The sequence below is a fragment of the Opisthocomus hoazin genome, chromosome 5, assembly GCF_030867145.1.
Source record: "Opisthocomus hoazin isolate bOpiHoa1 chromosome 5, bOpiHoa1.hap1, whole genome shotgun sequence".
NCBI lineage: Eukaryota > Metazoa > Chordata > Aves > Opisthocomiformes > Opisthocomidae > Opisthocomus > Opisthocomus hoazin.
Window position 1 is genome coordinate 28,513,022 of NC_134418.1, and position 248,804 is coordinate 28,761,825.

Consider the following 248,804-nt stretch of genomic DNA (forward strand, 5'->3'; position numbering starts at 1 on the left):
AAAAGACTAAATATATTCCATAAGGACTTAAGGGCATCTTCCAGAGGGTAGGCAAGGAGGTAAAAAACCCCAGACTAAGTGTGAGTAAACCTATCTATCCCCTATCTAATGCCTTCAAGACAAGGTTTTCTCTCATCCTAAACCAGAAGGCAAAAACTCCTCTAGTGAAGTTGTTGCTGTTGAATCACAAAGTAAGTAAAGCATCCCTCCAGAGTGGATAAAATTTCTGGGCATTGCAGGGGAAAAGAGAACCTGTGGTTACATATTGATATATTAAATAAGGATATGACAGCTAAAGCCTGGTTCTCAGAGAGTGACATCTTTGGTAACATGGACATTGACAAAGGTACTCTGTGTGTGATATGTTTGCTCACCCCACCTCGTGTCTGCTCGAGGAGCAGCTGAGGAGCTGCTGACTGCGCTAGATCATTCTATGTGCCCATAGGACCAAGTGATGTTCCCAGGCAGAGTTCAGCAACATCCCCACTGCTCTGCACCCCGTTTTTCCCTTGTCTTGGATGAGAAATTTGCCTCCACTTTCACAGTCATTTTGCCCTGTCTCTGCCTTGTTTATGATCCTACCTATGTTACAGTACTGATGAGGTGAGTTTTTTTCCCCCTTTCTGGCCATTATTTAATGAATTACTTAATGAAAAGTAACTTAATGAAAACTCTGACACTGTTCAAGCCTTGGGAGACTGTAAGTGCATCTGGTTCATTCTGGGATCTGGGTTAGAAACCTCTCCCAGCTCCATGGTGCCCTTTGCTTCTTCGTCTTGGGGCAGAGGTCTGTGTGGCTCCCCAAAAGTCTTATCTCAGCAGGTAAATGATTTTTTCCTTTCATGAGTTTACTCCTGCAGATGGCTGGTGGCCTGGACTAGCTCACAGTGACAAAGCTGCAGAAAAATGATTGAGGGATATTAACAGAGAACTCACTCTGTCCCCAGATCAGCATCACAAGTGCCCTGCCTGCCTTTACTAATGAGATGACCGACCTGTGTGAAAATAGGAGCAGGTCTTCGCACATGTGGAGATCACAATAGTGAACACACAGTTGCAGGATGCTGAAGCTCCTGCTGCTCCCTGAGTCCAACATAAGGAAGATGAGTCTTCTCTGGTGCACAAATGGCAATGACCATCCTGCCTGCGTGCTGCATAACTGGTTTTGCTTCTGCATGGAAACGCGTCATGTCTTCATATTCCACCAGTCCCCCAAATGTTGTCTTCACTTTCTCTGAAAGTTTTATCTCAAACCCTAAAAAATGATAAATCCTTTAACTTTCAATGTACTCTGCTGTGTTTAACTAGAAATGAGCAAAAATAGGTTTGAGGAATCCAGAGAGGCAGATGCGGTTTAGTGAAATGACCTTTCCTCTTCCCAAAGTTGGGGCATCATCAGTAATTGCTTGTTCCTTGAGAGAAGCAGTAGCTGGGCTGGAAAAGGCAGGATCACTGCATCTCTGTGCCCTTCAATGAGATGCTACGGGTTCTGTCTGCCCCACTGCAGGCCTTCAGGTCTGGCATGGAGACCAGTGGGATCAGATTTCTTATGATACAAGCTAGTTTTCACGCTCTTTATTGGCATGCAAATGCCAAGAGAGGATGTGTTTAAAGACTCCTGTAATTTTTCCGTTTTGCTAGGACGGGTGTGAAAAGGAAGGGTCCAGTACTGGTGTGACGTATGGTGAGGAAAAAAACCAGTTGCCAGGCAGCAAGAGGTGGCCTCAAGGACCGGAGTCTTCCTACAAAACCTCCCAGGGGAGCTAACCGGGATTTTAGGATGGTGGGTGGGAGTCAGAGAGGAGCAGGAATTACTGTGCAGCAGTGGAGGAAGGTGGAAAGAAGCCTGTGGGACCAGGAGTTAAGGTGTCCTTCCAGGCTGCTAGATGAGAGAGAACAGTGCTGCTTCAGACACAAGGCTGGGCTGATAGGGTAATAGCTTGCTATAGTCAAACTGCAGAGTGGGATTATTATGACTTTGGATAAGAGCTATTAACTATTGTTAAGGTGATTGATCACTTTTATCTTTTTGTTATGGAAGGAGTTTCACAATCAGAGCTAATCATGGGGCATTACCATGCCCCTGTCTGCTTAAACGCTGAAATCCAGAGAGATTGTGAGATGATTACAAAAAATTGCAAGACTGCCATTTCCATATTGAACATGGACTGAGCAAAAATCATAACAACATATGTATTGCTGAGACACCCCATGTAGGGGAAAACACTTGTGAAGTTTGCTTTCAGCCTCCGGAGAGGGAAACAAACAAGTTTGCTCACTGTTCTATTTTGCTTTTCCAGCACACAAAGTTTCTATAGTTCAAAGACTGCGCTGCTGTGTGTCTCCTATGGTACGTGCATGTCTGGGTTCTCCGGTACTGACCTCTTCCACCTCTCGCAAGATTTGCTGAGGTTTCATCAGGGAAAGCTCAGAGAGATGTTTACTTGTAGATATGTTTAAAGCAAGGAGTAATAAAAGCGCATTTCACATGCAGAGGAATGGAGAGGCAGGTTTGAACTCAGTGTTGCATGGCCAAAGAGATGCATTCGGGTGTTTCCAGAGCAGCGAGATGCTTTCCAAGAACACAGACTTCCATCTCACTCTCTTGCATGGTGTTGGTAGGGCTTTTTATGAAGCTTCTATCTGAGAAGACTCAAGCTCATGGCCTTGTTCTGTTTGATGGGAAAAGAAAAATCCATATTAATTAAAAATTTTCCAGGTTCTGAGAAAACCAGCTGGATCAAGTCATAGAAGTTCTAGATGAATTCAGCATGGAGATCTGATCAGGAACAGAAGAACTAGTCCATGAGACACACTCTCCAGCAGCACATGGATGATCCAAGATTAAGACTCGAAATGCCCAGAACATATCAAATAAATTCACACCTATGCCTTGGTGTTCTCACCAGTGACGAAAGAGAGCAAAGAGAATATATGTTAGCCCTACACACAGCATCAGGAAAGTGGCATCAAGGAAGCAGCTTTTTTTTCTGTGCTTTTTCAAGTCTCATTTTCTCTCCTTGCGCGCACCATGAAGACCAACCTACAAAAATAATGAATATCCACCATAAACATTATAATGTTCAGCTCCTATTGGAAGGTGCGTGTTCAGCATGACCTTGCAGAAAATGTGCATATAATAGTAAACACAGTAGAAAGAAGAGGCAAGAGACTGCATCAGGACTAGACAGAGTGGAAAAATACCAGTGACACTGGCCTGGCAAGTCAAACTTGGATTGAATTGTACAAATAATAAATGGTGCAATAAGAATTCTGCAACTAAGTAGCATATTATTGTGCACAATATTAATAATGTGCCAGAACAGCAGTGCATGTGTTCACCAGTGTCTTGAAATGTTATTTCTCTGCAATGACTGACTACTACAGGCAAAAAGAGATGTCTCCTACTGCAGCTAGCCTGTGTCAGAGACCTCATGCAAAGAAACTTTTCCCTGTCACTACCTCACTCGTTTAAAGCCTGTTACTTCAGGAAGCTCCTTCCTCGCATCTTCCCTGGTGTTTTTCCACTTTCAACTAGGAGCATGAACTCTTTTGGCCCTAAAGCTCAATATTGACAGAATCTGCTTTTGTGCATAACAGGCCCAGTTCTGCTTTGAAATTATCACCTTCATAGTCTACGAATGGGAACATCAGTAAAGACGTAAGCTTTGTAGGATATTCCTGGATCAGTGGGTTTCAGCACAAGTCCATGTACATGAATTGCCCAAAAGACACCTACATGGGTGTTCTTTGTTCTCCTTTGACATGGATGACCCCTAATGGGTATTTAACCCATCAATTTATTGATCATAACCCATTCATCTGTCACCAATGCAAAAAGGGTCCTGTTCGTAGATACTATACAAATGGACAGAATGATACATACATAGAAGAATTTGGAGATGTTTTATATGACTAAAAGTACCAGTCTTGGGAGGAGATGATTTTGCAGGCAATGGAGGAGAGTCAGTGTCAGCTGGTGTGCCCAGATTTCAGACTGCTTTCTGAGCAGAGGGGAAAACCAACTCTAAAGTTTATGAATGTGCATGCTAGCTAGATTAGATTTGTACTGATAGATTTTGTTTCCGTTCTTTCTCTCTCGCCTAGTTTAATATGCATGGCTATATATGGAGAAAATGCGTCTCTGTGCTGGCATAGCAAAGATAACCTTGAAGAGTATAAATGAATGTACGTATTGATGGAGCAATTTGTGTTTTTATTGATTTCTTGCTGTGTCTCGCTGAATTCCTAGTATGTAGAATAGGCTGTAACTATTTTGTTATGAAGAATGCTACAGAATATATTTTCCCACACCAATTCTTAGGGGACATAGACAATTTATACATGAGAATATGAAAGAAAGCATATGGTATATATTGATCATTATTATTTATTGCTATAAGTAGGATTTAGGGCTCCAGCTAGAGATACAAGACTTGAGATCAAAAAAGGGGTGGCGTATTTTCTGTATAGGAAGGCAGAACTGCCAAAATGAAATACCGAGATTCAAAGCCTAAAATACATATCTTTTGCCAATGTGGAGAAGGTTGAAGGTGAAAGGGTGACACAGTGACGTGTTCCTGAGAAGAATGGCTGTTGTCATAGAGTAACGATTAATGCTGTCAAAATGCAAATGGGTAGCTAGGAAAGGAAAGGCTGGGCCGACTCTCCTCTGTGCTGGGGGACTGGCTTGTGCTGTAGAAGTTTTGCCAACCAGGTAAAGTGAGGCTGGGTGTCACCAGCGTGGAGTGCACTGGGCTGAGATGAGGATGTCAACCATGTCCAGAGGCAGGTACCACCCCAGGCCTTGATCTTGCACATGCTTCTGGACCTGAGATCCTTTCATTTCTTTGAAACCAGTTATCTTCTACATGCACACAGGGGTCTGTAAACTAGGGATCTAGCTTGAACTGGTGATACAATGATTAGCAGTATTAAACTGAAGACTGTGGATGTCACTGTGGGTAGCTTGGTTGGATTATCTTCCTTTCATGTGTGTTTTGCCATGCCTCCTCCTATTGCACACTCCATCTTCTCTGAGCAGGGAAATAAAGCAGAGAAATGCGTTAGAGTACTAGCTCCTGTGCAGCCTTGCTGGGCTTTGAGAGCGGGCAATGCAGAGCCCCCAAGTGCTGTTTAAGGCAGCTCTACACCAAATTTGAACCAAGCCTCCATTCAGCTCAAGGAGTGGAAACTGCACCTTTCTTCTCCGGTTGCTTGTGAACAAGGAGATGAGCAGTGTGTTCGTCCTGCTGCACAGAAATTGGTGATGTCAGAGACACCACGCTGGGAAGAAGGCCCCTTCATTTGGCCCAATATTTGCTTTCTGAAAATGTCCAAAAGTGGATGCCTAAGAAAGCACATAAATAACAGTGCACATGCAGCACGACACTTCCCTTCAGACACTGAAGGAGTTTCTAAGCTTGAGGTTGCCTCTGAACCTGTGTTAATAGGCGCCAATGGCACCATCCTCCAAGAATTTTTCTAATGTCTTCTGAGCTCATTTAGGCTTTTGGCATTTGTAACATCCTCTGGTATTAAACACTGCAATTAAATTATACTTTGTAACAAAAAGTACTTCCTTTGATTTCTGTGTAGAACTGGGCCTCTTAATTTTAAAGAAGCATACATGGCAATTAATAAGTCTTTTAAAATGGAGAAGGGAGGTCATGAAGCTGATCACAGAATCACAGAATGGTATGGGCTGGAAAGGACCTCTGGGGATCGTCTGGTCCAACCTCTCTGCCGAACCAGGGTCACCTACAGCAGGCTGCACACGACCTCGTCCAGGCAGGTTTTGAATATCTCCAGAGAAGAAGAATCCACAGCATCTCTGGGCAGCCTGTTCCAGTGCTCCGTCACCCTCAGCTGGAACTTCCTATGCTTCAGTTTGTGCCCGTTGCCCCTTGTTCTGTCGCTGGGCACCACTAAATAGAGTCTGGCCCTGTGCTCTTGACACCCACCCTTAAGATATTTACAGGCATTTATAAGGTCCCCTCTCAGCCTTCTCTTCTTCAGGCTAAAGAAGCCCAGCTCCTTCAGCCTCTCCTTGTAGGAGAGGTGCTCCAGTCCCCTCATCATGTTCATAGCCCTCCGCTGGACTCTCTCCAGTAGTTCCTCACCTTGCTTGAACTGGGGAGACCAGAACTGGATGCAGTACTCCAGATGGGGCCTCACTAGGGCAGAGTAGAGGGGGAAGGTGAACATCCCTCAACCTGCTGGCCACACTCTTCTTAATGGATCGCAGGATGCCATTGGCCTTCCTGGCAACCAGGGCACTCTGCTGGCCCATGGTCAACTTGTCACCCACCAGGACACCCAGGTCCCTCTTCACAGAGCTGCTCTCCAGCAGGTCTGCCCCAAGCCTGTACTGGTGCATGGGGTTGTTCCTCCCTAGGTGCAGGACCCTGCACTTGCCCTTGTTGAAATTCATCAGGTTCCTCTCTGCCCAACTCTCCAGCCTGTCCAGGTCTCACTGAACAGCAGCACAGCCTTCCGGTGTACCCACCACTCCTCCCAGCTTTGTGTCCTCAGAAATCTTGCTGAGGGTACACTCTGTCCCTTCATCCAGGTCATTGATGAAGAAGCTGAATAAGACTGGGCCCAGTACTGACCCCTGGGGAACACCACTAGTTACAGGCCTCCAACTAGACTCCGTGCTGCTGATGACAACCCTCTGGGCTCTACCAGTCAGCCAGTTCTCCATCCACCTCGCTGTCCACTCATCCAGCCCACACTTCCTGAGCTTCCCTAGGAGGATGTTATGGGAGAACGTTCAAAAGCCTTGCTGAAGTCCAGGCAGACAACATCCATGGCTCTCCCTTCATCTACCCAGTCAGTCATGTCATCGTAGAAAGCTATCAGATTGGTCAGGCATGATTTCCCCTTGGTGAATCCACGTTGACTACTCCTGATAACATTTTTTTCCTCCACTTGCTTAATGATGACCTCCAGAATGAGCTGTTCCATCATCTTTCCCTGGGTGGATGTGAGGCTGACCGGCCTGTAGTTCCCTGGGTCCTCCTTCTTGCCCTTTTTGGAGATTGGATTGACATTGTCTTTTCTCCTGTCCTCCAGGACCTTTCAAAGATGATGGAGAGTGGCTCAGCAATGACATCTGCCAGCTCCCTCAGCACTCATGGGTGCATTCCATCGGGGCCCATGGATTTGTGGGCATCCAGATTGCTTAAATGATCTCTCACACAATCCTCCTCGACCAAGGGAAGGTCATCCTTTTGCCAGGCTTCCTCTCTTACCTCCATGGCCTGGGATTCCTGAGGGCCAGCCTTAGCACTAAACAGTGAAGCAAAGCAGGCATTCAGTAACTCTGCCTTCTCTGCATCCTCCATCACCAGGGCACCCACCTCATTCAGCAATGGGCCCACATTATCCCTAGTCTTCCATTTGCTACTGATGTACTTGAAGAAGCCCTTCTTGTTGTCTTTGACATCCCTTGCCAGATTTAATTCCAGGAGGATCTTAGCATTCCTCGTTGCATCTCTGCATGCTCTGACAACATTCCTGTATTCCTCTCAAATGGCCTGTCCCTCTTTCCACATTCTATAGACCTTTTTCTTCCACTGGAGTTCTGCTAGAAGCTCCTTGCTTGTCCATCCGTGTCTCCTGCCTCCATTGCTAGATTTCTTTCTCAGGGGGATGCAGCGATCCTGACCACGGAGGAAGTGACGCTTAAACAGCGACCAGCACTCTTGGACCCCCCTGCCTTCGAAAGCCCTGACCCACAGGATTCCTCCAAGTAGGTCCTTGAAGAGGCCAAAGTTAGCTCTCCTGAAGTCCAAGGTTTTGATCCTACTTATCACCCTGCTTCCTCCATGCAGGATCCTGAACTCCACCATTTCATGGTCACTGCAGCTGAGGCTACCCCCAACCTTCACATCCTCAACGAGTCCCTCTTTTTTTGTGAGTACAGGGTCCAGCAGCACACCTCTCCTTGTTGGCTCCTCCACCACTTACATCAGAAAGTTATCATCAATGCTCTGCAGGAACCTCCTGGACTGCATGTGCCTGGCTGTGTGGTCTTCGCAGCTGAGGTCAGGGTGGTTGAAGTCCCCCATGAGAACCAGGGCCCGTGACTGTGAGGCTGCTTGCAGCTGCTTGTAGAAGGCCTCATCAACTTCCTCTTCCTGATCAGATGGCCTGTAGTTACACATCCACAACTGTGTGGCCCATATGAGCCTGTCCCTTAATTGTTACCCATAAGCTCTCGACTCGTTCTTCATCTGCTCCCAGGCAGAGCTTGATATGTTCCAGTTGCTCCCTCACATACAGAGCAACTCCACAACCTCGCCTTGTTGGCCTGTCTTTCCTAAAGAGTGTGTAGCCATCTACGACAGCATTCCAGTCACGCAAGCTGTCCCACCTTGTCTCTGTGATTGCAATGAGATCATGGCCCTGTGACCGCACACAGATCTCTAATTCTGCCTGCCTACGGCCCATGGTGTATGCATTGGTGTACAGACATTTCAGAGAGGAACTCAGACATGTTGGTTTCCCTGGAGGAGTACAAAAGGATCTGCTGTATCCATGCCCACCCTTGAGGTTGTTGGTCAGATCACACAGATCTGCTGTGTGAGGCTGGACACTGAAATGTGGGAGTGGGCCCTATCAAAGGCCTGAGCAACTAAAGGTCAGGACTCAAAAAGTAGAATAGTACTTCTTTACCAGACCTTGCTAGATTTGCAGACTTCCAGGAAAGAGAGAGAATAATTATATGAAAACATGAAAATGTCAGAACACTGGGTGATATACATTATCAAGGAAGTTGTGGGTCATCATGTAAGTAACTGTGTATAATGAATGCCTCTAAATGAAGACTGTTTTAGTGTATTTCCTTTCCATTCATCTCCTTACCAAGACTTGAAGAGCACTGTCTTCTAAATTTGTGTGGACCGTGGATAAGCACAATTGTACAGTGGTAGAATATATTCCGTTTTGTTCTCAGCCCTTTGTTGCGATTTCTTTTTATATGTGATGTTCTCAAGAAAGAAATACAAGACCTTATTTTTGAAGAGTGACAGTCTAAACCTAGGCTGGCTTTTAATTTATGCATTAATATAGAAATATGCAGATTTAACAGTAATGACTTAAAACTGTGCAGTTTCTATGCATACGGTGAGTTGTGAGGCTCCAGATGTGTCAAGGCATCTCACCCCGAAGGCTGTGGACAAACCTGTTGATCCTCATTGCAACCAGAAGAACAAAGTTCATCTGTGCATCCTCACAGGTGAGCAGCAGCTCTACTGGTCTCCCCTGAGCAAGTGCCATGGGAACTCCTGCTCAGACCCAGCACTTCTCTTGCCATCTCGCTTGATCTTTAACATTGTTCTGTTAGCTGAGCAACTGGTTATTGTTTAAAGACTGCTAATTTCCTTGACCACCTTCTTCCTACCTTTGTGGCACACAGGGGAGATGTCAGTCTCACAGAGTGAGGGTTTCCACTTGGAGACAGACTCTGGGAAAGACCCCGGGGCTGGGTACCCTCACTCTGCCTCTGACAGTGCGATGGAGCCCACCTCTGTACTTTGGGCACTATAGAAAGGCAGGTTTTGCTTCATAGCACTCCTGTGGAGACAAACTGGAGAGAGGCAAATGGGCCCACATCTTGTTTGATTTAAGGGAAGAGCATTATTTTTGGTATTCTGTTGTGGGAAACAGCTTGTGGCTCTCAATCCGAAGGAGAGGCAGGGGACCCGCCTCGTCTGCCACCAAAACTGCTTTTCCTGAGGGCTGGTCTAAATGCTTCCTCATCTCCATACATATCGCCTCAGCTGGAGTGGAGTCTTTGGAGCTCTGCTGCATCTATCCATGTGTTGCACCCAGCTGGGCAGATGACCTCAGCCGAGCTGGTGTCCAAAGGTATCTTCCTTAAGGTATCTCTTCGTGGAGTGCAGGAGCTAAGTTACCTTGGGGCCAATGCCATCCTGAAGCTCTGAAATCTGGTCACCCGTGATCAAGCCACCATTGACAAAATGATGCCTTAAGTTCATATTTATTAACCTTCAAGACACCATTTCCTCATTAACACTGAAGGGAGAAGAGAGGCAAAAATAGGGAGCTAGGGACAACAAATTCCCACAGAGCTGGCTATGAGGCTGTTGTTTTCAGTGAGAGCTGTGCACAGGTTCCTGTTTCTGTGGGAAATTCCAGTGGAATTTTGTTTCTATGGAAGAGACAGAATCTCAAAATTTCTTGTGGAGCAAGATAGCCAAAGGTTTTGTTCGGCATGACTTACATTTACAATTTTATTTTTAATTTAAAATTTCTTAACTAAATAACTTGAGGATAGAATCAAATTATTCTAGACCAAATATGTTGCAACAGATGTTATAACTTTTTGAAAATGTTTTATTAACCAAAATGAAATGTTGTTGAAAATCTTCATGCGAGACATTTCAGTATTGCGTTATTGGAATTTTTCTAATTGAAACATTTTCTGACAGAAGATTTTAAGCACACTCTAGATTTGTTCTGCATGTGCTTTTCCAGTGTTTTTGATGCATTTTTATAATTTCAAAACAAATAAAAAAAGAATAATAAAGGCAAAAGAAACTCTCTCTGGGATTGAGAACATTCAGCAATAATGGACAATGCAAACCCAGAAACTATTTTGAAAATGGCCTTTAGGCTCCTACTGTTTTACACTGAAGAGTAATTGCTTTTATAAGCTACCAGCCTTATTTTATACAATGCTCAGATGTTACAGTGCTTTCATTAATTTATGCTGACAATATTGTAAAAAAACCCTCCAGCAGCGCACAGGAGGGGGAAACTTCTTGGGGAAGTCTGACATCTCATGGACCATTTGTACTGTTTGCTTTTAACCATAGAAGAGAGTTTCCTGTTTTCATATATCTCTCTTTGGAAGGAGGAGAGTGGTTTGGTGACAAAGAGGCACTCAAAGTGCATCAGCATTGCGAAGGCAGAAATATAAAACAGTAATCTGAGGATCTGGAGGGGACTGTGCAGACTATTAAACTAATGGAACAGCTGTTGCTGACAGAGGGGCAAGGTTTTCAGGGCTTTGGAAAACTCTTGTAATTACTTACTGGGTTTGGTAGTATTGTTGCAGACATTGGAAATTTGGACACTAATTGTTCAGCAACTAAATGCAGTGATTTTCTTTTTCATGAACAACAGAACATTAGGGGGAGATGTGTTGTGCAACAGGATGATGCCAAAAGCCATTTAATGGTGACTCAGAAAATGATGCTGTATTCTTCCAGGCCACCAGGTCCTCCATTCAGGCTATTGGCTGTTACTTCCATCTCAAAGTCTTTCCTGCTGCTAAGAACATTCACCTGTTCCTCAAAAAGGTGGGGCAGAGATCATTGTTTTTCTTTGTGGGTTTCATGACCCCTAGAGCATGAAAAGCAGTCAGAGGATCTGCTTGCTCTTCAGCAATGCTCTATGGTTGAAGTGATGATATGAGAAGTAGGAGGTCTGGGATGACACCCCCATGCAGCTTAAACCCACAGCTCCAGTCTAGCAAGATTGACCTAACTGTGGGGCTGTTCGGTACAAACTCCTCTGTGTCTGACCATGGTATAAAAAACCCACTATCAACTACTGTGAAGGCTTGATTGTGGTGGTGTGGTTTGGGTAGACTCAGAGCCTAGTGGACAGGGGATCTGTGGGGTGGAGGGAAAAGTTGACTAGTTTCTGGTTGTTGGCTGTTCTTACAAAGGAGGTCCATTTGCGCTGAAATGAAGTGTTTCTCAGAGCTTCCCCAAGAGCTGCATTTCACTAGGCTAGCCAGATACTGAGTGGGGTTTCTCTAGATTTTAGCAGACTTTTGGTATTGAAGAGCATATTTGGTCATAAGAGCAAATTTGTAGTGGCTTGGAAAACCAAGACCTTGAAGTGTTCTCCTTTTGATCATTAGCATTTCAAGGCAAGTGTGAATTTGAAGAAAGAAATGTGAAGGGTTTGTGACTTTTGAGTTTTTGATAGCTCCCCTAACATATCTCTGAAAGAAACTGGTCAATCTTCTCTGTATCCTGGACACTGCCTAGATCCTGTGCTTCCACCTGACAGTGACAACACAGTACCTGCAACTGGGACTTGTTTTAAAGGTTTTGTGATTTGGGCACAGACGACCGTGACAACAGAAACTGTGTACAATTTTCACTTATTTCTACATATACCGAGTTTCAGCATCCATGCAGGGACAGGAACGACTCTCACACATTGATGCAATGCACAGTCGGTTCACTTTATTGCTCTGCTTGCATGGTTATATACATTTTTCATATCTGCACACGCGATCACGCTTATTCGGATAGGCTACAGATATAAATCACACACTGTTCACGTGCCCCATATTCCCTTGTGATTGGTAACTATGCACTAACGTCAATAGCAACAGGCTGCCTCCACGTCCTTGAACACATCTTGTTTTTGCTAACCCACACCGTGTGCACTGTCAGCACTTTCTCAATTGTTATTCTTAGCTGTCCTTTCCAGTGGCCTGTTCAGTTATGCTAACTGTTTTGCTTAAGCAGGCTAGTCATGCTAACTCTCAAGCTACATCAACCCCAACATACATAGGTCTCTAAAGAAACTTCTTTCTGTTACGAAATACTTATTTTTCAGTATCTCCTGGATGGCTGCAGGGTCAGAATCCCACTGGGCTGGATCTTGTATGAATCCACAGAATAAACAGCAGTTTGTGATTTTTAGGCTGAGAATGAAGCTCCTGAACCAGAAGCCTGATCTTCATTGGTAAAGGAGGCAAGAGACCTGCATGGTTAAACAAGGAGCTTCTAGCGGAGATCAGGTGGAAGAGAAAGGTCCATGGAATGTGGAAAGAGGGGCAGGCCACTTGGGAAGAGTACAGGAATGTGGTCAGAGCATGCAGGGATGCGACGAGGAAGGCCAAAGCCCACCTGGAACTGAAGCTGGCAAGGGATGTCAAAAACAACAAGGGCTTCTTCAACTACATCACCAGCAAAAGGAAGGCTAGGGACAATGTGGGGCTGCTGCTGAATGAGGCGGGTGTCCTGGTGACGGAGGATGCAGAGAAGGCAGAGCTACTGAATGCCTTCTTTGCTTCAGTCTTCAGTGCCAAGGCAGGCCCTCAGGAATCCCAGGCCCCGGAGGTAAGAGAGGAAGCCTACAGAGAGGATGACCTTCCCTTGGTCGAGGAGGACTGTGTGAGGGATCGCTTAAGCGATCTGGACGTCCACAAATCCATGGGCCCTGATGGAATGCACCCACGAGTGCTGAGGGAGCTGGCAGATGTCATTGCTGAGCCACTCTCCATCATCTTTGAGAGGTCCTGGAGGACAAGAGAGGTGCCCGAGGACTGGAGAAAGGCCAATGTCACTCCAATCTTCAAAAAGGGCAAGAAGGAGGACCCAGGGAACTACAGGCCGGTCAGCCTCACCTCCATCCTGGGAAAGGTGATGGAGCAGCTTATCCTGGAGGTCATCATGAAGCAAGTGGAGGAAAGGAAGGTTATCAGGAGTAGTCAGCATGGATTCACCAAGGGGAAATCATGCCTGACCAATCTGATAGCTTTCTACGATGGCATGACTGACTGCGTAGATGAAGGGAGAGCCATGGATGTTGTCTACCTGGACTTCAGCAAGGCTTTTGAACGGTCTCCCATAACATCCTCCTAGGGAAGCTCAGGAAGTGTGGGCTGGATGAGTGGACAGTGAGGTGGATGGAGAACTGGCTGAATGGCAGAACTCAGAGGGTTGTTGTCAGCGGCGCTGAGTCTAGTTGGAGGCCGGTGACTGGTGGTGTCCCCCAGGGGTCAGTACTCGGCCTAGTCTTATTTAACTTCTTCATCAACAACCTGGATGAAGAGTTAGAATGTACCCTCAGCAAGTTTGCTGATGACACCAAACTGGGAGGTGTGGTAGATACACCAGCAGGCTGTGCTGCCATTCAGCGTGACCTGGACAGGCTGGAAAGTTGGGCAGAGAGGAACCTGATGAATTTCAACAAGGGCAAGTGTAGGGTCCTGCACTTGGGGAGGAACAACTCCATGAATCAGTACAGGCTTGGGGTGGACCTCCTGGAGAGCAACTCCATGGAGAGGGACCTGGGTGTCCTGGTGGATGACAGGTTAACCATGAGCCAGCAGTGTGCCCTGGTTGCCAAGAAGGCCAATGGCATCCTGGGGTGCATTAGGAAGAGTGTGGCTGGTTGAGGGAGGTTCTCCTTCCCCTCTACACTGCCCTGGTGAGGCCTCATCTGGAGTACTGTGTCCAGTTCTGGGCTCCCCACTTCAAGAAAGATGAGGAGCTACTGGAGAGAGTCCAGGGACGGGCTACGAGGATGGTGAGGGGACTGGAACATCTCTCCTATGAGGAGAGTCTGAGGGAGCTGGGCTTGTTCAGCCTGAAGAAGAGAAGGCTGTGAGGGGGCCTAATATATGCTTACAAATATCTGAAGGGTGGGTGTCAGGAGGATGGGGCCAAGCTCTTTTCAGTGGTGCCCAGTGACAGGACAAGGGGCAATGGGCACAAACTGAAGCACAGGAAGTTCCGTCTGAAGATGAGGAAGAACTTCTTCCCTCTGAGGGTGACGGAGCACTGGAACAGGCTGTCCAGGGAGGTTGTGGAGTCTCCTTCACTGGAAATATTCAAGACCCGCCTGGACAAGGTCGTGTGCAGCCTGCTGTAGGTGACCCTGCTTCGGTAGGGGTGTTGGACTAGATGATCCACAGAGGTCCCTTCCAACTCCTACATTCTGTGATTCTGTGATTCTGTGAAAGCTTAGTGCCTTCCCTACTAAATTTACCAGAAATTTGTGGAATTATAGGATTGGACTTTCTTCTTTTTCCATTTTTTAAAATGATAACACAGAACTTCTAAAAAAATGCATACATCCAAAGCCAGTCCACAAATGAGTGTACACAAAAAATTAAGAACCGAAGGGCTGTGTTTATATTGATTCTGTTTTTTTGCTAATAATTATATGGTAACAAAATACTGAACTAATAGTATGAAATACAAAAGAAAGAGGAAAAATGTCAATACTTATTATATTCAGACTGAGAATGGTGAGATAGATATGACCACTTTTTGACACATTTGCCAATATTTCCTTCCCCCCTCCTGTTAGCAGCTGTCTGGTGAAACCCAAAGAGTGGACACAAACAGACAAATCCATCCAGAGTATAACTTCAGAGAATGACTCAAGGGACATATTCAGTCCATTATGAAGAGCAGGGAATGCAAGCTGATTGGCATCTCTCCAATGTTACAAGATTGTATTTAAAGATGGAGAAATTACTTTTAGCACATGCTGTTCCCCCTAAGCCCCAAATGTATGCACAACAGTGCACACTGTATTTTCCAGAATATGATTGCCTTTAAAGGATCAGCTGCTTGGATATGTTTTTTACTCTTCTGCTTGATTTATGAGTTTATAGGTTGAGGGGAAGTTCCTCTTGGTGGGGGAAGTAATTTTTTGGTTGGGTCTTTCTAGGAACTAGCCTGTCTTATTTATAATGAGAAGTATGGAATCTGTAGGTGTTCAATTAACCTAAAGTAAAATGTGAAAGCGGATGTCATTAAAAAAGATCAGGAAGGTCTCTTCAGGCTGCACCTTGCCTTGGGAAACTCTTAAGAATGCAAATGGATCTATTGGTGACACTGCTAAGATCAAGTCTAGAACAAATCCTCTTACAAATCAAGCATACTTGTTTATACATGAACTTCCGAAGATTTCTGAATTTTAGTACTTATAAAATTGGCTTCCTGGAAGACCAATGAACGAGAGCGGGAGCCACCCTGTTGCTTTGTGCTTGCCCAGTGGCTTGTACAGAGGGGTCCACGTTATGACCAAGCCGCTGGATTGCTACAGCAATGAAGAGCATTGCCCTGTTACTTGCTCAAACCTGTGCTTTGCTCTCCTTTTTTTAAACTGGTTTCTCCAAATAACAGCTGTGGGCTTGAAGGGAATGACATACCAAAGCTTGCCAAATATAGAATTGCTAAGACATGAAAGGTTGCTATGTGTGAGAGGATATATCTTCAAGTCTTTTAAAAGCAAACTCTGCTGAACTGAAGCTAGGATGTGAAGCCAGATGGTTGCTCTGCTGACACGCGGTGGCGTTTTGTGACTCTGCTTTACGCAGGATGCTGTCAAGTGTCCTACACTCCAGCGTGACAAAGAAATGGGAAGGTCACAAATGGCCACAGTACCCCAGTATTCCTGTTCATGCATAGTTTTTCTGAAGAGGTATGTGGTAGATAACACTACTGATAATAGAACCAGCTGTCCAAAATTCATTTGTACCAGGGCAATCTGTGTTGTATTACGTCTCTGAGAACAGAGAATATCACAGGAAAATGTTTTTGGCAAACGAAATATAGGATTCTTGCAAATCTTACTTCTGAATTAAATGGTGCTGGATCATGTCTGGATTATATTAGTGCTCACCTTTGGGGATGATGCTTGAACTCTAAATCTTTGCTTATCAGATCCATACTAGACAGATTACTGTCACTGTCTTTCCTGTGGTCATAATTCAAACATGGACATTTATTGCAGCAAGAAGAGTTATGAACATTATCTTTCTTCTTTTTGTAACATTACCTGGAGGTCATGCATCGCTACCTGGAAATAGTTCACACTATTCCTAAAGGCTTTAGGGTCTTCCTTGAGTGGCTTTGTGACCCTTGGAGCAGCCATTATTGTCCATCCCTCTGTGCCCAGCCGGTGGCTCTTGTCAGGTCTTGCCAGCGCGGTGAGCAATCCAGTTACATGGTGTGTAAGCCTCGAGTATCGAATACTCAAGAAGACTGCTCAGGCTCCGGGTGAATGAACAAACGAGCACCCACCAGAGGATGCTCACCCAGGGGCTGTGGTGGAACGCACGCAAGCTGTGATGACACACGTACTTGCGTTGGGTTTAGAATGCCGGATTTCCCACCGTGTCACTGTGCTGCAGCTGCCTGTGCGGGGACAGACCTGCTGTGCAGACAGGGGCCGTGGTTTTGGCAGCACCCCTAAAGGGCACCCCTAAAGCCCTTCGGAGCCGGCTGACCCCCAGCCCTGCCACTCCCTCCTCCCCGCACCCTGCTCCCCGCTCCCCTCTCCCCGCCTTCCTCTCCCTACTCCCCTGCACCCCTGCTGCCTGCTCCCTGCTCTGCCCAGCACGGTCTGGGATGCCGGTTTCAACACATCCCGCTTGTGCAAGCTGTCTGAGCACAGACCACGATTGCTAATGAAAGCTATTAACAATGGCATCAGAATTCCCAGAAAACAGCAGTAAGGTGTATAGACTTTTTTTTTTCATTACGAACCATTGTTCTAATTAATGTACAAAGCTCTTGAAACAGATAGGGGATTACTACCACAATGACTGTATGTAGGGAAATGTGGCTCTTCTGTATGTCTGTAAGCTCTTCGTTTGAAGAAGTAACCAGTTCCAAAAGAAGAAGGAAAGGTGGCCAACGTCTCAGCTGGGATGCCCGTGGTGCGACTCGGGATGGATTTGACATGCTTCCTCCCGCTCTCCTCTCTCTCCCCTGTACTTTAACTACAACTAGTTAAAAAGACCTTCCTGTGCTTTGAATGCTTTTGAGCATTGCTGAAAATGCAGGCGCTGAGTGCCCTGATCTTTAATTCAAATCAAAGGAGCTGTGGGTGAAATAAAGCCTCAAAGGAGACCCAGTACTTCATGAAGCCTTAGGAAAAGTACAATTTTCTGAATTAATACTTCAAATGAGATAACTTAGATTTTAGACAGGGGTTTTTTTTACTGTTTGGTACACAAGGTAATTTTGGACAGTGGAGTTATGAGTGTGTTCTGCTCTACTTTCCAATTCCAATGCTTTTTCATTGCATCGATATCTTTGGGGCAGATCTCACTGAAAAGTTGTCCTGTCTTGCAGCTAGCAGTGTATGGAGTTTGCCTCAAAGAAATATGGATGGTCCTGTCCTAATTGTGAATTCAAAGTCTTCCAAAGTAGTAATCTGGCTGACTGAAAATAAAAGAATATAAAAAATAAGTCAGTGTCTTTAGTTTATTCAGACTGCAAACAGTGCAGTAAACTCCTGTAAATGTTTGGGATGCGTCAATGTTTTCCTGAATCTGCCAGTTATGTTTTTTCAGGGCACAACTCGTATTTGTTTGCAGACACTGGCAGGGAGACAGCATACTCTGATGAGCTGCAGGCACAGGCTGCTTCAGCAGATTCTAGGGGTTTGCTCTCCCTGTTTATTCCAAAAATAAGTGCATCTCCTCTTAATAAGTGTTGTATGCAAATATGGCTCAGTCATTTCTACATGAGATTCTAATTCATTCATTTAAAGATGTTCATTCTGTAGTCTATGCAAATTTGCATATCTAATTCAGCAAAGGCAGGAGCAATCTTTTATTCTCATCACTTCTGACATTTTAATCAATGATTTATGTCTTATTCTTACACTTATTAGCCCTCCCTCGGAATGCTAAGGCAGATTATTATGCATTGATATTTCTATACACATATAAAGCTCATTATGACTCTTTGACAGAAGGGTGGTCAAAGTGCAGGGACATGGGGCAGGCATTTGAGGGCTTGTGCTTTACTTTCTCTACCAGCCGGTTGAGCTCATTTGATAAACAACTTCCCTGTGTCACTGTTGTTCCATCTGTACAATAGAGATAGCTTTGCCCGAACTCAGAAGTGCGACTAATTGGAGTTTGTAAAGCTTTTTGAGCACCCTGGCTGGGAGCTGCTATATACATATTCCTCTGATCACAAAGAAAATTGATGAAGTACAGTCCTATGTAATGGAGATAGCAGCTGCTATTTCTAATTTTTGTCTACATTTAAAGGTGACTGGAGAAACAGTATCATCTTCTTCTAGAGACTGCCTGTTGTGGGTTTGCATGGCAAGGTTTTGGTAGCAGGGGGGCTATAAGCGTGGCTTCTGTGAGAAGATGCGAGAAGCTTCCGCCATGTCTGACAGAGCCAACGCCAGCCAGCTCTAAGACAAACCCACTGATGGCCAAGGCCAAGCCAGTCAACGATGGTGGTAGTGCCTCTGTGATAACATAGTTAAGAAGGGGAAGAAAAAAACCTGCAGGAAAGTGGCAGTCGAGAGAGAGGAGTGAGACTATGTGAGAGAAACAACTCTGCAGACACCAAGGTTGGACGGGGAGGAGGTGCTTAAGATGCTGGAGCAGAAACTCTTCCCTTGGAGCTCAAGAAGGCCAAGAGCATTCTGGCTTGTCTCAGAAATGGCGTGGCAAGCAGGAGCAGGGAGCGGATCGTCCCCCCGGACTTGGCCCTGGACCTCAGGAGAGAATGCGGTGGCTTATTCAGGGAAGAGCTAGGTGGGAGGCAGCTCTCACAAGAGCTGCCACTGACACTGCTCGCAGGCGTTTTAGCCCACGGGCAGGGGAACTGCAGTACCAGAGCACAGTCAGCTCGGGGGTGTCCAAGCAAACCTTGCCCGCTACAAGTCCATCGACCCTGACGGGATTTCTCTGAAGGTGCTGAGCGAGCTGGCTGATGTCACTGCGAGGCCTCTCTCTGTCATCTTGGCAAGGCTGTGGAGCTTGGGGGAGCTACCAAAGACGAGCGAGTGCCGAATGCTGCAGCCCATCGCCAAAAGAGGCAAGAGGATGACCAGAGTCATCCTCGCTTCCGCCCTTGGGGAGAGGATGCACCGAGTCTGTTGGGTCACCATTTCTGGCCACCTGAGAAACCGGTGCTGGCGGGGACGGCCACACCAACTGCTTCCTAAGAACTGCCAAGGCTATTTCTGCTGCTTTCAGACCTTTATTGTATTATTTGCTTACTACAGTGAGACTAATGACCCCGCTCGCTCTGCTGGTCCCCTTGGGGGCTGGCAGGCGCCCCGGCTGCTGGCCTGGCCCTGCTTTTGCCAGCTCCTTTCCGCCGCCGACGGGACGGCCTCTTGTCGGGCGGTGCAGTGTCCCCATGGCTGCCGGCCCTCCTCTTCGGGGCTGGCCGGGGCACCCCCGGGGACCGTTCCCTGCCCCCGCCGGGAGAGGAGGGCCCGGGCACGGCCTCCCCTGGCTCCGCCTGGGGATCTTGTGCCTCCGCGACGATGGCAGTGGGAGCAGAGGTGTGGCTGCCGGGACCCCCAGTAAGGGCGGCGGGTGAGGTGCTGGGGAGCTCTTCTGCCTCCGACCGGTCAGTGCTGCTGGAGGGGGCTGCACCGGGGGCTGGAGAGCCCCCTCGGGAGGCGGCGGGGCCGGGGGCCGCTGCGGGGCTGCCCTCCCGCTCCTCGGCAGCACGGGCCTCCCCCAGGCCCAGCCGCCGTCGGGCCTCCCGGCCGCACTGCTGCACCACGGCGTCTATCAGCCACCGCACAAAGCTCCCCGTCTGCCTGCCCAGGACACGCTGCAGCAGCTGGACCAAGCTCTCCTCGTCCAGGCCAAACAGGTGCAGGCTGGACAGGACGAGGCTCTGCATGGCTTCCCAGCAGTTGTTGCTGAAGATCTGCTGCAGCCGCTGTCGCAGCTGTGGCAGCAGGGGATGGAGCAGAGTTGGGTCCTGTCGGAAGACCCGTGCCCAGTCGTGGGGATAGATGCTGCCCACAGGAGCCCTGGGCACTGGCCCTGCAGCTGATGGCTGGGATGCCACAGGGCCATGGAGATGGTGGGCGGCTGGGCGACTGGGATCTCCTCTGGTGGGGTGGACGGCCGTGGACGCTGCTGCAGGCGGTGAGATGACATGCTCTGCAAAGTTGTTGTCTGCCCGCACCGAGTGCAAGATGGAGGTCACCGTCCTCTTGCAGAGGGGGCACTTGGGTGTGCTCTCAGCCCAGCGCATGATGCACGCATAGCAGAATTTGTGGAGGCACGGCATCACGTAGCTGGCCTCCTCCCAGCTGTCCAGGCAGATGGGACAGCAGTTGTCCAGCTCCGTGGCCATGCTCCTATGCACCGCAGTGGGCTGGAGGGAGCTGGGGATGACAAACTGCTCCCTCTCACGGGCGCAGCAGGAGCGGGTGTTGCGCTAGAAGAGGAAGAGAGGCCACGGTCACTGGCTGGCCCGGGCAGAGCTGGAAGAAGTGCCCAGGTCCCTCCGGAAGGAAACCCTCCCAGCTGCCCAGGGTGAGGAGGTTTCCCTGTCCAGCTCACCTCTGCTGCTGTGAGTGTGGCTCCTGGGTGCCGCGGCTGCCTGAAGCTGGCAGGGCTGCAGACAATCCTCCAAGGGCTCTGGACTCGGGCACGGAGAGCTGCAAGAAACAACTCCCCAAGCACGGCACCAGCACCAAGGCCTCCCTCAGCACTCCAGACCTCGCAACCTGCTCAGCTGGAGTCCGGGCAGAAGCTGGCTGAGTGGGGCTGGGCACCCCCTTATAAGCAGCAAGGGACGCCTGGTCACAATCCGTCTCTCAGGGATGTCACATTCCGTCTCCAGGTGACATCACAGTCCATCGCTTGGAGACATCTTAGTCCCTCCCTCGGTGACAAGAGAACACCTCGCTCAGGACACGGTGACATCAGAACCCATTGCTTTGTTTTCCTGCACACCTGGCCTTTGGAAACTTCACTAAAACCTCCAACCCCTTTGTGCGCGTGTTACAGGCTTGCAACAGCAAGGTTTCGGTAGCGGGGAGGCTATAGGGGTGGCTTCTGTGAGAAGCTGCCAGAAGCTTGCCCTGTGTTTGATAAAGCCAGTGCTAGTTGGCTCCAAGACAGACCAGCCGCTGCCCAAGGCCAAGCCAGTCAGCAACGGTGGTGGTGCCTCTGGGGTAACATGTTTTAGAAAGGAAAGAAAACAAACTCTGGGTGAGACAGCAGTTAGAGAGAGGAGTGAGACGATGTGAGAGAAACAACTCTGCAGACACCAAGGTCCGTGAAGAAGGAGGGGGGGGAGGAGGTGCCCGAAATGTGGGAGGAGAGAGCCTCCCCTTGCAACTCGTGATGAAGACCATGGTGAGGCAGGTTGTTCCCCTATAGTCCATGGAGGTCCACAGTGGAGCAGATCTCCACCTGTAGCCCATGGAAGGGACCCCACGCCGGAGCGGGTGGATGCCTGAAGGAAGATGTGACCCTGTGGGGAGCCCCACGCTGGAGCAGGTTTGCTGGCAGGGCTTGCCTCCCCATGGGGGACGCAGGCTGGAGCAGCCTGTTCCTCAAGGACTTCACCCCGTGGAAGGGACCCAAGCTGGGGCAGTTTGTGAAGAGCTGCAGCCCGTGGGAAGGACTCACTTTGAAGAAGTTTGTGGAGAACTGTCTCTGTGAGAAGAACCTTCACGCTGAAGCAGGGGCAGAGTGTGAGGAGTCTTCCCCCTGAGGAGGAAGGAGCGGCAGAGACAGTGTGTGATGAACTGACCGTAACCCCCATTCCCCAGGCGGAGGAAGTAGAGAAACAGGAGTGAAGTTGAGCCCAGGAAGAAGGGAGGGGTGGGGAGAAAGTGTTTTAAGATCTAGTTTTATTTCTTATTGTCCTACTCTGATTTGATTGGTGATAAATTAAACTTTCCTTTTCTCCCCAAGTTAGTCTCTTTTGTCTGTTACAGGAGTTGGTGAGTGATCTCTCCCTGTCCTTATCTCGACCCTCGAGCCTTGCATCATATTTCCTCTCCCCCTGTCCAGCTGTGGAGGGGGAGTGATGAAGCTGTTTTGGTAGGCATATGGCATTTATCCAGGCCAAACCAAAACACTGCCCCTTGTAGGTATTCACAGTCACACACTCACTGACTTTTTGACAAAATGCAGCTTTTCTGCTGCTATTTCCTTTCTCTGACTTCATCAGCTTTCCAGGTCTGAGAGACTAAACTGGATTTTATTACCTCGTAGGCACCGTCAACAGAATAATTTATCTAGTCTCAATGCCTGTCAGTTACTCCTCTGTGGTTCCTTGGAGGGCAGTTCAGTTACGAGGATGATTAGCAAAGGCCGAATTGTAAGACACAGAATTACAGAAGAGTTGTTTTAAAGGCCCGATTTAACCTGCAAGACCTTTACAGCTGGGATGAATGTGTGAATAGAAAGAAATCAACTGGGATCTCAGATCCCTTTTTTAATCTGAACCAGGTCTCTGTATTTAGAAGATTTATTTGCGATGAGAGAAAACAACAAGGGATTTTTCAAAAGTACGATTTCAGCTTAAAGTGTGGCAATATGGCCCTGCAAGTCTCTCAGAGCTAGAGCTTTGCCTGTGTGATTTTTGGAAATATATTTGTATTCCTGAATGCAAAAAAGGCAGCCCTGTGCCCTGCAGGAATCAGCTCCAGTTTCCAGAAGTGTAAATCCATTGATGGTGCCCTTCAAAGGCAAAATCCCAAGCATGTTTACACTTAGAAATGGGAACTATAAACTTACACCTTGTGCATAGGGGTGTGTGTTTGGTAAATGCCACACCACGTTCCTGGAGAACACGGGCATATGTAAGAAATCTGTTCTTTATTCAGTATGGCCGCTGCACGCAGCTGAAGTTCATGGTGTCCCTGTAAAAGGAAAATTCCTGGAAGGCATCCGAAGTCTCAGTTCAAACTCTTTTCAATGGAGTAGTTCATGAACAGGCCCTGCTGCAAACTCCAGTCCGCATCCTATGTTTGAGTAAATCCCTGTGACTGCAGTTACTGACTAGTTGGCCCCAGATAAGGGTGAAAGCCACAAGAGACCTAGAATATACAGCTATATATTTTCATTATAAGAAAGTCCCCCGACATATAATTCTACTCAGGTATTGTTATGAGTCCTATGACTGCCAAATATATTCAGATAATTTTGATGCCATGTGGCCAAGCCCAGGGTAATGGGGATAAACAGGATAAACAACTTGCATTACAAGTTTCTTGCTAAGAACAACAAGTAACTATGGTGATACTGACAAAAATAAACCTTTTTGACATCACAGAATCACAGAATGGTAGGGGTTGGAAGGGACCTCTGTGGGTCATCTAGTCCAACCCTCCTGCCGAAGCAGGGTCACCTACAGCAGGCTGCACAGGACCTTGTCCAGGTGGGTCTTGAATATCTCCAGAGAAGGAGACTCCACAACCTCCCTGGGCAGCCTGTCCCAGTGCTCCGTCACCCTCAGAGGGAAGAAGTTCTTGCTCATGTTCAGACGGAACTTCCTGTGCTTCAGTTTGTGCCCATTGCCCCTTGTCCTGTCGCTGGGCACCACTGAAAAGAGTCTGGCCCCATCCTCTTGACACCCACCCTTCAGATATTTATAAGTATATATTAGGTCCCGTCTCAGCCTTCTCTTCTACAGGCTGAACAAGCCGTGCTCCCTCAGCCTTTCCTTGTAGGAGAGATGCTCCAGTCCCCTCATCATGTTCATAGCCCTCCGCTGGACTCTCTCCAGTAGCTCCTCATCTTTCTTGAAGTGGGGAGCCCAGAACTGGACACAGTACTCCAGATGAGGCCTCACTAGGGCAGTGTAGAGGGGAAGGAGATCCTCCCTCGACCTGCTGGCCACACTCCTCCTAATGCATCCCAGGATCCCATTGGCCTTCTTGGCAGCCAGGGCACACTGCTGGCTCATGGTCAACCTGTCATCCACCAGGACACCCAGGTCCCTCTCCATGGAGCTGCTCTCCAGCAGGTCCACCCCAAGCCTGTACTGATGCATGGCGTTGTTCCTCCCCAGGTGCAGGACCCTACACTTGCCCTTGTTGAACCTCATCAAGTTCCTCTCTGCCCAACTTTCCAGCCTGTCCAGGTCATGCTGAATGGCAGCACAGCCTTCTGGTGGATCTACAGATGTCTACTAGACATTTGTCTAAAGCTAAATGTCCCAAAGAGAGATGTGTGCACATCCCTCTGTTCTTGGACGTGTAGCTTAAAAAAGTTCCAATTGCTACTAGTGAGGAAATGTATTAATTCTAGAGAGGTGCTCAGGAGCCAAAGAAAAGTGGGGAAAAGAAGCCTTGTAGTATCTTGCCAGTCTTTCCTCTTCTAAAATCACTAGTCAGACTCTTCCCTTCTCTCCTAAGCAAACTATTGTAAGAGTAGCCTAGTTCCACAATTCCAAGGCTAGACAACTATCTTGAAAATAAAAGAAAAAAGATTTTTCTCAAAAATGCCATGATTCCAGGGGCTGGAGTTCTAAGAAAGTCATTGTCCATCCTCCTCCTTCTCTTCTCCCTTCTGACAGTTAGGAAAAAAAACTTCAGTGTTTCATACTCTCAGGAAATGTAGTTTATGCTCAACATTGCCAAAACATTTCCTATTCCATGTTATAAAGGCATTCCAAACACTTTTAATTTTTTTAAAAAATATTTTTTATTTTACTTTATTTTATTTTATTTTATTTTATTTTATTTTATTTTATTTTATTTTATTTTATTTTATTTTATTTTATTTTATTTTATTTTATTTTATTTTATTTTATTTTACTGAATGTGCAAAAGACAACAGGGACTGAAGTTCTTGTTTCTTCTGTTTTAAGTTGTTACTCAGACCAGACCTCAGCACCACACAGAGTTGGCAAAATGGAATGAAGGGAAGAGGCTCAATTGTAACTGGAATGTTATGTTCTTTATTAATCCTTAGCCTACACCAGCCTCCCATCTTCCACTTTCTGAGAGGCAGAGGCACACTGACTTACTGAGGAATTATCCAATGAAGAAGAGGCTGTCCAGCACCATCCGCTTCCGTGGGGAGCTGGTGATGTAGGAGAAGCAGCTGTCAGGTAACACACACTGTCTGAGACAAATCCTGGGTTTAACCCTCCTTGTCTCAAGGGCTGTCAGGACAGGACACCTAGAGCCCTCTCTATGTCCGCTGCTGTGTCTCTAGGTCCTGTGGGAGAGTCCCTGTGGCACAAACAGTGTCCGCTCCTGGCAACTTCACCTTCAGCACCAACCACTAGCCCTGGGTACTCTCTGCATATAGGCTTCCTCCAGGTGTAGGGTCTCCACCTCTGACTTCAGGTCTGGAAGTTCTGGGCAGCAGAGCAGGGAGCTGACCTGGGCAGTCCCATGGCTGGGGCAGCCTCATCTCTCCTCACTCCTCAACCAGCAAATACACCACTGCCTCTTTCTAACTACCGAATGCTCCACCAGAGGAACCTTCCCCAGCACGTCTCAGAGTTTCCTCAATCCATAATTAAATAAGCAGCACTGCCAATCTGAATTAATAGTAGACTCGGAAAACATAAAACTAAAGAAAAAAAAAAGATGCTGGAGGGATGGATATAGTCTGAAGAGAATATATCAAAGGATTTATAGGACTATTAAACAGAGAAAACAGAGCAGGAGAAACACAACAGTATACAAGGATCACCATCGAATGGGTTTCTTGGGAAGCCCAAATATTTGCTCTACAACTACCACTTTTTTCACTTGCTGTAAAGAGGTATTTGCTTTCTCTGCTATGAGAAAAGAGACCCACAGCTGGATCCCTACGGAAGAAATGGCACAGGCAGTCTAGTGCAAGCCACTGATGGTTATCGTTGCTGTTGTCTTTCCCTTATAGCACCCACTATCATGTGGATACCCTCTAAGAGGTGCTCCGCGACGGAGGCCAGATTCCACCAAGATGAGCAATGCTAGCACAGTGAGACCAGTATAGGATCTGGTCCCCCTTGTGGGGTCATCCCACTCGCCTCCACCATCCCATGGGGGGCTGAAGACCCCATCACAAGTCCTCTTGGTTCAGTGAGGAGCTTCTGAGAAGAAGGCCTAATTAGTGCTGGCGAAGCCAGGAGTCTAAGGGATGAATGGGGCCAGACCTGAGAGCAGGGACAGCGAGGCGGTGTGTGGATGGCTGCTGAGTGCTCGGTTCTTACACTGCAGGTTCTTCCCTCAGTTGGGAATTTGGCTACGAATCTCACATCATCCATGGCACTCTCCCTTTGGGGTCTGGTTCTCCAGTGCCAGGAAGTTTCTGCAGAGTGAATGCTGAACTTCTCTTAAATGGAAAAACAGCAAAAGGAAAGAGATTTGGACTGAAATACAAAATACAAGTGATACATGCATTTGTATCAGATCCAACGAAATAGACACATTTTCAGTTAGGTACCTGTGTTTTAAGTTTCTAATTGCACGATATATGGTGTCACTGAAAAACCAGCCTGGAGCTGTGGGTTCTGTGCTGCTGCTCCTTTGGCCGCTCTTACTGAGCAGAGCTGGTCGCCTGGCACACAAACCTCTCCAGCCGTTTGAACATTTTGTAAACTGCACTTCTGGAAGGTTTGATATGTTTGCCAGCATCTGCACAGGCCCTAGCAATTTATTTTTTGGTAGTAAGTACTACTCGTTTATTGAACTTCAGAGTTTTCCTGTGTGGTTTTAAAAGTAATTTGGCCGGACGTAAGAGCTGCAGACCCCATGGGCTGTAGCCAGCATTTGTTTCACATAAATCATAGCATGCTTTAGGTTACATTTTCTTTGGAATGCAAAGCTAATTTCTTTACTTGTGTTGGTCTGAGAGCATCAGATTGGACCATATTGTCACTGGTAACAAAAACAAGCTCACAGAGTGCTCAGGACATCAGTAAAGATAATTGGCCAAATGGCTTAATCCAGCCATAACTCTATAGGTAGACGTCTGATAAGTTAGTCAAAGCTTCATGAACTGTCAGTTCATACATCACCCTTGACATGAAAAGGGCCTCATTCCCACAGTGTTAGCACCAGAAGTTTTTTATTCTGAAAAATAGCATCTGTGCACAAGATAGTGTTGGAAATTTTATACCAAAAATAAATATCTTACTAAATCAGACCTTAAGGATCTCCTGGGATATTTGAGTTTATTTTCTAATTGTACTACTCATTCAGTGAAGTACCACCTTTCAAATCGAACCTTAATATTAAATCCAAGAAAAAGAAGCAATTATACTTCCAGCTTCTAAGAGTAAGATGCAAGAAGTTTAGCTATTCAGTAAAATTATTTGCAGACAAGTGACTTCTTGGTAGCCTCTGTCATCACTATGTCTTATACTAACAGAACACTTTTTTAAAATTAAAAGATTCTTCACTAATTTATTAATTGTATGGCCTGTCTTTTAAAAAAATTAATGCTGCACTTCACAGCACTGTAAAATAATTATAAGGAACAAAACAATTGTCTCAGTCATGAATGACGTGAGGATGTTCCCTCTGTTCCTAGAGCAGGCATTACCAAAACCCCGCTCATGACTGCTGCTGGTGGACTCCCAGGACTGGAGTCCCGAAGCTCTCCTTCTCTGCTTTAACATGGAGGTAATCCTGTCAAATGAGCTACCCCCAACAGATAATACTGGATATGGATCCAGATATCGTTTCTTTCCTTGAGCTGACTTTGCTGAAGAATTAAAATTTGGGAAGGGTAAAGACATCTCTGCCTCCAAACTTTAGTTGTCTTCACAAACAAAAAAGGTTGTGCCACCATATTACAATGTATTTACCTCCTGATTTGGTCTTTTTTTATTATTGTCAAATAATATGTCTGGCTGCATTGGTTTTGATGGAATTAATAACCTTAGAGTATCAAAGGTGTTAACATGACCCTGGCTTTTTACAGCATTAAATAGTAAAATAATGCACAAGGTTTCAGACAGAGGAACCTCAGCCTCTTTACTCTGATGATCTTTTAATGTCATAAGGAAGGAAACATTAAGCAAAGCATTTGAGATACAACCCATTAAACTTCTTGTTCTAATGTCATTCCTTGTAAATATTCTCTACAAATAAAAAAAAAAAAAAAAAGTAAATTCTACTGTTTCACATTTTCTTTGCATCCCTTCTTCAACAGGAAAAGAGAAAAGAGAGAAGAGAGAGAGAGAAAACCCCCGAGCATAGAATCATAGAATGGTAAGGGTTGGAAGGGACCTTAAAAATCATCTACTTCCAATCCCCCTGCCATCAGCAGGGACACCTTCCACTAGACCAGGTTGCTCAGAGTTCCATCCAACCTGGCCTTGAACATTTTGAGGGAGGGGGCATCCACAGCTTCTCTGGGCAACCAGTTCCAGTGTTTCACCACCCTCATGGTGAAGAATTTCTTCCTGATCTCTAATCTAAATCTGCCTTCTTTTAGTTTAGAGCTGTTCCCCCTTGTCCTATCATTACCTTCCCTTGTGAAACGTCCCTCTCCATCCTTCCTGTAGGCTCTCTTCAGCTCCTGGAAGGCTGCTAGAAGGTCACCCTGGAGCCTTCTCGTCTCCAGGCTGAACAGCCCCAACTCCCTCAGCCTGTCCTCATAGGAGAGGTGTTCCAGCCCTCTGGTGATCTTCGTGGCCCTCCTCTGGACCCGCTCCAACACATCCATGTCCTTCTTATGTTGGGGGCTCCAGAGCTGGACACAGTACTCCAGGTGGGGTCTCACGAGAGCAGAGTAAAGGGGCAGAATCACCTCTCTCGACCTGCTGGCCATGCTTCTCTTGATGCAGCCCAGGACACGGTTGGCTTTCTGGGCTGCAAGCGCACATTGCCGGCTCATGTTGAGCTCATCGTCCACCAGTAACCCCAAGTCCTTCTCCTCAGGATAAGGAAACAGCATTAAGACCTGTTTTGTGTGCCACCACAGGGATCTCTTATTTTTCTCTTGGTGGACAAATAAGTAACTTATACACTGGCAAGGAGAGACAGCAGGGACAAAGCGTGACTAGTACCGGCCCCAGTGTGCAAGCTGGGGAAAAGCGGGTGCAGTAACCGCTCCTGGCAGCTGCTCTGTCTCTGTCATGGTTGCTGGGCCATATGCCTGTAGCACATCTTTACCAGCAGTGACACGCTGGCTGTCAGCCTGGCTTAGGAGAGACCTAATGGCCAGGAGACCTTGTACCCATTCATCCCCTGAGTACCCCTGGCGCTCCCCTGGTCCCTAGCCTCAGCCATAGCTCCACCAGGGAGGATGAATCTCTGAATGCACCAGCGGCATGCCAGAGCACGTGGCTCTCGGCTGCAAACACAAGTGCAAGGGAAAATCATGGCATGGAGACATACCTCAAGTGCAATCTCCCTCTATGAGTCTTGGAGAGCTTGTACTAGACAGAGTCGAGTTGCTTATGGTATGGCTTGTAGTTGTGCTTCCCCTCACATCAGGTGGCAGTTCTATATTTTCCTTTTTTCCCCTGCAAGATTGTCTAGTGGTTGTTGAGTTTGTGTTTTGTTTTAGCATTTGAAATGTGCCATCCCAAAGCTTCATTAGCATTTTGCTAATTTTGTAGCTACTAGATGATATAAAGAACAATCGTTCCCTATCCACTTTTTCTATGCTACTCAGAATTTGGCTATATCCTGTCTATGCTGTTTCTGTTCCATGGTAAAGAGCCTTACTCTGTTCTTGCTCCTTGTAACGGACATAGTCTGTTTACCCACTTCCGGCACCATGCTCTTTTCTTTTCCAGTTGTCCTGTTGTCTTTCTGAGCCTTTCATCACCACTTTTGGCATGTGATGTTTTCTAGCTGGTTATATGTCTATACTACCTAGTTCACAATCAAACTAATTTGCTTGTATCGTTTAGTGGAAAGTCTGTCTCCTTACACAGATTCTAGTATTCAAAGGCTGTTACTTCTGCACTATTTAACTAATACCCAAATGTGCTAGCAACAATCAGAAATGGACATATCAGCAATCACACCCCATATAGACCTCAGTATGCAAGCCTTGATTAGACAAAGCTTAACACATATGGGTACATGGGAAATCAGGCTGTTTCTTCTTTGAAGGCTGCTATGTAAAGTTGAATTCCAGCCACTACACAAGAATATGTGCGGCTAGGAGACATAAAGCTTTGTTGCTCTCTTCATTCAAACTTACCACAGAATCATAGAATCATAGGTTGGAAAAGACCTCTAAAATCATCATGTCCAACCATCACACTAACACCACCATGCCTACTAAACCATGTCATGAAGTGCCACATCTGCACATTTTTTGAACACCTCCAGGGATGGGACTCCACCACTTCCCTGCACAGCCTGGTCCAATGCCTGACTGCTCTTTCAGTAGAAGAAATTTTTCCTAATATCCAATCTGAACCTCCCCTGATGCAACTTGAGGCCATTTCCTCTCATCCTATTGCTAGTTACTTGGGGGAAGAGACCAAAACCTGCCTCACTACAATCTCCTTTCAGGTAGATGCAGAGAGCAAGAAGGTCCCCCCTCAGCCTCCTCTTCTCTGGACTAAACAATCCCAGTCACTGGGATCCTCAGCCGCTCCTCATAAAGCTTGTGCTCTAGACCCTTCACCAGCCTTGTTGTTCTCCTTGGGTACTTGGGTATGTGCTACTGAAAAATGGACAAATTATTATGCTTTAAGCCTTTCCCATTAATGACTTGTCTCACTTTTCTACCTGTTTTCACATTACAACAATTCATTCCAATACATGATTAGAAAAAGAAAACTGAGGCATTATGATATTGGAGAATTGGTCATCTGAGTTTAATAGCTCTATTTTTGTAATAATTGATTGAAAATTGCTCTCTTGGAGGGCTGTTGAAATATGTTTTCATGATACGTTTTCCACCAAAAATGCCAATATTCACTGCTCAATAATCCTGCCTTTAGCTTGCCTAGTCCTTCATCTGCTAAAAGGCTCCTTTGTGCAGCACACAAATACACCTCAGCACAGCAATCATTTGTAGTAGGGCTGTCTCATGGCGTCACTGAGAGGAGGCAGATTAGAGGAAATGCTAACTCTAAGTGAGCGGCAAATGATCCAAGGGGATACTTGATTACCAACCGCTTGGTAATCGCCGCATGATAAGATCGTTATGGTTTGATTGCATGTCACGGCTGTATGATGCTGCTTGTGCCGTGGCGCATCCTGAAAGGCACCAGGAATGATCCGATATGGAGATCTGTGAAAAAATGTTTGTTGAATTGATGGATCATTTCTATCTCTTGGATTATCCGAGCTGCAGTGTTGTCTACGAAATGCAACAATAATCCTTTGCTTGAGCCCCATGAGCTGGTAATAGCTGTCTCCTCATCATATGGTGTTTCTTGGAAGCCAGGTTCTGCCTAGCTTTCGTGCAAGAATGGGGTCCTAAGGGTCCCTTTGCCGCCAAAGGCCGTGAACCACTCCTCATTGCCTTCCTCTGCATCAGCAGCCTCCAACCTGGCGAATGTAGCTGTAAACACTCCAGCTGCAACATCAAGTGGGACTACAGATGTGACAGAGAGAGGGACTGCCATGTTGAAGCAGGTGCTGGTGTGCCTGGAGGAGAGCAAACAACAGAGAATGGGGAGGAAACGCCATTCCCAGGGTCAGGCTGCAGCCAAGCTGGCAAGGAAGGAGCAGCTACTGGGACAGGTAAGGGTTTGTGCTGCCTCCCAGGTAGGGAGCCCAGAGAATGCTGCCATCCCACTAGCTTGCAAAAATAGGGTCCATTGAGACGATGTTTCCTGGGATTGCTGTTTCCTCCTTTATGCTTCGTAGAATATTTGTAGTTTTCTATCCCGTCACTTTTGTGTGTGCCAGGTAGTGCCAAAGCCTGTCATGGTTTCAGAGCTGAATCCTACGGAGCTGCAAAACTGGTGAGTCTCGAAAGGCATCTTGCTGTTTAAGATTGTCAGGCGTTTTTTTAGTTGTGCAGTCAGCAGAAGTTTCAGTACGTAGCTGTGATTTTTTCTTTTGGTATGTGCTCTGAAAAGTTTTGCTCCCAAAGTAAGTTAATTAAAAATTTAATAGGGGTTTTAACAGCCAAGCTACATGAAAATGCTCAGTCTTTAGGTACTGTACCCAGCATTAATAAAATTAGCAGGAATACACTCTGCTTTTGTGTAACAATTATCCCCCAGTTTCTATTTTGTTCCTCTAGATCATCTTGCTTGCTTCAAGTATCCTGTCTCCATGATTTATTGCTAGATCTGCTTTGTCACCATCTGCTCTGCTGTGCTCAAGAAAGAGCAAATCCCCAGAAAACATTACTGTCCAGACTAAGCACCGCATAAGTATCCTTTGCACATTCAGCCAAACGTTAACTAATGGTGAGCTAAGCTATAATCACAAATTCCCTCCTTTCCTGTTCACTACAGTTCAAATTCATATCAAAAACTTGGTGGAATTCAGCTATCGTCCTTGGGGATATAGGTTACCATCTGTCTGGTTTCCAGTGATACATTTAAAAAACATTTGTCCCATTTTCATAAAACATCCTGCCGCACAGCAACCACTTTAATATCTAATTACATCGCATTATGTATCACATATGTCACAACCAGAATAATATGACTTAAGTTTCTCTTATCTAGTCTAGTCTGTTTTGCTATTTTAAATTAAGTTATCCAAACACCTACAAATCCAAAAGTATGCCTCTAGCTAATGTAATTAAAAAAAATTAAAATAAGTAAATATTGAACTGCTTGAGGAATATTTTGGATTCAATTTGGTAGTTTATACAAGATTTTCATTTCAAAAGCAGGATAGATTTTAAACTAAAGGTTAATATACTTACCATTGCATTAAAAAAAATAATCCAAGTTAGCACAAGCAGACAAGAGAACAGCAAAAGATATCGGTTGTTATGCTGCCCACATAAACACATAGAAATGCCAAAAATCTAACAAAATAAATTGGTCTTCCCCACTCCTCAAATCTTCCCGGCTGTCCCCAGAGGCCTGTGCAGAGGACAGGCGGTCATCCTATGATTAGTAAGGGGAGAGCATCTTCCCAAGCCACATCTACTCAGAGTGCGAAGCCTACTCAAATCTGCGAGAAGCTTCCTGTTGACTCCACCAAGCCGTGGTACTGCCGGGGACCCCCGGAGAGGGGCTGAGGGGAGGCAGCCAGGCTGCACCACAGCCATGTCCCTCGTCCCTGGCCAACCTGCGTGTCATCACTAACTGCACCTCTGAGCACCTTTACAATGCAGTTAGCGATGATTGGGGCACAGATGCTCTGGGAGCACCGTGATTTCAAGTGCACTTGGAACCAGCTTGGGGCGGTGGCATTCACCATCCTAGACCAGTAGCTTGCCTTGCACCACTTTGCCCAGCTTTGTTGCATTTCTGCACTGCTCACGCAGGGATGGCGCTCCAGCAGTGGAGGGGTAATGCCTAGAGCCATGTTGTATTTCCACCCTGCCTCCCCTTCCCCTGGCCAGGATCTTTCTTCTACCCCCCAGCAAAGCGCTGAAGCAGAGCAGAGTTGCCCTGAACATGCGCTTAAGTGGGAATGATCTGTGGGTGCTCGGGGGCTTGTTGGGGGTGGGGGATAGAGAAAGTGGTGCCCCTTGTCTTGGAGACTCCACTCAGTTCCTCTGGGAGATCTCCCAGTTGAAGAGTGGAATGAGAGTGTCTCAGGAACTGGGGCTTAATGAATGGAGAAAGAAGCAGGAAAAAAAAAATATTCTTCCCTCTTCTACTCCGAAACTCAAGTAGACCCCCTAGCCAAAAGTTTTGGCATCCAGTACTAAGTTGTGTCATGACACTTTTTTCTGCTATCACATCCTGGAAGATTCAAATGGTATTTCCCATGACCACTCCAAGAACAGTTGCAGCAGACCATTCCTGAGACAGCAAACAGATAAGAGATAGTAGCAATTATTTTTTTTGATCACTATTTTTTTTCCATCTGTATCTAGCCAGAAAGCAGCTGCCTTGTTCATAGCTATCTGTCCAAGCAAAGTTATAAATTTAATTAAAGTTCAGAGGGAACTTACACTCTTTAGGGTGGTAGGATGATTCCCCTGTAATCACATTGATTCTGTCTGCACTGAATCTGAGGCAAATTAGTCAGAAGTCTCCCTCAATTTCTGGGTCTTCCAGATAGATATGAGATAGTTAATCCAATGAACAGTGTTAATGGTGGAGTCTGTAGTGTAGGACTCTTCCCCAAAACTCAGAAACACCTTAGAAGAACACGCACCACCAAGAAGCTCATCCTGAAAGCAGCCAAGCTTGATCATTCAGCCTGTCTGCACTGAATTGCCTGTGTTCTTCGTAGTGAGGATAACTCCATCAGCTTTGCAAAGAAAATGTCCATTCCAAGGAGGCTGTATTGTTGGAATGATGGAGAGATGGGGTGGCTGAATATATAGAGGTGTCATAAGACATTAACTCTGTCATTCCTAGAGCACAAATGACCTTTACACAAGATGTATGACTGGGCAAAGGAGGCTTACATCCCCTGTGACTGATCATGGTTTGGTTGCACATCAGCAAGCATCAGTTGTTTGGTAGCAATGTTCTGAACGCACTGCAGACACTTGGCCAGGCTCCCCGGGGCTCTGGGGGAGAGGCAGGAGTGTCAGCAGCACAGGGCTGGAGGCTCACATGCAGTTGGAACTGCCTGTCTTTTGCAAGTGACGATTATTTCCATCATGTTATTGGTGTTAAACTGAATTCACAGTAGTAAATGACAGATTTTATCAGACAGGTAATGATGTCATTTAAAAAATGGACATTGAATTCTCAGTAAGAATTGCAGAAAGGAAAGTTTTTAAATCACTTAGATTTTAGAATGCTTGTTCTATTCTGCAAACGTCCCAGTAGGACAGAAAATACTCTTTGTAGGAAAAACTGTGCAGACATCATACAATGTTTCATTGTACTGCTGAGCTGGTCAATGAGATTTAGAAAATATCCAGAGATCAATACCAAAGTCTATTTGCTAACTACCCCCAATGGTAATATTACAGTATCGGGCACAGCTAGCCGGGAGAAAAAGAATCTGATACCCATTAAAATTTATCTGCTGTTTCAGGACAGATTGTCTGACCAAGATCTGTATGACTCTGAAGTCATCTCAGAGGAGACCTCCTGAGCTGTATGGTATTCAAACCAAAATCTGAATGAGTAAAAGAGAATGCAGATAAGTATCGTAACTTCTGACATATTTCATTATAAGTGTATTCGTGGACACCTTACCTCTTTAACTAAACAATAAACATATAAATAAACACAGAAGGAAAGAAATCTCTACATTTACCTTGGTGTAACTTTGCACTTTTTGCTGAGTGACAGAATTTATAACTTTATGCCTGGAATTTCATTTACACATCCACTTTTGAGCACATTTGCTTATACAACAACTGTGATTTTCAGAGCAATCATGCTTGCAGGCGAGGTAAAATACAATCCTCTATTTATGATTTGTCTATGCACAGAGGTATAAGTAGCCCAATAAAGGCAGGCTTTAACAGTTCATCCCACTTCTCATCATGGAATTAATCAGGACAACTGATGGTAAGGCAGGTTTCCCACTTAATAAGCAGATAACAGTCACGAGTTTTGCATATGCAAAGAGACAGCATACTATGTCCCTGACCTGTACAGTGGGGCAGAAGTCGAAGGATTATATAAACTTATTAGAGATGAGAGTGGAACAAAACAAATAAATTACCTGTACAATTAAGTTGTTTCATGAATGAGTGTGGTCACAAGACGCCATCGGAATAGTCTTGGCTCTAGTACGGTAAGGAAGCCGCTGCTCTGGGCACCTGCACATTTTCCACAGAGATTCCTGTGTCACCAGTTTCCTGCTGCTCATGTGCCATTAATCCACCAGTGGGATGTGCATTTTCAATCACGTGGATATTGCTATTTTATTTAACTGAAATAGGTGCAAAGAAGTCTCAGGATGTCTACAAGTCCCTGTCTACAAATCCACATGGCTACGCAAGGAGCTGAGCAGATGTGTTTGCTCCTCACGCTTCCAATGGTTTCAAGTGCAGTGCTTTTTTGCCAGCTGATAACAAGAATACCTGTTGTGCTATTTATTCAGAGAGAGATATGAGGAAGTCTTCACAAAAAAACTGAACGTACATAATCTTTCATCCCAAAGTGATGGAAATACTTTACAACATTCTTTGCATAAATCTGAAGGATGCACTAAGACAGGATGTTAATTCCATTTTATGACTGCTGGTAAATACAAGACAGAGAATACACATACATACATCCCAGAACATAAATTAATAAATTTCATGAGTGTTTTAAGAATCTCAGATGACTGAAACCAAAAAATATGAAGTGTTTTTTTATGATTTTGAAGACTGATAGTTATTTTAGTGTCTCAGTCTCAATGAAACTTCTCCAACTAAATAAAAAGCCCTGACTGGTGCAACGAACTTGAGAATATGAAAAGAATCTTTAATTTCAAACATGGGTTCTGTTAACCAGAAGTTACCCAAATTCTGTTGTAGAAAACAAATGGTAAAATCCGCTTGGTTAGTTAGTAAGAAGGTATTAAAGTGAGTCTGTGAAACACAAATACGTCTTTGATTACAAGCTGATACGACAAAATGAACTGTATTAGTAAAAATGAACCTGAGCATTTCTGGTTTTACTGTGCTAAAGATTGTCATTTCACAAAGCACATTTGTAATACCTACAGGATGTCTGACAGAGGGTCTGGGAAGAAGCCATTACGAAATCTGTGAATGGCCTAGCATCTGCAGCTGAGAACGCCTGATGACTGGGTAATGATGGGAGCACTACAGTGTTTCGCTTAAAGATGTGAGCTTATATCCTGTGTGAACTCTTAGGGGTAAAAACCTTGCAGTTTGCTAGCAGTGTTTCGCAGAATACTTCCCTCATACTTAAACTGGACTCTTCAGTGCCTGTGTAATAGAGTAACGATGATTAACCATACAGCATGTGAGCTGCAGAACAAAAGTTTGGGCTAAGAAAAAGACAAATAGGTGACTGAAGAGAAGTACAGTAATTCACAATTTGAAAATTGTACTGAAGAGTGAAGCCTCTGAGCAAATAAAAAACTCACAGAAATGTAAGATTAACTCTTAACTAGGTTTATCTACATGGTGTTTAGCTGTTTCACTCCTCGGTACTCTAAAGAGTAGGATTTGTAATAGGTCTGTTAATCAAAGTGATGGAAGAATAAAATCTTCACACTCTGCCAGGAAGGCATGAAGTCAGTATCAAAATCATAACATTTTAAGTTAAAGCCATCTATCTGGACTTAGGAAATATTTAGACTACACAACCAAAAGATAGAAACCAAACATTTAAACTAAGCTGATAACAAGTGATCATTAATTAAGACTGAAGTCAACAGTCTGGCACGGAAGAAATTTCTAGGACCCTAAGCCAAAAGTCTGAAGTAAGATGTCCAAAGTAAGTTCATAGTAATTCATCATCAATTTGAGATGAGATAAGCTCATTAGAGCATGACAAACTTGGATAATACAGGGAACTACAGGCAGTATGTATGATAAATATTAACTTCTCTTCTAAAAGGGAGGCTAATGGGGACTCAGAATTCTGCTAATTTAAGTCTGTTTTTTGTAATTGAATAAACAATAATTTAGGGCTGAAGCTACTACTGTTGATGCTGTCAAAGATTTATACTGAGATGCCAGCTAACTACCAAACCCAGCTGCTGAACCCGGTCGTGCTAGGTTGTGTCCCAGAACATAATGGTGCCAACCCTTGCTCCACCTACCTCTCAGTCTAAAACCCAACAGTTCATCACTACAGGACGACATCAAAAGAGCCCCAGTAAGAAAGTAATAAGCACAGTGGGATGCACTCAGTTCATAGCCATCCAGTAGCAAAGATCTCAGCAGCCAGGTTATGAGCAGAGTATGCTCTGCTGGGCGCTGGGGATTTGCAAGGGACAACCCACCCTGATGGTCTGCAAGGCACACAGAAGTGGGTGGTAAAAGCAGAAGCTGCACGCATCACTAGTTCTTCCTCTGTGTCACTTGCCCTGCGCAACGGTTCCCAGTTCCTGTTAACCATCTGGTGTCCTTCAAAAGCTTCTTGAAGAGGCCAGTTGTGCATAGGTCAGAACACATAGGTGGAGAGTTGAAGGAGGACTCTGCAGTAATGGACTTTTTCTTGAGCTTTTTGACTTGCAAGAAATAGCCCTGGAGAGAGAACAGAAGGTTGCCTATGTGTTACGTATATAAGCTACACACATGTTACACTGGACACCCTCCTGTTTCTCCTCCCCAGGAACGTGTGACGTGCCCCTGTGGAGCCACTGGCTGCACCTGATCAGATGCTTGCAGCCTTGCTGTATGGACGATTTGGGCTTGGGGGTGGCCCCAGACTGCCCTCCTGCTCTTGGTGGAGACTGTCCCAACCCAGCTCTTGGAAGATGCAAGCAGCTGTGGCTGCTGGCAGGGAGGAGAGGTCAGGTGAGAGGCACCTGCAGACAGCTCGAGACAGGGCAGGAGCAGAGCGGGAGAGAGCGCTGGTGTGTGAAATATCAGCTTCCACCAGCAGCTGGAACCTGACGTGGTGCTCTCGCAACACGGTGTGCAAACTGGGCTGCCGTGATGCCTCCAGCCTGGTGTCCCTGCGGCGGGAGCTCTCCCGCAAGGAACGCGCTCCTCCCTCCCTCCTGCGTGGTTTCACCTCGCCATTCTCAAACAGGGCCTTCATACCCCGAACAACACTGTTCAGAGAAATAATTACTCTCCAAACTCCGTGTTAACTCGTGCTCCTCACACACAAGTCATGCACACTCTGTGTTGTCAGGGCCCTTCTGCAACACATGCTCTGCACCAACAGAAGCTGCTGCTGCCAGAAAGGGAGAGGCCGTGATGTCTTTTGATTATGAATACCGTCTCTGGCGACTCCTAGCCACGAACACCTCCTGCGATACCCCCGCCTGCACCGTAGATGGCGGTGTGCCGTTGCTTTCCGCGGCATATTTACCTACTCGCTCTTTCCTTGGCATTTGCTAGAAAACTACTTCACTCGGTAAACAGCAAAAACGATAACAACTGAGACTATATTTAAACGCTATTAATTTCATATCCGAAATAGGAGTATTTGTTAAGTGCTTGCTGTAAACTTTAGTGTGTCATAAATCCAGTTGTTTTTATAGGTCAGATCCCAGAAGAAATCTAAGCAGAGAGACTGAAATGTAGATAAGCAAAAGAAAATTTCCTCAGGCTGTTGCATATAAGAATAATAAGTAATACTTAGAAGTAAAGTTATTAATTCCCCAAACACATGACTACATTCAGTTTATGCGAATACTTTAGTCACATTCAGAAGCTAAATATTTTAAGTCAACATTACTGCTCCCTGAAACAACTAATGTGTTCATCAAAACATTTTATGAATCTATGCATGGTTCTTTAAAGATTTAGTCCCTTTAAGGTTTCCTACACTGCAGAACATAGCCAGTAGTTGTTCTGCATTCAAAGGCATCTTCCTACTAATTTTTTTTTGTTGAGTAACAACCAGACTTCATAACTGCAATGTACCGACATGGTGCCAATGCTCTGAACTGCAAAGGGTGAAATGGGCTTGTGCTTTATTTGATTTCTTGAAGGAGAGGCAGAAGTACAAGATAGGGGACTGCTATCCCCGCCAAGTCCTCTCAGCCCTGTGCTTACGAGCATGGTCATGAAAGCTTTGGGGGCTGAAGCTGGTTTGCAGGACATCCACTAAACGTGGGGAGATGAGTGGACAGCAGCAGCCCAGGTTTCGCCTGGGGCTGGGGGTCAGACCGTATAGTCTGTTGGTGTCACTGAAGTACAGTTGATGCCAGCCAGAAGGGTTTGAGCTGACTTTTGATCCTTAAAGCTGGCTTCAGGACAGTCACCTGATGACTAGCAACTAAGTGTATTGGAAAGAGATACAGGTTTTTTTCCTTATCCCAAGGATTTTGTCTCACAAACAGGAAAATTGGTGTGGAGACCAAGATGGAAAAGAACAGAGTGTGCACGGGCCTGTCTGTCTTGAGCAGAAGTGAGTTCCCAAAACTGGCTCGGGAGCTCCCAGCAAGCCTCTAAATCCAATGCTGCTTGTGCAAGGCCTTTGGTCTCCGCTCCAGCAGAGCCATAAGTGGAGGGGCTATTAGGCGACAGGGCTATAAATCACACTAGTGGCTGCCTGCTAAAAGGTCTCCAGTGGAAATCTTCGCTTGGATGATTAACCACTGCAAACCCATCCAGTCCCTCTTGAGCTGAGGCCCTGAATGCCAGCGGCTTGTGTTAGCAACTCCGAGTTACCACTGAAAGCAGTGTTATTGCACTTGCACACAAAGATGGAGGTGCGAGTGGTCCTTGCAAGGCCCCTCGAGGAACAGACACAACGTTTGAAAGTCACCACTTGGTAAACAGCAGTGAGAAGAGCTGCTCACAGACATTGTGCCAAGGGACACTGTGAGGCAGTCCACCTTGCAGCACCCTCCCGCTGGGCAAAGGCAGCCTTTCACATGGAGGAAGGTGCTGTGGGGGGCAAACACTGGACCATGTCATGTCATCTCTCCGGCTAAGGCAAGGGAGATGCACCAACTAACAGAAGAGGTTGCTCCAGGGAGAACTGCAGAGGGACACAAACGCAGACCATACCTGGCACTACTGAGTTGGGTTTGTGATGATGGGGAGACCCAGTGGGTAAGTTACCAGCTTTTTTGAGGATTATGGACCTCATGAGACAGCCAAACAGAGCAGCCACATTTGAAAGAACTGTGATGAGACCGTAACAAACCGTGTGAGTAGGCTACACAAAGGCAGATGAAATGTAGTGCCTGCAAATACAAGGTAATATAGTTTGGAGAGGCACATCTATCTGGATTTTTGTAAAGCCTTTGACACGGTCTCCCACAACATCCTTCTCTCTAAATTGGAGAGCCATGGATCTGATGGGTGGACTGTTCGGTGGATAAGGAATTTGTTGGATGGTCGCAGCCAAAGGGTAGTGGTCAACGGCTCAATGTCCAGATGGAGACCAGTGATGAGTGGAGTCCCTCAGGGGTCTGTACTGGGACCGGTGCTGTTCAATATATTTATCAATGACATGGACAGCGACATCGAGTGTACCCTCAGCAAGTTTGCAGATGACACCAAGCTGAGTGGTACGGTCGAGACACCAGAAGGACGGGATGCCATCCAGAGGGACCTGGACAAACTGGAGAGGTGGGCCTGTGTGAAACTCATGAGGTTCAACAAGGCCAAGTGCAAGGTCCTACACCTGGGTCGGGGTAATCCCCGGTACCAATACAGGCTGGGGGATGAAAGGATCGAGAGCAGCCCTGCTGAGAGGGACTTGGGGGTACTGATAGATGAAAGGCTGGACATGAGCCGGCAATGTGTGTTGGCAGCCCAGAGGGCCAACCGTGTCCTGGGCTGCATCAAGAGAAGCATGGCCAGCATGTCGAGAGAGGTGATTCTGCCCCTCTACTCTGCTCTGGTGAGACCTCACCTGGAATACTGCGTTCAGCTCTGGAGCCCTCAGCACAAGAAGGACATGGAACTGTTGGAGCGGGTCCAAAGGAGGGCTACAAAAATGATCCAAGGGCTGGAGCACCTCTCCTATGAGGACAGGCTGAGAGAGTTGGGCTTGTTCAGCATGGAGAAGAGAAGGCTGAGGGGAGACCTGATTGCAGCCTTTCAGTACTTGAAAGGAGCCTACAGGAAAGATGAGGACAATCTTTTTAGTAGAGACAACAGTGACAGGACGAGGGGTAATGGTTTTAAACTAAAACAGGGTAGGTTTAGGCTGGATATGAGGAAGAAATTTTTTACAATGAGGGTGGTGAAACACTGGAACGGGTTGCCCAGAGAGGTAGTGGAGGCCCCATCCCTGGAAACATTCAAGACCAGGTTGGACAGGGCTCTGAGCAACCTGATCTAGTTAGTGGTGTCCCTGCTCGCTGCGCGGGGGTTGGACTAGATGACCTCTAGGGGTCCCTTCTGACCCAAAACTTTCTATGATTCTATGATTCTATGATTCAGGCTTCGTTTTAGACACTTTACAGGACTTTCAGTTCACTATATTATTTCACAAAAAAGACAGCTCAGTGAAGATGTCTGCTCAATATTCAGCTGCCATCAAAAAAAATTACCAGCAAAATATTTTGGAAAGTGTATTAGTGTGCCTGCTCTAGGACTTGAGTTAAAGCCTGTCCCCAGTTATTGCTGGTCCAAAGTTTAAACCTGTTTTATATTGGGCTCACTAGATAACACCTCTTTCCTGCACATAAATCTTGTTTGGGCAAATTTCAAGACTCTGCACTTCAGTCCAGAAACCCCAAATGTTTCCTCTGCACGCACTCAGTTCAGCTGTACAGCATGAGCCTAACACAGCTTGCTCACTGCACGGGGAAGCTGGACAGGACATTGTAGGGCTTTTTACCTCCTCTGCAGCAGTTACCAATGGCCAGAGAGATCAGCTCGGGTAGGTGAACGGTAGGACCTGTCTGGTTGGGGATCTGGAAATCCATCAGGATATCGGCATATCAGGGGCAACAAGCAGCTGAGCACAACTTGCTGCAACTCTGCTGCTAGCCTACATGTCTCTAGGCTGACCCTGTCCCTGGCTTGCCCTAGACTGAGGGGAGTTGAGATAAAGTTCTTGCTTAAATCACACCCACCTGCAGCCAGAACAAAGAATATGGGTCTCAGTCTTTAAGCTCACCCAGTCTTTCATTTAATGATTGGATTATCATAAATAGAGAACTAATTTATGTCATCAAATGCAAATTTTTTCAGACCTGCAAGATTTTACATACTTGGGGATATCTGCTGTACATAGGAAGTGTTAAGAAGCTGCACCAAAGACAGGACAAACACAACAAATGAACAAAACAGAACTGTCTTTTATGAACATGCAGTGATACAAATGCAAACCAGAGCGGGTGGTCCTCGGCTGTGTCAAACGTAGCCTGAGGAGGTGGATGTGGAGGACCTGAGCCACAGGAAATGAGGGAATGCTGCTGCGTTCGAAGATGCAGGATTTGGCCCCGCGTTTTAGCATTGCATAGCAGCAATTGCTGCTCAGAATAAATTGGCGACAGCAGTCATATAAGCATTTTTAAAATTCCTGTTTGTACTATCAACCTATTTAATAAAAATATCTAGTTGATTGCTGACTAAAGTGTCAGAGAACAGTTTAGTTTACCAGGTTTAGTGCGACAGAGGAATTATTCCTTTAAATCCAGAGGATCCATTGCTGATGAGTTATTTTTGCGGCCTTTCAATACTTGAGGACGGCTTATAAGAAAGATGAGGAGAGGCTTTTCAGCAGGGCCTGTAGAGACAGGACAAGGGGTAGTGGTTTTAAACTAAAAGAGGGTAGATTCAGACTAGATATACAGAAAAAATTTCTTACAATGAGGGTGGTGAAACACTGGCACAGGTTGCCCAGGGAGGTGGTAGATGTAACACTCAAGGTCAGGCTGGAGAGGGTGCTGAGCAACCTGATCTAGCTGAAGGTGTCCCTGCTCCTTGCAGGGGGTTGGACTCGGCGACATTTAAAGGTCCCTTCCAACCCAAACTATTCTATGATTCTATTATTCTATTTGTGTAGAATTTTGATGTGTTAAAAGCAATCTACTAGTGCTAGATATTAATATATCCTCCACAACTACTTCTCCTGTACTTCTCTGTAAAGGATCCATCTTGCTTAAGACTTACGGCACTCTATAACCAGTCCATCTGGAGATTATGGATTAATTGTAGGTTATTCTCATGCTTTAGTTTCATCATAGCAAAAAAAAGAAACTGCATAATATTAAACTTCGGCACATGTTCATTAGGCACTCTGTTAATTAAGAATTGAAACAGTGACCTCATATTCACCACTACTTATTTTGAAAAAAAAAAAATTGTTTTGGTCTATATTCACTCTTCCATTTTTGAATGTCTGAATGTTCTTTTTCTTGGTGTGAGTGAAAAAAAACCAGTTGTCTTCATACCCTGGTAAGCACATTTTCTGACTACACTCAAAATGTCATGTTCTCTCACATCCTTTCCCTTTTTTCGTCATTAATTCCGTTGCAAGGAAAAAGAAGTGCACACTCTGCTGCAGAGCAAAGCAGGCCTGACTGACGCTATCTCTCTTCCCTGACCTTTCTGCAGCACTATTCATTAGTATGACTGCACCACTACGGCTTCTTTCCAGGGGACTGGGGAATTGCATGGCAATAGCATACTGAGCTTTCCACCTCTAGCTGGGTAGCTTGGTACTGCTTAAAAATGGTTACAGTTACAAAGATTGTTAGAAAACACAGTTATTTACTAGCAATCACTTATTCTTCCCCTGCAAGTTACAAAGAAGGAGCTACTGCCAAACGATAGCTGATTAACATTTTTCAGGTGAAACAGTCGTCAAAATGTGACCATTTTTCAATCTTTTTTTGTTGTTGTTAAAACATTTCCCCATGTTCAGTGCTTTGATGATAGCCATTAGAAATACAACAAATCAGCCATTTTTACATTTTCTTTTTGACTTTTTCTTTAGGATTTTATTGGCTATTGCTGTTGGTGGGGGTTGGTGGTGTAATTACCTACTGGCCTTTTTCAGAACTGAGAAATGCAGAATTTGTTTCTGAATTCTACAGCACAGGAACCTCTGGATTAAAAGCAAAGTAAACACCTCTTCAGGAAACTTTGCTTGGTGGCCATAAGACAGGCTATTTTTAGCTGCAGCTGGAGCAAAGGAATGGTAGCTGCACATCCCGTAAGACTGCCAGTTCCTGTCTCTGCTAGACATCTGTCCTTGCTCTGCTACTGTGTGCACCTGGATGCTGAAAGTAGAGAGCACCACTGTAGTTGTATAGAAGAGATACACTCAGCACACATAAGTTACTGTATGTGAGCAAATCTCTTCGTCTTTCCTTACATGGTCTCTATAGAGCTCAGCTGTAAGACAAGAGTGATCTCCTAAAGGATAGATGGGGGGTGGCTGGGATAACATGTCCCTTGAACAGGGATGGCTGCATTGCTGGCTTGAAAATATCTTCTGCTCTTGATGCCCTAGAAGAAGAATAACAATTTCTGAAGTCTCAACCGAACTTCTCCACCTAGCAGTGCTACAGTTTTCAGATAAGGAAACATTACTGTGATATGCTTGTATATGGATCAGGATACCAGTAACCCAACGCCCTGCTTCTTGAGTGAGCCCTGAGGCATTCATAGCGTGAGTAGTCTCACTTACTTTGGCAGTCGTTGGGCTGAGATAGCCTGATTTCTGCATTTTTCTCCAAAAGCTGTAAGCAGCTTTCTCAGTGGGCTGGCTGTGGGCAAGCGCAAGAGGGGCTGCTTTTAATAGCTGGTCCGCGTAACCTCACTCTTCAAGTAACCCTGAGAGACTTCAGAAAACATGGTGAGATTCCTGACTAGGGTGAAAAACAACGCAGTGCTGGTCAAATCCCAGAAATATCTTTTTGGAAATAAACCATAAATCATATTAGAAGTAATGAATCATATTAGAAAAATTTATGTAGAAATAAATCATAAAAAGTTGACTGTCAGAGCCGCAGCTCCCAACATGAAACAGTTCAGAACGATCCCTCCCTCCCAGATATGAGATGATGCCGAAAAAGTAGTGAGGCGAAAGAAAGAAGAGAAGCGCGACGTTTCCCCTCGATTCAGCCAACCAAAAGACGCTTTGTGGGGTTCACAGCTCTGCCTCACCTTGCTGGAGCGGGCGGCGGGACGGGGCTCTGCAGCCGAAGGAGGAGCGGGGACGTGGCGGGGCTGCGGGGCTGAGGCTGAGGCACATCCCAGCGCTCCCACCAGCCGCCCCGGGCTGGGAGACCTGCGTGTCCTGCCGGGTGATAGCGCACGTGTGGCCTGGCGGGCGGCTCTCCCAGCAAGGCTGTCGTGGGAAGGGCTCTCTCCACAAGCAAGAATGAGGATGCAGTTTTAGCGAGCAGCCGTACAGAGTTTTATTCAAAACAGTCCTTACATGCTTAATGAAGTAACTCATCTGGCTAAAGGGTTTGCCATTTAGGTGGTAAGTTTAATTTTTGTTTTTAAAAGGAAATCTGCTTGCACCAGGCTGCTTTTAGAATCTGGTAACTCAATTTAGCCCTTGTGTTCTTTGAAATTCAAGACAATATTTAATGAAGAGCCAGGGTGAAATGACCAGTCCTGATGGTTACGTCAAGCAAGATATGAGCTGAGCCTATCTATCCTTACCCTAGCCAAGACAGAAGTGTGACATTATTTGGGAGTGTTCGGAAGATCCAGACTCCAGTAACTGAGCCGGAGTCCCAGGGCTTTACTAACATTGGCAGTAAATGAAATCGCCTGAAATGGTAACACGGTTGGCTCTCACGCTAGAGCTTCACAGGTCACTGACTTGTTTCAGACTCTGAAGGAACCCCAAAAGTACCACAGTGAAAACAGAAGGAAAAAAAAAAGAAGCCCAAACCCAGAAAACAGAGTGTAGTAAAATTATTAGTTGGAACTGTGAATCTGTTTAAGGAGATTTTATTATCTGTTTTTACAATCAATTCATTTGGCAGAAGTGAGGTAATTACTGCATGCACAGATGCAATGATTTCAGAAGTCATTTAAGTAGAACTGTTTGCTCTTGCACTGAAGCGGATGAGGAGCACTATAATGCGCTCTCCCTGTAGGTATGCTGTGGGGACAGTGAGAAAAGCCTGGTAAATAATAATACCTTAAACTAGACAGAAATTATCTCCTCTGCCTGCTGTATGACTAATGTCACCTTCATTAGTTTTAATACTAAGCTTTATAAACAATCAGAGCAATAGCTATACGAGCTTTTAAAAACAATGTTTTTCATTCAAAATTAATGATGACACATCACCTGGAAGCTGGAAGGCTTCAACTAAGAATAAAAAATAAGCAAAGCCAGCACGGGTGCTTTGCAGGAACGTTACCCAGCAAAACACAGTCTGAAAGTGAGGTACTCGGAGCCAGCTGACGTCCTCAAACTGCAGATGAAGGATGCTCACCAACTATCTGCATGACATTTTTTCCTGTATTCCTTGTGGGTTTAGTTTAAAGTAAATGACATAAATAGATGCAAAAGAACCTGCTAGCATCTCAAATTCTTTGAGGATGTGGCTGCACAGATGCAACCTTTACCAAAGGGGAGCAGAGCAAGGGTTTTTTTCTTTCTGGGTCAGAACAAACCAGTTCATCTCTCCTAGAGTCACACCACGTTCTGTAAACTGCATCAGTATTTCAGAGGAAGCGGAAAATAAGCCCAAAAAGGTCTGTTAAGACCTCAGCAGTTCATAGGAAAATGGCTCATGTATCTTCAAACTTTCGAGGCTGGCTGTGTTTGCAAGAGCAGTACGGAAATCTGCCTCTGATTTTTATTTGGCTCAAGCGAGATAAATCCAGGCGAGTGACTGAAATGCCATTTATCCACACAAAAATAAACTACCCACTCACGCACTTTTAAGCAAATGCTTCAGCCCTAACAGGATTTTTTCTTGCAGGACGTGCCAATTTGGGATTCAGACGAAGAGCAGGGCGGTGGTGCCCGTTTGATGGAGACCCTGTTCAGCTGCCACCAGCTTACGCAAGAGAGGAGCAGCGAGCAGCCTCTGCCCACAGCGGGGACGCAAAGACCAACTTTTTACTAACGGTGTGAGCACGAGAGAGGCAACACAGGAGAAATAAGACCAGGTCAAAATCTTGCTGATGCCTGTGGATTGGGAGCCCCCTCTGCGCCCCCCCCCCCCCCCCCCCCCCCCCCCCCCCCCCCCCGCATATCTCTGCAGTTCCTGCAGTAGCTTAATATCTGAAATATGTATACATCAGAAGGATTTTTTCAGACCTGTTTTTTTTGGAAGCTGAATTAATTAGCAAGATCAGCATAGGAGCCGTGACACATTTACTCAGCAATTCGTACGAAATGCGGTTTTCCTGCAAATGTGACAGAACAGACCTGTTGTCGGTCTGTTTTTTGCACCTGAGGACAGACAGACATACCGTGCGGACCTGACCGAGCTCCTGCTCCAAGCCTCATCCTGGTCAGCAGAGAGGAATTTTTGACCTTCCTGGAAGCCGGATTAGGCCTTTAAAAGCCATACATTTTAAAACATTCCATGGAGGCTATGTTTGCTCTAAAACCACAGTGAAGCAAATGCAAAAATTATATTAGTATTTAACATTGGCCTGTAAAGACTGGGAACTCCGAGTTAGGACAGCTGGTACAGGTTTAATTCACGTCATCACTTCAAAACGAAAATCCAGAAGAGGACAGAGTATCACATCTTCACGTTCGAAATCTATTTTCTTTCGAGACCCAATTTTGTTCTTTCTAAACTCACACCTGTTAAATAGCCATGAAAAATATTTTGCATTTATACAATTTTTTAATCTGTTTTTCACATCCAGTAGTACTGCTTATATTTAAAGAAATCAAATCAGGAAAAAAAGGGTCAGAAAAGAAACCCAAAACAGAATAGATTAAAGAAAAACAAACACAAATATTGTGCTCGTGGACTGTATCTGGGGCTGGCCAGAAGTCTGCAGGCCTTGGTCGCGGGTTCTCGGCGCACGGTTTTACTGCTGGTACACAGCACACTTTGTTCCTTTTGTCTCCCTGAACCTGCCAGCTGTGGAACGCGGTGACGCGGGCAGTCAAAATGTTTGACAAGTGGTCAGGCCCCCATATACATATTCATTCCCCAGCGGTAAACGACGGCAGGAAGTTTCAGATGCAGTAAAAAGGAATTCTTTGGTTCAGCCCAACTTTAACAGAACGCTCGTTTCGTTTTCTTTTACTGTTACGGCAGGAGCGCCTCTCAGATCGCGCACAGGGGACACATCATTTAGAGAAACGTTTCTTTCCTCAAACCGGAAGTTCGAATCTGCTCAGTTCATTTAAAAAAAAAAAATATATATTTTTTTCCCCTCTAGAATAAACGAATAAGCAGTTCCTTTTTTGTGGCTTTCCTGATGCTTGGTGACTCGCTATGATTCTTCCAGCAGCCAAAGGATCAGAGGCTGGTACGAACAGACGCGTCCCCCCCTCCTCAGCCCCGCACTCGCCCTCTCCCTATGGAAAAGGAGGGTGACGGGCCCGGCGCGGGGCTGAAGGGGCTACAAACCTCCCGGGGACGGGCCGCTGCGTCGCCTTGGCACGTCCGAAGTGGGGAGGAAAGGGAACGGGTCAGAAAGCGAAGAGCCTCAGCAGTAGACGTGCTGCTGTTTCCAGCTCCCAGCAGCGCGGGGCTGCTTCAGCGACCCGCCGGTGCCGGGGACCCTCCCTCCCCGGGCCGCCGGACGGACGGACGGACGGACGAATGGACGGATGGACGGACGGACGGACGGCGCCCGCCTGTCGGCCCCGCCGGTGCCGCGCGGAGGCCGGGCCCCGAGGGGGAGAGGGAGAACCCCCGCACAGCAAACGCTGGTCCGGCCGCAGACCCCGCTCCGTCCAGGCTCGGCCCCGCGGGGTCGCAGGGACGGAACGGGACCGGCCGCGTCGCGGGGAGCGGGGCGGCGGGGACGGAGCGGCTCCGGGTCCGTCAGGTGAGCGCGGGGGCGGCCCCGCGGGGGCGCGGCCGCGGGCGGGGGGGGTGGAAGGGAAGGGGGAGCTGCCCCCCCTCCCGCCCCCCGGCACCCGGGGCCGGCCCCCTCGCTGCCCCGGCGGGGCGGGCGGGCAGCGGGGCGGCGGGCGATGGCGGGGCGGCGGCGGCGGGCGCTGCTGCTGCGCTGCCTCCTGCTGGGCCTGCTGGGCGGCGGCGGCGGGGCCCAGCCCGGCGGCGGGGGCGGCGAGTACTGCCACGGCTGGGTGGACGGGCAGGGCGCCTACCACGACGGCTTCCAGTGCCCGGAGGGCTTCGACACGGCCGCCGCCACCATCTGCTGCGGCTCCTGCGCCCTGCGCTACTGCTGCGCCTCCGCCGAGGCCCGCCTGGAGCAGGGCGGCTGCACCAACGACCGGGAACCCCCGGACCCGGGGGTCACCGCCCGTGAGTGCCCGGCCCAGCGGAGCATCGCCCGCCCGGAGCCCCGGGGGTGCGCTGGGGGGGGAGGGGGGGTCGTACCGCCGCGGGGGGAGGGGGCCCCGGCAGCGGGGTCCCGCCGGGCCACAAAGGCGCGGGCGGCTTTTGCCGTTGGTGACTGTTAAAACCGTCAACGGGAAGAAATTTTGACCGCAGGGTTTAACTCTGACTTTGTTCTAATGGTGACAGTCGGCAGCTCTTGCCCGCTGAGCAGCGTGGTGTGTGTCCGTGGGACCGAAGCGATGCGGGGCTGCGTAAGCTCTGCGGAGTTCACTTCTGCGCTGCGGGCCCGTGACTTCAGCAGGCTAACGTGCGCGGCTTCTCCTGTTCTTTCTTCTCCCAGAACCGATCTACGTCCCATTCCTCATCGTTGGATCGATATTTATCGCCTTCATCATCGTGGGCTCTCTGGTGGCCGTTTATTGCTGCACGTGTTTAAGACCTAAACAACCGTCGCAGCCAACACGATTTTCTCTGCGGAGCTGTCAGGCCGAGACTCTCCCCATGATCCTGGCCTCCACAAGCTTCAGGACGCCGTCGAGGCAGTCCAGTACCGCCACGAGTTCCAGTTCGACCGGCAGCTCCTCAGTTCGCAGGTTCTCCTTCCCCCGGGCAGAGCCAGGGTGCCTCGTGGCATCGCCACCTCCACCGTACACGTCCAGCTGCTTCCCGACAGCCCACACCGTCCACCCAGCCCAGCCGTCGGGGTTCCTGGTGTCGCCGCCGTACTTTGGGTATCCTCTCCAGACGGAGCCTGCCCCGGCTGGGAAGAGCTGCTCCGATTTTGGTCAGAGCTGAAAGGAGCTGTCGGGACAGAACGTAGCCTTTGGAAGCGCAGGGACTGCTGCTGCCGGGTATCGCACACCGGGGCTGCAGAAGCCAGAACCGTTCCCGTGGGTGAGTAGCCCTTGGAAAGTGCGAGGTCTCATTTGGGATCTGATTTCCCGAGCTTGGATCACACTTACAAATGAATTGTAAAATATTCCAAACGTAGTTGCTCTAAAAACTGACTACTCGGCAGTCTAATTCGTGCAGAGTGTGTCTAGAGATGAGTAGAAAAACCATTTTGGCATAAACTTACTCATTTCACCGCGCTATAAAGGACATTTTAACCCTAACTGCTATTAATTTAGTTAACAAATGGTGGCTGCGTTCCATTGATAATAATCAGACTAGTTCTGTAAAGCAGCAATAAGCCTGAGAAGTGAGAGAGGAGCAGTACTTACTGAAGAGGACCCTGAAAACAGCTGACTGCTTCCCACGTCCACGAGCAATGAAAATAACAGGAAGAATTTTACTATAGGTATCAAAATATGTGGGGTTTTTAAAATACACATAATATACCTAAACTTACACTTCCTATTTGTGTTAGTAAACTTTAACTACGCTAGATAAAACCAGTACTAATTAGGCTAGTTGAAAACGTGCCAGTCCCAAGCGGCCGAATAACTATACATGCAAAAAGCAGAATGTATTCAGTGATATCACTAACAACTTCTCTGCATAAAATTCAAAAAAAGGCATTATATTAGAGCATGTGTCAGAAGGAAGTATTTATTGTTGGCTTTTTGCTCAGCAGCGTGTAAGCTGGACAAACTGATCATAAAATTCTACTTGTAAAATTAGCCGTGTATAAAATGTAAAGACAAGCTTGTAATTTAAAATGTATTTACAGCATTGACAACGCTAATTATTTAGTAGTCACACCAAAAAAACTTTATCAATAAACTGTGTGGTTGAAATGTTGTGTCATCTGTATGTCTCTGTGCAGGCAGTGTTCGACGAGCAAGTTTTCATTTTGATGGTGTAACCATACTGTGTGTTTTTCCTGTTAAAATAGTTAATTTTGCTTTTGTAAATGATTTACATCTTTGACTGCACCTGTTGTGCAGATTTAATATAATATAAAATTCTGAATATATAGTGAACTCATAGATAGATGAATGTCTTTTATCTGCAACTGTGGTAAAAATGTGGTAAAAACCACACTGATTAGTTGGGTATTTTAATTTAAAACATCCTGCCCTAGGAATAAATTTTGTTTGCCCTTCTACATTCCTTCATCCAAGTAAACCAAGAAACCAAATGGAAGAAGAAAAAAAACGCATCTAAAGCAAACACATGCAGCAAGCAAAAGGAAAATACACAAGAAAAAATACAGTCATTAGAGGGCTTCCCTGTGTACTTATTTTTGTGAAGAAACACAGTCATTCTGTGTGTCAGAATCTACAGTACCAGAGGCTGAACTTTCCTGTTTTATCAGCCCCCAACTCCCCGTGTTCAGGATCTGCTGAAGTACATCATAGCCACGCTATATTAAAATTACAGCACTTCTGAATTACAGCATACTTCTATCTCAGAAAAGCTTCACTGGTTCTTCCTCAAGAGTGTAATACATTTTTTTTTCTTAGCAAATGAGTATCTCAGCATTTATGAAAAAAGTAGTTTGAAATAACCCTTTTAATATGTTTTTTATTGCATAATTAACATTACAGTCCAATAGATGTTCCTGCTGGAAACGTGGTTTCTAAGCAGAAAGACAGCTGAAGTTGTATACAATGATGTTTTAAGTAATAGCTTTTAGCTTCGATGTTGTAATTGTTAATGACAAACTAAAATCGTGGTACACAGTAGGGTATACATTTTATAAAAATCTAAAAAGTAGGTTTTGAGTACTTCAGAAATTAATTGAAATGTGTTTTTGGCTTGCAATTTTTTTTAGAAACAATCTTCAAGGAAGGGGGTGGGTAAACTTGTGCCCACCTTTGTTGATGTTTCATAGGACTTTCTTCACTGCACATTTTGAAAGGCTAAGGAATACGAGACTGTTCATCAAGTAACTTTTGTTTTGAAAAATCATTTAATATTGCAATAGATATGAGCTCTGCTGTTTGGAAGCATCCTGCGAGATCTGCTGATCATTCCTGTACACAGCAGAGGCAGACAGTAAAACAATTTAACTGTATATTTTACAGACTGTAATAAGTCTTCAATCAGTGGAAGTCTTTACCTAGTAAACCAAAGCAACACAGATCCTTCTGGAGCAGAAACTCCATCAATTTTATCTAAGAAAGTGCAATTTTATGTACCTTTAAAGAGTGATTAGTCATCAGAGCCACTGACACAGGTGGTGGGTAGCTGAAATTCAGAGTTTTCTTGGAAGACAGGCTGTGAGTTGGACACTCAGGGGGCTCTGCAGGTGGGTTTAATAACGTTTTAACACAGGGACAGACTTTCGCTGCGCTTGCGTACAGTTGTACCGACCTTCATGGTCATTCAGCCTAAGCAGAGGCTGTGCCACTTGCCACGTAGCGTGAGACCCAGCCTGGCTGGGAAGACCCCACCGAGCTCCCTCCTCCACTCCCCTGATGCTGCAGAACATGTTGGACCTCGTAAAATGCCTGAAGGTCTTGACACACAGGAACAATTTCATTGAATCAGACTTACAGAAGTCTTTAAGTTTACGGAGTGCTAAGCACTTCACAGATCGGTAGCCAGAGCATAAGAAATCCTGCAGACGGGCGTCTAAGGCTGGGGAAGATAGGACGTGGTTAAAAACAGCTGTACTGGGTTACCTATAAAGCAGGCAAGGTGGGATCATGCACCATCTGCAAACAGTTGGACAGAGAAGAACCTAAGTTAAGAAGAACCTGTAAATTATTGTTCATGTAGCTATGGTGGCAGTGACCTATATAGCTGACGGGAGAAGAGAGGGAGGTGGCCAGGATGCAAGCCCACAGACCGAAACGCTTGGTGCCCGTGCCAGCGGTTTCCAACCCAGATAGATTCAGGGCACAGGTGAGAACACTGAATTTCCTTCCTGACGGAAAGGACCTGCTGGCACCAGATGCCTCTGATTTATAGGAAACTGTAACTTTCCTAAAGCTTGCAGACAGAACACAAATGGCATTCTGATAGTTTTGATGACTACTGAAACAGTTTGAAGGGCTAGGTGCATACTTCAGCTAAAAGCAATTCCTTGCTCTTAGAAGTAACATTTACACAGTGCTTGCTTTACTGCCATGCTTATTATTTTAACAAAGAAGGTTTAGCTATTTCTTTGGTAATACTGGAGTTAGTTTATACTCTTTTTACTAGAGTGACACCAATCAAACAAAATGAAAGACGACCTGCACTCATTAAACTGATTGTCATTACACACATTATGCACAAAATGCTTCGATTGCCATTAACTGGTAACGGCACGTCCGAAACCCAGGCCTTCAGTGGGCAGAAAGCAATAGTGACATGAATTAGATCAGCCATTTGTTTTGTGTTTCTACACTTTGGGTTTCCTAAGCGTGTATCTCCAAGAGGCATCAGAACTCTTCAGTGCGAGGAAAAACGTTACATGAACTTGCACAAACGTATGAAGGATTTGATCTGAAACCAGGTAAGCAGTACAGTATACGGCTACGTAAACTCATGGATTATTTGTAATACTCATCCCACTGGAATTTAAAGAAAGAAAAGTGACAATTTCAAAGTTATTTTGTCACTCCTATTCAGGTACAGCTTGGCAGTAGCATTAAGGAGATGGAGTGAACTTTTGGCCCTGTTTTTCTACATAATGTGATGTTCCGCGTGGACTTGGTGCTCTGAGGAGAGCTCCTGCTGTTGAGGGGGCTGCTGCTCCACAGCACCCACATCAAGAGTTTCTGATCTGCAGCCGGATCGAGGCTGTAATTCCACACCACGCTGTATTCATTAGCAAAGGCAGAGGAAGAAATGCCTTTCTGTTCTTTTCTCCATCTACGACTTCAGTGGGCTGCAGTGTCAATCAGGCGAGTGAAATGATCTAGCTTAAAAATAACGTTTGCCATAGGAAAGAAGGGAATGGATTTGAAAGGGAGCCTGGATCATTATAAACTGGATCTTAACCTGAATAATTTCAACGGCCTCATGAATGCCAGCGTTAATAGAGGCGGTGACCTACTGTGATGTGGAATCTCCTTAAACCAGCTCTGCCGTTAAAGACTGGGTATCATGAAACTAACGGCGTGAAAGATGCATCTGTTATCGAACCTGCCTTGACAGAATACAATGTCTACAAAATAAATTCATTGGCTAGTGTGTATATAAAACAATCAGTCACCTATCTACATCCAAAACTTAGTTTAGGTTTGGATATATTGATTTTTATTCGGTGGGTGGGCACTGTTAGGGGGAAAAATTACCCACTACCATCACAGCCAAAGGATACAGTATTTACCACTGTAAATGGCAATTTACAGTGATATATAAATTACCATTTGAGAATGAGAAGTCGAGTCTCCTTGTTCGCACTCTATCATTCCTGTACTGCCTACTTCTCTTTCAAAATACAGTATCACCACCAGAGCATGTCAGGGCTCTGCTGCAAATCACCAAATTGCACTCCCATGCTACTTTTTTTTTTTTTTTTTTTTAAAAATACTTCTTCTGGACTTCACATGAGAACTGAAAAAGACATCGCAAACTAGGTGTTTAAAAAAAAAATCTAAAACAATTTTCTAATTTTGCAGTTTACATTAATAACGTAAGAACTCTTTGGTATTTGTGAAATGCTATTTCTGATATGTCCCATTTTAAAGAACTCAAAAGTAATGAGACACGTTTTCCTCTGAAAGTAATCGCTGGCATTTGCAACCAATCAATTCAACAAACTTCTTCATTTAATGGCAAAGTTTATTCATTTTTTAACAATTAAAAGACAAAACATTTAAAATTTGCAGTTCAAAACATGCACATTCACCAAATGCCAAATGACATGTAACACTGCATAGAACTGAATGTGTTACTAAAAGAGAAGAACTATTTATAAAACACAGTGCATTTAACATCCAGTTAAAACTAAACCTGAGAAACTACCATAAACACTGAGTCAAAAAGTCTTCATTCATGCAGCTTCATAATTTCCACGACAGTTTCAGCAGTAATGGCTTAGTGGAGCTGTAAAACCTCACTTTACCTTGAATGCACATTTTGCTATTACAGACTGACCGCTTTCTGCAGTGGTTCATACATATCAAACACTGAAAATCTCAATGAAAAACTACGTTGAAGTAGAAAAACAATATTAATGCATTTATGGCTTCTATTGTACAATAAAGAAACATCATAAAATACGATTTAAAAAAAAAAACTTGTTCTGGTCACGGCTTTGCAATTACAAATCACTCTCTATCTGGAAATGCTTTCATGTAAGTTGGAGCATCAGCCCTCCGAAGTGCCCAGCTTTGCACGTCATTGCTCAGAGCAGTCCTTGCACTCACAAACAGTCCAGCTGAAGCCTATGCGAGCAATGGTTTGCATAAGCAGGAACCAGGTTTGGAATGCTAAAATATTCCTTTGTTTATTTAATAAAGATCTAGTGGTTAACAGCAAGGAAACTGGGGGAGCTGGGGGGGGTGGGCAGAAACTCTTTTGCTGAGTTTTGTTACCAGCGAACACATTCAGTACCCAGAAAGTTGAAATGACAAACTCATTTGCTTACATAGCGCTAGCTTCTCGATATATTATGAGCAGACTTGTAACGAAGGCATTAAAAAACAGGGAACAGCAACCAGCATGCATTGCCTCAGAACACTTAGAAATATTGCCTCATGCAGACAGAATGATAAATTCATCAGAACTACAAGTGCTTTTACACAACACATGAGGAAAAAAGAGAAAAAACTTCTCTCCTAAATTTTAACATGCATTCCAAATTACTCCTCATTCAAGGTGGGTTTAAATGTAACTAAAGATGCCTTAAGACACTTAACGTGCATCTTTAACACAGTGAATTTTACGGATGCATGTGGACATACAGGAATCTTCAGCTACCTTGTAGTGTTTCAAAATATTTTATTTCTCATTTTATACAAATAGAATGATGACTAAGTATAAATCTGTTGAAACTGCTTTGCAAAAATAAGTGTAAAATTAGGAAATGGCAAGAAAAAATTTCAAATACAAATTATTAATAGGTTTGTTAAAATTTGTTTCCTATTACTCTTCTGAATTATTTATATATATACGTATATATTTAAAGATAATAGAGCAACAGTATTTATAAGATATCCGATTTCTAAGTGGCACTGGTTCAACTTTTTGATGGAAATTTTTAATACTAACTTGTAATTGTTATGCAGTGCACATGAAACAGATGAAAAAGTCCACATGAATTCTATATTTAATACAAATTTGAATTTTCAAACAGTAAGAACAGAGGCATTGTTACGAGCACTTTTGCCTGTTTTTTCTTTAAATAACCATCTGCACAATCCCCTTACTTTAACAAAGATAAGATGTACAAACAGGATGGTAACAGATGATATTACTGCATACTCAACACGAAAATAAAGTGCATATTGTATACTTGACCTGATTTAAAAATGGGCATACATAGATAAGATGATCTAGTATTTTAAAATGGAATTGTATGAGCAATCAAAAAAACCAGTTAAATTGCCACATTGTTTTTTTTACTATTTCCAAGAAGCAGTATCTTCCAACTGCTAATTACCAGACAATAAATAGCTTATAGCATGTAGATAAAGTACGGAGACAGGAGAAAAACCCAAATAGAAGTGATAAAAATGAAAAATGCACTTTGTGAAATACTTCAAACTCTGTAAAGATTTAAGGATGAAATGTTGTTATAAGACAATCTTAAAAACCTTAAATTACAGTCTAAATTTAGGATCTTGGAGCTGTTTCAGTTGCTTTCTTCCTTTTTAAGATGGTTAAACCAGGGGATATACTGTGTGTTGTTTTCCATGAACTATACTTCAACAGTGAGACAGAATTTTATTTCTTAGGAAGAATAAGAGATCATGCAATTTTGCATTATAAATACTTTGCAGTGCATTCCAGTCCTCAGGTCTTTTTCTGCAAAATCAGCAATTAAACCAGGAAAAAATCAATAACAATGAAAAATTTACCCCTAAAGCGAGTACGTATGGATTGAGTTGTTTTATATGAGTTAAGTACACTGAAAGATTATAAAGGAGCAACAGTGTCATGGTTAATTTCAGAAATGTTTTGAAGTTGGTCATTGTCCCTGGGGTGACAGAAAATAGGGATCTCCATTTTAGGAAAGGGGCATGCCCCCAAAATTTTTCTTGCCTTAGGTCAAGTGATTTGGCCCTCCCGTATTGATCCATCTATTTATCTATGCCTGAAATGGCTTTTCTGAAGGCAGCTCTTGTCTGCATGACTGACTGGCAGTACTGTTTCTAGCGGGATACGTTGCCTTTGTCCCCGTGTCTTCTGTTTAAAGATCACTCCGGCAAAGTGAGAGGAAGACACTGCATGACATGCATATGAAATGCAGACTGCCTTCCCATTCATACGCCTTCCTAAATATGTACTTTCATATAGTGCTTTTTGTTGGGCTTTCCATGTGCATTTGTAGGTTTCTCTTGGAATGGAGCGTAAGAAACTGGGATAGCGCAATGAAGTTATATGTGAAGTGTTTAGCCAGATGAAAGGCAAGGAGGTAAAGTCAACCTTTAGTAAGTGTATGACTAATGAAGGAGGGCAGAGAGAAGATGGGATTGGATGACTTGTTACTTTTAAGCTGAAAGCAGATGATTTGGAGAGCGAAGAGGAAGTTATTAATTTAACAGATCACTGGGGATGTCATTGTTCTGCTTTTCCATCCAGCTGATCTCCACTCAAAGGATAAAAAAGATCTTTTCGATGTAATGCACAGAAATTTAATTAAAAACTGCTATTATAGAAAAATGTATTTTAATGTAATTATGGTGGCTTTTAAACTCAGAATTAAACATGGACCAAAAAGCTACAAGATTTAACTAAATTCTGAAGTTAAAGTAGCCTTTCTTAGTTTGAAACCTGATGGTTGTTGGGTAGTAAGCTGAGACATACCAAGTATAACTACTTAAAAAAGTTGTCACAATGTTCTCATTTAACACCTTCCTCTTTTTTTTTTTTTGCCTTTTCCTTGAATCAGGCATGTATCTTTTTCTGCAGTCACCTCCTCCCCCTTTTTCATTAAAGGCAAGAGCATATAGATATTCTGCATGAGCAGTAAGTTGTACAGAGGCTGCTGCAATGCATTTCACACCTTTACAGGAGCAGCTATAGTGCAAATAAAACAGTACATATCACAGACTAGCAAAGGGGATGCTTTGCTCTCTATTTCAATGTATGCATTTCAAATAATTTTAGTATAAAAATGTTGAAAATTTAATTAATTTTAAAAAATAAGTTAAAACAAACTTTCTTTTGAACCTACACTTTAAGCAGATATAACTAAGCATCGCAAAAAAATAAAGTTTGCTAAAGGGAAGTAAGGCAGAGCAATTCTTAAAAAATTGAACTAAATAATATGTGTACTCAATTTTACAAGGTGGCAGCCATTTTCAACATATGCAATACTAAATGAAAATGAGGGAAAAGCTTGTATAAGGCCAAAGGTGCAAAGACTTGCAGTTTTGAAAGCAAATGCCGTAAAGGCCACTCAAATTAGACTCACTGTACTGTAAATCTTTCTCAAGTGCAGACTGTAGCATGCAGTTCTGAGATCAGGACTAAAGTTAATTTTCTTTAAAATTATTTCTAGCAACAGAAAACATTTATGGAACTTCTTTGGCAAACGTTTTAGGTTAGTTTGACACAAACATCTATAAACATCTTGACTCAAAATCTTTCTCAAAGAAGGTGAATTATCACCATTAACATACTATTTTTTCAGCACTTGTTGAAATCAAAGGCTTGTTATCAACTGAGTTTAAATACGTTAACACTTATAACCTTCACAGATGCTAATGGCCTGTCAATGTAAAGTATGTTTAGCGATCTGACCATTGACTTCTGAGTATATGACCAATACTGATTCAACTTCATTGTAAAATAAGCAAGCTGGCAAGATACAAGGTAAATTCCAATTTGTTTACAAAGGCTAAGCAAATACTTGTTAAAAAATTTAGAGATGGTGTGTTACAGCATAATTGCACAGTGCTTATGTCTACTGAATACACAAATCCAAAGTTCATGGAACAAGACCATCACAGATCTTTAGATTTCTGGTAACTGGGCCATGGTTGCAGCTCCCAGCAAAGATCTAGTAGTCTGTCTCACAAAAGTAACTACTAAGGCCTAAATCTCGAGCTGTGTTCCTTCACCATTCCTCAGGCCTTTGTTTTGTGGTGTCGTAAGCTCTTATTACTTCAGACTGGGAAACTATTCCATTTTCATCTTGAGAGAAGGCGTAGCCATCTGCAGATACAAAACAAAACAGAAACCAACTAAGTTCTGATCAGTTTTTTTTGTTAAAGCTTTATTAAAACAGCTTAACAAAGGTCAATAGTAGGGAATAAACCTCTTCTCAGCAATTAGAAGGTAGAAAACCCATGCCATTTCTTACATAATTTTGCAATTATAAAATAGCAGAAAGAACTCTGTGTAGTATCTTAGGAATGAAGAGAAATGTACCAACAGGCAAAGAACATGGTCTACTGGGTTTAGGATACTACATCTTTACTATAAACAAATGCAGTGAAAGGTACAATTTTACTTCTATATTACTAATGGATATTAATTTTGTCAGTGAAGACTTACGAAGCAAGTTTTGCTGCAGAGAGTCAGAGCGATACAAGTTCACATGGTTCTTCTTAAAAACATTCTTCAGTAGTTGGGCTCTTTCGGTTAAGCTAGAAAGAAAGTGGACATGTGGGAAAAATATTTACTTACTAATTACAGTATCCCTTTATCTTTGAGTCTGTTAAAGGGGAATTAATTATTAAATTAAATCCATTCTCCTTTTTTAATTGTGCCTGAACTAATTAAGAAGATGATTAAAAGCATGCGTGAGGGCAGATTATGAAGTCCACATCCCTGGTAATGTTTTCACTTGGCACAGAACAGGCAAAATATCTGTCTGAAGCCCTGCTATGCACTGACAATACAAATAAATGAATAATATTGTAAACATTTGAGCATGAATCCTTCAGATACATGTGGTGTAAAGGGAAGGCACTGGCTTCCTTCATGTAGCACAGCCTGATTATGGCCAGGCTGAATTACAGTTTTTCTTTTTCTTATATAAGAAAGAGCTCTTAGCTTCTATGACAGTACCCCAAAGGGATGGGAGAAGAACCATAGAACAGATTGGGCTGCAAGGGATCTTAAAGATCATCTAGTTCCAACCCCCTTGCTGTGGGCAGGGACACCTTCCACCCGACCAGGTTGCTCAAAAGCCTGTCCAACCTGGCCTTGAACACTTCCAGGGAGGGGGCATCCACAAATTCTCTGGGCAACCTGTGCCAGTGCCTCACCACTCTAACGGTAAAAGATTTCTTTCTTATATCTAATCTAAATCTACCCTCTTTCAGCTTGAAGACATTATTCCTTGTCCTATCACGACAGGCCCTGCTAAAAAGTCTGTCCCCTTCTTTCTAATAAGCCCCCTTTAAGTACTGGAAGGTTGCTCTAAGGTCTCCCCGGAGCCTTCTCTTCTCCAGACTGAACAGCCCCAGCTCTCCCAGCCTTTCCTCACAGGACAGGTGTTCCAGCCCTCGGATCATTTTTGTGGCCCACCTCTGGACCTGCTTCAACAGCTCCATGTCTTTCCTGTGCTGAGGGCTCCAGAGCTAGACGCAGGACTCCAGGCAGGGTCTCACCAGAGCAGAGCAGAGGGGCAGAATCACCTCTCTTGATCTGCTGGCCACGCTTCTCTTGACGCAGCCCAGCGTACAGTTTGCCTTCTGGGCTATGAGAGCACACTGCTGTGTCACATCGAGCTTCTCATCAACCAGCACCCCCAAGTCCTTCTTGGCAGAGCTGCTCTCAATTCTCCGCCCAGCCTGTATTTTTGCTTGGGATTGCCCCGACCCATGTGCAGAACCTCCACTTGGCCTTGTTGAACTTCATGAGGTTTGCACAGGCCCACCTCTCAAATCTGTCAAGGTCCCTCTGGATGGCATCCCTTCCCTCCAGTGTGTCTACCGCACCACACAGCTTGGTGTTGTTGGCAAACTTGCTGAGGGTCCACTCAATCCCTCTGGCCATGTCGTCAAAGATGCTAAACAGCGCCAGTCCCAATACTGACCCCTGAGGAATACCACTCACCACTGACCTCCACCTGGACATCGAGCCATTGATTGTAACTCTTTTAGTACGACCATCCAGCCAATTCCTTATCCACCAAGTGGTCCATCCATCAAATCCATGTCTCTCTAATTTAGAGACAAGGATGTCATGGGGGACAGTGTCAAATGCGTTGCTCAGGTCCAGGTAGATCACATCAGTTGCTCTTCCCTTATCCACCAATGCAGCAATCCTGTCGTAGGAGGCCACCAGATTTGTCAGACACGATTTGCCCTTAATGAAGCCATGTTGGCTGTCACCAAACACCTCCTTATTTTCCATGTGTCTTAGCATAGTTCCTTTTTAAAGTTCCTGTTATCACTGACATACCTGTAGAAGCTATTCCCTTGACACCCCTGGCCAGATTTAATTCTATCAGAGCTTTAGCTTTCTTAACCTGATCCCTGGCTGCTTGGACAATTTGTCTGTATTCCTCCCAGGCTACCTGTCCTTGCTTCCACCCTCTGTAGGCTTCCTTTTTGTGCTTGACTTTGTCCAGGAGCACTTGTTCATCCATGCAGGCCTCCTGGTGTTTTGGCTTGACCTCCTCTTTGCTGGGATGCATCGCTCCTGAGCTTGGAGGAGGTGATCCTTGAGTATCAACCAGCTTTCTTGGGCCCCTCTTCCCTCCAGGGTTTTGTCCCATGGTACTCTACCAAGCACATCCCTGAAGAGGCTAAAGTCTGCTCTCCTGAAATCCAGGGTAGTGAGCTTGCTCTGCGTCCTCGCTGCCCTAAGGATCCTGAACTCCACCATTTCATGGTCACTGCAGCCAAGGCTGCCCTTGAGCTTCACATTCCCCACCAGCCCCTCCTTGTTGGTGAGAACAAGGTCCAGCATAGCCCCTCTACCACTTGGAGAAGGAAGTTATCATCAACGCAGTCCAGGAACCTCCTGGATTGCTTATGCCCTACTGTGTTGTCCCACCAACAGGTATCGGGGTGGCTGAAGTTCCGCATGAAGACCAGGGCTTGTGTATGTGAGGCTTGTGTTCCACATGAAATCTTCAGATTGCTTAAATGTGAAGCACTGAAAATACTGCCTTAAGTTTTACAAGAACATGAAGCATGCACATTTCTTGGTTTATGTATAATTAAGTTTCCACTGCGCAGATCTGATTGCTGGTACAGAAAATACAAATAAAGCAGGAAATACAATTGGGAAAAAAAAAGTGTTTCCAGCTATTCAGGTATTAAATTCTGTTCTATTTCTATACTTGAAGAAATACTGCAGGCTCTTTATTATGAATCACCCTGTTGCCATGCAAAAGCATATTTAAAAATCTACACGCAAAGTCAAGAAAACATGGTTTCATAATGAACCAAATCACAGTAACTAAATGCCTATACTCATTATATGTACCAATATGGATAAGCAGAATATTAACTATTTTTGAACACGAAATGTATACATTTACAGACAATTAATCTCATTTACAGAAAAAAAAATTACTACTTTATATATTTCTGACCAACTAATTTCTAACTGAATGGAAAACAATGATTATATAAAGCAGCATTTGCAGTATGTATCTCTAAAGATGTTTCCACAAGTTTGGGTTGTTATTCATGTTATTATTAGTCTAAGTAGTATTCAACCCAGTAAAAATATTTTTGTTGTAAGTATTAATACTGTTATTTCTGCTTAAGTATTATATACAAGGTACCCAAAACAGTATTTTGGAACAATAGTTTACATACAAAAAGTATCCTTTTACCTTAGTAATTTCAATTTTAAGTACAAATGGCTTTGTGGCATTTCCATTACAATGGCTCTAATAATAGAAATCCTACTTTCTGTGGCACAAATTTGTTAATCCACTGAAGCTGCTCTACCATTTATGCTATCAAGGCATCCTCAAGTCAATAGTATTCCAACACAAAAGTTTACTTTCTGTTCGAAAAGTGACCGTGCAAAATTTGCATCTTCTTGCTCAAGAGATAGTTTTACTTAACCAACAAATATATGTGATAAACCTAATTTCAACATGTTGCATACAGAAGAAAAGAAAAAAGTATTTTTGGACACTTTTTGAGAAACATCTGATTATGCATCCTTACACTGAAACAGCAAGATACAATAGGAATGCTCTTCCTGAGCCTTCAATGATAATAGTTTAAAAATCTTTTCACTGCAGAAATACAAGGGATAATGAATTTTAAGCCTATATTAGCATGTCTTCCTTTTGAAGCAGATGCTAAAATACAATAAAGATTTTTGAAGAACAATATTTTAAAGTATTTCAATGTAAATGTCAAATTTTAACCTAATTTTAAGAAAACAGTTGAAAGTGCAAATTCAGAATTTAAATACAAAATTCCCATCCTAAGATTGTTTGATAGGAAAACATCAAAAGGGAAAGCCTTACAAACTTGGTTATATTTAAATGCATGCAGTATCAGGTCAACACAGTTCTAAAAATCTGCAACAAATCTATTCCAGCTGAAAAAACATCAAATACAAATTAACACTAACATTGTTCGGAATAAACATTCAGATGCTGTCTCATTACAGCATCTAGCCAATAGTAGAATCCTGACCCAGTATCTGTGAAGTTGAGCCTCTTATTTTGTGTTGTAGTATTTTTATGATGGGAATGGACAGAGTGGAAAAGTTTGAGTTCTCTTTTGCACTATTTCCAAATTACTTCTTAATCAGTGATTTATAGCTTTTTAATTGGTTCTTATAAAATGCCAAAATAACCTATTATTATTTATAATTATAAATTCCTTCTTCTGCTACAACATAAAAAGGTACTTCCAGAGGTATGCACACCAGAAAAATATTTGTACTGAAGAATACATAGCAAGTTTGTAAAAAATAATTATTTGTTCTTGCATGAAAAGCACTACTCAAGAATAAAAGTCTCATGTACATATTTAAGACAGATATAGAGGACATTTCTTACCAATTCAACTACTTACTCTGCACTGGTAACTAGTTAATACAGGCTTCTGCAACTTAGGAGACTCAAAAATGTTTAAAATAGTTCAATCAAATTTCTGAAGATGCAAGTAAGACAGTTTATCAGACCACTTCTTTAACAAAGGACACTTTATCCATAAAGGGTGAAGTTTTGACTCTATTTCTTGAATTAAGATATAATTAAAAAAAAATCATGGAAGGCATAAATCCTTCAGCGATTCTAAGATGTCTAACATCCAATGAGTTGCATGTTAGGTGGATGTTTGTATATTTCAAAGAACAGGGGTCTAAAAATAACTTTGAGGAGAAGGAATGGATCTAAGGAAGATATTCTGGCAGGTAACTAAACCACTTTCATGAAGCCCTCTTAACTACTTAATTGTGGGATAAAAAGATAATTATAAAATTAGTGGTGAAAACACCAAGTTTCTCCTGCAGGGATTTGGAAGACATACTGCCAACTGAAGTAGAAGTAGCTGAATTTTGGAATACAAGAGAAGTCTTGTGAATGCAACTATGGAACACTAGAAAGGTACATTACCTTACTTTCTTCTACATCCACAAGATATTCCCCATTTAGCACTGTCTAGTACTAAAGTCTGCTTTCTTTTCTGTAATAAATTCTTTTACAACTTCTGCTCTTTGTTCTTCTGGCTGAAAGCTCAGCACATTGATACACGAGTTGGTTAATCTGGAGCAAGATCTTACTCTGAAGCTGCCTGAATGAGCACTGCCACTTGAGAGAGGCATCCATAACAATCAATTTAGATCAGCTTTAAAGGTAACAGAACTTACTCTTGCAAGCACTAGTTGGGCCTTGCAGTGGTGAAGCAAAAGTATGCTCGATGCAGTAATGGCCATCAACTAGGGGATTCTGCAGTACTTCCAGTATGAAGCTGCTGCCACAAAGACAGCATATAGAGCCTGAGAGAAGAGAGTATAGAGACACTCTACTGATATGTGCTCCTATGTAGCCCACCACACTAGACTTGCTGTTCCACAGGTGGTGGGATGAGCTTCCAGGCCTTATCGTACCTCCCCTGGTATTTGTCTATGGTACCAGGGAAGATGAACTCCGCTAGAGACACAACATTCTTGTGAAAATAATTCATAGGAAAAGAAGTAGGAGCAAACATTCATGAGCTGGATATTCCACCCATTAAAAATGGTGGTCATCATCTTGGTATCCAATGTAATTTGGTTTCAACCTGGTAAATCCTAGTAAGCCAATTCCCACAGAACCGGAGGAGGGATACAGTAAGATTGAAGGAGAATGGGAACTTCAGTATCTTTATGAACAAAAGGTGCTTCCTGAAAATTGAACCTACAAAAAAAGAAGTAGCTGCTTTGTGTTTTTTCTGGTCTCTTTCCATGCATACCTTGTAGCAAAAAAGCCTTCTTGGCAAAGCCCTTTGCCATGAAGATACTAAAAAAATCAGCAGTCCAAAGGAAAGAAAGAAAGTATCAACAGTTTTCGCTTTTTTAAGACTTCACAAGACTTGTGCAAGTGCAGAAAAGGAAAGAAAGCTCTAGCTCAGCCAAATGGCACTGATGAATTGAAAGCGGGGGAGAGGGGGGCTTTGTCATCTCATACTCCTGTTCAGCCAGCGTTTGCTAAGAGTTCAGCTAGGGTTAAAAAGTCTTCAGCATTTTGGTGAGTGCACATCTTTATGTTGAGTTTACAAATAGAAATTGTCCAATTGTTCAGTTTTACCTTCTCCCTTTTCAAAATATGTGCCTGACCCATGAAGGAGAATGTAACAAGGGAATTCTTGTGGGGTCTTAAGTTTAACCTATATGAGGTAAGAAATAATTTTGTCGAATTTGTTTGCTATGTACTGGCATTAGATACAAAGCCAGCTTGCTCTATTCAATTTCAGCAAATCCTAGACAGATTTTGCTGTTTTCCACTATGCTACCAAGCAGGTTTTAAAAATTTATTTTATTTTTTTTAATTGCGCTTAGGCCTGATTTGTAACCATACTAGTGAATGATGCAGGTTTAAACTCACTTTGTATTAATTGTTAACACAGTCAAAAGTGCCAGAATTACAATCATACCTCAAGTTTATCCTATACATAATAACTAGAAACATCAGTCAGCTAAAAAAACCACACCAGCTTAGCCTTTGGTAAAACCTACATCTAAGCATATGAAAAAAACATACGGGCTTGGTAGACCTGAAACCTCTTTACCGATGCCTTTTGTCTGATTTTGAAAAATAACCTTTTGTCTTTGATACATGTATAAGGCTGAAAAAATTAAGCTTTTAAATTTTTTTAAAAGACAACTATCTATAGATTTTTACAGTACCTCTTGCCATGCACAACTGCCCCAGGATCCTCAGACTTTGCTTCCAGTTCCTGAACTTCATCTACCAGTGTCTTAAAAGTAGCTCTCTTTACTCTGTAAGTAATACAAAATAATGCCAGATTTACTCTTCTTGAAAGTAAAAGAGCAGATTACTTTAACACTTATATAAACATTCAATTTACAAATCCATTTTCTCAGATGAGTTAAAATTAAGCTTGACAAGAAGAAATAGAAAGCAAGTTAAATAACATATTTTATCAGCTGCTCTTGCGAACTAGAAACAACATTTATAAAAAACCATGACAATTATTGAAACATTTAAAATACTCATAACACTTGTAATAAAGTTTGTCAGAAACAAACAAGGTGAAAAATAATTTTATATGATCCCCAGAGCTGATCTTCATTTGCTTTTCTTGTATTAGTAATCAGAACACACATTCAAAAGTCTGTACTTTCTCCCGTAAACCTCAGCATTTCTGTACTCACACTTTGTATACTACATCAAAAAGCAAAGCTGTCATAGGAATACATAGAAGGCCCATCCAAAACACTCCAGAGCTGAACATCATAGCTGCCTGGAAGGAAAAAAGCACAAAATGCGATGATGTTATGACATGAACTAGGAATAAAAACTTAGAAATATCAATTGCTTAGTTGTGGGTATCAAAAGCAAATTTAAATGAACCATTCTAGTCCCTATAATGTGAAATAAAACGAAGTCCTTTCTAAAATCCCCTAAGTCACTACAGAAAGTCAGTAGACAGAAAGCACTTAATTCATGTTAAGAAGCTGGTAGAAAGCTCATACTGCTTAGCTCTTTGAGAGAGGGGATATCTACCCCTCCACAACCCTGCTCTACACCATATACAGATTGCAGACATTTCCATTAAAATCAGATTTATTGAAAATCCACGCCCCCTGCCCCCACCCAATCTTTGTCAATACATTATGAGCAGAATTTCTTATTTGCAGTTAACCCTAACAGGATATAATGGTTCCTAACCCTCCGTAGGGATATTGGACACTGTTACAATCATTTTGCAATATAACTTGGATCAAAGTTGTCTCCAACAGAACTCACTGTACCACAGTTCCCACACTGCCACTGCCTCCTGTTCCACAAAATGCTTAAAAATGAGAACTAAGAAAACTAACTACATAATTATAGAAGTATGCCACATACTGTTAAATGAAGATCTAACACATTAACACACCGTGAAACACTTGCAAACCAGATTACTGCTTTTAGCTCTGTGTTTGCTTGTTTATACACTGCTTTATATTAATACATGGGAATTTCTTCTGTTCGTTAACTTAACTTGGTCTGTAAACATACTACAAACTAAGACACACTAAAAAGCCAAAACAAACATCATGATGTACGGACACGAAAGCAAAAAAACCCCTTTTAATCTACCCTTGTAATTAGTGCCCAAGTATTTACACCAATAATATTCCAGATACAAGCAGTATGATAAATACTTAATGAAGCATATTACTGAAAGATTGTTTTGCAGTCAGTATCAAAAATACCTTTGTAATGTAATTAGATTGCACAGAGATTGAAAGTAACACTGCTACACAATGATACACTTTCAAACCCTTTGCTTCATTACTTGGAGACAAATTCCTTTCAAAGGTTAAACCTCAGTACGCAACTGAAAACAACCTGAAACTTTACTAATATTAATTAGCAGATACATGCAGGTAGCTTGCAGTAGCTGAAGTCTAATTTCCGAATGCATAAACATGCACATTTTAGAATTATACTCGGTACGTTCATGTGTAAAAACAAAAGTTAATTGAGAAGAAAAAAAAAAAAGTCATTCTCATTAAGGTAAAAAGTTCTATTTACCTTGTTTCTGTATCCGAATTCCTACTGACATTGATTCTTAGGAAAGCATTACGATGTACTTGAACGGAAAATCTGTTAAACTTTCCACAGCTATGTCAAAAGGACACAGATATTGCCTGGAAATTCTAGTAATTATTTCTGCCAACAGCTGTCAGCAAAGATCTAAACTCTGAGCGGTGAGAAGTTCAAAATAAAACAATTTGTATTTTCAACAGAGAAAAAGAAAATTTTGTATCAGGAAGTGGAGCAAATGTATTAGCACAGTCACTTCATAAGCAAAACATGACTTTTGACATACTTGACGAAATACTCATTTCCTAAACCAGCAGCTAATAGGAAATGTCCATCACAGCTACTTTTTGCAAGACTTTTTATAATTAAGTAGCAATTAGAGATATGAAGTTTCTTACAAAAACAAGAAAAAGCATTAAAATACAACTTGAAGTAATTACGACTTTTACTTCCTATTATTAACGACATTTTTTAATTTATAAGAACATAGCAAAGAGCTGTGCTTGCGTTAGCTACCCTGTATTAAATGTTTGCTGGTGAAACAGCAAAAGTGATAATGTAGGTCTTAGGATGTTAATTCTGACCATTGTAATGCTAACTATGAATGAAGGAACAACTGGCGCCTACTATTCAGTCCATCCAGCCTTTGGCTTTACAAATGAACAACATGAATTGAGGAAAAAAAAAAAGTTTTTCTGCGTCATATTTGAAAGCCTGTCAGATTTTTTTTCTTTTACAGAGTTAATCCAAACCTAAAAGATTTAAAGCTGACATTCGCATTAAAGACAGAGGGCCTCTTTGTATTTTTTGGATGAAGAAGGGAAAAAATAAAATCCCACAGAGGTATTTCCTTCCTTTCTGTACAAGAAAGCTCCCCCCTCACTCTGTAGAAAACATTTTTGTCTCTAACTTTTCACATCTCTCTACACATAGGCAGGTCATCTGGGAAATGGCAAACCAATCCTTTTCAGACAATGGCACTAACAGGAGCAGCCTGTTCTGGGGACGGACTCTGGCTGCCTCTGTTCGTGGCTTACAAATTGTTCCTAATGTGAGAGATTTGTGGTCCATGCCAAGTTTTCCCCCTTTGGGCCTTGTGAAACCAAATGGAATCTGCCACAAAAGTGGCTCCCAGGGGAATTCAGAAGTAATCCAAAATGAGAGCTGGGAAGCCCGGTTTATTGTAGGATTTACAAATCCTGCAGGAAGGATAAATAATTTGTCGTATGTGGAGCCCAGGCTCAATATTAGGACTTTCTAAAGTGAATTAACACTGCTTATTAAGTGCATTGTACAGATTTTTATATAAGTTCTTATTTTTTAAAAAAGAAAGAAAATGCTGAGAATTACTCCCTTTCACGGTTTAGTGACAGATTAGAAATTCTGGCTGCAAAACGTTTTTTAATCCACTGATGAAGATGTACTGTTAGGAAATTACATGCCAAAATGAACAGAGAATATTCCCTTTTTCTTCACTATAAAATGTTCCACCAAAACAGCTATCTCAGATTTTAAAAAGCCTTCTGAAAGTGAAGAGAGAAAAAAATGAAAAGAACAGAAAAATTCTTGTTGCGGAAAAGCTTATGAAAACCACTTTCAGTTTGTCTGTTTCATGGATTGTCTAGGTATGTGTCCGCTCCTTATAAACGACTGAACTATTAAAATACCTCCTCGACACCACCAAACCAGCTACAGTTTCTCCTGTCAACAACCTACAGAGACAACTCCATTGGCTTTCATTATCTGCATGTGTTTGCCTGTATACATGCCAAAGTACTTACTGTTGCAATATTAAAACAGATTTGCATTTAACTCTCAGTGCAACGATGTTCCAACAAGTGTGTTCTTGAAATGCCTCTAGTCTTTCTTTATTTAGTTTAAAAAACATCTCATAGGTCCTATTAATTAAGAACTAAGCAGGAACTCTGCTTATTAGCTATATTAAAAACGGAGTCCCTCAATTTTCTGCAAATATATTCAAAAGAAAACAAAACCTTACTGGTGTACAACACACAGTAAGAGGTACTGAACCAGACGGTATACCAGGCAGTCAGAAAGCAGATACTGTGGATTATCTGCAGGCAAAATCTGTAAGTTCTAATTTGAAGAAACCTCCTATGAGACAAGAAAAATGGGTAAGGATAGACTAAGTAACACCTCTTTCTTCACTTTTCCCTAACTCCTCTCCTTTTTTTTCAGCTAAGGATACTAATAGCCCATTGCAAGATCACGGATTTCCCCACGGCAGGTGGGTATGCAGGGTGGAATGTATCCCACAGAGTCATGATTAAGATTCTGGTCTTAATTATACAAAGGCAAATAATAAAATATTATTAACCATAAAAATATATATAGCAAAGCTCACAAACTCAGACATGTAGTACACATCCTAAAGCTTCACGTAGCACCTCTCTGGTGACACAGAGTATATACACATTAATGAAGCCACACAGAGCAATACAGAGAATTACAACTGAGACTGAGGTCTCCTCCTACAAATGTGTCCTTACTTCAGTCCCTTGTTTTGACGAATATTTTAATATTGAAGTATCCACTTGAACACTCATCTTGCCTTTTCCTAGCAAAACAAACAAACAAAAAAGCCAGCACACCGTCTCTTCTGATCCAGTAAATATTTGATTATTCCACAGAAAGCAGAACAGCAGAAGACAGTTCTCTGTTCAATCACCCTTTCAGCAGAAAGCATTACCCTGAAAGTTGCAAAGCACAGAGAAACTTAAATCTGGCTTTTGGCTAACATCCATTTTGGGTGAATGTTCCAGTATTTAACTATTGGATAAATGAGTATTTTAAAAAACACAGGTGATAAAGGTGTAACTGTGGGAGGTAGTTCAGGTTTGTGAATCATCAGACCAGTGCTTATCTCCAACCATGGTAAGGCATTTGAGCCCAGAAAGGGACAAAACGCAAGACCACACCATATTGCGTGTTCTTGCGACTAGCTTAAGAGCGGTTGCTCATTTTCACTTTGTGAATTAAGTTCACAGGCGTTAAATTCCTTGCATTTTATGTAAGCCTAGGTTACCTCAATATGTATTTCATATTTGGAAAAAAAGCCCCAAACAAACCAGCAATAAATCATGATGCCAGGAATAGCCCTTACGAAGAGAAATTACCAATTACGATCTCTGTTGACTTTCGACAGAAACAGTGACGGAAGTGCTTTCAAAGACAAGAAGCAAGAAAATAGTAAAGAAAAAAGGCTCCACGATAAATACAAATACCTGGAAATTTCCTCAAAAAGCTGGAGAGGAGAATGACACACAATCAAAAAAAAAGCTTCCTGAAGTTTTGGGCCCCTCACTACAAGAAGGACAACAAGTTTCTGGAGCATGTCCCGAAAAGGGCAACAAGGCTGGTGAGGGGTCTAGAGAACAAGTCTTACAAGGAGCGGCTAAGAGAGCTGGGGCTGTTTAATCTGGAGGAGGCTGAGGGGAGACCTTACTGCTCTCTACAGCTACCTGACAGGAGGCTGTAGTGAGGCAGGTGTTGGTCTCTTCTCCCAGCTAGTGATAAGACAAGAGGCAATGGCCTCATTTTGCATCAGGGTAGGTTTAGATTGGACATCAGGAAAAATTTCTTTACTGAAAGAGCGGTCAGACATTGGAACAGGCTGTCCAGGGAGGGGGTGGAGTCACCATCCCTGGAGCTCTTCAAAAAACATGTAGATGTGGCACTTCGGGACATGGTTTAGTAGGCATGGTGGTGTTGGGCTGACAGTTGGACTTGATGATCTTAGAGGTCTTTTCCAACTTCTGATTCTATGAATTAGGAAGAGAAGCAGGTTCTGCTAGCAAAAGTTTGGCTAACTAGGTTGCGCTACAGCTTCAACTAACTAAAAAAAAGCCTTCAGAAAACTAAAGAGAATTATCCACCTGGATGTGAAATTAGACAAACTAGAAAATATTAGCAAGGTGAGATTTATCACATTACTTTTTATCATGCTTGTAATCAGAGAACATTAGTTATTCTGCAAGAAAAGGCTAGACTGTCCTCTCTTGCCTCAGAGTAAAGGATTAACAGGGAAACCTATCTGAGTTGATTCAAAGATGACGTTAGAAACGGTATCTGGCAAAGAAGAGGTAAAGCCACGATGAGCAGGTGAGTTCTCGTGGTTCTATAGAGTTTGTTAGCTGGACAGGGGCTGTCTACACTGTTAATAGGTATAATGGGAAGGAGTATAGGAAACACTGAGTTTCACTAGAATTTGTAAGCAACTGAAGTCATTCCTCGCTACTGCGCATCAGGAGAGAAAGCTGCTACAGAGAAAGATGGCAGTTGAATATCATTCATCTTTTAAGTGTTGTTGTATGCATAACAGGAATGTGCACTGAATTTGATTAATAACATTTTAAACAGAAAAAAATCATAACTTGTTTATAAAGAAAACTGGCAATCATATGCTCAGGGAAAAAAATTCAGTTAAATGCTGATACCAGGGAAAGACTAACCAATAAAAAGGAAGAATATCAGAACGGTAATACTACCATGACAGACCATCATAAGCAGAAAAGGTAAACTTGGTAGTTCAAAGATCAGCTCTGCTGTTTCTGTTTGCACCTGTGCAGTTAAAGAACAAGAATGGGCATGTAACTATTGAAGACGGATGCCACATTTTTTAAATGTTGGGTTTTTTTTGTGTAAAAAAAAAATCAGTAAGGGGATTAAAGGATGTATATCTAGTATATTAACAAGCACAATTACATATAAGCAGTGGAATAATACAGAGGGAACTAATGTTTAAGAAACTAATGCTGTTAACATAGTATATTCTAATACATCTTTCCTACATGGTACAGTGAAATCATCCAACAAAGAATATTATTATTTTTTACAAAGATTCTGCAAACCTTAATCAAATGATCTAAAATTCTGTAAAATACATGCTTGTTCCTTAGCTTCAATTTCCATCTGTAGTTTTATAGATCTCCTGGGCCAGACAGAGCAGAAACAGATGGTGCTCTGAAGAACTTTACAGTGCATTATCTACAGTACCACAATAAATTTAAAAGTTCTGCAGATACTTAACTTTTGCTTTTAATCCCAATGTCATACTTCTTATTCCAGTAAGTGGTATAATTTTAAGCTAACTTATTAATCAGGTAGATGTATAAAGAAATGCCTAACAACTTAGAGCACACAACAGTAACAAACCCAAAAGAGTCAGGAATTGTACTAGTACGAAATATACAATACTTGGCTTATTTCTCCCTCCTCCCCAATTTGTTTTTCAACCCAAATGGCAACCATATTTATTCAAGAAAGAGATAACCATTCTAGCTTAGACGTGTACCTATTTTATACTTTTAAAAATCAATCTGTTTTTTTTTAAGTGGCATTAAAAAGAAAAGTAGCCTTTGAATTGCAAGCATGGACACATTAACGGAAATGTTCGAGCAGCTTTATAGTCTACTGACACATGAATGGTAGCTACTCTTATTAAGGTGACGTAAGTTACAGAAACTTCATTAGTTAATACAATTATTGCAAGAGAACTAACATAGATATAACAACATGTAACAATTTAATCACAGCATCATTTATTTCTTTCAAGTGGGTATAATGCACAATATGGCAAAACATGGACAGCAGGAAATGTCTTGTGGTAATGCACTAAATCACAGATTTAAAATGCATTTTGTTCAGCATCACAGTTTTCTGTGTATGGAGACTCTCAAAGAAAAAAAATATTACATCTACAAAGTAAACCCCTCATCAAATATGAAGAGACTTGGCATTTTTAGATATTTATGCAAACTACATGTGGCTTAAACTGAGGAAATACTATAATTTGTTCAAAAAAATATTGAAAGTATACTTCACTTACTCTCTTTGTTAATGTTGCACATTAAAAAAAAGTATCAACTTCAGTTATATCAATGTAGTAGAGAAACAGATCCATGCAGTTGATTTACTCAATTCTGCAACGAAAACGTTTTTCTAGCCTGTAGTGGCACCTTTTTTTTCAAATAAAATGGAGCTTGTTTCATGTAATGGATCACAACAGATGTCCTGTGGTATGACCCACTTCTCCATAATGGTGCTAAACCTAACCAAAAAATGCCTACAAAAAAGTGTTGTTTTTTTTTCCTCCTTTACAGGTAAAATATTAAGAAAATAACCTGTGAAGCTGGCTGTTCAGATGCTTCCATGCTAGACAGTACTGACAGACAACAAATGTGGGAATAAACATTACTGCAGATAAACACTGTACTGTAATAAAGACTACGTCGAGACTGCAAAGTTGTTGTAAAATCACAGAACACTTTTGAAATGTTTTCCGTATTTCTCTCTCATACACTGTGCATCAAGCTCCCTCCAACAGAAATCATGTTTTGCTACTACTACCAAAATCCTCCTGGTTAGAAAAGGTATTTTAACATTTTGCTATAAGCAGATAAAACTGGAATTCCTAGTGTTTTAGGATCTGTGTCTAAGACTAGAAGAATATATCCCTAAATCTTAGAATAAACTCAAGAAAAATTTTTAAATGAATGAGTCTAAATTACAAGCAAAAATAATATGAAGGTAAATAATAACTTCAGTTCAATTATGATCCAATTCGTAAGGCTTGTTTCAGACTACTAAAAGACTCAGGACTTAAAAGCTGATCTGCTACAGTACCTGAACTAGCCATGGATACTATATAATTAACTGCTTAGGTTATGACACTTTTTTATCACATATCCTTCTTCAATTCCACCGCCTATTTTTCCATTTTATTCTGCTTCATAAATCCTGCGGCTTCTCTCACATTTTTCATCCATTTTTCCTTCTAGGCTGTGTCTGCAGAAAGACAACGGTGAACTGACAGTTTTCATCCGAGTATCATCAATCAGGGAAAAATGAATGAAGTTTTCTTCACTAGTTTTTGTTTGTTAGTTTTTTTTTAAGCTGTAATAGAAACTGTTTAAAGGTTGACAAAATATAACTGCCTTCTTGTTTGAATGTTGATTCTAAGGTCTTATTAGAATTTTACGAAAGAAACATGGTTCAGCTACCATCACCCAGATGCCTGTTACTAATCTCTAACATATATAGCTATATAACTACCGGTTACTTCTATCAGGAGAGCACTTGTACAAGGATACCTCTGCTTACCTGAGCCAGAAGCCACCTTTCAACTCCTCTAGTGAACTACCTATTTGATAACCTAGCTACTGCTATTGAGGTGAATTGAGAACTGGCTGAATGGCAGAACTCAGAGGGTTGTCGTCAGCAGCGCTGAGTCTAGTTGGAGGCCTGTAACTAGTGGTGTCCCCCAGGGGTCAGTACTGGGCCCAGTCTTCTTTAACTTCTTAATCAACGACCTGGACGAACAGTTAGAAAGTACCCTCAGCAAGTTTGCTGATGACACCAAACTGGGAGGTGTGGTAGATACACCAGCAGGCTGTGCTGCCATTCAGCGTGACCTGGACAGGCTGGAAAGTTGGGCACTGTTGAACCTGATGAGGTTCAACAAAGCCAAATGCAGGGTCCTGCACCTGGGGAGGAACAACCCCATGCATCAGTACAGGCTTGGGGTGGACCTCCTGGAAAGCAGCTGTGCGGAGAGGGACCTGGGTGTCCTAGTGGACGACAAGTTGACCATGAGCCAGCAGTGTGCCCTGGCTGCCAAGAAGGCCAATGGCATTCTGGGGTTCATTAGAAGGAGTGTGGCCAGCAGGTCGAGGGAGGTTCTCCTTCCCCTCTACTCTGCCCTAGTGAGGCCTCATCTGGAGTACTGTGTCCAGTTCTGGGCTCCCCAGTTCAAGAAAGATGAAGAGCTACTGGAGAGAGTCCAGCGGAGGGCTACGAGGATGATGAGGGGACTGGAGCATCTCTCCTACGAGGAGAGGCTGAGGGAGCTGGGCTTGTTCAGCCTGAAGAAGAGAAGGCTGTGAGGGGGCCTAATATATGCTTACAAATATCTGAAGGGTGGGTGTCAGGAGGATGGGGCCAAACTCTTTTTTAGTAGTGCCCAGAGACAGGACAAGGGGCAATGGGCACAAATTGAAGCATAGAAAGTTCCGTCTGAAGATGAGGAAGAACTTCTTCCCTCTGAGGGTGACGGAGCACTGGAACAGGCTGCCCAGGGAGGTTGTGGAGTCTCCTTCTCTGGAGATATTCAAGACCCGCCTGGACAAGGTCCTGTGCAGCCTGCTGTAGGTGACCCTGCTTTGGCAGGGGGGTTGGACTAGATGACCCACAGAGGTCCCTTCCAAACCCTACCATTCTGTGATTCTGTGATTCATAGAATTAGGAGTACTGTAATATGGAGAGCCATCCAGTTCCCACACTGTGACGAACAGTACTGTACAACTGGATGAGTTAGTCCAGTGTGGGAGTAGCAGTCTTGAAAGACCAGAAAACAAAGGTCTTGATGCCAGAACTGCCTCAGAATCCTACATCAACAGGGCCTTTGTCTGTATTTTTTGGGAAAAATCAGAGCAAAAGAGAGAGAAAGAGAAATACACTCAATTACAGTATTAGGAACATGTCAAAGAAGTGTGTGTGTGTGGGGTAGTAGCCTAGACAATGAACACAACTGCTGGCACTCTGTCAGAAAGTAATTTTTCATTCCACTATATTTTCTTTCAGATCACAGCATTCTACAGTCTTTCTTTCTGTATTACAAACACACAGCAACACATAGGTAAAAGCCAACTTCATCTTCACTACAACTGGAATGATACACAAAATGATGGAAACTGAATTAGTGTAAAAAGTAGGGAAAACTTGGAAAAATATGCGACCTACTTGTTTCTTTGTTCAGTACGATATTGGGTGATGCTTTGATACTAGAAGATGAACACAAACCAACAATTCTTATGATTTAACTTAGGGCGGCTAGCTTCAGTGCTCCAACATAAGAGTGTTTTTGCAGCATGAACAGACTCTTTTCTTCTATTACTATTCTATTTTTTTCTTGAGGCATTATCTTGTATTGTTCTCCATTTAAACATATTTATCAGAGCTGTATAGGTATTCTATAGAGGGACAGATGAAAAATCTGAGTTTCAAATTATTTAGACAAAACCTTTCCTCTGCATCCAGTGAATGAGTTTTCCATCAGCTCCATATGCTTTTTTTCTCTCCCCTTCAAGAGCACTAGTATTTTATTTTCTTGGAATACAGCCAGCAATAAGCAGCAAGAATCTTATTATTTTCATGAGTTAATACGAAACAGTTAGACTGAATGCTTATTAGAGTGCTTCAGTAAGTTCTTTCCTGTCTGAAAGAAGCCATGAAACACATTTGTAGAAGACAGATAACACCATCTAGTTAGGACTGAATGGTTGGATGAATATTGTATCAAGAATACTGACTGCTAAGACCATAAACCTGCTAAGACAGAACTCCTGGTACCACCTCTAAGGGGATTATAGTTGGTAAAATCTCCTTATAAATCCACCAATTGTTAAAAAAGGAACATCTTTAATGAACACTTCAGCATAATTTATCAGATGAGGCCAAGGCAAAACAGACAAAAAAACCTACGGAAGTAGAGGTCTGCTTCTGACTTGTTCATTTAATTTCTGCCAAATGTACTTGGATGAAGTCTTTAAGTCTGACTCGTACCTTTGAAGAAATTAGACGAGCAATATTTGCACAGGCAAGCAGAGATGTCCATATGGATTTGTTTCTATCACACCACAATCTTTTCCACAGTTAAATTTGTGAATCTTTAAGGCTGAATACTTGTGGAAGGCCTGGACTTGCTTCACAGAAACCCAGTGAATTCTGCCCTGCCAGAGACCACCTGGTCAGTGAGGGGGCTTCCAGGAGAGCACACAAAAATCCTGCTTCCAACCTGAGCCGCAGTATTCATCGACAGCACTTTCAGCCACACAGAGTACAGCTCAAAAAGCTAGATCAGACCTTTTAAAATCAGCTCTTATGGCCTATGAGATGTTTAGGAGAGTTTATTCTGATGTTACAGACTTCTAGCTATATTCTTAGAAAGAAACCAAAACCAACCTCACCCAACAAGAACCCCCAAACAACTGCACGCCTGTACACACATCTAAAGCTACTATACACACATACGTGAATAAGCAAACACACTGACAAAATTAGACTTATCAATTTCAAGTACAGACACAGTTTTATCACCAGAAATAAATGAATTTGCGTTCCTAAGTCAGACTATGGTGTCATGTTGAATTCAAACCCCAAGAGTATTTATTTTTGTTGACAGCTACATCTCTTTACAAACAACTGTTTTTCCAAGCTTGCAGGGATATTTCCTTCAAAAACATCTTTTGCTCACAATAATTCAGAGATGGAACATGTACTAAGTAAAATATTCGTTATTTCAACAGTGACACCTTTATGTCATACCAACTACAACACACCCCACTGCTCCCACTGTGCCTATTACTACAAAAGTTCTTCTGTCTTGAAGTAGAATGTATGAAGTTTTTACAGAATCTCTAAACACAACAAATTCCAAACACATTCTATTTCTTCCATAAAATACAGTGTATATGAAGAAAAATGCTGAAGTATGATAGCTTCAATTGCTTTAATTGAGAATAATGCACATAACTAATTTTGAGTAGTGGAGACAACATGGTAATGTATAAAATCTACATATATACCTGGGTAAGAGGCTACAACAGAAAGGAAAACAGCAAGAAACTTTATAATTTCAAATTCATTCTTTTCTTTGGTGTCCAAGTACTTCAATTAATTCCATTAAAATATGCTTTCAGTAAAATGTAATAGTATATATGTGTTTCTATAACCACATTTCCCATAACTGCTTATATGTAGGAGGTGAGATTTGTGGGTCTGAATTGCCTCCAAATGAGGGAGAGATGCACCCCAAAGTCCCGTATCCTGCATGGGTTTTTAAATTGCTGAATTATATCATAGAGGTGGAGTTAAAGGCACTCTTTTACTGGTGTAAGGCTTGATTTAGCTGATATGCTCTGAGAACCGTCAGCAGAGTATCTTTCTGAAGCAAGCAGGTATTCTGAGTTTCCTTTTCCCACTGAGACTGCACACTGAACTTCTCAGCTTGGGAGGTACTGGCCATGCCCAGAAGCAGACATTAGTGTCTGGGAAATCAATACTGAACTTCAGATGTTTCAGGAAATGAATGGTTTTAAGAATTTGGGACTGAAGTCCCAATTAGATCAGCATAGGCAGCAGTTAAGCATCTTTTATGGATTCAGTCCTATTTACAATATTCAGAGCAGATTTACACAAATGGGATAATAAATGAAAGAGAAACCAGTAATTACTGTCAAAAGGTTAAAGATACAGTACAATAATGCATTCCAAGCAGCACATTAATAGAAAAGGAAACGTGTGCATGACAAGCAGCAACTCATGCAATATCATGCACCTAAATTTTTTTGGAGGCATTTTACAGTTTCAAATACTCTGCAAAACTGAAGATGAAAAAAAAGCCTTAACCAATGTGCTACTTGTGCTACCTCATTATTAAACAACACTTCCAGCTAAATAAATACTAATTCTGAGTTCTGAATTTGGTAAGACTTCTCTTTAGAAAATTAAAACTTTACTAAAGAACTGCAAAGTAGCTTACCTGTCTATTCTTTCTCACCAGACTAGATAGTCATACCCTTTTAGTTGAGCTCCATTTTCCCAAGAGTAAAAATAAATTCTGTGTTAAACAAATATGGCCACCACACTGAAGGTATAAAAGAAGCAACCCTCTTATGCATCTCTAGTTAGAAGAAGGATCTAATAAAGATGAGGCTTGTACTCAAGACTGCAACAATATTCTTTGCACACATTCAGATATTAGTTAAAATAAACTTTTACCTCTCCTGACATATCAGGTGCCATAGGAATGACTGGCCACAAAGAAGAGTAGATTCCAAAAAACACTACCCAAAGTGCTATGCTGCCCCAGATAGCTATATGGCTGAACTGTTAAAACAAACAAAAAAAAAGAAAACAGAACAATCAACACAGATGTATTATGACACAAAAAAGATCTTTGCTACTTAGTACTTACAATGCGATTCTGATATATTGCATGAAATTTCCATGCCTTGTATTAATTTAACTCTGCTACTTCAGTTAGCTATTTCTTAAAGCAAAATGCTACTTTCAGCAGCAATATTACCGCATTTTAATCTAATTTAAGTTCAGTTACAATCAGTTCAGCATAATTAGATTTTTCTAGTTTAAGGATTACTTTAAGCCTTATTCCAATGTTATCCTTTTCAATATTAAACATTATTTTTTGTATGTGGATATTCTGTCTTTCCATGCAGTAACCACAGTTTAGCTCGATACTGTTGGGAGGGCTGACAAACTGTTAGGATGTAATACAATAATAAGAAGAAAATAATACACTTATTCATCCATCATATTTTATAGAACATTTGAGAATACTGTAAAGACATGTGCTTACCAAAGTCCAATACGAGGTCTCTAATCCAGCCTTCAAACACACAGTTAGAACTACAAACTTAAGAGACAGAGAGAGGGAGAGAGGGTTCTTGCTGAATATGGGAATCTCACTTAACATACAGAATTGATTAGTTTGTTTAAACTTTCAGGAGAACAGAAAAAACAGTTTAACCACTTTCATACTTCATGTTTATTTGCACAAAAGAAATAAGGGAAAGGATAATAAATCTCTTCAATTTAAATGTGATTTCCTTAGTATTATTCAACAAAGTACTGTGTGTGTGTCAATGCACCCAGCTATGTAATAGAATCCAAATCAAAGTTCGTAAAGCAAAAGGCAGTAATTTCTATGGACCTGAAGAAGCTATGGAAGAGCCCCCCATCTTTAATAGAATACATTCCCAGAAAAAAGTAGGGCACTCGGCAGCCCCAAAGCGAAGTTCTGTTAGACCACAGGTAGCTGTATTTTTCCCTCTTTTTGTAAGTGTGTGCACTTCATCTGAGGTTTAAGTGCCCTTTTGAAATGACCACAGTAAAAAGCCACTAGAAGATTTAAAGATACGTGCCAATAATGAGCTAGTAATAGAACACTAAGAATTATTAGCTTCCATTAATAATCTTCACACTTCTTTGCTGTGGAAAACTCTTCTTTTGTATTAGAAATCTTAAACATTTCCCTTGCCTCCTAGGATTCTGCAAGTCTGGCTCTTCCTGAGCCATTAGCTTCTTTATCAATGGTTACACAGAAAGGTTTGTGAAAAGTGTAGTCCACTTCAGCGGAGATGGCAGACCCCCTAGTTTGGAGAGGATGACTATTATTTTCTGCACAAAGACAGACTTAGAAGTTCTAGATGCTGGGCTGAAAACTTGCAATTGTTCAAGATTACATTAGTCTAATTCTAGAAAAGAAAAAAGTTTCCTTCATTAGTACTTCGTTAGCAAATGAGTCATCTTTGCTAAATACTGAGGAGCCAAAGAGTTAAATGTTGGCAGCCTAAGACCTATGTTCTGCATATAAATAACACGTTGAACAAGTCTGTTATGCTATTTTCATTCTTCCCTCTCATCTTTACTTGTTTTATTGAGCAGTGTCTGAAAACATCATATTAGTGTCCTGTAGGACACGCTCCATTTTAGTTTAGAGATGAGCAGTAGCAGAAAGTTTATAATCCCACAGCACGGATCAGTTAGTTGATTCAGGAAAATTGTTTCTCTCCTACCACTGAAATTCATACAAACAAGTTTTCTGTTTAGCAAATAAATAGTTATTATGTTCTGTAACTCACGTGTGAATGTGTATCACAAGATTTGCTTTATGTGCATTCTGAAGAATATGAGGCTGAAAAACTGAGTCACAAAGACCAAGCTCCAATGATAACAGCTATAGTTGAAACTCCAGTTTGTTGGCCAAGTTGGCAGCAATGATGTGAGTTTGTCTGTGATTGAACTTCAAGTATGCTCAGAAACTCCGCAGAAATTCACTTCAATCAGAAGCTGTAAGTAACTGGTTAAATATATTCGACAAGTCTTTTACCATGTCTGGTGCACAGAAGGATACAAATCCTGCCAGAAAGCTTTCACCCCTAGCTACGAGTTTATGCTTTTAATTCCAGAATCTCCTTTTAATTCCAGAATCTCCTATTTCAACTACTGTTGCACTATTAAGGACAAAAAAAACCCCCACCAAATCAGTGCCACAATTACATTATATAAAACATGTGTGAAATCTAATTAGAAGAAAATTAAGGACCCTGATGAGTGTTATAATTTACTTACTCTATCCGGCTTTAGTGCTATATTTGGATAAGTGACAAAAATAAGTTATGGCAGAAAAAATATTTCTCATCTGCTACACTTTCTTACTACTTTTCAGTCAGTCATAAGAAAAGAAAACATCCTTCTTTAGGATCAGATCAAGAATTCTCATTGCATAGACAAAATGTATACACAAAACAAACAGCAGGTCTCTAAAAGGAGATACAGACTGTGTGAATATATACCTTCCTCGCATCTTAACTGATTCCCCTAACAAAGTTACCAGCTATGCACAGTGGCTTACTGAAGAATTTGTTTTATTGCTCCCTCCTCCCCTTGATCCAAACTAACAACAGCTCACTGAATCCTACCCAGGAAACTGGTAAGCAAACTGGTGTTCTGTATAAAGCAATGAGCTTTTCTAAAAAGACCTCTCAAGAATGGCCATACAAGTATTTTCATGGCACTCTACTCCTATTTGAAATTCATGTTTGAAGAAATAATTCCAGGACACGACATGAATCAGTGCACATTCCTGACTTTCTCTGTGGATCCAAAGAAACTGTATTAATTTCTAAATCGCTTTGCTACTATTTTTGCACAAGTGATGAATGTAGACTTCCTAAAAACAGATTAAAAGCAGTGGGAAGAAAGGAAAGTACCTTACACTTATGATTTTGTTATTTCAAGACAATGACTGACAACTATCAGTGCACATCACTTCATGTGCACAGATTTTTTCTTTTTTTTGAATCTTCAAAAAGATCACCCCCCCCCAATTTTCAATGTGCTTCAGACCTCCTTGCATTCCTGTGCAAGAGCAGGAATACATCGATTGCAACTCCCACCCTTCCACAGATTTTCAATCTGAAGTGGAGGACATTGAAAACAAAAGAAAAAGCAGGTTGTCTAGACTTACAATGGTGAAATAATGTTTTCCTGGGAAATTCTTGGCCATTCTGTAGGTTAGTAGTTAGCAATTAGCCTCTCAAGACAGTGAAGTCTCAGCTCTCCTAGTTGAAAACCAGTCACAGAAGACAACAGAACAACTGCACCGTGACCTCTGTTTTATCATTTAGGGATACAGCTTGACAAACGTAATGAGTAGCTCCAGGTTACTATATTGAACGCATCAGATATTAACTAATTTCTGAAGGCTGTGGAAAGTGCTGCTGCAAATCTGAAAATGTAGGCTTCAATGTTTGTAAGTCAGCTGATGTCACAGGTGATACTCAGATGTTCTTCAGTACTGTAAGATTTCAAGACTTCTCCATCACCTGATGGGTGACAATCTAAATGACAGCAGTTTTTGAACACTTGGTTCCACAGGACATAGTGTAATCCAGTAAACTCTTAGTACAGAATCTGTAACTTGTCTTCTCCTGATGCCAAGCCTGGCTTTTGGAAGGAGTTGCAGAGCAGAACGACAGGGTATAATGAAGTTCTGAGATCACTTCAGGAATGAACTTCAGCTGTCATTGCAGCAGTATGTTGAATAATTGGGTTTAACAAATGTACAGTGCTAACGCACTCCAGAAAATGATGGCCAATACAAAGGATATTTTTACAGCAATCAAGCAAAAGGAGATGCTGTCAAAAAACATGGCTTAGGTGCTACGATAGGTGAAGTTATGCAACTCATGCATACATACATACAATTCATAAAATAAACTTCAGCCGAACTGAGCAAGGTTGAAACTTCTAAGGACAGTAAACAATGAAACATTTGTAGATCGGGTGCAGAAAACCTCTCCCTAAAAAGAACCTGTTTCACTTAGAACAACAGGCTGTTCTGGTAGATACTCTTATGAAGTATTTCTCAATATTGGGGAAAGCAGTGACATTCAGGCAAATGACTCACTTCTAAACATTGCTTGGAGTTATGAGAACATAGACCTGTGTCAGTTGAACTACTTCTGTCAGGACTGAGCTGTGACAATGACTGTGACCTTACACCTTAATTTTATTAAGACTTCCACAGAAAACACACAAGATATTCCATCCGCTCCTAACTGAAATTAGTTCATCATATGATAGACTGCATGATCATACATGACTACTGCTGACAAAACATGCTGTGCTTGCCTTCTGGAACAGGGAGAGAGAAGCGCAGAGCATGAGAATACGTGAACAAGCAATGTTTCAATGTGCCTGAAAGAACTATTTTGAAGTCCATCTACAGACTGGCAGAAGAAACATTTTATTTTAACCGCCACAGCAGCAGGAAATACAAACGGGCTGTGATTACTCGGCCTTTCATGCTTTTTAACATTTCTGGTTAGCTGACCAAAAAGCACTATTCAAAATGTTCTCTCATACATAGATGTTGACAATAGACACATTCTCAAAGGACTACAATGTATTCTAGAATGTTTTCCTTTCATTTCAGTTATGATGTTTCCCTGTTCTCTAAAGGAAATAGATTTTTATGTGAATTTGTATTTGGGTCACAGCCCCCTTATTTTGATGGAAGAACTGATTTCTTCTTTGTATCTGCCAACAAAAAGGAAGTTGAAAAATTAACTGAAATCTTAATGTTGAAGATCAGAGGAGAGTAAGCACAAGTCTAATTTTGTTGCTAAGAGAAATCTTGGAAAACCCTCATCTATTGGGTAACATTGATCCCTAGCAAGTGAAAAACAGATATCTAGCTTCATTGATTTATTCCAGGAGATAAAAGATTAAAAGAAAAAAACCAGTAATAATAAATAAAAACCCCAATAATAATAACATAATAAGTAATATCTACGAGAGTAACAGGAGATTACTGTGAGGTGTGGGTCAGGTGTAATTCCGGCAGTTTGGTTGTCTTCAAAGAGGCATCCCACAAGCCTTGGTTCTATGTGGCTCTATCCCTCTTTCAAGGCCCCATGATAAACCAAGGAGGGAGAACGGAATTCTGTCTTCCAAATCCACAAACCAGTTCCATACCAATAACCTGGGATTTTGCCAGTGCAGAAACTTGCCTTAAATTAATGACCATGCTAATTAGGGAACTACAATTACCATTCTTTTAAAAAAATAGACAGTTTCAGGTGAAGGACAGATGTTATCTTCTGCATCTTTATTAAACTAGTTTGTTTTAAAAAATGGAATTAGAATGCAAAATGCACTTCAAAGCTTCCCAAAGAGTCATTCAAGTGCTGTTTCTTTCTTAAGGCACTACAATGAATCAAATCTTCCATGCAGAGAATTACAAATAATAATAAACCCACATCTCTTTAAGAGTTAAAGACTGAGCCAATATAGATAGTCACCTGATAAAGCACCAGATAGCAGTATCAAGACTTACAGTGTATACAGTGTTTCCCAGGAGCAGGTAATCTGAGGTTTTACCATTGCCGAATACGGTACCTGGAGAAGGAAATAGTGACAAAAATAAAAAAAAATTAATATCCACACTAGCAAAAAAAACCACCAACAAAACAAAAAACAAACACCAAAACAAAACCCAAACCCCACGTTATTTTTGGCACAAAAGAGAAGGCAGCACTTCCTACAGAGTACTAACAGCAGATCTCACCTTGAACTGTATTGAACTGTAGAGCCCTGTGACTTCTATAATTTTTACTCTTTCAAAACTTTCAGTGACGTCAAGAATTACGCTAGAAACAGGAGCTTTTTGTAGTACCATACACCCATATGAGTAATACTGTATTTAGTAACAATTCAAGTGACTTTCAAGTTCAGACATACAGTACCTTACCTTCAGAAATGTATGAAATACAATAGCTATAGTGTACATTGCTTGTAAAATGTAAGTAAACAGAAAGCTTGAAGAGTCAAATTTTCACTGGTTCTGGGTATTTTTGGTATAGAAACTTATAATCTTTGCTCTTGTTCATATTTCTGAGATTCAGTATAAGGAAAAATATAAAATATACTCAAATTTAACTCCAGATGCTTTATTCATAACATCCTCAAAATTCACCCAATTCAGATGTGTAGATTCATATAAATACATACTCATTTTGCACATATGAATACACACACAGCATTTATGCAGAGTCAGTGCCCTGAAGAGATAAAAATCACATCTACGGTGGTTCTTAAGTTCAGAATTCTGAAGTAGCGCATTTATTCTTATTTAACAGAACTTATTTTATGACTATTGCTATAGCATGGGCTTTTCTGATCCGAGTTCTGTGGAAGTCCTTGGCAGAGATTGGACAACACACAACTGATCCAGAGGGAATTCCTCATTCTTAATTAGAAGTATTGAGCTTGTGAATTTTTTACCTGTTCAGTTTAGAAATGCTTTTAGTACTCGAGTTTGTTCATATACTGCAACTCAACCAGAATGCTTCTTCTGCTTGTAGAGATTCTAATCACCGGGACATTGCTTTTTACTGCCATCATATAAAGAGATATCAAAATATTGTGCATGCAGTAAGGAAGGATAAAAGTACAAGACAAACTCCCCTCCAAGCCAACCCACTAATACTGAGAGAGCATAAGGAAGGATGTTTTTAAAAGGCTGTGTTGGGGGAAAGAGAAGAATAAAGGTGCTTGATATTTGGGGGTGGGGATGGGTTTAAACCTTCTCTGATTGGGCTGGCCAGAGGAAGGTGACAAGCTGATAAAAATGGTCTGTAGCTGAAAACACTTATTTTTCCACTATGGGCAGCTAGTACACAGTATATTAAAAGCTGCTATTTAAGCATGTCTTCATATTGGTATTGAATGTTTTTCCAGCCTTTGTATCACCTTTACACGTTTGAAATGAAATTAATTTTAGTTGTGGATAAAGAGTGCTCCTTTCTAAAAGCTCTTCAGGGCCTGTGAGGCCAGTTTACCACAGGGAAAGAGAAAAAGAAAAAAAAAAAATATTTATTTATTGACATTCTGAAAGAGACAGCAGGTGAAAGTTCACACAAAAAATTAGAATAAAAATGCTTGCAAATAGTCCTCCTTAGCCTAGCCGTCTCCCATTCCAAGATGAGGAGCTCACAATGGCTGCCTCCTTAGCTCTAGTGAAGTTGGTTGCATTCCTGGCAGTCCCCTGATATAACTTTCTCCCTGGACAGACTAGCACACCACAAAGGACTACAAGAGCTCTGGAAGAGAGAAAACAAAGCTGAAATCATGGCTCATTTTAAAGGTTATAGAAAAGAGTGAGCAGCTGGTGGATTTACTTGCACGGGTAAGTTTGGCTTCTGCCATTACTGTTGTTGACAAAGTTACATCAGAAGAAGCTTCTGTGTTATGTCCTTGTCACTTTTTGTATCAGCATGATAGTACATGGCAGTTGTGTGTACTGTACAATAGTTAGGTCCCATGGACCAAATTCTGACAAACAATTCTTACAAATCCATACTTATTCTCTGATCTCTGGTTTCTTGGTAGACTCTACTACAATGCATGCAGTTTGAAATTTCCCACTTACAGACAAGGAGGTGGTGGACAAGTGAGACTAAAGAGTAAACAGGAGAAAATACTCAAAGAAAAGGATGACCGCGAGCACTGAGAGATTTTCATAATCTTCAAGATTTGATTCTTAATCTTCTAATAAATACCTGCTCCAACTTGCACTCCACTGTTTAACAATACATACCTAGCAGTAAAGAGCATAATGAGGATAAAACAGAGGAATAGGCAGGCAGCTAAGTTGGTTCCCATCAGTCAGAGTTCCTGGACTCAGCACTCCTATGCAAAAAGCTGAGCTATCCCCCATTCTTCCCATTCCTCCTCTCACGTCTCAGGATCCTCCTGTGCCACCTCTCTGCTAAGAGAAGGCAGAGGCTAAGACCTGTTCTCAGAAGTTCCTCTCCCTTGTGGATCTCTCTGGAACTCATCAGGTCCTCCCTAGGAAACTAAGTGCATTATTTCCCTTTCCTATTTACAATCACAGCCATCAGAGATTTAATTAACAGCAGCTCCCATCCTGTGCTCATTTCCCCTTCATGCAGAACTCTGTGCACCAGCCCCACCCACAGCATGTACTGGTTACACCGCCCACCATGTATGCAATCCCCAGGCCCCGTTTCTGCCCCCCTTGCTCACCTGGCCTTTCTCCAGGAATGAAAGAGGCAGAAGGCAATTTGCTCAGATTCATAAAGGCCACTTGCCAGCACGTCAGTTCTAGCCCAAAAGCTGTGAGCTAAAGAAGCTCTCACAAGTGGTCATGCAAGTGTCTCAGCTTTGCCATTCATACATGAACTCTATTCTGCTTCACCACATACACTCATTAAACATTTCTCCATCGTGTAATGCATAAATCTCTCATATGGACTGGCTACAGCTTTGAAGGGGGATTTTGGTTTGGATTTGTGGTTTTAGAGTTGACATTTTGGGACCTCTTCCCTCCTAGGCTGTCTAAACCTTTTCAATGCAAACCGCTGCCACTGAGCTCACATCAACTGGCCTTTTAGAGAAAATAGGCCACTACCTACTTCCCTTTACCCATCAGAAGTCACTGAGTATAAAATACTCTGCAAGAAGTCTTCCCCTTAACCTCTTCAGATACAAGCAGCTGTGACCGTCTCACTATCTGGTCTCCACAGTTCCAAAATGTGCATGAGAGTATTTCTGTCCCCTATGCCAGGACAGACTGCCTGGCTGTATCACGGGAACAGAGAAGATTACAGATTTTACAGAAAAGCTGCAGGTACACACTTTTTTTTTTCTCGCCACAAAGTGGAAGCAAAACAAACCCCTGCCCCTTTGAGAGCTTCCCCACACACAAACATTCCCACAAACTGGCAGCCGTGTTCTCAAGTTTCTCTAACTAATACAGCTTTCCTCCCAATCGTACTGTTTCCTTTGGCAACTCGGGTGCATACACAACAGTTGAACTCGAAGACTGACAGGACTGAGCTGTCCAAGATGCCCCAGTTCGCTCTGTCACAAGCCTGCTCATACAGATGTAAACTAATGGGTTAGTATGTCCCTGAAGTAACAGGAGACAAGGTATAAACATCGGCGATAAAAGCTTACGAAATGTAAGAGACAGTGCAAGGGACAGTAGTGATTTAGGATGTTGTAGGTATTTACCATGGTAGCATATTGTATAAAAAAATAGCATAATTAAATAGCAATCTCTCTCTCTCCATCTTGTTTCAGTTTACTTCAAACTTATTCATATAGTTTTATGTATATGTATATAATATTGCTCCTACTTTTAAACAGATTTTAAATAAAACATTGTAAATAAAACATTTTAATTATACTGCATCTGCTTTAGTTATGGAAATGATGTCTTGAAATTTAATCACACAAAACTGTCAGTATTTATAAAACTTTCCTAAGAAAAAAGAAGGTATTTAGATATTTAGCACTTTTCAATGTTTATATTTTTATTTTTCATAGTACTTACCATGCTGGAGGGCTTTTAGTGGAAACCAAAACAGAATGAATGAGTGGAAGAGGCCATTTAAACAATGAACCCAGAAAACCTAAGGGAAAACAGAAAATCCATGAGAACTATTTGCAATAAACTAGCTCTGTGAACCCTGACCTTTCTTTTTATCTGTCTGTTAGATTCACAAAATGCGTTTGTCAGGCCACCACTGTGAAGAAATATAACTGACAGGCACTTTCTGCCTCTTAGCTCTTCATGGGTCATTTGTTTATTTTTATTTTTTTGAAAAAAAAAAAAAAAAAAGTGTGTATTATCTCCTCCTTTTAATTTCAAAATCAGAAGGGAAATTAAAATGTACACATATGGGAATATCATCAGAAAAAATTAACCTAAACCAGACAGCTGGAACAAGGGCTACATTCTAAGTAGGGAACTAAAAAGGACTCTAACTTTTGTAATTTGTATTTGTGTAATAAACTTGGATAGTAGAACAATCAAACCTTGAGTTTTACATATACCTACCTACTTATTTCCACATATGAAGGAATTAAAAAAGGACAAATAGAAGTATCTTCCTTAGATTTCTCCTTACATGCTCCATTCTTGAAGTGCTCAGCTTCATCATATTAAACTTCCTTTAATGTATTTGCTAAATAATTCAAATTTTACTTTCAACCTTATTTTCATTTACAAAATACGCCCTCTGAAAAGAACTGTATTAAATTTAAGGATAAACAACCTATTGATGCTTTCCATAATATATTGTATAAAGACATAAAAAGACTTAATGAAAAATATGTAACCCATTTCCTTCAGGGTAGCAATCATGTTTCTTCATCAACACTTTTGACAATCATAGCCTTTATTGTAACTAACTGATGCGTATTATGAATGTTAAGGTGTTCAAGTACTGAAATTAAGTTGCCTGCCTCACAACATTTTCCACAATGTCTCAAAGTCTTTTGTTAGATTATACAACTACACTAGGTTGTATGATCCAATTTACACTCCAATACTTTGCACATTTGAACTTGTGCTACTCATTAACCTTTGTCTCTCCTCCTTGCTATGTCATTACCAGAAGTTTTTATTTGACAGAAAGTACAGGTGGATGCAAGAAAAATTAGTTCTACTTTTCCATTTTCCTGACCAATTCCTATTGTCACATGCTAATCCTTTAACCTCTGTCATGACCTCATAACCTTTGATCCCTTTTACCATAACAAACATCTGCATCAACATTCAAGGCAGTAATGTTTCCAAATCTTTAACACCAACTATTCAACTTATATAGCTGGTAATTTTGTAGCTGGGAAGTTTGTAGACATTTACTCTTAACCAGTGTATGGAATAGCCACAGAATTGTCAACAATACATCTGTGCAATAATAAAAAATATATTACAGACTTAAAAACCAACAAACGTAACTCCTGACTTGCATTATTGCACTAAAACTACTGTAACACGAAAGTGTCTGCATTAATGGATATGAAAGGTCTTCTATTTGTAAAACATTCAAAGTCACACAAGAAACGCCATTTTCCTTAGTTTCCTTACAATTTGGGGTTTTTTTTTTTGGTGGGTGAAGTGATGAAGCAAGGAAGGAGAAAAATCTCATACGCTTCAGTAAACAAAGATAATTTAGACAAATAATTCCATGTACATAGAGGTACTTCAGTTTTACAGCACAAGTGGCACAGAGCTAAGTATGCTGTATCAGCTCCATGCATCTACTAAAGACCATCACATGTAGGCATTGTTAAATCAATGGCAGATTGAAAATGTCCCCACGTTCAACATACAATGACATTACTTGAAATGTCCGAATCGTATTTAGAAAAAACAAATCAAATCAGCACGAACTCTTACAAACATCACGGCATTCATGAAACTTCAGATTCAGGAAAATGTTTCCGTTAGGTTTTTTAATAAAGACTATTTATAGATAAATCTGTAGAAATTGTGTGTATAATATATATATCAAGTCCTAAATCCTTTTACTACTCTTTTGCTAGTCTCTCCAAGATGAATGTTACCCAATTTCTACCTAAAGTAGCCTCAGTTTTCTTTTGATCCACCCTGACAATTCTTAACTTCCTCCAAGTACTTTTTCCCCCAAAACTCAAAATTAAACCATAAAATCGGAACTCCAAATTGACAAAGAACAGTACCAAGCACCTCCCTCTACAAATCTAATGACAGTTCTTATTGTCCTCTGCAACACTCCTCCACAGGCTTCAGTAATCCATTTCCATCTAACAGTACCAACACATACAGACAGAGAGGTCTAATCACTTCTGCCTATAGAAGACAGCTTTATTACCCGCAGAGGAGGGTAAAAAAAAAAAAAAAAAAAGAGGGAAAAAAAAAAGGCTGAAAAACCCAAGATGCTTACATTTCTGTACTTGCTAAAAGTGGATAAATGTGATTTGCACCATTCACAGACAAGTGGACAACTGGAAATAGTAATAAAAATCCCCTCCATTTTTAATTATGAGCAACACAGAACAAAAAGGATAACTACACTGAATTTCTATTAATTTCTGCCTTAATTATATTTGATTTTTTACCTACCTTAGTATTGAAGTCCAGTGCATTTTGGGAAGTCTTGTATAACTCTGGATATTTCAGCATGTTTTCTTTTCGACAGGATCTCTCAAATATTCCAAGCGTTAGTGGAGGCATTGCTGTAAACATCTAGTAGATGGATTAAAAAAAAACAACTCACAAACATCATAAAACTTTAGAGGTGAGGACTTGCTTAAAGACTGCTTACTCAAGAAACTTTTCTGTTATTTTCAACCATAATCATGAAACACACAAATCATCTTACCACATTGTAGAGACCTATACACCATCTCTCAAAAAGAATTTGTCCAGAAAAGCCATTGACAAAAGCAAACCAGATCTGAAAAAGAGGAGAACCGTGTATTAGTCAAATGTCCTGTGAGGTGTGATAAACAGAATTTTTTCCTCAGCTTCAGAAAAAGGAGTATTCCTAGAACACATTCACACCACTGTTGAGGATATTATGGCTGAAACCTATACAAAAAACCCCAAAAAACTAAAAAACCAACTTGTGTGCAGAACAGATAATGGGCAATATAGTCAAATATGTGAGCAATTCCATCTAAAAATGAAAACATTTCAAGGAGGTAGTTATTTTCAGAAGGAATTTCATGTTTGTTAAGTATTTAAGAGTGATTTAGCTCACTGCATTTGTACTGTACTTAATTCTTAATGAAATAAAAATTCTGAGAAATATCATGGAAGAAAATATACCACAGGAAACACCTACAGATTACAGGCAGTCATCACCTTCCAATCATTAGCAAGCCTCCTAACTTATAGAATTCATACAGTAAGCTGTAGTCTGGAAGTGAAAATTGCACCGATATTCCTTTTTCATACATGAAACTCACAAAACGATGAGGCTTTACCAGAGCACTAAACCAACTATAATTACTTAGTTAACAAGCAGTAACTCAGCTACAGAGCATTTTAGAGGCAGCTGGAAATCTCTTCATTGTGTAAGTTTTATCACTTTTTGCTAAGGTTAAAAAAATAAAATATAATTTGACATATGATGACACATTTTCTTATGTTTTTAAGTATGGCATGCAGCATAACTGCTTTCTTCTGTTTCTTACTTCATGCTTGTATTAGTTCAATGACAAATTGGAGAAGCAGCATGTCTAATGAATCTTTACTTACAAGCTACTCAAACTATATTGCCTACAACAAACACAAGCTACAGGTGACAAGCTAGGATCATCTAAACAACATTCTGCTCAGTGTAAGAGTCATGTTTTTCAAGTGAGTTTTTAGACTCTGCTTTGCAGAGACTTTGCTACAGTTCACATTTCAGTTGACTATTATGGAAGCATGAATTACTACAATCAATATGTATGTTTATCAATATGTACCCAGGCTATCCTCCAGGTGGCCAGATGCTGTGACGAGCTCATATTTATTTATCATGTTGTGGAATGTTTGGACATGTTTGTGGATAGTTTGAGACCGACCATCCCCCAAATTAGCAACTATTACAAATTAGCAACACTAAAAATGGGAGTTAAAATCCAGCAAAAACTGCTGTTTGTTCAACCAATAAATTAAAAGTAAATAGATTTTTTTGGTGGCCAATTACTGTAACAAGACTGAATACAAAATCATGAATATTCATGCCTGTAATATAGACATATATAATACACTGAATTTTCTGAAGTCTTATAATGCTGTATTTCTTTACTTTGATTAACAGTAACAGGCACTATTTTCTACCCTCTCAGTCCATTAACTGAAAAGACAATGTAATTACCTATGCGAGTTAAATGAGATTTGTATAAGCTCCTGTGTATTTTAATTTTGACTTTTGAAATAGAAGTTATGATTGAACTGTGATGAATTCAGAAGACATTTATTAGCAGCAGTTTCTCAGTACTGAGAATGAGGGAGCAAGATGAGTGCATAAGCAGCTGTTCACTACTGAACAATTAATTATGTACACATCAGCACAATTTCTGGATGCTTTACAAGTAGAGCTAAATGTGTGAACCTAATCCAGAACCTCACCACCACTGTTGCATATAAGTGGTGCTCCTGAGCTGCCTCCTCGGTTTTCAACCTTCTCATTATACACAGTTCCTACATTCTTTTACTCCTAGGAAGATGGCTAGGAAGACAGGTCTTGAGACAGCAGTGAAGGACAGCTCTTCTGTGATTGATGCCCTAATTTTTTTTCTTGTTTGTATCAAATACTGGAGTAAATTTTAGAATTCTTAATTTGAAAGGGTTTAGGGTGATGGAAAAGGACAGTTTTAACAGAAAATACATGACTCAGTAGTTGGGCACATGCACATTTACATGTACACATATGTGAAAATATAAATATGTAAAGATATTTATATACGCGTACATCTCCTTGCTGGTAATTTCAGACAGAGTTTAACAAAACTATGACTCTCTAGGAAGAAAGTAAAACAGACCGCAAGTAGACGTATACTTGACCCTTCATAAGTGAGGTGTATATGGAAAGAACATTAACTTTCTGTTGTGATCTAACAGTCAAAACGTCACAAAACTTTACATTAAAAATAAAGGCCTAAACACAGGTACTGGATCTATTCCACATATTCACTTCTACGGAAGGTAAGTGATGCTAAGCAACACCTGAAAATGCTTTGGAGTGACTCTTTTAAAGAAATGCAAGAATTTATGATTAAATTTCAATTTACAATGGAACATCATATATGAAGTCACTATCAAGCCTCTCAGAAATGCTATGCATCATTTTATTCTTAAACACCCTGATGCTTTCACTTTTATTTTGTACAGAATTTAAGTTAAAATTTTCAAGCTATTTAAACTCTGAAAACTACAGTTTTAGTGTAGAATTGTCAAGAAATCCTTTAAGTCATAATAGTAACATCCTGAAACTTTAGCATTTACTTTCTTCCAAAGAAAGCATGCCAGTTGCAGGCATTTTAGTTAAGTTTTAGTGTGCTAAGGAACTAGAACAAATCTTGGTCAGAACTCTAGACGCAAGTTAAGAAGAAATGAAACGTGGTAGCACCCCTGGGTTCCAAAGTTCCTACTGAATCTATCAAAAAAATGGCTGTGAAAAGAAACCTTTTGATGTGGCTAAAAACAATGGCCTCTGTAGTATAAACACTACTATTTAGTGGAATACCAGATAAACGACTTTAAGAGACAGAGCATCTTTAATACCTAAGCAGAAACACGGATTTTCTATTGTTTACAAGAAAGTATTTGAATGCTCACATAAAGAACATCTACGGCTCAAAAACAACTGGCAGATTTAGGGTGGAGGCAGTAGTGTGAGGAAAGCAGCAGGGATAAAAAAATACAGTCCTCACCTCAAACTGTAAGAGTGGAAGAAAGTCAGTCACCCTCTTACCCTAACTTCTGAACCTTGGACCCTAGAAAATTACACTCTTAACCATACATGAAAAAACCTTCTATGGAGCTTACTACATTATTAATAGTGGCAGTGACAAGAAACACAGTTTCTTGCTCCACAGTGGGAAATTCATTCATGGACAAGTGTGTTTCATGCAAAATAACTTTTTAAGACATAGTGTACGTAACTACTTAAGGAGCAGATTCAGCCACTTCTCTCCTGGGGTTAGGTCCTACTCTAACATCTCAGAGTACTATACTAGCACCCCTACACAGAAAGCCAGGAGACAGTCTAAACCACTTCTTAAGGACACCTACGTAAGTGAGGGAGAAGTGAAAATTCAGACCATTTTATAGTTTAATTTCTACAGAATTTCCATTTAAAATGATATTTATGTTCACAGCCCATCTAAAATGCAGTGGGCCTCAATGCAGGTCCCTGTATTTCTAAGTTTTCAAACCATATAATGCAAAAAAGTGGGTATGAGCATAATTGCTTTCTGCTGCTGTGTTTTAAACTGAACTTGGTGCAGTTTGCATACATTAGGTATGTCATGGCATACTGAGCAACAGCACCTAACCTCTAGAGCTGAGCAGCAGTGTGAGCACACACTGAAAGCCTCCTCATGTTTGGGGTTATGCACGATACGGGTCTCAGTATGACCACAGGGATTCATCTGACATGTCAGGCAAAGCAAATCGGGAACAACATGGTAAGCTTCAGTTGTGGACATTAGCACCAGAAAGTGTGTAACTCAGCAGTGTGACGAAAAGGGCTTGGGGGGGAGGGGGATTAAAAAAAACAGATAACCACCATCAAAAGTTTACAGAATGAAAAAGAGGCCATTGCAGCTCCAACTACTTCCTACAACTGAATTGTTTATGTAGCATCACTTAAGTTGTTACAAATGACCACGTGACTGAACTTTAAATGTCAACTCCATGCATCTGTTTCTTCTGTGTCCTCGTCTTTTTCGTTTGAATTTTTTCCCCTACGTGAAACATGAATGACATATGCAGATCTTAAAAAAAAAATTTTTTTTAATTGTAAACCTTTTTTATTTAACATAAACCAGTTATTTTATGTTATTACTAGTTATTGCTAGCTAGCAGAACAAAAAGTAGGAATAGGAAAATTTTGTCCCTCTGATGTTAAAGGGAATTTTGCATAACTTCACAAATGAGTAGTTTAACAGGAGTATATGCAGTAATGGTAATTATAAAACCAAAACCAGTCCATAAAGGAGTTCTCAATCGCTAGATCAATCTCAATCCCAGCCATCATCACAAGGTAACAACAGCCCCCTCAAAACAAGCCTGAGACTGCATAGGCTTATCCTATGTGAGTGTGAGCCTTGGGACAAGTTTAACAATGCACATCCACAGTCTACTAGAAAGTAATAGTTTTCACTTACATTTGAGAATGATACCTCAGAATATAACCTCTAAAGTTACTGGGAGTAGTCCCATACAAAAGATGAGGTCCATGTTTAACTTTCTACTCTATGTCTTGACTCAACAAGACATGCTTGTCGGTTAAACAAGGAGCTTCTAGCGGAGATCAGGCGGAAGAGAAAGGTCCATGGAATGTGGAAAGAGGGGCAGGCCACTTGGGAAGAGTACAGGAATGTGGTCAGAGCACGCAGGGATGCGACGAGGAAGGCCAAGGCTCACCTGGAATTGAAGCTGGCAAGGGATGTCAAAAACAACAAGAAGGGCTTCTTCAACTACATCAGCAGCAAAAGGCAGGCTAGGGACAACGTGGGGCCGCTGCTGAATGAGGCGGGTGTCCTGGTGACGGAGGACGCGGAGAAGGCAGAGCTACTGAATGCCTTCTTTGCTTCAGTCTTCAGTGCTAAGACTGGCCCTCAGGAATCCCAGGCCCTGGAGGTAAGAGAGGAAGCCTACAGTGAGGACGACTTTCCCTTGGTCGAGGAGGACTGTGTGAGGGATCGCTTAAGTGATCTGGATGTCCACAAATCCATGGGCCCCAATGGAATGCACCCACGAGTGCTGAGGGAGCTGGCGGATGTCATTGCTGAGCCACTCTCCATCATCTTTGAGAGGTCCTGGAGGACAGGAGAGGTGCCCGAGGACTGGAGAAAGGCCAATGTCACTCCAATCTTCAAAAAGGACAAGAAGGAGGACCCAGGGAACTACAGGCCGGTCAGCCTCACCTCCATCCCGGGAAAGGTGATGGAGCAGCTTATCCTGGAGGCCATCATGAAGCAAGTGGAAGAAAAGAAGATTATCAGGAGTAGTCAGCATGGATTCACCAAGGGGAAATCATGCCTGACCAATGTGATAGCTTTCTACGATGACATGACTGGCTGGGTAGACGAAGGGAGAGCCATGGATGTTGTCTACCTTGACTTCAGCAAGGCTTTCGACACAGTTTCCCATGATATCCTCCTAGGGAAGCTGAGGAAGTGTGGGCTGGATGAGTAGTCGGTGAAGTGGATAGAGAACTGGCTGAATGGCAGAACTCAGAGGGTTGTCATCAGCGGCGCTGAGTCTAGTTGGAGGCTGGTAACAAGTGGTGTCCCCCAGGGGTCAGTACTGGGCCCAGTCTTCTTTAACTTCTTCATCAACGACCTGGATGAAGAGTTAGAATGTACCCTCAGCAAGTTTGCTGATGACACCAAACTGGGAGGTGTGGTAGATACACCAGAAGGCTGTGCTGCCATTCAGCATGACCTGGACAGGCGGGAAAGTTGGGCAGAGAGGAACCTGATGAGGTTCAACAAGGGCAAGTGCAGCGTCCTGCACCTGGGGAGGAACAACTTCATGCACCAGTACAGGCTTGGGGTGGACCTCCTGGAGAGAAGCTCTGCGGAGAGGGGCCTGGGCGTCCTGGTGGACAACAGGTTAACCATGAGCCAGCAGTGTGCCCTGGCTGCCAAGAAAGCCAATGGGATCCTGGGGTGCATCAAGAAGAGTGTGGCCAGCAGGACGAGGGAGGTTCTCCTTCCCCTCTACACTGCCCTAGTGAGGCCTCATCTAGAGTACTGTGTTCAGTTCTGGGCTCCCCACTTCAAAAAAGATGAAGAGCTACTGGAGAGAGTCCAGTGGAGGGCTACGAGGATGATGAGGGGACTGGAACATCTCTCCTACGAGGAGAGGCTGAGGGAGCTGGGCTTGTTCAGCCTGAAGAAGAGAAGGCTGCGAGGGGACCTTATAAATGCTTACAAATATCTGAAGGGTGGGTGTCAGGAGGATGGGGCCAAGCTCTTTTCAGTGGTGCCCAGTGACAGGACAAGGGGCAATGGGCACAAACTGAAGCACAGGAAGTTCCGTCTGAACATGAGGAAGAACTTCTTCCCTCTGAGGGTGATGGAGCACTGGAACAGGCTGCCCAGGGAGGTTGTGGAGTCTCCTTCACTGGAGATATTCAAGACCTGCCTGGACAAGGTCCTGTGCAGCTTGCTGTAGGTGACCCTGCTTCGGCAGGAGGGTTGGACTAGATGACCCACAGAGGTCCCTTCCAAGCCCTACCATTCTGTGATTCTGTGAACAGATAAAATTGTTACAGAACACTTCTAGTTTCTTACGAATAGGAGTTTAAATGTCGATAAACACTCATCAGTGCACAGCAGCATTACTGTAGACCTTTATGATTTTCTGAACCAAGAAACCAACAGTACCCATTTCATATCACCCCATAAATGCCTAGAAAAAAGGGTGTTAATTTAGATTAAATGGAATCTATTACATTACTTGTTTGATTAGTATTGAGCAGACATTTAAAAATACGCATCTATTGAGTAAAGGTAGGTATTTTTAGTTATTGTCAGCCAATAAAAGGAAACTTATTTAAAGCAAATCCAGACATGCCTTTCAGAGTATTATTTTCCTAAACTCCAAGACAGAGGAGGCGTGGCCAGAAAAGCTTCACAGACGTTTTCCTGATGTAGCACTTCTGCATATTAAGCAGCAGCTTACAAATACTCATTGAGCACTCTGGTCCCAAGCCTGATCCGTACAAAAAACTGAAAAGAGAGATTTGAGACTGGCAGTTGTCCTTTCTAGAGATATTCAATGACGAATTTCTGCCCATTCACTCACAGTACTGACATGAGTTATTAACATCTGTGAAAGTTTTCTGAGCTGACAAACGTTGGGTATACAGGAATTCAAGCAGAAGTCATCTTGTCTTCCAGAGAAGGTGTATATGGTAAAATGCCTGTATGCATGAAGTGTCACAACCCATACAAAAATGATCTCTTTGCCCTTTCATCTGCTCAGGAGGCAGAGACTACCTCTTCTAGTCTTTTGTATTTTTAGACGTGATCTTTGTACCTTGCATCTAACTTTCTTTCACAAATATTACAAACGGTGGGATATTTGTATCTGATTTAAGTTATAAATTTACAAAGTGTTTGCAGGTGACAATAACAGAAAATTAGAAAATAAATAAGGTAGTACGTTCTAAAGCCCAAGTTCGTACATTTTCTATACATACAAAGTATACATTAGTACTGGTTTTTTTCAACTACTTCAAGAGCTACTGCTAATCCATACTTCTGGAATTCTGATCATTAAATCATATATTCAGCTTTTGAAATGCAGGATGTAAAGTCTGCCATCAGTTCTAAAGCAATAAAGGATCTTTAATGGATTTACTTTTTCTACGGCTTCCTACTATATGTTTTTCTAAACAGTCTACTTAGATTGAAATCTATGTACATTAATAACGCAATAAACAGGAAAAAAAAGGAAAATTTAGAAAATGTAAAAAATATGCTAAGAAAAATGCACACTTTTTGGCTACAACACTTGTAGATAAAAAGATGTTTAAAGTATTTTCAAATATTGCAACAGTGTAAGATTACATATAGAAATACCAGAAGCGGAATATTAACCTGATGTTTACACCAGGTCCAACAGAAATAAGGCTTTTCTTTCAGTAAAAACAGGATACATACTGCACAAGTTTAAGATATTAATTTAAAAACATGTTAAAAAACCAAAGAAAGTTTTAGGAATAACTGTTCACCTCATTCATGTAAAAATACAGACGACTAACCTAAGAAAATTATTTTGTGATCAGCCTTGGCAACAAATTAGATTTTTTCCCCACATTTTAACCCAAAGTATTATTGGAAATATAAAGTTTGTACTATAGCATAATTACTAGATATGCATTTGGTTATAAGAAAGCAAGTAGCTGTTGAAAGACAAAGAGGAACAGCAAATCAGTAAATGAAGGGGAGGGCAGAAAAAAAATTAAAAATCCATTTAAAAATACATTCAAAATTTTAAAATTGCCAGGTAATCATGAAAGCTATAGCTATACATGCTGTCTTAACCATACCTACCAATAAACATACATTTATTACAACACAGTCCTCTCATACTACTGTATTTTTCACAAGACTACAGTCTCCTTAAAATCCCAGGTGAGAAACCTAGGTCAGCTACCTTCAGGAAAGTATCCCTGTTCGTGAACTAGAACCTAAGCAGGTGTGGTTACTGCACCCACAAGTGAAAGGTATGCAACAGTGTAACTAAACGTATATGTAAAAATCCTAAGTACTCTTCCGAACAGCAATAGTCCTGAAGTTCAACAGTGACCTGAAAAAGGGCATCTGATTGCAAACCTGACAGTTACTAACATCAGCTCAAAGAGCTTAAGCACATACATCTCCGGGTAAATTTAAGGCTACTTGTAACTGTATTCCTTAAATACTGTAATGATGTTATAGATACAGAATTTTAATAAGCTAGCAGTATTATGCAACACAAACATTCAGTACTAATATTTAGTACGTGCTTCTAAGACAATTAGGTCTTCTAAAGTAAAAAAAAAAAAAAATCACCCTAATCTTAATCAGTTTATTAAAAAGCAAGATTCAATATCAATGTGTCTATTGGCAGTTTAAATGCTTCTTTAAAATCACAATCAAAAGCTCAAAATAATATAGTTTTTACTTCCAAGAAGTAACATTCACCATAGTGGAAAATTACCTCGATAATATAAAGGACTATATTCTTGTAGAAACAATACAAGATGCATTTAGCTACTCTGTTATAATTCCAGGCTCCATGAACCAACAACAAGTTCTTCAAATACTTGAACTGCAAAAAATGAAAAATGAACAAACGTACAATCAGAACAGGCATACATCAACATTAATCTGACATCAAACTACTTTAGTATTTTACAGCGTAATGACTTACCTGAGCAATTGAGTAGTCTGAAGAATTAGCAGCCTGTAGACCTTCATTCCCACTAATACCAACACCAACATGTGCTGTTTGTATCATACTAACATCATTTGCTCCATCACCAATTGCTAGAGTTACTACCTTCACTTGTTTTTTAACCATTTCTACAACTTCAGATTTTTGAAGTGGTGAAACCCTAAGGGATAACAGAAAGAAAAAGGTTTAATACAGGACTTTCCAATGAATGCATTTTCAAAACATACTTTGTATTTTGTAAAAAGGTAATAAAACCAGGCCAATTAACATCCCAGTTAGCACCCTGGTCTTTTATTGCCCTTTAGGCTATGTGCTAAAAGCACATTCCCACCAAAATTCATAGAAACCTTGGACTTGTTGAAGCAAGATGTTAACAGGGCTGGAGACACACAGGTCAAACAGCGATGGGCCCCTAAAACAGAGTAATGGAACAAACCCCAAACACTGCCACTGTCACTATTAACTTGCAACAATGGCAGATTTTGGCATATTTTGTTCTTATGCTTTTTGCTATCCTCTTTGTTTAAGCATGTATTTTATAAACAAACAACAAGATATTAAAGACACAGATGTCAAAGTAAACAGGAACAGTGGATTGCTGCTATGTTAACACAGCCTACACTGCTACATTAGAGGAAGCAACTCTGAACATTGATTCTTGACCCTCTACTTTGTTTAACTGCTGGTAACTTATCCCTTGCTCTTTTCAGGACAGCTCCAATCATCTGCCATTAAGAAAATGCCTGTCCACAGTTGAGGGAACAAATTATTCCAGGGATGACTCTCAAAAGCTCTACTGATGAAATGTTATCAGTTTTGGCTCCATCTATCATCGTGTGTGTCACATGTGTACCTTCCATTTTATGTTAGAAGAGTTCTACTCTGTGTACTGAAATTCAGTCCTTGTAGTATTTGAGACATCATAATTGAAAATAATATACAGAAATTATGTGCTAGGAGTGGTGTGTTTCACAGGGTGGGAAGGAGCAAACCCTGTGGCAACTCTCTCTTGTGCTTCCTGGCACTGGAGTCAAGGATCAAACCCTGCTGCTTGTTTCATGGTACAAAGAGAAACAAGAAGAAATGCAAAAAGCTCTGTGAGTCTGTCTCCCCCACCACCGCTGTTCACTGCTCCCTACAAAGCAAGCAATTCTGGTACAAAAGCATGACTCCTGCACTGGAGCTGGGGATGTGCAGCTGGTGAAGAACTGTCCTTTCCTTATCTATCTTTCCAGCTTTCCAGACGAACTCATTCTAGATGCCTCCATGTAAAAACTAGACATGGATAAGAAGCAGAACTTGCCACTGGACACATACAGACATTGAAAACTGGGGAAAACCATGTATTTATAACTAATTTCCTGTAAGTCTTCTATATGCACACTCATGGACTCATGGCAATAACCCCTCTGGTACCGTAACCTTCTGGAACTTTGCAGTTTGGGCTGTGAAAGATTCCCTGTGCAGTGAAAAAAAAAATCAGGGTTAAGGATTATATAGGAATGTTCATAACCTGACTTTACTCTTCCAGGTCAAAAAATAAAATAAAACCCCAGAAATATAAAAGAAATTAAGATTACAAGTTTTGGGGAACAAATTTGCGAAGAAAAAGCACAAAAGAGCAATTCCTTCTAAATAATGTTCCTTCCTAAACATGCTTTGCATATTGCTGCTCACTGGGATACTGCCAAGTAACACGGCATGTGTAGTTCATGAGTACAGTTCTCACCCAAACCAAGACTGCTGTACAGCACTCACAAGCTCATTAACAAGAAGAAACTTTACCACCAGACACCAAAAATTCACCTGTATTATGGCATCTGTGCAGTCCTAAAGTCCCTCATGAAAGATCCTGCAAGCTGAAGGTCCCAAAGGCACCATTCTTGTGAGAATACTGGAAGGCCTCACGATGCTTGAGAAAATTCTACTATTATTGATGAGATTCCTGATGGGCAAGCCCTTTCTAAGTTTGAAAAGCATAGCTCAAAGAATTCTACCAAATCTGGTCAATGAATATGGCAAAAACCCCCCTGTCCTATTTACATTGATTGATTTTTAAGATCACAAAACCAGTGCTAATGAGGGAAATACTAAAAACAAGCCACCTACAAAAGAAACAAAATCTTTCCAACTACATACATTAGTCAAATTATTTTTCAGTACATGGCACAATAAAATGTTTCTGCCTTCCCACTGCTCTCTGGTATTACAGCCAAGGCTGAATGATTTGCCTGTCTTGACATGGGACAGACTGACATTACAAGTTAAAATGCATTGCTCTCTATTCAGACCAAACTTTGATCCATAACTGAACCTGAGAGGAAAAGTTTTCTTTTCCAACTGGTCATATAAATTTTCTCATCACACTTCTTGTCGCCCCCTCCCCCCCCAAAAGACCAGAAACAGAGCAAATCCCCCATCTCTTTCCAAACAAAGAAGAAAGAGACATTATATTCTCCACATTCAACACTAAGTTTTTACAGTTAAAGAACACTGAAGCACCAATTATATTCTTTCCATTAAGCACACAGATACTAACAACAGCAATCCTTGGCCATCACTTTTTCTACCTATCTGTAAGCTCTGCCATAGCTACCAAAAACACAATCAACAAGCAATTACATGATTGCTGGAGCTAATGGCCATGCCACTCTGCCTGAATAAGAATCCAACTAGAAAACAACTTGTTTTGGAAAAAAAAAAACAAAACAAAAAAGAACACAAAACTAAACAGAGGTAGCCTAACAAAATCCAATGCTCACCTGACAGACCAGCTATAAACATGAAAAAAAAACCCCCAACCAAAGTTTTTCTTAAAATTGACAGCAGAGGCTGATTGAATGGTGTTCACTGAAAAGTTAATGTAGCAGAGTAGTGAAAAAGTTCAGAAAAAAACCACATCTCTGACATGACGCTGCTGATATTATACATTATCCTTTTTCCTTATTAACAAATCCAAGTTACAAAGATTTGAGAAAACCTAACTAATCAGGGCAAAAATACTAACAGTCTGTCATAGTTTAAGCCAGCAGCCAGCAACCAAGCACTGTGCAGCCGCTCTCTCACCCCTGCCCTTCCTCTTCAGTGGGATGGGCAGGAGAAACGGACAAAAGGGAAAACTTGTGGGTTGAAATAAAGACAGTTTCATAAGGCAACAAAGGAAATACTAATATTAATACTAACACTGCTACTACTGCTAATGAATATGCAAACCAAACTATATACAATACAATTTTCTCACCACCCAATGACCTATTTGCAGCCAGTCTCCGACCAGTGATCACGGAACCTGGAACTCGCGGATCTTCTGAATTTCACAATGCTCCCAAAAAAGACCAAACTCCTGGAGAAGTTCAAACTCCTGGACAAGACAGGATGCAAACCCACGGAAAAGAGAAAAAGTTTCCTGCCCTCCAGCCAGCCCCTACTCATAAACTGGGCATGATGCCTATGGTAAGGAATATTTCTGTTGGCCAGCTTGGCTATCTGTCTAGCTATGCTCCCCCTCACCTCCTGCACACCTGCTCATTAGCCAAACACGGGAAACTGGAAAAAGGCCTTGATTTCTTAGAAACAACTGAAAACCAGTGTTATCAACATTCTTCTTGTACTAAATCCAAAACACAGCAGGTACTGGGAGGAAAATTAGCTCTATCTCAGCTGAAACCAGGACACAGTCTTTGAGAAATTTTGATGAATATGTCCTTTAGGAATGCAAATTTCACCAAATCAACATTAATTTCCTATGAAAGGAAAGCCCTTTCCTACTAAAATAAAGGCTATTTAAGTTTTTAGCCACCTAAGGTTGACCATGATTTTTCTGAAACATAGCTTAAAACTGTAGGAGAAAACCAAAGGTTTTCTAGACATGTTTCTTCTTTCCTGAAACACACATTTACTCAAATAACATCCATGAATAATTAAGTTTTGCCTAAACCCGTAGATTACAGTAACAATCACAATTCTTATCAGTTAAAATTTATACAGCATTTCTGAAACTCAGACTACTTAAAAGCTGAAAGAGGATCCCAAGCTGTTACTGGTAAAGGAAGTCAGTTTACCAAACATATTAGAAGGAACTGCTTTAAAACATCAAATTTTAAACAGAAGTGACTAAAAAAATAAACCACAAAAATTGAGAGATCATGATTTGCCTTCCTGGTATATTTTACACCCAGATATGCACCTTCTGAAATTAAAGCACACTATCACTTCTATAAATTCATTAGTATTACATTTGAAGCCTATTTGTCATATTACTTCTTTCAGCTACAATCCCCAGTCTTTTGTGATAAGAATGAGATCTTATGTATGCGTCATAATCACACAACTTCACTATTCACCATACTTGAATGCTGTCAGTTTATGACTTCAGTCCATATCTCCAAGGTACTCTTTCTTCTATGGTACAGACTGATACTTGATTCAATTTCAGCGTCACAGAAGACATATGAAGGCCTAGTATCAGGTCCATAGCTCATTTGGAAAAGAAAAAAGAAAGTATTTTTCATTTTTCTCTAGCAAATGTAAATATTTTTCATTTTACCTACCCTACAAAGTTACAGGAAGGAAAAAAAAAAAGTGTCAACAACTAGATAAAACCTCAGGATTGGATAGGTTACTGCGTTCCTAGCATAGGTATATACTAATGGTGGTTGCCTCTCTTTCCTAGACCCTCGTGCTTAACACTGAGACAGTGTTGTGAATGGAAACTGGGCACATGGTATCTACGCTCATCTATGCTTGCGTACAATACTCTAACTACCACTTGGTTCCAGTAACATCCCTGTAGTTCTTCTGGTTCTGCTCTCCATTTGCCAGAGGACACCTTGTCATGCTTCACCTTTGGGTGATGTTCCATCAGCTTAAAAAAAAAACCACAAAAACAATCCTACTCTGTGCCAATTAAGTAAAATTTCCTAAGCTTTAAGTGCAATGAATCAGAAAAAAGGCTGCATAAAATTTGGTTGTGTGACTTTTCAAAAGTGAAAAATAAAGCAGCGAAGAATAATACAGCCTTCGGATTGAAGGTAGCTATCTAATTACTTTATGCAGCAGCCTGTGCAACATACACTATCAGACTTTTGAAAAAGGTACTTGGGATGAGTACAGCCTTGTGGTGAACTTAGGGTGAAAGATTCTGGGCAACAGGTTCTCTGAAAAATTCTATGGTCCAAGTATACCAAAACGCATTTCTATGATCTTTTGTTACATGTTTCATTTGCACTCTACTGATGAGTATTGTCTCAAGACTCACTACAGCCAGTTCTGTAGAAGATTCCTGACCCGAGCAGTTCTTTTTCATGTTTCTAACTTTCCAGGAACAGCGCTTTATTTCCTTTTCATATAATGTTATAGGGGCAGTTGGAAGGTGGCACTTACTCTCATTGCCTGCTACATGAAGTTCATGATGAAACCAATTAAAAAAAAATCTTTAGTTCACGTTGTTCACTTAGTTGTACATTTTTACTACAGAATAACCCATTAAACATTCTTCTTGCATACGTTACTCTGAAACCAATACGGAGTTGGAATTCAGTTCAAAGTCTTTAAGCCAAACATCTGCTTGGAATTAATAACATACACAGACTTCTGAAGTCAAATGTCTACTGAATATTTGTCAGCTTCATCTGTGTTATGGCTAGTCTTAGGAAGAATCCACTGGTAATAAATGCTTCTGAATAAGTGAATACAGTCTGAAAACTTCAAAGAAAGTGATATAATTTGTACTTTTAAAACCAAGGGCTGCTTAAAATATTTACTGCCTTTATATGGACAGAGAAAAGGCCTACATTTTCATTTAGTCAGGATGATACATATTTAAGTGATTCACCTTAATTAAAAATTACCATTTTTAAACTTTGTACTTTCTAGCTCACAAACAAGGAAATGAAGTTTTTGTTACTAAAGGTGGCGCATTAACAGAAATAAATATTCTGACAGAATTTTGACTTTTGAGAAGCACATACTATAACAGTGAGTGTTACAAGCAAATATTTTAGTTTCAAACCTGCAGCCAATTTTTGAACAACCACAAAATATGTCAGAGTATATACCTAGATATGTATTGAAACCATCTGACCTAAGAATATTATGGAAATGTAGAAAAGGCAGAGAGGATACCATTAGAACAGAAACTTCATTTTGCACTTTTTCTTGTTTCATCACAAAAATGCTACCACTACAAGACAGCTATGTGTACAGAATGTCCTTCAATGGTTCTACAGTTGAACAGAAACTGCAATATTGCCTCTTCAAATGGCATAAAATGTATTTTCAAATCAAGGAAAAAGAAGAAAAAGAAACATAGTTTTGAAAGAGCAGTTCTATATGAATCTCCTGCTCGTCACTATACTGAGCAAAACTGGAACTAACAGAACAAGCACAAAGCTCCAACTTGTCTGTCGGAAAAACTACCGCCGTTAGAAAAATGTGTATACAGAGGATAAACTCCGTATCAATGTAAAACCTCAGCTTAAAAGACAGTAAGACCTTAGTTTGAAATTCAGAGCATTTCATGCCAGAGAATGGCTACAAAGCTAAAACAACAAAAACCAAAAAACAAAAAAATGACTTGGTGGCAAAACATAGTGCTTGCTAGAAAGGATGGAAAGACTACAAATCAGGTGTTTATTTGGATACTATAACTTCATTTGCTTTTCCCAGTCCATTTTCAAGGTAGAAAAATAGCTCCGTTTTGAACACTGATTTTTCAGATGAATCTGCTTTATCTTAATCATAGAATAGTTTGGATTGGAAGGGACCTTTAAAGGCGATCTAGTCCACCCCCCCCCCGCAATAAGCAGTGACATCTTCAGCTAGATTGGACGGCTCAGAGCCCTGTCCAGCCTGACCCTGAATGTTTTCAGATGGGGCACCTACCAGTTCTCTCGGCAGTAGAGGTGTTCCAGTGCCTCACCACCCTCATAATAAAGAATTTCTTTCTTCTATCTAATCCAAATCTACCCTCTTTCAGCTTGAAGACATTATTCCTTGTCCTATCACGACAGGCCCTGCTAAAAAGTTTGTCCCCTTCTTTCTAATAAGCCCCCTTTAAGTACTGAAAGGCTGCTCTACGGTCTCTCCGGAGCCTTCTCTTCTCTAGGCTGAACAAACCCAACTCTCTCAGCCTTTCCTCATAGGAGAAGTGTTCCAGCCCTCTGATCATTTTTGTGGCCCTCCTCTGCACCCGCTCCAACAGGTCCATGTCTTTCCTGTGCTGAGGGCTCCAGACGACACAGGACTCCAGGTGGGGTCTCACCAGAGCAGAGGGGCAGAGTCACCTCCCTTGACCTGCTGGCCACGCTGCTTTTGATGCAGCCCAGGATACGGTTGGCCTTCTGGGCTGCGAGCACACATAGCCAGGTCACATTGAGCTTCTCATCAACCAGCACCCCCAAGTCCTTCTCCTCAGGGCTGCTCTCAATCCATTCTCTGCCCAGCCTGTATTTGTGCTCGGGGCTGCCCTGACCCATGTGTAGGACCTTGCACTTGGCCTTGTTGAATTTCATGAGGTTTGCACAGGCTCACCTCTCAAATCTGTCCAGGTCTCTCCAGATGGCACCCTGCCCCTCAGGCCTGTTGACCGTTAATGGAACATTATTAAACTCTCTACCTGAACACAAGAACCTTCCATTTATTTATGTTATTAATCAAAAGCAGACAATCCATTAAGGTGTATTTACAACAGTTTTTACATTTGTATACACCGTATCTCTACTTTCAGATAGATAATACGATAGGCAATAATGAAGTGGCAGGTAGTAAGCTTATATAATTTATTGAAAGAAGATTTGAATTTGGTAAGAAGTGATGCTGAATTCCAAGAATTATTTTTCTTGTAGAAAATCCAGGCTGACCTCCTTTTTCATAGATTCTTTTTCTAAAGCAATTATTATCAGACATAGCATCCTACTTAAATATGGAGTTAGACTTAACTTGAATACACAGACAATCCTAAAAATTTCAGTACCACATTAATTGTGAACACTTGAATTTGTGATACTGTTGTCTATTAAGAAATAGCGAGCTACAGGGATTCTAGAACTTCAATACCTTGTTAACTTTTCCTGTTTTAATACAGGAAACAGCTTTTTCCATGCTACTACAAAGGTCAAAATAGTGAAAAATACTCCGAGAACATTAACCAGCTATCCTTGTAATGGCTAGTTCAGACACTGATGAAAATAACAGCAATTTCCACAGTTCTGGAATGTTTGATTGCATTTCTCATACAGATATCCTGCCTATGTTGCCAATGGTCTTGTAAAGAAAAGTCTTTGCTTCTGCTTTTTGACAGATCGATCACGTGGCCTAAATCAAGTTCTTTAAACACTGACAAGAGCAGTTCTTGTTTATCTAGCTACCAAGCACCCAATTTCCCCTTTCATTCAATCATTCAACTGTAGAAAAAGTGATGTACTGCTCAGAAGATATTTTCAGTTTTTGTGTTTAATTCCATAAAAATGCAAGAAGGCCCCAAAACACATAACCTATCACTTATACAGTCCTACATATATTCCTTCCTTAATATAAATTTGGAAATATTAAAAGGTAAGACAAACCGCTTTCATATTGTGTATATTTAAAGAAAGCAAATACTTTTTTTTTTCTTTGGTGTGGAAAAAGTTCCCTTGTTACTGTAAGCTTACAGCTCTAACAGGTGATGTTTACAGAAAAGGATAAAAGGTCTGATTGTCTAGAAGAACCCTCAAACAATCAGAAATAATAACAACAACAACAAAGTGCTTCCATCAGCTTCAGGAAATTAAAATCACGCAGTGTAGTACCTTTAAGATTTCTGTGCACTTCTTATGGCAGTGTAATCCATGGTTTACAGAAAAGTAGAGATAATAAAATCCTGCCTGCAGAGGAAGCTCTACAAAGGGATCCAGATGTGCTAAAGCCTGCAGTTAACTGTAGCATCAATTTAAGGTTAAGATCAGTGTCTCAATCTTGCTGACACTATCCTTGATGGATAACAAATTATTTTTCTGGATATATGCAATCTGAATGACTTTGTTTGACAAGTACACTTTGTTGCAGAGTGCTCTACAGAAATATTTTGCTTGAATGATTGTACTTCACAAATTCAGCTACTGAAGTTTTTTTTTTTTTCTCTTCTATTTCATGGTTGGACGACATGGATATGTGTATTTTCTCTGAAATAAAAGCAGCTTCTTAATTTTTATATGTCAATAAAAATACTGCAGAAAAGAGTAATGTAAACCTTACCTGCAACAAATAACAGCTTTACACGACAAAGCCAAATCCAGGAAATATTGTCTCACTCCAAATGTCAAAGCATACTTCAGAGATTTACCATCAATGATGAGAGCAAAATCATTTTCCTTCCTTAAAGCATCACCAAGAGTACTGCAGTGATGGCTAAGTGTCTCTCTTGTTCCCTGTTGCACAAAAAAATTGTGTCCATTATTTTTAACTCCTACTATTCTTAAGTTCAAATTTTTTTTCAGTGTGATCAGAAACACTGGCATTTCCTTTTCTGAAGAAATTACCTTTTGATTACGCTATCAAATAGACAGTATAAAATAAAAAAAAGTATTTGCAACAGCTGTACTATTAGAAACCACAGTAGAAATCATGTGTAGGATTGCTCTTGCACTTTGCCAAAAACAGATACAAGTATAAGTTACGGCGAAACTTTTAATGCTCTTTTGAATGGCCTTCATAGAGCTACAACATACCCTTCCTTTATTGTTGCCTGCTTCACAGCCCAGAATTAAGAAGCATTTTAGAGGAGAAAGAAACACGAAAACAGAACTTCTGCTTATAAAGCATTGAATTCGGAAACCAGTGACATCCTATGACAACAATGTCCCTACATTTTTCTACAAGCCTAACAACCAAATAACTGTGCTACTTCAGTGATGTCAGTCCTGCATAAAAAAATTCGGTGTAACCACCTAAAAACAAAACACTGAGAAGTAATTACAAATCTCAAACCCTCTGAAATTAAATTAAATATATTGCTTAGCCTTTCCTACCCAACTTACTCCACCCAGTTCCTCATACTGCTGTCAATGGTTTTTGCCTACTTTGCTTCCACTGGTCTTCTAATGATTCATTGGTTTATCTACAAGGAGATTAGGCTGTTGGGGACTTCCGCACTCCAGGTTTCCTGCTCTCCCCCCCATAGAAAGTGCAAGGGAAATGAGGTGGCCCTGTTTAAAATGACATGTTAGAAAGTCTTGAAAAAGACAATAGCTTCTGTAACTATTTTCTAGAGCATCTTTTCTGATTAAGAAATACTCCAACATAAAGGAAATAAGAATTTTTCTCATCTCCATGGACGATTTAGCTTCTGACTAAATTTAAGCAATACAAGAGTCTGAAACTTCATATTCTTCTCATCTATTGTTTCTTCTCATAAATGCAGTATAAACTCTTCCGTTTAAATTGACCTTAATTTTTTATCACAAACAGACATGCCATCAGGTAGCTCCAGGCATGCTACGTATTAAAACAAATAACTTCACCAACCCTTCCACCCACCCCCCTGACAATATAAAACATTTACCCCAACTGTAAAACTGTCATATTTAAAATTCCTTTGTGGGCTTACATGTAGTTCTACACTGAAATCCAGTGCCTTAAATTGAAAGCAGTATCAGAACATCCCCTCTTTGGTTCTACACCATTTCCAATAAATATTTCTCAGTGAAACTGAATGGTAATCAAACTACTTTCTATTATTACTAAGTTCACAATTAAAAGAATAAAACTATGTTCTTTCTTATTTCTGCCTATGACTGGCAGAACTACACTGAAATTTAGCAGTCCATTAAGTTAACATGAAGGCAAAATAAAATCCTCTGTTCTTTTATGCAACTGTAAGAACTTACTAATGGAAACATATTTTGTTTGTGAAGCTAAGCAGATATTCATGGGAGTGGAGCCTCAAAACAAATAATGTTGCAAAAAAATCAAGATACATAAGTGCTTCCTGGAAGTCTTTCCAGTTTTATCCCAGCCAATGCTAACTGGGGAGTGTGAGTGGGGTTTGGGGTATTTTTCTTTTAATTCCATAAATAAGTGTATTGGTTCATATAAAAAAGGATCTCTTATTTCTGCATATTCTTCATAAATTCAGTTTACAGAGCAGGGATACAGTCTAAACAAATATTGTTTTTTTTTACTCTAGCTTCCTCTGTCTTGCACGCTAATGTCGTAATAATGACCAAATTGAGGAGGTATTTGTTTTGTTAAATCTGTTTTACATGTCTTAGGAACAGGGGACTATGCCTGCCCCAAAAAGGATTAGAGCTGAGCTAGCTTCTTTTTAGAAGCAGCCACTGGTATGCGATAGACACTGTACTACTACTGCAACAGCAAAGGCAAAAAGCATCCACTTACAGCCACTCCTTTCAGTACTGCAAAGGGTATGCAGACCAAGAGAAGCCAACCTTCCTTACTCCTATGAACATACCAACATCTTCATATAGCCCAGAGGCTACACCCATACGTTGCACTGCCAAGGAGAGGACTGCCACAAAGCAACTCTTCTCCAAGATCCTAAACACACAGGTCCTACTACACTGGGATTTCTTCTTTAAGTTTTCATAGGTGCTCAGTTCCTCCTGTGCTGAGGGAACTGGGTTGTCCAGCAGCCCTCACGGGAACATTTCCCTGCAAGGCAAGGGACAGAATCCCAGTACGAGAGGTGGGTCTACACTGCTCAGAAGCCAGTTTCAGCCATATCCCTTAACAGACAATATTCCAACTAAGTATTATGGCCTTTTGTCAGCTGTTGTTGATATGCAGAAAGGAAAGAGGAATATCATCCACTCTTGCAGCTGCACTGACTCCAGGTTCTGCAATCATAGCAGTCCACTCCTCTCTCCACTTTCCGAGACCCACTCTGCTCCTACATCAGAATTTTCAAGGCCATTTTCGACTCAACCAGTTGCACTAGAAATGGAGACTGACATCCAGTTCCAACCACACCAGCACGCAAAAAGAAAGACACAAGGTATACATTAATCAAACAGTGAGACACGCACCATCAAAAAAGGCAGAAAGCTTCTAATGGAGTCTCTTGTTAAAACATTGGCACAAAGCTAGTTTATTATTAATTTTTGAACCGCCTCTTGCCCTCAAACTATCCAATTACTGCATTTATCTGCTCCTGAAAAAAACCCCACAACTATTTATGTTATCACCGTGGACAGATTTGCAAGTGACCAGTTTGCATATGCAGTTTCAGCTGCCATATGATATCTGTGTCCCCATGTAGTCTGAACATACTTTGTGCATGTAGGGAAAGGATATCTCAATCTCTACACGATCTAGACACTTCAGTTTGAAACAGGGAGTACAGTACAGCTATCATATCAGATACTATCTTTTATTCTTAAGCTGTATTTACATACATTTATTTCTAAAATACATTGCTTAATATAGGTTTATTTGACATTTGAATCAACACACTAGAAGCGGTTACTGTGCAATGCTTGTTTACTGAGTTTCTATTGGACTCCTTGCAGTAATTAAATAAAACTACCTCACTTTATTTCATTACATATGAAGTATAAAAAAGTACTCAATCTTTTGCCCTTCAAATCTACTAAGTATTGCAGTGGTTCTGAAATCCAGCAGTCTGTGTAAATAATCTACACATAGGACAGAAGTTCTCACTTGCACTGGTTAATTTTTACTCAGAGATTGGTTGAGGAGTGAAAAAATCAGAAGCAAAGTTAAAGTCTTAAACCAAAAACCTTCCCTATTTTTTCAACAAACAATGATCGCTGTCTTTCTGAAGCCATCCACCAAACTAAACTAAGAAAAGAAAATTGCCCCTCTTCACTCATATCACAGGCTACTTGTGTCAAAAGTTGCTTACTAGACCAACAGACTCTGGTTCCAGACATTAATCAACAGCTTCTGTTTGTCCTGTGTTTGGGATTTTAACTTCTATCAGCAAAAATATTTTGCTTTAAGAATTTATATTTGAAATACAGTCATCGTGATTAAATTCATACTAATGTTGAAAACGTGTTATTCTAAATGGGTCAAAACATTTTATAAAGTACTTTTTTTAAAAAAAGTGGTATTTTAATTCATGTTACAGCCTATTTTTACATGCTACCATTCAATCCTTCAGTTAATGCATCTCCCCAGTTGCTAGTTCTCATACCTTCTTTTCACTTTTCTGTTGCTTTTTTCCCCTATCTTGAGCAACCTGACCACAATATAGAGTAAGGTTAACTTCTTTTCAGGGTCTTCTCCCGAAGCTGGCTGGACAGTGAGTTTTCCCACTGAGGACATTCTTCCACTTCTAAATTCATTTAAAGCTCCCTTAAAGGGTGTAACAGGAGTTATGGTTTTTTACCCTCATGAGATTTTTCACTTAATATTGCATTCCTACCTTATCTAAAGAATCTCCTCTCCACAAATCACTGTATATTTGCACATTGGTAGTTTTAACCCTTACTTGTACTTCAATATCCGATTACAATTTCAGCTGTTGAACCACACAATAACAACTAATTTTTGGCAGATACGAAGTATTCCGTAAGAAACAGCATCCTGCACGGACGGAGTAATTTCACAACATGGAATTGGTTTGCTCATCATTCTGAAGTCCATTTGTGTAGTAGCTACACTGTGGTTTTGGAAGCTGAAGCTTCCAGTTATTTAGCAACATTTTGTCACAAAGACTATACGGTCTTCCAAGTATGCAATACTAGAATTAACCAAGAAGATTATAAAACAAACAAATCAGCAACTCCCCAAAACAAACAAACAGAAACAAAGTCCCCCAGCAAACAGTGATGTTAGCAGAATTTTCTGTGTTTTTCCAGATAAACAGATGCTCCAAGTTATTTTTCAGACCACCTCCAACATGACACCTGGATATTTTAAGCAGTAAAATAATGTTTCATTAACTGAAAACTTTTCAGGCTTTACTTACATCAAGACAGCCTTCATTTATCACGATCAGTCCCATGTTCTTTCTCAAAAGTTTACAAGAGTGACCTGTTAAAAACATTTTTTGTTTTCAAAAATTTGTTCCACAAAATCCATTATAATATAACAAAGCATTTTTTCCTGTAAGAGAACTACAGACAATTAAAAATAAGACTCCCCCAGCTGAAATAAATGGCAAAAAATTATATTGCATTCTATAAAAATTAGACATACAGGTACTACATCAGAACAGTCAGAATCTTCCTTGCTGCAACTTGTGAGTGTTGTGCCTTATTCGCAGAGATGCTCAGCAGAAGGACAAAGAAACATTTTTACAGGGAGTTACAGAAAACAGATCTCCCTTAGTCTTGCAAATTTTTGGAATGCAACTTGCATTTCATACAAAATTTGCATATATATATGTTCCCTTTCTTTTCTTTTATTGTTTGATGTGTTAAAGAGAATGCATGCTGTGTGCCAATGATGTGGGCTGCCTAGACAACTATATAGCACCATACTTCATAAAGTGAAAATACTGCTATTGAGTATATTGCCTCAAACCTGAAGGGACTAATGCAAATAATCTTAGATCAACTGTATCATGTGCATACAAAAAGATGTTTGAGATTAAAAATAATAATAGTAATAAAAAGGATCCATATGACTAAAATAATGTTTTATATGTTTTATTTTGGGCACATATCTAAGCTACTGCAGAAGTGCTGATATGCTCACATGCAAAGAATATTAATCTTAAATGAAGCTTTCATGTATTACTATTTAAAAATATAGATTTATTGCTGTTGAAATTAGTTAATTCATGATACTTTTTTCCCCGCCTTTATAGTAAAAGGAAATAATAAAAGAAAACTTATGATTGATGGCAAACTTTACAGTACTTTAATGCACAAAATATATTGTTTTGCTTTAGTCAAGATTTTGGTCCCTACCAGCTTTCTTGGAAAGCAGAAAAAATACAGAAGGGAAACTAAGAATACTTACATTTTATTAATATTATTCCCTCTCACTGTCAAAACCCAAACAATATATTCTTTTTAATGCATTTTAGATGCTAAAAAAAAAAAAAGCACAAATGCCTATTTTTTTCCTCCTCTGTAGGATAACTTGAATTTTTCTTGACATTACTGATTTAACAGAGGAAGAATCCACCATTCCCCACTCTCCCCCTACCAGTGACTGAAAAGTAAGTTAACGTTTAAATTCTGGAATGCCATATAATATTATTATTTTTTATAAGATACTCTTCCGTTCCTAAAGCAATTTTACTGTAGCAACTTCTAACATTTCTAAATCCATAACGAAGCCACCAAATAAATGCAAATATAATACCGATGTTAATGGCAGTCTCTTGTTTGTCCCCAGTAAGTATCCAAATTTTTATGTCCGCTTTCATGAGTGTCTCTATGGTTTCAGGCACTTTGTCTTGTAGTTTATCTTCAATTGCTGTAGCTCCAAGCAGCTGAAGATTCTGAGAACAAAATATGCAGTACATGCAGTTTTTCCAGTTTAAATTCAGTTTTAATCTTTCCTTTTCTTTTGTTTCACTTTCCATATTTATGACAAGATCAATGCTCTCTAAGTTCAATAATCAGATTTGGTATCAACTAATAAAGATCTTCCAGCTTATTCCTATGAGCTTTAAGTTAGATATCAATGTGACTTGACAAACTGCACAGCGTGACCACTAAAACCTCACCCAATTATTCACAAGCTCAGTAGCTTGCTCAGCAACAGCTGCTTTTTGCTGAGACACCCCTCTCTGATTTGAAGACTTGAGTGCTATTATTATGTCTTCTCTCACTTTTAACCATTTCTCTTAACCTTGTAGAAAAAAAAAACACCCTGAAACAAACAACCTATCAATTCTTCTTAACATTAAAACTATAATCTTGATTATGTTTGGTTTTAACTTCCCATGCAGCAAACCTATACAGTTTTTGTGAATACAACCATTTTTACACTTCACAACTCTGGGCCTTTAAAACTAGCTAAAACCCTGTTAATGACACTATTACAAACCTAAGAGTGTGCAATCCTAGTTGCAGCACGGCCAGCACACTACATTCTCAAAAAGCACTTATGCAGCTAATACAAAAGTTTGTAATGGTAGCAGGGTTTCCACTGCATTAACAAAGTTATATAGTTCTAAGACTGTCTTGCGCATGTCTGGATAAACTGCCCATCTATGTAAACTGAAGCCCCACAAGTGACTGAAGCTATATACCCTCAACACTTATTTTTCTTGAAATAAACACTGCAGGTTTTTGAGGCTCTGAATTTTAAGCAGTTTCATCAATGTAATCTCTCTTATCCTTTCCAAGGGGAAAAAAAACACCCCACAAACCAAAACCTCCAAAAAAGTCAAGTATCAAAACTTCAAGCAACATAGGTCTTGAACTCCTTTTGCTTATACATTTAAGAGCCACGGGAGCCTTTTTTGTTGAAGCAGTGAAGTCTAACTGCTCCAGCAGCAGCATTGCCAGAAACTCAAGGGAAGTGATTATGGCTTTACTCTTTAAGAGACTGCATCTGGTTTTACGTCCCTTTCTGCACCTTCAGGACCAGAGACGTTGACAAAGTGGAGCAAGTCCAGTGGAAGGGCACAAAAATAGCCTGAGGCTCAGAGCACACTGTAGTAAGAGTAGCTGAGGAAGCAGGATGTGTTTAACACGGGGAAAAAATGAGGCTAAGCGAGGGATTCCATGGCTGCCTTCTGCTAGCTGAGGACTCGCAGAGCGGCCATCCTCCTGTAAGAGGTGCACAGTAAAAGGGCAAGAGGCAATAGTCACATTCCGCAGCAACAGAAATTTAAATTCAGAAAAAGGGGGAAAAAAGAACAGTTAAGTACTAAATAAAAAATTCCGAGCTGCAGCTGGGAAAACTCCCTCCTTGCGGACACTCAAAACTTCACCAAAGTGCCAGGCAAGCAAAATTTGCCCTGCTTTGGGCAGGGATTTGCATCTAGATGACCTCCAGAAGCCTCCTCCAACCTTAACTACTCCATGGTTGTAAAATTATTATACAATGAAGCAGATATTGTTTGCTGCTATTAACTTTTTTACACAATAGAGCAACGCTGAAAAAAAAGCTTTCCAGTAGTTCAACTCAAAATCAGTACTTTCTGGCAAGGTAGCTATTCACTGCAAAAACTTTGGCACATTAATCTTTCTTTCCATTTGATCTTCTAAACTGCAAGGACTACACGACACGGCTGTCAGTATATTGCGAGATTTTTTTCTGTCTAAGCATTATTCCTCAATAATGATTAAGATTTTATGGTACAGAAAGCAAGGATGTTAGTTAGAAAACCACTCTCATCGCCACCTCCCCTCTTCCCCGCCGAAAACCCACCCAGAAAGCTACACATACTTTTTCAATTAGTTCATAGCTCTCCTCAAGTTTGAGTGCTCTGTTCTGTATAGCTGTAGAAGCACGGTGATAGACATCTAACCACTCTTGATAATCACCTTCTGAAATCTCTGCCACAGCAAAACACAGAGTTCTTAAGCCTAAAGAGAAAGAAGACAGTCAAGTATGATTCAGTATTTGTTAGTCCCTTCCTTGATACACCTACAACATGGAACTACTGAAAGCTGAATTTATTCAGCAATTTATGTATGCTTATGCCAATTTTCAACTTAGTGCTCCATGTCTTGAAGACCTTTTTTAAATATATATAAAGTAATAATGATATAAATAGCAATGTATTCAACAGAGTAACTGTTTCAAGGAAGCTGAATGTAATACAGATGATGTACTTCTGGGGGGAAAAAAAAATAATCAAATTTTACACAAGATTTGATTTATCTTAAACTGTAAACAAAGCATGAAGCAATCCTAATTTACACTTGCTGAACAGGTACATACTTCAGATTTTTAGGAACATTAAAACTATAATACTGAATTATATTTCTGAACAAAAATTTTACAAACTTCAATGCTGTTATGCTGGAAAGTAACAAAGTTAAAATGTATCAGTGTAATGTTACAAGTACTCTCTTCTTCACCCCTCCTCAGTATCTTAGGAAATCCTGAGCTGAAGTTTGAAATTTACCATCTAGAAGCCAACTTCAAATCCATTCAGGTTTAATTTTCCCATCTCACAGAATCTATCAGCTTTCCAAATTCTTAAAATAAAATCTTTGTGTCCAGGCAACAGTTGGAGATTTTACTTAACAATCTTGGAGCTGGTTATACTTAACAGAGAGAACTTGAGACTGTAAGATTACAAGAAATATCCACTTTCTGGCAACACACATTTATATTCAATTTAAGTAGCCAGGTGTGAATGTCCTAACAGTTCATTGTCAAGTATTACGAGATTCTTAGATTTCTAGAGCATGAAATCAGCATAACTCTTTACATTCTGAGAAGAGCATTGCTCTAGCCAGATGATGTCTCATGAAGCCACAATTTGCAAGCAGGTAGATTTAGGAGGGGGCCAGGTAGGACCAGTGTAGTTAGTGCCTTTGGCCTCTCCTCTAGGAGCACCACAACCAGGGATGGCTAAATGCAATTCTTATTTGTTCACAGGTTTCTGTTGTCTACAGCCCAGCACCAGCAGCAGTTTTGAAATCATAAAGAGGTTGGGCATGAAATAATACATATGTGTCTTAGATGTAAGACAGCAGTTTAATAACTTCAGGACGAAAACCATGTGCAATCCTAATACCGTGACAAGTGAACAGCATTACAAAAACAGCTTCTCACCATCTAGACCTAAAGAATTAACCTAAGGCTAACAAATCAACTGTGTGGGGTTTTTTTGTTATTTTTTGGTTTTTGTTTTTTTTTTTCCTCCATGTAGTAACAATATGTCAGTAAGGTCCAATGAAATAAATATGAGGTGAGGTGGAAGAAAGGAATTTATGACTAACAGTAATACTATTTCCACAAGTCTTTCAAATTATTTTATGCACATGAAACCAGGAATATCAGCCAACAAGTTTTTCAAGGCATTAGCTTTTTCTTTTTAAATCAGAGCCTAATTATTTCTTCTATTTTTAATGAAAAAAATGTGGAAAACAAAGTATCATTAAGTCTGCTTCTTAACAGACAGGAACAGCAGCTCAGGAAAATTATACACTTTCTCTATTTATCCAAGCAGGCATTAACACTCAAGCTTAATAAATGCTTAAATATAAATGCCAGCCACGCTAACCACTTCATTTTTGAACAACACACCAAGAGCATGCAGCAAATGCCAAGGACATACTGTACTGCCACATGAAAGGATACACATGAGAAACTCTGCAACGTCATCAGCTGCAATTTAAATCTGATGCAAAAATAAATACAAATTTCTTTAATCGATTCTGGAAAGATGTACTTCTTTTTTAAGATTGAATTTTATGCTTTTGAAAGGTTAGCAATTCCCTCTTCTGAACAGTAAATCTTTTCATCAGTTGAAAGAAGGGTACAGAAAGTACTTGAATAAACTTCTTAACATTAATACATATCTACAATGGTTTTAAAGACTGCTGGAATTTTTCACTTTTTATGTTGATTCATTCAGCCCAACCTGACTGCTAAGGAAAAAACGGTATCAGCTGTACAGTAGTACAGGTTTAGTGAGAACAATCATTAAAAATTAGATGGAAATTTTCGTTATCAGTTCACACAATTTAGCAGATACTGATCCATTTTTACTTTTTCTGTAACCATATATAGCCTTATGACCCGAACTATGTTCATATCTAAGTTACTTTTCCTTGATTGATCCTGGTTAGGCCTTTATAAAACCCCAAACTGGCCAGTCAGCTCATACAACTAAACTGCTGAGCTCAAAGGGTCTATCTGAGGCTTCGTGTTATATCTCCAGTCACATTTGCTTGTTCTTAGTTCTGCTTTCAACTTTATTATATAATTTATTGTAACTTTGATACACTAAGAATATTTAAAGATAACCAAATGTTTCCTGCAGAGATCTTGATATGGAACACTAACAAAAGAGACAGATCTTTGGCTTGTTTGTGCTGTCCCTGACAGAATCAAGAGACTAAACATGCTGACTATGACACTAATCAAAATGCTAAATTCCATTATAAACCAAAAGAGACAAAAAATTAGAGAAGTCATATGTACAACAAACAGAAAAAGGATCTTTCCTGACACAAGAAGATTTGGCCAGACATCCGTTATCAAAAGGTAAGGACTGTATTTTAGAAGGAAAATATTTTAATAGCTCTCCAGCGTAAGCTTATTTCTTAAGACACATTATTCCAGTAACAATGTATTAAAAAAATGAAGTGGTAAAAAGTTATAGTTGCAGTTCAGATTGCCATAACTATTATAATTCTGCTTCTAACTACTCTCTCCCAACTCACTGATAAATTAAAACACTATGATACCACACAGTACAACTCTATAACCCTTTACTAAGATACCAGAAAGGGGGCATGGCATGGAAGATCTAGGAACTGTGCTAGAAGAACTTAGATGAAAGCAGAAACCTTTCTACATTCTGCTTTCCTGCTCACGTCTATACTGTGGAATACGCTATTATTAAATAACTGCCTGGCTGTTTGTACCAATCATCTTAATTTCACAGTCTTTTAAATTTTATTTATTATTCCCACCTCATGAACCCTCATGGAGGGGTTCCCCACTCTCAGCAACTGCTTTATAAGAGTGATGGTTAAAATAGCAGAGATACCAAAACACACCATATGGAAAGCTAATGCTGACAATTCTCCTTCTTGTGAATGGTGACAAAAATAACATAGCATAAATCTACCTTAAAAGCAGTATGCTAGACACTTCCAAGATCTTCACTTCGGCTGTTTCTTCCTATGTGCCATCCCTACAGCATTCATTGTGTGTGGCACATGAAAGTGATCATGGGAAATGAGATTTTCACAGAAACAAACACCGGGCAATGTGTTTGCTTGCCAGAAAAATATATTATGTTTAAAAGACTCCACTGTGTTCTGTGTAGGTGATTTTTTGTTAAGCATGAACTTATTACTGAAACTTCTAAGGAAGAGAAAGATCTTTTTTGAGAGGCATTACTAAAACATAATTTTCAAACTTCATATGAACATTACAACAACAGCAAATGGCAAAACTGAAAAGTTGAGCAGCAACTGAATATCATATTTAGTTTTATAGTGAATAATATCACCCACCTTCTGTAGCAAATTGCTCTAGATGTTTTAAGGTGATTTCTTTGTATTTTGAACTTTCAGCAAGACGGTCATAAATTACAGTATCCTACAAAAAACCAAACTGAACTCAGAACAATTTACTAGAAAAATGAGAGGTTTTGTGTAGACAATACAGATAATGTAGGAAAATGGCAGAAAAATATGGAGCACTGTACTAATTTATTTCAGAACTAAAAATGAATAGAAGTAATTTTATCTCAGGGGAAAGAAAAAGGGACATTCCAAATCCTCAGAGTCTCTAAATGTACAAATTCTGCTGTGATGCAGTTTTTCTCTCCCACATTTTTTGCTGTTATTTGCCTCCATTTTGAAAAGTGCTGCATCTTCCTTTGGCTTGACACATGAATTCTTTTAATCTCCTAAAATGCTGTCTTCCTCTTTAATATTAAGCCCACAAGGTAAAACTAATGTTTCGTAACTGCCATTCTCAGGTTTTTGTAGCCAGCTTGATACACAGAATACTAACAGCAGCTTCTTCTCTCCACTTGAAGAGATACAGAATAGACATCTATATTCAACATTCATTTATTTTAAACCATTCAGAAACTGGATTCGCATCCCCCTCTCCCTCAAACTTGACTTTAGATACTGAACAAGAACTAATAAGGAACTCTGTCCTTCCTAGATGTGTTGCAATTAAGATCTCTTCCCACAGATCCTGTTTTCAGGAAAATTTACTTCTGGCATAACATCAACGGTAGGTTAATATTCACATCGAGTAACTTTTGCTTGATTACTGTTTCTACCTTGTAATTCATACTCAGTTACTCCAGCAAGTAACTAATAGATTAAACCATACATTCATCCATTTTCTTTCTGAAACAATTACCAGGAAGTATAAAGGTATTAGTCCAGTACAAAGAATAGGATGAACAGGTCTGTCATACCTTCATAGGTGGGGGGGGGGGGGGGGGGGAGGAGAAGACATTAACTAGTTTACCACATTAAATAGCTACATAGTAAAACGATGTAAATTGAAAAAGGCATCAACATTCCTCCTCCCGCATTTTCAACCAGTTGAAACAGTTGTAACAACCTGCAGCTGTAATAACCTGGAGTTATAGTAACCTTTTGCTTTTGTATTTGTATTGGTAGCACATGTGCTCTGACACAGTAAACACAGAATAAAACTCACGGCTCCTTTGCAGTAGAGTCTTAACTTTCCCAACGGTGTACGAACTATCACTGACATTCTCTTCCTAGTGCTGAAAGAGATATAAATACCCTATATAAGGTGGTTTGTAAATAAATATTTACCAACATTTTACATAAGAATATCAATAGATATATAAGACAAAGGAAAAGAAGTAAACGCTATCTATTCTGAATTATGTTGTCAAGTGACGGATGGAAAAACAGTTTTACTGTCTAATAATTAGAGTGCATGCTGGTTTTCCATGCATAATTCTGCAGGCCTTTTTCCTGTAAAAACAGATCTGAGACTCTTCACCTTCATCTGAATACTGTCTATTGATCACCAAAAAGGATCTTAAAGCACAAAGAACTTGTGATCAATATAATAAAGAGGTAGGGCACCACGCACTGTTTCAGCATTTTCTTCCTTCCCAGACAGTCTCTTGTACTGTGCTGCAATCCTTTGCTGTCATCCCAGAGTTTCATCCATCAGACAAAGTTTTAAGTATGCTAAGATTTGGAAGGAGTCTTGCCCCATTTTAACTACTCTCTGGCTCTCACTTGTTAATAAGATGTAACTATTTTTTATTTTTGCCCTCATGACTGAGGTAGGAATTAGAAGAAAGCATGGAGAAGACTGTCAGTCTCTACTTTCTGTCTTCCCTTTGAGGTCTTCTGACAAGCATATTTTAGATTCAAGATCGCATCCAGTCAAAATGTGTATCTATACCATAATTCCCTTAAACGCCAACATTTTAAATAAATCCAGAGAAACTATTCAGGGAACAAAAGATGTTTCTCATACAAGAGATCACAGTAAAATATGGAAAAGCGATGGAAGTAAATGGTTCTTCCACAGTTTCAATTCCTGTTGGAACTGGATCCCATTTATAGACTATTAAATAGCATTTTATTGTATGAATGGTTCCTGAAGTTCAGACTGCCATGGAAAACATCCTATAAATAAAACATACAGAGATAGGTGGATGAAAGAATATTATAATTACTGGTGAAATAACTGACTGAGTAGTATCTTCAAGAAGATATCTTCCTATTCCACCTGTGCGTGCACTTTGCTTCAAGTATAGACATCTGAACAGCAATATTAAGCTACATTTCTCCTGTGAATATTGCACAAGAGAGCATAAAAAGCCATTATCTGCTGCAACTTTCTCCATTTCATCTCTAACCCATAAAAACTCAGATAAGCAGAATTCCAAAAACCACTAGACAGTGTCCAGTTAGGGATCTGCTTAGACAACAGTGGAGAAATTCAGATCATCTAAATTGCAGTTAAGTTGCCTAAAATACAAGCGAGTCTCAGATCCACTTTGATTCCGGGCAAGATTACCTAGCCTACTGCTACTTAAATTCATTACACTGGCTTGAATGTTCAGTTAAGGAACTGTGGAGGAATTACAGTAACTTAGGGTTTGTATAAACAGTAATTCGACAAATATACGCCCTTGAGAGGTAAAAACTCGGCAGTTTTGTACTTGTCTTACAATACTGGAAGACTGCAATCCTGAAGTTCTGCACGCAGCTGCCTATCAATCTACTGAAGATTTATTAGAGGACAAGCAATGTTTTCCTCTAGCATTCTGAAACTTTAGCTATGAAGACAGATATTGAATCTTGACTGACATACATTTTCTTAGTAAAACTGCGGTAAAGCTAATGAGCAGGACTTACTGTCAAGGACTTCTAAATTTTTATGAGCCTTTTCATTGCAGTGACAGTTTTATTTCCCTTTCTTGGTGAAATACAGAAACCCACAAAATCGCTACACTGCTATAAACAAGTGTCAGTGCGAAACCATCTTTTTTTTTTTTTTTTTTCTTTCACCATAGGAGGGATATGAGCAGCCATAAAGGCGACCTGGTTATAAGGGGAGAAGTACTGAACATAAGATGTCTGCTGAAATACTGAAAAAGAAAATGCCTGCCAGCCTGGGAATTGCTAGCCTGGGAACCAGAAACATTCTTGAGAAGTGCAGCTGGCATCTCTGAAGTACAGATGGGTACCTAGAAATCAGAGGCATCCTAAGATATGATCAATAAGCACAAAACAAGGAACTGTTACTGCAACTTACTGTCTGGAGAGGTGAAAAAGTCTAAAAAAGGGAGAAAACATCCTGAGAAAGTAGCAATTGACAACTGCTATTGGTTGTCCTAGCCGAAAGAACACGAGAACAGTCTGGAAAAGTAGAAATTGGTCTGAGAGAAAACACCATCATCTATTGGCTGTCCCAGGTGAAAAACAGAAATCAGCAGCATCTATTGACTGCTCCAGGTGGTGGCGTCCTATGGCCTCTTATGTCTCTGCCATAAAAAAATTACTTGCTTTTACCCAAAACGAAGCCCCTCTGTCTCAGAAATCCCCCTGCATGAATTTCTCTCCGAGATCTCCTGGACAAGTTATTGGACCATCACCAGGAACACCTGGCTGACTCCTGACTGTCACTCTTCAAAGTGAGACTTTGTCCGTCATCCGCTTTGAGGCCTCACTCCTGGCGAGTGCTGTACCTGTATTATTTTGAATAATATATATATACTTGTGTGTGCAAGCACATACAGTTAACCAATAGTAAGTTTATTCCTTCACTAGTGATAATTTAGTAGCAACTTGTAACGTATGGAAATACCTACTTGGTGCTACTATTGATTGCTGTCATTATTAAAATGTAACTGTACTTTCTTTATTATTTATGAGCATACTTGCTTTAGTAATAGTAATGTGTAGTAACCTGTGATAAAGAAATTTAGAAAATAAAGCCTCCGTGTCCTTGTGTGTTATGGAGTCCTGCAAATCAACTGTCGTGAACTCTGTACACTGACAAGCTTGTCACAACCCAAAGGGTTACCCAAGAGGCAGAATAGCTGGTAATTCCCATGGAGTTGCCACAGGATTACAGATAGACAGAAGCATCTTAAGGGGATAGAAGTATCTCCCTCAGTCACAATACTTGACACTTCCAGAATCAGGGAATGCAGAAGTAGCTCTTGATGTGCCCCCTGTTACTTTAAAATTTGTCTTCAGGTTTAAGATGAACATTTCTTCAGAGCGTAAGCACACAGCCACAGAGGTTTTGGTACTTCCTCTGTCAGCTACTCATTCTTTTTCTATGTTTAGAACTCTTAGTCTTTAGTCACAGAACAGAATCAGTATATTCTGGACCTCTTTGAATGATGGAGAGAAGATAAGGTCTCAAATGCCCTAGAAGGAGGCCTTCTGTCTGCCCAGTACAACAGTCAAAGCAATGTCAATTATACATAAAACTGATCAGACAGGGGACTAGTTAAGCTATTACTGTATTTCAGGTAAATACATTGGCATTCTGAATAAGAAAATAATTGGTTTTTTGACAAGAAGCTTTATCACAGACTGTTTCCACTAGACTGTGGAGATATGCCCCAGGGATGCAGATGAATATCAGTCATTAATTCAATAGATGGTACATACTCCAGAAGTATCTTATTATTACACCTATACTCAATACTTGCTAGTGAAATTAATTCTCGTGCTAAAAAATCAATTCATTCCTCTAACAAAACAAGCAGATACAAGTCAAAACCTCATTCAGTAGCACTGCTAGTAATGACATGCTGATGCAAAGACTGATGTGCAATTTGTGCACTGATAATGGACATCGCTTATGCTTACTGAAACAAGGACTCGCATGCTCAGAATCACGCTCATCCTTGCAACCGGCCCCAGTGAAAAGACAGTAGATGTAGTTTGCACACGGATGACAGTAAGCTTAAGACATTCTTTGCTTCTGGATCCTTAACTCACATAGTGCCTTGCTTCCACCTGCCCGTAGATACATACCCTAGGAGGTGGTTTTGGCTTCCAAGAGACAGCTGTGATTCTTCTATTTGTTACAGTTCTAGGTGACAGAATACAAGAACGGGCACAACACTGCATAATTCCTGCCCTGACAGTATGGGAAGTCCTGAAGAGCAGAGGGTCTGAACAACTCTTCACTTTACTGAGTTTAAGGTACCACACCAGTTGTGGCATCTGAGCAGAGTATCTACTGGACGCAACCTAAACTCAGCACAAGTTATCAATACACTATTTGCTCCACAGAGATTAGCACTACATTTTCGGAATAGCTGACAGCTGGTTAAGGATTATAAATTGCTTTCAGTATGCTCACCTGCCAATTAGACTGAGAGCTACTTCCTTGCTACGAACAATGTATAATTACCATTTTGCATAAATCTACTACTTCTGTTTTCACAGGCACAGCTACAATCACTGTAAAAAGAGAATACCATAAAAGACAACTCTATCAAGCACTCCTACAAGTTTTACTTCCATAACATACTTCTCCAAAAGACTATCCTATCCTATCAAATATTGCCACTGTTGCACTCCACTTGTAGAAGACTCTCATCTGACTTGTACTGGAAGGTGGCAAGGAATTATTTTGCATTTTTTCTGGGAAAAAACTCAGAACACCTGGAAACCCTTAACTCAATAGTTTAATTGCTACAGATTACTTCTCCAAAGGTACATGCTCCTACCCATACAGATAGTGTCATGTTCTGGAGCCAAAATTTCTCGTGCGGTGGAACAAGGGTGACCTCTAGTGCTTCCAACAAGGCAGTTCCAAGCAAAGCCAAATATTACCAAGTAAGAACAAAAACAGCTACAAAAACCGAATGCTTAAAGCTGGGTGATGGGTATCCACCAAAAAAACTTAATCCTCCAAAGGCTAAGATTTCAAAGCAAGTCTCCTTTCTCCATAAAGTATGACTGTTTAAATCACAATTTTAGACGGATACAAAAGTTTAAAAAGATCCATGAAATCCAGACAAAGATCCAAACCAGAAACAAAGTAGGACTCCTTCACTGCTACTCCATGAATGCAGTATAAACCTTCACCGGTGTCAATCTAACAACAACACACTTTCTGCTACCTACTTGCTAACTTTCCAGAAAATAAAGTGAAAGTAATGCCTACAGAAAAATGAAACCATGGCATAAACCCGAAAAATTGCATGTATGTCCTCTACAATACACACAGCCAACACTAATTGCAAGCAGTCATTAAAAGACATTCAAAACGATAGAAATTACTTTCTGTTGCATTATTTTTTCCCACTGCAGTGATCTTTATGTTTCACATTATTATTGCTATTATTACAACTACAGGCAACTACTTCTCTCATTTCACCCAATCTATACACCTTCAGCCCATCTCTCCAGTATCTCCTTGGATTTTTTTTTATTCCCCCAATCTTTTTGCTTCTTTAGCTAAGCTCCAGGGCAACATAACAGGACAGAAAGGAAAACAACGACAATGATCACTTTCCACAGGCACCATTAACAGTACCAATTTTAAGAAAAAAAGAGCTTCCTCTAAATATAAATTCCTTCCCTATCCTGTGCCAAAGTAAGCAATGGGGCTACATGAATACTTAGAACACAGACGATATGCATGGACACACTTTAAATAGATTTACATAACAAGCAAAGCTGCATCCAGATTTCTTATGGGTACCTTTCTAATTCCAACAGCTTTGACAGAATTTTTTTTACAAATTGACAGAAAGCAAAGTACGTGAAAAACTCAGTTTCCAAGAAAACTAACTGGCCAATGCTCTAGTGATGCTGCTCAGAAGAGAATGGGTTTCAGTCCAGAGTATTTAAACAAGTCATAATTGTGCAAGTATATTTCAGGTCAAACGCAAAATTTCACTCTATCAGCCAAGGCGAACACAAATTATGTATAACACTTCTTTGAATCTTCACTGCTGCCCCCAAATATCAAATTTTTCATTAATCATACAGTGCCAGAGCTTTCAGAAAGACATTTTGAAGTTCAAATGCTCTCCTACACTGTCTTCTCACATCACTTGTTGAAGTTTTGAGATCGAGACTTTTTCAATCTTTGCACAAAAGCAAAAGTGAGAAATATTAGCCAAAAAGGAGAAAACAGGAAAAAATATATGCCTCTGAAAATGTTTTAAAATAAAACCAGAAGTACGATCTTAATCATCTACACTGCTTTGCCTATAGTATGATCATATATTACAGATGTAAAAGCAACACAACCTGTATACTTTGCCTGTACAAATATCAAAAATGCAAATATTTTCATCCATAAAAGAAATGTATAAAAGTATTTTCACAAAAAGACATTAAGTGCACAACATGCTGTTTACCTTGTAAATTCCAGGACATTTAGCAGTTCATATCTCTCTTCCTGTCCCAACTGAAGAAGAAAGGAAAAAAAAAAAGCAGGAAAAGGTGAGAAATAATGCAAAAAACCTCAAGCAAAAGAAACAAAACCACCAAACAATATCTCAACAGATATGTCCCATGCCGCAGTTATTCAAAAATTATTTAATACAGCAAGAGTAAATACAGCAAACTAACATTACTCCAGTGTACTTACAGACTCTATGATTACTGAATCAGGTGTCCTTCCAGTAAATACAAACCGAAGATGCCTGGCTGCTCTGACCAATGCTCCTTCATCTGCAACAAGGCAATTGGTTACCTTGCAGCTGTACCAGAAAACTGTTGGTTTACCCCATGACTTCATGGGCACAGTCCAAGCTTTTCTACTTTTGGCTTCCTTTTTCCTTTACAGATTTTTAAGATTAGATGTGGTGCTGGAACGAACTCTTTGTTTCTCCTGTTAAAGCTGATGAAACGAGTTTACAGTTCAGAGAAAATAAGCCCTCAAAGGAACACGCCTTTTAGCTCAATAACGAGAACATCCTCATTGAAGCACCTAGGCAAGCACCTTCCTCAGTAGGGTACTAGACAAGATACATTTCTTTCTGTGTAAGTTCTGTTTTAGAAGAGTGATGAATCATTCCTGTGAATAGGTAACTTCAATGCCTACATTCAGCAAACATTTCAAGCAGCAACACAGTCTCCCATAGGCATCAGTGCTCTCCAAATGGCTCAGGATGTCAAAATGGAATTTGTTTGCAATGCCCAACAGAACATTGTCACGGCCCAGTTAGCTTTATTTATGGCCCTACCTCTGCCCTTGTCTCCCAATATCTGAAGGACAGAATTTAGAGAGATAGCCACCTGGGAGCTGGCACAGACAGGAAAAAGGAAGGCTGGAGACTCTCTGCACTTCATGTTATTTACCCCATCATAAGTTGTAATAACACGGTAGTTCAGCAGAGCTGACCGTATTTTAATCATTTTGCCTTGCTTCATCACTTCCTGAATTCAAAAATTGCCTATGAACCACAGAAGGCTTGAGCCAGACCTTTTGCAGTACAATATTTTCTCACTATCTAGTAGAACTTCTTGCAACTTTTATCTACTAAAAACATTTCTTTTTCATTTATGATTACAAACAATGTATTTGCTCTAAATCAATACCACGGTTACCAAGTACAGAACAGGTTTACAAGCAAGGACATCAACTTGTCTCCTAGTTTGATTTCTATTTGCATTTGAGCACTTTCTTCAGACTTCCACAGCAATGTGGCAACACCTTAGGAGTGCTGTATGGTTAATCACCTTTTGCCCTTATATAATCCACAGGGCATTCATATGTATTTTCTAAAGCAAATTAGAAAAGTTTAAATCCTTTCTTGACAAAACTGATTTTAGCTGACATCAACTCTTTTTCTAAGGGTTATCTTTTCCAGTTTTGGAAGATACTTCAAAAACAATAAACTTTGAATAAAATTTGCTTTTTGAGTTGATAGAATATTTTACTGTACGTTCACTCAATTATTTGAGTCTCACCTGGAGATGCTGCTTGATATATAATTTTATCACCTTCTCTTTCTGGAACTGCTGTATGACACACTGCCATCATTGTCAAAAACTCACATATTACAGGTGCAGTTGGCTAATAAAAAAAAAGGTGTCAGTGTGATTAATCACTTAAGCAGTAACTAACTGAAATGTAGTAATAGATATGGACAAATAATAGTCAACAAAAATTAATTAAAAATTTTTCCTCTCTTCTTTAAAAACTATCAACAACTGAACAAACCAGACGTTACCTGTACATTAATTTCAGCATGCAGAATAACTTCTTGCTGCTGTACTTCCATACAGGCCATACAGACAGAATTTAGTGGCATTTGCTTCATAACAGTCAAAAGCAGATAACCAAAAACATCGAATAATTCAAATTAGCATTTTACAGGGAAGGTAAGTCTGAATGCTGCATTGAAAGAATTTTACTTTATTCGCTGAAGTCTCTCTGGATGTTGTCTTTTTTACTAAAATATTCCCTCTTACATTACTTTTGTGTAATACTATATTTGACAACACTTTTTAAGAACCTTAAGAAAGATGCAGCAACTGAACCCAAAAATCACGTCCAAAATGCTGCAAGGTAAGGCAGACAGCTTTTAAAGAAGATATTTAGACGAATGTCTTAGGCACTTCAGAGCCTACAAAGCTCAAACAGTTTTAAATGATCTAGCAAAAATAGAGGAAAAGAATATATCTAAGCAAAATAGTTGATTGTTTTTGACGAACACAGCTAAAAACCTTATTAGTACAGCTGAAATTTGCAACATGAATGAACTGACTCCTGAATGGTTGTTCAAAAGAAACCCGAACATTCCCCCTACATAAGCTCAAAGCAGCTGCCACCTCAACTGAGGGTTTTTGTAGCTTGTTTATAGTATTTCACATTAGTAGCAGACTACGAGTGTCAGTAATGAAGATAACATTACAATTACTATATAACATACAACAGTCTCTGAAAAACTAACAATTTCACAGTGCAGTAACAATAATGGAAGCAGGTTCCTGTCCTCTTCCACTGAGGGCCTCCAAGATGTATTCAGAAGCCTGAATCACAGATTTTTTTTCCAAAGCACTTCAGAAGACATTTAAGATACAGTGGTGAAATCTCTCTTCGAATGTGTGCCTGAACTTTTGACTTTAAGATGTACATAAATGCATTTTTAGAGCTTGTATGCTCATATTATATATACTACTACTTATCTACCAGAAAACTTTCAAGATTCAAAGACCTGCACATCGAGGATTCTCTAGACAATAGCAGTAACAGGATGATGCCTTTTCCAAGCAGCCTATATTACTAGCACTGAAAATGGTCTGTGCAGGTAAGTGTAAGAGCCCCTCTGCCTTAGATACACTTGAGAGTTGCACTCCAGTGTTTAGTATTTAAAACTTCCCCATTTGCAGCAACAAAATGCTTCAATGTCTGCCAGTTAGCCTGAAATTATCCTCCCAGAAAGACAAAATTTAAGGAAAGAAAACAGTAAATTATTTACACTCTTCAAAAAGAGAACACTTACACTATTTAAGGTAGGTGTTCTTGGTTATGATTTGGCAAAAACAGAGTCGTAGAATGATAAAATGGTTTGGGTTGGAAGGGACCTTAAAGATCATCTAGTTCCAGCCCCCCTGCCATGGGGGACCACTACAGGCCCTACTATAAAGTCTGTCCCCTTCTTTCTTATAAGCCCCTTTTAAGCACTGGACAGCTGCTCTAAGGTCTCCCCGGAGTCTTCTCTTCTCCAGGCTGAACAGCCCCAACTCTCTCAGCCTTGGAGAGGTACTCCAGCCCCCGGATCATTTTTGTGGTCCACCTCTGGACCCACTCCAACAGGTACATGACCTTCCTGTGCTGAGGGCTCCAGAGCTGGACACAGGATTGCAGGTGAGATCTCACCACATCTCTTGTACAAATGACAAACAGAAAGTAGTAATGATGATACTGTTTCTTTGTTAAATCGTAAACTGATCTATTATGTTTCTGCAAAATCTATTGTCTCTTCAGGGCAAATACCAGCCTATAGAATGCCTGTTCCACTTCATCATCCGAACTGATGATCTAACCTCATGGAAGCACGCACACAATAAAAATGTATATGGTTAACTCCTGACTCTTCTCTAAGCCTGGGCACAAAAACAGTAAGTCATGTCAGGATAGTAAGTTAACTTGACTGATCCTGAAAGCTTTGACGGATCCCATGACATCATACGGTCAGCATGATTAACGTTAAAAAACCCACAGAATGAAGAACGTAAGACTATTATATTTCAGACTCATAAAATCTGAATCACACCATAAAAAAAAAAAGGGTAAAAAAACCAGTCTGGATCTAATTAACATGTATTAGCAACAACTATAGAAGTAAGCATGAGGGCATGCAGATTTTGTGTAAATACGTAATTTATTTAAGTTCCTTCAAAAGACAACATCTTTTGACCTACTGAAAGCTATGGTTTGATTTCACAAAACAATGGTAATTGTTTCTCTATAACTTACATGATTGCTTTGAAGATTCTCCAGTAATGACAAGTCACTAAACATTTTTTCTTCTCCATTTTGTGAGCCCTGCCTAGAAATAATTAGCAAAGAAGAGATCATCATTAGCATATTCTTAACAAGTTATATTCAAATTATCCATACTACTGTGCTAAGGTCAAACACAAATTTTGGTTTGTAGTGGTTACAATAAAGGCTGCAATCACATACTGTGAAAAAAAAGAAGTGAAAAGGTACTTGTTTCTACCTCCAAAGTTTATCTAATGTTAAGAAACCTTGATTTATATAAATACACTTAAATCCAGGGAAATTTCTATGCCAACTTCAGGTAATGCAGGATGATGTAAAAATAAATCTAGAGTGTAAAGACCGTGGCTTACTGTCTGCTGATCTCTAGAATGAGATTACTGAAAGGACTCAGAATGAGATATGCCTGAAGCGATTACATTTGTTTGAGAATTTGGCTGTTTCGAAATAGGTTTGCAAATGGTTCCAGAAAAGAAAGTCCAGTATCTGAAAAGCATAAGCAAATTGAGTTCAGACATCAGGGAAGTCTGCATGGAGAGGGTTTGTTTTATATTACTCATGATCAAAAAGGAACCTAGTAAACTGATGGATAAAGTAGACAGCAATAATGGTGAAGTAAAACGGGACTGAAGAGATGCAAGGTGGAGATTGTTCTGGAGAAATAAAGTCATACACTAATATGTCTCAAATTGCATAAATCTTCTGGCTGAAGCTGAAAGCTCAAAAAGATAGATACTTCCAGGAAGACTTGTTACTGCAGCTGACTGTTGAGCATTAAGACAATCCTGTTGAGTTTGAATCTCAGCGAAACAAAACTGTGCTGAAAAGTGAACCCACTTAGAGGAAAGTATTTTTTTCATTTACTTTGGAACTTGACTTGGCTCACATAATCTTAGAAGACAATGAACCCATTCAGTGATTTAAGTTGAAGTATAAGCCACATACATCAAAAATAATCCAAAGATTCTCTATGAACACCAAAAGCGAGCTGTTTTAGTCCTGCACTACCATGAAGGAATATAAAATGGCAGTACCTCCTCTACACAGCCACTCAAGGACTACTTTTTTCCAAAACCTGTTATAAAAGCAGAAATTCAAAGATTCCTTATTCACCAATACTTTTTTTTTTTTAATACAAAGCAAATAGATCTTGCAGTGTCAGATGTCAACAACTTCAGATACATTGAATTTGTTTAGATTCTAATGTTTAGGCTTTGTTTGCTTAACATTTCTGACAGAAAGACTTCAAAATATATTCCAGATTCTCAGTGATAAAAAAAGGAAAAATATTTGCAGGTATATGTTGTGTTAAACTGGAAAACAATTCTTTCTAATAAAACAAAAAAAAAGATTTAAAAAATCTGGAATTCAGTACATTAGAAATTTTAGGACTAAAAATGTTACTGTCATAAACAGATTCTATTAATTACAATAGATTTACAAAAAAATTTTCTTAAGTATCTTATTTCAGAAGTATTTACAAGATGTTCATCGCTTATAAAGGGGAAGTAGTTTTTCTTTTTTTTTTTTTTTTCCTTTTTGAACTACTGTTCAGGCATCAGTTTATCCATCTCACAGAACACTTTAAAAGATTTTGATGTGTATTAGTCAAACCCAGTCTTATTTCATAAATATCTTATAAGCAAGCATGCTTAATTTCATATAAGCACTGCATTATTTTAACGGAACCACTCACTTGTGTGCAGTTAAGCACACTTGTACATCTTTGTGCGAAACATCTTGCTGCTACATCAAATAAGGATATTCAGGTTAGGTAAGATTTTGGGATGTGCATGTGTGCCACTTTTCATATGTATGTGGGGAGAATTTTTCATTTTTTTGTCCTTCAAACTTTTAAAAGACATTACAGTTTTGTGTGATATATCTTGCTGTGACTTTCAACAAATACAGTAGTGATAATATAAAGACTGTAAACAACATTTCTTTCCCCATCTGATCTTTTTTTGAATAGTATTGCAAATATTTAGTTTAATAAAGAAAGATGAAGTAGCACAATGCATTATGCAGATGGCAGCAGAAAGGAAGCCAGGATTTGGTCTTTCCTGAGGTCCCCGTTAAGAGATTAATGTTGGCCCAAGTGTATTTGGGTGCTTTAATCTCAGTTTCAGTTAAGAGCTAGGTAGTGCTAATATTCTAAAATGAACTATAGGAAATAAAATATGAATGATAACTTCTAACATATATTTCACTCTAAAATTGTTGGAGCAGGTCCAGAGGAGGGCCATGAAAATGGAACACCTCTCCTGTGAGGAAAGGCTGAGAGTTGGGGCTGTTCAGCCTGGAGAAGAGAAGACTCTAGGGAGACCTCAGAGCAACCTTCCAGTACCTGAAGGGGCCTACAAGAAAGCTAGAGAGGGTCTTTCTACAAGGGTATATAGGGATAGGACAAGGGGTGATGTCTTTAAACTGAAAGAGGGCAGATTTAGATTAGATATTAGAAAGAAACTCTTTAAGGGTGGTGAAGCACAGGAACAGGTTGCCCAGAGAAGCTGTGGATGCCCCCTCCCTGGAAGGCAAGGCTGGATGGGGCTTTGAGCAACCTGGTCTAATGGAAGGTGTCCCTGCCCAAGGCAGAGGGGTTGGAACTAGGTGATCTTTTAGGCCCCTTACAATCCAAACCATTCTACGATTCAATGAAATATGGACTCTTTCCTCAAACATGTTAGTAATAGGTTAGTAATAATCTCAAAGTAACAGCAGAAAAGTGTGACCAAAGTTACTCTAATACCAACTACCTTAATAAATGACAAAACTTTCTCTCCAATAAGTAATTCTGAATTGTGCAATATCGTCAGTAGAATAACTGTAATATACCTCAGTGACCCTATTAGCAATTGTATTCCATAGTACACAACCTAATGCTGCAGAATTCTGATGGCATAACTTTGTGTAAGACTCTGTTGGTCTGCATCAATTCGAAGCTAAAATAACTTCTCAGTAAAATATCTCACATTTTGCTCTGTTTCTAAAAATGTCCTTCACTGGTTTTAAGCTTGAATCGTCAACAAACACCACACACTAATTGATTTTGAGAGCTTACCAATCATCTGAAGGAACACTATAATCCTCAGGCTCAGGGCAATGGCTGCACAAGTAGTAAGGGAAAAACAGAAACAGGGAGAGGAAAAAGAATCAAAAACGCTAAAAAAGTGGATCATGTATAAAAGTTTGTTAATGAAATTAAATTACCAAAAAAAAAAGTTTTGAAGGTATTTCAATCAAGTATTTTGCTAGTGTCTAGATAACAACAAAATATTGCAAAAAAATGATGTTTCTCTTGAGGCTTCACAAATTATAAATGACCATTTCTGTTCAGTTGAAAACTTGTCTACTTACTTATACCAGCAGATACAAAAGCATTTGCCCTCTTTACAAATCCTGCTTTATATTTCAGTAACTATACATTGTTACAGTTTCTCATTAAACAAAAAGTAGTTTTTTAATTATCTGAAGCTATGCTAATGCAGCTTGTCTGAGTGAGTTCACAAAATGCTGATGAACAAAGCTAGCCATAGCACATAAAGGACTCTGCCCTGTTACACAGGTTTGAATATATCACAATTTATAATGCACTTAGAAAGCAGAGGCATGGGCAATGAAACAGACACTTTCACCCTTTTCTGTGTTCCAAACTTCTTATCTGCATCAATACAGAAAGACAGAGTGACTCTGCTCTTTGAGTAGCTATGAGAGATGCTGTAACAGCTATTCACTGTAAAGAGAAACTGCTTTCTGAACAATAATACTCATCAGAAAGTGCATCTATGTCTTTTCAAAATGGGGTGGATGGGAGCTGGGAAGCATAGCAATAAAAATCAGGGTGTTGTTTTTTTTTTTTTCCTAAAAAATACATTCACACTTAGATTTCCTAAGGAGAAATTTTAGAATTTGTGCTATACAAACTTCAGATGAAGATATATAATGAACGAAGTATCAAATACTGCTTTTATGTGTCATTATCATTAATATATTTTTTTAATTCTAAGAAATCTGCTACACAAAGAACCTGAAAATAGTTAGCTCAGAGCAGTTTCTCTGAAGTCATAAAATTAGCTCATGTGGTTGAAGTTCAGCTTTCTCTGTCTCTATAAAAACACACGTTTATATACATATTTGAAATACCAGGGTTAGAACTGTATTTTATTACAACTCAAAAGAATTGTCAGTATGGTTAATGCATTAAGGTTCTAAGTCTTCTCAAAATAGAAAGCCTAGATTAGACCCCTGAAAACTAGGATTTTCGAAGGGATCCAAATGATAAAGTCACAAAAGCCAAATCATCGCCTTCAGCACAACCCCAAGACTTTTCGTAACCTCTGTGTGTTCTCTACTAAGTTCTAGTAGTGTCTAATTATCTACTACTCAATGCTCTGAGATCAGTCCAGGTCCAGCATATCACATACTGTTAAGCCACACTGGCTTTTACAATGTAGGTGCTTCTGTTCTGTTTATTGCTCTAATCAATTTTTTTCCAGTAAACAGCCTTAGAAGTTCCAGGCTTTTACAAACTCTGTTGAAGAAGGTGGCTGCAACTGCTGACAAAAAAATGGTAAAATGCTTTGTTTGCACTTATTTTGAGAGATTTTTTAACAGCAATATTGATATTTGGAGTTATGCCACTATAACAGTATTCATAAAAGCCACTTGGATGGTAGTAGTTAAAATTCTTGTTCATTGTGCATATTATTTAGTGCAAGAGCATGTGCCTACATAAAATAGCAAGCATGAACAACGACACAAGTTTTTTCAAGTATAAGGGAAGACTTTTTTTTAGTAACAACATCAAACAGACTGAGCAACAGAAAAACCATGCATACTGAAGTTGCATCACAGCAGTAAGCCTTTGGTAACTAAACTTTATTTTTGTTTCTCTTTGCAGAAAGGGATGTCATGACTGAAGCGATGACACCTCTTATAAGTAACGCTTCATAATCACGAACAAACTGATTCCTAGTTGCCAAGTGTAAGTTTATTTTAACTGTAGTATTACTGCATGGGTATATACGCACAGGCAGAGGAAAAGAAAGGTAGACAGACAAGAAAAGTATATAAAAATACCTACCCATAAGCAACTCCTGCTACAGTACACTTCTTAAATTGCATGACATTACATGTCAGGGTACCCGTTTTGTCAGAAAATATGTATTTGACCTAAATGAATGATAAAATTCATTATACATTAACATTCAGCGGTTATTTACGTAACTAGCACAATTCATGACTATCGACACACCAAATATTTTTACCAGTTCTGCAGCCTTCATGGTTTATAGAAACAACCCACAAATATACAGTACATAAATGTAGCAGATGCACAGTCTTGACACCCATTTCCAAACCTGGCAATCACCCAGGATGTCGGGAAGCTTAGGCTTGCTTCAGTGCACAGTGGTATACTTCACTATTCCTTACTATACATATTGTTGAAACACAAGAAACTAGTGAAGATCAAAGGGCTCTGCTAGGAAATTATTCAATTTTTCACCAAAAGCAATACAGTAAAAGAAAAGTACCTACATGCATTTCTAAATCCCTCTTTGTGACACAGAAATCTCTTCTTAAATCCAAAACATTTGTAAAAAACCGAACAGTTCAGAAATGCCAAGTTGCAAGAATAGATGAAACACATTCCTTTCTACCTACTCTGGTCTCCTATTTCCCTAACATCATAAATCCTACCTCTCCAGAAACTACTAGTTAAAGTATTTTAAAAACTGAAGCCGAAATACATGTATCTGATATATTCACATTTAGTTCAAACCTAATCTTAAGAAAAAAGTCAATATATGAAGAAATGAAGTGGTTTGTGATGAAACAAAGGCTGTATTAGTCAAAGGTAAACTTCAATATTAGTTCATTACAATTTATTTTCCATTAAAGAAAAAAATCACAGTATTCTTAATCAGGAATTAACTGCATTATAGATGGAGCTAATGAGGCTATGTATCAGTAAAATTTACTCAGCACCTCCTATTTAAAGATTCTGCTCCTGAGGGATTATGATTTTGCCAAATCAACAGTTAGAAGACAATCTTCCAAGCCAGGTTTATGCCTTAAATTGTATTTATTTCTTTGTGTAGGCAGAATGGGACAACAGGAAATGCAGCTAAGAAAACTCAACCTTTTTTTTCCAACACCAAAGTTTTGCTTTTCTTAAGACCTGAAGATCTCTTAGAGTAAATCTTCTCTTCATTATGTGCAGCCCTCCCTCACGTACTTCAGAGAAGACATGTGCTCTTTTAGTTAGCAGAGAGTCCTTTGGTCTCCCTACAAAAATCTGCTCAAATTAAGAATCCGCCAAAAAGGTGAAAGTGGAGACCCCAGGAAGTCTGACTATATCTTGCTGGTAAAGTAGACTTTGATAAGAAACGTAAGAAATGAAGACACCAACTGTTGAAGTCAAAAAGAGGGAATGTGTCTGGGAATGTGAATGACAAGCTAACTGCAGAGAGAGAAAAAACAGACAGATTGTGTAAAATGAGACAGAAGGAAAGCCAAGACTCAACAGTGTCTTCCCTACTGGAGGAGATCATACTCCACTTTAAGGCCAGGAAGAGAACCAAATTTTTTTGCTATCTGCACATACTTCTTAAACCCAGCAGGCAAAGGCCTTGTCCTCTTCTGTGTAGACTAATGTCAGAACATTTTAACTTAACAAGTACTGTTTTCCCAAAAGAGAGATCTCTTAAATATTTGTCCCTAAGACTTGATTGCTATATGGCTAAAATGATGTTATTCTTTACTGTTCTTGGACAGCTAAAACCAACTTTTATGTTCCCATGCAATAAACTAAAGAATGAGTTATGAAAATACCTAGGTTAGGAAATGCAAGGATGTGTATACTTGTGCACATTAAATAAAGTTCAATTAAATGAGCACATAGTATTTTTTCTACAGAATCAGTTTAGCATCACCAGTCAGTGTAACAGAAAGCAGTACGTTTAGCATGTTTTTAAAGCAAGACTGCAAACACAATTGGCTGAAATAGCAAATACAACATGTAGTGCTTCTGGAAGCATGCCCTGTGTCCTAGACACACTGCTACAAAGTCTTACTTCCATAAAATGCAGAACATACAGCAAGTGGCCTCTTGTGAAAAGCCTAACTGATTTTATAGTATTTTCATAACTCATTCTTTAGTTTATTGCTGTATGTTCTCTTCAATAATCTTATTCCAATCAGTTTGCTGGTTACACTTGAAGATATAGTATTAAAAGAGAACTCTCAAGCAAAATGAAAAATTAAGCCCAAATTTTCAGGGCTTAATTCAGCTGTGAGCCTCTGTTCCATTCATCGCTTCTGATCTCCAGTGGCAAAAAAAGAGGGAATGTACACAATCACGATTCAGTCCTAGAGCATACCCACTGTCTCTTCCGAGCAAGGCAGAGTGTGTGGAAAAAACCCCAACATACTATATACATATACACTATCATAGTGTATCTACAGAGACTAAACTTCTATGCCACAGACAGCCTTAATGTTTAGAATTCCTCTGATTTTGTAACTTTAATGGTACACTTCAACCTTCTGTGATACACATTGATATATAAAGCAGCGTTTCTTCATTTAATACAGCTTTCAAAAATTTAACTCCCACATATTGCAAGTGCTTTTAAAAATATCTGACAAAATAAAGAAAACGGAAATAAACAAAGACTAAGGTGAGAATATAATTTTTTCATTGTTTTAGTAATTTAGATGGTAAAACCACATGAATAATTTCATACACAATGTTAGAAGCAGTAATTTTTCTCTACCTGTCCAAGCTCTTCATTGAGATTGGAAGTACGAGCCATTGCAGCAGTGTCTGTAGGTTCGTAGTGCATGTCTATGTCCTACAGATTTAAAAAAAGGCATATATGTTTAAAAATTAGTCTTCCATAACTTATTACAAAAAATCTAGCACATAAATACAAAAGAGCAGACTAATCCTGAATACAAATTATCTTCTTATAATTATTTCAACATGGGAAGGGACAGATACAATCAGATCTCTTCCACAAATCCCTAGAAGAAATTTCCTCCTTAAAACAAAAGTCTATATGATTCTTTGAGATTTTGCTGAGATTGTTTCCAGTGATCTGTATTACTGAAAAACTGTTGTACTCATTCATCTAAAATAGATTTAGCAATAAGCAGAAATACCACAGTGTAATACTTAGCGAGAAGTCAGTCTTATCTATTTATGTTGTATGCACAACCAGTCATTTCTAAATAGCAAGATAAATATATCCCGAGATAAAAACATGAAGATAAATTTAAGAGTACACAATAAACGTAGGGTACATTGTAGGATGCATTATAAGCGGTGTTTCTGGTTGGTTTTTTTTTTTTGTTGTGGGTTTTTTTTAAACTCATTTTTTAAATACAATAAAAGATTAAAACACTGAAGTATGGCAACATAGTGCAGGATATTGCAGTAGACCAATTTCTCTATACCAGTATGATATGGAGACACACAAAGATCATGTTCACTGTAATAAATGTCCAGAGTCCCAGACTAAGATAAATCAAAGACAACTAATTCCTCATGATGTGAAATGGGGGGGGGGGGGGGGAGTGAACAGAAGTTAAAACTGTCTTTCAGATTTCACAGAATCACAGAATGGTAGGGGTTGGAAGGGACCTCTGTGGGTCATCTAGTCCAACCCTCCTGCCGAAGCAGGGTCACCTACAGCAGACTGCACAGGACCTTGTCCAGGCGGGTCTTGAATATCTCCAGAGGAGGAGACTCCACAACCTCCCTGGGCAGCCTGTTCCAGTGCTCTGTCACCCTCAGAGGGAAGAAGTTCTTCCTCACGTTCAGACGGAACTTCCTGTGCCTCAGTTTGTGCCCATTGCCCCTTTGTTGTATAAACAACTGTTGGCAATCTATACATTCAACATGGGTGAGCCTTTGTTGAATATTTGTTTCAGAATACAAAACAAAGGAAGAAATTAATTGCATTCTCCAATTTGTCAACAATTTGTTTCATAGCACAGAAGAAATGAAGAAATCAAAACCAGCTGACTGCTCACAAATATGCTTTTAAAATAAAGCATACATTTCACCTGCTACTCCACATACACTTTTATCTGCATCTGCATGACATAATATCTCACACATTTGGTCAAGGAATCAGATTAAAGAGTTCAGAATGGTATGATTAATTTACATTTGGAAAAATGGAAAAACTGAAGGTATGCTATCAAAAGCACTTACACGGCTTTAAGAATACCTTACCCCTACCTCAGAGTAAACCCATGAATCCATTAAGAAAAAAAATTAAAGAATGCCAAAGTGATCTTTATATATTTTGCAAGAGATAATACTAACAGGCATTGTCTTTGTACAAACCCCCATTAAACTAGGGTGGTGGTGTAGAAAAAAAACACATCAGAGAACTATTAAAAAAAAAAACAAAACCCATGCACTACGCTTAGAAAGAAATGAAACTGGACAAAACTCCACTGGACAGCAAACCTCTTCTGATCATTCTGGTTGAAACCGATACCTGAATATTAATAATGAGAAGGTACACAGGACATGAAAACATGCTCCAAAAAGCAATTTGCTACAGGCATAAAAGCACTAAATAAAACCTTTTATTATTACCCTCTCAGATACCAGTAATAACAAATAAACAGCACACTTCAGTATTTACATTAAGAATAAGACTGAAAAAATGTATACATAGACAAGCAATCAACCATTTCATTTACTTGTAAACGATTTGATTTTAGAAGTCAACACATATTGTAAAAATACTGCTTACCCAATTTATGAAATATGCCTGGATAAATTTAACAACTTCAAGTGTAACCAGCAAACTGATTGGAATAAGATTATTGAAGAGAATGATAAAAGTTAAGAAATTCAATCCAAAGTTGCTTGCTCCACCATCTGCCAAAAAACAAAGCAAATCAAAAAACATTCAAGACCATATTTCGAAGCATTTATATACTATGTATTCAGAATATTGCATTAACTGCTGTTTTTTAAAATGTTCTGTGTCTAACAAGAAACTTCAGAATAAATTACAGTATCACTTGCTTATAAATACGACCTTCAGAAGAGTTAAGGATCCCTATTATAAAGTGGAGTTCAAACCTAGAGACCTTCGTCGTCATCTCCAATTTCTGAAAAGCAAACTTACCAGCCATTCCCTCTTTTGCTACATTTTAAGATCATAGTCTGGGAATATGTATCCACAGCAATGAAATTCTAAACTCTAAATTTTAGAGTTTTATATTTTTAAAGGGAGAAATGTGGAGTGGAACGAATCTCTTCTCTATCCATCCTCACACCTTACTATTTCTTACCCCTCCAGCAAAATACTATGAAAAAGGTATATTCACACCACATGAAGAGATTAAATTAGAATTTTTAACTAAAGTTCTGAAAGAACTAGAAATGTGAATTTTAATATATATAACAAACAGTTCTATACTACTTTTTCCTTTTAAACTTTGAGATAACTCTAGTAACGCCTCAGAGAGGATGTGACTGGGAAATAGCAGTCTGCTCTCCAGTACAGTGAATAGCAAAAGATGTAGCCTGCCTGTCTGTATGCAAAGACCTCTCAAACAGCCTCAGATAGGCTTCCACTGCCTACGGAACGTATATCTGGTTGTTACTTTAAGATCCAAGAGAGCAGGTTTTAGATACTTTTATTAACACCAATTCCAACATCACATTAATTACAAGGCTAAAAGACCAGAGAGCTAACATTCACCATGACACTGATATTATCAATAATCCCAAGATTACATGAAGTTTGATATCTATTGCTAACTGTAAGTAAAACATTACCATGTTGCTGTTTTTTTTTTTTTTACCATCCACAGGCAACAGATTCTTTTAATGAAACACTAACAACATTCAAGAAGATGGGGCATAGCTGGGAACCTGTTTCACTACCACAGACAAATTAAATAACTAAAGGGAAAAGGGAATAAATTGCTTCTTATATATTAAAAGTATCTTGTACAAGAACAACTACGACCTGAATGCAGCCTTAAAGGGCACACCTTACAAAACTCAGCACAATTTCATTTAATCATGGGGCATATATCAGAAAATAAACAGGCAAGGATAACAACTTAAAGAATACATAAAAATATCAGTGGCCATGATTTCATGTTTGGTGTTTTTTTTTTTTCAGGGATAAAATTAAAAGCTTCTGAACTGCTTCACTACTGTGCTAACCACCATATTCTGAAAATATCCACATTTCCCAGAAAAGAAAGAAGTATCACTGAAAAGAAGAATCAGATGAACAAATAACAAATGATGAAGTACATGTAATGGCATCCTTTTATATTACTAGAAATTGTCAATATTCCATTAACGATTTTTCTTTTTTCTACCTCAAGATGGAAATACAAAAGTTAAGTTTCTTCCTTTTTTCTTTTTAAAAAAAAAGTTTCTTCCTCAGCATCAAAAAGAGGTGAAGCAAGGTTCTCAGTAAGCAAAAGTTCATCATAAATGCAGACAACTGTTTTGTTCAACAGAAACCTTAGAAGAGTGCCTTCAAATCAGAATTCTAAGGGTGTGGGTTTTTTTGTTTTGTTTTGTTTTTTAAACTGACCAAACCACTCCCTACTTTGATGACTAAATTCAGCAGCTTTGTATTCAAGACTGTTGTTTCAGGACAGAAAGCCTAGTTCCGGTTCTACTGCCTAAGCAAAGAAGGCTCTAGGCCCACCACAAGAAATTCTGAAAACGTGAATAATGGACCACAAAGAATATTTATGAAAACTTCCTTTAAATCTAGTTCCCTCACCAAGAGTCAAATTATGCCAGTATGTTGCATGCTGACATGAAGGCCCACATAACATCACATTGCCTTGCATCCATCATGACTACATCTGCCAAGTATTCTACATTAGATCAGATCTTTTGTCCCGTTTTATCTTCTTTAGGAGCAGTCTGCTACGATCTGACGTTAGCAGCCAATAATTTTTCAGAGCTCTATACAGTAAAAATTATAAAGCCACAGCATCATTTCCTGGGATAAAGGAGTTTAAAAATTCAGAAAAGTCACTGCAGCTTTAAATGTAATCCATCAGAAATAGCTGAAAATGGCTTCAGTCTGATGTCTAGGAAGCTGACTGTTTATGCCAGTGGAATGCTGACAAAGACCTTGCTGAGCTGCAGAGATGTAGAGGCAAACAACAAAGCTTCCCTTCCTGAACTTAGCAAGAGCTCAGACAGCACAGTAAGGTAAAATTTATACTTGCTGTGATATACCTAGCCTACTGACTTTAGTCAACCACCATTGAAGAAAGACTGATAAAAAACACACTGTGTAAAGGATGGTAACCATACTCCTTTCCAAGTACAAAAGGCAACCTAACACTAAAATACTAATATATTATTTTACATCTTACAATTCAGATCAAGATACCAGTCTCTTCCAGTATGTCTTCGATTCCATATAGCTGAACCAATAGAGCAGATCAAAGACATGGCAATAAGGATGCAGAACAGAATCAAAATCTGAATATTCGTAATTCTTTCCACATTGGACATTTTAAGAGGTGGACTTGTTGAATTCTGCAAAAGACAAAAACCAACAGTGGCTATTAAATAGTAGAAGTACAACAGTTCCTCCTTTTCAAATTACATGTTACTGCATCCTTTTCTAAATATTTTCCCAAATGTATCAACATCATCAACAATGACGTAACTGTTTTACTCAAAAGAAAAAAAGAAGCTTATAAATCCGAGAATTAGAGCTTTAGATTTGTGTCACAAGCAGTTTAAACAATCACACAGAACACTCGTAACAGCAAACTTGAAAAATATATGTGCATACACCTTATCAGTGTTACAGAAGACAACTGCTAATACAGACTTTTTCAAATAGCTAATCTACAAATCAGAAAAGCAGTAAGAGACATGCATGACCAATCTGAAAGCATTCTTTATTTTTTCCTCCACAAATGCAACTCAATTCTGATATTTCAAACATCACCAGGAGAAGTAACTTCATAGTCTGAGACTGCTTCTCTTCCTTCCTCATTTTGCAGATAAATAGTTGCACTTTGTTTTCTGATAAGAATGCTTACCTTTGTACTTGAAAGAAAGCTCCACAACAAGACAGTTTTAGGAGCAGTCAAAAATAAAAAAAAAATAAATGAACAGGCAAACTGTAACGATCCAGTTGCTAACAAGATGGTTTTCAACACACAGGTTACAAAATAGAATCAACAAATACACTTACTAGTTTAAAAAACTACTTTGTGGCTAAGCAACTAATACTAATAAGAAGTTGCTTTATTTTTCTTAGTTTTACTTCATAAGAAAGATGTTCTATTACTGACATTTTAACTACTATATTGTATCTAGCCATGTTTTCTGAAAGGACTTTCTGTGCTGTGTAATGGCATAATAAGGTAACGAAACAGGTAATCTAGAGAAAATCCAAGTGACAAACCTGCATAAGTTTTGTGTCATGTCCCGTATAGACAACTATCCCATGAACCCACTGAGTATTTCTCAACTGAGCTCCTCGTAGAAGAATCTGATCAGATCCCAATGGAACAGTACTAGAAGGAAGGAGTTTTATACTTTAGCACTAAAACAATCAGTATCAATGAATAAACATAATCAGCAGCTGTTAGAACTCACTAGCTAATGTCTCAAAATTTAGATTATTATTATAAATATGCTAGAAACCTATTTCTCAGAGTTAACTTTTTTGGGAGTGTTGACAAGAGACAAAACTTGACAGTTTAAAGCAAGTCCAAAAATTGAAGTTTGCAAAAATACTACTTACCACTTAATTTTGACTATGGACACTGAAGATATGGTACTACTTAGTAAACATTCTGAAACTAACGTTAAACTTATGATTATGAAGCTTTTTCCTAAGTGTATGCTGAAACTCAGCTACTCTTACAAGACTGATTTTCCAAAGCAATTTTCAAACGAAATAATTTTCTGAACTCTCAACTTTATCTACTCTTTCCATTAAATAAATATCCTTTATGAACATGATTAAGTGTTTAAAATTCACAACAATATTTCCTGCACCTTCTTTAAACTGCAAAACCAGGTAAACTTACTTGTGTTCTTCTTCTAGACCTCCACTGAGTAAATAAGCAACAAAATTTCGTAAGGCGCTGGAATCATTTAACTGTCTTAAATTCAGACAGCTGATTTTATAAATACACTGTAGCTCAGGTTTCTCTTAAAATGTATAAAGTTTGAGATAACCATTATTCTCTTCCTGGATAAACAGCACCCTATTTTTGCACTTCTCTTTCTACAAATATCAGCTAGGAGTTCATATTGTTAATAGTGCTCTAGTTTGGGCATTCTTACCTAAAACTATTATCTCTACAGTTGTTCGAAACCAACACATTATAAAGATTACAAATAAATTGCTTAACGACAGCAACTGTATCTCCGATACACAAGCTATCAAGAGTCTGAGGAAGCCATGATATTCAGTAATATTTAAGTAGTACAAAGAGCATAAAGTCAATCTCAGTGAGTGAGTTTCAGGTAATAATTTCTTCTGGATTGTCATGTCCCCTCCTCTTCTCTCATACACAAGCTTTTAAGATTCAAAGACTGCAAGTAAAGAGGAAACAACACATTCCTCCTCCCCTAAAATTAACAGTGGCAATGTTAATTTGCAGAAACTAGGAAAAAAAAATTATCTGGAAAAATATTTGAGTGCTTTTCCATAAAAAGCAAACACCTAACAAACACTACCCCACTACAACCAAGTCCTCTTACTTTCTAGAAAACTAGCATGGAGCATATTGACTGTTTATGGAATTCTTTTCACCACCAACTAGGTATGTTTCAGCTAGTGAAACGCTGAATGATACTGCCATGGAAAATGATTTCCAGGTGCAGGCTCTTCATCAAATAAGAAATTGGAAAAGAAAACAAATATAAAACATACTGAGATTTATTTACTTTTAAGTCTGAACTGCTCTCGTATTTGAGACGTGTTCATATCATGTCAAAATTAAGAGACCAAATACCCTTTCAAGTATGAAAGGAACTGCTGGCATTTGAATTACACAAGACTCATTAAGAGGGACTCCTCTTGCCAAAGATTGCTTCTGCCCTTATTTATTTACTTGCATTCTTTGATCAGAGTCATTCTAAGACTTTTGGACCATCCATCAGCACAATACAATAGACATTTCAGTTAAGAAATGGATTACATGTCATTCCAAGACTAATTAGATATTTTTAGTCTATTAACACTAACAAGAATGTCACAGAAGATGAAAGGCATATAACCAGAGAAAGCTATTTTCAAGTTAGCCACACATAATTGGAAACCTTTTCAACTATGCACCTTCTCTGGAATGCCAAAAGGCATTATGTCCCTTCTACCAATACAAGAGACTCAAGGAAGGCAAAAGTCAAAACCTTTCCCTCTCAATCCTTGTACTCCTTGAAGAATCAGGTGAGTTCTAAGACTCTTCCTGACACATCCTGATCTTCCTCTTTGTTTTCCCCTCTTAAAAACTGTGAAGAATACGCAGTAAAGTCCCTTCTATTGCAGGGTCCATTGAGTCTTTTTTCCATCAGGACGCTGGCTCTCAAATGGATACTATTCTACAACATGAGGCAGGAATTTGTCCTCAAGGGTCTGTCACTGGGAGGATAATCAGAAGAGAACTGGGTTTGCAGCCAGAGGCAGTCGTCTCCGGCAGAACTGGCGCCCAGACCAACAAGATGAAAACAGACAGAAAAACAACCAGGGGCACAGAAAGCCCAGATCTGCCAGGTGTCATGCTACTCAGCATTGCGACCTTACCCCACTTTCTGATAAGGTGATGCTGTGATGACTTGACAGAGCTCTCAAATCCCTATTTCCTGGCCTCAGCCTTCTCAAAACTGCTCCAACTCACTTGAGTCTTCTTGTATACTACATAACTAATGACCCCTCAGCAACATATTTCGGTTTTACTCAGTACGGGACGCTCTCAATGGGGAAGTACCCTTTCAGCACACTTTTCTGCCGGGGCTGTCAAAGGTGTATTAAGAGCTAATAATTTCTAAGGCATATTTGAAAGCTTACATATCAAAATGTTTTTCCTAACAAGCCTACTTCACTCTTATCCAAAATTTTCTTAAGAATGTCTTCAGGAAAACATTTACTTTAGGTCTGGATAACCCGTATCTGCCCTTGGTTTTAGTCGACAGATTTAGCCAAAAGGCAAAATAGCTGTAGTGGAGTTCTACCTCCTTGAATAATGAGTATTCAAAAGGGAAAAAAAAAAAACCCAAAACAGCTTTGATTTTTTTGTGTTGCTCTCCCATGAACGGAAAAAGAAAAGACTGCAAAAAGGTCAATCCGATACAACATTTGTGGACCATAGCAGTCTGGTACTCCAGTGAGTTATCTAAAGAGAAATAAGAAAGAAAAGGAAGATACATTCTCAGCACCCTCTATTGCTTTTGCAAAAATGTTAAGATAGTAGTGGATAAAGCAGAAATCACAGCTAGATCTCCATAATCTGATAGGAAGGTCTTAAGATACAGATAAATAAACTGCAGTTAGATTAATCTGTGCTACCTCTAACATGGGCAGAAAGAGAACTCATCCCTGATTTTTCAGGTTGAAAATAAGGTCAGGATCCAAAAAGAGTTACTTACCTGCAATTCGTTTCCACTGAAGGTAAACATTATATTAGAGCCACACTTTTGGAACTATCCTACTGCACAGGCAATATAAGCAAAATGTTCCAAAACTGAATTTGTCAAGTGACAAACTGCTTGACCAGCAGATGGCGTGCTCCTACACATTCTTGAGGCAGAACAGCCATCAATGCACACTTGGTGTTTCTTCTTCAAATCAAATTTTAAAATTAAATACTCAGATTCAAAATAAAAGTATGTTTTTCCCTCTAGCCAGAGAGGAAGGATGAATGTGTGGATCTAGTATAACTATTACCTTCAGAGAAGAATTACAGGTAAATGTTTTTCTCTTCTTAACGACAAGTACAGTGGAATTATAATAGATCCACACTCTTGCGACTGAAAACTCCCGGAATGCATCTGTAAGAAATCAGTAAATAAAAATGGAATACAAAAAAAAAAAAAAAAAAGGTATTTAATAATTAGTTAGTACTATATATCAGTCTAAAACCATAAACATGAACAATATTGTATATGGAGAAATAAATGCTTTTCAAATAAAAATAAAATCCTGTAAATATTTGGGAATGAAGGACTCCACAATTCTGCATATAGTAATGAATTTCATACTCCAAATGCATCACATTAAGTTTGAACCCATAGAAGACTCCAAATATCAGTGTTTGGCAAGCACTTAAGCATTTTAGGAATTTTAGAAGCAGTTTCACAAGCATGTATGTTGTAATTGCACTGAGATAGTCTATTTTTACAGAAACTTACTTTCAGTAAGCTATTAAATGTCTTTCAGCTACCAGATTAGAAGAATTCCAGGTATATAGCAATGGACTCAGTTCCACTCCAGACTTGGACAAACAAAAGAGAACAATACTAAAAAAAAAACCCCCAACAGACAAGAAACTACTTCTGTTCAGCTTTTAAAACAGAAACTAGGTACTTACTCCAGAACTATTAGAATTTGATTAGCACTCCCTTCTATTATTAATAGCTATTGCCTTCTGAAGGTCAACTAGTGTAAAACTCAAGCTGTAGACATCAGAAGTAAGGTTTTACTCCTTTGGCTTTTTAAAAGAACAAATTCCAATAAAGAATACCTCAGAAGAGATTTTTACCTCTCTAGTCTTAACAGAATAAGGACTTTACTATTCAGATTTTAACTCGAGTAGTGTAACAAGATAAAGCTATGTACTGGTAGAATGAATCTCCTGAGATTGTCTTCCTCGGATTTACATACCCATGCCCATCCAGTCTGATGTTTCCAACAAAGTCATAGAGATGTCGGTTTGGGCTCTCACATTCAATTCTGCCAGAAAGTCTCATCAAGCTTTCTATGTCCTTTATGTCTGATGTTAGTGGCAAACCCTGTAAACAAAATTTGTTTGTCATAACATTAAAAATCACTTTCCAATATATACATCTATGTATTGAAGATCTGGTGCAACACCAGAAAACCAGTATCCATATGGGAGCAAAATGGGACTGCTACACTTTGCTGTCACACTGCTGGATGCTACAGACAGTGAAAAAAGTCACCTTCATATCTTAAAACACCATGATGAAGACAGTTGTAACCAATCGTACAGCTCAGCAAGAATGTTCCTGCACAGAGACAGTGCACTCAGTCAAAAACTGCTATTCCCTACCTGCCCCTCAGGGACAATACTGGCACTATCAGCTTCCTTCTGCAGGACTTCTCTAAAAAAAGAAGGAAAAAAAAAAAAAAAATCTATCCTCTAAAAAAAAAACCAAACCCCAAACAAAAAAAAACAACAAACACACCAATATCCAAACTACTAACATTTCTACCTATTTTCCCAAAGAAAAACCCTAAAACAAAGCACACAACATGGCTTAGGAGTAACCATTCATTCCTTCCGCTTTATTAATTGAACAAAACTTTTGCGATGTCAATAACCTGCAGCTTTTTATGCAAATCACTAAAATCTCAGTCTTCTAAAATGGTCATTAATGACATAAAATATGTTTTTATAAGCAACAATAGACAAAAAATAATATTAGCAATATTCTCAAAAATCAAAATTCCTACCTGTCGAATTTTTAAGTTTGTCTCACCATCTAAGTTAGATGTTTCAATGTAGCACATAGCTTGCGGTTCACTATTAAGAAAAAAACATCCTTAATTTTAAATTCCAATGCTGAAATCCATTAACTTTCTGTCATTTTTAGTACTTATTTATGCAATAAAGTTTTTCTTTTTCTTATCATATCTTCAGAACTAGAATAATTTACAGATGAATCTGTAAAAACCAACAATACGTTTTCAGAAATGTTTGCCAAAACCTAAGTTTTTAGATGAAACACTGCTAAAAATGCTGTACACATCAAGTTTTATATGGTTTTACATGAGTCAGATATAGTCACAAATGTAGCACATATGTAGCACCTACTACTGTAGACAGCAGTAGTTTAGACATGAAAGTTCTCTTGTAAAGGGTTCTCTTATTAAAAAAAAGTCTAAATCATAGGTAACATAATACAGTTTGAGCTACACGTCCTCTATCCAATTTAAAAAGCTTTCTGTAAATTAAAAGTTTAAAGTTTATGCAGAACATTTCTACTTGAATAGTTCATCTATTGGACACGTACTGATAAATGGCTTATTCCTTGCATTTGACTTTTTCAACACAATTTTTTGATGTGTAACACCAGTGATTTTATATTTTGTAAAATACTTTTAGACTTTAAATCATATTGCAACCATTATAGAACTGTTAGCTAGGAAAACAGAGATATAGAAGGACAAAATTACTTTTCTGCAAGTAGACAGTAAACAGGAACAGGTCTAACAGTTCAGGATTTCTGAATTTCTCCAGTCAGCTCCCATTTTCTGGGCATAAGGACAGAACACCTACTACTTCTATCAATGACAGAAAGCAGTTTTGATCCTGTAAAGGACTACATGAGTCATAAAACCCCCTTACAACTTAAAACAACAAAGATTTACTCTCTACATCACTTTAAAGCTTCTTATATGCTACTTCTTTCTAGCACAAAATTCAAGCATCAAGTGTTTTTTAAAACTTTCTTTCTTAATGCAACAATGGCTACTAGTAAGTGACTTAGTTTTAGCATGTTTGCAGGATAAAGTTAAGTACGTTATTCGAACACATTTTTATAAAGCAAAAGCATTAAAGTGTGACAAATCATTATCATATATTCCTTTAAGGTTAGCAGTTTCTTCTTGGCAAACTTTTCTAAAAACGTAAATAACTTCTATTTAGGTTGTTTGGATGGAATCAACTGTATGAAACTTAATTATAATTCTAGCATTTTATTAGTTAAAAATGAAAAACAGTATTTTTCCGAAGCACCTTTAAGACAGGCTAAGGCAGCAAAGACATTTCAAGTGAGACACATGCTTAATTGTAATTACTGTAGCAGCTAGCAGTGACCTCCAAAGTAATTAAGTTACAGTTAGATCAAGGCAGGCCCATTGATTTGTTACGGAAAAACAAAGTGCCGTAACAGTGCAGACAATAGCATAAAGCTGATGTGTCTAAAAATCATGCATTTTGTCACAAACACAAAATAGAGCTGCTTTTGCCATCACATGCAGCAGAGATTGTGCAACATCCAAGTTTGTGCAGAGGGTCCTCTACCAGTCCTACCAACAGTAAACTACATTCTTTGCAGAAAACAGTGTATATACATGTATATACTTCTTAATTTGCTCTGAGAATTAAACATATTTATCCTGGTGTTTTACTGTGTGTTTATTCAATGACAACTTGTCTGATAAAATTTCATGGGGATAGCGTAAAAACAAAGAGGACTGAAACAAATTTTCATTTCTTTGAGTGTTATCGTGTATTTACACTTTAATGATCTGTACTTTTATCAACTGAACCCTTTCTAATTTTATAAATGTCTGGGTTTTGTTGAAGAAAGCTTAACAGCAAAGCAAAGATTATCAACACGGCAGCGTTCTTCATATTTGGTGTATGAGGACCCACGTACACGTATCCTGTGCAACTAGTTTATTCTAACCTTGATGACAGACTGATGAGATCAGCTGGGAGATGTTCCCCATTGGTCACTTTCACTACTTCCCCTACTGCCACCTACACATCCCAGTTTGAAAATGATTAGAACAGAAAAATAAGTGACAGGGGGCGAAGGGAGAAAACGAAACAAATGGACAAAGACAAAAAGACAGAGTTTGAAATTATTATACAAACAATACATGTTAATTAAAATGTCTGATGACAATTTTTTCAAAATCTATTTTAATCAGGTCAGGAAGAAAAGAGCTAGAATATTTTCATTTTTACTTGAGTGGATTGGTTTACTGTAAGGCATCAATTTTAAGCAGCAGAACACATTGATCTTGTATACTTAAAATAAAAAGCTGTTATGCTTAATTCTCAACTGACAAAGTTCCTAGCCACTCCATACCTTAACTAAAAAAAATGAAAAGCCACAAGAAAAGATTTTCCACTAACTTTTCTGAAAAGCCAGGTGACAGGAACCTTTCTATGGAGACATGCTGAAAATGATCTTGTGTTTTGTTTCAGCTTTGTAAATTTCAATTTACACTGAACTAGCAAGAACCAAATGGAATTAAATACCAAAGGTTTGTGTCCTTCCACTGTAAGATACCATAGTTTCCTAAAATAATTAAGATCCTCTTATTCTCCAGAAACAGCTATGGCTGGTAAAAAGAACCAAATATTAGTTTGAATTAAAACCAGGTCCACAGGCTCACATTGTTGTTGAAACCTAAAATGTAATTGGGCATCAACAAACACCTGGAAAGCAAACTTGAGGAGACTGACTTGCTGGAGAATGCATGGCCACGCGGAGATGAGAGGCGGGTTTGCAGGCAGAATTAGAAGTAACACAGCAGCATAGGAGTGCTGGAACAGGACCCTAGCAATATAATTAAGACAGAAGTTTTAGCTGGAAGAAATGCCTGAACTGTCCCCGGAAAAGCAATCCTAATTCAAGGAGGCCGCTTTGCGAATTGGATCCTAAAGAAAAACCTGACAGGAAAATTCAAGGTAAGCAACGGTCATAGTTAGGACAGTGTGTTCTAACAAGGGCAGTAACGAGAGGTTAAACACAGAGGTAACAGTCCTGACACACCCAGTAGCAGCTGACTACTATTTCAATTTATCAACATGTGAGGTAGGATTCCTTCAGAGGGGACAAGGCTCAGAAAAAAGGCTTGGTAGGCAGTCGGTATTTTTCTGTGTGCAAACTACAGCTGGAGAACACTGCGAGACAAGTGTCCTCCAAATCCAAAAGCGCAAAACAGTGAAGACAAGTTTGCTGATGACACCAAACTGGGAGGAGTGGTAGACACACCAGAAGGCTGTGCTGCCATTCAGCGTGACCTGGATAGGCTGGAAAGTTGGGCAGAGAGGAACCTGATGAGGTTCAACAAGGGCAAGTGCAGGGTCCTGCACCTGGGGAGGAACAACCCCATGCACCAGTACAGGCTTGGGGTAGACCTGCTGGAGTGCAGCTCTGTGGAGAGGGACCTGGGTGTCCTGGTGGACGACAGCTTAACCATGAGCCAGCAGTGTGCCCTGGCTGCCAAGAAGGCCAATGGGATCCTGGGGTGCATCAAGAAGAGTGTGGCCAGCAGGACGAGGGAGGTTCTCCTTCCCCTCTACACTGCCCTAGTGAGGCCTCATCTGGAGTACTCTGTCCAGTTCTGGGCTCCCCAGTTCAAGAAAGATGAAGAGCTACTGGAGAGAGTCCAGCGAAGGGCTACGAGGATGGTGAGGGGACTGGAGCACCTCTCCTACGAGGAGAGGCTGAGGGAGCTGGGCTTGTTCAGCCTGAAGAAGAGAAGGCTGTGAGGGGGCCTAATAAATGCTTATAAATATCTGAAGGGTGGGTGTCAGGAGGATGGGGCCAAGCTCTTTTCAGTGGTGCCCAGTGACAGGACAAGGGGCAATGGGCACAAATTGAAGCATAGGAAATTCCGTCTGAACATGAGGAAGAACTTCTTCCCTCTGAGGGTGACGGAGCACTGGAACAGGCTGCCCAGGGAGGCTGTGGAGTCTCCTTCTCTGGAGATATTCAAGACCCGCCTGGACAAGGTCCTGTGCAGCCTGCTGTAGGTGACCCTGCTTCGGCAGGGGGGTTGGACTAGATGACCCACAGAGGTCCTTTCCAACCCCTACTATTCTGTGATTCTGTGACATCTAGGCAAAGATTCACATTTAGGAGCTTACTCAGGAAGATTATAAAGAAGCTGCTCTGAGAGGATGTATTCTGTTACGCTTGCAAAACTCCAGGGTTAGCATGACAGAATCTATTATTATTCCAACAGAACAAGCGTTCTTGCTGGACAGTGTATTGCCTATGAAGATCTTGGTAGAAAAGCACCAGTAGAATGTTTAAGTGCTCCTTGAAGTGCAGAATTAGAAGGTTTATAGAGGATACTCAATACCAAAACATCTGAAGTGATGACAAACATTACTACTGAAGACAAGCTGTCGGGAAAATTTACAGTATTATCTGGCAACTACTTTACACTTAACAGAAGTGTTTTAGAAATAGCTACACTTAATTTTGGGGATATAATGGAAGACGGAACAAACCGTGTGCTGGTCTACACCACAGTCTGTCGCAGAAACATGTAAGATCCTAACCTTACGTATGAGTGGATTCATTAACTTCAGGGTGATCATAGGGGGTTTATCTCTAATCCATAATCATATACATTACTATAATGCTTGTGCCAGAAAAAGGTACAGAAATTGCACTGTAAACATATAGTAATACATCAAAATGAAAATATTTAAATAATCTTAATTTTTAAAAAAATTTAGAATATGTTATCTATCGACCTGATCAAACAGATGTTGAAAAATGTGCATCTTCCACATAAGATGTGGATTTCTTAAATAAAACTGTCCAAGGAAATGATGATAAACAACCTGACTGTACAAAGAGTCACAGCTTTACATGGTATAAATTAAGTTTTGCTTGCAGTGCTGAAATTATTCATCATATATTTGTATTAGAGAATAAAGTCAATGTTCAGCTCAAAGACAGTGCTGATTTGATGGTTCACAGCTTGTGTTCACTTTTTTCCCCTGATTCAACTATCAAACTGGCAACTGTATCCATTAAAAAACATTTCTGTTCCATGTAATATATCCATTTAATATATCCATTTTATTTATTTTCAGGATGCAATCTGTTAGGTACATATCAAAATGCCAACTTCGTTAAATATGACAGTTGAGGTCCAATTTTCAGACAGAGAATCAGCCTTATTTGTACTATATCCAACAAAAAAATAACATACTAAGTTTTTCTTAGGGATAAGTTCAATGCCAGTGTAATTTTAATACTGTAATCGTCATGGTTTAAAGAAACACTGCCTGAAATGATAAATGCCTGAATGAACAAAAGACCACACTTCAGAACAGCACCATTTTTGTTTATGCCTTATTTCCTTGGAACAATCACAAATAAATAAATAAATAAATGCAGGGTAGAGAAACCAGCCTCTACACTATAAGCATCAGTGGGCATCTCTACCTTGATGAGAGCAGTACAGTGTCAGCAGGTATATACTCTTTGCCTTTTATTATAACTATATCTCCAACATCTACCTGAAAGAAAACTGGGAATTGGTTAATGGTCTCAAACAAAGTATGTTATCCCTTTGTTTTAAGCACAGTAAATATTTACCTGCTGAATTTGCTAGAAAGACTGTTAGAAACTCACATACTTAGAGAAGCCTGTAGGTATTAGGTATTCAAAGGTCACCGGAATTCTTTGGAAATCTATTCTTTAACAGGCCTAATCCTGACCTTCTCTATGCACTTCTTTACTTTTGCTAGTTATTGTGAAATATTTTATGGGAAGACTGAGGCTGAGTTAAAGAAGTTAATCTTCCCTAAGATCACAGTTCTGTTCCATCATGCTATATACCTTATCCTTGCTTCTCCAAAGGTATAAAAATATTTCATCTGAACCTTGTCTCCAAGTTACTGTTGGTCAAATTTTTTTCAAATTTTCAGATATGGAAACCAATAAAACTAAGGGGCTAGATAGACAGGATAACATTTAGTGCTTGAAAACTACCTTTAACAGTCCCTAACTACTGCGTAACAGTCTTTAAAGTTCTCATTGTTTAAGCCAAAGATGTTCAGCAAATATACAAAGTAACTAGTTTCCCAAAAGTTTCTGCCTTGGCACACCAAACAATACTAAGAAATTTTACAATTTTGCCATATGCAAATACTCCCAAGTCAATCATATTATTCAAGTTATTTTCTGCTGAACTTCAAGCCCACCATCTAACGGCAGTTTTACCTGACTCATGCCATCAAAACTGACTTGACTTAAAAGTACATTTTAAGAGACAAGTAGTAACAAACAAAAGATAAAATACAAAAGATTATACATTTCCCATCATACTAGTTAATTCTTATCAGTGACAATTATTTGGAGAAGTAAAGCAAATATTAAATCTGCATTATGCTCTCAAAGCCACTAACACAAACACACACCTTTTCCCAGTGGACAATCTCCCATGCACCATTTCGTAGTACTGAAAAAAAGAAAAAAAATAAAGAGAATATTCCAGTTGTACAGTCTAACTGCAATATGCAGGTATGTTTTAGATTCCTTATGAAAAGCCATACACACACAGCTCATTTACACAACACTTTACAGCATGCCTTGATTCTATAAATTCAGGTCAACCATTTCAGTTACACAGCACATATCCTGTGTAACAGTTTTTGTACCACAGAATCTGTGGAGTTCTGCAGGTCTGAAATGTAAATAAGCTGCCAGAGGTGGCCAGAGGCTTCTTAAGAAGTGCTGGCTGCAGAAGCACTTGCACTGCTGAAATACATCCTAATGCTGTTTCGCATGCAACCGAGCTGATCTAACATAGCACTGCCACTGCACAGGGAAGGTCCTGTTACAGGAAAAATTAGTCAAAATGTAAGCAGAGTCGCTGTTTTGTGTTCTGGTATACTACTCACATATATATATATCTATATATATCTATCTATATATATATGTATGTTCATATGCTTAGCATTAGTGGCCAACTTCACTGAAGCCTTAGGCTGCACGGTGTGAATTTGCCACCTGAATACCACAAACTTTCATTGAACCCTTGCCAAGATCAGTGCAGCAGTGCCCCAAGGACTCAGTTGCAGCTAGAAGATATGGAAGTTGTCATCCACTGACAGCAGCAGGGCCTCTTTGAAGATAAGGGAAGAATCTTCAGCCTGCCCAGAGACAATGGAGGGCCCCAGTGAGGGACAGAAGACCCCAGACCTGAGTAACACCACTGGATCAGGTGCTGCTTGGACACCACCTGGAGAACTTGTGTGGGGTGGGAATTTAAGATTGTCAGGTTGTAATTGCCCAGGGATTTGCTTGTTCGGGGTCCCTCCCTGGAAGCACCCAGCTCGAGCTGTTTTACACTGCTGTACCATTCAATAAATTCGTCTGGCATATGTTGTGTTGGAGACTCTGCTTCGGGAAACCTCGGGTCGAGCCTGAGGGATGAGGAAGCACCCGAGAGCGAGTGTGTGTCTGTGAGGAGCTGAAAAGGGGCACCTGTGGGCTTGCAGGACTCGCTGGCTGCGAAGGGACCCCAGTCCCGGCAGTGAAAGTCCCGAGTGGTGTGTGTGTGTGGCTCCTGGAATGGTGTGGGATGCTTGGGTAGCGGCTTCTCCCCGAACAGCCCTGTCCTGCCCTTGCCACACGCAGAGGTGCCTGCCCTCACTGCTTAATGCCTGGTGCCTCAGGTGGCTGCTTGGCCCTGCAATGAGCCAGTTTAACTCACTAAATGGAAGGAAACTGCCAGCTTTTCTTTATGGATTTGTTTCCTGATGGTTTAGCTCGTTAAAATCAGCTCACAAATGGATGTCAGACTCATGAAAACATGCTGAGACACCTGAAATCTCAAGAGTACTCTAACCCCAGCTTGATCCAGTAAGCTTTTAAACACAATTAACATACACTGACATTCAATTAAATCCGTTTTCTTGAGAACAAAAAAAAAAAGAAGTGGCCTTGCTATGCACCTTTTATATAACGATTAGAGAACTTCCGCCATAAAGTCTTCTGCAGCCTGGCTTTCACATTTGTATCTCCCATTTTTCAGCTGTCTCTAACAACTAGCTTTCAAAAGCACGCTCCATCTGGCCTACAGAAGACTACTTCACCACACTGCAGAAATGCACATTTCATTATGTCAGAGTGACTCACGGTGTCCTGCTGTATATGTATGCAGCCTGAGGTAACAAAAATCATCCCTAATGCAGCCTAATAAATCCAAATCCTCTGCAAAGGAATTTTTATAGTAATACAAATTTAGAAAGTTAATTGCTTAAGGTTAACTGAGGTACAGATGGTCTTTAAGGAACAGACAGATGAAGGGAAACCCATAAACAGGTTCTATACATGCACATGCCATTTCATTAACAATTATGTATGTTTAAAAGGCAACAAAACATGGAGCTGTTTCAGGGTTACAGAACTGCTGAATACATGAAAAAAAAAAAAATCAGAGTACCATACCAAATAACTTTTTAATTATTGCTTTGACAATAGATGATATGTGACAGTATATTTAAATATTGCTTTGACAGTACACCAGGATCTATGTTGTACTTCTATGAATCCTGCATTAGCTTAAGATACTTCTTCTCAGTGCTAGTAGTATTTTATGCATCCTCATTACACTTTCAACTTCCAAGATGCTCTTTTGCATGCATGGAACATTCAGGAATTTTATGAACATTCAAAGAGCCTAATGAGAGGTAACCAAGGAGAAGAGGCAGGAAAGACAGTAATTAAGTCTTTCATTAATTTAAAACTTTGTACACTCTGGACAAAAAAAAAAATAATTGAAATGGCACTTCAAGATTCACTGCCACCTAAAACTGTTGGTTGCAATCTCAAAAGCTAGGAATGTTTGATGAAAGAAATTTGGATATCTTCATTAAGGTTTCCTTTGTCGTTTATGTATAGATAAGAGGTTAGCTGTTTCTTCAGGCCTGTTCTCTGGAGATTGTATTCCCAGTGCTTTCATTCAATAGATTTGTCTCCCTGTCCTAATCTCTCTATATCTCCTATTGAGCTACATGCTCAGTAGTTTCGTAAGTTATCTTTCCCTCCCCCTCCCCCACAAAAGATTCATGCACAACTTAGGTAGGCTTTAAAATTTATGTTTTTAAATTAGAGACATTTCCAGGGGTTAGCAGGGCTAAACAATTCTGATTATCTTAGACAATGACTACTTCCCTCCCTAAAAAAAAATACAGTTATGTTTGTTATTTATTTAAAAAAGATCCCATTTACGATTCTCCTCTGTGGTATTTTTCACACTTTCTGCAATCAAATTCATGTGAAACTCATTCCTCCTCGTGCTTATAAAAACAGGACCAGCTCTGTCAAGAGAGGCCTACCTTAGAACAGGTGAAATTTAAAGAGCAGCAAAGTGGGAACTTAACTTAGACTTCCTAACTGACAAGTATGTTTAGGACATACCAGATATCATCTCCCTCACATCCTGAGCTAAAATAATTTTCTGATTTAATACTTCAACTTGTATTAAAATCTTAAAACCAAAAAATTCTAGAAGTCACATTCCTAAATTTTGGTTTGGGTACACTGGCTGAGTATCTCATTATCTCTAATCAAACCATTACATTGATTTCATATTAAAAAAAAACAAAACCAAAAAAATCTATTCATCTTTATCCACAGTTTTGAAGCAGCATTGAAAGATAGTTCCATTTTATGACTTATCCCTCCAACTGCAGAATTTTCCAAAATAGAATTATTCAAGATTTGCTAGTTGAAAAAAATTACAATTTGATTTGATGATTTGAAACCATGACTAGAAATGCATAAACTTTTCATTATAATCTAGGCCCACTAAATATAGTGGTGATTATGATGTTTTAGCAGCTACAGCATCACCTGTGTTAAATTAGTAAATGTTAAAAGTTTCTTACAAACTTCACAAACTTAATCTAGAACATATTTGATTTTGTGGGGCTAATGTGACTGCAAATTGTTATTTCAACTGTTTAGATTCAGAATCTTGAAGTAATCTGCATAAACAATTTCCCACTCAATTACCTGTCAGCAGTTCAAATTATGTTACTACCATATACAAAATTCAGAAAACAACCCTCCCAACCACAATTAATAGGCTTAAAAAAATTTCCTACCTTGAGTTTGTTTCTTGTTCACTGCATTATCAGCTTTATGCCTTTTCTAAATTAAAAATGTACAGTGGTTAAGGACTTCTGTTGACACAATAAAGTTTTCACACTTAAGATAAAAAGACATGTATTAACCCCTCTTACTCATCAATTCAATAAACCAATTTAATAAACATTTTAAACAGGACTATGGATTACTTACATAGTTATGATCATCAGGGTAGTCACACCCAGTTCCAGGCTAATTGTGTTGTGGTAAAATGTCCTCTCACATGGGCTATAGCTATCTAAACAAGTTCCTTATATAAGGAAGTGGTGTACTTGTGTACCATAACTTTGCCCTTTTTCTGGAATTGGGAGATACTTCTACTACAGCAAAGATCATGGAACCTTTCTTCATACAATTGTCTCATACAGATCTGAAGTCAAGCAACAGCTGTGCAAATACATGACTTCACTTCCACATAAGTGCCTGCAGACTTCAGCAAGAAAGACAAACAAACACAAATCAACAAAACCTCCACCCTAAACAGGCCATGATGTCTCTCAATTTTAATACAGTCGTGAGAAACCTTTTAAGAGAAATCTTTTGATGCAGCTACTAACGACCAGCATTTTCAAGGTATAATCAAAGTCATCTTAGCTACAAAGATCTTAGGAGACTACTAGTTTAAAACACAGTTTTTAAGAGTAATGAACTCCGTTCTTCCTGAGCAGGAACATGATTTGTAGAATTAAATAGAATTAACTGTTTTAGGTAAGCCTTTTTGAATAGAGCTACAGAAATCATGCCTTCAAAATACAAAGAATATCAAGAGCAATCTTGTAAATTGAAAGAAAAATACTTCAAGCCACTTAAGAGATTTATTTCTTATAAAACGCTGGTAGGACTCTGAGCTAGCAGCTCTTAAAAAGACCACCTTACCACTTTGCAAAGACTAAGTTAAGGTATTATTTTTTACTAAAATTTCACAGATTATCAGCAGATTCTTGTTTCAGAAAGATAGCTGATTCTACAGATAAATAACCTTTGATCAATGGGAAGGCATAGTAACTTGACCAAAGCAGGTGTTTATTTGCCCACAGGGAGAGTCTCCTCCAGTTTGAAGAGTAACAGTTTAACGTCAGTTGCTTTCTGAGCTACCATGGGTGAAAATGATTGGAAACATCTGATAATCTAGCACCGCATGCCACAAAATTTGCTAGCACTTCTAAAGCATATATGGAAAACACATGCCGTTCATGAATAACGTCTTCTGCTAACATTTTCTGCTTCTTGGAATTTCACTCCAGAAAGGGAGGCATTGGGTTCTTCAGCTAAAAGTATTATTTTGAGAAGTATATTGATTGATATTGATATATAAGGTTCCCATCCAAAAGCCAATTAATCTTGCTTTAATATTAGATGAAAATAATCATTCCTGGAGATCTTGGATAACTCACTGTATAAAGAAGCTAAGACATAATGAAAATTAAAGGTTAAGAGAAAATATTTTACTATGCAGCATGAAGTCAGCTTTCCCAAGAAACAAAATACAATTGTCAGTCAGACAAATAATCCTGCACGCTATAAACAGTGGGCAACACTAAATTTCGTACCTGTTTGACCACAAAATCAAAGCAAATTGTTTTATTTGGACTATAGTCTATGAAACTCTGCTGTGCAAGTGAGACATTCATCAAGTTACCATAAGCTATATATAAGTACGCACACATACACAGCCTTTAAATTAGCACTTCAGTTCTCCCAATCAGCTCCTTCGTCTCATTCAGTTTCAGCTAAGTACAGCAGGAATTAACTACATGCTGGGACAATGTAAATTTAACAGAAAGAAAAATAGTATTTGAATTGCCTTTAGGTATCTCTGTAGTATTTGATAATGAGAAACTTATTGTTTTAGCTGATATATGCAAAAAACACTAGATCTGCTCCCTGTCCTCTCCCCATACCAAACTGTACACTTCAAGTTGCAAAGAGCAAATGGTAGAAACAAATGACACAGAAAAAAAGCGAGTGGATAATTTTAAAAAGGACATTTTGTACAGTAGCAGAAGCCTCAGTTTTATATTTGCCTAGACACTGACAGATGGCCTAAGTCTGTAAGCATTAACAGCAGAATAGTTAAAAATATCTGAAAGAACATTAATTGATTTTATGGCTTTTTTTAAAAGGGATTTTGTTTATGTAAAGAGAAAGCAACAGAGGCTTTTAAGGAGAAGCTGACTATTGGACAAATACTAGAAATGCAAAATAAAACAAAAATACTTAACAGAAACACTATTGTTGCTCGCAGGAACACTCAAATCTGTGGCCCAGGAGCTTCATACAACCCAGGACGACAATATATCTTGCCTACCATCAATTCACAGAGGTAACTGAGGAGAAGATTGATTTGACTGTATCAGCAGGAAAGGTAGCACGTGACCAGCCACCCTCCATTTCAGAGCTTCCTTGCAGCTCGCCACTCTTCCTCTTGATCATGTTTCTGCACATGCATTGTAATTCTGCTCAAACACAATAAATCTGATGCTCCCAGGAAGCCTACTGTTTGTGTGCAGGGAAAGACTACCTGCAACCCTTGCAAAAAATCATGAGAACAGCCCACAATTTAAAAAACACGGGAACACTCTGCCGTATTATGATGTATCTAACTTCTTGTCCTCCACATAACATATCTGTAGAACTAAAACAGAACAAGAGCGGATGAAGACGTTCTTAGCATCTAGAGCGATTTGGTAAATCATCAAGACTAATTCCTTATATACAAAAGACATAAACTAAAAGACTCAACTGTGTTATGCAAATTAGAGAAGACAGGTTCTACCATAAGCCTTCAGTGAAGAGGAGGCAGGAAGGTACTCAGCAAAACCGAACATCTTTTGTATGAAGTGAAACAGAGCCTCAAACTCCCTTCCTTACCCACAAAACAGAAGAAATTACACTTCCAAGTCATGAAAATATCCCAGCTCTTCTAAAGTTTTCTTCAATGCAGGAAGAAACCAAAACAACCACTACCACAAACATTGACTAGAGAGAGCCAAGGAGAGCTTGGCGTAGGTAGGGGCACCTGCCTAAGAAGGCCAAGTATTCCATGTCTGTTCCTGGCCATCAGGCACCAGCAGATCACACTTAGCACCAAGACATGAAAGACTGACAGCAAACTGCACTGGGCTGGAGCAACAGTAAAAACTGAAAAATGCCTACTCCCCTTGCTGCCTACAAAACCATGCAAAGTACAACAGTGAAACCGAACATTTTATGTGTATGACTTTAGAAATAAAGAGATACATCAGATGTATGGACCTGGATTTTGACAACTGGGGAAAATCCATTTCTAAAACTTAAAAAATGGCAAATTGGTGACTTATTCATCTAAAATGCAGTAAGCCAAATAGACTACTATTCTAAACATACTAAAAGTGTCACGTTATAATTCCAGTAGCAAATTAAAAGCCACTTTTTTAGAAAGGTCCAAGAATTATTTGGTCATGGAACAAAAGTCCATCTAGTTTCAAGTCTGGAGGAGAAGTGAAGATGCTTGAGACTGTGTAGCCTCCTAGATCCTCAACTGAGTTCCTGAAGGCTTTTCTATTTTTTAAAGGCACCTCAAATAAAGATGTAAAAAAAAAAGGATCCTGGGAATTTTTTTTTTTAAACCTACCTTCTTCATTGTGACTAAAGCCAGAAGTTCTCACCATTTTTCTATAGAATGTTAGTCTAATATCTCATCCACAGACTGAGCTTAAATCCAGCTCACAAGTATAACTAGTGGGAGTAAAGGACTCTGCTCCTGCTCATGCAGGAGGAAAAAAAAAGTATTTTTCTAGCAAAATAAATACTCAAAGTTATTTGGTTTGAAAATAGATTCTACCCGAGATGAATTCAGTAGCTTCCAATCTTTTTTTAGCTGAGCCCTTGTTTGAGAAAATTGACAATATTCTGCACTTGACTGAGTTCTGTGGAGTCTTTGTTTCCAGTTCACACTTTCAAAATATGCTTGTACTTAATCACTGAGAACTGCTTGACTAGAAATGATCTATGTAGTGAACATAACAGTGACTGTTTTGCCATGTTGTTGTCACTTGTATATACAGTAAACACACTTTCAAATTGTAACACCATATTCTAAAAGACTTCATTTTCTGAAGGAAGTAGCTTCAGAAGCTTTCAAAAACATCCAGAAGGCAAGAATGGTTCAACACAGAATTAGTCAACAAAATTTTTGTAATCTATGAAAAATCTGAAAGCTATTTACAAAATATTGCTATTAAATACTTACAATATCCTCTATTATCTCCTTCACTGCAGCTACAGCTAAAATAAATAAAAGAGGGACCAATGTTGTGTAACGGCCTGTTGGTGATACATCTGGTATTTGCTATTAAAAAAAAAAAAAAAGAGAGAGAAAAAACTTGTTTGCATTGCTGGTTGAAAACTTACTTTTAATACAAGAAGCAGTACTTTCTGTGCAAATACAGACAAGGCAACCGAATTCAATTTTTAGACATGGTGCTGATTATTTCCAAGAGAGTGTTATTGTCTTCAATACAAAGGCAGCTGACACAATAAAATATTTGCATTTTAAATAGCATAGTATTCAGTGAAGTTACTTTCAGAGGTTTTAGTGTCTGCAGAATATACACCTTCCTTTTCTGTGTTTCAAATTAAAATACATATTTATAAAATACAATTTTTTCAGTTTAGATTTTTGTTAGAGTGGACACAAGTCCAACGTATTTTTACTTCCTTACAGTCTTAATCTCTAAGAGATATTTTATATCATACTAGTTATTACTGACAAATTTCAAATAGCTGCTTTCTGCCAGACTATTGTAAGAAACCCATTTTTGCTATGCAGGTACGGGCCCAGGCGCTGCAAGCAAATGTGTATGTAAAGCAAATGTTGAGAAGATGCAGCTACTTACATGATGCACATGGATGGTTATCCATAACCATAGTTACATTGCCTAGAGTTCTTAATGGCAACACTGATAGGTGAGAGGATTGCTGCCTTAACAGACTTACAATAGGCAATGCAGCCCATATGATTACAATGAGATCTTTGCAAGAAAAGAGTATGCTAACAAGTGGTGCCTCAACGTAGTTAGAAGACATTCTCAATTTATCATAAAAAGTTTTGAAAAACAGCCAATGTTATTTATGAATTATATACATTTCCCTTTGCTACCACCACACTGTGCTTCTGAAAGAAAACAGGATGTTATATGTACATATGCTATGTTTCGTGGAGTAAGGCCAATGCAGATCTATTTTCCAGGTTAATCTAGACCACATTTCTCAAGCAATTAAATGGAAACCAGGCAGAAAGTTACTGTTTGGCAAGTGCCTATGTGCTGGCTACAAGGGAAAGGGATTCATCACTTCTCCAGCTATTTCTACGCTTTCATTCTTCCCTATATGTATGCCCAAACTCCCCCACTCCAGTTGCACATTGTTTTCCAGGCAAAATAGCAAAGCAGAAGGGGCACCAGCACGCACCCTGGTTCCATTACCCCGTACTTCTTACTCCTGCCAGTGCACTCTCACTGATAGCCTGATGGTGGACTTGTAAGTCCTAACTTTCCACTCCCTCCACCTCAGCGCCTACCTGGCAGCCTCTCACCCAGTCATAGAATCATTAAGGTTGGAAAAGACCTCTAAGATCATCAGGTCCAACTGTCAACCCATCACTACCGTGCCTACTAAACCATGCCCTGAAGTGCCACATCTATATGTTTTTTGAACACCTCCAGGGATGGGACTCCACCACTTCCCTGCACAGCCTGTTCCAATGCCTCACAACTCTTTCAGTAAAGAAATTTTTCCTAATGTCCAATCTAAACCTCCCCTGACGCAACTTGAGGCCATTTCCTCTTGTCCTGTCGCTAGTTACTTGGGAGAAGAGACCAACACCTGCCTCACTACAGCCTCCTTTCAGGTAGTTGCAGAGAGCGATAAGGTCTCCCCTCAGCCTCCTCTTCTCCAGACTAAACAATCCCAGTTCCCTCAGCTGCTCCTCATAAGATTTGCTCTCCAGACCCTTCACCAGCCTCATTGCTCTTCTCTGGACACACTCCAGCACCTCAATGTCTTTCTTGTAGTGAGGGACCCAAAACTGAATACAGTATTTGAGGTGCAGCCTCACTAGTGCTGAGTACAGGGGCATGATCACCTCCCTACTCCCGCTGGCCACACTATTCCTGATGCAAGCCAGGATGCTTGCAAGCCCCAAACAGCTTCTGAAACCTCATGTTCTGTGTCACTAGCTTGACGTGCACAGTGGCACCACAAGAAGTGCTGTTGGACTGCTGAATTAGCCTGACATGCCAGATGGAGTCAAAAGGCTGTTTACTGAGAAGCCACACGTTTGCAGGCAGGCAACCTAATGAAACATTGAACTTTGGATTTTTTCCCCTAGAAAACAGTGTAAGCTACCTGTGCAGATGTATTATAAGAAACTGCTCCAAGCCCTTACAGCAGAAGCAAAGAAACCTGAGTAAGTACAGAGAAAAATCAACTTTCACTTGCTGAAACATCTGAAGTGAGGGAGGAAAAAGTACACATGGCAGCATATGTGCTATTATTTTAGCAATTTTTGTTTGGTATGTCAGTTCCTAAACACAATGATCTTCACAACAGACAATTCAATACATTCTAAAAAATGCACTAGAAATTATGCGGAAAATGTGGTTTTATCCAATATGATTACAATACAGAACTAATTAACAGTAATTATCACTGCACCTGCCCACAGTTCAATTTTCACTCATCATCAGCTATTGCATTTGTAGAATAGTATACAAAAACTGAAAATCTGCTTTATCAACTCGAACTACTGCAAAATGAAAATATTCTGATATATCTGCAAAATGTTATGTACTAATTCAGAAAAATTTCAGTAAGATGGGTCAGGGATAGCCCTTTACAAACACAGTGGATGAAGCTACAGTGGTGGTATAGAAGACTATGTCCTTTCCTCCTAACCAGCACAGTTAACCAGCTTAGATATGGGAAATAGCTGCTATAGTACTGGACTGCACTGCTGTTTTCCTTCATCTGGGCTCAGCTTTAACCCTTCTCAGTTACACCCTAAGAATAAATTATCACTTCTCCTCAGCTGCAATTCCTGCCCCTCAAAACAGACTACAGGACTGAAGTTCATAAATTTCAGGTTTTTAGGCAGCACCCTCCATTACAAGAAATGCCAACTACAGGTAACATTTTTCTGTCTATGCCAGATATTTTTAAACAGAATTTTTCCTGTCACAACAGTCTTTTTCACCTGACAGTATTGCAGCTATACTTAACCAATTTTACAGAAAAATCTTTGCATGTATTGTGTTATCTCCGAGAAGTAAAAAACCCACAAACCCAAACATTTATCAAAGGTACATCTACACAATGCAGCTATTCTGAGAGGCTAACTAGCTCAGAAAGAACAGTACACCAACCTCAGTATCTGTGCAAAACACTGTATGGTATAAATGTGCTCTCAACAAGTTCCAAACATTAGCATCTTATTATTGATCTTACCTGAAGTAATGCAATGAAAAGAAAAAATGCATTAGCAGCTCTTCTGAACTGTGAATAAAGGAACCTTGGCAGGAATGTGATTATGTTGTACTTTGCAGTGCTGAGAGAAAGAGACAAAAAACCACACTATTATTACAGTACAAAAAATTCTTCAAATGTATTCCTTCCCTCTCAATTACACAAGCTTTCAAATAAAACAGAAGCTTTTGTGATTTCTGTGCTAGCAAACACATCTGTTTTGGCTAAAAGAGAAACTGAAAGACTTCTCTAGAGACAGCCCTGCAGGCATCCATGGCCTGGCTCACCCAGGGAAGTGCCCGCCGCCCACAGAAACCGTCGCGGGCAGCCATGCTGAGGCACGAAGCTCCCCCACCACCCCTGCCCACTCTGCAGGAAGCTGTTGAGCCCTGCTGCAACTCGGTTACAGGCAACGAGGAGAGGAAAAAGCCACAGTGAAGGCAGCAGGAAGGCGGTTGCATGGCATGGCGGCGGAAGGAGCAGGTAAGGCAGGCCCCGGGCCCAGAGGGGTCCCCTGCCCTGCCAGCTGCGGCGGACACCAGGCACAGAGCTCTGCACAGCGGCTCCGGTTCAGACAAAACTCTTGGACAAAGAGGTGTAGCAAGCGTGAGCAGGAGGGGGCTAAATCGGGACTGAGGAGCTGTATAGCTTCCGCACTGAGTATGAGGTTCCACAATTCAATGCAAAAAATGTAACAGGATCAGCTGAATTTAAATGGTGCATTTAAGAAATGATTAAAATTACAATATTCTATTAAAAGACAAAAAAACCTATACTCCTCACTGAACGGAAAGTTCACTTTTTAAAAACTAAAAAGTACTGGATATTAAGTGTACTTTTGCTAGGCTGGAAGAACAGAATACAATTCTATCCCAGTGTAATAACCTCTGCTAAGTCATTATCGCAAAATGTTTCAGCTCCCAGCTCTTTGCCAGCCTGACATTTCTTCAAGAACAGACTGCTACCACCTAAGGTCCCGAAACAGTAACAGTGAAAATAACCATGCCAAAAACTTTAAAGCTGAAGATGTGCAAGAATATTTCAACTCCTTTTAAACTGAATAGTATTTAATCCAACCTTGCAGAAAACAAGTCCATTTAAAAGTGGAATGAATATATACTGCAAAAAAGTTCAGCACTGTCAACAAAGTGAAAGATAGAAAAGGCAAGTTGCATACACAAACAAAAAGCATTATAAAGTATGTCAAGTCCATTTAAAAAAAAAATCTACCACATTATTCTCAATGCATATCAAATTTCTGCATATATCAAAAGTACTTTCAGAAAAACACACCTACTTGGGACAGGTGTCCCAACAGCATCTTTGTAGCTGCTTGCCTGAAAAGGCAGAGTTTCCGAAGCACAAACAATGCCAGGCTCAAGAGAAGTACATTCTACATTGGCATGCAGCTACCAGAAATATGTTCCAAGGTGAAAGGTGAACTGAACTTCAACTGAACTGAAAGCTGAAGAACAAATCCATACTCCAGGGATACGCCGATGGTGCAGCTGTAAAGGCAACACTTTCTCCATCCAGACCTTTCTCAACCCGTTCTCGAAAATTTGAAATGTCAGGTTTGTAAATGAACAGCTCTGCTGCTCTTGTTGGTCTGCTTCATTCCCTTCTCCAGAGTCTGAGACGGTAACTAGTAGTCAGAGCAAATGGTAGAAGTGGAATGAACAGTGCCTTTTCTTCATTTTTGCTATGCAACATGCAATGTTCTGAAACTCGGTATGTATTAACAAAAACACTAGTTAATACCTGACATGATTATTGCAGAATTTGGTTAGCTGGGGCTGATTGATGAATATAGTTCTCAGTTCCTCTTGATCAGCTAGAGAAGTTTTCTCTGAAACATCATCTGTCTTCTCATAGCCTGTGAAAACACAGCATGATTTCCCATATAAATACATTTATAGACACAAGATTTTCATCATGAAGTGCCTTGAAAAGACATTTATTGTGAACATGAACTGAATGCATTTGCATTTCTCACAATAACAAGTAATGCTTATTTAAAAACAAAAAAAATTCAGCCTTTTAAATAATTTGAAATAGATATGAGGATAAAAGGTATATAGTTAATACGCTTTGTATATACGATAATGAATAATAACTGTAAAATGTGCTGAATTAATGACTACACTTAAATAGCTTGTGCCACTTCATGGTAGTATGAACTATAGTCTGTTGATGCATTTGAATCCAGAAGTGAGCATATAAAGTGATCTTGAGTTAAAAACCTCAAAAATTCTGGAAATTACTTCCAGCACTGACGTAAATATATTTAAAGGAAGACACCAAGAGAAACATACGAACACTAACATAAGGAAAAAGCAAGGAGTTCAAGAACATACCAGTAACGTCAGTAATTCCGGGCAACATATAATGAAAGATGTAGTCATCTGACAAATAAGCATCACAAACTCAGAAGATCTCTACATTGTATAGAGATCATTCAGCAGATCAGTTTCAAATTTTGCATGTAAAATTTAACATTGGTCATTGCTGAATTTACAGGAAAGTCAAATACTTAATGGGACATTTACTATAACAGAATCACAGAATCACAGAATCACAGAATAGTAGGGGTTGGAAGGGACCTCTGTGGGTCATCTAGTCCAACCCCCCCGCCGAAGCAGGGTCACCTACAGCAGGCTGCACAGGACCTTGTCCAGGCGGGTCTTGAATATCTCCAGAGAAGGAGACTCCACAACCTCCCTGGGCAGCCTGTTCCAGTGCTCCGTCACCCTCAGAGAGAAGAAGTTCCTCCTCATGTTCAGACGGAACTTCCTGTGCCTCAGTTTGTGCTCATTACCCCTTGTCCTGTCACTGGGCACCACTGAAAAGAGCTTGGCCCCATCCTCCTGACACCCACCCTTCAGATATTTGTAGGCATTTATAAGGTCCCCTCGCAGCCTTCTCTTCTTCAGGCTGAACAAGCCCAGTTCCCTCAACCTCTCCTCGTAGGGGAGATGCTCCAGTCCCCTCACCATCCTTGTAGCCCTCCGCTGGACTCTCTCCAGTAGCTCTTCATCCTTCTTGAACTGGGGAGCCCAGAACTGGACAGAGTACTCCAGATGAGGCCTCACCAGGGCAGTGTAGAGGGGAAGGAGAACCTCCCTTGTCCTGCTGGCCACACTCTTCTTGATGCACCCCAGGATCCCATTGGCCTTCTTGGCAGCCAGGGCACACTGCTGGCTCATAGTTAACCTGTCGTCCACCAGGACACCCAAGTCCCTCTCCGCAGAGCTGCTCTCCAGCAGGTCCACCCCAAGCCTGTACTGGTGCATGAGGTTATTCCTCCCCAGGTGCAGGACCCTGCACTTGCCCTTGTTGAACCTCATCAGGTTCCTCTCTGCCCAGCTCTCCAGCCTATCCAGGTCACGCTGAATGGCAGCACAGCCTGCTGGTGTATCTACCACACCTCCCAGTTTGGTGTCGTCAGCAAACTTGCTGAGGGTACATTCTAACTCTTCATCCAGGTCGTTGATGAAGAAGTTAAACAAGACTGGGCCTAGTACTGACCCCTGAGGGACACCACTTGTCACCAGCCTCCAACTAGACTCAGCACTGCTGATGACAACCCTCTGAGTTCTGCCATTCAGCCAGTTCTCTATCCACTTCACCGACCACTCATCCAGCCCACACTTCCTCAGCTTCCCCAGGAGGATATCATGGGAGACTGTGTCGAAAGCCTTGCTGAAGTCAAGGTAGATAACATCCACAGCTCTCCCTTCATCTACCCAGCCAGTCATGTCATCGTAGAAAGCTATCAGATTGGTCAGGCATGATTTCCCCTTGGTGAATCCATGCTGACTACTCCTGATAACCTTCTTTTCCTCCACTTGCTTCATGATGGCCTCCAGGATAAGCTGCTCCATCACCTTTCCCGGGATGGAGGTGAGGCTGACCGGCCTGTAGTTCCCTGGGTCCTCCTTCTTGCCCTTTTTGAAGACTGGAGTGACATTGGCCTTTCTCCAGTCCTCGGGCACCTCTCCTGTCTTCCAGGACCTCTCAAAGATGATGGAGAGTGGCTCAGCAATGACATCCGCCAGCTCCCTCAGCACTCGTGGGTGCATTCCATCGGGGCCCATGGATTTGTGGACATCCAGATCGCTTAAGCGATCCCTCACCTTTATAACCTTTATACAACTCATTTCATACTACTCAATCTGTTTACCTGCACTATATCTGCCCAATACACACATAACACACTTTCCCCTTTGCGCTTCTTTTAAACGAGTGTTACACATATGCACATATCCTACAGTAGTATAACAACTAAGAGTCTGCAAAAGAACACACAAATAAGTAAACGTCTTATAAAAACTTTGTGAAAATTTAACTGTTAATCTCAATGGTAGAAAAACAGTTTACCAAGAGGATGTCTGAACCATGAAATTAAACACAAAAAGCATTCGTCTAGTACAGCTACTTAAATCAAAAAGACTAAATCTATTTGTTTGCACAAATCACCTGTTCTCAGAAACGCTCATGCAAAATTCATTGTCACAATTAAAACTAAGCAAACACAGGAAACCAATGTAAGCTACCCTACTGTGAGATCAGTTATATCCTTCCAGTCCTCAGGAACCCTGCCAGACCACTGTGACCTTTCAAAGATAACCAAGAGCAGCATAACAGTGAGACCTAACAGCTGCCTCTGCACTCACAAATGCATCTGACCAGATCCCATGGACTCATGTATTTCCAGTTTAAATGTTCCCCAGCCTGGTCCTCCTCCTCCTCCACCAAGGTAAGTCCTTCTTGCTCCAGACTTTCCCACTGGTATCAGGAACCTCTGGTTCCTGAAGGCTGCGACCAAAGTGGAGAAGGCTTTAAGTACTGTATCCTCTTCAACATCCTTTGTCACCAGGTTCCCTGCCCCATTCAGCAACAGGAGCACATTTTCCACGGTCATCTCTGAAGCAGAACAAGAAGGGCTCCTACAAGCCCCTCACCAGATTAAACCCCAGGTGGGATCTGGCTTTGCTAACCCCATTCCTCTATACTCCTCTCTAGTCACCTGTCCTCACATACAGCTCTTGTATGTTCCCTTTTTGAGTTCTGTCAGGCAGTCCTTGTTCATCCACAGAACCCTACCGCCATCTTCACTTGATTTCTTGCTCATTGAGATGGACCAACCTTGAGCTGGGAGGTGGTGATCCTTGGAAAGCAAGACCACTGGGCATCTGTTGGTTAACGGGCTACCATTCCTTCACCTGCTACAAGTCTTCTGCAAGACACTAGCCAGATTATTCCCAGAGAAGTGACATCAGAATATTCTTCATTTTGTGTGGGCTGAACTTGAAATGGTACTATTAGACTTACAGACATACTCAGCACCTGCCTTCACTAGTGAGTGAAAGTTGAGCTTTGTGTATATTCTTCTATAAACTATGAGGAATCTTGTACCAACCTGCATCATAACTTTCATCAGTAAAAGGACATACCAATGTATTCTTCTTTCTCAAGACTTTTCACTAATGTTTTGTCAATCACTCAGCCATTACAATGATGACCAACAGGCCCAAGCAGTCTATTCAGGCTGGAGCTTGTAAAGTATGGCATAAATCAATCACCAAAAAGTTTTAAAACAATAACAATAACCTGTGTGTGTATAGCTGCTTGTTAAATATGCACTGTTCATTCTGTATGCCAAATGAGAAAGACGCATGGGAAAAAATGATGTTAGAATGCAACTGAATACATCATAATGTATCTGTACGCCAAGGGTAATTAAGGTTGCACATGAAATCTTAAAATTTATTTCTGGCATGTTCTATAAATCATTACAAATAGAATCATAGAATCATAGGCTGGAAAAGATCTCTAAGATCATCAAGTTAAGTCAAATCCTCCCGGATTATGGGAGGTTTGTTCTGCTCTCCTTCCCTATCCTCCAGCACTAGGGGCTGGCTACCCTGGGAATAACCAGTCTGAAATAGGTTATGCAAAACCCAAGTCATCCTTCGGTCCACTGGCCCACTATATAGCCCCTTACCTATTATGTAACATATATTTCATATACTAACTTCCTTGAAAGGGCAAGTCTCTGCATATTGTGCAAAGACTCAGCATAAACTTTTAATTTTTAATTTTATGCCATTTAGAATTTGCAGATGCTATGGCTATGCAGGAAATCCCCACTACCAGATTAATCCATTGCAAATTCTTTGTTTCCTTCCTTCCAGCTTCCCCAATGAAAGGCATACATCCAGCACGCTTCTATTCAAACCAGTATGTATCTCAAGAAGACCCTTCAGAGGATGGGCAGCCAGCCTAACAGACTGGGTACACCTGAATAGGTGCCCACACAATACTCCTCAACTCAACTAACCACATGGGCATACATGGCAGACCAAGCATGCCCTTTCCTATCCTTGTCATTACCTCTCCTTGGAGTGATACCCCTCACACAACTAGCTATGCGTGCCCTCCAGCACACAACTCCATAAATATGTATCCCTATAACACAACTGGACACAAGCACATCTTCAAGGTGACTAGGTTTTCAGTCAAGCTGCAGGTGCACATCCAATAGTATGTTTACAACTGACTGAGCCCAAATCCATCAGTGAGCACACCTTCATTCCTGGGACAGGATATTTACTTTCCAGTTGCTTGATGAAGAAGCAATTGTGAAATACAGCTCCTGTGAAAGAACTTGGGTGGAAAAGTTAGGAACTATTGTGTCAGAAGTACCACCCTAGCCTAAGTTCAGGAAGTAAGGAAAGAGTTTGCATGTTTGTGGAATGTACTACTTTAATTTTAAAGCATTCATTTAAAAACTTTTGCCAGTATAAGCCTTGAATAGTGACAGTGATAGAGTTAAAGCTAATGTTGGCAGACATTAAATACTATGTATTACCTGTTTGTTAAAAAGATTGCCAAACTATAGACATTTATTTTCATATATCAGTATTAAGGTATTTATTTGTTCTCCTTTAATCAAAATGTCAGCAAAAAGGTGCTGAGTAGCTTCATAAACATTCACTGCCTCACTTCCTACTACTTTGAACTTTTTTCAATTGTCTCTTAAAAAGGAATCTTAGGAGTTAAGTTCTGAACTTCACATGTAGCCCTCTATGCTCTGCAGCTTCAGTAAAACCAGCTCTCCTCCCCTAGGTGCACAACACTACCCTGAAAGCTTTAATGGTTATACATGTCCCATCACTTCCTTGTCTAAACTTCAGAATGCACTCACTAGAGTACACAGACTAGACTAATACACAAAGCTCAGCATCAAGGAGATACAATTTTTCTTCTCTGTTTGTGTTAGTCTATATGTGTATACACATACACAAGAATATCTAAAAGCTGATGCATTACTGAAGTTATACCATCCAAAATGGTAAATATGCTTAATTTAAATGATGAAAATGTTTTCCAAGCAATGTCCTGCACGTGGGTCAGGGCAATCCCAAACACAAGTACAGGCTGGGTGGAGAGTGGCTCAAGAGCAGCCCTGAAGAGAAAGACTTGGGGGTACTGGTGGATGAGAAACTCAACATGAGCCGGTAATGTGCGCTTGCAGCCCAGAAAGCCAACTGTGTCCTGGGCTGCATCAAGAGAAGCATGGCCAGCAGGTCGAGAGAGGTGATTCTGCCCCTTTACTCTGCTCTTGTGAGACCCCACCTGCAGTACTGAGTCCAGCTCTGGAGCCCCCAACATAAGAAGGATATGGATGTGTTGGAGCGGGTCCAGAAGAGGGCCACAAAGATCACCAGAGGGATGGAACACCTCTCCTATAAGGACAGGCTGAGGGAGTTGGGGCTGTTCAGCCTGAAGAAGAGAAGGCTCCGGGCTGACCTTCTAGCAGCCTTGCAGTAGCTGAAGGGAGCCTACAGGAAGGATAGAGAAGGACTTTTCAAAAGGGTGTGTAGTGACAGGACAAGGGGGAATGGCTTTAAACTAAAAGAGGGCAGATTTAGATTAGATATCAGGAAGAAATTCTTCACCATGAGGGTGGTGAAACACTGGAACAGGTTGCCCAGAGAAGCTGTGGATGCCCCCTACCTGGCAGTGTTCGAGGCCAGGCTGTATGGAGCTCTGAGCAACCTGGTCTAGTGGAAGGTGTCCCTGCTGATGGCAGGGGGGTTGGAACTAGATGATCTCTAAGGTCCCTTCCAACCCCTACCATTCTATGATTCTAAGAGACACAAAATGCTCTTTGAAACGCTCTCCTTTCACCAAAGATTATCAGAAAGAGTGTAAATGAGACATTAAATTCTAATTCAGCGTTTGATACCGAGCTTCTACAGCCTACCCTCCCATGATGCTACTTCTTCAAATATCCATATACCACCCTCTGCAACACCACTGTTACATCTTGCTTGCATTTCCTACCCAAGGACTTCAGTGAAGAGTCAGCACGCGTGAGTTTCAGCTTCTGTGCAGCAATGCATCTGTCCTGGTTAGCTAACAGATGCCTAATGCCTGGCCAGAAATTGGGCACATTCCTTTTGCCAGATGAACTGCCGAAGGTCAAAGAGAACTCTATGCTGCACAGCTGCAAGGCAAGTCAAAGCTCAGGCACTCTTTCTGGGCTCTCAGCATGCCAGATGTCTTCAGGGACACTATACCACCCTGGCCTGCATGCAGGACAGGCCTACGCTACAACAGTTTTGTTTTGCTTTTACGATCAATATATTATGTTCTGTAAGTGAAACTTTCAAGGAATTTGTCAGATGCAGGACCATATGTTCACAGGTACCACCTTGAGCATGACTGGGAGTTCCCCACAGGATGCATTCACTGGAATTAAAACTAAAAATTATCTATCACATTCCCAGGATTTGTTTGTATTCTGCATCTTCAGAAAACTATCATAAAGCATTTCCAGCTTCTGCCATGTCTCGCCCACACTCATCTAGCATAAACAGATTAAGCCATCAAAAGCTTTATTTAGCTATTTTTTTCAAATATGACCTGCAAGGAAATTTTCACTATATTTTATTTATGTAAGGCAAGTAAAGAATTTAACAACAACTAGCTGGTACTCAAATGGCCCAAAATAATGTCAGGAACTAAAATTAAAAAGGGCTATGCTTTTCAACATAAAAAAAGATAGTCATAAAGGGATATGCTTTTCAACAAGGAATGGCGTTACACACTATGGTAGTTCACACATTCATTTGAAATGCCAACCAACCTACAGCCAAGAGGACAGAAATCAACAGTGCAAATTTGTTCCACTATTACAAGCTGGCACCTTACAAATCACAAAAGAGCCACATCATCTAAAGTATTCACTTTCAAATATGAAGTAGGACATCGATCAAATTATACTTGCAAACCTGAGTCTGCATTATATCACCCTCCATTTTTTTAAGAGCTACCTTTCTATGAAATTTTAAAAACCTAAGCTATAAGCTAGAGCTTAACTGCTGACTAACCTAAGAAAAGGTCTCACACATCAGTGCAGCAGGTCTACATAAAAGCTCACCACTTTGCAAAAAAGAAGCTATGAAGTGCTGTATTTCTTCCCCCAGAAGTAAGTACCCATTAGCATCAAAACAATTTGTATGAAGTCAGCCTACTAATCAAATAAGCAGAGGTTGGCCTGTCATAAGAATATTGTCTACAAGTAACTGCAGGAACAAATAAGAGCACACCCATACTTAGGAATGGAAGTGAAATTTCATCAGATTATCTCTTGGTGAAAGTAGCTACATTTTTGACAAAAATGTGTTTGAAAAGGTTGTATTTAACACACAGCAAGAATCAAAAAGAGTTGGTTGTCCTTCTGTAATCCATTAGAAGGTTCTAAGACAACAGAAGAGCATTGACCCAAACATTCAGAAAGCTGACAAAGAGAAAAAAAATACAAAAACCTGAGGTACAGAATCCAAACAGGAAGAATAAAAAAAACCCACAACATATGCACAGACAATAGCAAAGCAACAGCCTTTACAAAATTCTGATTATGAAAAAACAGTGAGAACAATAAAAGAACTTAAGATGAAGCAACCATTCTAATATCTTTCTTAAAAGAAGTGTAGTTACTGCTGTGTTACAGGTATTAAACTGATGTCCACCTAACTCACTTGTTTCTTCATCACACTAAGCTATCAGAAAAGCACTGTTCTAGGGTTTAAAATTATGAGTAGCATAACTCGTTTGGGCCTAAAAGCCACAACAATTTAAGGTCATAACAAATTCTGAAGTACCTCTTAGTAAGAATTTTGAAGTCTTATATCTAGCAAGAGTAAAACAACAATTATCATATTGCAGACAGGAACTGTGAGGCTGTACTAGTAAGACCTGCCATTGAGAAAGAACAAAAAACATATTCCAAGACTTATCTTCCTCTGCTGTGGCTTGCAACATTGCTGATATTTAACCAGAGTTGAGCTGATATTTAACCACAACTGAACTATCAAATAGATTATATGACATACATTCTTACATGTCCCCACTGACGGAAAAGCATCTGACTTGAAAAATGTCAGTAAGCACTTTAAAAAGAATAATAGGAAATTCCAACCCACTATACCACTCTGACAATTTATTATGCAGAAACGGCAAGTTTCAAAACTAATTTCCTCTTAATATTCAGAATCACAGTTTCTGATAAAATATTTTGATTATTTTATTACTTTATGTCACTACAGGGCCAAACCCAATTAAAAATGTGCTTCAATATCAAAGGAATGCAACTATTACCCTAATGAAAAGGTTCATTTACAAAGCAGTTGCATGAACTAGAATGACTGTACACAATATTTTGTTCTGCACTCTGAAAGTTATTTGCTAGCAGAACACAGAATCTGGAAATTATTGATGGATAAGCACGAAACACCACAAATTTCATTCAAAGTCACTCAACAAATAACTTAGGTTCAGGATTCCTTCAATCTGTTAAAAATTAAAGAATGGAAGTAAATTACATGCAAGAGTGGGAAAAGGCAAGAAAAAATTGGATACAAAATTGCTGTCTATTCAAAAAATATAGGGACTGGATAGTTACTTCCCAGGGTACAAGCTGTACCTGAAAAAATAAACATTCATCACAAAATGTGTATTTTGCATAGAACACGTTTTCAGTTTTGCCAGCAAAAGTAACATCTTCAACAACAAAGCCCAAATAAATAAGTAACCACTGAAACAAATAAATAAAGCAAGCCCTCAAACAACTTTCCACTGAGCTTTTCCATTGAAAGAGACCCACTGAAGACCACATTTTGCTTACAGGAGTAAATTTTGAAGAAGCTACTGTTCCAACACACAATATTTGCAGGGACTTCTCCTAAAGCAGTTCTGGTAATAAAGTTTCTAAATTAGTAACACAACAACAATAAATTCTGAAGAGTAAATACTGTCCAAATATTTTCCATATATCTAACTTTTCCTTTAGGTAGGGTAGTTTTAAACAGTTTCAGCTTTCATTCCTTACAACAATCTCATTTGCATTACAAGAAATGGACAAGGGTAAATACAGATAGACTATAATATGGAAAGAAAGGCAGGGAAAGAAAATCCTCACTCAAAATCACCAGAAGGATTTTAACTCACTTCCCTTAGTCACTAAAAATTCCTTTTTTATTCTCAAAGTACAGCATTCAAAAAGCTTTGACAGCTGGTGCTGTAGCCAAGAACCTCCGACACGAGTAAGTCTGCTAGCTGATGTTCCCAAGGAATGCAGCACAGTTCAAAGAGGTTATTGTTACGAAAAAGAAGGTGCCTTCAGCGTTATGCGTTGTAATGCTGCGATAGACCTGCGACGACAGAACATCTGGTACAACGCTATATAATCTGTGAGTAGAAACACCTAGATATATATTAGGCATTACAAAACCAGATGGTCTTCAGCAGACCATCTGATGACCACTACCTATTTTTAAAATATTTTCCCTCTTCATATGAAAGTCTTCTCATTTGCACAAGTTCAGCTTCACCTAGTTTTCATACAGGCATTTACCTCCACTAATATGAAGAACTAGTTATTATCTACTGTTGGTGGTAGACAGCACCACGGCACCTCAAAATTCTACTCTTTCTCAGTGACTTTATATAGGTCACTGAACTCCACCGATACACACAGGAAAAGCATTAATACTTCAATCTTCAGGAGAACCTGAATAAGAACCGCCAACCACAATTCCACTCTCCCAGAGTCTCTCAAAAGAAATAAAACGCTTTGAATGATTCCATTTCACATTATTTAATGGATGCATATATTAACTGTGTAGCTATATATAGATAAAACAATCATAGTTAATTACCGTGTTTAATAAGGCTAGATGTAGGCTACACTACTCAAATACTCCCCATGTGTTTTGCAACTGCAGAACACATGACACCGATGCTAATTCCACAGCACCAAATGCCTGAAGCCCCGGTACAATTCCGAATTCAGGTTACTGGTCGTGAGAAAACATGCAGAGATTTTCTAAATTTGTTTAAGAGGGCCAGATCTTCCATGCCTTGAGCAAGACTTTACTGGTACGCATACCACTTTAGAACTGTTGTGATTCCTATGCTCATGGTGAACTGCAGGTGTTCTGCGCAACAAGAATAATAGACACAAAAATCTATTTAAAAAGAGATTCTACACAGGCCTGGTTATCTTTCATCAGCCATGAAAAGCACAAGAACCCACACAGGTTTGGAAGAACGCCACAAAAATAGTTCCTTTTTAACCAAACTCTTTTTTCTATGCAGGTAGCATGTTGTCTTACAGATGTTAAAAGACCTATAATTTTTATCTGTAATAATTTAGAGACCGCAGTGTCAATTCTTCTGTGTAACTGTCGACCAATTCTTGGGAATGATATGTGTGCATTGTTCTGACAGTTCTGATTTAGTTTATTTTATCTGAGCACAACAGTTGATTTTCTCTAATAACAGTATTACTATCTCTTCACATCAGAGTGAGCTTAGTTCTGAGATGATGTCCAGACAGTCCAGACCGATAAGGTAGCTCATGAAGCACAGAAAAGGTCTCTGAAGCAGACATTAGTTGCTGCAGTGACAGGAGAGAAAAATGAGGCTTTAACCCCACAGATGCAATAAAAAAATTCTAGAACAAGCGAAGTAATATTAAGCTTCCCTATCAGATCCCCACAAGTCTTAGGCTACTCTAAGGTATGGTCCATACCATAACAGCACTTACGGAAGCTGCTATTTGTGATTAGAGTATTATCAGAGATTTCCAAAGAACACAGAGGGACCTTGCCAAAAACAAGAATTTCCTACTGTGCACTGTAGGTAAGGCTTTGGTGGAGGTCCCTGAAGGCAGCCTTATCATCACTTTGCACAGTGCCTATCTGAGAGCCTCCTGCAATGGCCAGAGCTAGGGCTTTACAGTTCCTGTCTGTCACTGTCAAATGCTAGGGATGAGACCCACACTGCAGAACTTTGAACTCTCTTTTTTTAGGAAAGAGTAACATTTACTTACAAAGAATTGTTTATAAACACCAGCCCTGCAGTCCAAACATGTGGACTAACTAGACTTGGAAGCCTTTTATCTCAAAAAGAAAAAAGGAAGTAAGAGACCCACTGACATTCATTTCATTGTGAATGAACTGAGAATAAATAAAATGAACTGAATATAAATAAAACAAACTAATAAGAATCACAATAATCTAAGATTAAGAAAACAGTAACATGTTTTAAATTATTTTTCTTTGAGTAATACTATATATAGCAAAGTATAGTATGAGTCAGTAACGCCACTGCTATGATGGAAAACTATCATGTCATTTTCCAAAAGTCACGTTTCTTAAAAGAAGTTTCATACTTCTTTTCAGTCCTAAAGAAAGTATTTTTGAGAAGCTTCTTAAACCCTTTATTCACCTGTTATACAGTCATCCAACCTTGAATATTATTCAAATAAGCTAGACTTTTTTTTTTTTCCCTTTTACTGCATCTGCACATCTTAGATAAACATTTAATAGACATCTGCCTTTAGGGAACACCACACTTGTTCATTTAATAACTACTGAGGTTCCTGCAATTAGATCCTTTTAAAGAGAAGATCAGTTTTCCCAATTTATGTGTGCTAAGCTTGCAGCAAAAACAAACAGTCTGGAAAAGAATAACTGGGAAAAGATCTGAAACTAAGCACTGAAAATCTGGACACTTAAACTAGTCTTGCTGTATGAATCTACTAATCACCGCGGGTATAGCAGCACTGCTGCTCCGATTGAAAATGCATTTCAAAAGCGTCCCTGGAAGGATGCATCTTCTTCCCTTCTTCTTAGAATGATGCGTTCTTCTGTTTCTCAGCCAGCTAACATCTCCTAGGTAGACGCAGAGCCAGACCTCCTACAAACCCACTCCGGGGGGGGGGGGGGGGAGGCATATAACATGGCAGAAACCGAAAAGAACATCAAGATACCAGCCTACTTCCAATCCATGTCTCTTCACGCTCTTCCCAGCGCAAAAAAATCGAAGAACAAAATACCCTTTGTTTGGAAGAAGGAAGAAAGACACGGGGAGAACGTTTCCATACAGCCAAACAAAGCCAAGAAAACGATCAACCTGATGTCAAGGTTTAAGCGCGAAAACTTTCAGACAAAGGGATGAAACCGGCACACCTGCCCCGGGGAGCACGCGTCACGACGGCGACACTGCCGTCGTCACCTGCGGCAACGGAGAATCACAAGCCGTCCCGGGAGGCCGCTGCCTTCGGCACCCGTGACCTCACGATTTACTTTCGCACGCGGTAAATATTACAGCGAGACAACGTCACTGCGGTGCCCCTTTCCGCAAGGCAGCCCGCCACACGCTGTCACCCGAAGGCGAGCGACCCTCACCCCCCCGCCGAGGCACGGAACCCCCGTCCGCAAGCGACCCTTGCCCCCCCCCGCCCACCTCGGCCGCTCGGGGCCGCGCATCCCGGCACACCGGGAAAAGGAAGCCACCGCCCGGGCCGGGCAGTCATAAATAGGAGACCGCCGCTAACCAGCGATGCTCACGCCCCGCCGACCGGAGGCTGCGGGGAGGGGCGGGGAGGCGGAGGCGAGGCGGCGGGAGCCGGTGTCGCGCCGGACGGCGCGACACCGGCTCCCGCCGCCTCGCCTCCCCCTCCCGGCCATGCGGCTCAGACTCCGCGCCAAAAGGTGGCGAAGCGGCGTCCGGGCTCCGCCGTCCCTCACTCCTGGCCAGGCGGCACTTACCCTCGGCGCGGGAGCGGATCTCCGACACCGTTTTCTGCACCGCCGGCATCGCGGCCGCCTCCGCCCGCGTACTCTGCACCTGCCGGGAGGCCGGGCCCGGCGGCGGTGGGGTTCCGCCGCGGCGGCGGCTCCTCCGGCAGCCTGAGGCGGGAGGCTCGCGCCCCGGCTGTGCCTCCCTCCCCTCGCGCCGCCGCTCCTAACTGACAGCCGGGGCGCCCGCGCTCCGCGCTAGCCTGCCCCCTCCGGAACCTACCAACTCCTCCCCCCCTCCCCACCCCCCCTTTTCCTCGTCCCGCCGCCATCTCGCGCCTCAGCGGGCTCAGGCTTGCCGGGCCGCTACGCCTAACCGGCCACCGACACTACGGGCGGGTTCGGTCCCGCTTCTGGAGCGAGCGAAGCGTTTGCGATATGTCCCGTCCTCCCCTCCCCCCCCCCCCCCCCCCGTGAGGGGAATGGAACGCGCCGAACCCTGGGCCGCTGCCCGGCACTAGGGGTGAGCGGGGGGAGCCCCGCGGAAGGCCGGACGCTGTCCCCGTCCCTGACAGCCTCGGTGGGGGGCTGGGCCGGGCGAGGGGGCTGCTGAGGGCGGCGCAGGCTGGTCGGGGCCCCGCGGCCGGTGCGGCCCGGTCAGAGGGGGTGAAGGGCAGCAGGCCGGGCCGGGGAGCCTGCAGAGCGGACTGCTTCCCTCCCCCAGTCGGTTACGCGAGGCGGCCGCGGAGGGAGGGAAGGGCGCGGTGGGGGGCGGGAGGTGTTCACCGGGAGAGGGAATTGGAGACGTCGACCCCCCGGTTCCGGCGGGAGGGAGGCTCGGCGCCGCTCACTGTTTGACAGGCAGCTGTCAAACTCTCGCCCAGCTTTTTTTATTTTTAATCTCTCCGAAGTCGTCAGCGTGCCGCAGTTTGGCAGCCCTGAGTCAGTGTGAAACCGAGCGCTCCTCCTGCGTGGGCTGGTGGAAAGGAGGTCCCGGCCGCAGGTGCCTCAGGGCTGAAGCAGCAGTTTTACCTCTAGGCTGTTAACGTGACCCTGGGGCGATGGCAAGAGGTGGGGAAATGCACCTCTTCCAAGGTTGTCCCTATGGCTCTGTAAAAACAGCCGGGCTAAAAAACACGATGGAGAAGAAAATAGGCAAGGTCGGTGGGATTTGGAGCAGTAGGTCTTCCTTGGCATCGTTATGTTTTGCATCCGTTTCAGTCAGGCATAAAGCGTACCAGCTGCCTGGAGGACAATGGAAGTCGTGAAACGGAATAAAGCTACTATTGTCCCACGAATCTGGAGAGGATTTGAGGGGGACATGTCCACTAAAGGCCAACATGACGTCCTCCAGAAAATACGTAACACAGTCAGATTACGGATGTGGGATTGATGCTGATGTCTTTACAGAGCGTACATGCCTGCTATGAGAAAATAAGCTATATATTGTCTTTCTTAACAGCAACAGGGTCAGTCTTTTGGTTCGATATAATTGCATAAATTTAATCTGTGTAAATCGATCAAGCTGCACTTTGTTCGTGGAGAAAAGTGAACCAAGAATTTGTTTTTCTGAAATGCCGAGCCCAGATACAAGGAAAGAGAAATACTTTGCTTCACAGAAGACTGCATTGGGAAGTAAATGCAGCTAATTTTTTTTTCAAGCCATGGGCCAGAAAACCTGCTGGAGACTCATCTTCAAAAGAGAATGCTCTTCTGCATCATCGTATGCAGCAAACTGCGTGGGTTGTTTGTGGTTTGTTTTTAGGTTTTTTCTTTTTTTTTTTTCTGAACCAGAAACAAAGATTGTAGAAAGATCTCACTTCATGCTTTTTTACTGCAAAAACAAAATGACTGGAGAGAACATGGACTGCTCATCCAGTTTTAAGAAATACTCAGTGTAGGTCAGTTAGCCGTGGGCAGAAGTTTGGCCTATGCGAGTTACTTTCTGTAAAGAATAGCTTTTAATTTTCTATTGAGATTCCATTGAAGCCTGACTGAAGCAGACATTTGGGAGACTCAACATATATATAACCCTCCCAGCATAAACATGGCCCTTTTCATGAAAAAGGATCTTGGGGGTGGGGTGGGGTGGGGGGTGGTGTTGCAATTCATAGCAGCTTCACTATTGTTAAAAGGCTGCAAACAGACTGAAACTCACTGTAAATTTATATACGTGCCAGTCAACATACATTTTCCCCCAAATCACTGCAATGCTGGTGACAAATAGGATTGTCACTTAAATCCAGTTTTAAATCTCATGTCTAAACTTTTTTTTTGGCTCTGAGATCCCTGGCAAGTGGCACTTATTACTGATACCTTTGGGCAACTGGAAATTTACCCACTTGAGAGCAGAATATTCTAAAACAATGCTGCTGAATGCTATTTAAAATTGTGAGTAGTTATGTTACAAACAAGGCCACTATCCACATCACCAAACAGCACAGCAACAAAATTACTAGCTTTATTCTTGGTATAGTTTTGTGTACTTTGAGTTACTGTGAATGCTTAATATCCTTTTTTTTTTTTAAGAAAAACTCTTTTTTGAATTTGTGGTATGAATAATACCGGAAAAAAGATAAGGAATAAGGTTCTACTAAGTCGTACCATCGCTTAAGAAATTCTCCAATTTTCCAGTTTTTGTTCTACAAAGCCTCAATACTAAGCTAAACACATTTAACCAGTTAGTTGCACAACAGACAGTTCATCCAGATGTCCAGTTGTAGGAAACTCACCCACTGTATTTTGTAACAGTCCCCATCCACTTGCGCTATTACTCCAGGAGGAGCCCGGTAGGCTCTTTCCTTTCTCCCCGCCACAAGATCTGCCAGCAGAACCAACTGGCCCTTGTAATTATTTCTTTCCTTTGGAAAACAAGTATATGAGCTCCGTCCCTTCACCTCTTCTATGGTAAATACAGCATGTGTCACTCAAGCGGTTTCCATCTCCACACACCACCATTCTTGTTTTGATAGAAACAGGTCAGAAAAGGCTTCTGCAGCTTTTTAAGATGAGGGTATGCTCAGTTTACACACTTGAGAGTGTGTTCTAGACTTAAGGAATTCAAATATTTGTTTCTGGATTATCACTTGTTTGGAATGTGCACGACAGGGCTGCAAAACGGAAGCAAGACAGTCAGCTTTCCAGCAAAGGTGTAGTTAAACAGTATGCCTATATTATGCTTTAAAGATTAGATAACACTCTAGATCAAGCTACCTCTTTGATTTCAATGTTTATTTTGAAATATGTTGAAGCTGTGGTGTAACAGATAGCGATTTATTAGCATTAATTTATTAGCAGACACTACCTTTTGGCACAAAAGAGGACAGAAACCTGTTTTTTTATATATATGCAGAAAAATTGCGTATCCACCGAGAAGAACAAGTTATTTCAGATGGAGAAAAAGCCTGGCAATGACAGCTGAAATGTTGAGCTAGGAAAAGAAAATTGTGGAAGGCCTTGATTGCAAATCTGTTTGTATGTCAAAAATATCACATAAACTACTTCATAGTTTTATGGATTAGACATTAGATTATGCTGAGGCAGTCCTATCTCACCAGTTCATCGCTAACGGCCTTCGGTGGTATAGACTACTTAACCGAGCTGAAATCTCTTCTTGCAAATGGTATGAACACTTCTTTTATTAGAACTTTAAAGATAGACATTTCCACTATCTACGATATACCAGCAGTCCACTGTAGTAGCCTCCGAGAGTGAGAAATACTCTCTTTAAATGAATGCATGTATAAACAGGGAAAGGGGGGTCTGCAGGTATAAAGTTTTCACGAACTTGGCATATAAAAAAATGTAATCTAGATTTTTCCTGTAATCCTATTAATGTATATGAAGTGGTGTAATTTTCCTTTGTGGTATACTGTCAGAAAACAGGTGGCTAGGTTTCATACAATAGTGGAAGGGAAAATTATTACTGTAGCTGCTGCTTCCTTTCCGGAGTTGTCCGGAAAGGATTTCTGGCATATGCCTTTTTCTGCTTCATAAGATACTACAGCAACTGGAGGCTGTACAATGAATCTCAAACTTTCATAATATTTTAACCAATACCTTTTTAGTTTTGTATATAAAATAGTCCCATAGCATGAAAAGTTTCTAATGAAACTTTATAAATAGCTACATCTGAAATTTAAAAAGGTACAGAGGAGCAACCGTTTTAGCTCAGTTGAGTCTATAATTTGCCTATCAGCTAGGACAAAATGTATGGTATTGCTGAAGACTAAACCAGTGCTGTGCTCAAAGGTGCGAAAGCACATTCTTGCTTTCTTTACATTCTTTGGCCTTCTCAAAGAGTAACGCTTGCAGGCTTTGTGTACTGATTTTTTAATCCGTTGTGCATATGTCTCAGTATAAGCTTCTGCTATCTGTTCTGTAAGCAGATCAGATAAAATGCTGTGAAATTCTACCCGCAGCCATTTAAATGGTTACAAAGTGTTTTATTTCCTAAATTAATGTTAGTTCACGTTCTAAAGTTTGAAATCTCTCATTTGTTGGGTTTGTTTAATCTTCTCAGATCAATATATCTCCAAAGTAAGTTTATTTAAATAATTTGACTTTTCTCTGCAGATATTTCAAGTAGTCCTAGTGCAATTCACGACAGTTCTCTGTAATGTTTAACTGAAACCAACAAATCTTTTGTTTGCCTGAATGTGTCATCGAATACATCCACTAGCCTACACTCTGTAAGCCAGCAAAGTCTGTGCAATGTTCACATGTACGTATCAATGTCTCAATGCAAGATACGAAGAATTATTTGTCTTCTACTTGCTGTTTATGTAATGATGCTTTGCCCTTAACTGTTCTGTACCTCATCCCTCTGGCTTAAAAACAGATCACCTGTGGAAACAGGCTGTGAAGTTTTCATTATAGAATGTGTTTGATCTGTACAAGCCAGTGTAAATTTATGTTGTGTGTATCCTTTATGATTATGAAAGACAAAACTTCTCCTTACCTGGGGCAAGACATGTTAATAAAAGAAACCTCAAACCCCTGAAGTGGATAGTTGTATGTATAGAGCACACCACAAAATACATCAGATAATTCAGCCTCTGGGCTGATTTATAGAAACCCATGAAGGCATTGCTGATAGTTTTCTACTCAGCTGCTGTAGCAGTGCCTGAATGCATAAACAAAGCATAGGAAAGGAAAAAAACACAGACAAACAGAAACAACACAAATCCAGAGTGTAACAAATAGAGGCTACATCTATATATCCTTTTCTTTGTAGCTCAACAGCTCTACACCTGACCCTGAATGTCCTTTACTCAGATTTCCTTTATTCACTGTTAGAGTCACATTCAGGGTGCTGGAGGAAAAAGACTTCGGGATACATAATTCCATAGCATAAACCCAAACTCACAGTTGCTTGCAATGGCAATCTGCAAGGACAAGTTCTCTGGTGTGCATCCTGTGACACCATGTGACAGCATCAAATGGCCCACATCGGGCATGCTAGTTCCTGAGAAGACGTGATCTTACATGCTAAGACCTGTGGTAGTTGGAAGCAACCAATCTACAGATGCCTACAATGGTGCAATGCAGTTATGGTCAGTCCTTGGTCTGCTTTGTAGCTTGGCCTTGGAAAGACAGTACTGTTAAGTGTGCCATCAGGAACATTCCGTCCAGTCAACAAAAGACAATATATTGGTACTTCTTCAAATCCACCTTATTATCCTTTTCTGAGAAGGTGGGCATCATGTGCATGTATTCTGTTCCTGAGTGTACGTAGGGACCTGTTGTGTGACCTTGGATAAGCACTTCCTGGCTGCTTTAATTCCATTTCTTTGCAATTTGAGCTATTTGCAGGAAAGTTTCTCTCTTGATACTCTTTTGAGTAGTGCCAGCCCCACGACAACAGGGTCCTGCCCTCAGTAATACTGCTAACAACAGTGCTTATAGGCTTTTACAGGAGGTGTTCAATGCCGTGCAAGGCTGGGCTGAAATGACCATCATCTTGGGCTTCCATGGTACTGCTTCTTAAGAAGTAGTGGATATAGGTCCACAGCAGAGAGAGGTTCTTACAGGATTGCCAATACCTAGCTGCTGTACCCACAGGACCTTGTATGCTACAACAGGGTAAACAGGAAGAGCAATCACACAAAAGCAGAGAGCTAAAGGAGAACGTGAAAGTCCAGGTCTGCATGTGACTCTCTTGACAGTCACTCACAGCTGTAGAAAATATGAGGAGGGAGAACATCATGCCTGAAATAAAAACTCTGCCAGAAAACAAGGCAAAGATTTGAACTCTTCCCGGACTGCTTGGCGTTCACAGTGGGTTCAAGGCTATCATAGCGTTCTGCAGGCATCCCTTGATATTTGTGAAGCTGTGACACATGCACAAGCACCTATTGCTCAACAGGCAGAAACACTCATGCTGGTAGTTGCAGCGTAGTACTGTGGCAAGCAGGTTTATCACACAAGGAATATGGCACAAGAGCAAGCTTTGTTGGCACATACAGAGAATGGATCACGAAGAGCATGGCCAACCAGATCATCTCTTTGTGGCTAATCGCATGTTTATGCAATTACTAGATTAAAACCACAGAAGAGAAACAAAATGCAAATGTTTGTATTAGATTGGTTTCTTCCGTGAGGGCAAACCATGTAAGAAAATGCTAAAAGGGTAATCACAAGTGGCATACACAGGCCTTAATTATACAGCATGACCATTTAATGCTGCTGTTCAGTGGTTACTTTCACTTTGAGAAACTGGTGCAAAGTTAAGCTATATCACTTTACATTGATAGCAATAGTATAATTCACTGCTGCTTTCCTCAATTTTAGGCTGGCTTTAACACTTTCAATTTTACAGATGTTGTGACACTGTAAACATAGAATAACTAGATGGTGAGCGAGGCCCCTGAAGTTTAAATTTAGAACAGCTGCAGATACTTTCTGGTAGTGTTGTTAAAACACTCATATCCAATTAGATACATGTTTCTGGGAGAACAAGGAGGGAGGACAGGGAGAACCTCTGTCCAAATAAATGCTTACAGTTTTCCAGGTTGTCAGTTACAGAAAGCTCTTATAAGATATTTGAATGTCTATCAATATAGATACCACCAGGAGCTATGACAGCAGGAATATTCAAATGTTAGTAAAGAGAAGGAAATCATATACAAAAAATACATTATCAGTCTGAAATCTACCCAAAGCCTAACAGATTCTATTAAACAAAGGGATGTAGTGCATGAGTCGGCTCTGTGTTTTGAAGAGAGTGAGCAGGTGTTGCTCTCTCTGTAGTTGTAGGGCAGTACAACATGCACTGTTACCCTGCAGTATAGCAGATTTGAGCTTGGAAACAGATCTCCATGCTTTCTTGTCTCTCTCTGATTTCACTGCACCCAAATACCAGAAAGCCTTATAAGAGAGAGAAAATAACATGTGATGGGGGACTTCTAGGTTAAATATGGATGGTTGCACTCAGAGTGTTGCAGTCAGTGGCTCGATGTCCAAGTGGAGAGCAGTGATGAGTGGTGTTTCTTAGGGACTGGTGTTGGGACTAGTGCTAACATCTTTGTCTGTGACATGGCCAGTGGGACTGAGCGGACCCTCAGCAAATTTGCTGATGACACTAAGCTGTGTGGTGCGGTGGACATGCTGGAGGGAAAGGATGCTACCCAGAGGGACCTTGACAGGTTTGAGAGGTGGGCCTGTGTGAACCTCATGAAGTTCAACAAGGCCAAGTGCGAGGTCCTGCACATGGGTCGGGGCAATCCCAAGCACAAATACAGGCTAGGCAGAGAATGAATGGAGAGCAGCCCTGCCAAGAAGGACTTGGGAGTGCTGGCTGATGAGAATCTCAACATGACCCAGCAATGTGTGCTCGCAGCTCAGAAGGCCAACTGTATGCTGGGCTGCATGAAGAGAAGTGTGGCCAGCAGGTCGAGGGAGGTGATTCTGTCCCTCTACTCTGCTCTGTAGATCTCACCTGGAGTCCTGCATCCAGCTCTGGAGCCCTTAGCACAAGAGAGACATGGACCTGTTGGAGTGGGTCCAGAAGAGTCCACCAAAATGACCAGAGGGCAGGAATACCTCTCCTGTGAGGAAAGGCTGAGGACATTGAGGCTGTTCAGCCTGGAGAAGAGGAGGCTCCGGGGAGACCTTTGAGCAGCCTTCTAGTACCTGAAGGGGCTTTTGAGAAAGCTGGAAAGGGACTTTTTACAAAGGCATGTAGTGATAGGACAAGGGGTAATGGCTTTAAACTAAAATAGGGTAGATTTAGATTAGATATAAGGAATAAATTCTTTGGGGGTAGTGAGGCAGTGGAACAGGATACCCAGAGAAGTTGTGGATGCTGCCTCCCTGGCACTGTTCAAGGCCAGGTTGGACAGGCTTTTCAGCAACCTGGTCTAATGGAAGGTGGCCCTGCCCATGGGAGGGGGATTGGAACCAGGTGATCTTTAAGTTCATATCTATTCTATGATATTAACTAATCATTTAGTTGAGAAACTGCAGAGCCTTTGTAGAGATGCAGATCATCAGAGGAATGATTCATGTCATTGTTCAGAAGAAATTGAAAATAAAGTCAACTGAAACTGTGTGGGTCATGACTCTGAACATCTGAGCTTGCAGATTCTCAGTGCAGTCAGCGTTTGACAGCCAAATCTCTGAAGGTTACACAGTTTCCCAGATATATTCTGTCCCAGGACTACAGGGAGAGAGCAGGGTTCCCTTCTGTAATAGCTCTTCCCAGTGACTTCCCCAGTATCAGGAGGGCCATTACTATATTAACATTCACCAAAGAAAAAATTTAAATTCCTGCACTTTTCAATGTCACTTCTGGAGACAACTGTGTGCCAAGGAGGATGAAGTGCAATTGCTGGAGTTGGGAAATAGTTGTGCGTAGGGAAGATAGGAGTAAGCAAACATTGTACAAATCAAAGGAAGAGACGTCTGGCCTGGGAGTGAAAATAAAGGCTAAAGTGTCTTTAGCTACCAAAGTACAACTCTTCTAGGACATCAAGAAGCTCAAGCTTTCTACAGACTCGTGGGCAAATGTCTGGTGTTTGATACTGGGGTGGGTGCATGTCCTAGTCCTTGGTTAAGAGTCTCGGCTCTTGGATGTTTGGGTAATAACCAAACGTCACCCAGTAACTCTGGCAACAGGTGAGGTTTGCAACTTGTGACTGTCAGGATATTCATGGAGTTTACCACGTTTCAGCAAGTGATTCCAGGAGGATATTAGTCCATCTGTAAAAGAATATCTTTGCAGTAAAGACGTCAGATGGTTTAAATTTAAAACCAGTAGTTTTAATGAAAAGTGAAAATAACCTGCATGACAGGCTTTTTTATCTTTGGTTCTAGAATGCCGTTTAAAATATATGAAGTTTCACTGTAAGGTTACAGAGCCATTTTGTCACAAGTTAGAAGCGACAGCATTCTGGCTGCCTCTTGAACCTTACAGGCTTTAACGCAGGCATGAAACACTGCCCAGTTTAGACTTCAATCGCAAACCACTTTTCTTGAGTTCCCACAGAAGTTTCCTTCTCATACTGCTTTTGTGAAAGCTTTCTTTTGACATCTTCCACATCCTTCAGTAAAAAGAAAAGCTCGGAAAGAAATGCTAGATACATTGAACGTGACAGTCCATTTTGCTATTGACCTTAGGAGTGCGAGGATACTGCCTAGATTTTTTTCGGTAGTTTTAAACCCATCATGTTATGATCTAGTCAGCAAAAGCAAACCACAAACTTCTTCTGACTAAAAAACACAACGCCAAATAATGTTATGCTATAAATCAGTGGTATTCTGCAGTGATCTGACCTATTGCATTACCCGTTTTCTTTCTGCCCTCTCTATAGCAAGGTAGTGTGGGGCAATTAAAAAAAGGTGAAGGGCAGAAGAGCATTCTCATGTAATCTTTAAAAGAATGTTACTACTAAATGAAGAATGTAATTATGTATAGCCTGTGTTGAATATAAATGACATGGTATTTTACTTTCTAATACAGTAAATTCTGTCTTCAGCATTCATTTAGCTCTGCAGTGTCGCAGTGAAGAGAGCTATAAAACTGCCTGGATAGAAAGGCAGCCACAACACATTCAAAAAATAAGATTCTGATGTATTTTGTTTCAGGAGCTTTTGAACAAACAATGTGAGGGACTAAAACATCCCACTTTCACTTTAGCGGTACCCATTCATTTGCACACACCGGATCTAGCTTATACGTAGTTGCACAGAGGTAATATTTACCGTTATAGAAGAGTATTATTTTCATCTGCCTATCTCTTTGATAGACTGATCAGTTGTGTTGATGTAATTGTAAGCATTTACAATGCATATTGTCTTTTATGTAGGTAATAAATACATCTGAGGAATGAGGTCATTGCTAGTGTACGCAAAACCTTGCAACACTGGACCCTTATGAAATGTTTCAACCATGTGCATTTATGAAATAGTTTTCTTAGAGAGTGTACTCAGCTAATGCTTTGCATGGCCTTTAAACAAAATAATGTCCTTGTGCTGGGTTCATTACAAAATGAAAACATGCATCATGGTGGGAGTCTCTGAAAAGCTTTGAGAAGTTCTAATATAGAGTGAGTGTAACATGACAGATGCCCATTCTTCTGTGTTAGGGAGGTGAGAATTCATGCTTTATTTTTGAGATGTTTGACATGCCAAAAAATCTCCATCAGTCTGGGTAATCAACAGTGTAACAAATGATGTAGCTTGTTCTCCTCTCTCCCTTTTTATTTATTTATCTTCACATTGTAACATTCGTGTGCTGCTCTATTTCTGTTTTTTAGAAACATGACTTGTGACATAATTAGTCTGTTAAATCTCTGTATGCCTGCCCTTTAATACTTCGCTTATACCTTAACAGGCCAGATTCATTCCAGATATACTCAGATAAAGGCAGTGGCATGAAATCAAATGAAATGAGCATTGACTGGCAAGTGGAGTGTTAGAAAGGTGTGCAAGGAGCCAGGTACATATCTTCCATTAGTCCAAAATAATGCCTGGTGTCTGACTGGATGACTTGGCAGAAACAAGATGATCGCCACTCTTATTGAGCACTTAGGACAAGCATCTGTACTTCATGTACCTGTTCCCAGGTGTAGCAGGTTATATCTGCTTTAAATCTGAATTTAGCTGAGTGTGTCAGTTTAACATATGAGACCTTAGAGGTAAAGATGGGCTTAATGTTTCTGTACAGATGGCATCATGCAAGGGTGGAGGCTTTCTTGGCATTAAAGCTGCAAATGTCAAACATTATCTGCGTCTGTGATAACTCTTCCCCAGAACTCAGAAATTGTAGCTTTTATAATAGTCTTGGGAATATGTAAGATGTTTTCTGATCCTCTGCAGGCATCCAGCTAAACTTGTGACCAAATTTCTGGTATCACATGGGACCTATGTTCTTCTCAAGTATGAATGCATATTTTTTCAGCAGGACCTCTAAAAGTTTTCATGGACGTTAATGGTCCTTAGTAGGTCTGCAGAGGCTTTTTACTATAAGAAAGGAAGTGAGATTATTTTTAATCATCAGCAGGGAAGTGTTTCTTTTTGGTTTTGTTTTGTTTTTTTTACTATGAGCAAGGACATGTTTTCTTTTTTACCTTGAGGTAGGAAGTGTTTTTTTACCATGAGGTATGAAGTGAATCTTTTTTGACAGGAAGCAGTTACAAACTTCTGCAAGTAGAATTTCCTCATCTTCTGCAGTGTTTTTCCAAGTAAGTTCTGAAAAGGTCACAAAACTTGTGAAGTGAACATTGTGTGCGTTATGCCCTCAGGATATGCTCTGCATCAAAATTTCATTGATACTTTCCCATCATCTACACCAAGTGGCTTTTGTGTTGTAGAGTTCACTAAGACTACAGCCACAGTACACCAGTGCAACATCTCTGAGTCAGAGCCTAATGGCATTACAAGGTCTGCAACAGCTGCTGCAGAGATCTATCTGTGACTCATCTGAAATCCTACTATGAATAAAGCACTAATCCAGCATCAATCCCTATTCTGCTGTCCAAAGAAAAATGCTAAATATAAATAAATCTGTAACAGCCTGCAAATACAGTGGAAGGTTGGTAAGATTTCAGAGAAGTTAAAAAGCTCTAACTATTATGCCAGAAAAGGAAAATTGAAGGGGAAATGAAAAAAGCATTTTCTCTAACTGTTCCATTTCTCTTTCAGTTCTCTAGAGGTACCAACATCTATTTAGACACCAAGAGACTAATCTAATGTTTATCTGAGAGAAAAAGATCATAACATGTAGATTACCACGTGAAATCACTATTGCATCAGATATTTGGAAATTAAAGCAGATTATTCAGATTTTGAAATACAGAACAGTATTCACCATAGGTGAGGTTCAACTAGCTCATCTAATGTCAGCTGCAAAAGCTCCGTTGGCTTCAGCAATGCCAGTTTTCATTTTGTATCTCTTACCAAGCTGATTTGATGCATGCTACAGTGTAAAGATTAGCTTCCTCTAAGCCAGAAAAATATTGCTTTATACATTCTTTTAATTCTCAAACATTAGCCTGCTGAAAAGGAGACTATTCTTACTCAGACAAGTACTTGCTGTAAACTGTGGTTTGGAGAGATCACTATGAATGTCACTTTTCCCTGCAGTGCTCTGGAATAAACTGAATTCAGCGTTACTGAATGCAAAGATCAGAATTACTAGAACTCCATGTGATTTGTGCAACGCCTCAATTTTAGAAAGCTTGGTTGTGGCTTTAAAACCCACTGAGATGGTAATCTATTTGTATTTCAGCAATACCAGGCACACCTTCAGTGTGCTTAGGGCCCAGAGAACCGAGTGGTCTTGAACCAAATGGAACTCTATGCAGAGCTTATTTAAGAGGAAGGTATATTTTACCAAAGATAAATGCAAGAAAAACAGGAAAGAAAATTATTTTTGGCTAAACTGGATGCTTTTCTGGGAAAGGGGAGGGAGAAAAGTAAAGACGCTGCACCATCAGTTATAGAAGAGCATCATGCTCTTCCCACTGACAGCGTCCCCTCTTTATTTACTTGTTTTCTTCATTAAGCTAGAAAGCAGGCGGGAATTTAGCTCCAGATAATGCCTCTCATTTCCTGCAGTGATTTCCACAATTGTCTCTTTACTAGTAAAATGCAGCTGATAATAGCTTTTGGTAACATTTATAAAATTCTTAGTTTAGAACTAATGAATAGTATTGCTCACTATTCATTCTTCTCTAGTGAAGGGACAAATATAGAAAACTAACTAAAACAAGATTTAAAAATAACAATCTATAAAATTATGTGTTATTTTACTGTCCTGTTAAGCATTTTCTGTGTATTTATGGAGAACCATTTCAGTTGTGGAGATGAGTTTACTGTGATGATTGGCAATGTTGAATCATTACTCCATGTGCAGTGATCAAACATGAACTGCAATGGTCTCATAAATCAAAGCAATGAGTCAGCATTCAGCACGTGATCTTTGCCCTACATTCCCTTCCCAAAGGAGTTGTGGCAACGGAAAGAAACTGATTCCTTTCTCCCATAGTGAAGGAGCAGAAAGGAACAGAAACCTGCTCAGGTTTTTGTGGGCTTCCTCCCCTGCTCTCAGTTCTCGCTGTGAGTGTGGCCAGTAGCTTCACTCCCAGCACTTTTGCTCTTGCTGCCTTCCTCTTCCTAATGAGAATGGCCTGTTGCCACCTGGAAAAAACCTGTAGTCTCTGCTACAATTGCCATATTAGGGTGTCAGATGTATTCGGGAAGTATGATCACAGGCCACCCATGGGAAGAAAAGATAGGTGCAGGAGCAGCCTAAAGCGGAAGCTGAAGAGTCATGGAGATGCGCTGCATGGTACCAGTGTATCAGCTGTGTTGATCAGTGCAAAACCCCACTGCTTCAATAAATGTTTACTTGCACAAGGCTGAGACAGGCTGTGAAAGCTGGATCCCTTTTTCTGATGCAAGAAGAGTGAACATAAAACCAAGGAGATGCATACACTAATTCGATTCTCGTTGGTTGCACAGAAGTCTTATCTTTACTTGGCTTTGTGACTAAATCATTCTGGGGATGGGCATGATGTCATTGAAAAAGCACGTGCTATAAATTGCGTTTGACAGGTAATAACATTCGTATGATCAGTTGACGTCCCTGCCTTTGCACACATAACTGAGAGTAAAGAAGCAGTCATGAGCTTATCCTTACCATCTCTGATGCAAACAAATTTAGCATGCTTTTTTCTGTAAAATGAGAGTTTAGTTTTAGTGCTGTGCATGAAAATCCTCTGTTTCTCTTGAAGACAAATGGCTGATTGTCATGCTGCACCATTTTTGAAAATAACATAAACTGCAAGAGAAAAAAAAATCTTAGCTGGCAACAATCATGTTAATATGTATGTTCCATACATAGTGATGGCACAGAAAGAAAAAAAGCAATTGTGAATGGTCATTTATAAATGCCTATAAATATCTGAAGGGTGGGTGTCAGGAGGATGGGGCCAGACTCTTTTCAGTGGTGCCCAGTGACAGGACAAGGGGCAATGGGCACAAACTGAAGCACAGGAAGTTCCGTCTGAACATGAGGAAGAACTTCTTCCCTCTGAGGGTGATGGAGCACTGGAACAGGCTGCCCAGGGAGGTTGTGGAGTCTCCCCGCCTGGACAAGGTCCTGTGCAGCCTGCTGTAGGTGACCCTGCTTCGGCAGGAGGGTTGGACTAGATGACCCACAGAGGTCCCTTCCAACCCCTACCATTCTGTGATTCTGTGATTTATGAAGCTGAAGTAGGACATTCGTTCGTAGTGTAAAGGGGAGTACTGGGAACACCATGAGATGCTGGTAATCACTTTTACAAGAATTAGTATAGGAAACTCCTTCATTCCCCATTCCACAGCACTTATGAATTATTAAATTAAACCTGTCTGGAGAGATAAATGTTGCATGCTATAGGAGCACAGGCTATGGTTTTATTAATTTAGTTCAATGTTTGACAGGCTTTGAATTTGTTTTTCCAGAATGCCAAATATTATTGTTTTAGTTCCTGTATTTTTCTTGTCACTGAGTTTACAAGAACCACCCCCATCTGTGTTTCTACTTGACAAGTTTTCTGAAATTAATCAATTAAAAAAAGTTTGATGCTTTAAAAATCTATTGTAGACCTTCTGTCTCAGATATTAACAGTATCTGTCAGTCACCAAATAAACATATCTTATCTGGACTCTTTTCATGATTTGGAACACTTTCATTTGGTTTTAAACTTTATTTTTAGTCTAGGTCTTATGTAGGCAGTGATATAATGTTCAAACTGATATGTGTTTATGAACTGATAAAAATCAATACATTTGATGAACAGTCTGATAAAGTACTGAACAAATCCTCATTATCCATTTGGGTGAAGAAAGCTTGACTGATTTTAAAGTGCTTGCTGGAGTGCTGTGCAGTGCCTTGTGGCACAAATTACTGCTACCTTGTGCTTTGTCTCAGGGCTGGGGCCCACAAAGCTCAACTCGTTTGGCATTCTTTTTAAAACAGTCCATGTATTTTACAGACTACCTATTTCGATTATTATTTCACAATGAAATACTAGTATATTGGTTCAAAGCCACTATTTATATGCTTAAAGTGAAGACGTCACTGTCCTGGTAAGTGCCTTTCTTACTAAAATTGTGCCTTGATTACAGTGGGAGCAAAAGGGATGCAGTGAAAAACTTCTATTAAGCAGTGAAATGGGACATGCCCTTTACCTCCTGATGCAGTTTTTCCTTTTTCAGTCCTTCACTCTATCCCTGCAGCAGACAGCTGAGGGGCCAAAGAGCAACTTTACTATGTTGGGAGCTCCATCATTTCACTACAGCATTGCAATCACGCTGCCCGTCTGCAGCTGTAGCGGGCCAAGCAAATGCGTTTGCCAGCTGCATGCTAGGATCAAGAGTTAGCATGCTGACAAAAAGACCCGTAGTTTCCTAAGCACTTGCCTTCTAGGAAAAAAGCTGGACTTTTCTCCCCCCTAGAAACATCTCTCATTCTCACTGTGTGCTTAATCAGTCATCGTCCTCTTGTAAAAAGATCTGAGGATTGTTTGACCTGACACAAACAGTATCTCTGGGACACCAAGGTGAGTTGGCTGAAAGAGTCCCTGTCAAAAGTATTTTTCTGATGGCATCGCAATGTGAATGCACCTGATTATTCTGAAGATAGAGGGGAGAGCACGTATAGCAGGACAGTGCTTGATAACTCTGCCACGGATTTAACCATTTAAGAGCATTCAGTATCTAACTGACAATCTACCTGAAAAGAAATTAAAATAAGTTAAAAAAATAGGATGTGTGCAAGAATCAGTTCTAGTGATCAAATGTAGGTGGCTATTGTATTAATGGAATATCAACACAGTTTCTCAGCAGTCCTCATGCCTGGGGCACCTGCACGGGCAGCTTAGCTGCCACCCCCAGTGAGCGCTGCAGAGACAGCAGACCGGTCCCTGCCCTGCCAGGCCTTCCTGACCCCATTTCCAGGCTCACATCTTACTGGTGCCTTTTTCTGTCTCCGTATGAGAAAAAGGGCAAAGTCTGAATCCTCAAAACAGAGCATAAAATTGTTTTTGCGTGTATGCAAATGTGCATGCTTGTATGGGGACACACACTAGATATATGGCCATATTTCTTTACGAAAGCAGAGAAGAAAATATTTTCAGGTGATTTCAGGTCCCAGGTATGTTAATCATTAGAGGCAAAAGACAAAAATAAATGCAGCTTCAAATAAAGCACTGTTTATCAGAGATATGTTTTGTAAGAATTACAAAGTAACCATTCTCTGAGCTGTATATGCAGCTGTGGTGCTATAACTATACGTTATTCTCTGGAAATTCTTATTTCTGTGGAGAACAGGAAGGGAATGATGGGTGCTTTAATACAGTGATAGTTTTTCCTCTCGTATTTACAAGTAGGCCTTGAATTGTCCTCCTGGAGAATGGTTTTACATCATTATAATTCCGCTTGACCTGAATCTTCTGTGCATACTTTGATTTTATGACACCATTAAGTTTATTTGGCAAGGGAGTTATTTTCGTCCTAATTACTTTTCTTGTCTGTGTTTGTTATTTTCACAAAGTGAGACAGAGACTAGAAAGAAAAAAAAAAATGTAACCATAGAAGTCCTAACATTTGCCTGATGTTTTATTTTGTCTAGCCTAGCAATTCTGCACTGTGAAATATGCTGGCAATCAGTGTTGGACCTGGCTGGAAAAAGTTGGAGCTACCAGCTAGATGACACCGTAACAAAACTACTTCAAGAATGCGAGAGTGCAAGACTGTGTAGGATTCAGCTTCGCTAACCTTATAATTTAGGAAATTTGGGTGAAACTTTGTCTTCTGTTGAAAGACTGAAATATTCGTAGGCTTTTTCCTACTTGATTATTGTTCCCCATCAGGACACCAGCATTGCTGAGTGTGTGCTATTTACAGAAACGCGTTGCTTCAGTTTCCTTTCTTTGTCTTGTCCCCCCATCCCTGAGTGATATTGGATGCATCCCCTGTATTAATATCTTGTTAAAAATGTTTAATCATGCATTTTCTAACCTTGCCAAATGTTTATTTATCTGCATTTTCTCTTTTTATCTGCCATTGTTTGGTTGTTAAATTTAATTAACTCACCTTATGGAATACTTCTCAAATTATGTCTGCTAGCAGGGATAAGAGTAAAGAGAAGCATTCTTTTGTAAATTAGAAGACAGTAAAGACATTTACTTCTCACTTAATAGTAAAAGATACATTGTTTTATTCCTTGGTCACTGCAGGCCATGTGTTCCAACACAATGAGAAGTCCTTTCTTCTTTTTTTATGAAAATATTTTTTTTTCACTGCTTCGTATTTGAATGACCTAGAACACAGAAGAAAAGGTGAGTCAGATGAGTCAGATGTTTTGCTTGGGCTATTGATTCTGCTTCCTTTTTGGATGTCACATTGTAAGTTAGTATACTGCTGTATCATATTTTGCTCATTTCCTGGAGCCATTTTGTATGGGAACTTTTCTTTTCACTGAAAAATTATGTTACTTTTTTTCAAGTTCTTCTTTCTTGAAATATAGTTACACGCTATACGAAGTGAGAAAGAAAAAAAAAAATTGAGAGACAATGGTCAGTAAAAAATGAAAACCTCAATCTAGAAATTCAGGATCCCTCTGAACTTCAAGCATAGTGATTTTGCCTTATCTCCTGGCTTTGCTTTTTTATGACCTGAGAAGCTAAGGTAATAGGGTAACGTTAGTCTGTCTCTCAAACATAGTGGTGGTAACCATAACACTGAAATTCAGTTGTACTTTAAGCCTTTTTTTTTTTTTTTAAACCAGCTACTAAGTGACCTTAGAAAAGCAGTGTCCAGAAATGACTGGGAATCTGACTGCATCAAGATTAACTGACCAGGCTCTGCCCTCAGCATTTCCAGTTCAGAACGTTTGCTGCTTCTCCTCCCCTCCTCCAGCCCCTCACTCCCTGTTTCCTCCTCTTCCTCTTATTTCCGCATTTCAAAACATTTGAGTGTCTAACATAAACAAATATGGATAGAGATGGTAAAAACTAAATCTGAGATTTTCTCCTCCCCTACCTTTTTTAAAAATAAATTCTTTTGCATTCCTGTTCTTTAAATGTCTAGTGGGTGATTATTTCACTGCCTTGAATTTTTAAAGGGAATAGGATATAATTTAATTTCTATTGTACATTGTTCTATCAATAGATACTCCAATTTATACTTTAAATGAGCAATTGGCAGTGTAGAATAAGAAAAGAAAAAACATTTTTAGATAAGTTTTAAAAATCTGATTAAATTTGTTTTGTAATTGCTTATATGTCATGAGAGGAGAGTAATATAAGACCTAATCTTCTTTTTTTGCTGCCTAGTTTCTAAAAATACAGCAAACTGTCTTGATAATATGACAAAGAATTGCAGTTACATTTTAATGCCACCCTTGAAAGTATGCTTTCACAGATAAACGGTAAGCATGCATGGTAGCAGAAGGTGTTCTGTCGGTATTGCTGACGCCCAGCAGAACAGGAAGAAAGTGGAAGCAGTTATTGTGCATTGCACAGGCTCCTCCGGGATTAGAAAAGAAACATTTCTCTCAAATGCCAACAATGTCACAGCAGCAGATTCCTAGTGCTTGATTATAGAAGTGTTGAGGCTTCTTCATTCTTTAGGGCTTATTTTGCTTTCTGGAGGAGTGGTGGAATTTGACTTTGGTGTCCGAACTTCCTCCAGGCTCTGTGTACTGCATGCAGCACCCGACAGGTCTCCACTGCAGAGATAATTTGAATGAGTTTGTTCTCTTGGGTTAAACCAGCAAGGTGCAGCTGTCCATGTAGAAAATGACATTTGAGCCTTTTTACCTACCTTCGCGATGGAGTAACTACTACCAATGCTACAAGCCCTGAGGGCCAACCCACGACTCTCCCCACTGCAGTCTGTTTCTCTGATGGGTCCTGCATAGGGAACAGGAGGAAAACTAGTCTAAACTTTTTTGTCTCTACTCTCGTCCTCTCACTTCTTTTAAGTCTTTTCTCTTCAGTATCCCACATAGGGGTAACCCAGCATGGTTAGGGATTTTTTTTTAATTCAGAACAATTTTAGTAGTTCTGGTTCATTTAAGTTGTTCCATACATCTGAAGGATGGCCAATCTGCTTCAAGTCGTTCTTGAGGGGATCATAAATCTCTGTAACAATAATAACTAGAAGAACTGGAACAACTTTCGGTTTTGTGCCCCTCACTTTTTTTTGGAAGAGCCTTTTTGCTTGCTGCTTGCCTTCTGTTTTTGCTAATATGCTCTAATGAGAACAGAGACCATGATGTGCTAGGAGTTCTGAGTCATTAAGAAATTTAGGATTATACAGATTGGGTTCATAGAGGTATCATCCTATCTTCTGAGCCAGCAACAAGGTCCATCACATTCAATTCAACAGTTTAATTTCAAGACAGTAATCTGTGTAATTTTTCCACTTTAGTCAGTAAGCACAGCTGCTAGAAGTTCAGTCTATATTGCTTTATCATTTTAGACTAGCCGTTTCATTCTAACCAGGCAGTCATTCTTTCTTGACATCACGCTCACACTTGCTCTGTCTGCCCTTCCCCGAAGAGATTGATATTTAAATATTAAACTAGTGTGAATTGAGGAATAATTTGAAATGTCTAGGAAATTAAATTTTAAACACTGATGTAATCTAAGCTATTCCCTCTATGTCAGATATTACCCACATTCCTTGAAGCAATTCTGTTCCATAGCGCATCATGTGCCTCCACGGGTTACTGGGTTGAATGTATAGTTGTTAAAGACAGGATGGTGGCAGAAAGAATAATGCCCCTTAGTGTTTTTTTCATCTGCCAGCTCCCCAGCCAACATGACACAGGGACTGTACTCCACTCTGCAGAAAGACATAGACTAATACGGGTCTGCGGTCAACCTTGTGTTCCTGTCTATGGTATTCTGGCTACCTCTTTTCTCTCTATCTAGAATCAGCGTGCAACTTCAGGCCTAGTATTGTTTGTTTTCATGTACTTATTTTCCTTGTAGATGCTATGAAATCCACACTTGTAGACATGATTTCTGGAGATGAGATCAAATACAAAACAAAGCTTCCCGGAACAGGTAGTGCCGGAGGCTGTCAAGAGGGACAGAATCTAGCAAGCCTTGTATCCCTGCAGGGACTGGAAAAACTTGTGTTAAAGAAATGTCATAGCCATACTACACTTCATTTCATTACTCAGATATCATTTTCTCCTTCTTAGGAGATATCTTGCTGAAGGTCCTGCACCATTTCATGTAAATATGGGAGTACTTCTCCAGAGCAGCTGCTGTTAAAACCTCAACTTGTTTTATGCTGCTCACTATGTATTAAAAAAGTGACAGGAAAATTAAGATTAGGATACCCTTATGTTTCTCCTTGTGTTATTTCCTTGGGAGAAGAATTTACGATTGCAGTGCTATGGCTGTGAGCGTGTTGCAGGGAGAGGGTTTCATCCAGCTAAAGGGCAGGGAAAAGCACTACCATAACCTGACCCAGATGTAAAGTGCAGCCCTTCATGCAACTCGGCAGGAACATCTGAGCAAAAGCATGCTTTCCTGGACTTTAGACTACTTACCTATCTTAAGATAGCTATTTTTCATTTGTGTTTGGCAGCACAAAACTACAGCTAGGTTTTACCAGAGGAAAACAGAGTGCCCTGAGTAGCAAGTGTAAAGAAATTGTACCAGCCAGTAAGTGTCACAGCAAAGGAATATGCCACCTTGCTAAGGTAACGTGCAATAATATCCACCACTCCAGTCTGAGAAGATCTTTATTTCCAGGGTTGTTCTCTGGTTTCAGACTAAAGGTCACCCCAGGCTGTCAAATAAAGATTTTAGATCTTTAAATGTAGCTATATCCTGAGTGTGCTCTGCTGTTTAGTTTATAAGTTAGTATTCAGCTTTTGCATCAGGTTATTTCCCTACCTTTATTTTAATCACATTGAGGCAAACTGTGCTTGCAGGGTCCACAGTAAGACCAGGATCTGGGAATTTTTGTAGCTGCAGTGTATAAACTCCTTTAGATGTCTAAATAAATTAACCAATGCCAGAAGGCTGACTACTTTAAATCATCACGCTTTTTCTTTTTTCCTATGTTTACTAGGTCAACAGAAGGAATCAAGAACTACAATGAGATGTAAACTTTTCCAAGACTTTCCAAAGAGTCAGCACAGGTCCTCATTTGCTGTATACTCTGGAAGTCTGATCTTGGTCACACATGCTGTTAGTTTGCAGAAGATTAAAAAACTGCATTACTGGAAACTAATGTTGCTTCTCAACAATTCAGCTTTTGAAAATTCTAGCTATACTTATCTAAAATAGAGGTTGTCCAGGGCAGGCTCCTTTTGCTCTGTAGATGGTGAGAGATACCCACTGCAACATAGCTTAGAGAAAGCTTTACCTCTTCACTTTTCAGTTACACTTATCTTTTAAGAAGCTAGTCAAAAACTTTGGTTTTTTTTTTCTCATTCAGACTTTTGAACAAACTCTACATGTGATTTGGAGCAGTTTGTTTTCAAAATGTTGTGAGGAGCAGAATTTCTCCTCAGATTGCATCCTAAAGAAGCAGGCTTCAGCCTCAGGCACAAACATCTTGGCACAGCTCAGAAGCGAAAAGGCACACTGGGAATTTGGCAAAACCAGCATCCCTAAGCACTGGACACTGTGAACTCCCTCATGGACAAAATATAAAAGTACTGTGATACATTCAGTAAAAGCCTTTTACCGAAAAGTGGCAAGGATGAGGACATTAAACAGTAATGTTACACAAATATTAGCAAAAGTGGCAAATAGAGCCTTTATGTGGTGTGCACTAATTTGGAGGTGGGGTAAATGTTGAAGGAGCTTTTATTTCCTCTCTAAATTTCCTTTTTTCTTTTTTTCTTACATATCTATACCAAAAAAAGAGAGGAAGAGGAAAACAAAGCGCTGTGATTCATGACGTTATTTATTCTCCGTAGCTGCCCAGAAAAAATCTGATCACTGACTTTCAAAGAAAATCTGTGGTGTAGACCACATGTTAATATGGATATCACTAATTCAGTACTGACAGAGATTATTTGTCGCATTATATAGAAAGAAGTTTTGAATATTCAGTGTGGACTGTGTTCAAAGAGACTGCACAACCTCTCCTATTTCCAGTTGGAAGTGAATGGTTTTCCTCCTATTTGAAATTGAGAACACTCCCTTGATATCCACAAGGTATAAGAAGGTGTAATAACATGAGAAAAGAATGCATGTGGGTTTTTTTTTTTTAAATCTAAAAATTAGTCTGTGTATTCCTGCACGCACACGACTATTTAATTTCCTTCTCTCTTTTCTTCTACTGTATCCCCTTATCCTTAACAGCTAAAACTAAAAGAAACTAATATCTGACTAACCAGCTCTCTGCAGCTTGGAAATCTCTGTTGTAAGGAACTTCATGATGAAAATGATCTTTTGACTGTGCCTGTTAATCAGTGTACTGACTGTGCTTAGGAAAAATTTAATGACTGTTTTTGAAAGATTAACGTAAGTAGTTTCATTGTTGACTTAAGTCATTAATCACATTCTGCTCGCTTAAATTTCAGCAGGTTCATTTGGGCTGCTAACGATATTTGTCATTTACATGGCTAATTCAAATGAGAGCCTTATGTGTTGCATTAGATGGTAAACCACTTCTCGGCTTCTGGTAAGCACGCAATGACACACTTCAGAGCAGTACCTTGCTCCTTCTGCTTCAGAAAGGGTTTTTAGCATCTGGAAAACACTTGGGCACATTGTGCAAAGAAAGAAACATTACACTGCTTTCTACAAAAAACACCTTTCCTGATTCATTTCTCCATTCCTTTCCAAGAGGTTTTTATGTCAAATATTGCTATTTAAAAGTGAAAACTCTCTCTCACCCATGGCTCAAGCAAATGAGCTGTTTGCAGGGAATCTGCTGGAAATTGCAGTGGAGGAAGAAATCTTTCTATAAAACTATAAAACAACTGCAGTCTCAGAATAGCAACGAGCTCTGGGAAGCCTGTTCTTAGTTACCAGAATTACTCGACTTCCTGCACTAGTTTACAGCAAGATCTGTGTATGCCGTGTGCTGTCTTGCACCCAAGAGATGCTATCTGTGTAGTTAAAGAATCCTTCCTTGTCCAGGGACTGGGATGGCTAATCTTCACCCCCAAATAATAAAGTAAGGCAGAAGTTTTTAAAATAGCTATGTTCCATTCGTGAGCAATCCATCATAAGGAAAGATCTGCAGAATCCTAACAGCAGCTTATCATGGCTCTGTGGTTTCTGATCGGAAAACAAATGCATCACGTAAAGGGAATAAAGTGCTTTTCTCTGGTTATGATGCCACTCCAGGCTTTTGTGTCGCAGATTGTCTGGCAGACTCTCACAATTGTTTCATCCTGCAGCTTCTGGAAATGATCTTCTCTTCACTAAAGAGAAATATGCCCACAGCAAAGATGGGTTTTGTTTGCAGTATTCCTTTGTATTTTTCCATTTTACCGTTAACTGATTTTTAGCTCTCAATCTGTTTCGTGTGCATGAACATCATTTCTGTCAAGACTTGTACAGTGCACCAGGTAATTGTTGATATGCCCTCAAATCTGTGTCCTATTAATGTGTTCATACTGCTGTTAGATCTTTAATAAGCACACTAGATCTCAGTCACCCCACAGGCTGCACTGAGCAAAGGGCAGTGCATTTCAGTAGTGCAAATGTGGCTGTACACAAAGAGCTGAAAGCGTGCGTAGAGCAGGTCCTGAAGAGGTGGGTCTGATGCAAAAGGTACATACACAGCTGATACTAATACTCCCTAAATGGACTTTCCTGCTTGATTTTCTAGAATTCACCTGTACAGGCTATCATGAAATCTACTATTTGGGGTGGGTTACGGAAGAAGACTATCTGAGACAACTGCTTTTGGCTTTGAGTCTGATCATCCATCTAATGAACGGGAACGGCAAGCATTTGGATAGGAGATAGCTGGCTAGTCCATGCTCAGGGAGTGCTTTTTTTCCCCTCCCCCAGTCCTCCTCCTTGGTAGCCCAAGCAGCGGCAGCTCCTTCTCCAGAGGCTGCTCTCCCGGCATCGTGCTGCAGTGGGGCCAGCTGGCTCCTTCCTCCTGGCTGGCTTCTGCGCCGCTGCAGAGACACACTGAGACCCCATCTGCGCAAGGCCCAAGGGTTGGATGCTGGCCTGTGAATTGCAGGAAATTTGACTGTGATTCAAATGGACAGCACTAGAAATAAGCCCTTTCACCCCCCTGCCTCCGCGGCCAGTGTGACTGCAAAGCACATTTCCATGAGAGCTGGGGAAGAGCACATTCAGCCTGACACCTGATGAAGCAGTTAGTCTCTGCCTGACACCCTTTATTTGGTGAAAGACATCACATGTGGAAGGTAGAATTGCTGGCTGTTTTCCTCATGACACCTGAAATACCTCAGAATTAACGAGTTTGGAAATGAGCGTTTCCTGCCCCTCCATTGCTTCCAGCCCCACCACAGAACACGTTTATTTTTTCAGTTACTTTCTTCAGTGATTTCAGTGGCTTCCTGTGTATGCAGCATTATGTCTGTGCTTGTGATTCATTACATTGCTTACGGGTGTTTAGAGTCTGGAAGCCTCCTGTAAAAAGTGATTTGTAAATACATCCTCCGTGTGAGATGGGGAGGAAGAGAGGACTCTTAGCGCTTCACTGCCTGCTGCAGTGATAAAGTATGAAGGTAGGAAGTAAAAAAACCCATCCAAAAAAATCTGGTCTCTATTGAAGGAGCTTAAAATGGAGGTTTAAAATGAAGAGGAGTGGTAAATTATATATAAACATATGTTTAACAGTAAGGTTACCAACTGTTTGGTTTTAAATCATAGATGCAAAACCAATTCCCCCCCCTTACTTTTGAGGCAGAGCGAGAGCTGAAGGGACTTAGGATGCCTTGTATTAGGAGGAATACCCCGGCTGTTCTCCTCAGCCCTTCTGCTCATTCTAGACCATTGGTCAATGTCTCTTTCTACTTGAAGCACATAAGTGGAATTTGGCAGCTAAATGCTGCGAGAAATTAAATGGAGCAGTCCCATGTGAGATGTGGTGAGAAATACAGAGTCAGTTTTTAATCTAGTTGTCTGTAACTTTGACGTCACTGACTTTGCAACTTATCTGTATGTCTTTTTCTACATGTTTCCTAGATTTAACCACTCCAAGAACAGAGGAATCAATGCTGCCATAGAAATATCATTTTGACTATAACATGACAGGGTCAATCAACAGTATTGAACATTTTAGATCCAATACATAAATCTCCTGGCTCTGTCACTGGGTGAGATAACAGCTTGTCACTCTGTTCTCAAAGCAGCCATATGATGAGAACAAGATGAGCTTCTGCTAACAGCTGAAGGATGGGAAATCTGGTGATCTCTGGCTCCATCAGGGTCTGAAATGGAGAGTGCAGACCTGAGGCTGTGCTCCTGCCTTCCCCTTTGCCCTCTCCCTCCCTCAAGAGCAGATTCTTTCTGTCTCATCCCAATACGCTCTCCTCCTACTCTGCTTTGAGACACCAATTGCTTTCAAAATGGTTAGAACCAGCCTCTCTTTCTAGCTGGGAATAGTCTCCCTGAAACCAAAATGGAGATCTGAACCTTGCTTTACTTGCTTGCACCTCTACTCTGCTGCAACTGTTAGCATCCAGGTGTTCTTTTTTCACACAGATCCAGCCACTTCATCAGCTGCAGCACCTCATAGGGACTGGGAAAAACAATGGCAAGCAGATTGCTGTTTAGTTAATTGAACTGTTTCAGTAATATGGAAAAAGCAGTGCATTCCCCTCCTCCACCAGCTCTGCTCTCTGACACAGCAGAACATTTTTTTTCCCTGCAATGTTTCCAATAACACTCAGCCCGAGGCGGACAACCTGGCATAGAAAATTTTGGCCTGAATAGTTAGGCAGAGATACTAACAACCAAAATAGGATCTTTCAATGAAAACTGTCAGGCGACTGACAATAGGTGATATTACCCGCTCTGTCTGCTGCCGTGTATACCCAGCCTTCCTGTGCAGACTGTGCTTGCTGGGGTAACCTCAGAGGAGAGGAAGAACTGAATAAGGGGGTTCGACTCTTGCTCCATACATTGCCTACAGCTGTTCAGAGGTTTTCCATTTTACCAGCATCCGCGGCAGGATGTAGCATAATGAATGCATGAGTATTATTAACCAATTAACCAGGTGACATTTTTGGATTTTATATTACCCTCTAGTAAATGCATAACACTTACACATTAGTAAGTGATTAAGTATTCTACTGGGTCTCAGACCATAAGTAATTATGTGCCATTTTAAAGACAGCCAAAGAAGCAAAGTAAAATGTTTAAATGAAAAAAGGGATAAAGTAGATAAAGACAATTTTCAAGAAGAAAAGAAAAAACTCATACTCATGATCTTCACTAGCTTATACTTAGAAGATACTAATGTAGCATAATGCACTTAAAATTACAGCTGCATCAATAACTGTTGGAAAAAACCAATTATCCTTGTAGCTTAAACCAAGAAGAAAACTCTAATGTTTTTACTGAAATAAAAATTTTTCTAAATGTCTTATACAAGTCTCTCAGAAGTTAATCACATAAATAGATCCTTGTCATGGCCGAGCCTTAAATAAAAGTAGCCGTCTCTACAGACCAAGTGGCAGGTAGCCTCTCCCACCTTCTAGTCAAAAAACCACAATTTGTAATCTACTGCATCCTACCAGCTCAGCCTTTCTCCCTTGTTAAGGGGAGCTTTATCCCAGAGCACCCCTTTCTGTCCCCCAAAGTACTCACAGTTAGGAAAATGATACTTGTTTGCTGACTTGAGACTGAGGCAGAATTGCCGTCTTGCCCCCCACCAGCCATCTGAGTCCTTGTCGTGTTAGACGAAGTAGACTAAGAATACTATTACTACTAGTAACAGAAGAAGACTAAGTAGTGCATTGCTCCAAGAGTGAGCACTTTTTACCCTTCCCTGTCTGACAGTGATGGAGAGAGATGGAAACCTGTTCCATCACAAAATCCACACACAGACGAGAACAATAACAACAACAATAAGAAATATAGCTGGGCTTGTTTTCTGTCACCTCCTCCACAGACTAAGCTCTGTCCATCCAGTGGGTTCCATGTTTATAAGAACATCCTCCGAAATGACTGGGACTGCTTGGAGATGATCTGGGAGTCCAGCATCCTTTTCCAATGACATAAGGCTGGCTGTCCCAAAAACAGTGCTCAGAGAGGCCGTGTGGCCACAGGAGTGTCAGGAACTTACCAATTCCGTGCAACAGCTAGACTGAAGCTGGCATCCTCACAGGAGAAGAAGAGCAAGGCTTCCCTGTCTGGAAGCTATGGGAGATGCTCTTTTCAGGTGGTATCTCTTCACCTTTTCTGGGATGCTTGGCCTCTGATGGCCTACCTTGCACACCTGTATGAAGGTCCCAAACTACTTTCAGCTAATACAGCTGAAAGAGTCTCAGATAAACTTCAAGGCAGAGTTTGTTTGACCTTGATAATAGAAGGCTCTGTGTAATTGATCTTCACAACAGAATGAGTCCTGAGAACATTTCAATATGGAGACAATATTTACCTGGAAATCTAATGTTACTCTTTCAGTACTGGTGGTTGGAGGAAGATTAGCCTTTGCCTTGCAGTTCTTGCTATATGTACCCCTTCCCACCTATGAACTGCTTAAAGTAATTTTTCAAGCCACACCAAGCCAGACTCCTGGAAACTAACCCTTGATGGATGATGTAATTTGAATGATGGATTCCTGTATCTCCTTCTAGAGTAGAAGCACCCTAGCTGTTCCTCCTTCAGATATTTTACAGCCAGCAGTAACAATAAAAGAAAGAAAGCAAAGTCCTTGAAAACTATTCACATTTTTCCTGTTGCTATGGAAACTAAATGTTTTTTTTTCACACATCAGTACATGCTATTATGCTATATTATGAAACTCTGGTAAGGCTTGTCTGCTTATAATGAAGAGTTTTATGTAACAGGTAACCTCCCTTGAATTGTTGCAGAAGTGGTAAGTCTAGACTATGACGTAATGCTTTTACAGTACAGTTTTAACTTGAGATATTTTGCATACCAGCCTCAGTGGTCACAATGACAAGGGCTTCTCTGCCTGCCTGAGAGAAACTTGGGTGGGTTATTTGAAGGCACCAGAAAAACAGCTACAAGTGATGTCTCCAGGCAGACACCGAAGGTACAAGAAAGAGAACTGAAAGGCATTTCACTATACTCAGTGAAGACAATGCTACAGGTATCTCCTCAGATGCAGACATCCCTCTGGATGTCCTGTTACATGCTGTTAATATCACTTCTGCAATCTACTGTGTGCACTTGTTTTATGCTCTGCTGGGGGGATCTCTTAATTTGCTTCCTAAGACTCTCTGCTTCTGCTCTACTCAATATCCATACCTAGACCAGCTGTGGAAGCAAAACAGCTTTTTCCTTAAAGTATGAAGTAGGCATTATGTCCTGTCACATACTGCATAAAACAGTCAGATATTTCCAAAAAGCTTAAGTAATCCGTGCTTTTTCCATGCTGTAAGCATGGAGTTTGTTGAGGTCCTACTGACAACATTGTTTTGACAATACTTGCCACATGAGGCAGCTCTGACTGTATGTAGTGCCATCTTGTAAGCTGGTCAAGACCAGGTGTATTGGGTGTTGGTGGGAAGGTGTTGGTAGTGGGTGGGCTGCAGGGTGGCCTCTGAGGAGAGACTGAGGGCTGCCCTGTGCTGGACACAGCCAGCTCCAGCCAAAGGCCCCACAGCAGGACACAGCTGAGCCCACCGTCCAAGGTGGTGGTGCCTTGATGAAAACGTATTTCAGAAACAGCTGGTTTTCTGTCAGGGCAGAAAAATACAAACTAAATGATGGGGCCTCCTTTTTTGCTGTACAATAATCAGGAGAAGGGACACATGCAACAAACAGTCTCCTTTAACCCCAGGCCCTCTCAGGAGACATTAGAAATATGCCTTGAGGACCTTCCTCGGGTGCCCAAGGCTGACTACTGTCTGGGTGCTTAGCTGAATCCTCCTGACTCATCTGCCCAGGAGGACTTTCCAACTTCATGCACTTCGCAGGAGCCTGAGAGCTGAGGGACCAGTCGGAGAGGTCACTCCAGCCCCACCTTCCCCTGAGTCAGCTAGGTTCTTCTAGAACTTCTGTCATTTAGCTTTCCCTGTAAATGGCAAAGCGTAAGGGAAGGTTCAGGATCAAACCAAATGGTTCTGACAAATAGGTCTTGCAGCTGCTGTTGACCTCTCAGGGCTTGTAAACTAGAAACTACTGTTGCAGGCTGGCTGCTGAGAAATAATTATTTCCCAATTCTGTCTCTAGATTCACCTAATCTCTCTGCTAGTAGTACCAGTCCTCTGAGTCAGCTCCCTTCTCTGGTGGACCAGCGTCTGTATCTCCTGACGTCGCAACTCCTGCATTATCAGTTCATGAATTTTCCAGCACCTTTGAGCACATGGTAGAGAGTGGGGTCAAAACCAGAGACAATACCTTTGTATTGCACATCTGGAGGTCTTTGGCAAAGCTGTATAGATAAGAGAAAAAAAAAACTCAGCGCATCACTGCTTCCTGGTCTTCATGTAGAAACTGCCACACAACCCGCCTATCTACTGTCTACAGATGCAGGTGCAATCTAACAGCTGGAGGTTTTTGCTTAAACAGTGAATATACGTGCTGTAGTGGTGTTTAATGGTCACCTCAGCTATCACTGAAGTCTTTTTTCACAGACGCTGGAGCCTCCTGGGATCCATAGAGGAGCATGCAGCAAGGAGGTTGCATTCTTTTTTCTGCCAAGGAAAACTTGAGGTCTCTAAAACCTTGTCTTCCAAAAGGCCCAGCCTGCTCACAGAAGAGATGCTTTGCTGACCTGTCTCTATCACCTCCACTTCTGTCTATCATGGCAGTAAACCGTCTTGGAAACTAACTACCTGCAATCCTGCTTGGGAGTGGACTGTCTGTGGGTTTTTAGGTACTGAGCAGAAGCCATGACTGTGTGTCTATCACCTGAGGTAATATGGGTGCTGGGACCATGATCCTGGCTTGAAGACAGCACTAGAGGAGAGAAATGACAGGGGAGATTTGCACATACCCAAACAATCATGGGAATAAGCACCTAAGATATTTCATATTTGGGGTGGAGTTGCCAAATGCTGGCCAGTTCTAAGGTAGGGTGGGAAAGAGAGGGATGTAGGGCTATGGAGGTGTAAGTGTGGCCACGAGATCTGCTGGGGAGGGCTCAATCCAGGCCAGTATTCATCAGCATCAGGCTGAAATTTTAGAGGAGAATTTTAATGGAAATTAAACATACAGTAAGGGTTTTAGAGCGCTGCATATTTGATGTAAATTTCTGTTTAAATGTCTATCTTTTTGTTTAAAGGGGACAGGACCAGGCCATTAAAACCACTGAATAATTTCTAATAATACTTGGTGGATAATTTTAACATATTAAAAATCTGTGGTGCTATTGAAGTAGAAAACTTTGAACACTAACCATTTTACTTTGTCAAAATATTGTAATTTCACTGTCTTTGATTTAAATGTAATTCCTTAAATCTCAGCTACGCATAAGAAGTGAGTCATGAATCTAAATGGCACAGATTACAGTCTAACAAAAAATATTATACATTTTAGCAGGAGATATTGATCTTGTCTGTCCTTTACATTGTAGCTATATGTAATACAACGTGACTGTTACTGTCAATAGGGTATGTTCATGTGAAAGGGAAGAGATTCCAGTGAAAGTATTCTGTTTCTCATTGAGCGCCTATGGACCTGCAGAGCATGTAGTCTTTTAAAAATATCTATGATTGCAGCTCCCATGTTTTCTGTTATCATTTGTAGAAGGGAGACACTTTGCATTCTTTGCCCAGTACACATAGCCTGGCCGTTTCTGAAAGATGCATTAAAGTAAAACATATTAAGTATGTGTTAAGTTAGGTAGGAGCACAGAAGCAAACAGAAGGTTTTTCTTCTAAGTGGGAAAATGTTAAAGTTGTAAGCTCTAACTCTAAACCTAAATACCTGAAATGACATACTTACCTGGACACACATAGTTCCTACAAATCTTCCTCTTCCATCTCTTTAATGTAAGGAGCTCTTCGTATGGACCTTCCACTGACTTCACATTCATCGAGACCTCTGCTACTTGAGTTGCCATGTGCTCCACAGTTTTGTTCAGCTTACAATATATGCAATAGTTTACAATATATGTAAATATATGTATCTTCCTGGTGTATATATGTAAAAAAAAAAAAAGTTCCAGTATCCTGCCTTGTGAAGATTTCAGGAATGCACTGCCAGGATACTGGCTATGGGGAAGAGACATTGGAGACTGTGGTAGGGATCCTTCCCAGCAGTCTCATACTTGGATTTGCTCTTAAGTGGTGCAACATGTCTCCTGCTAAGAGCTAGTCTCCAGGCCCTGCGTGTGCCCTGGGAACACTGAGGTGCAATAGGTAGGGTTTCAGTTATACCAGGCTCTTAAGTAGACCTTGCAACACAGAAAGAGGTTACTTGCATATTCGTTCCTATACTTCATTTTTTAAAAATGATTGTAATATTGCAGAAATGCTTATACATAATTCATTCTCTATCTTCTTTCCTCAGGGCTGCTTTTGCATTTGTTGGCATAGTGCTTGTAGACACAAGATTTAATGTTTAGCTCTGGCCCATTGCTTCTACATTTCATATAGTGAATCTGTTTCTCTAAATAATCAGAGATTATCTCACTTGATTTTCTGGGACTTGTTGTCACCCTATGTGAAAATTATTATCATGGTTTTGCCACTGACCTGCTGCCATCTTACAATCTTTATACTGTAAAATAGTTTTCTCACAGAAATTCCACGCTGTTCACAGAAGACTCATGTTAGCGTATGTGTGTAAGCTTTTGGGGATTTAAGTTGAGTCACATAATCTGTTTTAACTTCAATGTTGGGTTTTCTTTTTTTGGTTTGTTTGGCTTTTTTCTCTTTACTTTTTCTTCTTTTCTTTCATCTGGGACTTTTTCTCCTTAATTTGCCTTATTTCCTCTTATGATTTTTGTAGTCTTAGTTGATCCTCTTCTCTTTCCTGGACCCATTTCACCCTTGACCAGTCTTTTCTATGGGACAATTCCTCTCTTGTTGGTCTGAGATGCTACCTGCTAACATGGGAGTCTAAGAAAATAAAGAATGATTATCATAAAATGGCATAGTTAAAGTTGGTTGGAAAAAGCCACAGTTGTGAGGAAAGAGGAGATAAGGATCTGAATGTGTGGAAAGACAGACAAGATTCACTGCTTCTGAACCAACCAAAAGCACATTGTAACAGGAGAGGAAATCATCTGGAAAAAGGTTATAATTGTCACTCTAAGGCAATCTCCTACTAGGTAAAGATATCAAGATGAGCAACTAAAAACATATGAGAGAAACCTGCTGCGTTTTTCACTTCAAGACACAAAACACATTCTGGTAGAATATCCAACTGTTTGTTTTTTGTTTTTTTAAGTTATAATTTCCTTTCCTGCTGCTCTTTTATGGCTCATATCTCCCATGCAATAGATACATTTCTGCGGTATTCTTCCACCGCTTTTGTAGACAGCGAAGAAGGGCAAGTGAGAACATGAAAATCAGCCTTGAGATCCAATAGAAGGTAATGTGAGATGACCCCATGCTAAGCTGCAAGGAGATAGTCAGGAAGCCACTGAAGCAAGGCAGTTAGAAAAGTGCTCGAAGAAAAGGGCAATACTGAACGCAGGGCTAGAGATGTGCATAACGCTTACTTGGCCTGAAGTAAGGTTGATATTTTATGGTGGTGGCATTTTATTTTTTTAATAAAAGGAGTGAGAGAACAGTAGCTTGCAGTGAGACAAATAATTCAGTGAACGAAAAGTAGCTGACTTGTAATGCTGAGAGATGCCCTGTGGAATGAACGTAAGGTGAAAACTGGAACTGGAAAGAGATATAGTGGAGTGGGTCATTTAGTTAAAACATCAGCTTAACATTTTTTTTTAACACAGAGCAGAAGAACTGATGAAATAGTGAAAGATTATTGATGGCAACAGCACATTTGAGTTTAAGGCTGTATTTAACAGGCATCTGTCCTGTGATACATTTAGTAAGTTATTCTCTTATTCTCTAGATAACATTAAGGTCCAAATCACTGTCCAAAATAAGAAAGAAGCAGTCATTTTCAGACCACCTACCCCAGTACATGAAATGATTTACTGTGGCTTTTAAGCTTGAAGGAGGAATGAGCTTACTCAGTTAGGCCTGATGGACCTTTGGTCCTTGCATGGTCTTTAGAAGAATGGCACCAAATCGGTGCCATTTGCAGGTTTCAGATGAGACATATTAAAGCACTGTTACTGCTATTGCAGATGTTGGATGATGTGACCTTATAAAGCCTGCCTTGTCCTAAGGCATGTCCCCATCCATCTCTGTGTTGCTCATGCTGCATGCTATGAAGTACTTTCTCTTTTCTTCTGTATGTACATTCCTATGACAAAAAGGATGCCTTCATAGAAGACATTTCCTGGCACACCTATGAGAAGAACAGCCACGCTTTAAAATAAAAGTTATAAGCACTATATGCTGGTGTTATTCACTGCTCCCAGACACTTAGTTCAGTGAGCAAAAGTTGGCTGAGATTCTTTCCAGGGTAGCCACCATGTTCACGTGGTCACATTTTCTTGTGTTGTATGAGACCCGTGCTTCTGATTTGGCTTTGATAGCCTGAAAGCCAGGATCTTGAGAGCTGGGAGGCAACTGAAGACCCAAGGATAGGTTTTCCTCTTGTTCAGGTAGGACCTCCACCCTGGTTTAGCGGGTGCCTGTCATCCCAGAAGGGCATGAAGGACAAGGTGAACAAGCATATACAAACCTTGTGTGCCTCCTTGCCAAAGTGTGGTATGGACAGAACTGAGGCCTCTCCAATGAAGATGCAGCTAGGATGGGTAGAAATCCATCACAGAGCCTGGGAAACTGGCAGAAATTTATGTAATCCCACCGAAGGGCAACACATACACAGCCTGTGGCCAGTTCTGATGTCTTATTAGGTCATTGTCTCTGAAGGAGTTGGTCTTTAATATGGCACTATCCCATGAGCTTCTAGTAGGAGGCTGAACATAGTGCTCAAGTGAGAAACAAGTGATAAAGCTGTTGGTAAAGAAAACAAAGCCAACCTAAAAGTGCTATTAATCTTTCATGGACTACCTGATACAAAAAAAGATGAAATTTACGTATTAGTTGCAAAAGGATATTGTTGTTGCAGTGTTGTGATGTGTCCAAACTTAAGAAATTTTATTAACTCTTAGACAGCAAGTTCTTGTGGGTCAATACCTAGAGGAAGAGCAGCAACAAAGACAGCAAGTCGGATGACTAGGAGAATGTTTACTTGCAGGAAAATCTTGTAGATTCCTCTTCATAGTGCTCACTGGGAGAAGCAGTGGTTAGTGAACTGATGGGTTACTGTTGTGAGAAGTCATCTTTTGTTTAAATTTGGGACTTTGAATCATCTGTGCCTTCTTTGATTATTATCATAAAAGACTGTCATTAATTTGGTGGCAGGCAGAAGCTTTATTTACTCAGCTTTGCATCAAGGACTTGGAAGAAAGATCATTGCCACAATTATGTTTGAACTCAGTATTCATCTCCAGAACATGCTCCAAACAGTAACAGCAGAACAAAATAAAATAATCTTGCTCTTGATCATAGAAGTACTCCAGATGGAGAACTGTCTTTCGCTTTGAGCTTCTGTGTGGAACATCCACTTTCTCTGTGAACACCTGCTTTCAAAGTTCTTGTAGCTGAACAGGCACATATCACTAACCTTTTCACCTTGTTTATAGTAATGTTTTCCCCTAAGTGGGGGAGACATATGCAGTGATTTCTGTCTCTTGGTTCTCACTACAAGAATGCAAGCGCATGAGGCACTCCAGAGATCACAACTTTGAAATCAAATCAGAGTTCAGATTCTGTTCAGTCTTAGTGCAAGTAGTTTTTGTAACTACATTTCTGTTTATATACTTTGCAAACCTAAAATTATATACCAAGAAGTGGTATAGTAGTCACTGGTTCCATGTGGACATGACCAAGTGACCTTGATACAAAAGTTCAGTTTGTTCAAACCACTGTTACTGTGCTTTCATTTTTATAGTGGCTAATTCAACAACCTTTGGAAAAACACAGCTGAGGAGACGTACAGGTGCTCCAGGCTGTGACCGTGTCTTAGTGTCATGGTTTAACCCAGCAGCTGGCAACCAGGCACTAGACAGCTGCTCGCTCACCCCTCCCCTTCCCCCCCAGTGGGATGGGGAGGAGAAATGAACAAAAGGTAAAACCTGTGGTTTCAGATAAAGACAGTTTAATAAGACAATAAAGGAAATAAAAACAACAACAACAATAATAATGAACATGCAAAACAATCTATACACAATACAATTTTTTTCTCACCACTTGACAACCAGTTATGTAGTCAGTCCCCGAGCAGTGATCGTGGAACCCGTGGGTTTCCCGGAGCTCATGAATTTCATGGATTTTACCAAACTCATGAATTTTGCGTAACTCATCAAACTCATGGAAAAAAGATTGAACTCCTGGAAAAATTCCAACTGCCAGAAAAGAGAAGATTTGAACTCACAGAGAAGAGGATTATAAAAAAAGGATTCCTACCACCTAGCCCACACCTATTTATAAACTGAGCATGATGTCTATTGTACGGAACATTTCCATTGGCCAGCTTGGGTTACCTGCCTGGCTATGCTCCCTCCCAGCTCTTGTGCACCTGCTCATTATCTGAATATGGGAGACTGGACAAAATCCGTGATGATCCACAGAGGTCCCTTCCAACACCTACCATTCTGTCATTCTGTGATTCTGTGATTTCTTAGGAACAACTGAAAACATCAGCATTCTTCTCCTACTAAATCCAAAACACAGCAGCTACTGGGAAGAAAATTAACTGTATCCCAGCCAAAACCAGGACACTTACGTCCTCATCTTATTCTCAGTAGAATCCAGGTCTGTCAGTTTCAAAGAACTTGAAGGATTTTACTTAGAACTCTACTTTGATTTTGGGGAGAAAAAAAAAATTGCTTTTGTCACTTTTCTGGAAACAGACTAAGACTGCTGTCCTGTTAGGCAACTTAGGATATAATCTTGTTGTCAAGTGTCAGTTTTGTAATGAAATTTTAGTTGGAGGTATGCAGAAATATATTTAAGTTATATATATACAGAAATCCTATTATGTATGTGAGAAACATGCATCTGCATTATCTTAAAGGTGTCATAAAGAGATATCTGCAATTTCTGTGAGTTCTTTTAATGGAGATTAAATGTCACAGGGCACTTTGTACTGTCAGGCAGAAGTATTCCATATATACCCCATATATCTGGTCTTTTATAATGTTTTTTTTTCATAGACGAGAAAAAACGCAATGCAGTAAGAGAAGAACTCATATTGCTTTACACTGATTGTATTCCAAAAGATTTAGTATGTTTAGATAACATAATTAATGGGGTGTGTTTAGCATAATTTCTTCATATAGTATAAAGCTTCCATGTTTTCCAGTGTTTCAACTCTTCAGAAAGAAGATCTGAAATCTGCATCAAAAATATGCAAAGATGTGACTGGATTTGTACCAAACTTTCAGGTTTCATGTGCATTTTCACACTTGGGTGTGATTTCACGGTCAGGTGATTGATTATCTGCCCATTTAGTTAAACACTTTTACTTGTAATTATACTAACTTCCACAAAATCTCAGTAAAGGAATGGATGATTTGCACAAACCTATGTACAACTGTAGTTTTAAACTAGACATAGTCATAACAGTAAGGAAATACAGTGAAATAACCTCTTAATCCCTAAATAATTTTTTTTTTGTTTATTTTGAGATTTTCTGGGAATTGCAAAAGTAAGGGAGCACATCCCTAGGCCTCCGTTATTGGTTGTTGCTTGAGCCTGAATATCAGGTTAGAAGGACTTTTGGTTGTCTGGCTTGATGTAGCCCTTTATATACTGCTAAAAAAACAGTTTCAAAAACCTGTGTTTTTTCTCTTTTTATGAAATAGTAAATCAATTTCATTTTGCAAGGAAGTAGCCACTCTTTCAAAATAGAAATACTTGGGAAATATAATAGCACTCCAGTATAAAGAAGAGTGAGTTATAAACTTCTGTTGTAAAATACCTAAATTCATCTTATAGATTGTCTTTTGCTCTTATACAATAAAGATAATGGAGTCTGTATTCTCAGTGCATCTGAAATACATTCATTTTCCAACTTATGTGTCTAAGAGCTACTGTATTATTACCCTGTAAATTTGATTGCAAAAGTAATGAAACATTTCCTCGTGGGTGTTACTACTGACTTTCTTTCTCCTGATTGCAACAATCCTGAAATATTCTTCTAATCTCTGGAGGAGTTAAAAGATTAAAGTAGAGCAATCATGCATCATATGCTTGAAAACTTGGTTCGGTAAAAGTGGCATTGAGTTATTTATTTTTTACGGTGTTGATGTATTGGCTATACTAGGATTTACAGCAAGTAGACTGCTTCTGCAGTTTTAATTAAATGTGAAAGTGGTAAACAGGAATTACAAATTGTTTTTTTGCCTGAGGATGGGGTTTAATGTTTGTAACTAAGAAACACATTTTCAACTTGAAAGTAACATTTATTTTGGCTGCTTCAATATATAGAATGTGAATAACACCCAGAAAAAGATACTCAGTCATTTGTGGACTCACAGACCTGAACAAATACTGAAAGACTCATAGTAAAAAATTCTGGTAAACATTATAACCCTATGGTCAATAAAGGTGTTGCTCATAAAACCAGACATGACCTCTCTACACCGGTTCCCATTCTGCTGTCTTCCAGCCCTGCCAGTGGAACATCAACTATCATATTAATGTTATCAAACAGGAAATGATTACATGATTCACAAATACCATGGTAATGGGATTTACGTGTAAGAACCAGGGGTCCATCTCACTTTTAAAACAAGAGGGAGACAGTGCCCTGGCTGGCTTGGTGCTTAGCATTACTGCAGATCCCATCTTCATTAGCTCATTCGTTAAACACCTTATTTTTGTACCTGCATATCTATGGAAGTTTTAATTCATCTGTGTGCTAGACCTTCCTCCATGCCTCCTTCAGCAATAAGAGTTGTACTCTCATGTGGGTCTACTCAGCATGTCCTCAGGAAGCCCTTGTGTACTTTGGAATGCGTGTGGGTTATTTTGTGTTCCTTTTATGCCGTTTATAAAACACCTGCTGATGAGAGAACGGCTCTTTAAAGACTGTCAGGCAGACTGCAGCTCATTTGGCTTTCATCAGTAGGGGACTCTTCATGGCCAGGTGACAAGAGTACGATCTGACTGAAGCACCACAGGGCACACGCAGCCTCCTCATCTCTGTCACATTGCCGTTATTCTGCTTCTCTTAATGGAGACAATTTAAAAAAAAATCTATAGTGTAATATCTCAAGGGAAAAATGATGCATTTTAGCCAGTGAACTGATGTCAAGAGAAACAAACTAGGATCAAGCTGGCTCGTATAGAAGATGGTAGAACTCAATATTCATTGGATATTGAATGTAATATTCAATACACTGTAATATTAATTGATTCAGTGAGAGGCTTTCCATTGACTGCAGTGGATTTGGCTCAGAGCTTTTTTACCTCTTTTTGCTGGATCATTCCACTTGGCCTCAAAACAGGGAAAACTGTTTTTGTCAAGTAAATTAGAGGCATTTAAACACCCTTTTATCCATTTTCCCTGGACTGACTTTCTGCTTCTTGGGAAATAGATTGTTTTTCAGTTGAGAAAATGTTATTGAGAAATACACGGACTTCATATTTTTATTCATCTTACTGAAAACATGTCACTAATGCTATTTTTTCTTGTGAAGATGAAGGAAAATAAGAGAGTTCCACCTTGAGCTATGCCCAGGTATTGCAGATAACTGACAGCCTCCTTAATGCTGTGTAAGCACGTTTGAAAATTTTAAAAAATATAACCAAGCTTGTGTTGGTGTACAACTACAGATGGCAAAGCATATATTCACTGAAAGGGAAGGAAAGGTACAATGTTTATTGCAATTTTATGCCAGCGAATTTTGCTGTACAATTTATCATTTCTTCTAGTTGCCATATAAATCTTTTTTCTTCCACATCAATGGCAGCTTTCAGCCTTGTTTCTACAAAGACAGATGAAAATGTCATATGCTTTCTTGTGGTCAGTGGGACTCCCCATAATCACCAACTTTATGCTTGTACTTACAGGTCTGAGCAAGTAGGCACTTGCATGCTATCAAGGTTTTTATTTTCTGTTCCAGATAAAAATATATGCTTCTGACAACACGTACAATTCACAGTAGTGCATAAACATAACTATGGAGTGCTCTTTGTCTCCCATGGCAGTGGCTACCGCAGTGCAGTGAAAATACAAAACAGGCAAATGTCCTGTTGGAGAAACAGTGTCATAAAATCTGAGACTTTAGTTTGCAGGTTTGCTTTTTCTTCATTTTACTTGTGTTCCCATTTTTAAAGTTCTGGTTTCATGGTAGGCATCTATTCAAATTCCTGTATTTTTAATTACTGCTATCATATAAAATTTGAAAACTCATAAATAAAAGGAAAATTGTTGAGGAAATACTTCTCCTATACTTGCATTACCATCTTCATATATTTTTTTCTTTGTGGGCATTGATTTTACATGTTTTTTTCTTCTCAGGCTTGACAATTTAAATTCTTTTGAATCATCCTTCATGTTCTTGGTGCATTCTTAAAAATTACTTCTTTGTTTGCTGCTACTGCCTTTTGTAATTATGATTTTTCTCTAAAAAGTATATTATATAGTCTGACTTATAGTTTCTCCATTTTGTTCACATTGGATGTAACAGTGAAATCCTGCTTTTATTGTCTCATATCCCAAGCACATTAAGACCTAGATCCTTAACTGAATTCTAAACATCTAAGCTACTGCAAAAGTTGCTGTCTGTCATGGCTTTATATGGAGTCTCAGGATACTTGGAGAATCTCAATAAAGCTTTCCTTCCTGGAGTTAGATTATTTCACTGTTTCTGGAAAAAAAGTTAAATTGGGACTACAAAGACACCAGAATTCACAAGTCAAAGACAAAAAAACTTAATCAGCAGTTTAACTCACACATTTTAAGCCAGCTTGTCTAAAGGCTCAGCGTTTATCGAAGAGACAGTGACCCAGCCACTGCTTTTCCACGTGTTGTCTGCTTGCCTGCACTGTTGCCAGAATTCTTTGTGTGCTCTGGTTCCCCCTCTTGTGCAGGGTCTGAGTACTTGGAGGTACTAAGGAGAACTTTGGCCAGTTGACGTAGATGGTGGGTATATATATATATATATGTATATATATTCAGGTTTTCAATTAATATGAATTCTGTGTTAATATTTATATCTTCTTGTATTATGGTTCTATATGTATTTGCAACTATATTTATTACACTGATTTTGCCAGTTAGTTTTCAAATATGCACAAATTTTTGCAGAGTTTAATAACAGAACCTGAAAAAATCAGGGGTATCTGATACCAGAATTAGGCACAATGTGCTGACTTATAAATCCAAAGTTTGAATTATATGCAGCATGTGTGATCATAGTCCACAGAAAATAAAGCACTCCAAAGTAAGTTTTCTGTGTCTATTATCTTTGGCTCAGCAGTTTCCAGAAAAATTTTCCTCATCACCTTTCTTGATAGAGAAAGCCAATGACATTGTATCGATAGCTCATCTTTCCTCTTCTTTTACTTATTGTTCCTACTGTTGTACTTACTGCTTCACTCCTATTTTTCAAATAATGATGCAGTAAGAATGTGTCATTGGCCAAGGACTGCTACTGCCTAATATTACAAGAGCAAATAAGGAAATTAAAGGCACAGAAGAAATTTTCCGATTTGTTTCCTAGCAGTGACACAAATCTTTAATAATGTTTTCATTGATTACACTCTCCTGCTCAGCATTTACGCTAACAGAAAAATTATTACAGTCTGTAATGTGCAGGATTCAAGCACTGATGAATGATTTACTGTGTCTATCAGCTGCTTAATTAGAATTAATTATTCATAGACTTCCCTGATGAAAAACCTCATTATTACAATAATCATATAATGTAGGTTGTCAATGTTTCCTGAAATACCTTGCCTAATGGTGTTATAGAAATTGCTTGTGATTTTGGTCTAGTGAAAACAAGCATTAGGAAGAAGCCCTGAAATGCGGTCTGACAGAATTTTCTCATTGGTCTACATCAAGGCAATCCAGCAGATTGCACAGCCCCATGCCTGGCACAGACCAGCCCCTCCACAGAAGCATGGGGTGAGGACATACTGTTGTCCAAGGAGGCTGTGAGAGATGCCGTATGTTCCTAGGGAGGCTGTGGCAGGACCTCAGCAAGCATGATGCAGGACTGGAGTCAGGTGAGTGGCAATTCCATCTACAGGCAGACCTCTGCAGACAGCTGAAGTGCTGGGCTGAAACCTTTCAGGAAGCTGGTGCTTCTCTAGAGAACGTCAGCTATTGCCAACTGGTGGTAGCTAATGTTAGCATATGTTAACTTTTGGGAGGCAGGAGGAGGAGAGCAGGGGTAGCAGGTTCTCTAAGCGAGCTGGAGAGCCAAGGCTGTCTCGTGGAGCACGAGAGTCCTCAGGGTGAAAGCCATGAAAATTCTGGGTGCTGCACACTTTTCTTGCAGATCCAGATGAGATGTTGTCTCTGTTAGAACACCTCTGCCACGATCATCCCTGAACATTTATGCTTTCTGAGGTGTTCCTTAGAGTTTCCAGTTAACATTAATGAGCACCTGCTTATTTTAGGATTGAGTTCCTTCTGTTTCAGATGAGAAGAAATGGCAGAAACACGGTAGGACAAAGTTAAGCTCGACTGAAAAGAGCATTTTCTTTGTCATGTACTGCCCTTGTCTTGATGAACTACATTGCAGGATGGCAGCAGCCCCTGAGGAGAGGTCAGCAGTTAGCAAACGAAATCCATGGCACAGAGAAAACCAAATTGCAACAGCTACATAGCTGCATATTTCGTAGGATTTCCAGGGCCATTAGTTTTAATTAGGCAATTTATTAAAAAGCTGTTGTTCACATAACATATTCGAGCCTTTACTCTCCAATTACTGGGAGAACACTGAATTAGCAAAGGCTATATAAACAAGGCTTGAGGGCTTTCATTTTGGCAGTGTGGTTAAAGCCAAACAGTAGAGAAAATGACCTGTTTACAACTAGAAATGAAACTATTTATGTGTTATTTCTTTTTTGCTCATGGTGTAAGATGTAGTTCCTTATATTTACACTGTGACCAACAAAAAGCTTTCAGAATTCCTCTTTTGCATTTTTGAGACAGCATTTCCAAGTGGTGCTTGCTATGGTATCTGATGGGTCAAAGGAGAAGGAAGCAAACAGGATTAGTTTGTTAGTCAGTGTTTTATGTAGACCAGAAAGAGAGAAAGAAAATGAAAGCAGCCTAGGAATGTGACATCTTCATAGAAAAGTGGATTTCTGCCATGAAACCTAAGGTCTGACTCCTTATTTTATCTTGATGGTCTTTGGGCAGCAGTGTCTTTGGTGGGAGATTTTTCAACAAAATGGGATCTGAACTTTTAGATATTCTAGATCTATTTTTAAGCTGCCTGGAAAGACAACTGGGCCAGGGCAACCAGCATCTATCCATCTGTCATGGTTTAACCTGGCAGCCAGCAACTAGGACCACGCAGCTGCTCACTTGCTCCTCGCCCTGCCAGTGGGATGGGGAGGAGAATGAATGAAAAGTAAAACTCGTGGGTTAAGATAAAGAGACTTTAATAAGACTCTTTATAAAGAATGGAATACTACTACTACTACTACTACTACTAGCTTCAATTCACAGAAAAGAGTTCTCTACCCCCTGGCCAGCACCCATTTGTAAACTGAGCATGATGTCTATGATATGGAATATTTCCATTAGCCACCTTGGATTAGCTGCCTGGCTATGCTCCCTCCCAGCTCTTGTACACCTGCTCATTAGCCGAACATGGGAAACTGAAAAAAGTCCTTTATTTCATTGCAACAACTGAAAACATCACTGTTTCAACATTCTTCTGCTACTAAATCCAAAACGCAGCAGTTACTGGGAAGAAAATTAACTCTACCTCAGACAAAATCAGGACACCATCTATTCTTGGAAATGAGGCTAAGTTTATCTAGCTGATGCTGTGGATTAATTCGAGTCATGGAGCAAGATCTCAACCTGTCTAAGCAGTACATGATCTGAATTACTTTCTGTATAGTGATTGATGATGGCTGTCAAGTCAAGCTGCTGAAGTATCTCACTTAGGCTTATTAGTAGGGGTGAGATCCATCGAAATGTTCAGGCTGGGTTTCATCTGGAACAAACTTTTGGTGTTTGGCACATACCTATAAATGTCTAGGAAGGACAAAGCCCCAGCTGACTGCACTGGTGATCACTGGATTGCTGGCTATTAGCTTAGTGCTATTGAGGTTATTTGACACTCTAAATTGGAGAGACATGGATTTGATGCATGGACCACTTGGTGGATAAGGAACTGGCTGGATTGTCACGCTCAAAGAGTTGCAGTCAACTGCTCGATGTCCAAGTGGAGACCAGTGACAAGTGGTGTTCCTCAGGGGTTGGTGTTGGGACCGGTACTGTCTAACATCTTTGTCTGTGACATAGACTGTGGCACTGAGTGCACCCTCAGCAAATTTGCTGAAAACACCAAGCTCTGTGGTGTGATCGACATGCTGGAGGGAAGGGACGCCATCCAGAGGGACAGGCTTGAGAATTGGGCCCGCGTGAACCTCATGAAGTTCATCTAGGCCAAGTGCAAGGTACTGCACACAAGTAGGGGCAATCCCAAGCACAAATACAGGCTGGGAGGAAAATCGATTCAAGAGCAGCCCTGAGGAGAAGGACTTGGGGGTGCTGGTTGATGAGAAGCTCAATGTGATCCGGCAATGTGTGCTTGCAGGCCTGAAAGCCAACCATATCCTGGGCTGCATCAAGGGAAGCATGGCCAGCAGGTCGAGGGAGGTGATTCTGCCCCTCTACTCAGTTCTGGTGAAACCCCACCATGTATGTAGCAATAGGACAAGGGGTAATGTCTTTAAACTAAAAGAGGCCAGATATAGATTAGATACAAGAAAGAAATTCTTTACTCTGAGGGTGGTGAGGCACAGCAACAGGTTGCCCAGAGAATCTGTGGATCCCCCCTCCCTGGAAGTATTCAAGGCCAGGCTCAACGGGGCTTTGAGCAACCTGGTCTAGTGGAAGCCAGTGTCCTTGCCCACAGCAGGGGGATTGAAACTAGATGATCTCTAAGGTTCCTTCCAACCCAAATCATTCTATGATTCTATGAGGTTGTGAAATAAAGAGTTACATCTCACATGAAAATGCAAGTTGCAGAAATGTGGGGGAAAAGGAAGGAAAGAAGAGTTTTGGGAAAGAACGGGAAAGGAAGGGAGATGAAGTAATCCCCTTCCCTCCTTCTACAAAGAAAATGAGATACTCTGTGTAGTTAGCATTGCTCATCTGACAAAAAGCATTTAAACAATTTTGAAGTTTCAGTGAAGTTATTATAAAATAGCTGTGCTTTGAATAGCACACCATTATTAATTCTGAAATTGTTTCAAAGTTCCCCTTTTCCTCCCACTCCACACATTGCATAGACACAGTTACTGTTATTTTTATGCTTAACTCCCAGTATATCTGAAAATGAGCAAGGAAGTATGCTCATGTAATGGAATCAGGAAAAAAATACGTACATTATTGAATTCTGCTTCAGTTACACAGGTCTGTAACGTGTATGGGGAAGCCTGTTCCTCAGCCCTGGGCAGAAACTGGTTCAACTGAAGGCAATAGTAGCCCTTTAGCTTTTATGATATTTGAAAATACAGAAGTCAATTTAACAAATTTCTATTAACTTGCTTGCATGAAATTATTGCACTATCATCAGCCTTTCACAGAAGTAGATGTAAAGCTATAGATTTTTGTCCAAGCCTGTCAAATAATTGTGGTCATCTTGTACATGACGAAAATTCATTTTTACCCCAGAGTTTTGGCTGTGATGTTGCTGTGTCCTGTTGACACAGAGCTGGCAGGAGTGAGATATTCCTGCCCTCAGAAAATATCCCAAGCTTGTAGTGTCATCCAGTTCGTTCTGGTCAGGGGAGGGTGTAAACGATGGAGTAGATGGAGTAGCCAGTTTGGTGTGTTTATTTACTGGGATGCAAACCCTCGTGTGGCAAACTGTGTGCATTGCATCGACAAGGAAAAGAAGAGGCTTGGAAAACTTAGAAAGACCGTTGATGCTGTTGTGGCAAAATTCAAGGTAAGTAGATGTTATCACATATATCTAAAGGAAGAGTGAACTGTCAGAGAAAGGGAAGAAACTACTCAATCACTTTTGCGTTTCTTTCCTTGAGCTTGAATGGGGATGAGTCCAGCAGAATTAGGCCTTGTGGGCTTTTGGTTTTCCCCAGATATTTGGGAATGGTCATGTGGGATGGTACTAATAATGAGTCAAAACAACTCTTAGCTTCCTACAGGAAAAAGTGTCCGCACTTATGCTGGTGACTCAAATGAATTTCACTTACCATGTGAGTCAAATATGAATAATGATGGATAGAAGCATAATTCCTGATCGTCTTGTGATTATTTGCTCTTTCTGAAAGCCCCGTGTCTATTTTTGGCTAAATCTTTTTTGTGGTATATCAATATATTTTAACCTGTCATTACATTTTTGAACGACAAATATTTTTCTTTACTGTATATAGTAGTATCTTCAGTATATTTTTTCTACAACTGTTCATAACTCACTCTTTCTATTGCCTTAAAATCTTGCTAGGTCTATTGTGAGGGATCAAGGCCCAGTTTAGGCCCAACACAGTATTTATAAATTTTGTACTGTTCCAGGACTGTGTGGTCACAGTGTGACAGTGTAATGGTGGTAATCACATGCTGGGAATGGGGTGACTGTATGTTTTTATGAAATCGTAGGTCTATCTTCATTGATTGGAGCCATATGATCATTTTTTTCATCATCCTCTACGTATCACAGGCCATTATATTTCTTCCATCTACTCCTGGACTGAGCTCAGTCCCTTGGGTGTTCCTGAAAGGTGTCCAACTTGATTTTGGGACATTAATGTGCATTTGGCTTCAGTTTCTCATATTCCATAGTGTCTAAATGGAATTGGACACAAACTCAGCAGAGTATTGACATGTCTAAATAATGTGGTGCTGTGCCTGGTTAGAGATCCCTGGGCTAATTTTGAGCAAGCTGGTGCGTATTCGCAATGTAGGGCAGCCTTATGCTGAAGTACTAACACAAATTCTGGAAGCAATTGAGGAGGAGATGACACAGGGAAAACATAACCCTTGCCACAGAGAACCAATAACCCTTGGGCTTGTTTTCACTGAGCTGCTACGGCTGTACAACTTTCCACTTGTAACTTGACAAACGCTGGCTAATATCTTGGCCAGTGTTGCAGCACGTCCACATTTTTCTGCTCTTGAGCATTTTCTTCAATCTTGAATCATTTCTTTCATTCTGGCCTGCACTGCATGCAGGCATGCACCCAAAATTTATGACCATACTCTAACACTGGGTTTGTCAATATCAGATCCACTAGCTTGTATTCTTTTTCCAATAATCTAGATGAATTTCTGAATCTGATATTACTCAGAGATATTTTCCAGATTCACTACTTTTCTGATTAATTTGTTTCAGCTGTATAGTTTGTATTCATTTTTTCTAGATGGAAAAACCTACATTTTGCCAAGTTAAGCCGTAATATTGATATTTGCCCCCTGCCCCCTGATTTGTTAGACGTTTCTTAATCTTTTTAACGTGCACTTTATAGATACTGTGTAATACTGATTTGTAGTCATATTTTTTCATGTTGCAGTACATCAAATGCCTTACAGATCTGCGTGGATTACATCTGCTTACTTATTTCAAATCAACAAAACCTATGCTCTTAAAGAATGCAATTAGATTTGTTTGACAAAACAAATCTATTTCCCGTAAACCCATGTTGAATGACATTAGTTAAATTCCTGCAATTCTTAATTAAATAATGTACTAGCTTCTCGTTGATTTTACGCAGGACTGATGTAATGCAAAATTGTGCTCTTCTTGAATCCTTTTCTTTTTCTGTTTTGCAAACACTTCTTAGCAAGAAACCCATAATAGTGCATTTGTATAGAGCAGCTGGGCAGTTGAGAATGCATTAATTAGTATATTACAGCAGTGGTACTTACTATTTATTATGCCATCATCAGAGAACACAATTAAGTTATTGTAGAGTTGCTATGGTTTCCAAAGGAGGTACAGTGTAGACTAATTACCTCAAGATGCCAGATGGTGCTGAATAATTCCTGAGCAAATGCCCCATCACCTCTGCCTCTCCTACGTTTGTATAGTAAACAAAACATTGATAAAATGGTGACTGAGAATGTAGTGATTTCCCTTTATAGGTCTCTACAGGTTTCTGTTTGCCCTGAGCATATTTACATTCTTCAGACTTTATTGTTTAATTTTCTCCCATCTGTGCGAATATCCTAATGAATGAGCTGCAAACAAGCATGTAAGAAAACTCTGCTGCTGGACATTTGACTGCAAATGCTTCATCTGCACTGTACCAGCAATTTTTATATGGTTTGTCATAGCTATCCTGAGGATATGTTGGATGGAAAGATGTCTGATCCTGTCCACAGGGCAAGTAAGCTTTAAGAGACACTTTAAGGACCGTCTACACCCAAGATTTCACTTCAGCCTAGAAACTCACCACTTTGCAGATCATGGGGACATCCTACAGTGCAGCAATGTAGGGGGACATTTGTTTGGACTTTAAGCCTGACCTATAGGATGCTTCACATAGCAGAGTACGTGCAATCATTGGGATTTTAAAAAAATTGCAAAGCTTAAAGTCAATGACGTTTGAGGCCACACTTAGAAACAAGGCTTTCTGGTAGATCTGTGCCTGATCACATGGCTGCTTTCTCTTTCTTCTCTTTTGGTGGTCAATATGTTAGTTCAGTGTCTGCAGAATCTTTGATTATACAGCCTGAGAGGCAAATAAATGGATGAAATCCAGCTCTATACATGCAGTGAGTACCAAACTGTAACTTTACTGTCAGGGGATACAACAAAATATGTGGCCACAAGAAAAAGTCTTCAGAGTAGTGTGTCACAGAGATATAGTCCAAAAATTCTGGCTGCCCTGAGTGTCAGTCCACAACCAGATAACCTGCAGCATCAGGTCAATACGACGAGTAGGTCAGGCTTTGGGCAAGGGCTTTTCTGCCCTATTTCTGCTACCAGTGTCATAGGAGTGCCAACATACTGACCAAAGAAGCAGCCTTTTAATTTAGCATATCCCCCATTCAGAGTTTAAATTCAGATTTGCAGTGTGTTTAGTTTAGGAAAAGAGCCATAAAAAACCAGAAGAGTGAATGTTTCCCCTCCAAATTCAGGGATTGCCTATATAGAGCTTGCTTAGGCTTTTCCAGGTGTTTGGGGTTATCTAATCAGTCTCTTACTTCCACACAACTTCGTGGGGCTTGCTTGTCTCTGAGCTGGTTCAAGGCCATTTGGCTTCAAGTTTTTTTAGCTTCTCTGTGAGGTTTCAGTAATTCCTGTTGCAGGGACTCTCACAAGTACAGCTAACAGAGGCAGACACAGCAGTTTGTGTGTCAGTCTCGGGGTTCTGCTTCAGGAGCTTCTGGGCACCAGGTCCAGGATGGCTGACAAATGTCTGGGAAACCTCTGAGAGACTTAAGGGTGCCTGTTACTGCCGTGTAAGGACAAGGTAAGGGGAGATACAAGGGTGTGATCCCAAGGAAGCTCTAGAAGTTTCTAACAAGCACGATCAGCTAACGTTGATCCAGAGTGACTGAAGCCTTTGTTGCAGCTGCCACCAGTTAGGGAGGATCAGGTACCCTTTTAGCCAGTGCTTGGGACAGGCCTATGTAAGAGCTAGGTGCTTAGTTTTGCTGGTGACACATGATAGAGTAGTTTTCTCAGGAAGCATTTGGGTGTTTGTCCCTGGTAGGGCAGAGGTGTTGTCACAGGCTGAGCTTTAGATGGCTGATGCAGCCCTACAACTCCCAGGCTGCAGGAGTGCCTGGGTCCTCTCTCTGCCAGGAGAGATGGCCTTCTGTCCTGCAGGAGCTGTGCTGCCTGGGAGGAGCTGTGCCACCAAGTGGAAGAGTTACAGAAGGAAGAGAGTAGGCTGTGCAGCACTTGAGAAGGTGGGATCTTCTCTGAGATGCAGCAGCTTGAATAGCCCTGGACCTGAACTGCAGCAGAGAAGCAGGCGGTGTCCACACCTAGTCTTAAGGTAAGTGCAACCTCTGAAGAAGGGGAAGGATGAAAGCTGGTGACTTTGAGCAACAAGAGGAAGAACCTTGCTCTACCTAAGGGTTTACAAGTACACAATAGGAGCCAGATGTGTCTTCAAGCAAAGGATCTAGTCCACCTCTGGTCCATAAAGAGGAGCTTGGTCAGAGCAAAGGAGGTGCAAGAATGGCAAAAAGGTGGCTCTGGAAATAGAGTAAATTGGGAATAAGGTATAAAATCAGATAAGGGACACATGGTGGGGTGTATCCTCTGATGCTATGGAACAGAAATGTCTACAAATACTAATGAAGCTGACCTGTGGGCTGGGATGCTGGCCAGTCTTCTAGGGTACAGGAGGGAGCTTTTTTTGACAACTCACTGAACTTTCCATCAGGTTTATGTCTGAAAGTCTTGGTGTGGGGTACAGTAAAGACAGATGGACTCGCAGCCAAGTACTAAGTGATTGGAGGAGGAAAGGGTGGTAAAAGTCATAATACATGAGTGATAATAACTTCATAATTGCATGCAATAATTATGCAAAATTATAGAACTAAATCAGTAGTAGCGATATGCTTATTATTTAATAATATTATTAAGCCATTACTTCCTTAGTAGTGTATTGCTTCATCAGTAAATGCTTAATCGTAGTCTCCTATATCAGCAATATTTCAAGTGTGCAGGTGAGAGGGATGAGTTACACCCATGAAGTCACAATGTAAGGAGAACATACTTAAACCAGCAAAGATGTAAATATCAATTGTTATTTTGCAGTGCTGGACCTTAGGTACAAAAATGGCTGTCTGCCTTGTCAGATTGTTTAAATATTTAAACAAGAAGGGGTTTAATCAATGGGAATTGCAGTCGTTGCCTCAATTCAAGCTCCATTTGAAAAGATCTTTTAATTTCTTATTCCTGCATAAATTTTGGTTCTTGCTTGATTCCAGCAAAGGAAATAATAACTGAAATGGCCAGATGAAATGAAATACTACACTTCTTCCCTTAAAATACTAGCTCAGAATCACTGAAGACAGATTGCATTCAAGAAACTGGAAGAGAAAGCACTGTTAAAGCATCAGCCAGTTCACTTCAGGAATATATAAGTTTCCCAAGAAAACACATTCAGCTATACAGTTAGTCTGAGGATAATACATATAATTCAGATATAATAAAATTAGTTCATTACAGGAGCCAGAGAGGTATGAAATCACTTCTTGCATTACACCATCTATTGATCATGAAACAGCAGATTGCATAGTTTGATAATTTGTTGGGAAATGACTTGGCTGTAACCTATCTTGTTCCAGTCAGAGGAACTATGCATTTCTTGTATATGGCTAATAAACCAGGGCTTTACTGAACACAAATACTTCCACTGCTGAAAGTTTACAAGCTAGACATTCTAAATAATAATTTTATTTTACTGTGAAAGATAGTGTGGGGATTCAGCTCCTCCAAGGAAGGATTCAAGAGGGAGGTCAGATGTAGAAGGCAGATGAAGCAGCGAGGCTGTGGGGTGGGGGAAGCAGACTGAGCATGGGATCAGAGCAATGGAGAAAATCAAAGCCAGGACTGTGGAAGCTTTGCTTGATATGCAAAAGTTTCTGCTCTGAATACTCTGTTTGCCATGAATTCTGAATTTGATTAAAGACCTTTTAGAAAATTGGTCATAAGAAAATATTCACTCCTAAAGAAATCATTACATATAAAACTAAAGGAAATTATTATACAAATGAAAATTTTTCTCGCTCTGCTTTATTTTCTAGTTAATGGTGACTGAAGGTTAGAGGAAAATGTTTCAAGTTGGGAGACATTTGGATAGAGAAAGGGAGGTGCAAGGACAGCAAGTTTGACACAAACAGGAGCACTAGCATACATACGCAGTTATTGAGATTGAACAACATATGCTGAAGAAGTTGTGATATATACGTGAAACACATCAATATGAGTTTTTTAAAAAAGAAAGATCACTAGTGTTTTTAATTTACTCTGACTTAAAGTGAGAGTCTTCTGATTCCAGCTGATAACTCCAAATTCAATTACTGTGCATAAAGGCAACCTGCCAGCTCTTGCAATCAGTCATCTCATGTATGTTGGCTGATGCAGTCTTATGAACTAAGGGTTACAGCTGTGCTCCAACATGGAGGAAACAAATTTCCTTGTCTTCCAAAAAGGATAATAACAAGACACATACAGGCATTTCATTCTAGTGAGTGTGCATGTGAGTACATCAACTCTAGCTGTAGTCATGGACAACCAAAACTTGGACTTAAACTCCGTGTTTGTTCTAATCAAGTATTTATCAGTATAAAGAGGTAATTTTACAGTACATATGTGTCTTCAGTAATACAATCATGGTATTCTTGTAAGCTATATCATCACAGTATATGCCTACTTTTTTACCACAACGAACACTTTTTCAGACCTATGAACCATATTACATGATAAGTTATGTCCTAAATGACATAAATATGTGTAAACAAAGGAGTACAAATTCCCAATTTTTTCTGCTACAGTGTTTGCTTAAAGTATTCTCTGTGGGCATCAATTACATGAAAATGTACATCCTTGGGTCTCAGAAAAATAACCAATCTTTATTACATGGACAAATAATGGTAGTACAGAGCTCATAAAAACATGGAAAGGCCTTCTGTGAGAATTTCTTCATTTTTACTCCAAATTTGAGAAATTAATGTTTTTTAAAAAGCAATATTTTAATGTTAGTTCTAAGCAAATACAGTGTTAAAGCTATAGCTCAGTTTCCAAAGCAAAAAACCCTTGCGCTTAGTGTTTCTGACACGAACTTTATCCTATTTGCTCATGGAATGATAACCCTGTTCCCTGCTGCACTCTGTGTTGCCCTCCACTGTCAAGCTGCCTGAGAGAGAGCGTAGAAAAAGCCCCCATTTTACCACTTGACCCTCTCTCGTCTCAGTGTAGCTTTAACCTTGTGGCTTACTGTGTGCTTCTGATATTTTTAAAGGAAAAAAAGGACTGAAACAACAAAGTTGTTCAATTTTCTCATCAAGAAGGACTGGGACAGCCATTTGAGCACTAACAGTAGGGTGGTTCAGGTCAATGCCACACGTTACCACATTTGCTGTGTAGTCTGTCTTTGAGCGGCTCATAGACTCCAGCCTCTCTTATGAGACTTTGGTCTGTCCAGTAGGAGTGAAGTCCCTAAATATTACTGAGGGTTTGGGTAATGACATAGCATGTGTGGCTACTTCAAACATCAGAGTGCTTCTGCTGTTAGCTGCTGGCATCGGTGTTGTGTTGACACCAACCTTTGCAAGTCTCATCTGCCCTTGTAGTAGACGACATGGGCATCCCTCTGAGAAAGATCTATATTGACCTGGTCTGTAATGAAATATCAAAATGCTGTCGCTAACATGCCAGGTAGGACAATTATAAGGCCATGTGCAGTACAGATGGTGCTGTATCCAGCATCCGTAAAGACGTTCGACCCTGAGGTCACTCCAAATCACAAGTCCTCCCACAGCAAGGGGTGATGACTTGCTTCTCAGCTGGCCCCAGGTTAAGCAATGCAGATGACTGATCAATGCTTTTGCACCTCATTGTGAAAACATTCTACAAAAAGATTACATGCTTACATACTGTAGTAGTAGGGACCTGGTAAGAATTGCCAAGAGAAATCTGTGTAAGCAGGTGGCTGATGGATTAGAAGATGCCAGGTTTTGAGATGTCTTCTCACTGAAGAGAAGAACTTCTGATGTGTGAATTAATGACTAAAACTTTTGCTACCCTGTACCTTACACAATAGACTCTTGAACAGATGTTCAAGAGAGATGCAAGGTGCTGTATACGCTTTGTTACACCTCACTCTAAGAGACTAGATTCAGCAATCCTTGTGATTTTGCTATGAGTGTCACGATAACGGATGATCTTTTGCTAAAGAGTGAAAAACGTGGAGATATTCAAAACTTGACTGGACATGGTCCTGGGCAAATGCATAACTACTGAAATAAAAGGACTGCATGAAAACCTCAGCTTCCAAGAAAAATGAGATTTGTTGCAGGGAAAGGTTTGAAAATATCAGAGGGGTGCAATAACAGGATCAAGATCAAAGAGAAAAGAAGTCATACAATATTAACCGAGTCTGAAGATTTTAGGGGACATGACTCATGATTTCTGAACATTTTGGAAATATCATTAGTGACTAAGATACATTCAGGTCACTTGCTGGGACATCCATAATCTGATATCTGTGCTAGAGCTAGACCACCAAAATGCTTCACTTATTTAAAAGGAATCTTCACCTGTCTAGCTGATTAACTTTGATCTGGGTTTTTGTTTCTGAAAATAAACGAAGCTTGTTGCAGAAAAATGAGAATCTGCCCCATAAAGTATAAGATGCAGAAAACTTTGTGAGGGAAATCTCACAAATTACTCGGCCTGGAACCAAAGTGCCAGCAGAAGGGAGATTGAGTCCAGTAAATGCAGGTCTTTGGAGACCACAATAAAATGGGATTCTAGTGACAGTGCATGTCTATGAAAATTTGCTGCAGTATCAGACATCCCAGGTGCCTATTTTATCAGGAATCGTTATGCTGCTCACTGTTCCAGGAACAGTTCTGGACAATGAAGTAGCTTTTGCATTCAGAGAGGTGACATTTAGTCACCAGGCATTTTGCTGCCGGGCATAAAGGCCACTGCTTGTGAAAGGGGTTTGTCTGAAAGAAGAGTGCATGTGTGTGTTATTAACTGGAGACTAAGGGTAAACTTTTATGTTAAATATGCCACAGCTCAGTCAATATCTTGGGCTCAACATCATTGCTGGGGGGGGGGTGGGTGGGATTGGGAGGTCTGAGTTCCTGCTGAGCTTTCTTGGAGTTAGGACTGCACTGAACCTCGCCAAAGATTTGGTTTTAAATCTTGCCTTTGTGAATACGTATTTCAAATGTAAGAATCCAATAAAATGGGAGTGTGCATTTGAATTTGCCTCTGATGAATACACACCACAGGGGAAATAGTCATTTATATATGAGTGCTCAGCTGAAGGCTGCATCATTTGGGAACTGATGTAATTCAGCAGTGTCCTCAGGTCTAGGGAGCAAAGAAATAAGAAATAGTCAGCAAACAGTTACAGTAAAGCTAATCAAACCAAAATAAATCAATACAAAACAAAAAGCGCCTCCAGAAGGTATTCTGACCAGAAAACCGTTTTATAAATTAAGGAATCTCACGTTCATGGGAAGAATCTTGTAACTGAAAGGTGAAACTATCAGCTAGTCAGTAATAATGTTATGGGGCTGGGTGCACTGAAAAGCTCTGACAGGCAGGCTCAGGACACAGCATTCAGACACGCCTCCTGGATACAGTATTGAATACTGTCACTGTGCCTCAGCTGTGACAAATAGAGGCAGAGCTAGAAAGAGAGATACAGAGAGAGAAAGAAATATTTGTTTTTAAATAGCTTTATGATGAATCAGAAAAAAAATGTGATTTAGAACAACGGCCTGTTGTCAAGTCAGTCATTATTTGTAAAGATTTGACCAGGAAGCCTATGTAGAAATTCACATTCAATTAAATATTTACTGGAAGAAAAAGCTTTAGAATTTTCCTTTCGGTTTCTTTGCCACTTTCTTTACCTGTAGGACCCTATTTTGGATCACAGATATGAGAAAGCAGACTGATTTTGCATCAGGACCCCTGAGATTTTAAAACCCAGGGACCATTCTGACATTGAGGAATTCTGTGGAGCCACACTGTCTTCCCCTTTCATTTGCAGTCTGGTTAATGAGCCTGTAAATTGAATTAGCTCCGTCTAAATGCTCAAAATCCAAGCTGAAATGAAAAGAAAACAAGATTAAAGTAGTGTATGGAGGCTATACTGGTTTTGGTGCCTTTGGTTTCCTGAGGAATTCAGCAAGACTGAAATAATAATAGTAACAACAAAAACAACAACAAAGAATATGTGATTGGAGATGTATGATTCATTATAATGTACAAATCAACCTATTAAACAATGTTCAAATATCAGAGTCCTGAGTATTCAGGTAGTGAGTCAATGTTTCCTAGTTCTAAAGAGATTAAGGGCAGCTAAAGAAGAAGGCACCATATTTTTACCCCCCTCCCCCCCCCAGTGCTATGGTGTGTGCATATACTTTTGGACAATGTTTGGCATCTCTGTTTTTCAATAGCAGACGAGTAGCCCAGGGAAGCGACTGCAAGTTAGTCATGAATAACTGGATTCACGATAACAACAATGTACTTAAGTGTGGGGGAAAAGCTGCACAGCACTGCATCATTTGTTCCCAGTGATTTTGAAGGAATTGGCGCTAAAAGGAAAAAGCATATTCTGTCCTCCCAGGCTTTTCCTTCCTCTATAGATCAAAAAGTACCCTTTCTGTTGGCAAAGAGAAAAGGAAGGTCTCTCTCCTCTGTTGGTGGTGCTTTTCCAGCCAACTCTGCTCCTGCCTGGGGCTGTTGTGTGCCAGCCTTACCCAGAGACTGCCCCGACACAGCCTGACATCCCTGCGCCGATGGGTGAATCACCAGTCCAGACTCCTCCATTTGCACCGAGGTCTGAGTTTCTGTCGGTATAAGGCCAGCGATTTCATGCAGCATGAGCGTGGTTTCATCAGTCAGTCCAGATAAGTGTTTGCTGACGTTTTTTCCCTGCTCATACTAGTGATTAGCCTGCATCAAACTGGGTGAGGTGATTCCTAATTAGTTGACTGAGATCCACTGAGTCTAAATGACTTAATGATTCATCCCTCTTGCAATTAGCTCAGCCATTAAACCGACCAATATCCCAATGCCTTGCCCTCTGTCTGGTCTTCTTTGTTCTCCTCTAGTCTTGGTTGTGGGTTACTGTCATGTGGAAAAATCACACTGGTCTCATCTTTTCTGTGTCCGTGGATGGCTATTCTGCTTCCAGGTCTTATGAAGATTTACCTTTGGGAAGTCATGGCTATTAAACTCTCCTCAGGGTCATGCAAGACAAAGCTGATACGTTTCTGTTATCCTGAAGGCTGTATGAAATGCTATCCTTTCCTTTCCATCCAGGATTTGATACATTTGTATATACATAAATATTTCCTTCACCAAATCTGGTATCCACCCCATCTTAAATTAAGAATAACACAGCAATCCAGGCATTGGACGGCTTTTCTGATCAGCTAGTGTCTGTATGGGAAATCATAGTGTATGCAGATCATCTTCCATATACAGGAGTGAGTCTGCTGTTGCATACATGAACAACAGTTGGAAAAAACCCAACTTCACTAGATTTTGGAGTCTTTCTTTTCTCAGCAGTGATCTGAAGACATGGAGAACAAACAACATGTAAGGATTTATTAAGTTTTGAATAAAAGAAACCCACAGAAAAAATACTAGCGGTAAGATTAGCTAGCAATAGTGGAACTAAATCAAAGCCCTTTACCTTATTTTCATCACTCTTATTCCCACGTGTGCTGTGAAAGCTAAGCTACATTATTATATGTTATTATCTCTAGAGTACCTACTGTCTACAATCACAGTAATGATGTGGTTTTCTAAGGAGAAAAAAAATGATAGAAGAAAACACTGAATATGATTTTCTCCTGTGAAAGCCAGAGATGAAAAAAAATATTCTAATTCACTAGTAGTCATAATTTTGGCTCAAAAATATATGTCAAAACTACTACATAGTGGAAAATTTGAGAGGCATGCAAAATCTGTGCTTGAAGTCAGATAATGAGGTTTTGGTAGACATTTGCATGCTCAACAGCAGAATTTCCATGCAGTCTGCAAGCAGTAACTTGTAGATACTCCCACAGAAGAATAAACCTGATCAAAAAAGGACAACTGCCATGTTGTTAGCGTTGATTTCCTCAGAGGTAAAGTCCCAAAATAAAGATTACCCATCTAAAAAACCCAGGTTGGATATGAACCAACCTGAAAAACATTTTCATAATCTAAGAATAACATTTTAAAAACATAAGCCTACTCACAGTATTTATAAAAACTTTTCATGTCTTTATAAGATTCTCAGAGTGATTCCGGTGAAACTATATAATTAAATCTTTCTTGTCTCCAAGGAACATTTAAGAGATGTGTTTAAATAAGGTCACTCCGCAGCCAAATGTTGGCAGCTCAGCAGAAGGACTCAGCAGCTGTTTAACAGAACATAGCAACATGAGGGGAAGACTACCACATTCAAAACTGAACAATGCAGCATTTGGTGGTGGTGTTGATATTTGTCCAAACCATTGAAAGCGGCATGTAGGCCTAACATACCTACCTTATCAAAAGGGCTATAAGGATTTTGTGTGTGGTATCAATATGAATAGATGTATTTGTGAGTCAAAAGATGACAGAATTTGGATAGAATTTGTTTTAAATTTTAGCTGATATTACCCATTTTCAAGAAAATGGTTGTGAATTTCAAGTTAAAGATAGTCTTTAACTACCTTTCTGGATACAATGTAGAGCATTTCTCCCTAAAGAGTTTGGAAATGGAGGCTTTCTGCTACCCCTGGCAAAAACGGTAGTAGAAAGACCTTGTATGTCCCCTTACCTCCTTGTGCAGATGTCTGCATGGCCTGGATACATGAGTTGATTTCCTCATTCGTTTAACTCAATTGCTATATAAATTGAAGAAACAACATACCCAACTCAGTAATGTAAACAGAAATATAGACACAGAAACCCTGCCATTCTCTCTAACAGAAATTAAATGAAATCTACAAATAAAATGAAATGGCAGTGTAAAGCACTTGTCATATGAATAATTAGACATTATAATAGCAACAGTATGCCTGGTCTGTTCTCATCTGTAGTACTTCTGTTCAGCAGGTGCTATGCCTGACAAACAACTGCCAGATGCAAGAGTTCCCTGATGGGTACCTGAACATGCTCTGTGTGTCCTGAACTTCACTACAGTTAAAATGTTATTCTGGACCTGCAGGAAAGTAGACAGATATTTTGCCAGCTTAGCAAATGGGAATATTCATTCTCTGAGCAAGTGGGAAATGCACTAGATCTGTCTCAGCTAGAAATATGTCCTCACTGTTCAAATCATCTGCTTTTGTAATCTCTGAAGTGTAGAACATGTAGTTCACAAACTTTACTGACTTGTAATGGAATAAACAAACTCAACTTTCTACATGTGCTTTTACAAACCAAAATACCTGCTTCCCAACAACAGATGGGAAATCTAGCGCTCTTGAATATCTGGGTTCTGATGATTGCTCATCACAAATTGTGCATTAACAATTAAAGATTACACAATATGCTTCTGATTACTACCAGTGTGATAAAGTTAGAGGTGGTTGCGAACAGACTTTGTAAAGTGAAGAAAAAATTAGTATCACGAGACATGTTACTGTGAATTTATGCCATCTGTCTAATGATGAAATACACCAGTGTGAATGGTATCAAATCAGCCTACAGATTTGCTATATATACTTAGTAACTCGTAAATACACAAGGCAAAATGGCCACACACTGTGCATCAAAACAGAGAGTATAGTGCTTTGTCATAGGGTAAACCACTCTATTAAGATTATCACATGCTCAGAAAGGCAGAAGGCATTTGTTTCTTTCTTTTTTGGACATCTGTTTTCTTCCAAAAGTCTCATTTTCATGATTTGTGTTTCATGTCGCTGCTGTTTTAATACTACCGATTCTGGCAGTTCTTTATACCATGGCCTTTTATTCTCTGATCAATGGGAATGTCATGAGATCTATTTTCACAGTAATTCCAAATAGTACACTCTACATTTCTTCAGCAGAGTGCAAACAATCTCTGCTGCTTAATACGCATGGCTAGATACGCTTTCAAGCATTTTGCTACAGTTGAATGTTACTAATTCATGGTCCTTTCTTGAGGTGAAGCTGGTAGTGCTTTAAACTTACAGAAATGGAGTGCCTAGGGCAGATTCTCCACTTGTATAGTCTGTTGAAATGGAAGTATATAGATGTGTAGATATATGATGAACTCTGACAGCTAGATGTCACCTACAGATTAAAAAAATTGAATCAGGGTAATAAAGGAAACTAGAGTTTCCTTCTATTCTCTTCTGCTCTTTTTTGCCTTCCAGATGCAGTCATAAGGGTCTCACTTGACATAATGTGCTTGGTCCTTTGGCTTAGTTCAAAGCTTTCATCTTAGAAGTATTAAAGAGTTTGGCTCACCTGACCTAGTTTCAGTGTTTTAAAAGGTAAGTATTCAGACTAAGTTCATTAGTTAAACTTTTTCTACTTTCTCAGTCATGGAAGAAAGTTATGATGAATTGCCCTCTGCAGGCACCTTACTGCAAGAAGCATGGAAGATTCTCAGATGTCTGTCTCAGAGTAGGTGTTTGTCTCTCTGGCTGCACTGTACAGCATCAGTCCCCTGGGCTTCGTCCAGTATTGTTGTTTTGACTCTGTGCCAAGAAGCAGCATCAGAAGTCAACAACTAGCAGAAGCATCCTGTTCTTTGTTCCTTTAGACTTAGTGATAGATTTGACTGTGATAAAATGTGAGGAATTTACTGGAACCCATATTATTTAACAGCAACATCAAGTTAATGGGTTGGTCCAGTTCCTTGTGAGATGAGAAGATGCAGTGGATAGAATATCTTCTTTCCAGATGTTTTTTTTACAGAATGCTTCTCTGTTCAGGAGAAATCTCCATAGTGACAACTTTTTTCTCCACGTGCCTCAATTTTATGCTTGCTGGACCTCCTGGCCTCAAATTAATCAATGGCAGAACATTAGGACCAAACCAAGCAGACACAAAAACTAACAATAGCCAAATTATTGAGGAAGAGTCATAATTATGGGCAAGAAACATCTCATTACTGCAAAACTCCACCGTGTTAATTTTTAATGGATATTGCTCATTAAATGAAATGGTCCTTTGAATGAAAAGAAGTTTGTCTAGAGAAGCTAGAAAATAAAGAAAACAAATATAACAGCTGGCAGAGTGCAGCATCAAATTGGGTAAGTGGACTTAGTGTCAGCATTTACTACCAATTTTATTCTACAGGAGGGACAGAGATGCATAGTGAAGTTCCATCCTTTCAGCCTTTGTTGAGACCATGCACCCAGCAGATGGTACAAATATGTGAATTTCAGGTCTTTGAACTCTCGAATGTCTCATGTCATGAATCCAACCAGTTTAGAGTCTGTATTCTGTTTTCTGCTGGCAATGCACACCTACCCCCAAAGTCATGTTTACTCAGAGAAGTTCGGCAGATGGAACATCAAGATGAAGTCTTATGCGTGTAAATGAGTCTGTCAAGGGCCATTGTCCTCTCTGCTTAACTATTTTTCTGCAGAGAAAATTGTGTATACAGTTTCTCATTTCTCATAACCAGACATAAAAATATTTCCCAGTGAATAATGGAATTGCCATTAAACGAAGAAATTGGCTAATTTCCTACTAACAGAGAATAAGCTGCTAACAGTATATGCAGTGTTTTTAAAATGTGGTACTGGTTAATTCTGCATTTATTCAGTGCTACGTTAACTTCTTAAATTACTCGGGTAGCATCAAATCCTTTGTGCTACAGACAGTACAGGCTTTCCCATTGCCTGCAATAGGACTAAAATGGTTTCTTTGTTAAAGAATATACAGCATCAACTGGAGGAGATAAAAATCTTATGAAAGTGCTGTGCAAAATATTTCTGCTATAGAAGCTCGGATTTCTTGAGCTGTGGCAATTGATTTGGGTTTTATTATTGAATTGAAAAA

General features: G+C 40.4%; 2 protein-coding genes across 6 annotated transcripts; one reads left to right on the plus strand and one right to left on the minus strand.

The window, feature by feature from the left end:
* Window positions 1-49,409: 49,409 nt before the first annotated feature.
* Window positions 49,410-52,229, plus strand: SHISA3 (shisa family member 3). Of its 2 annotated transcripts, none has more exons than XM_075422170.1 (2): window positions 49,410-50,011; window positions 50,831-52,229. In XM_075422170.1, exons 1-2 carry the CDS (start codon window positions 49,783-49,785, stop codon window positions 51,283-51,285), a joined length of 684 nt encoding a protein of 227 aa, XP_075278285.1. In that variant the 5' UTR covers window positions 49,410-49,782; the 3' UTR covers window positions 51,286-52,229. The 2 variants fall into 2 exon arrangements, with proteins under 2 accessions (XP_075278285.1, XP_075278284.1); XM_075422169.1 differs by lacking the exon at window positions 49,410-50,011 and adding an exon at window positions 50,160-50,454.
* A 3,904-nt stretch (window positions 52,230-56,133) lies between these two features.
* Window positions 56,134-187,472, minus strand: ATP8A1 (ATPase phospholipid transporting 8A1). 4 transcript variants are annotated; one of them, XM_075420762.1, is made up of 37 exons: window positions 187,284-187,472; window positions 173,917-174,031; window positions 172,138-172,237; window positions 168,884-168,982; window positions 164,610-164,655; window positions 160,914-160,954; window positions 156,421-156,494; window positions 154,460-154,529; window positions 153,647-153,774; window positions 149,219-149,330; window positions 148,170-148,335; window positions 145,553-145,680; window positions 143,555-143,632; window positions 140,860-140,948; window positions 138,838-138,882; window positions 135,750-135,822; window positions 133,235-133,340; window positions 131,910-131,992; window positions 131,677-131,726; window positions 125,502-125,571; window positions 124,328-124,412; window positions 120,570-120,709; window positions 118,530-118,668; window positions 117,184-117,248; window positions 112,485-112,657; window positions 103,227-103,410; window positions 103,014-103,124; window positions 93,958-94,032; window positions 93,699-93,821; window positions 91,140-91,218; window positions 87,117-87,178; window positions 82,071-82,127; window positions 81,473-81,580; window positions 68,293-68,381; window positions 67,804-67,896; window positions 61,039-61,130; window positions 56,134-60,696 (listed from the first exon to the last, which is right to left on the minus strand). In XM_075420762.1, exons 1-37 carry the CDS (start codon window positions 187,330-187,332, stop codon window positions 60,599-60,601), a joined length of 3,495 nt encoding a protein of 1,164 aa, XP_075276877.1. In that variant the 5' UTR covers window positions 187,333-187,472; the 3' UTR covers window positions 56,134-60,598. The 4 variants fall into 4 exon arrangements, with proteins under 4 accessions (XP_075276877.1, XP_075276879.1, XP_075276880.1 ...); XM_075420764.1 differs by lacking the exon at window positions 156,421-156,494 and adding an exon at window positions 159,937-160,010; XM_075420765.1 differs by lacking the exon at window positions 138,838-138,882.
* Between the last annotated feature and the right edge of the window lie 61,332 nt (window positions 187,473-248,804).

Bases quoted from the DNA above. Each gene is read 5' to 3' on its own strand.
- SHISA3 (XM_075422169.1), top strand. From the start codon at position 50,160: ATGGCGGGGCGGCGGCGGCGGGCGCTGCTGCTGCGCTGCCTCCTGCTG. The intron at 50,455-50,830 runs GTGAGTGCCCGG...TTCTTCTCCCAG, and splicing joins GGACCCGGGGGTCACCGCCC to AACCGATCTACGTCCCATTC.
- ATP8A1 (XM_075420762.1), bottom strand. From the start codon at position 187,332: ATGCCGGCGGTGCAGAAAACGGTGTCGGAGATCCGCTCCCGCGCCGAG. The intron at 148,336-149,218 runs GTTTGTCACTTG...TGTCTTTTGCAG, and splicing joins ATGACACAAAACTTATGCAG to AATTCAACAAGTCCACCTCT. The intron at 94,033-103,013 runs GTAATTTTCCAC...CCTCTTTTTCAG, and splicing joins TAGTCCTTTATATTATCGAG to ATCTGGTTTGCTTTTGTCAA.